Raw genomic sequence first — 260,517 nt, 5'->3', positions numbered from 1 at the left:
CCTCCCCCCAGAAAAAGAGATAAAAGAAAGGACACATGCATCATGGGAACCAGGTGGGATCCGAGACAGGTTGCGGGCTGCTTGATGGTGTATGTAGAGCCTAGCTCTCGTTCCCGGAGACACGTCTGGAGCTGTGAAGATGAGTGTCTCTCTATCGCCGGGGGAGAAGTGGAAGGCCCTCTCGGGTGGGGGACAGGGGTGTTGTTGGTCAATGTCAGTCTCTTTCTGCGAGAGGGGGAAGGGGGGTTGTGTTAGTTGGTGTCTGTGGGGGCAGACAATGTTTGTGTTGCCTAGGGCAGCACAAAACCTAAATACACCACTGATTGTGCCCATACAATGTGGTGGCATGTCAGGTGTATAGGAAAGGCCTGATTGCTCTCAGTGCCACAAGTCATTTGAGTACTGCCAAGTGTTCCATAAATTTTCAGGTTTGCTCTGCTGACCTAGCAAGAATATGTCAACTGGGGTAAGGGACAGGAATGCAGGCAGACATTATCAGTGCCACTTTTCATGGATGAGAGCAAAGCAAACTGCCCTTCAATGTTCCTTTTCATTTTTTGGTCAAAACTTTTTTTTTTTTCGTTTTGGAAGGGTCAGTCCATTTTTTTTCTGTATGTGTTCTATTGAAGAGATTTTCCAAGATTTACCCAGATTCCCCCGGGATTCCAAATCACGTCAGAACACATGACATTTGTTTTGTGCCATTATTCCAAACCACTTGACCTCCAGAAAGTTTTACCCCCTTCATGACCAGGACATTTTTTGCTATTCAGTACTGTGCTACTGTAACTGGCAATTGCGCTGTCATGCAACACTCTACCCAAATTAAATTTATATCACATAAATAGAACTTTCTTTTAGTGGTATTTGATCACTACTGGGTTTTTTATTTTTGTGATATGAACGAAAATGACCAAAAGCTTTAAAAAGAAAAACAATATTTTTTACTTTCTGCTATAAAACATATCCAATAAGAAAAATTGAAAAAAAATCAATCTTCTTCATAAATTTTGCCCAAATTGTATTCTGCTACAAGTCTTTGAGAAAAAAATCCCAATAAATGCATATTGATTAGTTTGCATAAAAGTTATAGTGCCTACAAACAATCGTATATTTCAGGGGTATTGGTCACTAAAATGTTCTTCTGGCTGAGGTCATATCTCATGTTTGTGCTATGACTCATGCTATGAGAGTGTAGTCACTGTATGTCTGTAAAAAAATTAGAAATGTACAATTTCCATAACAAGGAAAGAAGGGGTGGATGGAAGGGAGGGGTGGGTGATAGGAAGGAAGGGATGGATGGAAAGAAGGAAGGGATGGGTGGAAAGAAGGGAGGGGTGAGTGGAAGAAAGGGATGGGGTGGGTGGAAGGAAGGAAGGGGTGGGTGGAAGGAAGGAAGGGAGGGGTGGGTGGAAGGAAGGAAAGGGTGGAAGGAAAGAAGGGGTGGGTGGGTGGATGGAAGGAAGAAAGGGAGGGGTGGGTGGAAGGAAGGAAGGAAAGGGTGGGTGGAAGAAAGGTAGGGGTGGGTGGAAGGAAAAGAGGGGTGGGAGGAAGGAAGGGAGGGGTGACCATGGTATATTTAATTTTTTTTTAATACTACCAATGGCACAATCAGCGATTTATAATGGGACTGTGGGAGTGCGACGGGCAGTCTGACACTAACTGCCACTGATATCAATAGTGACATTAATACAGTGATCAGTGATAATGCTATATACTGTCACTGTACTAATGACACTATAAATACTAGTGGCTGGGAAGGAGTTAACATTTAGGGTGAGCAAGGGCTTAATGTGTGCCTAACTATGTGTAATGTGTGTAAAGTGTGCTGCTTTTACTAATTGGTCTCTAGGTTCCTCATCCCTGCTTTTCATGAACACAGAGCTCTTGGCTGTGATTGTACACCGATCAGCAGCTGTAAATCATTGGTTGGGACTTGCTGACAGACTCCTGCTGTGTACATTCACCGGAAGAGGGGCTTGGGGGACCGCACACCAGAAACCCAGGAGAAGGCAGCGATGTACCTGAGGATAATTATCTCCTATGATTGTCAGCTCTGTCAAGTGGACATAATGCAGTATATTTCCTGAAATACCTCAATTCATAAAAAAATGTATTATGGTCACTAGATGGTGTCCATCATGCAACTGGTTAAAATATCTACACAGCAAAGTCATATTCAGACCCCTTGGTGTGTCCCAGGCAAATAAATATGTATCTGAGAAATGAGTACATTAATGAAGGGGACAATGGCATGGTATAACTTTCTGTTACAGTGTGACAACACACTGTCTCTGTATCCCAATTCTTTTTTTGTGTTGCCTCCTTGTTAAACACTCCCATGGAGACTACCATAGTAGAGACAACTTAAATTACATGGGCATGCTCTGCTGTTGTCACTATCACGAAACCCATCCTGAGAAAGCAGTGAAGCCATCTCTGAAGAACATGTAGTCATAAAAAGAGTGCAAAGAGGCTGCAGGAGATGAGCAGTACTGAGAAACAGATGGAAAAAAGTGAAAACAAGTATTTCATTTTAAAAATAGCAATCGCTTATGACATACAGTGCTTTGGCAGACTAAATGTCATTTAGTTAAGGTTTGCAAGTACTTCCACCTGAAAAACTCTACTGTAGCTGCTGACTTTTAAAATACAGACAGTTACCTCACCGCCGGTGGTTTCATCGACCATCTTCTCTCCCTGGCACCGGCATCTTCAGTGTGGGCACCCAGCTGGGACAGCTTGAGGCTTCACAGCAGGGTCCCCACTGCGCATGCACGCAAAGTGTTGTGCTTTGTGAATGGTCCTGTAGTCTTCTGGGACCTGTCATGTGTCCCAGAAGACTATGGGGAGGGAGGAAGGACAACTTCCGCTTCCGATCGCCTAGTCGATCACAGCGGAAGTGGGAGCGGGTACCTGTCAAATCCGGGTACCCGCTCCCCAAAGGTGCCAAACCTTAATGGGGAGCGGGGGACAAAGGCTTAAAGTGGAACTTCGCCTCTTGGGTGGAACTCCGCTTTAATGTTCCTAGGTCCACCATCTTGTCAGTTATTATGAGGAGGGTGGGTGTTGGGGTCTCACTCTCCACTTGAAGTTACATAGAATGCAGCAATGAGACTAGGCTCCATGGTCACTGAGGACTGAGGAGTAATTATATTTAAATTCTGAAGTCCTGGATGATAAAAGAAGACAAGGACTCAATAGCTAAAATATGAGTTGTGTGCGCCTGACCTAAAGTGGTATTAAACCCAAAAGCAAACATTTATTATATTGCAGCTTGGCAATTCTTAGATGTGGTGGCATCATTTGTTTCTTTTTTAGGTTTTCTGTCCTTCATTTTCACCTGGTGATCTAGCCAGTAAGTGTGTTGTTTTTCAACAGAACAAGCTGTACTGCAGATGTAGCAGTTAGAGGGTTGAAACAAACCATTTGCCACAGACAGGAGTGCTTACAACAATTAGTTTTATTGATTTATCCACTTGCCCTCCAGAGGATTTACCCCCCTTCCTAACCAGGCCTTTTTTTAAGATACGGCGCTGCGCTACTTTAACTAACAACTGCGGGGTCATGCAACGCTGCATCCCAATGAAATGTACGTCCTTTTTTTCTTTCGGTGGTATTTGATCGCCTCTGCATTTTTAGTTTTTGCGCTATAAACAAAAAAAGACCAATAATTTTCAGGAAAAAAACACATTTTTGCCTTTTTGCTATTAAACATGTCCAGTAAAAAAATAATAATAAATAGCACTGACATTGTTCAAATGACAGTGGGCAGGAAGGGGTTAACATCTGGGGCGATCAAAGGGTTAACCATGTGCTGTTTTACTGTGTGCTGTGTGTGTGCTTTACACAGTAAGCGCACTGCTTTGTATTGCTCTGCTATACAAAGCAATACAAAGCAGTGTGCAGGAGCTGACAGGGGAGAGATCTGTATTGTTTATTGTTTTATCAGTGATACTCGGTGATTGGATAGCAGAGCCATACAAAGTAGTGTGCTTATGGTGAAAAGCACAGACACAGCACACTGTGAAACAACACACAGTTAACTCTTTGATTGCCCCACATGTTAACCCCTTCCTGCCCAGAGCCATTAGTACAGTGTCAGAGCTTTTTATTAGCAATGATCTCTGTATTGGTGTCACTGGAGATGTCAGTGGCACTAAGTCAGTTACCCCCAGTGTCAGAATGCCCGCCGCAGTTCCATTATAAGTCGCTGATCACCACCATTACTAGTAAAAGAAAAAAATCCAGTATATATACCGCCATTTTTAAATGCTATATCTTTCATGTGAACCAATTAATTTACACGTATTGGCATTTTGGCCTAAATTTATGACGAAATTTGATTTTTTTTACTGGACATGTTTAATAGCAAAAAGTAAAAAAAAATAGTTTTTGTTTCGAAATTGTCAGTCTTTTTTTGTTTATAGTGCAAAAAATTAAAAAATGCAAAGAGGATCAGATACCACCGAAAGAATTCTCTATTTGTGGGAAAAAAAGGATGTAAATTTCATTTGGATGCAGCTTTGCATGACCGCACAATTGTCAGTTAAAGTACCGCAGCTCCGTATCGCAAAAAATGGCCTGGTCAGGAAGTGGGGTAAATCCTCTGGAGGGCAAGTGGTTAAAAACTGTAATAATTTTCTCATAAAATGAAAATGAATACTAGGCTAATTTCACTTTTAACCTTCCAGAAACCTACCATGAAAACTATGGACATTATTACTTAGAAATCATATGTTATTTTTAACCTTCTTACAACGCTGTATTGTAAAGCTTTATGGCAATACCCCTATTGGTTCCTAATGACAGCAAATCCATTATCCAGTAGCCTGTGATTGTTCAGAACTGAAAATTAAATAAAAGGTAACCATGGGACTAGTAGAAATCACCAGCAAGAGAATAGTGCAGCTATACAGGTTCAACGACTTGAATCACAAAATGTTAATGAAATCCCTGTTCTGTGATTAGTCCAAAACTGCACTATTGCCACTCTGGTCTCATTATAGAAATAATTAAACATTGCTGCTCTAATATATGAAGATTTTTTTTAATAATATATTAGGTGTTTTTTTGCTTAAAGAATGTCAAGCAAACAAATTATAAGACCTGACTTGATCTGAGGACTTAGAAAACAATAGAGTTAGTAATAATGCACATAATGCAGGTATAAGGTGTGCCTTCATGGGAGAAGAATTTGTCCAATTAAATGTGTAAACCTATGATGTAATGTTGGCTCTAAAGCTGCTTGAACATAGTTAAAGGGAACCTGTCAGGACAGAGCGATATAGGAGCTGCTATTTCTGATCAACTTTTCTTAAAGTGTAACCCTTTGTTCTTGCTTCAATACGTAGGGCCTAATTTATAACAGAGAACGTATATCATTATCCACATTTCACTATACACTGTCATTCTGGCCCGCACTGCAGCCTACATTTTACTGTCCATTCATGAAAAACAGGCCATGGTGTGGAGCTTGTGGTGTGTTACAGAGTTCTCTCAGAATAATTGGAGAGACCAGTTACGTGACTTTGACAGGTTCTGTAAGTAGACTCTCATCCAGACTTTCTATTTTTCAAATTTATATATTCTAATAACACTTTGCTGATTTTGGAGTTCCAAAGTCAGTGGAGCGCTAAGCTCCTTTGTATAGTGCATTGCTGTGCTTTATAAATAGGCAGAGATTGATTATTTTTTTAAAGCAGCAATATGGCTGCTCAAAGGCCATACCTCTGCTTTTGCAGCTTCAATAGGTTTTTTATGGAAAAGGTTCTCCTTGTTCATGAAGATGAACATTAAAGATCAGAGGTACAACTCTTTGTATGACATACAAAGAAGAATCCAATCTATAGACAGATAAAGTATAACCATGCATTGAATTCAACAATAAACAGGAACCACCATCTACAAAAGCCCTTGTTCCTACAGACTGACTGATGTGTGTTGTTAAGAAAAGTATAGCATGGATGAACCTCTATGAGCAATCCAAACCAGACTACAGGATATATTGTTGTAACACCCTCCTAGATAGATGCTTGGTGTAGATAGATTAAGTTTGTGTTTTGATAGGTAAATTTAGGTAATAATAGTATAACTTGCATACTGTAATCAGTGCTGCTGTGTTCTGCTAGTTAGGTCTGCTCAGTTTGTTCAGCTGATGTCAGCCTAATAGCTCCCTCTGCATCCAGAAAGCTTGAGTGGTTTCTGGATAATAGGTTTGGAGCGATGCAGATGCCAGCATGAATATTGATACAGCCCCAACCTATCCCAGAGAGATTGGGTCTGACAGCATATTGGGTAACTGTATATATTCAGTGAGCACACTAGGCTCTGGGGCTTTCCTGTAAAGGATTGTTCCAGCCTGGGAGAGGACACGTTGTCCTCCCTGCCAACTGCTGCCATAAGACCTCAAGTGGGCAACCTGAGTGCCTAAATGCTGAGACACAGGTTCTACTAAAGCTGACTAAGGAGCCATCTACTAAAGATCTGGTCTGGTATCAGGGAGGAAGTCATCCAGCTGCTCTCGGGCCTTGTGAGTACAGACATCCCTAAAGGATCTTGGAAACTGCGTGCTACATAACCCCCTTTGGTGCTAGGGAATCAGCTACTTAATGGAGTCAGCTACTTAACCCCCTCTGGTGCTAGGGAGTCAGCTATTTAATGGACTCAGCTACTAAACCCCTTCTGGTGCTAGGGAGTCAGCTATTTAATGGACTCAGCTACTTAACCCCTTCTGGTGCTAGGGAGTCAGCTATTTAATGGACTCAGCTACTTAACCCCTTCTGGTGCTAGGGAGTCAGCTACTTAATGGAGTCGGCTACTTAACCCCCTCTGGTGCTAGGGAGTCAGCTACTTAATGGAGTCAGCTACTTAACCCCCTCTGGTGCTAGGGAGTTAGCTGTGGGTCTAGCTAAAGGGGACACCAGCTGGAGTTTTGAAGAGCTTTGTCCATTTAATATCCTACTTCAAGGGACTCTGCTCAAGCTTGATACTAGTATAACTACTGCTGCCCTGAAGCTGAAGTCTACTGTTGCTTCAAGTATGGACATCATCATAGCCTATCTGAGAGAATACTGAAAGTCCTCAACTATACATACTTCTTGTTGTTGGATTAATTCCCCATCCCTATTCAAGTTCTCCAAAATGAAAAAACAACAAAAACAAAACCCCTAAACTGGTTATTGCAGAAACATGTGAATGAGCCTATGTGCCTAGCTGCAGGGGAAAGTATTTGGGGAAGTTTTGGACAGTTTTCCGGCAGCTCCTAAGGGAGTAGCGCTACACTTTAAATGAGAAGAAAAAGACCAAGTATAAGGAGAAACAACTAAGAAAAGCAGAAAAAGGGGGAGGAGGGGGGGTGGGACATGGTAAGGGTGCGAAAGGGATAGAACAAGACTAATTGGAACACCACAACATCCCAAAGCTGTATCCTCTCTACCTTGGTGGATACTAGATGATCCACAAGAAATTGTCAAAATCACCAGAAAAATAATAACCCAATGGGACTAAACCTTTTTTTTTATTTCTTAATGTTATCATGACAAACAGATGCCAGTTTTTCATTGATTAAGTATCATGCTACTTTGTTGTTTAACGTGGTTGAACATTGGGATATTGGGCCGCAGGTTTTGACCAGGGTTTGTTTGACCACCATAAAATTAAGGATGTAAGTTTAAATTGATTAGCGGTGCACCCCATTGGTTTAAGGCGTATTAAAGGGCCATATGGATTTTTAGTGCTGCTATGGCCCAATACAGAATGATAGACTCTAGTCCAGAAGCAATGAATTCTAGGACAATATCACCAAATATGAACTAGTGTACCCAATCTTCTGCAGCCCCCAAAACAGAGGGTGGTTTAAGGCTTATTAAAGGGCCATATGGTTTTTTAGTGGCGCTATGGCCCAATACAGAATGATATACTCTAGTCCAGAAGCAATTGATTGTAGGACAATCTCACCAAATATGAGCTAGTCTACCCAATCTTCTGCAGCCCCCAAAACAGAGATCCCAGGTGCCCTACTTAACCTAGTCAGTATTTGAGGTACCATGCGGAATAAAATGTTATAATTGTCTTCAGTGAATGTAGAATTAAACGATCTCTAAGCAATCATATCCCAAATTTAGGACCATTCTTGTGACCCTAGGAGCAACCGAGGTCCCTCTCCTACAAGGAAACATAGGATGAGGGTCACTCTTCTAGAGGGACCTAAAGATCGTATCCTTGGACAAATGGTCAAGGAGTCACCTCTGCTTTTTCAATACAGAATTTCCATCTTTCACTAAAAACATGCTTGGCCTGGGTCATTTTCCATGCTAGATTGTCTTAGATTAGCACACATTTGCTTTTGTTTGCTATAAATATTCACCATATTACATGGCAGAACATTTTTTTTGGTGAGTATGCTACAAATATTTTAAAATGCCAACAGATGTAGAAGATATACTGTTTATATCCAGAGGTAAGAAAAATAGTTTTGCTTTTATTTTGCTGTCTGTACCTTCATATCCTAGTAACAGCCATTTCTCCCTTTCTTGTCCTGGTGTCACGGGGACAGAAAGTGTGGAAAACATTTTCAATATGTTCGCAGACTGACTATTATAGCATATTAGAATTGTCCTGCGTTACAAAGTACCAAAATATCCCCTACACTAAAGCACTCCTATAATACATAACTCTCCACTTCCTGAACACTTAACCTACCTTTATTGAAAAGAAAAATGGTGCCCCCAACAACCCCCCCAAACCCCACAACATTATATATCTAAACATGTAGTTCTTAACACCTGACCTAAGCATTTAGTTTGACACTTTATCCCTTCCACCAACATTTAATTCCTAAAACTCTAAACCCCTTTGCCTAACACTAGCCTAACCCCAAAACTATTCCTTAAAGCTGGCCATACACTATACAATCTGATTATACACTCTTATTTAGCTCTACCACTATTGGATACAAACTGAATGGATTGTTTAAGTTTGACCTCGCATTACATTATTTTAGTAAACATACAGAAGATTATACATCCAGATTATAATATGTTTGTTAACCTAAAGATTACTTAACCCCAATCCTATGCAGCATGCATCAGGGTAAACTTCATTATTACGCGGTCCAAACATATCCAAATTTTTGAAATTTTTAATACCAATGTTTTTAGTATTCTAGGTACAAAAATTATCTCTGATGAGCAATAGAAATAGATAAGAGTTGAAAATTATTCTTTTCACTTGGCAGCCTTCAATACAAACCTGTGCATTATGATTCATCAGCAGAAAACAAACTGGTTCCCTAAATCCCCTTGTCTAGTAAAGCTTTCATACATTAGCGAGTTGAAATTAGTAACCTTCTAGGAATGTGCCAATGTAGCGCCAGCTAATGACTCTGTGACAGCCTTGATGTTCTAGCACTAGAGCTTGTAAGAAGCAGGAATTCAGCCATTAATGCATGACCCATTAATGTATGACCCATACATCTGAAAAGATGAAACATGTTGAATGACATCATTTTGAATAGTATTCAGATTACTAACACACAGTAGTTATAGCAGTATTGTATGTTATGTTTAAAAGAAATTCCCAACTGGAGATAGAAAAACAGAATTCTGGGTTTGTTGAGTAAGGTAGAGCAAAGAATAATGAAGATGCACACATAGAAGTGACCCTGAACATACGATTCAATTTTCAATGTAATTCTTCTGAACATTGAGAACAGAGAAATGTTATTGGTTTTTATAGGTTACTGCACTTCAGGCATTTTGTGCTTAGGTCAAGCTGCAGTACAACTAATAGAGAATTCCCCATGGCTACCTCAAAACTGATGTCTGATGTTTTGCCATTGTAGTCCTCTTTTGTCTAGGTTATGACAAATGACCACCCCCAAACAGGATATTGCACTAAACCTGTAGGTAAATGAGAGAAGCAGAACCTTTGCTAAATGGAAGAGTGGGTTTGATAATAAAGTTTGCAGTGCTTCCACCTAGGACAGGGCCTCTGTGAGCAGATGGGATTCCCTTCATGGGAAAATAACAGTAATCTAATCATAGTAATTGGGAGCAGAAGAACTACTGCACCCAGCAAATAACAGTAACCATATGTTTATAGATGCATACCAATATGGAAATAATACAAGCTTTATATAATAACAGATTAATAATAGTACATACATACAATGTACAAACAGGTAATATTGGCAAAGGGAGGAGTCCTGGAATTGTGCACATATACCAAGGTACACTATATTGCCTAAAGTATTGGGACGCCTGCCATTACACACACATGAACTTTAATGGCATCCCAGTCTTAGTCCGTAGGGTTCAATATTGAGTCGGCCCACCCTTTGCAGCTATAACAGCTTCAACTCTTCTGGTAAGGCTGTCCACAAGGTTTAGGAGTGTGTCTATGGGAATGTTTGACCATTCTTCCAGAAGCACATTTGTGAGGCCAGGCACTGATGTAGGACAAGAAGGCCTGGCTTGCAGCCTCTAATTCAGGACTCTGTGCAAGCCAGTCAAGTTCCTCCCATCCCAAACTCGCTCATCCATGTGTCTTTATGGACCTTGCTTTGTGAACTGGTACACAGTAATGTTGGAACAGGAAACGACCATCCCCAAACTGTTCCCACAAAGTTGGGAGCATGAAATTGTCCAAAATGCTGATGCCTTAAGAGTTCCCTTCACTGGAACTGGGGGGCCAAGCCCAACCCCTGAAAAAACCCCACACCATAATCCCTACTCCACCAAACATTTTTCACTTGGCACAATGCAGTCAGGCAAGTACCATTCTCCTGGCAATCGCCAAACCCAGACACGTCCATTGGATTGCCAGACAGAGATTCATCACTATAGAGAACACATCTCCACTGCTCTGGAGTCCAATGGTGGCATGCTTTACACCACTGCATCAGACGCATTGCACTTGGTGATGTAAGGTTTGGATGCAACTGCCTGGCCATGGAAGCCCATTGCATGAAGCTCTCTACACACTGTTGTTGTGCTAATCTAAAGGCCACACAAAGTTTAGAGGTCTTTAGCTATTAACTCTGCAGACAGTTGAAAATTTCTGCGCTGACCCCGCTCTGTCATTTTACGTGGCCTGCCACTTCGTTGCTGAGTTGCTGTTCTTCCCAGTTGCTTCCACTTTGTTATAATACCACTAACAGTTGATGTGGAATATCTAGTAGCAAGGAAATTTCACAGATGGACTTATTGTACAGGTGGCATGTTTGAATTCACGGAGCTCCTGATAGCGGCCCATTCTTTCAAAAATGTTTTTAGAAGCTGTTAGCATGCCTAGGTGCTTGATTTTATAAACCTGTGGGCATGGAGGTGATTGGAACACCTTAATCCAATGATTTGGAGGGGTGTCCCAATTCTTTTGCCAATATAGTATATAAATAGTTATTAATAGAGATATATCCAGATGAATGCTGCAGCAAAGTCCATTTGCAGGGGCCCCTGAGGATGATTGTAAAGCGGCATTTATTTTGTTGTCAGAGACCTGAAGACAAGATCTGCAGTGATAAGGAGAACCTTCATCTGTTGTCCAACCAGTCTAGAACACAGCTCCTCACAAACAGAGACCGGGGTGTGACACTGGAACTCGGAGTCATATCTACTCTGCATTTTAGACCCTAGTAGTTTCTAAACTGACATGCAATCGGATCTCTATTTAACTGTCGGATGCCTAACCTGTTTCTATTCTGGTTTTAGAGCCCTGCGTTAAAATAAGCTATAGAATCCCAGACCAGAAGGGACAGAGTTGACTAAAATAGGAGGAACTGCATATAACCTCTATTGCAATAAACAAGTTCATCTACAAATATACCTGAAGGTCAGCATTACACACATACAGTAGCACAGACCTAGCTATCTGGCACTGCTCATGTAAGATAACAATAGGACAGAGATAAATCTGCCCTAAGGATTTAGATACACACTCCAGAAGCTATGGACATCTGCAGTTAAACTATTAGAACATAGGAATACTTGTCTATTAGTCTCTGCTTTTGGTCTGGGTGAAATTACAGCAGCAGTAGCAGCCCCCGTGTGTATAAGGCCATGTGGCTCGGTTCTCTGTCTCTCTCCCCACTTCCTCCTTCTGGGGTTTTCTGCTCTAGACCACAGAGACAGGAAGTGATGTACACATAATCTCTGTGAACATTATGCAGAGTTACTTACAGACAGTAGAGGGCAGCAGATCCCTATATCATTATTGCACCTTATATAAACTCCAGCCCAGCCATTTTGTAAGTCTTGGATAGAACAAGGAAGTTTTAAAACCTGTGTCATGAGTTTATTGCTGTCATTTTTAAGGAGAATTCCCGTCACTTTCTGTCTAGATTACAGGTCTCAGAGAGAACAGAAAGACAAGAGAAATGCCCTTACAATGTGGATATAGACAACATATCAAATCTAGCACAGGGAATGCATAGCCTTGGCCAGCTATAGGATAGTAGGAACATCAGTTAGTTACAGTACATACTGTATAATATATACTGAAACCCCACACCAAAAGTCTGTATAAGAGGAAATCAGAAATAGAGATGTGGGCATAAGCTCAGCCACAAAAAGTTAAAGCTTTACATATTTTATTCATCAATGACAAAAAGAAAACAAAAGATTGATGGTCCTTTTGAAACTCTTGGTTATATATCATTGATGAATAAAACAAGTCAAGTTTTAACTTTGAAATCTAAGCTATTGTCAAGATCACTATTTTTGATTCTTCCCTATGCAACATTTTTAAAGTTGACAGAAGACCTTCCCAAAGGGGACAGAGACAGCAATAAAAAAACTAATAAAAGCAGAATCTCTAACCTTTTCTCACTGTATCCAAAAGCTTAAAGACTCCATTTCAGTTTTAATATAACTTATCAATGTAATATGTAGGGCTCTTTTGCAATTCACACCATGATGAATTTGAGGCAAATTCTAAGATTTCCACAGCACAGGATCTTTTCAGAACCACTGGGCAGACCTTTCTCTCTTCAGTTCTGCAAAACTGTAGCTGCCCATGGCATACACATTCCACCATGCTTCATATACACCATTTTTTTGTTTTTGCAAATTTTGGCATATTTGTCACACCCAAATGATTTAGATCATCAAACAAACTTTAATATTACACAAAGATAACACGAGTAAAGACAAAATGCAGTTTTTATGTGAAAAAGTAATTGCCACATTTTTTGAAAATCTGAGTTAAATTTCACTTGACACACCCAGGCCTGATTACTGCCAGACCTGCTGAATCAGAAATCACTTAAATAGAGGCTGCCTGACAAAGTGAAGCCTGCTAAAAGATCTCAAACAGCAACACAGCATGCCGCGATCTAAAGAAATTCAAGAACAGATGAGAAATAAAGTAATTGACATGTATAAGTCTGGGAAGGGTTACAAAGCCATTTCTAAGGCTTTGGGACTCCAGCAAACTACGGTTATCCACAAATGGAAAAAGCTTGGAACAGTGGTGAACTTTCTCAGGAGTAGCCAGCCTACCAAAATAACTCCAAGAGCACAACAGCGACGCATACAGAAGGTCTCTGTGCAGACCAGTCAAGTTCCTCCAACCCAAACTTGCTCATCCATGTCTTTAAGGACCTTGCTTTCATGTTGAACAGGAAAGGACTATCCCCAAGATGTTCCCACAAAGTTGGGAGCATGAAATTGTCCAAAATGTCCAAAATGTCTTTGTAAGCTGATGCCTTAAGAGTTCCCTTCACTGGAACTAAGGGGCCAAACCCAACCCCTCAAAAAAAAACCCACACCATAATCCTCCCTCCACCAAATTTTACACTTGGCACAATGCAGTCAGGCAAGTACCGTTCTCCTGGCAACCACCAAACCCAGACACATCCATTGGATTGGCAGACAGAGAAGTGTGATTAATAACTCTAGAGAACACGTCTCCATTGCTCTAGAGTCCAGTGGCAGCGTGCATTATGCCACTGTATCTGACGCTTTACATTGCACTTGCTGATGTAAGTTTTGGATGCAGCTGCTCGGCCATGGAAACCCATACCATGAAGCTCTATACGCACTGTTGTGCTAATTTGAAGGCCACATGAAGTTTGGAGGTCTTTAGCTATTGATTCTGTGGACAGTTGTGCATCAGCATGACTGAGTTGTTGTTGTTCCCAGTTGGTTCCACATTGCTATAATACCACTAACAGCTGACCGTGGAATATTTAGTAGCAAGGAAATTTCATGGATGGACTTATTGCACAGGTGGCAACCTATCACGGCCCATTCTTTCACAAATGTTTGTAGAAGCACTCTGCCATGGAGGTGATTGTAACACCTGAGTCCAATGATTTGAAAGGGCTGGCCAAATACTTTTGGCAATATAGTGTATATATATATATATATATATATATATATGTATATACATACAGTTAGGTCCATATATATATTTGAAGACAGGCACAATTTTAGTTTTTTTTCAGGTATTTACCAAAACATGTTCAAGCTATAGTTATATTTTGGATATGGACTGAAACTACACACTCTCAGGTTTAATTTGAGGGTATGTACATCCAAATCTGTATGAAGGGTTTAGGAGTTACAGCTCTTAAGAGTAGTCATCCCCCCTTTTTCAAGGGACCAAAAGTAATTGGACAAATGAATCAAAAGCTGTTTCATGGCCAGGTGTGGGCTAAGCCTTTGTTATTTCTTTATCAATTAAGCAGGTAAAAGCAGTCTGGAATTGATTCTAAGTGTGGTATTTGCATTTGGAATCTATTGCTGTGAATCTACATCGTGCGTTCAAAGGAGAAATAGCCATTGTAAGGCCTCAAAAGCGATAGCAGCAACATTGGCCAAATCAACACTTTGTTACATTATGAGGAATGAAGAATGCACTGGTGAGCTCAGCAAAATAAAAAGGCATGGACATCCACGGAAGACAACATAGTTACATAGTTAGACTGGCTGAAAAAAGACAAAGTCCGTCCAGTTCAACCAGTAAAACAAAAAAAAAGTTTAATCCTACACCCACAGTTGATCCAGAGGAAGGCAAAAAAAACCCCTGCAAAGCAGGAGTCTATTCCACATTTTCCCAGCTCTCACTGTGCAGAAACCTTTCCGTATTTGGAGAATACATTTATTTTCCTCCAGACGTAAAGAGTGCCCCTTGTCCTCTGTGATGACCTCAGGGTGAATAACTCTACACCGAGTTCACTATTTGAACTATGGATGTGGAATATTCTGCAATGGCCGAGTCAATCACCTGATCTCAACCCAATTGAGCACTTGCTGAAGGCAAAAATAAAGGCATAAAGATCCACAAACAAAGAACAACTGAAGACAGCTGCAGTTAGAGCCTGGCAAAGCATCAGAAAGGAGGAAACCCATTCTTTAGTAATGTCCATGGGTTCCAGACTTCAGGCAGTCATTGCCAGTAAAGGATTCTTAACAAAATATTAAAAATGAACATTTTATTTATGATTATATTAAATTGTCCAATTATTTTGGTCCCTTGAAAAAGAGAGGATGGCTACTCTTAAAACATGTAATTCCTAAACCTTTCCTCCAATTATGATGTACATGCCCTAAAATTAAACCTGAGAGTGTGCAGTTTCAGCCCATATCCATTATATAACTATAGCTTGAATATATTTTGAATATATACCTGAAAAAAACAAAAATTGTGCCTGTGTCCATATATATATATAATTGTATTTATTTTTGTAAATATATATATATATATATATATATATATATATTTTTTTTTTTCACTTCCAAACTTACTTCCTGCACAGTTTTGTCTCAAAAGTACACCATGGACTCCAATGATCTGTAGTTGTCATCCTCATCCTAGCATCATTATCCACTTGACCTCCAGAAGATTTACCCCCATTTTATGCAATACAGGCTGTGTTACTTTAACTGACACTTGCACAGTCATGCAACGCTGTACATTTAGAGCTTTCTTTCTTTAGAACTTTTTTTAGGGCTTTTTTTCTTTCAAATAGAGCTTTCTTTTAGTGGTATTTGATCACCTCTGGGTTTTCTATTTTTTGCGCTATAAATGAAAAAACACCGACATTATACAAAACAATATTTTTTTTCTGCCATAAAACATATCCAATAAAAATAAAATAAATACAAAATGTATTCTGCTACATATTTTTGGCAAAAAATCCCAATAAGCGTATTTTGATTGGTTTGCGCAAAAAGTATAGCTTCTACAAATGGCGGTATATACACTGGAATTTTTTTTTCTAAACTAGCAAAATGGCGGGGATCAGTGACTTATAGCTGGACTACAATATTGTAGTGGACAGTCTGACACTAACTGACACTTTGTGGGAACCAGTGACATTAATACAGTTGTCAGTGCTAAAAATATACACTGTCACCGTATTAATGACAGTGGCTGGTAAGGGATTACACATCTAGGGCGATCAAAGGGTTAATTGTATGCCTAGCCAGTGTTTTTGTGTGTAAAGTTTGCTGTTTTTACTAGGCAATCTGCTAGATTTTATTCCCTGAATAAAATCTAGCAGATCGCTGTTGACATAACACAGTTCTGCCTTGTTTACATAGGCAGAGCTGTGTTCTGTCAATCTCCTCAGCAATCAACAGATGTCAGTGCTCATTCAATGGCCGGCACCTGCTGATCAGTTTTCACTGTGTCCAATCACAGCAAAAGCGGCTCTCTGGCAGCAGGTGCACGCTCCCAGTCACGGAAATGCAAAATCACATTTAGATACGTGATTTTGCACAGAACGTCTGCCCTGTAGCAGAAAATCTGCTGTAGGGTGGATGGCAAGTGGTTATCTACTGGAAAAAGCATGTAGCTGAAGTCTGTGAAGTCTGAAAAACCTAAACACCAATGCTTGTCAGTGATTCACTAGGTATTCATCAAATATTTGGGGTTTATTTCCAAAAGGCAAATAGGCTGTAACTTTGCAGGGGAAGTTTCATTTTGCAAGGAAAGTTGCACTTTGCATGGCAATTTTCCAAAGAGCTTAGTGAATGCGGTGAAATTTCACTTTGCAAAGTATCCCAAATCATGGCATTTCAATGAAAATAATTTTTCCTTGCATATGATTAGATGATGGAAGTCAGCAGAGCTTCACCTCACTCACTAAGCCCTGGGGAAAATCCTCTTCCAAAGCTTTACTTTTTTTGCAAATGAAAAGTCCTTTAGTAAATCAACACCTTTATCTCACAGATGAAGAACTGGTGAGGAAATCAATCAAAAAGGTCTTTCCATTAGCATTGTAGTTGGTAGTGTCACCTTCTTCCCAGGTTTCAACTGAATACGTTTTTTTTCAACTGTGTAAAAAATCCAACCATGGGTAGCAGGTTGCTTAGGTTGAAAGAGGTTGAGCCAACAAAAAACCTCCATGGCCATCCACCTTTTGTATCTTTTTTATACCATAAAGGATTTGAAGCTTTTAAACATTCTGTGGCAGATTTACTAAAACTGGTGCATGCCGAATCTGGTGCAGCTGTATTAGTAACCAATCAGCTTCCAGGTTTTATTGGCAAAGCTTAATTGAACAAGCTGATGTTTGAAGATGATTGGCTACTATACACAACTGCACCAGATTCTGAGTGCTGCAGTTTTAGTAAATCTCCCCCATGAAAGGTAGCCATTTCCTGTGCTAGTCCAGCCTGTGACTGAACAGCAACACAGTGATAAGCTCATTTCTCTGTCACTCTTTCTCCTCTTATCAGCATGCTGCTTGCCAGCACTTGCTAGAACTGATTGGCCCTTCTCCCTCTCTGCGTCTGAGCTTTACTGTATAGGGACTGCAAGAGGCTTATAGCAAGTAAAATATAAGTACTAGGTGTATTTTTAAATGTATTAACAGCTGCAAAACTGTGTTAATATTTTATATTTGCCTAGGGTTCAAATTTAATGTAATTTAAATAGTAATTTTCAATTCTTTGAAATCATCTGCTTTTATTGATAACTGTTTCCCAATTTTAAGCCTCATAGACACAGGCCAAATATCAGCTGAATTTAGCCGCTTAAGTAGAAACCATCCAGCGTTCAGCCTTTGTGTACAGGTCCCTGTCCAACAGAAACCTGAACTCACAACTGGCTTCTGTTAAATGAGCATGCAGGAAAACCAGCAGCCAATCGGCATCTGATCAGTGCTGTCAGCTAATGGCTGCGAGCGCTGATCAGTGTGTTCTGGTGGGGGGTGGGGCAATCCCCCTGTCAGAACACAATAGCTCAGTGGGGAGATCTCAAAATTAACATCACATAGTTAGTACAGTGACCTCCTGGCGAGCTCCTCGTTTTTTTTGTTCAGCCAGTTTGGTGTGTACCAGGCATTAATCTTGCATTGTTGTCTTGTCACATGCTTTCTTTGTTGAGGCTACAAGCGGTCATGCTGACACACATTGCCCAGGTATGGTTCACCATTGTCAGAATAAGGAGCCCAGCCATGAGTGATGTATACATATTGAAGTGAGTTCATGTAGAAAGCTGCTGGAGGAGATCAGCAGCACTGAGATGTAATTCACTTATCCCATATGATTAATAGTATTTTAAATCATGCTTTGCAGTATTAGCATTTTAGTTTTGGGTACATGCCAAGCAGTTGAATAACTTGCTGGCGTCTTATATCTCTTGATGATTCCAGAGGCACCTTCTTTGCACCTGAACTAGAATTTCTACCTGACACAGTCAATGTATTCCCATGCTGCTGGTGTCAGTAATTTTCCATTATGGAGAATGTAGTAATAGCATTCAATCTCCTGCTGTATTGGGATCAATGGAGCTCCGATGAGAAAAGAGGTCAAGTCAGGAAAACACACAAGGTGATCTCCTGTGGGAGTCTCTGTGATATATACAAATTGACGTATCAGTGGGGAGTAGATTGGTCCTTCAATGTTCAAATCCATCAGCCATCTACGCAGGCGTTCATATCTACGTTCTGGTAAAACTAACCCTTGTAAGAAGTTTGGTGTGTTCCTTCTCAGCAACACCACCACATCTTGTCAAGATAAAGACCTGTAAGTGACATCCACCAAAGTCACATACTGCTGTAATCATCAAATAGATGCCCTCTAAGAACTGTCAGGAGCCATTTTTAAGAGCAACTTTTTTTTTAATAGCTGTAAAATATAAGCAAATTCAACAATTTTTTTTTCTGAATTACTTATAGAAAGATGATTACAGGAATATGTGCAGAAATAAATTTCACATTGGTAGGTACATGCTTTTCTTTTTATGTCTTCATAAAATGTACCTTGAATCCAACAGCAAGCAAGCATTCACTTTCATTACAGTAACTGAATTAACATTCTAAACAGAGAATATATGGAATGAGATGGATGGAAATAGGTAAAAAGCAAACAGTGCAAGCAACTTCAAATTCACACCAAGGGGTGTATTTATAAAGGTTTTTAATAGATATTCACTCAGTGAAAGTGCATGTACATTTGTTATGTGAAAATGAAGCAAAAACAAATGTTATTAGGCTATTTCCTGTGCTGGTGGAATGTTTTTCATTGATTTAACCACATGACCTCTGGAAGACCATTTTTTGCGATATGGTGCTGCGTTATTTTAACTGACAATTGCACAGTAATCCAATGCCGTACATAAATGAAATTTTATGTCAATTTTTTACCCCCACAAACAGAGCTTTCTTTAAGTGGTATTTTATCACCTCTGTGATTTTTGTTTTTTTGCGCTACAATGAAAAAAATACCAAAAAAACCTCACTATTTTTTATTTTCATTTATATCCAATAAAAAAATGAAAAAAGCAAATGTCTTCATAAATTTAGGCCTAAATGTATTCTGCTACATATTTTTGGTACAAAAAAATCCCAACAAGCATATATTGATTGGTTTGCACAAAAGTTAGGTGCCGCCCCCCCCCCTTCCAATGGAAGGGACACTAAGTACAGGGGCGAGCAGGGGGCTGCTGTGTCTTACCTGGCTCCGGTCCCAGTCCCACGACGTTCCAGTCCAGGAAGCGCTGCTCCTTCATTCACTGTGGCCGCTCCCTCACTCTATGTTCGCGCTGCCGCTTGGCTCCACCTCCTTACCAGTGATTGGGCGCCAGAACTGTAGCTCAGGAAAGGCACACAGGTGGCCAATCACCTGTGAGAAGGCGGAGCCGAGTGGAACCGCAAACATCGAGTGAGGGAGCACCCGGAGTGAATGAAGCAGGACAGCTGACTGCCCAGTAAGTGTGCCGTGCTGATGGTGCTTCTGCAACCAGGTATGCTGACTGCAGCAGCACCTAGGCTGGAGCAGGGGTCAGCAAGTTAAGTGTCATTGGTGTCAGTGGGAGGAATAGTGCCCCATCATTAGTGTCACTGATACTAATGTTGGGGCATTATTCCTCCCACTGACACCAACGATGGGGCACTATTCCTCCCACTGACACCAACGATGGGGCACTATTCCTCCCCCCACTGACGCCAATGATGGGGCATAATTCCTCCCCCCACTGAGGCCAATGATGGGGCACTATTCCTCCCCCCACTGACGCCAACAATGGGGCACTATTCCTCCACTCACTGACGCCAACGATGGGGCACTATTCCTCCCCTCACTGACGCCAACGATGGGGCACTATTCCTCCCCTCACTGACACCAACGATGGGGCACTATTCCTCCCCCCACTGACACCAACGATGGAACACTATTCCTTCCCCCCCCCGACACCAATGATGGGGTACTATTCCTCCCACTGACACCAATGTTGGGACACTATCCCTCCCACTGACACCAATGACGGGGCACTATTCCTCCCACTGACACCAATGATGGGACACTATCCCTCCCACTGACACCAATGACGGGGCACTATTCCTCCCACTGACACCAATGATGGGGCACTATTCCTCCCACTGACACCAATGATGGGACACTATTCCTCCCACTGACACCAAAGATGGGGCACTATTCCTCCCACTGACACCAAAGATGGGGCACAATTCCTCCCACTGACACCAAACATGGGGCACTATTCCTCCCCCCACTGACGCCAACGATGGGGCACTGTTCCTCCCCTCACTGACACCAACGATGGGGCACTATTCCTCCCCCCACTGACACCAATGATGGAACACTATTCCTCCCCCCCCCGGCACCAATGATAGGGTACTATTCCTCCCACTGACACCAATGTTGGGACACTATCCCTCCCACTGACACCAATGACAGGGCACTATTCCTCCCACTGATACCAATGATGGGGCACTATTCCTCCTACTGACACCAATGATGGGACACTATTCCTCCCACTGACACCAAAGATGGGGCACTATTCCTCCCACTGACACCAATGACGGGGCACAACTCCTCCCACTGACACCAAACATGGGGCACTATTCCTCCCACTGACACCAAAGATAGGGCACTATTCCTCCCACTGACACCAATGATGGGGCACTTCCTCCCACTTACACCAATGATGGGGCACGATTCTTCCCACTGACACCAATGATGGGGCATGATTCTTCCCACTGACACTAATGATGGGGCACGATTCCTCCCATTGACACCAATGATAGGGCACTATTCCTCCTACTGACACTAATGATGGGGCACTATTCCTCCCCCCACTGACACTAATGATGGGGCACTATTCCTCCCACTGACACTAATGATGGGGCACCATCATTGGTGTCAGTGGGAGGAATAGCGCCCCATCATTATTGTCAGTGGGAGGAATAGTGCCCCATCATTAGTGTCAATGGGAAGAATCATGCCCCATCATTGGTGTCAGTGGGAGGAATAGTGTCCCATCATTGGTGTCAGTGGGAGGAATAGTGTCCTATCATTGGTGTCAGTGGGAGGAATAGTGTCCCATCATGGTGTCAGTGGGAGGAATAGTGTCCCATCATTAGTGTCAATGGGAGGAATAGTGCACCGTCATTGGTGTCAGTGGGAGGAATAGTTCCCCATCCTTAATGTCAGTGGGAGGAATAGTGTCCGATCATTAGTGTCAGTGGGAGGAATAGTGCACCGTCATTGGTGTCAGTGGGAGGAATAGTGCACCGTCATTGGTGTCAGTGGGAGGAATAGTGCCCCATCATTGATATCAGTGGGAGGAATAGTGCCCCATCATTGGTGTCAGTGGGGGGAATAGTGCCCCATCATCGGTGTCAGTGTGAGGAATCGTGCCCCATCATTGGTGTCAGTGGGAGGAATAGTGCCCCATCATTGGTGTCAGTGTGAGGAATCGTGCCCCATCATCGGTGTCAGTGTGAGGAATCGTGCCCCATCATTGGTGTCAGTGGGAGGAATAGCAACCCAACGTCAGTGGGTGGAGCTCTAATAGGAAGAGGTGGGGCCTAAAGAGGAAGGGGTGGAGTTTGCAGGTAAAATGGTGGGACAAATTTAGATGCGGAGGGGTTGCTTGATTTTAGCCTTGCCTAGGGCAGCACAAAACCAAAATACACCACTGAGCAGATTGCTGTTGATATAACCCCACTCTGCCTTGTTTATATAAGCAGAGCTATGTTCTGTCAGTCTCCTTGGCGCTCATCCGTTGGCTGGCACCTGTTGATCATCTTCTGCTGTGTCCAATCACAGCAGAAGCGCAGCTCTGGCAGCAGGTGCACGTCCCCCAGTGGCGGAAATTCAAAATCATATTTATATATGTGATTTTGCACAGAACGTCGGCCCTATAGAAGTAAATCTGCTATAGGGCGAACATCAAGAACAGAAAATATCAAAATTTTCCACTAGAGGGTGGTAAGTATCATAGGAAATTCATATATGGACAAATGTGGTCATTTCCATTTTACCCCAATCAAAAACATTCCACCAGCACAGGAAATAGCTAACTCTCATGGGGGATAGTTACTAAAACTGGTGAACTCAGAATCTGGTGCAGCTGTGCATAGTAACCAATCAGCTTCTAACTTCAATTTGTTCAATTAAGCTTTGACAATAAAACCTGGAAGCTGATTGGTTTCTATGCACGACTGCACCACATTCCATGTGCTCCAGTTTTAGTAAATCATCCCCCATTTGTTTTGTAACCCCATTCACACAGAACGAATGTACATGCACTTTTACTGGGCAGATTGTCTCAATAGCAAGTTGTTTGTAAATTCCGTTTTTTCTCCCCTTGCCAAATTTACAGTTCCTTGTAATTGTTGATACAGGATTTCTAATACCTTATTTATTATTTTAGTTATTTTTTTCTGTGTATAAAGTGGAACTATAGGCAAAAATTATAAATTGATATATTGTTCCCATGTGTTAGCCCCAGTTCACACATGTGCGTTTTTGAGATGCGATTTGTGACTCTGAATTCGCAGGGGCAGTGAATTAAATGTATTCCTATTGAGGGTGTTCAGATAAATGAGGCTTGCATTCCGTTTTAGAGATAGGGTCCTGTGTGAGTTTGTGATTGCATGTTTTGAAGTTGCATTTTATAGCAAGAGAGAGAAAACAAACAACAAATGGTGAATGCAGAGTTAGAACATACATGCCGTGTAACAGCATAAAAAATGCATTGGTGTTCAGCGACAATTGCATGTCATTCACAGAGCAGAGTCGCCATACAAAATGGAGTGATTTTAGAACACACATGTGTGAACTTGGGCTTATTCCCCCTAGACATTCTACTTATTAATGCCTGTTGATCCTGCCCAAGCTCTTTATCCATATTTGTTATCTATTTCCTGCTAGGTAAAAAAATTGGGTTTAATTTGTTTCAAGGTTTATTTATTTATTTTTGGTGGGGGTATGTTTTATCTTTCGTTATTTAGGGCATGCAGCATACTTTTATTGCTGACATACGCAAAGCTCCCATTTGTTTGCAGCCTGTCAACAAATGTGTAGTAAAGTAGTATGCACCAAGGGACCATATATTTATTCAGCCTATTGCTCTAGCTGGTATTGAAGGCTTAGTTCACCTCTTTACAAGAAATGTAAGGGCTCAATCACACTTGACTGTTTTACCAACGCTTGCCAAACGCCCCTATAGCGTTTGGCAAGCGTTGGTCTGATGTTTGCGGAGCGTTTTTTAACGCTCCGCAAACGCTCCGCAAACGCCGCATGCGCGGTTTAGTGGCAGTTGGTAGGTGTTTGCCGAGAGTTAAAAACACCCCACAAACGCCTAGAATGAAGTTTGAATGGTGTTACCGCTCCGCAAATGCTCCGCAACCGCGCCGCCGGGCATTTGTGGAGCGGCACCATAGACAGGAATAGGAGGCTTCAACGCCTCCTGACTCGTCCAGAGGCGTCCGTTTTGCCGCGCCGCAACGCGCCGCGACGCTACCGCTCCCGTTAGAACAGTACCATGTGCTGCAATGTGCAAAATTGCCAGAGGCGTTTGGGAAGTAGTAAAAACGCTTCCCAAACGCCTCTCTGCCGCCTGCACACAACGCTAGTGTGAACGTAGCCTAAAGTTGAAGTAACTCACAACAAGCTCCCCGCCCCTCTGGTCCCTGCTGCTTTTACTTTATATTCAAATAGTTTTTATTGAAGAAATTTTCAACAATTTACCACAACATATTACAGATATATAAAACTATCAAAGTTCACAATAAGAAAATGTATAATCAAGAAAAGAGGTAATTATTAGAGAAAACAAACAATTTCCCATTATTTAGCTGGGAATGGTGTAGCAGGGCCTCGGATACTTGAGAGGTATGCTCAGAAGATTGTGAACTAAGTGTGGATGAATATGTGATAAACCGTAGAGGGGAGAAGGGTTAGAAGGGAGATAGAGGGGGGGGAGGGAGGGGGGGGGGAGCACCAGTCCAATGTGTTGATTACAGTATGGTGATATATTATTGTAGTTATCACTTAACAGAGCAATTAGGGTCTTGGAGCCACCGAAACCATTGAGAGCAGAATTTGTGGTATGAGAAATTTTGGATTGCTGTTCTCTTTTCCATCTCACAATGGAGATTAAGCTCTATAATGAGGGTTGAGAACAAAGGGGATGTGGTAGATTTCCATAATTTAGTAATATTGTTTTTTGCTATTGCTAGTATATGAATTATGATAGTACGAGAGTCCACAGGAAAATTATCTATTCCTATATGAAGGAGAGCTATAACTGGGTTTGGAGTCGTTGAAACTGTAGATATGCTGGATATCAGCTGAAATACTTTGTTCCAATACGATGTGAGAGATTTACAAGACCAAAGTATATGGAGGATCGTACCTATTTCTCCACAGTGTCTCCAGCACTTGGGCGAATGTTGTGTGTAATAGAGATTGAGCTTAACAGGCGTTAGATACCACTGATGTAAGATTTTCATGTATGCTTCCCAATGGGAGTTACATTTGGATGCCTTGTATGTGGTATTGAAGGTTTTCGACCAAGTGTAAGGAGAGACTGGTTGACGGAATATTTTTTCCCAGTTAATCAGGGAAGTAGTGTGTATATTAAACTGAGTGTTATTCATAATGGAGTAGAAGGTTGAGATTCCCTTTTTGGGGTAATGTGATCTCTGAAAGAAGAGGTGTGCTCTGGAGGGAATTATTCGTTCTTGAGATATATCCATTGTATGCAAGGCGTGGGCAATTCTCATGTATGTGAATTGTTCATTGTCAGGGAGGTGAAACTGTGTTTGGAGGTTAGCAAAGGATTTTAGCTTATGATCTGTATATAAGTCTCGGACACGGGATATACCTTGATTTTCCCATTGTGTGAGGTTTAGTGAGGGGATGATGAGGTGCAATGTAGAGATTGGAGTTGGAATTTTTGTTGTTTCATTGCCTGGGTAATGAGAGGACAAGAGGTCAAACCAGGCTTGTAAAGAGGCTTTTATACATGGATGTTTAGATAATGAAAGAATTTGGCTATTTAGAGGGAGGAATAATAGATTATCAGGAGTATATGGGAGATGTGACGGAATTTCTGATTGAGTCCACAATTTATCTTTTGTAGGATGCCACCAAAAGAAGAGCTGGTCTAGGAGCACAGCGTTGTAGTAAGATTTTAAATGAGGATGGCCTGCTCCTCCCCTGGAGGAAGGTCTTATTAGTAGATTTGTCGTGCATCTAGGCTTTTTGTTGTTCCACATAAATTTATTTAGTATCGCTTGGAGTTTGTAAAAAAAGGTATTAGGAACTGGAATAGGAAGAGTACGGAAAATATAAAGTATTTTAGGTAATATGCACATTTTTAAAGATGCTATTCTACCCATTGTCGATAGTGTGGGAGTATGGAGCTGTTTGAGCTCTCGTGGAATGGAGTCAAGTAGAGGTTTATAGTTAGCTTCATATAGTTGGTTAGTTGAGGGCGTAAGTTGTATTCCCAGGTATGGAATGCTGTGTGATTCCCATGTGAAGGGGAACTGCTTGCTCAGTATATTTTGGGTCTTAGGAGGGGTGTATAGGTTCAAAATGGAAGATTTGGGCTCATTGAGCTTGTAGTAGGAGACTTCAGAGTAATTGTGAAGATGCATGCGTATCGATTGAAGAGATTTGTAGGGATTAGTAACCATTAGGATGATATCATCAGCAAAAAGGCTAATTTTATGGTACATTTTGGAATGTGTAATACCTGTGAATGTTGGGTCATCTCTAAGTTTAGAGGCCAAGGGTTCAATTAATAGAATGAAGATTATGGGAGAGAGGGGGCAGCCTTGTCTAGTGCCATTAGAGATTTGGAAGGGCTTGGAGAGTGTGCCATTAGTTAAAACTGTAGCAGAGGGTTTGGAGTAGAGGGCAAGTATTGCCGACAACATCCAGTCTGTAAGACCAAATTTTTGGAGTGTGAGTTTCATAAAAAGCCAATGGATTCGGTCGAATGCTTTTTCAGCGTCTAAAGATAGTAATAATGATGGTTGTTTGGTGGTTTCGAGCTTGTGGAGGAGGGATATTATTCTTCTAGTAGCGTCCGGTGCTTGTCTACCAGGAACAAAACCTACCTGGTCAGGGTGGATTAGCGTGGGGAGGTAAGGAAGTAATCTTTGGGCAACTATTTTGGCATATAGCTTTATGTCCGTGTTTAATAAAGAGATCGGTCTATAGTTTTGTACCAGTTGGTTATCTTTGTTTGGTTTGGGAATGGTTGTAATTACTGACTATAACATTTCAGAGGGGAATATCCCTGTAGAGGCAACATGATTAAATAATTCAGATAGATGTGTTGTAAGGTTGGATGCCATTATTTTGAAGTATTCGTTGGTAAAACCATCATTTCCCGGGGATTTGTTTAGGGGTAGTGTTTTTATGCTACGGTCAATTTCTGCAGGGCAGATTGGTATCGATAGTGAGGTAAGTTGGGATGCTGAGAGACGGGGTAAGTTGGTATTATCTAGGAAATTTTGAATGGTAGTGGTGGTGGGTTGGGACGTATTAATATCATCTTTGAGGTTGTATAGTGTGTGGTAATATGTTGCAAACGCGTCGGATATGTCTCGAGGGTTTGTAAGTAATGCTTGGGTAGTGGGGTGTTTAATCGAGGCTATCTTAGTTTTAAGTCGCTTTTGTTTAATCATTTTTGATAGGAGTGCATTTGCTTTATTACCAAGCGTGTAAAATTTGGATTTAGCTCTCTGTAGGTTGAGGTCGTATTCGTGTAACAAAAGTATTCGTAGTTTGTTTCTATCAGAGGCCAGGGACGCGGCTATGGTAGCATTTGGGTTGGTTTTGTTAATTTCTTCGTTACGTTTAATGGAGGAAAGAATCTGATCTATTTGATGGGATCTTTGTTTTTTGATGCGGGAATTTAATTGTATGAGGATACCTCTCATGTAAGCCTTATAGGTGGGCCAGAGCGTGGTTATAGGCATGTTCGGAGTTGCATTAGTCTCAAAAAATAGGTTATGAGCTTCTAAAATATGTTTCTGGTATTCAGGGTTCTTCAGGATTGCAGAGTTTAATCTCCAGATTGGCGGGATTACCGAGCGCTGGTTTTCGTCCACTGAGATATGGATAGGAGCATGGTCTGACCATGTTATCGTGCCAATTGTAGATGATGTTATATGTTGCAGTGTCCATTTGTCCGTGAGGAAAAAATCGATTCTGGAGTATGAAAGATGTGGAGGGGAGTAGTAGGTGAAGTCTTTCTCTATGTTGACATCTCCAGATGTCGTAGAGGTCATGGTTATGTAGGAATTGATTGAAGGTCTGTTTAGACAATCTTTTATTAAAAGATGAGTCTAGGTGCGGATTGCCGATGATATTGAAGTCTCCTCCAATGATAATTCTACCTTGTTTTAGTGAAGAGATGGTGTTGTAAAGTTTGTTAAAGAATTGCAGCTGGTTTTTGTTGGGACCATATACGTTCACTAAAGTGTAAAGGTTGTTGTTCAGTTGGCATATTAGAATGTGGTAGCGGCCTTGAGGGTCAACGGTTTCTGATATGTGTTGGAACTGGATAGAGTCTTTTATGGCTGTAATGACTCCATTTTTTTTTTTTAAGTTCATGGCCATGAAGATGTTTGGGAAACGGTGGAGGTGGAATTTGGGTATCTTGTTTGTAGCGAAGTGGGATTCTTGGATAAAAACTATATCGGTCTGAAATTTCTTAGTTTCTTTATGAAGCATCGATCTTTTAAATGGAGAGTTTAAACCCCGGACATTAAGGGATGTAATGTTGATCATTGTGCAGGTCTTGAAGCGCTAAGCGAAATATTTGAGGTGATAATTGAAGGGATGTGAAATTGTGCTAGTATTTCCATGTGAGGGAGGAGGTAACCAAAAGTGAGAATTTGATTTTGGTTCGGTTGCTGGATTGAGGTGAAATTTCCATGAAAGTTCTTCATTAATCTGTTGGTAATAAGGCGGATTTGAGCGACTGGTGATGGTGCCAAGGAGGGAGGTGGAAGGAAAAAAGGAGGGGTGTAAAAAAGAGACTTGCTGAAAATGCAAGTGGTCTGAGTAGCTTGCATTGCTACTTCAGATGTGGGGGGTTCAAACAGGCTTAGGCCGTAAAAAAGGTCAAGCCAAACAGTTTCTAATAACATAAAACTTCAAAAACTCGGCCGATTGCCAGATATTATTGAGGGGAAACGACATCTTTGAGGTGCTACGTTGATTTTATAGCGGGTGCGAGTAGTGACACGCTTAATCAGCTTCCATACTCTGAGAATGAGAAGGTTCGTTTTGTGGTGTGTCTTCAGGTATTATTTTCCAGGCTTTAAGCAGGTCTAGGCCTGCTTCGAGATTTTTAATGGTGAAGGTTTTACCATGTTGTTTCACGGTTAGTTTCGTGGGGAATCCCCATTGATATGGTATACCATGGTTTCTCAAGGCTTTAGTAATGGTAATCATCTTTTTGCGGTTAAGCAGCGTGGTCTTTGAGAGATCTGCGAATAACTGGATATTTGCATGTGGCGGTGGTAGTGTAGATGTATTTCTGGCTGCCAGCATGATTTTATCCTTTATATGGTAGAAATGAATCCGGGCTAAAACATCTCTAGGAATGGAGGCCGATAGGAATGTTGGTTTAGGTAGGCGGTGGGCTCGGTCTATGGCCAGCTCTAGATCTGAGATGGATGGAATGAGGGCTTTTATATACTGTTGTATATAGGATAGTAATGTCTCATTAGTGACGCTTTCAGGTATGCCCCTAAATTTGATATTGTTACGCCTTGAGCGATCTTCTAAATCGGCTAGTTTCAAATTGATTTGTTCGATGTCCGAGGTATGATCTGAATGTGCGTCAATCAAATCATTATGCGCTATAATGATGTCGCCCATTTTGGTTTCAATATGTTGTATTCTTTGATCTTGGTGTTTAACCACATTAGTGATGTGTACCAAAGATGATGATAAATCTTTATGCAGGGTTTGTTTAAGGGATAATAACATGTTCTTCATGCATATTTCAGTTACTGGCTGATCTGTTGCTGGGAATGCCTCTATGACAGGGAGGTCTGTGTGTAATTGTGAGGGTGGATCACTGAGGGTCTGGCATGTCTGCTGTTGTTCAGGGTCCAGTCTAATTCTGGACTTGGCTGGGCTTCTTGTGGTGGGGGACAGAGGGGGAGACAACTCACCAGGGTCCCCTGGATATAGTGTGTATCTCAGCCTTGGATCTTGTTGCTGGGCAGAGTAGTCCCCTTGCTGCCTGCTGTCCCTCATGTCACTGCCGCCGGCGCCATCTTGGATTCCTGCCGTGATGGCAGGGAAGAAATGTGTTAATTTCCCCGGCTGTCCCGGGGTTTTCCTCCTGCGGGGCATGTCTGGGGAGGATCGGGCACCTCTTGCACTGGTCTCTGTGATGTCAGAATTCCCTGGGGTAAGTGTGAGCCGCGATCGTTCTGGCGGCTGGACGGAGCGGTTCACACTACACGTCCATACAGGAGCCGGCCGCGCATGCGCCCCCTGCTGCTTTTACTTTATATAAACCCCATCTTTCAACATCCTTTCCAGCTGGCATAATGGCCCAACTCTGAAGGCTACAGTCCCAGCTATGGTTACAGTGCTGGAGGATGTAAAGCTGAATATTTCCCTCAATGGCAGTGCCCCTTGGTCAACACTGATCATCTGATCGCACTGACCAGTGAGAATTCTTGCTTTATTCTGGGATGCCGCCTTGGAAGAATGGAGCCTCAGTAGGATACACAATGGTCGGTGGGTAACAAGGTTAGCGCTGATCAATGAGTGCTTACCATTGCTCACATTAGGCTGTTACAATGCCAGAGCATTATACTGGCTGGAGAGGGCATCAGAAGATGGGGATCAAAAAAGGTAAATGCAGCAGGGATTTGAGGGGTGGGGAGGGTGTATTGAGTTAAGCTGGTCATACATGGGTCAGTCTAGCAGGTTGAATGAAAAAAAAAAAAAAAAAAAAAAAAATATATATATATATATATATATATATATGGGAATCCTCCCCGCTGTGTCATTGTATTATGATAAAGAGAGGGCGCACAGGCCTAGTGCATTACCATAAAAAATGTTTAATAAGAAATAAAGTAGGTGTTGTACTCACAAATGACAATAAAGTCAAGGCACGCCATGGCTCTGAGGAAGAGGCAAGTCCACGAAATGCGTCAGCCTATTGGATGTCTACACTCCCTATTGCGGACTGTTACTCAGCGCGGTGTTGACCCAACTGTTCTTTTATGATGTGCCTTGACTTTATTGTCGTTTGTGAGTACAACACCTACTTTATTTCTTATTAAACATTTTTTATGGTAATGCACTAGGCCTGTGCGCCCTCTGTTTGTTCTTTCCTCATTCAGTATATTTGGATTCCCCGGTCCATTTGAGGTCAGCAAGGTGTGCATGTTCCAGGACATTCTTAATGTAGTTGTAGCCTGCATCGAGTCCATCCCCAAGTGCAGGAGCATTTGTGTTTGCTGGTTCATTGTATTCTGATAGTGGGGAGACTCCCCCACCATCAAGGTACACCGATCATCTCTGCAGCCTATTGCCCATGGTGCAGATCAAGTGGAAATATCCTGACAGGAAAGTTAAACAATCAGACTTCTGTTCTACCACAGTCCCAGCTGAACTGGCCAAATTTTGATCCATGTATGGCCAGCTTTAGTTTTTCATTTTTTTTGTGAAAAGGTGAACTAATACTTTAAATGTTGGCAATAACTTTTATTAAAAATGTCAGGTCTGCCTAACAAGGGAGAGGCAGAGGTTCTGCATGTGGAGGTAGTGGGGGCTCCCACTGCTGTCAATCATAGCCAATGAGGAGGGAGCAGGGCTTGGGAGTGAGCATGCATGAGTGCCCCCATAGCAAGCTGCTTGCTTTGGGGGCACTCAGCAAGGGGGAGGAGCCCAAAGCACTGGCAAGGGACTCTAGAAGAGAAGAACCAGGGTGCTCTGTGCAAAACCATTGCACAGAGCAGGTAAGTATAATATGTTTGCTATTAAAAAAAAGCCTTTAGTATCACTTTAAGTATCAGGAAGGTAGCTGATGGAGGGGCATCAGGCAGGGAGTAGCAAGAGGCATTGATATTCCAGCAGCTGGGGCTTACTACTAGGTGGGGTGGATGATGAGGTGATATTGATTGGAGAGTAGAAAGGTTATGAGGGAGAGGTACAACAGCAGTGGGGGAGGATTATGTCCAGGTGAGGGTTATTTATAGAGATGAGCGAATTATTCAAAAATTCAGTTTGGCTGATTCGCCGAATTCGCCGAATAAATTCGCTTCGAGCCGAATATATTCGCTGCGAATTTAACTTATAAAAAGGGTGTTTCTAGGCTTCAGAGAGCCTTTATATTAGTGCAGAACACTGTACCTTTAATTTAAATGCCCTTGGAGTCTGCTGGGGAAGAGAAATAATACTGTCAGTCAGTATGACATGCAGATGAGTGCCGTCGATCTTAGAATCACCGCACACTTCACTCATTTGGGCAGTCACGGGGCCAAAACCAGAGTGTGGAGCCACAGTGTGGCGGTGGAGGCAGCAGCAATGGGAGGCCATACAGCACCCTATGACAAAATGGAACCCACCAGCAGTGTGAGGAGACCTGAAAGTGGCACATGGCAGAGTGTGGCGATGGAGACAGCAGCAATGGGAGGCCGTACAGGGACCCATGACACACTCTGGACCTGGCAGCAGCATGAGGAGGCGGTACAGGGGCCCATGACAGATTACGGGCCTGGCAGCAGCATGAGGAGTTGGTACGGGGGCCCATGGCAGATTACGGGCCTGGCAGCAGCATGAGGAGGCGGTACAGGGGCCCATGGCAGAGTGGCGGAGCGTAAGCAGCTAAAATTGAAGGCCATACAGAGGCCTATTTTAAAAAGTCCCCCCAGCAGCAGCGTGGGGAGACGACTATCAAGAGTCCAATGGCAGAGTGGCGGAGCAGAAGCAGCTTCAATACACAGGCCTAGGTTTAAAAGTCCCTCACAGTTAATTCCAATAACGAACTCTACTCCTCCGTGCAATCTACTTACGAGACCCTGGGCAGGTCTGGGTCCAATTTGTGGTAGAGACTGGTTTTGTTCAGCCATGCTTGAGCGAGTAATAACAGGTCTGTGCTGCCCTTTGGTGTCTGGCTTAATGCGCACAACACTGAACGTCCCAGCGTTTGTCAACGATTTGCCGTTAAGTGATGCAAACCCGCTGAACCACGTTTATGAGGAGCCGGTACAGGGGGCCATGAATCAGTATGGACCTGGCAGCAGCGTGAGCAGACGACAGAGGCACATAGCGCAGGGTGGCGGTGTAGGCAGCATTATTCTGAAGCCATACACAGGCCTAGGTTAAAAAGCGGAAGCCGTCAGCAGCGTGAGCAGACGACAGAGACACATGGCGCAGGGTGGCGGTGGATGCAGCAGTATTCGGAAGCCAAACACAGGCCTCGGTTAAAAAGCGGAAGCTGTCAGCAGCGTGAGCAGACGACAGAGGCACATGGCGCAGGGTGGCGGTGGAGGCAGCAGCAATGGAAGGCCATACAGCACCCTATCACAAAATGGAACCCACCAACAGTGTAAGGAGACCTGAAAGTGGCACATGGCAGAGTCTGGCGATGAAGTCAGCAGCAATGGGAGGCCGTACAGGGACCCATGACACACTCTGGACCTGGCAGCAGCAAGAGGAGGCGGTACAGGGGCCCATGGCAGAGTGGCGAAGCGTAAGCAGCTTAAATTGAAGGCCATACAGAGGCCTATGTTAAAAAGTCCCCCCAGCAGCAGTGTGGGGAGACGACTATCAAGAGTCCAATGGCAGAGTGGCGGAGCAGAAGCAGCTTCAATTGAAGGCCATACACAGGCCTAGGTTAAAAAGTCCCCCCAGCAGCAGCGTGGGGAGACGACTATCAAGAGTCCAATGGCAGAGTGGCGGAGCGGAAGCAGCTTCAATTGAAGGCCATACACAGGCCTAGGTTAAAAAGTCCCCCCAGCAGCAGTGTGGGGAGACGACTATCAAGAGTCCAATGGCTGAGTGGCGATCCGGGAAGTCAGCGTTGTGATTGCAGATGCAATGCAGAAATTCTACGAAGTAATGCCGTGGGTGCGAAGAAGATCATATACCGTCGTACTTCCATCCATAAGACGGAACAACCTGCGAACCGGGAGCTTTATTGCCCTGACCCGCTGAGCAGCTTCTGGGATACCCAAGAGGCCCATGGCAGAGTGGCGGAGCGTAAGCAGCTTCAATTAAAGGCCATACAGAGGCCTATGTTAAAAAGTCCCCCCAGCAGCAGCGTGGGGAGACGACTATCAAGAGTCCAATGGCAGAGTGGCGGAGCGGAAGCAGCTTCAATTGAAGGCCATACACAGGCCTAGGTTAAAAAGTCCCCCCAGCAGCAGTGTGGGGAGACGACTATCAAGAGTCCAATGGCTGAGTGGCGATACGGGAAGTCAGCGTTGTGATTGCAGATGCAATGCAGAGATTCTATGAGGTGATGCCGTGGGTGCGAAGAAGATCAATGGCTGACATCTAAGTTACACAGGGGAGTACCTTTATCCGCTTGTAACATCAGGAAATCGGTGATGGCCTTTCGCTGTTCGTAAAGGCGGTCTAACATATGTAGGGTTGAATTCCACCTTGTTGCAACGTCGCAGATCAGGCGATGCTGTGGAATTCCGTTCTGCCGCTGCAGCTCAAGGAGGGTGTGCTTTGCGGTGTAGGAATGGCTGAAATGCATGCAAAGTTTACGTGACATTTTAAGGATGTCTTGCAGTGGGATGGTGGATTTTAGGAACCGCTTGACAACCAGATTGAACACGTGAGCCATGCATGGCGCATGGCACAACCTTCCTTGACGCAGAGCAGACACCATGTTCTTTCCGTTGTCGGTCAACATGGTTCCGATTTTCAGTTTGCGCGGAGACAGCCATCTGTCGATTTCTCTGTTCATTACACTCAGAAGTTCCTCCCCTATGTGACTACGTTAAAGGCAAGGCATACCAGGTGCAGCACAGCGTGACACCGTTGCGCCCTGCACATGTGATATGCCGGTCGGGTAATGGGACTTGGCACGGGGGTGGCGGCTGAGGACACGGCGGAAGAAGAGGTGGTAGAGGCGGACATCTTTGCTGGACCAAGGACGTGCAAACGTGGAAGCAAAAGCGGCGTGACCTGTCCAAGTTGCTGGTGCGGCTGTGCCGGCACCACGTTCACCCAGTGGGCCGTAAATGACATGTACTGTCCCTGACCGTAGTTACAGCTCCACACGTCGGCGCTGCCGTGCACTTTGGCAGAGACCGACATGCTCAAAGACTCTCACCATCTCTTCTACATGTGAATGCAGGGCTGGCACTGCCTTTTTGGCGAAGAAATGTCGGCTTGGCACTCTCCACCGCGGCTCAGCACAAGCCATCATTTCTCGGAAAGGTGCTGAGTCCACCACTTGGAAAGGGAGGGACTGCAGCACCAGCAACTTGGACAGGAGGACGTTCAGCTTCTGCACCGTCGGGTGCGTGCTCGCAAACTGTTGTCTCTTGGAAACGGATTCCAAGAAAGACTGCTGACGGAATCCGTGAAGAGGAGTAGCAGGAGAAGGAGCATCTGAACGAGCGGAAGATGCCAACGAGCGACAACTCCCCTCAGCAGAGGTGTTGGAGCCTTGACTGGCTGATAGAGGGCGATTGACGTCGGGTGACGGAGCAAGTAACGGAGCGGGTGATGGAGCGGGGGCTGGGGCAGGCAGAACCGCCGTATCTTTATCACGGTTTTCCCAGGCCACCGAATGGCGACGCTGCATATGCTGACGCAACGCTGTAGTCCCAACATTGGCCCCCTGGCCATGCTTGACTTTCTGGCCACATAGTCGACATACGGCTACGTTTACTTCCTCGGGCGGCTTGACGAAAAATTGCCACACCGCCGAGTAGGAAACTTTGCCCCCGCTACTCCTCACTGGCTGACTGCTACTTCCTCCGTGCACACTGGCACCACTACTGGCCGTGGTGGTAGGCTGCAGTGGAGCTGGTGCTCTACTCCGTGGCCGTTTGGCTCCACTGACACTGCTGCGACCCTGCTGCCTCCTGGGCAACCCACCGACTGTTTTGCTCGCTGGCAAGCTTGCACCCTCTTCTCCTGATGATGCGGAAGCAATAGCCTGATGACGACGAGGCTGCCAAGTGCGATCAGCCTCATCATCATCAATTAGGGTCTCCGCGTCACTACTAGCCCCCTCGGCTGCGTGTGGGTCAGGAGACAGACCTGTCTCTAGACCGGCTACCGAGCCACTCTCCTCGCCAGTACTTCTTCGCCTGGCTGCTGAAGAGGCGGATGTCTCCCCCCGTTCCTGACCGCCCTCTGTTAGCTCTTCCTCACTGTACAGTGGGGCTGAGCCCACAGCATGCGATACTTCGCTTGGTGAGGGAACACCAAAGGACAGGGGCAAGTCGAGGACACGTGATTTCAGTGGGCTTGCTCCCGGGCCATGCCAACTAACGGTTGTGTCTGACGTACCCACCGACCGTTGGCTGTAGGTGTCAGAGGTGACCTGGGAAGAGGAAGACGACCGAGTCAACCAATCGATGACGGCAGGGTTGTCGGTGGAGACACGACCGCTGGATGACACCGGGAGCACTGGCCTCTGGCTGCGACTAGTGCTGCCTCGACCCCTTCCGCCTCGACCCCTTCCTCTGCTGCCACGTTTGCTCGCTCCTGAAACATTGCCTCCTCTGCCACTCCTCTGCGTGTTGTCTGACATACTCTTTAATTCAATAAGCACCCCAAAAATAAAACCGGATTTAACTCTTTGAACGTACAATAGTGGTTGTGAAGCAGAAAGTCAGTTTATTTAGCACAATCGGTCAATTGCAGCTTGCCGTTGGCTGGAAACTGTACGTTTATGTCACTGGAATGCACTAATCACCCAAAAAATATTACCGCCACCCGGCGTGTAAATGGATCTAACTCTTTGAACGTACAATAGTGGTTGTGAAGCAGAAAGTCCGTTTATTTAGCACAATCGGTCAATTGCAGCTTGCCGTTGGCTGGAAACTGTACGTTTCTGTCACTGGAATGCACTAATCACCCAAAAAATATTACCGCCAGCCAGCGTGTAAATGGATTTAACTCTTTGAACGTACAATAGTGGTTGTGAAGCAGAAAGTCAGTTTATTTAGCACAATCGGTCAATTGCAGCTTGCCGTTGGCTGGAAACTGTACGTTTATGTCACTGGAATGCACTAATCACCCAAAAAATATTACCGCAACCCGGCGTGTAAATGGATCTAACTCTTTGAACGTACAATAGTGGTTGTGAAGCAGAAAGTCCGTTTATTTAGCACAATCGGTAAATTGCAGCTTGCCGTTGGCTGGAAACTGTACGTTTATGTCACTGGAATGCACTAATCACCCAAAAAATATTACCGCCACCCGGCGTGTAAATGGATCTAACTCTTTGAACGTACAATAGTGGTTGTGAAGCAGAAAGTCAGTTTATTGTACACAATCGGTCAATTGCAGCTTGACGTTGGCTGGAAACTGTACGTTTCTGTCACTGGAATGCACTAATCACCCAAAAAATATTACCGCCAGCCGGCGTGTAAATGGATTTAACTCTTTGAACGTACAATAGTGGTTGTGAAGCAGAAAGTCAGTTTATTTAGCACAATCGGTCAATTGCAGCTTGCCGTTGGCTGGAAACTGTACGTTTATGTCACTGGAATGCACTAATCACCCAAAAAATATTACCGCCACCCGGCGTGTAAATGGATCTAACTCTTTGAACGTACAATAGTGGTTGTGAAGCAGAAAGTCAGTTTATTTAGCACAATCGGTCAATTGCAGCTTGCCGTTGGCTGGAAACTGTACGTTTATGTCACTGGAATGCACTAATCACCCAAAAAATATTACCGCCACCCGGCGTGTATATGGATTTAACTCTTTGAACGTACAATAGTGGTTGTGAAGCAGAAAGTCAGTTTATTTAGCACAATCGGTCAATTGCAGCTTGCCGTTGGCTGGAAACTGTACGTTTATGTCACTGGAATGCACTAATCACCCAAAAAATATTACCGCCACCCGGCGTGTATATGGATTTAACTCTTTGAACGTACAATAGTGGTTGTGAAGCAGAAAGTCAGTTTATTTAGCACAATCGGTCAATTGCAGCTTGCCGTTGGCTGGAAACTGTACGTTTATGACACTGGAATGCACTAATCACCCAAAAAATATTACCGCCACCCGGCGTGTAAATGGATCTAACTCTTTGAACGTACAATAGTGGTTGTGAAGCAGAAAGTCAGTTTATTGTACACAATCGGTCAATTGCAGCTTGCCGTTGGCTGGAAACTGTACGTTTGTGTCACTGGAATGCACTAATCACCCAAAAAATATTACCGCCAGCCGGCGTGTAAATGGATTTAACTCTTTGAACGTACAATAGTGGTTGTGAAGCAGAAAGTCAGTTTATTTAGCACAATCGGTCAATTGCAGCTTGCCGTTGGCTGGAAACTGTACGTTTATGTCACTGGAATGCACTAATCACCCAAAAAATATTACCGCCACCCGGCGTGTAAATGGATCTAACTCTTTGAACGTACAATAGTGGTTGTGAAGCAGAAAGTCAGTTTATTTAGCACAATCGGTCAATTGCAGCTTGCCGTTGGCTGGAAACTGTACGTTTATGTCACTGGAATGCACTAATCACCCAAAAAATATTACCGCCAGCCGGCGTGTAAATGGATTTAACTCTTTGAACGTACAATAGTGGTTGTGAAGCAGAAAGTCAGTTTATTTTGCACAATCGGCAAACTGCAGCACCAACTGTGCACGACAGCCACCAAAAAAAAAAGGGTGTATGTCACTTTAAATTTTCGATTCTTTGATAGCTGTGGCCCTAAGTAACGATTCTGTGTCCCTCAGTAACGATTCTGTGTCCCTGAGTAACGATTCTGTGTCCCTGAGTAACGATTCTGTGTCCCTGAGTAACGATTCTGTGGCCCTAAAGTCTCTGTGGCCCTAACTCTGTCCCTTAATACACACAGGTCTGTCTCTCTTGAATGACCGGAGGCTAATGGAGAATTCTAAGATGGCCGCGATTTATAGCTCCACCATTACACAGTGCTGGCTGGCTGCTGATTGGCTAATGCGATCACATGTCATGAATGCATTATGGGTCAGCGCGCCTTGTCTGCGCGCCTTCCCAGAGATCCCCGCCCCATCTTCTCTGTCCATTTTCTCCGTCGCCACACATGTCGCCGCCATTTTGGGGAAAATTCGATTCGTGCATCCGAAGTTTGCTAATCTTCGGATTCGTGGCGAATAGAATTTTTCCAAATCTTCGGAACGAATTCCACTTTGTCATGTTCGATTCGCTCATCTCTAGTTATTTACTACAACTGGAGAGTGCAAAATCTGGTGCAGATCTGCATAGAAACTAATCAGCTTCCAGGTTTTATTGCCAAATGCGTAATAGCTTGAACAAGCTGAAGTTAGAATCTGATTGGCTAGCATGCACAGCTTCACCAGATTCTGAGTGCACCAGCCTTAGTAAATCTACCCTAGTGTATACTCTGCTAACAGCACCAAGAGGTCAGCAATGGTAAAAGTACCAGTCAATTGGGTTCCACATGACTGCACCACTGAACTTGGTGGGAGCAGCACATTCATTAGGAAGGAGGATAGCATCGAAATGCTCTCATTCCTCCTCCTTGTTCCTTACTTTCCGCATCTCCCCACCCTCCACAAGATTCTGCTACTTCCACTGGTCAATTAGGACCTTTTACCACTGCAAAACAACCTAAAATCCTTTTTCTATGTTGAAATGAATCAGACTGCTGCTGTAGCTAAGCCAAACTAAATGTAAAAGTAGAAAAATCAATTACATATCCAGCCACAGTTGGTAACATCTAACAGCATAAATGTTATTTGCATAATGTCCAAGAGAGGTTGGGATTTGCAATTTATCCATAGCCTGGACCTTGCACTGGGATGAATTGCGGGACGCAGCATAGTCCCCTGCCACCACCAGCTCCATTTCTGTAAAAGACTGTCTGTCTGGGGAAATGGAATGTGCAAAATTATGATTATAATGCAAGTGAAGTTTTTCTTACATAGGCAATTCTAGAAGGCTTTTAACTTCCCCACGGCAGCATAAATGGTTGCTGTTATGATATGCCTATAGTTGTACTTTAATTCTATATGACTATGGCTTATGTGAAACACAATGTAAATAGGATATCGAAATCAAGTCCTACAAAGGTTGGGTGGATACAGAGACATCCATATAAACCACAAAAAATGCCTTTTATTACCTTTACTTAGTTCCAGTGAAAATAACTGCTCTTGGATAATACATCTAAATTAGTGCTGCATCTGACAAAAAGATTTTAAGAAATTCTATTTCCAGAAATAGTAAACTGTTAAGATATATGCTTTCCTGGTATGTACATGCATGCTATATAATGTTGGACTGTAAAAGTTACAGGTATTTATTCCCCAACAATGCCTTCATCTGCTTTTCTTCCTTGTACAGTACTATCGTTGTTCAGGCATTATCCAGGGAGATACTGGATCAGATATAACACAGCCATGTAAATTCTGTTGTTTGTGTGGTTCTTGGCAGAGTTATACATGTTTCACTTATGTCAACCCCCTTCAGTAGCCTGTTACCTGGTGACTAGCTAAAAAGTTAATCCCCCCATAGATGGTTCAAATCTTGGCCAGTCCAGCAGGGACCGACCAAGATTTGAACCATTTGTGGGCAGGCTGAATGTGTCCAAATCAATCCATCATTCGGCTTGGGTAATACCAGCATGTTGGATTTTCGGCATGCGATTATCGGCAGCAGCTATAGCCGCTAGCAATAATCACTATGTTCTCCCAGCAGGGATGGCTCCCTGAGCCTTCCTCTAGGAGAACCCAATAGCTTAGAGGTAGGGATTCCCTCCTCAACACTGGCTGTGTTAATAAGAGAATCAAGTGATTTTCTTTCCTGCAACCCTTGGTTTCAGTGAAAAAATTTGCACCATCTATGGCCTGCTTTAAACTGTTGCAGTCTGATCACTGGGGAAGAAGAGACTGAGGACATGTTTCGTCCAGCAGACTGATGATATCATCTCCACCTAAGCAAAGTCACTTGTCTGGAGCTCAATGACTGCTTTTTAAATGATAAAAGGTCTATTTTTTTCAAATGATACCATTGCTGTATATTTTAACAGGTCAGTAATGTATTCATGCAGATTTGTTATGTTACTGTTATGTTCACTTTAAATCTTTCATATAAGTGCAGTTTGGAGACAAATGCATACAATCCATCAGAAACAGTTATCATATGAATGCTTTATTTCCAGTGTTTGTGGACATATTACCAAACAAAATACTATGGAATGTTTTTGAACACAACATGGCTTTTAGCCTTTTACAGTGATATAAAATCAGCAATAAATGTCTCCTCTGCTGTGGACAGGATTTCATCCATTATCTAACAGTAGTGGAAAAATTTGTTCATATCAGAGCTTTGAAAAAAACAAAAAAATGTGTAGCCTCGGATCATTTGTGCCTATAAGCTGGAACCATCCCTCCTATTCCTCCATGTCCATCACATTTACCTCAAAGGATTTAAATCCTGGTGTAAAACTGCAGGAACTATTATATTAAAATAACTGACATCTGGACTTTGGTGTCTACACACATTTTCAATTTTCTTTCAAAAGTACTTGTAACCCAGGTTGCTCTATCGTCCAGATGCTGATAGGTAGTCATTGCTTTGGCTCATTTCTGTCTCACTTCACCATGTGATGAGCAGTCTCACTAATAGCAAGCAATGTAAAGGGTTAGGTCAAAGCCAGTATTTATTTAATAGGGTAACCTAGTTTCCAAGTTTTTGGCAGCCTGGAAAAAAAAACTGACTATACCTGCGAAAAAGGTCTGTTGATTTTTAGGATTAAGTTTTCTGCAGGTACGCATTCATCAGCACTTATTAACAAATTTAGTTATGGAATAGTTACAGTTACGTTTCCACCAATCTACGTTTTCTGGCTCCTGCATTGCACAATAGAGTTTTCTCTTGTTTATCAGATAATAAATATGAAAAGCTTTTAACTATCAAATGCTAAAGAGTTTTTCATTTACTTCATTTGTGGTACTGACATGTCACTTGCACAATGTCATTTATGTGTTTAACTCTTATTCTTTGCAAGTGTTTGTGTTCTACTGTCAACATTTCATGGTATGAACTAAAATAGTGACTTTCAATTGCTTTGGAACATCAGGTAACTTAAACAAATTAAACCTGCCATTAAACACTGAATATTGCAGGTTTGCAGTGTCCAACTTTGGCCATGCAGTACCACAATGCAGAGATTCTGCATAGACTTTTGAAATCATAATATCAATTAATCAACTTTCCAAGAATAGCCAAAGTAAGTTTTTACAACAGGATTCTCATTTTCGGACAAAATTCTAGGGCTTGTATGCATGGGCATAAAAAAACTACTTGACTTCCTTGCACCTGCTAACTTTTAGTGATACACAATTTCAAATAGTTCTATTGACCCCAATAGCTCAGTAAATATGAGCACTCAGATAAGTGTCTGGTTCACTGTGTTTTACTGAATCTACAAAGAGGCTGTGGCTCATTTCAGCATCTGGTACTGATGTTTTAAATCATCAGACATAGAATCCAGAGCTCATAAAAGTTGTGATTAATTTATTTTTTCTAAAACAGATGCTGGCTCCTGCAAATCTTCCAGGTATCATACAGTAATCACCAGCAGATGTTGATACATACAATTAGTATTGACTATTTTTCACGATGACACAGTCTTCAGTACAGTTTAGCTGTCAGGAATGGACTCACCAATGGTGGTGGGACTCACCTGCCTTGTGGGCTGCAGTACCAAGGCTGGCCAGCGGGTGCTCTCAACAGCCAGAATCTCACTCCTGCAATCAGGCCATCACCTGAGGCTGATTGCAGAAGGTGTATTTAAGCAGGACCAGGCCTGTGATCAGGGTCTTGGTGTATGTTTCCCATGAGCCCCTGTACCTGCATCCTGTCTGCTTCCTGCCTGATCCTGATTCTGCTTTGATCCTGACTCTGAACGAACTCCGCCTGTCCTGACCTCGGCTATTCCTGACCACTCTTCCGCTCGCTCCTGGTACTGTTTGCCCGTTTGCTACCGACCCAGCCTGCCCGACTACATTTGATTTGTATTTATGGTTACTGTTGGAGTTTGGGTTGTTTGCACTATGTTATGTTTACCTTGCACTGCGTTTGTGTTGTTTAGTCTTTTAATAAATTGTCTTGTTTACGCTATACCTGAAGCCTGCGTTTCCCTGTGTCAGTCCACACACCTCTGGTCATACCCGAAGCCCTGACATTAGGCTTTAGAGCAGAGGTACACACCTTCAATCAAGACCAGGGAAGGTCTGGGACCATTTGGCTAGGAAGGCAAGCACAACCAATTAACCTTTTCTTGGAGTGGGCACTAGCCTGTAAGCTAAAGACGGTGCAACACACAAAGTGTGCTGTGGTGCCACAGTGATTGATGGCCATGGCGAAAGTAGTAGTAATGAATTCTTTACAACACACCTTTTCACATACATATGCTAGAAAGTGAGATTGTAAGGAACATGTGCATTGTAAAATAAGAAGCGCCTTATGAGCTGAATAAGATGACTGCTACTCTAGAAAATGATTTGTGCTCACCTAAACACTAAATAATTCCCATCATTTAGTTTTTTTTAATAAATGAGAACAGAACAATTACAAGTTTTACATTCTTTCAGCATTTACTTAATCAACAGCTCTGCAGTCAACAACAGAACATTTCAGAGCTGCAAAGAAAGTTGATGATGGAAGACTTCTCTCTGCCAGGTGCTGTGATTGCAGAGATCAGATAACTGTATAATTCTCAGAAGTTGGAATTGTAGGTCCTGCACTGATTGAGGTCTGAATGACAGTCTTGACTCACGGCCACCATCCACCCACATATATTAATAGTACTGCCCCCCCCATCTGAGGCCTGAATTAGGGGTACAGTATCTACACTTAGGGCCATCAACATGTTTTATTTGTATTGAGGTCTGAATACAGAGTATCTCCACTCAGGGCCTTCAACCACCAACATATATTATTTTTACTTGGCTCCCGTCTGAATAGTGTGATAGAGGGTATCTCCACTTAGCGCTATTAGCCACCAACACATATTATTTGTACTGCTTTCTACTTTGACTGAAACCTGATAAAGGAATGTCTCCACTTAGAGTCACCAACATATAATATTTGTACTAGGTTCTGTTCTGATTGAGGTTTGAATAGGGAGTATCTTCACTCAGGGTCACTAACATTATTTGGAATGGCTCATTGGGGAAATGCTCCCCTGTCCTCCTGCCCAGTCTTCCCCTGCATACAACAGTAAATTAATGTTTCCCTTAGATAATTCCATCTATCCCAAAACCCTGACCTGTTTTTGACCTGCCTAAGCCCAGAACAAATGTATCCCTGCCATAGAGATTCCTTGTTTATAAGGTCTTCTGTTTAAGTGATCACAAAGCAATATTTTGTAACTAATAAAATCTTCTTTTTTTTTTGAGGAAAAGAATTCAGTATCTATCTTTACATATCTTTTAAACACTACTTTAAATTACAGAACTATTATCTACATAAATTGAAATAGGATGCAGTGAGGCTGCTTGATTTATCAGGTGTGCCTAATATGAACAAAGTCTAGCACACAATCATCTCAACACTATCCAATAAATACAATAAATAAATATTAAATACACTCCTTTTACATCCTCACTTATTTACAATGCATAGCAACATTATATTGGTCCAGAAATTCAACACACGTAGACATTAACATTTGAAATAAAGTGAAACATTCCCAAAACAGGAAGAAAATCAACATGACCTGTTTACAATATGTACTGTCTCTGAGCAGGTGAAATGGGTTTAGTAAACCAGCCAGAGTTTTGTAAATTTATTGATGATGAGTTGTTCTCTTCAAGCTTTGTCTCATCAGCATGAGAAGATAAATGCACAATGACCAGTTTGTCTCCACTGTCAAGTCTGAATGCTTGTAATTGCCTTTTTTGTAGTGCAATATTATTCCTTTCGCACTGATGCTATGCATCATTAAAAGTAATTGTAACATTCGCTCATTGCTTATGCTGTTGGGCTAAGTGACCATGAAATCCAGAAGAGTATTCAATTAGAGCTGCCATGTTTTAACTTAGTAATGCATGCATGAAAATATCTTAGTTGCCCGTATGAAGAATATTTGTCATACAAGGTAGAAGTAAGCTACAATAATCTACAATAAAACATCATTTCAATTGTACACATAGCCCTCCAATGCATAATCTACAAAATAATACCAGGAGACATAAATGATAAAACAGGCTGGCAAAGGGAATGTTACTTTTTTTTTAGTAATATTCACAGGGACTATAATTTAGATAATATACCTTCCACCATTGCAGCAGCAATAAATAATCTAGAGATCTGGAAAATGAAAACTATATTATGGATTCAATGAATTCCATCGAGTTTCAGTGTTTTGAAGAATCATGTCTGAAATAAGCTGACATTTAAAAATGCCCCAATCCTCATTTTGCCTTAGGCTTTATGCTTCTAAATGAAGCTTTCATACAAAACTACGGACAACAGAGATATAGACCACAGCGACCAATTTGATTTTAGCTTTTCTTTGTCCAGAGCAGGTTTGAAAATGTAGAGCTAATTTATGCAAGTTTGTTCAGCAAGGGAATGCACTCTACACTGGTCATGTCAGCCAGAATAACCAATCAAAATGAAAGTGACACTAAGGTCAAATTTTTAAATAAAATAAATGCAATATGTCTAAATATAGGTAGAATATCTCACTCTTGCTTTGTTTCATATATCAAGTGCAAGTCTTTTCTTCTATTCTCAGACTTCCTGTTCTAGGTGTCCTATGTTTGTTCTCCATGCCCCCCTTGTGCATGTGGACATAGCAACCCTTTTCTGATTGCCCGTGCAGACACATTCAGCTCTATGTGAACTGTAATAGGCATAGAAAGAAGAATGGCGCTGTGGAATTGACTTGGTCACTTTGAGGGTTGGTAAATTGACTCTATGTTACAGCTTGTGGTGTGCACTACCCCTTCCTTTTGAAAGACACTACTCAAGTAATTAACATATGGAATACTATCGAATGGAAGGAGACCTACATTCTGGCCACGGCCGATGTAGCCTCCCTTTATACTATTATTTCACATGAACATGGCAGGGAGGCTGTGGATTGTTTCCTTCAAAGGGATGCCACGTTAAGAGTACAACAGCGTCAGTTTATTCTTTGTTTATTAGATTTTGCCATGGGGCACAACTATTTTTGTTTTAAATGTTCATACTTTTTACAACAATGGGGGGTTGCTATGGGCCCAAAGTTTTTGCCAAGCATGGCCAACCTGTTTATGGCCAAATGAGAGGAGGACATCATCTATCAGGATCGTAGGCCTGAGTTGGTATTTTGGAAAAGATACATAGATGACGTCCTCCTCCTGTGGCAGAGGAGCTTTGATTCCCTCGACCAGTATATGGGCTACTTGAATTCTAACAATAGGGGCATCAACCTCCAACATGAGGCCAGTAACACCAAGATCCATTTTTTAGATCTCAATATTAGAATTCAGAATGGTGAAATAGTCACCTTGACCTTTTTTTTAAAGAAACAGACCTTAATGGCTATATTGATGTAAAAAGCTGCCACCATGCAGCGTGGCTTAGGTCAGTCCCTAAGAGTCAATTTTCTAGACTGAAAAGAAATTGCACCCACCACGATGATTTTTTGCGAGAGGTTAATTCTTTAAAAACACACTTTTTGGATAAGGGCTATAAATCAGATGCTTTGGAGAAGGCTCTCTTTCAAGTTGATACTATTCCACAGGAGGAGATGCTGAAACCTAAACAGCCAGTGGAGGTTAATTCCTCCTTCAACCATGCATTTTTCACAACATGTTCCACACAACATTATGCAGTGAAAAATATTCTCCGTAAACATTGGGGTGTACTTAGGAATGATAGAGTATTGGGACCACTCTTACCAGATAATCCGGCCATTGTGTTTAGAGGTTTCCCACCCCTAAGGTTGAGTGTAGCCCCTAATGTTTTAGACCCTACCAAAAAAAACCTTTGTTTTTTCAAAATATGAAGGGTTATTACTCATGTAGGAGATGTGGGGCTTGTGATATCAATACTCAGAGGTTTAGGAAGTTTACTACCTTCCAATCTAGTTGTACTTCTATAACATATGACATTGAGCATTTCATTACATGTTCCACCAAAAAGTTTGTCTATCTAATACGGTGTCCATGTGAGTTGCAATATAAGGGTCGGACAGTGCGCATGTTGCGCACCAGGCTAGATGAACACATTAGAAATATTTGTCAGGGTTTTCCCAATCACAGTCTTTCAAAACGTTAGGCATTACACCACAACAATAATCTGGATGGTACTTTTTTTTTAGCTATCGATAGATTTGTTCCTAATTGGAGAGGTAACCACGTTAGATGAGAAATCTCTAAATTAGAGACCTCGTGGATTTACTCCCTTAAGACCTACGTTCCTTTCGGCCTTAACATAGAGTGGGATGTTAATGCTTTCATTAACAACAGTAGAATATATTGTTTTTATTTTTTTATTTATTGTTTTATTGCTTTTAAAAGGATTGCAGTGTAATCTGTTTTTTACCACAAGATGGCCCTGTCCCTTCCATATTAATGTTATTCCTGCATGTTTTTATAGCAAGGTTTGGTCTTTATTGATCGAACCATGGGTGTTTTTCTTTTGTATTATTAATAATATATGTTTTTGTTTGTTTAATTCCTTGTATTGGGTTTGTTTCCCATATAAGGTTTTCCTCCAATCTGTGAAAGTGTGTTATATATCTGCTTCCTGACGCTGGATTGCGTTCCAGTGTGTGGGCGGGCTCCCTTGTGGTCCGTTCCATTTTCATCTCCTGTTTCAGGTATGCCTTCCGTTGTGTGGAATGCATCCCGATTAGGGGGAGTGTCCTTCTGAGCCCTATATATAGATAGCAGTGCATCATGCTGGCCACGTCTTGACGTCTTTCTGATGATGAAATGCATTGGGTGGAGCCTTGGTGTGTTACGTCACCGTGCTCTGGAGGGACGGCGGCCATCTTGTTGGTTTGAAACTTTGTTTTTTTCAATGCTAGTTATATTACACTTTGATGTACGTGGATCCTAAATAAATTTGACAAAGTTTAATTTAACTACTGCACTATGAGTTGCCTTTTCTTTTTACTTATTTCCTGACTGTCGGATGTGAGTTTCTTCTACTTCGGAGATCTTTAAAGGTGGAGAAATGATCTTTTATCTGGTAAAGAATTTCCACTGAGGATTGTTTGCTGTATTGATGTTTTACCACACTGCGCTTGCTGACCGGTTTTGTACGGTCAAAATGTCTGGTAAGAGGCCAATCAGTTTCGGGTGTATGGTGATGGTTTTTGGATCAATATCTTTTTATGCACCTGGTTCCATTCATTTGGGGACTTATATGGGCTTTATTTTGACTTTTATCTGATTTTATAATTAGCACTGCATTTTTTCATTTTACAGAAGAATGGCACTGCTTACCATTTTAACATCACTTTAACCTTTTTTCAGAGATGACTGCACTTAACTTAAATCTGATAGACTGCTATGAATTAACAACAGGCAGAACACAGCATAATATCTTTACACGTTCGTGCCCATTTATGGCCCATAAGAGCAAAACCCTGTTTTCCCTAGTTAAAATAAAAAAAGGCAACATCACATGACACTGCACCCAACAGTGATTTTGTCTCCTGCTAGATGCAAGATTTGGTGAAATCAACATAAAATTGTATGGAAACCACAACATTTTAGCAACCAAAACTGTTTCATCTTAAAGTGTAACTTCAGTTAACGTGGGCTCCCTGAGCTCTTGCCGTACATGCATATTATAGCATACGTACCTCCTAGAGTGTTCTGCTCCAACAACGCACCATCGCAGCATCCAAAATTCCCATCTTTATACTCTCTTTCTGCCTTTGTCATACTTTCCCAGTCCTGGTTTGGGTCTGGAGTGTTCCATATTCTGCACAGACTGGTCAGCAATGATGTAACTCTTGTGCATTCACACAGGAGTTACTCTTTCCCAGTACCCAACTCTTACAGATGTTGAAATTCTACACTGAGCTGTACGTGTACTGCAGTCAGTGCATAATAGGAAAAACTGTTAGCAAACCAGAGAAAAGATTAAGAAGTTTTAAAGCAGAATAGACACACAAAGTCTTCGCTGCCCTAAAACTGTTAACAAATGTTTAAAATTGTATATAATTCAGATTTAAGTTTGCTCTTTGAATCTCACATGCATCAACATTAGAAAAGAACATCTAAAAGGTATACAAAAGTAACACAATAAAACATTGACATAAACATACCGGTGATTCTTAATAAATAATATCAGGTTAAAAGAGGTAATGTTTTGCTGACTCTCCTCATTGTTAACTCACGGTTGTATTTGAATACTGAAAAGTAGTATTTTTCATTTACAATCAAAAAGTAATAATAAAATAAATATATAAATAACCCTTTTAATAAGACAACAAATAAATAACAGTAAACAGCATTAAGAGCAGCCAGAGAATATTATCAGAACAGGGGCACATAATAAACTAAGAAAGAAGCATGTCCTTCTATTTACAGTAAGAACATTAAACTGGCTATTTGGTTGGTTGCTAACGGCAACACCATTAAATTATTTTTTCTGTAGAAGGGATTGTATACTACAGGTAACCCAACTATTTTGCTCTTGCACTCTTGGCTGGTATGTTTTTTCGTGATACATTTGCTATTTCTTTCCTTACCTGACCAAGTGCACAGAGTGGAGATCAATTTAGTATCAACTTTCTCAAATACAAACTTGTGTGTAATGCTTTTATTAGTATTCATATATTATTTGGCATTGAGATGTCTTCCTTTTATCTTAAGGTAGTTCTGACATCAGTAATGCTATAGGTGAAAATTCCCTGATATTTCCCTTTCAATAAATATGAAATAAATACATGAATAAATAAATACATATCCTGAACTTTCAATATTAAAAAAGTATTCTGTCCAGTGGTCATCATATATTGTCCTCTCAGTGGTTCTTTGAGTGCCTTGACTTCATAGCAGGAAATTAACAAAAATCATGGTTTTACAATCAGTATTCGTGGCTTTACTACGATTACCAACACCAACCAAAGATCCACTGTTATTCTATTTCCAGTCACATCTGCTGTTCTCTTACTACACCTTGTTGTTCTGTATGATGTGCTAGCTACAATATTTAATCACATATTTCAAAGTGCAAAGGTGTATCCTAGCCATGACTGTCCATGCTATTGACAAAACGTAGTCAAAAGAAAGACTAGTGCGCAGAGGTTTACTGGGCACCTGCCACCCATCCCTTGCCATCTACACTTACTTAAAACCAGACATTGCTTTGTCTTGAGCTCTTCTGACCACAGGCATACTTATGGCATTACTAGAGTCTCACTGAACAGAGGCTTACATACTACTCCAAGAGTCTTTTTAGTTTCTATCACACTGAAGATGAATTTGAGTTTGAGCTCCTGGTTCTAGTAAGTATAAAAAGCATGGAAATGAATGGGTCTTACGATGTGTTAAGAAAAGTAAAAGCAGCACATGTCCCTTTGGGCCTGGTCATGCAACTATTGTTGCTATGCTACCTGGCTAAATGCAGCCAATGGTCAATGGTTTCCACTGTACGTTGACATGGACATTTTTCCTGGTAGTCACTTTAATTGGTAACTGTATATATAGTCAGGCACCTGGGCCCAATAGCCATTTAAACCATTTTATAAGCTGCATTGTTATTTATTGTTCAACAGTGGGATAGATATTGATAAGAATGCTTTTCAGATGGTGTTTGGAAAACCAATGGTTCCCATAGTAATTATACTGTGACCTCTGTGCCTATATTTGTACGTCCAATCTTCACACTGGGACAAGATTATTAAGGAATACTTCATGGTTCTACTGTGATTAAACAGCAGAAGTTATATGCTATATATTACAGTACAAGTATACAGTGTATATAGCACACCATGTGTCAGTGAACAGGTATGTATGTAAGCAACATAGTTATGCAGGAACAAACATTTAAAACAATTTGCACATAACATTCAAGATTTTAGTGTCTATTTGTGCATTATTATTTGAACTGTATATACTCAAAAAAGACAGTATGCTTTCTAGGCCAAAAAACGTCTACTGGTTTTGTAATATTATATATATATATATATATATATATATATATCTCAAATCTTTGAACACCAGTATCAATTATAATAAATAACAAAAATAAATATATAACAATTCCACAAATTACTAAAGAAATATAAATTAGCAGTTTCAGCACTTGCTATCCAATCTTCTCGTTATTACAGTATATATCAGTTATCTTCTTTTACAAGTATGAGAATGTGAAAATGGAGTAATTCAGGTAGATGTCCAAACATCCTCGACATATATCGTAAATGATGACACAATCACAGGGCTTTGATGCTGCTTTGATGGGTAGTACTCACTATAGCGTTGTATGAGAAAATTACAGCTTGGTTTGGATGTTGAGCTTGCCTGCCTTTCAGTTATCAAAATAAGCCATTTCTTATAAAGGTCAGAGGAACCAGGATGCATTGGAATATCTCTTTTTCTATCCATGATTTTCATGTTTAACAGCTGCTTTATCATCAGGGAGTAAAACATTCTTAACTTTCCAATTGCTTTGCTTAAACAAGTCATTGGAGAGAACCTGGTTTGCATTGTCAGAGATGAATTGTTGAATATGGAGATAGTATTGGGTTTCAGAGGCTCTGATGGCACCCGTGGCTGACCGGTAATGACATCTAGCATCTGAACAGTGATAAAGTCACATGCTTGCCATTCCACATAGTGTCAGAAAGTCATAGAGGCTCCAAGTGAGTGACAGGTGCTTTGAATTCCAGAGCTTGGATGCTTTAACACTCCATTATGTGGGATGATTTCAGTAATGATCTGCACATACGTACTGGACATTTTCAATACCTCTTCTGCTTTCCCTAGTCAGCTCCTTAACTTATAGTATACAGTCGTATAGATGGAAACTTCCATTTATCTGGTTATCGGAAGCTGGAAATGAATGTTTGAATATGTATTTGAACAGCCCTGCTACAGAGCTTTTTTTTTTATGATTTGAAAACTCTTGCAGTCAGACATATGTCTCAGCGCCTTATGCTGTCACATGAGTCAGAGCTCTGGCTCCAGCTTGGACTTCGGCTCCTACTCCTCTTCCATTCCCTGCTGCGGCTCCTCCTACTGCTATGGCTCCTGCTTCGACTGCTCCTGTGGCTAAAGTAGCTGCGACTTCTGGACCTGCTTCGGGGAGTGTACCAAGATGGAACGCTACTCGCACTGCTTGAGGATGATGGACTAGGTCTGTAGTATGGGATGGGGCGTTTACGAGCGCTGTGTGCACAAGAATGAAAGACAGGTTATCACAGCATGTTATGAATTATAGGTGTTCAATTGTTAGATTATCTTAGGTCACAAATGGCATGTAAGGACAACTTTGATTTTCCAAACTCCTATTTTTAGGTTATACATTGCTGAATTTCAAGCTCGGAGATTCAGATGAAATATTGCTGACCTCAAAGTGCTAAGGGGTGATTAATTATTTCAGATAAGGGAAATGCTAAATCTGACAATAATTAATTATTTATATTTATAGATTACAAATACTGACTCAGGGCTTTTAACTATAAACAGAATGTATATGAAAACATTAACAATTTTATAAATATTTATAAAAACTATTTGCCTACCCACCTACTACTATGCATTTAATTTATGCTTTTCATTTCACTCTTCCTACCACTCCATCCCCCACAGCTATTTCCTCCCGTACCACTATCCCCTTCCTCCTAGATTGTAAGCTCCAAGGAGCAGGGCCCTCAAACCCCTCATGTATCGCATTGTATTGTTATTGTACTGTCTCCCATTGTAATGTACAGCTCTGAGCGAACTGTTGGCGCTTTATAAATACTGTATAATAATAATAATAATAATAATTTAAAGCTTAACTCCTGCCAAAATGGTTTATTTTGTTTTATTATAATACGGGATTTATATAGCGGCAACAGTTTACAGATCACTTTTAAACAGGGTGTAGAAGGGATAGAGCCTCTGTCTGTGTCTCAGGGAGATATTCTCTCACTTTCTGACAGGACAGAGATAGAAGAGATCTGTTCAATGCAGACACAGACAAAAATAAATTTTGCAAGAGTGGGAAATGACCACTAGTGTTTGATTGATGGCTGTACCTTCTTGTTCCACGAACAATTGTACCCACCATCACTTTTTCTGGTGTCACAGGAACAGGGCAAGAGAAAAAACTTCCACAGTGGGATCATAGATAAAATGAAAGATGTGATCAAATTTTTAAAGGTACATACACACACAGTGTGGCTCAGCACTCCCCCCAACCCCCCCGGCTACCTCCTCACATGGATGAGGATGAATGCCGCTCAAAACAATCCCCAGGAGTCAGAGAGGAACAGGATGTAGTGGGATGGCCTCAGCAGTCACTCTGCCCATGCCCTCTGATATGTTTTTCCCCGCCCGTAGGGGGCTTGGTCACAGAGCCCCAGAATAAAACGCATCAGTGGGCATGGGCAGAGTGACAGCTGAGGCCATCCCACTACATCCTGTTCCTCTCTGACTCCTGGGGATCAGTTTGATCTGCGTTCATCCTCATCTATACTGTCAGATTTCTGGAGTCACTTGGGATGCTGCAGGCGGGGTGTTTTTTGTCTGCTGTCAGCCTCGAGCAGCGCCAGAAGCACACCTACGGTTCTCACTATCCCTCACATGATTTGGCTGACAGCCAATGGCTCCGGCTACTGCCTGAGTGTCCTAAGAGACCAGGAACAGGGAAGAAAAGAAATGCAGCGGGGCACAGCGCTGGATCGGTGGAGCATTCTGGTAAGTGTTTAGGAAGGGGGTGCACAACAAGTGGTAGAATGTATTTTATCTTAATGCAAGGGATTTTAACTTTAGAAACACTTTAACCCTTCTCCTGATTTAATTCATAAATACACTGTAACAACATTGTTACAGTGTAATTTGTTTAGTGGTTAGGACTGTCCTTTGATCTACTCAATGATAGTAAACCTGCAACTGTAAACTGTAAAGGGTTATTTATATACTCTTGGTAATCCAAATTAATTCTTCACCCCCCCCCTTTCCTTTTTTTATTATAAATAACACTTCATTTGTGCCCATGTTATTCAGTGCTTGTTTATTTTGAACCCGTACACTAAAAAAAAAATAAAAAAATCTGCATTTCATTTGTAAATAAGTTTACCAAAGACATATTTTTTAAAAGAGGCAAATTGCAGTGGAAAAAATATACTTTTGCTATAGGAGATTCGAGAGTTAACTTTCAGTCAACCAAACAATTGGTAATCATAATGATATTAAAATCTGGCTCATTTTTACTATGCTTAATAAAATGTTATCATACTGGTTTAAAGACACCCCATTAACCGATGCCCACATTAGATATCCACAGCCATTATTTGTTGTAAGGCAACCACACACACACTCTGTTTTGTTTTCCATGGACCAAAAGGTGGCTACTCCAAGCAAAATATTGATTAAAAAAAAAAACTTTTTTGAGGTATGTTGTACCCTCCTCTAGAAAAAAAGGTGTCCATCTTTACAGCTGATTCAGTAATGCTTTATACCTTGTAATCCTTCTTGCCTCCAAATGACTTGGGGAGTCTCTCCTGCGTTTTCTCATAGGGGAATAGGAGCTTCGTCTCGTTCTGTGAGGTCCTTTGCGAGGCCCATTTTCTGTAGCATTGTACTTGCTGCCTCTGTCTCTGTAGGAGTAAAACAGTATATAATGATGGTGTTCTTTAAAGAAATACATAAATAAATGTTATCAAGGGGATTTTTAATGTACTAGGGCTGATTTACACAGGAAAGATGGGAAAAGCAATGATGGAGATGATGTGCACAGGAGCTGTAGAGATTCCAGTTGTTATTGCCTTACCTGCACAGGAAAAATGGAAAGTGACTAATTACTATAAAATACCACACACAGGAGTTGATTTACTAAAACTGGAGAGTGCTAAATCTGGTGCATCTCTGCAAAGAAAGCAATCAGCTTCCAGGTATTATTGTCAAAGCTTAATTGAAACTGAAGTCAGCCTCTAAGCTGAAGGTAAAGGCTGATTTGCTGACATGCACAGCTGCACCAGATTTTACCCTCTCCGGTTTTAGTAAATCAACCCCACGGTTTTCTTCTCTCCAGTCATTAGAAAACAGATCCAGTGAATCAGGTTTACTTCAGTAATGGTGATACTTCATTTTCCCTAATAGAAGAATATGAAGCTCTGGCTTGATTTCACCTTTCAGAATCTGGTCTCAAGAGAGCAAACTGACAGCAGTACATTTATTCTAATGATTACACTGAATACTGAGAGTCCATTGTTAGACAAAACTTGTTCTTCTACTGAACTATGCTATCAATTCAATAAACACATCAGCTGTTTGTAGGTTACACTCTGACCTCTAAGGAATAACTCAGATGGTGATTGACAGTAAAGAAATGTTGAGTAGGTGTTAGTGTTTCACATTTACAAAAATAATTTTACTAATAATACAATCTTAGTCTGGAAATTTTGTACATCAGCTGTATAATTAATATCATTGATATCCTGCTAGAATAAGAAAAACATTCATCAAACCATTTTAATCAAAATGAACACAAACCAGTACCTGCTAGGACTGTAGCGAGAATAACTTGGACTCCTTCGGCCATGGGAGCTTCTGCTTCCATTACTTTTCCTGCCAGACTTGGAGGAATAGCTTGGGGATCTTGAGTATGACCTATAAATCAATAAAAGATATTTCCATCAGTGGAAGTTGACTTTTGTTAAAAATAGACTAAATAGTCTGCAAAGTCAATATAAAAGACTACCTCTGGCTAAAGCAGGTTGGTTTATTAATTAGATCAATTCAATCTAAAAACACTGCATAAAAAAACACATATGAGAAAAATTTTAAAATGCTATTACTGACTTCTACCAGTGCTTAGCTATGGGTTGTGTTGCCACCTTCCCACGAGATCCTAGGAATGCTGAGAATTCCTAGTCTCCCAAGAAGACCTTCCAGCACAGTCTTTTTTCTTGCTAAATTCATGGCCATAATGTTCATTTCATGAAGTAAGAACCTCATCTCCAAGATACGCCCGTTCTTAACCTCAGAAACTACTAAGCAACTTATTCACTCCCTTGTTATCTCTCGCCTTGATTATTGCAACTCCCTCCTCATTGGCCTACGTCATCGCACGCTATCCCCTCTTCAGTCTATCATTAATGCTGCTGCCAGACTCATCCACCTTACTAACCATTCTGTATCTGCCACCCCTCTCTGCAATCCCTCCATTGGCTTCCCATTGCACAACGGATAACATTTAAAACATTAACAATAACGTATAAAGCCATTTATAACTTGGCCCCAAATTACATCACCAATCTTGTCTTCAAATATCACCCAAACCGTACTCTCCGCTCCTTGCACAACCTCCTGCTCTCTAGCTTCCTTGTCTCCTCCCATGCACATCTCCAGGACTTCTCTAGAGCTTCCCCATCCTCTCGAACTCTCTACCCCAATTTATCAGACTATCATCTACTCTGCTCACTTTGAGGCGATCTCTGAAAGCCTATCTCTTCAGGGAAACCTATCCTGCCCTCAGCTAATAATGGAATCTTCTACTCCTCCTACCAATCCACCCCCCATAGTTACTACCTTTTGTACCACTAGCCCCTCCCTCTTAAATTGTAAGCTCCAAGGAGCAGGGCCCTCCTAACCCTCTTGTATTGACCTGCATTGTTGCTGTATTGTCTCCCGTTATATTGTAAAGCGCTGAGCAAACTGTTGGCGCTATATAAATCCTGTATAATAATAATAATAATAATGTTAGGTGATATGGACATGAAAACAACAGAGATAAGCATCTCATCTACACTTCAGGCCATTCGTCTCCAAAAAAACTCCTTTCCAATTGCACAGAGAAGATGTAAGACCATTAAAATGGCAGCTGTTAATTTTCATCCTCATAATTTATGTGGAAAGGAGGTCTAATCAGGGCAGGAGGATAATGGTGGGCAACCTCTTAGATGGTGGCAGTATGTATGTTGGCAAATGAAAGGGCACCACATCCTGCTTGTACCTAGTAGAATTTTTTTTTCCTTTGGGGCGGTTTACCTATATCAGCAGGAAACTCATTGTTTTAATAGTTTTCTCCATTTTATATTGTGTAATAATTTTGTAATAAATTTGTGCTTTTTTAAATTGTTATTTTGGTGCCTAGGCACCTTAAAAATCCATTTCTTACTTAGTATATTTGCATATCTCTCAGAAAAGATGAGTGAATTGATTGGCATTTCCTACCATGCTCTTTGAGATTTACCTGTGCCTTTGACACAACAAGTAATGATAAGAATTTCTCCAAAGTGAACAGAAATCCCCTCCTAGACAGGTGTTATTTGAGGTGATGTCCCCATTGAAAGACACCCTCTCACCTCCTGTTCCAGTAACAGCTGTTAAATTTTGTTTTTCCATCACTTTCTGTCTTAGTGACAATAATACCCAAGATAAATAGAGAGGGTCAGCTGGGATACAGGCAGAAATAAAAATTTGACAAGGGTCTATTATATCCAAAACTGCAAAAAAAAATGTGGCTGGAGATAAATTTTAAGGCCAGCTAAAACATTTATTTTGCTTTGGATAGAGTAGGGAAAGAATCTAAGTTTTTAATGCCGTTCCCATTTCAAAGATTTTCTATTGATTTCTGCCCTTGGAACAATAACAGGAAATGGACAGAAATGGGAATATAGCTGTAGAACATTGGGGCAGCACAATAATAATCTGTGTTAACGGGCTTTTGCTTTTTTGTCAGAACTGCTTCTCTCCCCATACAGTACATGTCTAAGGAAATAAAATTGTAGCTTGAAGCTGGTCAGATGCACCTGAATGATTTCAGAAGTGTCTTAACCTAATGTTAAAAGCAAGTTAATCGGCATAGCTCAAAGCCTGTTGACTTAAACCCTTAGTTGCCTATAGCTTTGAAGTACAGGGCTTTCAGACAAGTCTGCAACATGGAACAGAAAATGAAACCACAGATGCCATTAATATACTAGATTATCATTTGAGAAATGTTTGTCATCATTTGTAAATGTAGTAAAGTCAGCCAAAAATGTACCTTGCACCTGAAGAGCTTGACCTGCTTCGTGACCTTCTGTTTGAAGAAGATCTATAATATGATGAATAAGAACTTATGGAATGACTTGAGCTGCGGGAGTAAGACCTCCTGCTCCTGGTGCTCCTATATGATGAGCTTGAACGACGGCTCCGTAAAGAATTTCTGTCAGGTGTTAAGTCTGATACACTCTTGTGTTCCCCCAGGCAGCCCAGACAAGAGGACAGATCTCTGTAGAAGAATTACACACATCTCTTATTATTATTCATATCTTCAATAATCTCACTGTGATTATTCTGTGCAGATAACAAAAATGTGCACTGCTTTGGGAGGAAAACCAAATCAAACTAGCAGTATGTTGCTACATCAAAGTTCGCTTTTTTCTAAAAAAGAAGTTTAATTTGTTTTCTATTTCAGCCTACTGAGGATAACATCTTTGAACATAATTAAAATTAGAACTAAGTAGATACATGTGAAATTTCAAGGATTAAAACACTAGTCGACCTAAATAAAGATAATGCCCCTAGTAACATGTATTTCCAGAAGGTCTAAAAATGAAATACATCTGAGATTGTAGAGCATGTACAGTATCTCTGTAAGCGTAATGCATTGCTACACAACTGACCACACAGATGAGTTCTCCCAGTCCTAATATTTATCAAGGATAGAAGGTAATGAGTGTCATGATTTACCACTCTAGCTAGTATTGCTGTAGATCATGATCAGGTCTGACTTGTGCTAGGAGAATGACAGATAAAAATGTATAAGGGTTAGCGCAGTCAGGTTTTTATGCTATTTGTATCCTCATTAGGATGAATCCTGTCATTTTGTTTGGGTCACTGGTGCAGGAAATTTAGGGAATTTTAGTAGAGTTAGATGGTTTAGGACCTCTATCTCCGCTGCATTTTATTACTGCTTCTATCTACGATAGAGGGATGCCCACTCAAATCCAGCATGTCTTGGATGTCATCGAGAATCAGGGACAAACATAGCAGAACACTCTCTATACTTGTTTCAGGTTTATTATTTATAGGAAGTCAGCAATAGTAGTCTTTTTCTAATTAATCAGCTGCATACATTGTTGTTTTGGCTTTCTGCTTTATCTTCATTTAATCACCTTTTAGCCTTCATGCTAGAGTCTCCCAAAGGGAGTGACGATTCCTTGGTAAACGAAAAGGAACTGGCTGATGAATTTCCTGAATCCGAGATGTTGTCACTGTGGCCATTAGGGGTCTTTACTGAAGATGGGACATGTCCAAAACCCTGATGGGATGGGCTTTCTTTTTCCTGACTGAGCTTCAACACAGAGGAGCTTGACTGCGTTGAGGGAGGAGAGCACATTTCATTGCCCGAGTCATATTCGTTTGTGACTTCCTTCCGATAGCCTCCGTTACTCTCTGCTGTGACCAAAAGGCTGGGGATGGATTGGGAAATCTGAAAACACAAGACAGTGTTGACACATGTGGAACCCAAAGCTTGCAATACACATTTTCACTTAGTGCCACATTTACTTTTCAGAATAACTTCTAACATTCTCCATATACTGTATATTTTATTAACTAAAAGAAAATAGAACAAAAGAAAAGGAGCGGGCAGTGAAAAAATGAAACTGAAAGATCAAATGAAAAATCTCTTTACAATAAGTCCACAGAGGAGCCTGCAGACATAGAGAGCTGCAATAATGCGGACACCATGCATGGTTTGGCATGCACCCATAGAGAAAGAATGACACCGAGAGTGAGAAACAAAATAAAAGGAACTGTTCTATATGTAATGGTTTTTATAGGTATACATTGGCACATCAACTGGGACCCAAACTGTAAAGGAGGATTTCTGTATATTTATTGTAGCTGTTATGAAGAACTGGATGTTGGTTTGATGTGTCTACAGAGACAGGGCAGCATGTGAATTGTCTAGCCTTGATTAAAGGTAGGGGTTACCGTATATGTACACTTCAGGGCTTATGTAAGCATGATAATAAGAATAGCTATTACCCTTAACAATTAATATGCTTCTAACTGTAATTTCAGCAGTACTGAGAAACATACCTACTGCTTGATTGCTATTGCCAACAAACAATTTTCTTCTTAGTATGCACTTTATACATAAGTCACTTTGTGAACATCACAGTTGTGTTCAATAGTATGTCTAAGGCTCCATTCACACTAGCGTGATTTCAGATGCGACTTCAGATGTGACTTCTGTCACACAGAATTGCATGACAATGGAAATTACATTGTTTTCAATGGTGCCAGTTTGCATCAATGCAGGGATTTTGGAGAAGGTTCCTGTGCTACTTTGGTGCTATCCCAGCATGATTTAGGCCCCATACAATATGCAAATCACTGAAAGGTGGATCAATATTGGATCAATATTGGAAGTTTGAACCTAGCCTTAGTCAGTTTTAAAGAAGATGCAACAGAACATGCTCTGTAATTGCTGCATTTAAATATTATTCTGAATGTTGATCATTATCTATATTTTGGATATTTATATTGTTTTAGTTTTTGCATTTTAATGTGTTGCTGAAAGCTAGTTGCTCTAACACCTTTGTTTCCACATGACTCATACTGTACATCTAAAGTACTTCAGTAAGAAACACCCTTCACATCCATTCTGGTTTGCCTTGACAAGTCACCTGCTGTATAGGATCTGATTCGTTCTTTACTTCACAGGAAAATATAGGATATGGATTTTTATTAAATTAAATTCCATCAACTATTAATCTGGATTGCTGAATACAGTAGAGTGCACCAGGTCAAACTCAGTAATGATGCATTTATTATATGTGTAGATTTAACTTATTCACTGATGTCACCATAGCAATCCAAACATATTGTAAAACATAATCCAGACCTAGTAATGTGCTATGGAAAATATCAATTGATCTTAATAATGTGGTGCCGTTTTTCATCTTTAATTAATATCCTACTATTCAGCTAGCAAAATCATGCAGCTTTATTGCTTAGACACCCGTGGTTTAGTAATGTTAACACTCCTCAGCATGCACAACTTATTTTTTAATCAGTAGAAAGAAATCTAAAGTAATCTGAAAGTAATTTTAGGATAAGCATGTAAATGTTACAAGTTTTAAGAGGCACTGTCACTTGTTTAATCAGGGCAAAATTACAGTATTTCTGAGCCTCCATACACTGATACACATCTTTCCCACACTCCCCCACTGCTCCATTTTCTGTTGGACCAGGGGGTCAAGCCTGGCAATTGAGTAGTAGGGGAACATAGAATGAACGTATCAGTGGGTAAAGATTTTTTGTTACCAAAGAACCTGTCGCTGTGTTCTCAATATATACATTTATATGGTGTAAGTGGTTTATCGTGTAATACCAGCAGTAATTATCTAGGGATGTTCATTACATGACCTAATATACAGTACAGCAAGGGTGTAAAACTGGCGGCCTCCAGCTGCTGCCAATCTACAAGTCCCAGAAGGCATTGCAAGGCTGACAGTTACAAGCAGAGTATAGTGAGACTTGTAGTTTTGCAACAGCTAGTGGGCCACTAGTTTGATACCCCTGCAGTACAGAGTCAATTCAACAATCTATAAATTTGTACAAGGGCTATCAGGTGCAGTCTCTTTACAAAGGTCCTCCAATATCATTCTACTTAAAGGACAGCTCTAGGTATGGATATTTTATACATAGTGTGACAGTGCTAGACCCTGCCACAATGGAAATGGATATAGAGATGACATGGAATTCTCATAGTTACAGTTGGTTGTTTTTTGTGAAATTAGAAAGCTGTGTTTTAAACTTTCTCTGGGTTTTGTAATTCGGATCGGGGAAATGGAGCTTGGAGCTCCAATTCTGGGTCCAGGTTTCATTAGAGGCCATGCGAGTTGCAGATGTGCATGCTCGTTAAAAGCCACATCTGTGGATAGCTCAGGGCTTCCATTCAGAGAAAGAGCCCTGTCAGGAGATAGCTGTGTGCTCCAGGGAGGAGGGATGAGTATTCATGCTGGAGAGTACACTCTATGTTGGGGGGAAACCTTTCCCACAGGACTGGGAAAGTCAGCAGCTGCGCAAGTCTGTGGAGACTGAGAAAGTTGAGGTGTTTATTGAGCCATGTGGAAGGAGTCTGTGAATCTCAGGTGAGTGTGAGAACCCAGGGCGCGTAGAGACCCCATATTGAGAGGCAAGGGAGTGAGCCCATGTAGCAGGGGTGCATCCATTCTGGCTGAGTAAAGCAAAAGGAGTAGGGTAAAACGGGTCTAAAAGACCAAAAGTAAAGAAACCAGTGGCACTGCTGGAGACAAGAGAAGCTATGTGTCCTAGTATTTCCAGTTATCTGCTGTTGACTACTTTGTTGTTGTAAACCCCTGCATGGGATTCTTTGTTTGAAGTTTGCTTTTCTTTCCATTTCTTTTCAAATGTATCTACCACATGAGCTAAGCAATCTCCATATCCCATTAGTTACATTGCTCCAGCTTGGACCAACATAACTACACATATACCATGCTTGGCCAAGGCCCCTGGAAGCTGGAAATCAACGAAGAAGATGCTGCTTTACCTATGATCTCCACTTGCTTCTGGTTCCCATGCCAAGAGGCTGTCCTATTGCTTACTGAACACAGGAGGTTTACCATTTGGCACGGGGGCCCTTTAGTGACTGCATTGCATTTTCTCAATGAATGCAATGCATTCTCTGATTAGACGAAGTGAAGAGGTGGGTCGGTGATTTCATGCCCTCCACCTAGCAATATACTTAATAATTAGAACAGGTAGAAGAGGTATAAAAAAATCAGTAATAAGAGAATTCTTACAGATAAACTTGGTTTATCTTTAAATGAACCATAATTGCCATGTTTTTCATAGGGTAAAATTGTCAGAGTAGTGGAGCTATGCATTGAAAGGGGACCAAGGCTGTTATGTCCAATCCAATATATATTTAAGACTATTTCACCGATCCCTTTCCAACATTCTGCAACTGCATCTGACACTGCAAAATATTTGTAACTAAATGTTGCAGCCAATGGGACCCTCAAGTGGTTGTCATTTTATAATTTACATAGTTACATAGTTAGTCTGGCTGAACAAAGACAAACGTCCATCCAGTTCAACCATAGAATTTGAGGCACTTGTATTGGAAGTGAAGAAAATAAATTGTGACAAATTTAGCTTACTATACGATTTAATAAAGTAATTTAATTGCTGTTTTAACAAATCTATATTTGTTTTAAACTATCAGTCAATGTAAACCTGTCATGGGAGAAATGTACATGCTATGCTGCTCAATGCTAACTGCTTAGCTGTTATGCATATCTTCTGACCCATATATTTTTGGAGTCACTAAATGATACTAAATGGTCTGATTTCCTTCTGACTTAATTTGGTAAATGCTTGTTGTGGAACAGCAAACATATTGAGGCCAAAGCATAAACACGAGAGCAAGCATCTTGAACTTTTCGAAGAAGGTAATCAATAGCAGCCCACATATTTTCCCTTAAAGTGTAACTCCGCTTCTATGGAAGAAAAGTATTGCAAATAAAAAAAATAATATAGCCTTTACAATTGCAACACAAGCCATATTGTAATGTAATGTTATTATTATTATACAGTATTTATATAGCGCCAAAGGGTTTGCTGTACAATAGCAAGGGGGACAGAACATGAGACAAGACAGAAACAATACAATACATGAGGGGTTCGAGGGCCCTGCTCTTTCGAGCTTACAATCTAGGAGGGAGGGGAAAGTGGTACAGGAGGAAATGGCTGTGGGGAATGAAGTGGTGGGAGGAATGGAGGAGGTCAGCTGTTAGGTGAGGGTGGGGTAGGCTTCCCTGAAGAGGAGGGTCTTCAGGGTGCGCTTGAAGGTGATGTGGGTAGGTGACAGTCTGATGGATTGGGGTAGGGAATTCCAGAGGATGGGGGAAGTCCTGGAGAAATCCTGCAGTCGGGCGTGGGAGGAGGAGACCAGGGAGCTAGAGAGTAGGAGGTCCTGTGAGGAGCGAAGGGCACGGGTAGGGTAGTATTTGGCTATCAGGTCGGTTATGTAGTTTGGGTCAGCGTTGTGAATGGCTTTGTAAGTCAGGGTCAGCAGTTTGAATTTGATGCGCTGGGCAATTGGGAGCCAGTGAAGGGATTGGCAGAGGGGGGTGGTGGATGTGGAGCGGTTGGTGAGGTGGATGAGTCTCTCCGCTGAGTTCAGGATTGACTGCAGTGGGGATAGCATTCATTTGGGTAGGCCAGTGAGAAGCGAGTTGGAATAGTCCAGGCGGGAGATGATGAGGGAGTGTACGAGTTGTTTAGTAGTGTCTGGGGTGAAGAATGTACGTATCTTGGAGATGTTGCGGAGGTGGAGCCTGCATGATCTTGATAGCAATTGGACGTGGGGTAGGAAGGAGAGGTGTGAGTCCAGGGTGACACCCAGGACTTTGGCATGTGGGGTGGGAGTGATGGTGGCGTTGTTAGTAGTGATGGAGAGGATGGGGGGGGGGGCGCGGGGTGTGGGGAAAAGCAGGAACACTGTTTTGGACAGGTTAAGTTTGAGGAAATGGAGTGACATCCAGTCTGATATGTCGTTTAGGAGGTGGGCGATGCGGGCGGAGAGTGAGGGGGTGAGGTGGGGGGTGAAGAGGTAAATTTGTGTGTCGTCGGCATAGAGGTGGTAATTGAAGCCGTGGGAGTGTATTAGTTTGCCAAAGGAGGAGGTGTAGATGGAGAAGAGGAGGGGTCCGAGGACAGAGCCTTGGGGGACTCCGACAGAGAGGGGGAGGGAGTGGGAGGTGGCAGTGTTATAGGTGACGCTGAAGGAGCGTTGGGAAAGGTAGGAGGAGAACCAGGAGAGAGCAGCGTCCCTGATGCCAATGGAGTGCATTTTAGTAAGGAGGAGAGGGTGGTCGACAGTGTCGAAGGCCGCGGAGAGGTCAAGGAGCAGGAGGACAGAATAGTGGCCATTAGCTTTGGCGGTTAGTAGGTTGTTGGTGATTTTAAGTAGGGCGGTTTCGGTGGAGTGCAGGGGACGGAAGCCAGACTGTAGAGGGTGAAGGAGGTTGTTATAAGTGAGGTGGGCGCTTAGGCGATTGTAGGCCAGGCGCTCAAGGAGCTTGGAAGTGAATGGGTCTAAGGTTGTTAAGTTCAGTGGGGTCAAAGGAGGGTTTTTTGAGTATGGGGGTGATCTGCGTGTGCTTTAGAGGGGAGGGGAAAGTGCCAGTGGAGAGGGAAAGATTGAAGATGTGGGTGAGGGAGCGAATGATGGAGGGGGGGTGACTGGAGGAGCTGTGAGGGGATAGGGTCCAGGGGGCAGGTGGTGAGGCAGGATTCAGTGAAGACCTTAGAGACCTCCTCAGGGGTAGTTGGGCTGAAGGAGCGGAGTGTTGGGGAGGTGATAGTGTGCGGGGGGTTAGGCATAGCGGAGGGTAGTGCGGCTATGTGGTTGGAGGAGGGGAGGATAGAGGGGTTGTAGGAGGGCGGGAGGCTGGGTGGAGAGGTAGATTGTGAGTTGACAATGTCCTTACGGATTGCGTCAATCTTGTTTTGGAAATGATTGGTAATCTCGTGGGCGGTGAGTGAGGTGCTGAGTGGAGGTGGGGGGGAGAGAGCAAGGATTTGAAAGTGGAGAAGAGCCGACGAGGACAGATGGAGAGGGTGTTGATAAGGGTTACAAAATAGGCTTGCTTGGCGGCGTGGAGGGAGGTGGTGTAGGTGAGGAAGGCGGCTTTGTAGAGGGAGAATGCGCGAGGGGATCTGGTTTTGCGCCATAAGCGCTCCAGCGTGCGATTGCGTCGTTTGAGACTTTTTGTGCGGTCATTTTGCCAAGGTTGAAGCGGTCAGGGTCTGGTGTTACGCGTGGTTAGTAGCGGCCAGGTCAGGGCATGACAGAGGGAGGATACTGTCATACAGACGGTCAGCTGCCGGATGGAGATGGTTTGGGTTCAGATTGCGGAAGTTGCAGGTGATGGTTAGACGCTTTGGGGGGGGGGAGTTAAGGGAGGGGGAGATGGAGAATGTGATGAGGTGGTGGTCAGATAGGGGGAAGGGGGTGTTAGTGAAGTCGTGGGGGGTGCAGAGGTGGGAGAAAACGAGGTCCAAGGTGTTTCCATTGGTGTGGGTGGAGGACTGTGTGTGCTGTGTGAGCGCGAAGGAGGAGGTTAGGAGGAGGAGTTGGGAAGTAGCTGGGCTGTTGGTGTTGATGGGGATATTGAAGTCACCTAGGATGATGGTCGGTAGCTCGGAGGAGATGAAGAAGGGAAGCCAGGCGGCAAAGTCGTCAAGGAAGGGGGATGCGGAACCAGGAGGCCGATAGATTACTGCAATCCTCAGGGGGGTGGGAGAGAAGAGCCGGATGCAGTGGGCCTCGAAGGAGGAGGATAGGGAGGGGGGGTAGGGAGGACCTGGAAGGTGCTCAGCAGTGGCAGGAACATACTGACCCCACCGCCTCTTTGGCCGCTCAGGCTGGGTTAGTGGGTCCAGATGAGGACTCCATAGGAGAGGGTTGCATGGGAGGTGGAGTCAGTGGCTTGGATCCAGGTTTCAGTGCCCGCTAGGAGGTTGAGGGAGTGGGAGACAAAGAGGTCGTGGATGGCAGTGAGCTTGTTGCAAACCGAGTGGGCGTTCAGGAGTGCAACCGAGAGAGGAGGGGTGGATGCAGGGAGGAGGGGGACAGATACGAGGTTGAGGGGGTTGCGGTGGCTGGCGGGAGTAGGGGGGTGCCGAGAGGGGGAGTGGGGAGATGGGGGGCCAGGGTTCGGGGAGATGTCTCCGGCAGTTAGGAGAAGGAGGAGGGTGAGGAAGGTGGCATGGGAACAGGATGTGCAGGAGCGTGTGGGTCTGTTGGTGGTGGCGTGTGGGTCGGCGGGGGAGTGGAGTATCAGGAGGAGGTGGTGAGAGCCATAGAGGGGGGAGGGAAGAAGTAAGGGTGCAATGTAGAACTGTTTTGGGGGAGTAGGGGGGTGGAGGGAGGCAAGTTTGGGAATGGAGGAGAGGAGAACGAGGAGGAGGAGTGCAGGTGGCATGCTAGGGTGAGCAGAGTGCTGGTCGGGTTGGAGAGGAGGGAGGTTTCAGTCAGGAGGTGAGGATGGGGAGAGTCCGTTATGCCATGTCGGAGTTCATCGGTGTCCAATCATAGGAGGGGAGTGGGAGTAGTGGGCGGCTGGGGCCGCAGCTCGCTGGTTGCAGTCTGTGGGTGCTGTAGGCCGGCGTCCGTGGGTGTTGTGGCACGGCGTCAGTGGGTACAGTGGTGCGGCGGCTGGACAAGCCGTGGGACGCGGTGATTGGAGGTGTTGTAGGCCCGGCGTCAGGGGGTGCTGGAGGCCCGGCGACGGGAGGCGTTGAGGGCTCGTCTTCGGGAGGTGATGAGGGTCTGCCATCAGGAGTTGTCAAGGGCCCGGCAACGGGAGGTGTTGAGGGCCCGGCGTCAGGAGTAGCTGAAGACCCGGTGTCAGGAGGTGCAGACGGCTCAGCGACAGGAGGTGCTGAAGGCCCGGTGTCGGGGGGTGCTGAGGGCCCAGCGTCAGGAGGTGCTAGAGGCCCAACGGCAGGAGGTAGGGTAGGCCGGTGTCTGGAGGTGGTGTGGGCCGATGTCCGGAGTGGGCTAGGCGTTGGTGCCCCGTCAGATGGAGCGGGGCTCAGGGCTGGGCGGTGGCAGGGGCACAGTTGAGTGGAGCACGACGGGGAGCAGATGTGGCAGCGGTGGTTTACCCAGTCAGGGCCGATGGCGGCTTACCCTCTCAGTGCCAGTGGGGGTGGTTGCTGCTTCCTTCAATCTGTGGGGCCCGGAGCGGGGCATCACGGCGACGATCCTCGGCCCTCCGGGGTTTTCACGGTCCTCTGTGGTCTGCTGCGGCCGGTAGGAGAGGCCGCGGCTTCAGGGGTCGTGGTAACCACGAGTCGCCGGATCTTCGCCGGAGGGACAGCGCGCCGGAGGGGGGGGGGTGGTGGGCTAATGGTCCCTGGTGGGGTGGTGGGCTTGTGATCCTAGGTGGGGTGGTGGGTTAGCGATCCCTGGTGGGATAGTGGGCTTGCGCTCTCTGATAGGAAAGTAGCCTAGGGTCCCTGGAGGTTTGCAGTCCCTGGTGGGTAGTGGGAGCCCGTTTGTGTCCCTGGTGGGATGGTGGGCTTGCAATCCCTGGTGGGATAGTAGCGATCCCTGGTGGGATAGTAGCAATCCCTGGTGGGATGATGGGCTTGCGATCCCTGGTGGGATAGTAGCCTAGGGTCCCTGGTGGTTTACAGTCCCTAGTGGGTAGTGGGTGCCCGTTTGTGTTCCTGGTGGGATGGTGGGCTTGCAATCCCTGGTGGAATAGTAGCGATCCCTGGTGGGATGGTGGGCTTGCGATAGTGTGATAGTAGCTTAAGGTCCCTGGTGGCTTGCAGTCAGTCCCTGATGGTCCCTGGTGGGTAGTGGGTAGTGGGTGCCCCTGTTTGTGTCCCTGGTGGCTTGCGGTGTGTTGGCGGCTGGGCTCCCTGGTGGGTAGTGGGTGCCCCTGATGGAGCACCTGGTGTCCTGGACGTCAGGATGGTAGCGGACCCCTCCTGGGTGTCAGTAGGACTGGTGGGGATGGTGGCAGCTTCCCCTGAGGAGCGGAGGCGTCCCACCGTGGCCGCGATTCCGGCCACGGCCGGCAGGAAACACCACGGCTTCGGGTGCCATGGTAGACCTCAAGCCACTTCGGCCCGCCGGAGGGACGGAGTGTCCAGGGCCCCTTCAGGGTGTTGGTGGGGACCTCGGCAGCAGGCTCAGGGGCCCGGATGGTGGCGAATGGCAGTGGGTGGGGTGCGGGGGCGCCGGAGCTGGCGGTCATGCGGCAGCTCCGGGCGCCATTAAAAATTATATTCCTTTTCAATCTGCAGAGCTGTATTTTAATGTAAAATTCAATGCAATATGGTTACAGTTGGTGTATGGAACGCCCCCAGAAATGTAATTTCCTGCTTGTGTTATTGGTTCACTGATTTTCCAAAAAGTCTGCACTAAGATGCAAATCAGATTGTAGGCATCCTCTGCAACAAAAATTTTATTTTGTTGAGATACTCCCAAAGGGTTAATCACTCCTAGATGAATGCAGACCCTGCAACTTTCCTCATTAGAGCTCTGCAAGTGCATCAGCTGATCAATAATACAAAAGTAATTCCCATTCAGAATCAGTATCCAAAAGACATAGAAGATCAAACATCTATTTCTTCAGAAACAGGTAGGAATCTGCAGCAAAGTTTGTTGAAATCCCTGCAATGTACATAGGTCATCTAGATGCAGATGTTTTTTCTCAACAAAAGTGGCATTACTCTTTAAGGCAAAGATTGCATGTATAAATTGTTTGCTTGGCAAAGGATGAAATCACTTCTATAAGTCAAACTTTTCTGTGTACTTGAAGGACAATTCTGGTATTGAATGTGCCTATGGGGGTTTAGATATAGTTTTGTCCCATAAGTACTGTCCTTATCTAATGCTGATATTCTGTCTTTTGTAGTAATACTAATTTATTCTGTATAATCATAGATAAATTGAATGCTGTAATATCTCACCATTGTCAAATGTAATTTTGTTTTCCCTGCAGTTTAAATGTTTCGTTCTAAGGATACATCATTAGACTGTAGCTAGCCAGAATATTCTTTATAGAGCAACAGGCCCAGAGACTGTTCTGCAAGTAATGAGTGGGGATTAAAGTGGACAGCTCCTTTTACCATACTTTAATTTGTAGAACAAACATCTTTGTTCTGTAATTGTGATGTTTTGCATCCAGCATCAGTGAGCACTGCATTATATCAGTGCCTAGATGCTCTTGAAATCAGTGTTGATATGTAATTGGTCTTGCGAGCCCTGCTGAGAAGGCTGAAGTTACTGTTTGCATTCACCATATTTATGTGTCACATTTAATAGCGGTGTATTTAAATCTGAGGCCTGCCTTGAAATCTGTTCAAGGTCATGGTAATTACAAGCTTCATACACAGCGGCTGAAAGTCACAATTAGTGTGATGTTCGATAAACACAGCCTTCAAATGATTGTAACGACCCTGTGAGGTCACAGTGATTAAATGAAACAAATGATTCCGTAGAGTCAGTCATAGAAAGTTGGTTCTTGATTTGGCTGAAATGTTGTATACTGTTGAGCTGAAGAAAGTCACAGCCATTTTAGACCTGTGGATATCTGTATTTTAAGTGTGATTCCCTTTAGCTCTCTATTTGTATTTTGTTATATAAGTGTCTTTTCACACCTTCATGCTATGCTGCGCTGTGTTACCACACATGTTATACTGCAAGGCATCACAGCCGAGAGGTGTGAATGGTCCTGAAGACTGGCATATAGAGAAAATGTAGTTTAAATAGGACAAATCACTCAATTCAAATGGAGGTAGGCTTAGTGTAGTGTGTACAGCAAAACTTACCCTCATTACCCCCCCCCCCCCCAACCTTTTAATTTACCAGTTTAAAGTAGAACTCAACTAAAGAAAGTAAAGATTTGATATGTTATAGAGAATATCTAGACGTTTTAATTGTGCCCAAGCAGTATTCTGAAAAAATGACCTTTTGTCTTGAGATCTAAAGCACTACTGTCTCTGACTGCCAGTCTCAGGACAGTTGGAGGAGATCTGGGGATATCACTGTTCTCCTTGCTGAAGACTCTGACATGAGGAAGTTAAGCGCTGCCTGCGCTAAGATGGCCATCTCCTTACAGATACATTGTGCAGAAGAAAGCATGGTAAGTAATGGGGAAATATCAGCTGCAAGGAGAGCAATACTCAGGCAATACTACAAAGGATACCTTCTGCCTGCCCTTTTTAGGCACAACTTAGTTCCACTTTAAAGCTTACGTCAAACATATTAGGTATCTGTTGCCCTTGACTCCCTCTGCTTTCCTATACTTTAGTTTAGAGTCAAAAAGCCCAACTTGAACAGGAGGAATAGTGCAGAGACTTTAGTGTACCTGTACACAGGCCATAGCCTTGGGTGACAGGGCTGCTAGAGGTGGCTTACCGCCACCCACACATCATGTTGTTGACGGTCAGTCACATATTCTCTTGTACAATTAAAGGCTTTAGAATGTTGACATGTCTGCCAGTGCAATGGTACCTAATTCTTGCTGTTCCTCCAGAACCTGTGTTTAAGTTGGTGTAATAGTGTGCTTGCTGTCTGGGTCCCTACAGCCAAACCCGCTAGCAGGGTATGAGAATGGTTTGAATGCTAGTCCAATCTTGGGATGTAGGTGTACTAAAGCAGATTGGACAAACTATCTTTCAACTTCTGTATCCCCAGTGTGCTTTATTTGGCTCTGATATATGACCTTATTAGTGTGTTAGGCTCAGAAGTTGACTTGGATAGTAGTCGGGTGGTACAAGTCAGGTGGCTTTGGGGAAAGGAAAATTAAGATTTGACCCTATTCCTACACAAAATTTACCCCATCTCCTTCCATCAGCCTTTACTTTATGAAGGTTTATTTCACATATTTCTATCCTATCATTGTGAAACAGAGATTGGTATGGGATAATATGCAATTAGATACATTTTTGTGCACAAATCTCTTTCTAGCTGGCACACTTATTGCATTAATTTTACAGACTGATCCGTACAATGCACAGTCCAAAGGAAAAAGAAAAATTGGTAGAAGATGTCTGATAGATTATCTGAATAACCACTTGTATGATATTTCAAAAATGATAATATAAATGTAAGTTGGCATTTCCATGAATGTCATGGTGGAACAACAGACTTATTGATAATGTAAGGAGTAGAAAAATTAAGCTATCCTGGATTTTTATCATAGGTATTCAAATTCAGTATGGTTGAAATCATGATTGGGACATGTCTTATTTTTTTAATAAGTTACGATTATGTGTTTTCAACTAATATGATTTTTTGTACAGTATAAAAAAAATTGTAGATCTGTTATGAACTGGTTTACTCAATGTGACCTATATATTTATGTGCTTTTTAGTGTTTTACCTATTTTTATGTACTAATTACAATGAATTGTTGTATAATCATGTTTTATATACATAGTTACATCAGTTAGATGTTAGACAGCTTAGTGATGCTCAGTTAAAGCAAGGAGGATCATTGAACATATATATTTTCAGCACATGAGAATTTTTGGAGACCAAAAATTTTGGACAAGTGCTGGTTGGCATAAAACAGTATCCTGGCATGCCATTTTTTTCAGGTAATAAAGAAAACCCACAGTAAGTCTGAAGTGCTGTCATCAATTTTACATTTGCACCAATTATATTTTAAGCCCTCACAATCATGGATGTCTAAAAAAGTACAAAGGTACACTAGCCCTGGCCTACATTTGCTGCTCAGGGAATGCAGATTAGTGGAAGGTGCAGAAAGAATCTGGTCAGAGCTACTTGCCCAACAGATATCATTCACAAGAATTAAATCAGTTAAATGGACCTAGTCCTGATCTATTGTATTGCTTTCATTTTTATTTAGGCCTATCTAGAGTACAGATAGCAGGGCCGGATCTAGGGGGGTGCTGGGGTGTACTATGCCCCCCAGAGTTTGGCTGCACCCCCTCAGATTTCAGGTGCCATTGTCTGTGTTGTCAAATTCCCATATATCTTCTCACAGTGCCCAGCAGCCCAGTCCCTCTCCCATCCTCCGCACCAATGGAAGAGGAGAGAGGCTGGATCAGCTCTGCCTCCCCCTGGCCCTCTCTTGTGTACCCGGCCACACTCCAGTCTGCGCAGCCTGTGTAGTATCTGTGAAAGGGATGTATAGTTGGGAAATTGTATACAGAGCAGCTGACAGCTATATTGTGTCGCTTCTGACTGTGCCAGTGATCAAGGGACCATCCAAATGAGTGAGCCCTTCCTTCCTTCCTTTCTTCCTTCCTGTCTTTTTCTTCCCCCAAATATCTCTTCCTTCCCTACTACTCTTTCCTATTTTGTTCTCCAGCAATAGCTTTCATGAGTGCAGCCAAAAAAGTTTAATGTTGTCATCAGGATATTGTAGTTGTGGTATTGTAGTTGGTTCCATGTGATATTCAATGGGTTTACACTGGTGTGCTGCAGTTTGGCTGTAGTGTGGGTGTATCGCCAGTTTTCCTGCATGTTACTCCCAGTTTTAGCCATGGTCCCATTGTCTTCTATTAAGCTGCCGGTTTTTGCCATGTTTTCTGAAAGTGTACCAAAGATGCAGCATGCAGGACATGTGGCGAAAACCCGCAACCTAATAGAAGTCAATGGGACCGTGGCTAAAACCAGGGGTAACATGCACAAAATGTGTGTAAAGTGTGCTGTTTTTTACTAATAGATCTCTTAATTTCTCATCCCTGCTTTGCATTCATTCATGAGGCAGTCTGAGGACATGTGAAATAAGGTGGCATATTGATGGGGACATCTGATGTAAGGGGGACTGTGTTAGGGGCATGTGATATAGGGGGGTACAGGTTCTGTTTATTCATCCTAGTCTAATGACAGCCCTATAATTTCTAGTGTTCCCTGTTCATTCCACCTCTGCTCTGCCTATTGAACATTTACCAGGTCATGATTTGTGATACAGAAGCTTGTCAAGGGAACAGGGATTACTGCATCTGTGACAGTCAGTGGCTCACACAGTGTTGACTTTATCTCCCTGACTTTTTTTTACTGCACCTCCAGATCAGATAGGCTAGATCCAGCCCTGACAGGTAGGTAAAATTTTCATAACTAAACAGAACCAATTCCAGGTAGAGTTAAAAGAGTGCAAAATTGTTTATGTGTTGGTCTCTATGCCAGATCAGTGGAAGAAATAATCTGCAACTCATGTTTGTTCAACTCAGACTTAGCAGCTCATCCAGTTATTATCAGACAGTTTGTTGAGGCCTGAACAAGAACCTTCTAATAACCTTTGTCCATTGATCACCATACTCACTTACTGAATGTACTCCAATGTCATCATAAACTACTATGTGTATGTATGTGTATGAGCCCCAACTGGTGGTTTAAAAGAGAAGTAGGGCTTTTTTTTCCCTATTTCTACTTAACCTAGTTGGATGAAGCAGCGGTCCGATGTTGCACCTGTCCCCCGCCGGCTCTAAGTGTGAGGACTCAGCGATCACATGACAGCTGATCGCTGAGTACTAACAGCCGCTCTGAGCAGAGAGTGGACTGTCAGTCACCTCCATCTGCTCAGCACCCCCAGTGCTTACTGGAATGCTGGGCTGTGGAGGGGAGGAGCAGCTGGCTCAGGATATCAGCGTTTCACTGAGAGGCTGAGCCAGGATTCGCTCCAGACTCCAGATCCTGGACTGGCTGAGAGACGTCAGGCGACAGCGGACTTCAGTCTGCTTTCAGCTGAAAATGGGTCTCAGGAGTGCAGAATGAACCGCACTCCTGTGATCCACAGGAGAAGTACAGCCAAATAAGCTTTGAATGCATAATGCAGAAATCATCATTTATATCTGCTTTCCAGTCCTTAGATGTAGGGGCTGCAATAATTTTCTTTTCAGGTTTTTTTATTTTCTTTATTTTGATCTGGTAATCCTGCAAAAGACATATTTCCTCTCTCAGGGTGGCTACGCTCACTCCTCCACTGCAATTATGGAAATGGCAATGTTTGTCAGTAACACTGGACTTCAAACATGTTTGTCTTTGATCATTTTAATTATGTTTAGTAGTTTACAGAAGAAATATAAGGTTAGCTTTGCTCACAAGAAGTGGCAAGGACACTGCATTCTTGATAGGATCAAGAAGTATCATCTGTACTTGCTGAAATGTTCTTATCCTGTGAAATGGCAACTAACTCAGTCACCACATCTAATGACTGGTATTTACAAAATATCAACATTTTTTCTGTATTTAGTTATACTTTAATATACAGAATCTTAGGCATAACATTCAATATATTATTCTGCATAAAGCATAGTTATGTGATTATTTTTAAATTGTCCGTTCTATGCAAACAGCCACAATTTTAACCTTTGTCCTGTAAACTTAGAGGAAATAACTCAGATGCCATTGCTGACATGCTACTGAAAATGCTAGCTACCTGGTCTCTCACTTCAAAACGTTTTGAATCATCTGAATGGAAAAATAATGCAGCAAATGACGTCCAAACTCCTGATCTAGATATCTGTTCTGGGTAAGTGACTCAGAAAGTACTATAGCTAGAAGCTTTTACAACTTACATTTTCTATCAGAAGTGGTCACTAATGGCACTATCCATTTTTAACTCTGGAAATAGGACCAGAAGGTAAAAAAATTAAAGTGGTAGTTTGAAAAAAAAAATGGGCACCTGCAGGGTAAAGTCATAATGTGTTAGTATGCACAGCATACTAGCACATTATGAAACTTACCTTTAAAACAGATCCCTCCTTTGGTGCCCTGTCACCGTCAACAGGGAATCCATCACCAGCCGGTCTTCCTTTGGGGTTCGCTGGCTCCAGCCACTTGAATGGCCAAACTGGGATGATGTCACCCCCACACATGCCTGCAAGAGTTACAACCTCGGCACAGCTTTCTCAATGGACGACATGCTGTTCATTAAGGCCTCAGTGATGTCACCGGCTTCTTCACATGTAAATATCTCCTAAACGTTCACATTTAGGAGATAGTTACAGTACCAACAAGTAAGTCTTATTATAGGCTTACCTGTAGGTACAAAAAAAAAAGGGAGTTTACTCCCAATTTAAGGCTTTACAGACCAACTTAAAGTCTACTTTTTACTATGTGTGTGTTTAACTGTACTAAGCTGCCTTGTGTGATCAGCACGTTGGAGAGCTGGACTACTGCTCTCACATGGAGTGTAGCAGTCTGAGTCTCCAATCCAGCACACCCATCCATAGTACTCCAATCAACAACACTCAACGCTGTAAAATAAATTACTATGAAGACTTCTGGAGACCTGAACTGCTGCACTCTGTGTGAGAGCATTGGTCCAGGCCTCCAGTCTTCGGCCATCACAGGGTAGCTTAGTACAGTTAAGCACATATTAGCTAATTTATGTGTTATGTAACCTGCCTGAACAACAAGAAAAAAAAAGGCTTCAATTGGGCTTTGGGCAAACTGAATCTTAAATATACAGCTATTTTTAATCCTGGTGTGTGAGATAATGTGGAATAATGGTCAGATTGATATACTCATTTATACCTCAACTGTGTTTTTCTAAATCCCTTGTGACAAATCATATATTTTTGCATATAGCAGTAGCTATCTACAAATAAACACTGTGCTTAATAAATGAATATATAACTTAATAAGATTATCTGATTAAAATGAAATATATACACGTGTTTAAAAATACCACATGGATGTTAGTTCAACATGCCACCTGTTTCTCTGAACATTTAAAATATAAAGAATGTATTAAATAGTCATGCCTGCAGTGCTATTCTGCAACAGAAAATATATTTTTGGAAATAGCAGCATGTTTGGAGTTTAAGTGATACATTTTATTGGCAAACATAAGTTATTAAAGATGCAAGTTTTCGACATAGCTTAGATCCCTTCTTAAGGCTGTATAAAGACTGAAGAAGGGATCTAAGTTATACCAAAAGTTTGCTTCTTTAATAACAAGGTAGCCAATAAAGGGTATCACTTAAACTCTGGACTTTCTGCCTTAATTGGTAGGTAGCATACTACAACACTCTACTACCAGAAATTGCAGTATAACCTGGAAAATAAACATTAGACATTTATGAATTGTGTTGCATAGCAAGGCAGTACTAAACAAGAACAGTGAGACAGACTAAGTCATTTAACCCTGGTTCACACTGCTGTGACTTATAATTAGACTTGCAACATGGAGTTGCTTGACAAGTCAAAACACATTAATTGCAGTGGATGCCATCTTAATCAATGCGACTCAAGACGCAGGAACAACAAAAAAAGATTCCTACTTTTCTGTGACTTTGCTGCATCTTGAGTGCCATAGACTTCAATGTTAAATCACAAAAGTTGCAAGCAAGTAGCAATATATAAGTGTTGGTATATCCTCCTGCGCTTATATGGATGTTCCTAAATACAAGTTGCTCTCACCCAACCTACCCAATTGGTGTGTGCAAATCAATATTAATAAATATGGTGAAGTGCTATACTATTATTATTACTACGAGTTTATATAGCGCCAAAGGGTTTGCTCAGCGCTGTACAATAGGGGGGACAATACATGGCACAGTACAACAACAACAAACAACGTACGAGGGGTAAGAGGGCCCTACTCTTACGAGCTTACAATCTAGGAATAAATATACAATAAATGTATGACAAAAAATATATACAATAAATGTATGACAAAAATAAATAATAAACATATTATTAACCACAAATGGTGCTCTGATCCAATCAGGGAATATGCAAGTGCAAACTGGTGAAAATACAGGAATATCCTGTTTAAATACACGCTTAATGAGTGACTCAAAATTAATATATATAACCAACCCCCCTGTCCCAAATATTCAAAACCAAAAATTATAGTGTTAAAGGTGAACCCCCTAGCAGGGGAAAATCAATCAATTGTAGTGATAAGTGCCAATCTTAATTAATGACAAAAAAATACCCACTTATAGGGTATACCTGATGAAGTTACGTGAAAACGTGACGCAACACGTTGGTACGCAGTTTCCGGTGACGTGGTGACGCACTTCCGGGCGTGGGCGCCATTTTGGTACACCCAACAAACCCATGCAGAACACCCATAGCATGAGGTTTAGATGCTTTTTACCTATGGAGCAAATGTGAGTGGGCAATTTGTTTTTTATGTGATCTATTGAGTAATAAATGTTATTGCACCATGGAGGATCTCTTTTCTGTCTTACTAATATGATCCTGAGTGGGGAGTGAGCTGTATTGCGGTACCTGTGCCTGGAGGGAACTGAGAAGAGTAAGTGGTATTGCTGAAGGAAGCTTATGCGGCATCTTTCTCCTGTGAAGAGATAGTATCCATAAGGATCGTGGGGTGATCCTACAAAGCGAGCTGGCCCTTGTGGTCACAGTTTGGAGGTGAGGGGCCATTTCTGCTATTTGAGGATATTTCACAAGTGTGAAGATCAACTATTCACCTCATCACCTGCATGAATTGTTTGAAGATCACGGCTATATGTTTTTTGTTCATTGGGCATTATTTATGATTGATTTACATTTGGGATATTTTTACATGTGGTTGATTTATAAGTGGGTATTTTTTGTCATTAATTAAGATTGACACTTATCACTACAATTGATTGGTTTTCCCCTGATAGGGGGTTCACCTTTAACACTATAATTTTTGGTTTTGAATATTTGGGATGGGGGATGGTTATATATATTAATTTTGAGTTGCTCATTAAGCGTGTATTTAAACAGGATATTCATTTATTTTCACCAGTTTGCACTTGCATATTCACTGATTGGATCCTGATTGGATCAGAGCACCATTTGTGGTTAATAATATGTTTATTGTTTATTTTTGTCATACATTTATTGTATAGCGCTTCACCATATTTAAGCAAGTTGCAATGAAGTTGCAAGCAATTTGCAAGCAAGTCACAGGCAAACTGCAGAAATAGGAAGAGATAGCCTGTCCGCACACCTTGCCTGGCCCGAGTGGCTGGCAGGTAAAGGCATCCTCAGCTCATTTCATCCAGACCACGTCTCTGACATGTTTCACCCCACCCTGGGGCTTAATTGTGGTGATAAGGGTGCGGTGGCCAGGCTATCTCTTTCTATTTCTGCAGCATGTTTTGGGTTTGGACAGACTTTGCTCGGCCAGCACCCTCAATAGCCAGTGGCATCCAATACATTGGACCTTGACAGACTGAGCAGGGACCCTTAAGCATTTATCGTAAGTTGAAAGCAAGTTGCCCCACAGTTTTCGGTCGCATTAGTGTGAACCGAGCCTTACTGTAAGAGCTCAGCTTTATTTATAAATTCCTCCCTCTACTGTTCTAAATAGCACTGCAGCAGAATAAAACCTGCCCCTGACTACTTATCATGTGTGTTTGTTTAGAATTACTCCAAAGTCCAAAGAAGAGCTGCACTCTGCAAAGTACTCAAACTTGTGACGATGGGCGCTCGCAGTGAATGCCAAAGGTTGTGCAATTCCAGAACCAAATGCAAAGATGCAAAGTCAGCAGCACTCCAAATAGATGTGTTTCAAGTGTTTCTCATGAAGACAGCATCACATAAGGCATAAGAAACCAGCACACCAGTTTCTTATGCCTTTCTTCGCAATAAACTTGTGATTTGTATCTATTTGGAATGCTGGTGATTTTACAGTGTTAAATCTGTAACTGAGCTATGCAAATGTTAGTTTGCTGCCCAGGATTCCAGGCGCAGAGATCGTAAATACACAAAAAAGTGTTGTATATACCTTGCTAAATAAGAGGCAGCCTGATTTGCATCTAATTTTGTGACTCACTTTCTTGATAAATTGCTCATAATTCCAACATACTTAAGATTTACAAGTGCTGTGTATTGTAATTTCTTTGACTTTTACAATATTTCCAAATAAATAGAAGCGTCCATGACAGATTAGATCATTTTCCACCTAATTCTCAAATGAATGGAACATGTATGGGTGACCCCAACTGTAACATATGACTCAAATCTGATTTCGGTTGAAACTAGGTGTGTGCATTTTATTGTGTAATAAGTCAAAGAGCAATGTGTAAAATATCCCAAACAGCCAATGAAATATCAACTGGTCTGAACAAAATCAACGCCGGTTGCTGTGGGTCACTGAACTTTGTACTTTGTTGACTGTGTCATTATCTGATTTTACAACATATAATTAATTTATGAAAGGATCCAAGGGAAAATATGCCTTAGTCTCTAGTCCCACAGCCAGCATGGATGACTGATAAACACAATGTGATTGGTTCCCAAAGAAAACTACAGAATATCTAATACAACTCTTCCCTTTAAAGACTTTCATAAATCAGACCATTTTTGTGATATGGGAAATGCTATATCTGTATGTAGCATTGAGTGTTATTTGTATAGTATCTTTTGAATTTAAACTAAAAATAAATGAAGCCATTGTGACATAAGAAAAAATGACAAGCAATATAATAAAGAGGTAAAAATAAAATATAAAGTCCCCTAAGAATGAAAATTGAGAAAAGCAATAGAAACATGAAAATAAAGTATACAGATATTCAGATTGACTTTCCTTAATTGAATGCTTTGAAATTTTTTTCTCCCCTGTAAGTCCCGATTTAGCAGGTGCCTCACTCTAATAAAACCCCTAACATCTGTCAGGAATCAGCGACTTACCAAGCGGGAACTCCTCCTTTAGTAGGTAAGGTGTAAGAAAAAGGTAACATAATTCCATCATTACATATTACAGGTCAACAAAAACAAACATTCACTCTCCCTCACAACTGTCTATACCTGGAAATGTATGCAAGTGGAAAGACAGCTGGCCGGGCTCAGCTTGTGTGTATCCTCAGTTTTATATTGCACTCATTACAATAAATTTAAAAAGAACAAACCATAAATAAATTAGCTCGAAGTTGATTACATATCACTACAACTCAACTTTTTTTTTTTACTATTAATATGCTACAGTATTTTGGATTAACATCAATTTGTGTAATAGCATTCTAATCATATTTATAAAACCACTGAAGCTTAAAATACAGTTGTCAGAAAAGTGGAAGAGAGAAAAAGTTTATTTTATACCACTTGTAAACATACACATGAAGGTACCCATAGAAAAGCAAACCATGCACTATAAAATATACAACTGTTGGCCTACTCAGTACCAATGATACATTAAATTGATACAACTATATGACTGCATAGAGTGCAAGTGTATTTAAAAGCCTAGACTGGATTCAACCTGTATTGTGAACATTTTGGTCAGACACTAATACATTTTACATTCATGCGCAGTTTACAGAGGATTCTTTTGCAATGACATCATCATGAGAGGACATTCATACAATATCATTACTTGATACTTGAGATAAGTCTATTATGGCTTAACTAACGTGACCCTGTCACTTGTCAAAATGATCCTCTTGTCTGTAAAAGAAGGCAGAAAATTCTCTCTGATGACCATGCCACCAAACCCTTTTCTGATAACTAGTGTAAGTCCTGCAAATTTCACTGGCAAACAACACATCCCTGTTGATCTCCTGGGTCCTCCACACCTGTCACTCCTAGAGGTGTCAGTTTCCCAGCCGACTTTGTGTGCTCAGTTTTACTAAGCAGAGAGTTGTTTTGGCCATGCATTTTCCAGGAAATTATGTCCTATTGCAGGTGAGAGGTGCTTAATAAAATATTTTTATGTCAAGGTCACGTACCATATTGACTTCCACTTCCATATCTAACTTCTCTATATAGTATTTATGTAAAGATTTAGATTTGTGTTAAAGATTGAGAATTTTGTTTTAGTAATATGAAGGGGAAAAATAGTTAATTTGCTGTTATTTTACCAGCTGCCTTAAGCACTCTTTGACAACACCATGCAGTCTTAGTTGGTATAAATATATCTCTACGGTCAGATTTCGGGCCAATTCAGGTGTCACTTACAACAACTGGTCAATAGTTAGGCCAATTCCTAATTCAAATGTCGGACTATTACAGCTATGTACAACACATCATCTGTTTCATTCAAACAGAGGGAAAATGAGGTTTAACCATGATGGTCAATTCACATAGTGGATTACACATGTTTTCTTGGGTTCAAGAATGTGCAGGCATCTCACTCTGTGCCATTTTAAATGAGATGTCTCATCACATTAACAGTAAGGGAGCTCAAAGTCTCAAATCTTATAAACACTAACAAAAAATATTTTCCATAAAATACCTTCATTTTAGTTATGTACGCTTCTTACAACTAACAAGTTGCATTTTAGCTTCAGTGTTCCTTGGCAGTAAATATATATATATACTATAGGTCTATTGCTTTAAAGAATTCAAGTGTACTGAAAGGACATTAAAAGCGTTGTTACCTGGCATCAGGCTCAATTCATTAAGCTATAATGTTTTTGTTCTTTTGTATAAAAATCCATATTTGCAGCCGGATGATATCTTTGTGTTGAAAATAACAGCTAATATGGCAAATACTGATCTTCATAGCTTAGTGAATTGGGTATCTAGTATAATAAGCAATGGTGTACAGCACAACGAATGGATTAGACCTGACAGACTGACCTCTGAATCAGAGTTACTCAATTTAAATTTTGCTTATTATTAGTAGTAACTCAAGCTGCCAATCAGTTATCACTAATGTAAGCTTTCTTGCTAATGTAAGATTTCTAGTTGGTTTCTTGATTTAAAGATAAGCATTGACCAAATAGTTACATAAAAGCTTTAACGCTTTAGCACCAAATTACAGTAGGCTACATTCATCAAAGTGCCTGTAATAAAAACAATATGTACTGTCCCACATCAACCAATCAAATGAAAGTATTCAATTTCCAAGTGTCAAATCTAATGCACATTCATCTTATGATCGGTTGTGGTTTTTAATTCATACTGAAGACACTTTAATAAATTAAACCCTGTTGTAGTATTTATTTATTTATGAAAAAACAATGTCATATTTGCTATATAGTAATCCTGCACCTAATCATTTGGAAAGTCTGTGCTGTTGAGACATGACAATTGTTTGTAGTACAAAGAGGTGTCAGTACAAATATAATCGATGAAAGATTAGTATTCATTGTACTGCTTCACCACTCACAATTCAACATGTCCTCCCATAAAATAATGTGCATTGCTTTGTTCAGGTATTCGGACTAAGTGAGGTTCATATGGCTTGAGGGAAATGGCAGATAATGAGTTTTCCAACCGCAGGTAATTAGAAATGAATCAGACTTTAAAGAGCCATCTGTTCAGGCAAGTTTCTCTGTACAAAACAGCCCATGGCAGTAACTGGTGGAATTCCCAAATAAAAAATGCCTTGGCACAATAGCTACCAGAGTCAACTAAAATATCCAACATAATGCAGTTTGAGAAATTCATCTTCATTCCGCTTTTTCAAAAAAGTTTAGCGATATCACTTTAAAGTTATTAATATACAAAGAAGCATGTAGGTCATAGCACCCGGTACAGATTTTAGATATTTTGGCAAGACAGGCAAATCTTAGTCTTGTGTTTATTGTCCTGGCTTGTCTTACTTTGTGTAGTATAGCACTTCTTCTTCAGCTACATATTTTTTTAATATTAGCTCCATTCTTAGGCAAAGAGGCACATCAAGAGCATGTTGGCCATAGGCCAACAACAATGACCTAGACTTTGAATGAGCTGATATTAAAATTACAGCAATGACTTGGCAATAAGGTTTGAATGAAACACAATGGGGTTGATTTACTAAAGGTTCTCACCTAGCCCAGCAAAGCTCTATTCACTTCAATCATCCAATCAAATGCAAAGGTAATTCTTAGCGTTTTAAATGTATTTGCACCTAATTGGGTGCACACACATTGAATGGGTTAGGTGAAAAATATATTCTTAAGTAAATCATCCACAGTATCTTAAGATGTTTAGCCAGAATAAGACCATTGTTCTTGGTTTTCCTTCTTACCCCATTTAAAACTGCCTTGTTGCAATTCTAATGAATGGAGCTGCTAAACTGCAGTTGTTCCATGCTGGATGGGTCTGAAATTCAGTAAATTCCATACAAAAGCATTAATAAAATACATAACTCACCAATGAAACATATTGGTTCAAGTTACATTAAATTCAATTCAGTCTGTCAATTATTAGGCTCAGTTACTTTTTCTAATTTGCACAGATATTACCTATTATCATTTAATACTTTCTTAGTTTTTAGCTTAGCTCTACTTTCTTAGCAATACAGTTTAAATTTAATAATGTTTAATTGTGCTTTACAAGTGTGTCTATGCGTTACAAGAGAACAAAAACTGCCCTCAGGTACAAACTTTTATACCTTACAAGGTCATTTACCTTGTTAATTTAATACGTAATATTGTTGTAAGAACTTATACTACATTTTAGAGGTAGGCAACCTTTGAGAGGTGACAATCTACCTGAACAGAATGAAAGAGATCAAAGATTACCAGGGTTCTACGCCATTTGTTTAAAGAAATTAACTGTCAATGCCTAACTAAATAGTAGTGGACAGCGAACGTCAATAGAGCAGTGGACAGTGTCAGTAGGGCAGTGAATGGTGTATGGACAGTGTCACCAGGGCAGTGGATGATGTCAGTAGTGCAGAGGTTGATAGGACAGGGGACAGTATCAATCAGTAGAGCAGTGGACAGTGTCAGTAGGGCAGAGGACAGTGTCAGTAGGCAGTGGATGGTGTTAGTAGAGCAGAGGATGGTGTCAGTATGGCAGAGGTTGGTATGAGTAGGGCAGTGGATGGTGTCAGTGAGTATAGCTGTGGAAAGTGTCAGTAGGGCAGTGGACGGTGTCATTAGGGTAGAGGGAGTGTCAGTAGAGAAGAGGACAGTGTCAGTAGCAGTGTATGACTTTAGTCAGTAAAGCAGTGGACAGTGTCAATAGGGCAGAGGACGATGTCAGTAGGGTAGAGGTTCATGTCAGTAAAGCAGTGGACAATGTCTGTAGTTTTTGTATTATTTTTTTTTTTTTACAATAATATTTTTTTATAATTTTTTACAATATTATTTTTTATTTTTTGCAATTTTTTTAGGAGCCCTGTTGGAGGGCTTTGGCGAAATATTAGGGATCTAAACAGATTCTTGATGTCTCACACTTGTGGCAGACAGGGACTGAGGGAAAATTCTCCAGTCCCTTACTCTGAAGCTTTAGCTGTACTGCACAGTGAATGACTGGGAAGTGCTCTGTGCTGAGCAGCTTCCTGTTCATTTACATACTGAAGCATAGTAAAACGTTTTCTATGCTTTGGTTGTGAATGAACACCGTCAGTGATTGGTACAGATCACTGTGTTCATTCAGAAAAGTAAGGGGACAGTAAATGACACAATTACTGGCCCCTTCCCTGCTCTACATCCTGAAACATACCCCGCAGCAGCCATTGGGGGAGGGAAGCAGGGGAACGCGGCAATGCTGCGGGGGGGGTTCCAAAGGAGCACAAGGGGGGCCGAGCAAAAAAAGGAAGAGGAACCTGAAGAGAAGGGACGGCGGGGGAAGCACTTAGTAAAACCGATTAGCTGTATTTTCCTCCCTGTAGTAGCTGAATGCCGGTAGGGGGGAGAGGAGGAAGAGAAGCGGGCATTGCCAGCATCCAAGGAAGAGAATACAACCCATCAGTTTGAATAAATGCCTCCCCACCACATTTCCTCTCTGGGTTCCAAGGTCAGCAACCAAGGGACGCTATCTACCTGTCACCTTCCCACGATCGACGTGTAGATCACAATTGACGGGTTGCCGACCCACACTTCATTTGGATCAGAACTGGTAATTTTTAGATCTTAGACTTATAAGTACTAATAAAGGGAAGGCTTGCAGAAAATTAAGGGAAATTAAAGACCTGTTCAGTTTGAGATAAGTGAAATGTAAGGGGTTTTATGTAATAAACTTATCAAAAACTGTTAATGTTCTGAAAACCTTCTTTCATTGTAAAGTATGAAAATACACATGTACATGGGGATAGCCATGTTTGCTCCTGGTCCCTACTCCCTGTTAAGTAGTACTACACAATGACTGCACTTCCCTGGTGCTCTCTCTTTCTCTCTGCTAGTCTTTATGTAAGATCTGATTAACTATTCCCATATAGAAGGGCAGTTCATCTGCAGAACGCACAAAAACTGAAATGTTTAGCATAAGCTAATGCTGCTGAATATGTAAATAGGTAGGGAAATAAAGGGGCGGAAGCGAGCCATATAGGCAGATGTTTCCATTGGCACTTACATCTGTTGGAATAATAGCTATTGGGACAGATGTTGTAAACTATCCAACTGATGTTCGCCAGACTAGAGGGCATCCTCTTCCTCCCACGGACATATGATTGTCACACAATGTATTCAGAAAAATCTTTAATGGGCAACTGCTATTTTATGTCTGTGGACAACTTAGTAATAATATTCATTAAACAGGGTCTCTAATCACATTTGCTGATTCAAAATAATTATAGAAGGAGTACCTAAAATCTATATAAGAAAAAAAGGGAACAATCAGCAACTAAAACCCCTAACAAAAAATAAATTCAGGGAAATGTTATAAAATGAAAATTTAAAGTGCACAATTTCTAAAAACAAGCTAGTTTTCCTTTAAAAGTCATCCTGTAAAGGACATTTGCTAATTCTCAAATAAATACCAGCAATTCAAATGACCATAAATAGGCTGCAGCACTCTGTTTTGCAATATCATACCTCCACACTGTAGGTGAGGGTTATATTGTTTGAAAGGAAAATTAAGCAGGTTATATCAGAAATTGTTGCTATTGTTAGCAACTTGTGAGTTTCATTGTTAGCAATCAATATACAAATAATACTCTATACAAGCCAGTGATACAGAGGATGATTTACAAAATTAGTACCACTTAAAGTGAATGCTAACGTATCTTTCTTTTTTTTAAATTCTATTAATTTTAATGTAATAATTTTTTTTTTAGTAGCGGGGTATCTTTAAATACCCAATAGTGTTCAAGGGAATTAAAAAAAACCTGGGAACTTTTTTGTACAGCTTCACTTTGCTAACTGAACATTCTATACTTCTTTAGTAGATCAACCGCATGAAACTGAATTAACAGAAGACAATAATTCTCCAGTTATATTCTGTTGATACAGTCAGTAGACTGGATCTGCATGTTAAACATCTCTTTATGTACCTAATCAATTCCGAACATGAGTAGTTTGATTTAAATCAGGAAACAGCCCACTTCTAACATATAACATATAAATGTATATATTGATGTTTGTGATACCTACTGCATCTGACATGACTGGGGAATATATCTCTCAAGTCCTAGGGGTTTCAGTAAATTACTTTATCACATAGGCTAAATATGTACAGATAGTACTTCAGTTTTGCACTTCAGGTAGCTTGTATAAATAAGCCTCGGGGAAAGTAATATAATGAGATATATTAAAATTAAATCTAAATACAGGATTATTCTATGCATAAAATTGGGAAGTAATTAACACTAAGTTCTATCTCTGCCAGATCAGCAAACCTGTGTTTGATTCCAGCATGCTGTTGACACAAGATTATTTTTTCCTTAACACAAATAGGTGTTTTTTTTATGACCATAAATATGTTTATCTGTTAAAATGATTTTCCATAGCTTCCCCTTGGTACTATATTATCATTGTATTGCATTAAGCTGTTTACTTATTTCTAAAGATAGTGTGAGAACAAGATGCCCATTTAGATTAAAACACTGTAGCTGATTGCAGCAATATGTATAGGTGAAGTCAATTTCTAAAATGTATATTACTGATTCTAATATAGTGGTTTTATATAACCTTACCGACCACTTTATTAGGTACACCTGTTCAACTGCTTGGTAACACGAATTGCTAATCAGCCAATCACGTGGAAGCAACTCCATGCATTTAGGCATCTAGAAGTGGTGAAGACAAATTGCTGAAGTTCAAACTGAGCATCAGAATGTGGAAGAAAGGGGATTTAAGTGATCTTGAACGTGGCATGGTTGTTGGAACCAGGCAGGCTGGTCTGAGTATTTCTAAAACTGCTGATCTTTTTAGATTTTCACACACAACCATCTCTAGGGTTTACAGAGAATGGTCCGAAAAAGAGAAAATATCCAGTGAGCGGCAGTTGTGTGGATGAAAATGCCTTGTTGATGTCAGAAGTCAGAGGAGAATGGGTAGACTGGTTCGGGATAATAGAAAGGCAACAGTAATTCAAATAACCACTCGTTACAACCAAGGCATGCAGAATAACATCTCTGAATGCATGTAGAACCTTGAAACAGATAGGCTAGGGCAGCAGACGGCCACACCGGGTGCCACTCCTGTCAGCTAAGAACAGGAAACGGAGGTTACAAATCACACAGGCTCACCAAAATTGGATAAAAGAAGATAAGGAAAAAACGTTGCCTGGTCTGATAAGTCTTGATTTCAGCTGCGACATTCAGATGGTCAGAATTTGGCGTAAACAATATGAAAGCATGGATCCATCCTGCCTTGTATCAATGGTTCAGGCTGGTGGTGGTGTAATGGTGTGGGGGATATTTTCTTGGCACTAGCAAGGCATACCTAATAAAGTGGCTGGTGAGTGTACAATTTAGACTGTTGCAAGGCTGCATAAATAGAGAAATTATAACAGGCAAATTGAATTAATAGTCATTGCTAGGTATTTTAATTATTTCTTTTTGACTCCCAATTATTTTGTGAGTAGACTAATATGTTATATAGTAACCTAATATGTTAGGACTGTAAAAACTCTTCATAGCACCTCCACTCCATGGCATTTGCGGGGGGTGTTCTGTAGTTCATAAAAAAGTTGGAAATGCTAACCAATAAGAGCGCAGCAACAACAGACAGCACATAAAGTTATATGTACACCAGATTTTTAGTAGGATGAAAAGGTATTTTATGCACTGATCAAATAAATTCAAGTCTATTAACCATATATTTAACAGACCAAAATGGAGCACATGAGATAAGTTCATTGTTAGGGTTTACATACTTTTTAAAGTTAGATATATTAGATATCGTACACTGTTTCCAGTCTAAAATGGTAGAACAGCTTGATTATTAAAAGTGTTACTAAACCCACAACAGTAAAATCAGTCTGTATATGCAGTATGCTTGTTATACTCACTGTGGAACCTAAGGGGTTAATCCTCTGCATTGTGTAAAAAGGTTGTTTGATCCTGTTTTCTCTGCCCCTCCTCTTATTCAAATGTCCACCTGAAAAGACAGACTGAACCCATAGCCACATGCACATGCTCAGTTGAGTGTGTATTGCTAGAGAGGGTTTTTTTTCTTGGGAGAATGGATGTGATCAGCACAAGGCCAATCAGCACTGTCCAGACAGAGGGTCAGGGGTTTTACATACTCCTAGAGCAGTAAGAAAACTCCTTCTACAAGCTATAACCAGTGCTTTGCTGAACACTGATAGAAGTCTCAAGACTGCTCTAACTGCTGATGAGAAAAGGTATTTAGCAGTTTATATTTACTAAAATAATTGCATTTCCATTCTCTGTGTACTGTGAGAGACCAGATATAGTGAATGCAGGGTCCTGGGTTTAGTAACACTTCAATTACAAAGGGAACTTTTAAATACAAATACACAATTCAATTCTGGACCTGTTACATTGTCCATATTTTCTGTTCAGTATTTCTAAACCTTCTAAACCCAACCCAAAAAAAACCTATATACAGTGTATATATATATATATACACAGTGAGGAACAGAAGTATTTGAACACCCTGGGATTTTGCAAGTTCTCCCACTTAGAAATCATGGAGGGGTCTGAAATTCACATTGTAGGTACATTCCCACTCTGAGAGACAGAATTAAAAAAAAAATTCAGGAAATCACATTGTATGATTTTTAAAGAATTTATTTGTCTTGCACTGCTGAACATAAGTATTTGAACACCTAAGAAACAGCAAGAATTCTGGCTCTCAAAGACCTGTTATTGTGCCTTTAAAAAGTCCACCTCTACTCCACTCAATAATATAACTTAGTAGCACCTGTCTGAGCTCTTTAAAGACACCTGTCCACCCCACAGTCAGTCAGATGCTAACTACTACCATGGGCAAGACTACAGAGCTGTCAAAAGACACCAGAGACAAAATTGTGGACCTCCACAAGGCTGGAAAGGGCTACGGGGCAATTGCCAAGCAGCTTGGTAAAAATAGATCAACTGTTGGAGCAATTGTTAGAAAATGGAAGAGGCTAAAGACGACGGTCAGTCTCCCTCGGACTGGGGCTCCATGCAAGATCTCACCTCGTGGGGTATCACTGATGATAAGAAAGGTGAGGAATCAGCCCAGAACTACAAGGAAGGAGCTGGTCAATGACATGAAGGGAGCTGGAACCACAGTTTCAAAGGTCACTGTCGGTAGAACACTACGCCGTTATGGTTTCAAATCATGCATTGCACAGGCAAGTCTGAAGTTTGCCAATGACCATCTGGATGATCCAGAGGAGGCATGGGAGAAAGTCATGTGGTCAGATGAGACCAAAGTAGAACTTTTTGGTCTAAACTTCACTTGTCGTGTTTGGAGGAAAAAGAAGGATGAGTTGCATCCCAAGAACACCATCCCTACTGTGAAGCATTGGGGTGGTAACATCATGCTTTGGGGGTGCTTTTCTGCGAAGGGGACAGGACGACTGCACTGTATTAAGGAGAGGATGAATGGGGCCATTTATTGTGAGATTTTGAGCAACAACCTCCTTCCCTCAGTCAGAGCATTGAAGATGGGTTGTGGCTGGGTCTTGCAACATGACAACGACCCGAAGCACACAGCCAGGATAACCAAGGAGTGGCTTCGTAAGAAGCATATCAAGGTTCTGGAGTGGCCTAACCAGTCTCCAGACCTAAATCCAATAGAACAACTTTGGAGGGAGCTGAAACTCCGTGTTGCTCAGCAACAGCCCCGAAACCTGACAGATTTGGAGGAGATTTGTGTGTAGGAGTGGGCCAAAATCCCTGTTGCAGTGTGTGCAAACCTGGTCAAGAACTACAGGAAACGTTTGACCTCTGTAATTGCAAACAAAGGCTTCTGTACCAGATATTAACACTGATTTTCTCAGGTGTTCAAATACTTATGTTCAGCAGTGCAAGACAAATAAATACTTTAAAAATCATACAATGTGATTTCCTAATTTTTTTTTTTAATTCTGTCTCTCAGAGTGGGAATGTACCTACAATGTGAATTTCAGACCCCTCCATGATTTCTAAGTGGAAGAACTTGCAAAATCGCAGGGTGTTCAAATACTTCTGTACTTCACTGTGTATATATATATATATATATATATATATATATACACACACACAGTATATATATATATACACAGTATGGATGCATATACACACGGTAATATATATATATATATATATATATATATATATATATATATATATACTGTATGTATGTATATTATTATACAGGATTTATATAGCGCCAACAGTTTGCTCAGCGCTTTGCAATATATATATATATATAAACTGTATATATTTACAAGTGAACATTTAATGAGTAAACATATGGGGCTACAGATTAAAGTACAGCTTTATTACCAGGAAAGTCTACATGCTTCTGGAATTTTAGGGCACATTGACATTGAATGGGCAAGACTGGTAATGGTGCCATGATAAAATCTAGCTCCGCATGTTGTAAACCCCAGCAGGGAGCTTATACATTTCAGAAAGTACATAAAGGCTGCCTACCTCTAAACATTCAACAGTAAAGAGCCTTAATGTGCACTGTGTAAGACATTGATGGTTACATAGTGTTTAATGAAATAAACCTAATGAAAGCCACTTGGTATTTCATCCAGCTAAATTTACCCTCCAGGGAATTCTTTTATAGACACAGTCTTCAATTCATTTAATCAGGGAGAGGGAAATTGATAACCCACGCTGGCATTTAAAGTGTCATTTATTTTTATCTCTCAAATCACCCCTAACTGCTTGAGAATCCTGCTTAGCATTGTAGGGAGTAGGCAGACACTTTGCCGTCTGTTGATTATACATGTATCACATCAAATAAACCAGGATGGCTGCTAGTAGTTACAATACATTGTATATAACAATGGCAAGTAATTATGTGCAAAAGCATGTTGCAGCAATCTACAAAATTTGCATAGCAATTAAGGCTAAATGATATGTGTGATTTCTAGTGATGCTACCATTTCTATCACCATTATTTTCAGACTGCTTAATCTGGTAGTGATCATGATGAAAGATATCTGACCAGGCTGGCTGAGAGTTATCTTTGGTTGGCATATGATTCCAACCTTTCCTTGGCTAACCTAAAGCTTTTCCAGAGTCTCCTTAGGTGATTACCTAGAAGTTTCACATGAGGAATCTGTATAACCTTACCTTACCTAGCATCTCCAAGCAGTACATTAGACTTAATGTAATCTGGAAAGGACAATGTCACTTTCTAGGCACTTAGGCACACGCAAACATAAAACAAATCCATATTTAAACTGAAACTTTAATACAAATGGAAATGTATTATTTCTTAAACTACTTCAGAGTGAGATGCTATGGTCATTTAAATAAGTATGTGACAGCTGTTATAACAGCAGCTGTTGCCATTGCCTTCATATTTAATAAGATTTTGTCATAAACTCAAAAGCTAGTTTTGCAATATTTATGAGTTTAGTAAAACAGAAGGAGTATATTGTCCTACAAATACATTTGTACCACAAAGAGAAAAGGAGGGTATTTTTTCCATAATGATGGGACAATACCGGCAGATGGCCAGTGTCCCTTGGGAGTACTAGGAAGAGCAGAATTCTTGTCTGTTGCATTTTTGTGAATATAATGTAATAGTCATACATCAGATGTTCTAAAATGGCCTTAGGGGTGAAGTTGGGTACAGTCACCCCTGATTTATCAAGAAATAAGTAGTCACTCATCAGTCATTCGCCAAATATCTCTTTATGAACACAGCATCACTAGTGAACCTAAAGTTCATTTACTTTGCTTATTGTAGCCAAACCTCCAAAATTACCGTGTCTACAATATATTTTTCATTGATTTGCTCTCATTAATTCAGAGACTCCCTGTGCAGTACTCTGAGTACAGTGAGCTCAGGGCTGTAGGCCCACATTACTCTAAGCCACCTTAAATACTGTGCAAAATTTCATTGTGATTGTTCTTTCTTATTTTGTTACAGAAATGCTCAGATGCACTTGAAAAGGTTTCCGCTGCTACATAACAGAAATGAATGTAAGTGTTCATAACACATTAGGCCACCGTGCTGCAGTGGTCAGCATTGCTGCATTTAAATCCTTGGTTCAAATCCAAGTAATACCATAACTACATGAAGTCTACATGTGTTCCCCATGTGTTTCTGACTTTTTCCAGACTGCTCTGAAAATCTAGAAAATATGCTATTATGTATACTGGTGAATTATTCTTCCTAATCTGGTCTATGTGTTTGTGCTTGTATGACTTTGCTAGCAAAAGGGTCAGGGTTGTGGTAGTAATCTGGTTAAAGCGACCATACATAGATGGATCTATTCTCAATAATTTTGTATGTGCCCCTGCTGAACAGGCCAGGATTTGACCCATGTATGGGCAGGCTGGTTGTACTGAAGTCGACCCATCAATTGATTTCATTATAGCCAGCCTGTCAAATGTTTTGCATGCGATTACTGATACTAGCAGTAATCACTGTGTTCTGCTGGCAGGGAAAGCTCCCTGTTGGCAGAACACAATAGCGCAGCAGGAGGGATTACTTACTGTGTTGATGGGGGAATCAATCGATTTTCTTACCTGCAAACCCTGGTTGCAGAAAAGAAAATGGAATCATTTATGAATTGCCTTAGGGCCAGGGCAGTGCATTACACATAGAGAAAATAAAAATTATGTGTTGGGGTTTCATATACTGTTACCCTGGAAGTAAGTCTGTTATCTGCTCTATATTACCAGAAATCACCTGCTATTTATACTTCTTAAAAACTGGCCGATGAGCACAAATGTTTCTTTCTAATCTGAGATTTTTTTCAATGCTGATACATATTTTTTATAAAATAGTGGTTGAGATCCTGAGAAGACATCGTAAAACAGCGGACTACTTCTTATAAAACTGACAAATGATGGTTTCTGGTTCTATATCTTTAAAATATCATAGAGAGATACTGTGCTACTGAACCATACAGTACATATGATAAATGAAATAATGCCATTAAATTGCAATTTGTTTTTAGACCCATCCAGCACTAAATTGAACAACTTCAGTAAGCTGTATCTGTTCCTTTATGTAACACACAAGTAGAAAGGGACTTTGCTATTCTGAATTGAAAAGTTGTACTTACTGTCATCTTGGTGGTGTACGTGCTGTTTTGTGCAGACAGAGGAGGGGCTTCTTTCTGCTTCTTATTTACAGACCTAGAATGATGGTATTTGTGTTTTTTTCTTTTTGATTGATGTTTTTTTTCTCTAGACTGCTCACGAGGCCTGAAATAATGGGGTAAAAATATCAGTCCTATAGCAAAGACTAATCAACCTACAGCTTCTCAAAGAACATAGGTATGTCAAATGGAAAAGCATTAGATCTAGCTTGCTTGTATGCCAAGTAGTGACTACTTGCTTCACTCGCCATAATAATAAACGCTGAACAGCTCCTGAACGTCAGTTTAGGAGCTGCAGTGTACATGAGCCCTAAGACTTTAGTTCCATTTTAAGACATACATACAGTAGTCAGTGTTTATGAAATTCAAAAGACTCAATATACTCTAACTCCTAATGGAAACCATATAAAAAACAGCCCTGTCCAGAATAGGTATATTTTGGTATTGTCAACAGTAATGCCCAGAAAGTGAAGGCTAATCGCCTGTATCTAAATGTGACTACGACAAGGATGCTGGTTGAGGATTTGAGAAGGTGGAAGACACTGGTGACTCCTGTCTCCATCTGAGGAGTGGATGTGGATGTAGTAGAGAATTACAAGTATCTGGGGGTGTACATAAATAATAAGTTGGACTGGAGCAAGAACACTGAGGTGCTCTATAGGAAGGGCCATAGGCGTATCTATTTTTGAGGAGGCTAAGATCTTTTAACACCTGCCGGACGATGCTGAAGATGTTTTATGAGTCTGTGGTGGTCAGTGCTCTCCTGTATGCTGTGGCATGCTGGGGAAGCAGACTTAGGGTGCCTGACACCAGCAAAATCAACAAACTGATTTGCAAAACCAGTGATGTTGTTGGATTGGAGTTGGAGTCTTTAACTGGTTCCCAACCGCACTATTATTATTATTATACAGGATTTATATAGCGCCAACAGTTTGCTCAGCGCTTCACAATATAACGGAAGACAATAAAGCAACTATACAGTTCAATACAAGATGGTTAGGAGGGCCCTGCTCCTTGAAGCTTACAATCTACAAGCTAGTGGGGGATGGACTGGTAAGAGGAATAGAAGATTCCATTATTAGCTGAGGGCAGGATAGGTTTCCCTGAGGAGAGAGGTTTTCAGAGATTGCCTAAAAGTGAGCAGAGTCAGCAATAGTCTGATAAATTGGGGTAGAGAATTGCAGAGGATGGGGGAGGCTCTGGGGAAGTCCTGGAGATGAGCATGAGAGAAGGGGATAAGAGAGCTAGAGAGCAGGAGGTTGTGGGAGGAGTGGAGAGTACGGTTTGGGTGATATTTGGAGACAAGATGGGTGATGTAATTTGGGGCAGAGTTATAAATGGCTTTATATGTTATTGTTAATGTTTTGAACTTTATTCGTTGGGCAATGGGAAGCCAGTGGAGGGATTGGCAGAGAGGGATGGCAGATACAGAACAGTTAGTAAGGTGAATGAGTCTGACAGCAGCATTCAAATCAGACTGAAGAGGGGATAGCCTGCGGTTAGGTAGGCCAAAGAGGAGGCAGTAATATGGAGCAGCTCAGAGGTAAACCTTGGGATGAAGCACCTAGGTGTGCCATGGCTGAGAGGAGCTGCTTGCTAACAGAATACTCATTAACATTTGAGAAGACTAAACATAGAAATTGCTGGCTAAAGGTTTCATCACTCCTTTCAAATAATACTAGTATGGATTATGAACATTTTTATAAAGGTTAAAGTGGAACTTCACTCAACAAATTAACAATGACTATTTTTAATCCTTTTGCTGCTGCCATTAGTAAACAAATAGGAAAGTGTATTCTATTTACTTGTTTTAAACCTTTTTTTCACATTTTTTCAGTGGCTTCCTGCTTTCCAGGCCTAGGCAAATTATGTCATATATCATAGGAATCTTTAGTAGGGTAGGAGGGGTTTTCTCAGCTAAGCACACCCTCCTGCTTGCATGCCTGAGCTAAGGGTTGGATTCCAGGAAGTAAATGCTACATTAATCATCTGCCCTTACTCAAAATGGCCACAGGCAGACAAGCTAGGGGATGTTTTTCATAGTGAGTTCTCAGCATAATAAAGCATGGGACATAGATGGATAGGATAGTTTGCTTTGAGTATTAAAAATGAATTAAATAGAGTTTTTGGTTTGTGGTGCTCAGGTGCAGTATAGTTCCACATTAAGAAAGAAGCTTTAAAAAACATAATTCAGCTGGAAAGTACATCGACTTAGCTGGATAATTTTACTCTAGGCAGTATACCAATCAAATTTCAGTTGCCGTTTCTCTAGGTAAAAACTTTCATTCTGTTTCTGTTGACTAAAGAAGATGCATCAGCTTTTCATTTTCTTTAGTTTTTGTATATCACCTCCTTGGATTATGTACTGAGGCATAATAATATTACAAAACATGGTTGGCTTTTTTATACAAAATAACAATTACTATAGATAGTAACTAGAAAAGCAACAATTTCTGGGGAAATTGTGTGAAGTGTTCTTGCCTCCACCAGTAGTCTACAACTGGAGTGGGCGGAGTAACTGGGTGGAGTGGCTTGTCACTCTGCTGCCTGCTCACACACCTGGGTTCCTATGGCAACTCACTCTACAGCAAGGGCAGAGAAGAGCGGTTAAAATCAAACTGCTCCAACTTGCTCACTTCACTGGCGGTTGCCATCTTCAAATGCCTACACCAAAGAGCTTTATATTGTGAGAATCACAAGACCCAGACCTACATTTTGATGCATAGTATGTCTCTGAAATATTAAAAATGAAGGCACAGTCGCAGTTTAGAAATTGCCCTTCAAATCTGAGGTGGCTAAAGTGGAGTTTCAATGAATGTCAATGGGCGGCGTGAGTTGCAAACAAATGGTCATATTGTGAAAACTATCAGGACTATGGCTTAGCCGTGGATATTTTTAGTGGCAGCAGGGATAGCTGAACATTTTGATAGAAAAATGTAGGTGTAGGTGGGCTTGAAAATGAAGGAGTGATGGCAGCTTAGAAATCATGTCCTGATTTTTCAGCTCACACTCTAGCTTTTGTCAGCTCCCACTCTAGTTTTGAACATTCCGCCATTCATTCCTATGGGACCAATTTCACCACAAAAACGCCGATATTTCGTGAACCATTTGGCGAAACGTTCCACAAAGTAATAGCACACCAATTGGGAACAATCTGCACGTTTCGGTATATTACTGTCTATGTAGTGTAAAAACTGTGGGAGGAGTTAGGGTGGTACATTTGGCTATAACAATAAGAATATATATGTGAGATAACAGTAAGTGGTCTTGCCATGCAAGAACACTTAATTATAAAAGATGAACTTCTGAGAAGCAACTCTATACCTACCGTACGTAAAAAAAGTTTTTTTTTCATCGAACAGATAACTGGATTAAATAGTGTTTTTATATAAGCCTGTTCAGAGTGCAATTCTAACCCTTTTGCTGCCAGGTCCATACATTGTATGGGAGTTATACACACAATCTGGTGGCTGCAACCTCTGGCCTGCCAGGTAGAGGCATTCAGGCGGCTGCGCTGCTGCCCAATTGCTTCCGCGCACCCCCGGTAATGGTGCCACCCTTCCCCCTTATGTGTGCCCCTGCCATGTATTCCAGGCTCCACTTGCCCATCTATGGGCTCAAGAAAGACATGGTGGGTGCTGACGGGTGGAGGGGAGGGAGGAGAGCAGACATATGTTCCTCCCTTTCTTGTTGTGACTCGGAAAGCAATGTGTATGGCATCATTTCCGGGTCACCCAGTAACTTTCCCATCGCTGGGAAGGAATGTATTGCATTTCGATGTGCATTTCAATACATTCAGTGGAGCACAGAGTAGATGTCTGATTAAAGAGAACCTGTGACCAAAGAATCATTACATAGGTGACTTTATGTCCCCTGTGTAATGAATAAAAAAGTTAAGCAAAAAAAAAGTTACGCCCAAGCACATAAAATCCCCCCAGAAATTTTGAGGTCCCCACATATATGCATGTACAAACACGTCACGGATGTATACGTTTGCCGATTGTGATACACATGTGACATACTGCTGCTCATGCTGGAATGGGAGCAATTATTCTAGCACAAGACCTTCTACATTACACTAAACTGATGACCTATAGGGGACATTTGAAGCCAATAGAAAATATAGGATACTGAAGTTTGTCGCCATTGCACAGGCGCACACAAATTTAAGGTTTGACATGATGGGTATCTATTTACTTGGTGCAACCCTGTCTTTTATATTTCACCAAATATTTGGGTAATTTATTGTATTTTTTTGCCCTAACATTCACTTTAGAGTGTTTTTTTTTATTTTGGGTTTCCTAGGCCTTTGTGGTAATATTGTGTGACATAATAAATTGGAACTACCACTGTTTTATTCTGTTTAGGATGTCTGATTTCAGAAAATATAGAATGTTTTGGGGGTTTTGTGTAATCTTCAGGCCTAAATTGATTTTTTTATCAAAAACAGCGCTGGCAGCAAAAGGGTTAAAACAGCAATATTTGTTGAAGATTCTGAGGTACAATAGATATAAAAAGTCTACACACCCCTGTTAAAATGTCAGGTTTCTGAGATGTAAAAAAATGAGAATGAGACAAAGATAAATAATTTCAGAACTTTTTCCACCTTTAATTTGACCTATAAACTATAAAACTTAATTGAAAAACAAACTGAAATCTTTTAGGGGGGGGGTAAACATAAAAAAACTAAAATAATGCGGTTGCATAAGTGTGCACACCCTCTTATAAATGGGGATGTAGCTGTGTTCAGAATTAAGCAACCACATTCAAAATCATGTTAAATAGGAGTCAGTACACACTTGCCATCATTTAAAGTGCCTCTGATTAACCCCAAATAAAGTTTGGTTGTTCTAGTAGGTCTTTCCTGACATTTTCTTAGTCACATCCTACAGCAATGGTCCGCAGAGAGCTTCCAAAGCATCAGAGGGATCTCATTGTTAAAAGGTATCAGTCAGGAGAAGGGTACAAAAGAATTTCCTAGGCATTAGATATACCATGGAAGACAGTCATCATCAAGTGGAGAAAATATGGCACAACAGTGACATTATCAAGAACTGGACGTCCCTCCAAAATTGATGAAAAGACAAGAAAAAAACTAGTCTGGGAGGCTGCAAAGAGGCCTACAGCAACATTAACCACTTGCACTCCTGAGGATTTACCCCGCTTCCTGACTAAGCCATTTTTTGCGTTACATCGCTGCATTACTTTAACTGACAATTGCGCAGTCATGCAACGCTGCACCCAAATTAAATTTGTGTCCTTTTTTCCCATGAATTTAGCTTTCTTTTGCTGGTATTTGATCACCTGTTTGTTTTTATTTTTTGCACTATAAAAAAATTTTAAACATCCAGTTTCGTCATAAATTTAGGCCAAAATGTATTCTGTTACATGTCTTTCCTAAAAAAAAAAGTCCCAATACATGTAAATTAATTGGTTTGCGTGATAGCATTTACAAATGGCGGCATATATACTGGAATTTTTTTTGTTTTACTAATAATGGCAGCGATCAGCGACTTATAGCGGAACTGCGGCGGACATTCTGACACTGGGGGGAAATGGCTTGGTGTCACTGACATCCCCAGTGACACCACTGCAGTGATCAGTGCTAAAAAAAAGGACTGACACTGTACTAATGGCACTGGGCAGGAAGGGCGATCAAAGGGTTAACTGTATGCTGGGCGTGTTTTACTATGGGGCGGTGTCTGTGTGCTTCATTGTAAGCACACTGCTTTGGATGGCTGTGCTGTGCAAAGAGTGAGCAAATATTGCCAAGTCAAGATGTGCCATGCTGATAGACTCATACCCAAAAAGACTGAGAGCTGGAATCAAATCAAAAGGTGTTTCAACAAAGTATTAGTTTAAGGGTGTGCAAACTTATGCAACCATATTATTTTAGTTTTTTATTTTTACTTCCCTCCACCTATAAGATTTCAGTTTGTTGTTCAATTGAGTTGTACAGTTTATAGGTTACATTAAAGGTGGAAAAAGTTCTGAAATGATTTATCTTTGTCTCATTTTTTACATCATAGAAACTGGACTTTTTAACAGGGGTGTGTAGACTTTTTATATCCACTGTATAAGAATACATTTCAGCAACAATTGTGGGGGGGTTGTTTTAAACTGCTCTAGCAGTTTCCAAGAAATGACTATCATTATCTTATGGATTGTTGACAATGTCAGAAGAAGGAGGTGATTCTGATTTAGCAGTCTTGTTGAAGACTGACTCTGTGTTCACAGCTGTATATTCTTCTACGTGACAGTTGCCAGACTTCTATATAAAACGGGGCTATGGGATCCTGTATGTAGGTCTGCAAAAACAATTGGACACACGCAGAGAGAATCACCTGCCATCTCTACAGAACAGCCCAACAGCTGTCATAAAACAGAATGTAGACAGAGGAAAGCAAAATCACCAGTGCCACTTAGAGGCTCCTGTTCAGTCTGTGACATTTCCTCTGACAGTCAGAGCATTTTATGAAGGCAGTAAAGATTGTACATGTAACTTGCTGTCCAAAAATGAAAATGATAAAAGCTTAACTTGATAAACAATATCATAATACATAAAAAAATGACCAAAATATTTCTGTAGGATTTATAATAATACAGTACATAGGCTATACTAGGTTCTTATAATACTTAAAAACATAGTTATTGTCCACTACCTCACAATTCTTTTTATTGCAAGAAATTTGCTAAAGAAGTTTATATGACCATGATTGCATGATTAAAGTTATAAAAATAAGTTATATGAAAAGTATTTTAAGAAATATGTCACATGGCATTGTACTGTGCTGAACATAAGCACTACAGCATGGGTACCCATTGCTGCTGCTGCCTTCCCTATGTGTACAGTCACCCTTAAATACTGAACTACAATGGAACTGTAAAACCAAATAAAATGAGTATGATACTAACGTTTCTCATATATGTAAACACTTACAAAATCAGTGAGCACATGCTTTCATTAAAACCACTGCTATATTATAACATACAGTCGCTTTATGAACGTTTCAACATTAATATAGTCAGATGAAAGCAAAAAATAAAAAAACAATTAAGTTGGCTTACAAATGAACTCATGTAAAAAGATATTATTATTAATATCAAATTTAATTTGCAATCAAATCCTGTTTGGTCTTAAACATCAATCTATCCAATTATAAGTGGATTTGGTTGTTCATTTAGAGATGAGAGCTTTCTGATCTAGTTTCTTTCAGCCAAATAGTTAGGTCCCTATCCTGATGAGTCTGTGGTTAGGCCACGTCATTCACATAATAACTGTGATCAATGGCTGTGAACCACAAAGCTATGGCATGGTAAGATATATTTGCCATATGTTCAAAAACATTAAGCAGAAATGTTTAAGAAATTGTCGTATATTGAGTATTACTGCTTTATTACCTGTTTTCAAAGCTTGAAGATCTGGACTCAGGACTTGCTGAGCGAGAATGTCGGTGATGATGGTGGTGGGATTTTCGTGACCTCCCGCGAGAGCTTTGTAAAATGCAGAGAAAAACTGGATTAACGTTCCAATCACAAATGAAGGTATGTGATTTAGAGGCATCTAATATTTAAGGCATGTATTATATATACATTATAAAATTAATTAATGCATTATTGCATTTTGAAGTGAAAGGATCTGGAAAAAATGTAGGTTACTTGGACAAAACACAGTCTGTTATTGTTCAAATGATAAAGATTTTTTTCCCTGTTTATTTTCATATACCGCTTTATGTTATGGTTTTAAATTGTGTTTCATTTGCAATGCTTTATAAATATCTTTCTGTCTTTCTGTGGAAAGATGCTCTTCTACTCCAGTACTCTGTGTTGGCATAGATGAGTCAAGACCTCACCACTTGTTTTCACAAGCATCCTCACACAAAACTGTAGAGATGTGAAAGAGAGGGAGCGTTTTTGACCAGGTCTGTTAAATCACAGAGTGCATTGAGCAGCATGATCAAACGCTGGTGCCTATTGACTAACTAACTAAAGGTAGAGAAGAGAGACAGCAGCGCCACTCTAAATGTAGATGGTTAAAATCAGGCAGACTTAATGGTAAACTTGCACTCACATAGGCAGGGGCGGACTGACAACTCATGGGGCCCCCTGGGCAATAGGGGATCATGGGGCCCCTGTGTCCTTGCCTACACTCAAAAAAAGCCTATAAAAAGGTACCAGGGGCATTTCATGGGGCCCCCTACTGACCCCGGGCCCTCGGGCAGTGCCCAAGTTCTTGAATGGTCAGTCCGCCCCTGCACATAGGGTAAGTAACAGGTAGGCATGTCAAGTAATGGAGGTCCAATGTGAGCATCAGGTCCTTTGGCCGTGCTCTGGGTGCTTTCCCGCAGGAGGTGGTGCGCCCCTCTGCTACTCCCTGAGCCCTGGACACCACCAGAGCGACGGCAAAACACCCAGAGTGTGGCCAATAGACCTGATGCTCCCATTGGACCTCCATTACTTGACATACCTACCTGTTACCTACCTATGTGAGTGCAATTTTACCATTAAATCTGCCTGATTTTAACCGTCTACACTTAGAGTGGCGCTGCTCTCTTCTCTACCTGCATTAGGAGTATCTACAAGCTCTTACAGCCGGCTGTCTCCTCAGGCAAGTCTATACTACTATAAGTCCCCCACTACAGATGGACTTGGACACCACCTCCACATGGACCTTCTACTAACCCCCATTGCTGATGCCCATCCCCAAGCGCACACAGGGTAGATGCGTCTTAGCGCTCCCTCCCCCCATTCACTAACTAACTAAAGCCAGCCATAAATGGATCAAATCTAGGCCTGATCAGCAAAGACCAGATGAAATTCAATGTATCTACAGGAAGGCTGGTTGTCAATCCAATCGAGCAGCTTGGGTACAACCAGCTTGTTGGATTTTTTACATGTGATTACTGCCAGTAGCTACAGCCACTAGCAGTAATCCTTGTGTTCTGCCAGCCAGGCAAGTTCCCTGCTGGCAGACCATAATAGCAGTAAGGGAGGGATTCCCCCTTAACACTGACTGTGTTGATGTGGAAATTGAGCGATTTCGGTGTTGGAAGCAAAGAATGTTGAATCACTTATGGCTTGCTTTACTGCAAGTCCTATTTATAAACCCTAAACAACTGCTTTCACAGTGACAAGTGCACTTAGGAAAGGTATTGTTTAGTCTCCTAATCTAATCATTTGACCAGCATTTCTTTATCTTATTGTATTATGTGCTGCTTTACATTAGTAAATGCTTACTAGGCATATAGATGATTGTCGCAGAACCCAAAAGTGTGTGTCAGTTTATCTCACAGAAACACTAGAACATGCATTTATTGCTGGCAGTACTCCATATTTTCAAAGCAACCACTTATATTTTAAAGAATTAAAAATGTATTCTCAGTTTTTTTGTAATTTATTTCAAAAGTAATGTTTAATTTAACAAAGAGTGTCTACTGAATCTGTATGAAATTACAAAGTCGTAAATGTATCAAAGCAGGAAACATTCCTTTAGAACCACTGTTTCGGCAAAGAAAAGCCAGACACCTTTACAAGCAAAAGCATCACAGATTGTACTTAAAGATTTTTTAAAGTAAAGCTGCCACAAATCTCAAACATTTAAAGTGTGCATATAATAAAGCAACACATAAAAGTCACCTTACTGACAACTGCATGGCAAAATGATCTTTAAACCCAGACATATAGGTAAGCGATCAATACAAACTTCAACTTCCTCTTCCCACTTCATTGCCTAAGCTTTTCTACTGGTCAGCACAATGACCCATCATATTAAAGTGGTTCTAAAGGCTCAAGGTTTTCAACATTCATGAATTTTATGCATGAAGGTAAAAAACCTTCTGTGTGCAGCAGCCCCCCAGCCAATGAGCCAATGAAGAGAGAGAGGGCAGCCAAGCTCTGTGTGTGAATGGATATGTAGCAGCAGCTCATGAGTGAGCCTGCTTAGGTGCCCCCATAGCAAACTGCTTTCTCTGAGGGCACTCTGGCAGGGGGGAGGGGCCAGAAGTGCCAGTGGGGGACCCGAGAAAAGAAGGATTCGGGCTGCTCTGTGCAAAACCATTACACAGAGCAGGTAAGTATACCATGTTTGTTATTTTGTGTTTCATTTCCTTTAATACCACTTTAAAGATCTCATGAGGGATAAGAACTACTTTTACGCTGGTCCTGGGTTCGAGTACTACTCCAAAAAATATATCCACAGGTCCAAATATTTGCTGAAGATGCCAGGCCAAAACAGGGAGCCTCCTACAAAACTTCTAGCAGTGTCCTCTACTACACACCTTCTGTCCGGAAGTATAAACCTAACCCCCTAATTGACATACTGTAAGTAGATTTAGGGACAGGCCCCTTCACTTGCCTTTTACATGCAAACAAGATCCCAATGAGATGCTATAAGACATTACTGACCATACACTTGTTAAAAGAAGATCATGTCTGTATACCAGATACTGTATGTGTAAACAAACTACATCTCATATATATGTATGTGGTTTGCTAAAAATCAATGGAAGATCTGATAACTACCTTACCTTACTTAGCTACAAGAACAGCACCATAACACATGGTTTCCATGGACAAACTTTACCTGCTCTAGTTATAACATGTTCTCCTACACTGTCCAAAATAAAGAAAAAACAAAAAACTGTTTTCACATAACTTCAGCTATGCCTCTGGATCGACTGATCGTTTTGACATGAGTTTATTGCTGAAGGTTCCAACGCACTATTCCCAACTCACAAGTTCCTGAAGAAACGGCTGTGTATGTAAATGGCAACCACCGGATGGAACCGAAGACAATCAGAGCAAGAGAATGTCACCAGCACACCATGGATCTCCCAAATGGGTCCAAAGCTTTATTAAGCAATCATATTATTATAGCAGAAGCAACGTTTTGGAGCTTAGCAGGACCTCTTTATCAGGAATGTGATGCTGAAGGTTATCTCTGCTTATGTATTATAATAATTAAACTCTTAGTTTGAATTGCCCTTATTTGTAACTAATTTACTTTCAAGAATTTTCCAGGATCAATTACTCTTTGTTAATACAATATGTTTTATATTGTAAAGCACTGAGCAAACTGGCGCTATATAAATCCTGTATAATAATAATATTTTATTTCACACCTACTCTAGTAACCTACTGCTCCCATCTCACTCCTTAAATTTGCTTAGCAAACTAAAGTCCAGCAGTGATATATTAGGCCAGTGGTCGGCAAGCCGCGGCTCGCGAGCCACATGCGGCTCTTTACACACTTTAATGCGGCTCTTCTGTGTGTCGGGCGCCCGCTCCCCTCCCTCCTCTCGGGCGGCCTCCCCAAAAGTCAAGACTCTGCAGCTAGCCCAGCAATGGGCAAACTACGGCCCAGCGGACCTTTTAATCCGGCCCGCGGAGAGTGATCCAAAAAAAAAACAGCCAGGGCAGCGCGCTCAAATGCAATGATTGGCCAGTCTCGCTGCCACTCACATCCTGATAGCCAGTGATTGGCTGTCAGGATGTGTGTAGGCGGGGCAGCGTGACGAACGTGAGAGGAGCTAGGCTCCTCTCACAGTCCGCCCTGAAGACCGGAACGGCGCGGGAACATGGCGAGAAGAACGCGCGGAGCAAAGGTAAGTGAATTGACACAGGGGGGACTTGACTTACTACTTGCTACTTACTTACTACTACTATATGAGGGATGAATTAATATGGGGGATGAATTACTATATGGGGGATGAATTACTATGGGGGGGATGAATTACTATGGGGGATGAATTACTATGGGGGATGAATTACTATATGGGGGATGAATTACTATAGGGGGGATTAATTACTATAGGGGGGATGAATTACTATATGGGGGATTAATTACTATAGGGGGGATGAATTACTATGGGGGATGAATTACTATATGGGGGATGAATTACTATGGGGGATGAATTACTATATGGGGGATTAATTACTATAGGGGGGATGAATTACTATGAGGGATGAATTACTATATGGGGGATGAATTACTATGGGGGATGAATTACTATGGGGGATGAATTACTCTGGGGGATGAATTACTATATGGGGGATTAATTACTATATGGGGGATGAATTACTATATGGGGGATGAATTACTATGGGGGATGAATTACTATGGGGGATGAATTACTATAAAAACTTATTGAAACTAAAAACAGTGTATCATCCTATGTATTTTCAGTTTTAAAAATGTGGCTCTCAAAATAAATTTCAATCGTGGTTTTGGCGAGATTTGGCTCAGTTGAAAAAAAAGGTTGCCCACCACTGTATTAGGGTACCAAAGGAGTAGTCAGCTGTGATACCAGGTTTCACCTGCAGGTTACACTATACCACACCAAAGTAGCAATTGTGCACCAGTAAAAAAGGAGGATTTGTCATGTTATTAAAAAATGGGGTTAAATGTCCCACTGTCCTTGAAAAACCTCTAAACAATATATACATTTAATTACAAAACTTAGTTGGTATAAAAAAAAATAATACAATGTTAAAATTCACAATAAATAATAAAAACTGCCATACACTTGGCAGCAGCTTTTGCCTACAGTCTGGATTTAGTTCAGCCAGGCAGAATAATTGTGGAGAAGGTGGGAGCCATTTTTAAACACAATGTAATATTTACTTAGACATTATGTTCCAAAGAATGGAAAGATCCCTTACACAAACCACTAGTTTACAAAATATATTTAGAAAATATAATTGCTGCATGGTGTGAATTATAATGGGTGCATCCAAGTAACACTTCAGCTGTAAGAATATTGTGGATATTGTGCACCTCCCTTCTTCTGCAGGTCTTTTGCAGGAAAATATCCTGTCTTTGCTTAGAGGAAATGCCAAGTAAATGAGGTGTGAGGAATGACAGCTCCTGTAATGGAGATACTTATTTGCATATCTATCACTCAAAACAGAACATAAGAAGCTGCTGGATGTTTGCTATATATTTCAGTTGTGGCACAGCCATTAAATAAATGTCATTCTTTTACAGATAGATTCTTCTATTTTTACACAGTATTTACAGTGCTTCTGCCCAGCAGCATTAGTGCCATATTTATTATTACTCTACCTACTATCCAAATAACAATCATCGTGTCATGTAATTGTCATCAGCAGACACGTAAATTATGTCCTTGAAGCAGTCTTATATTTAGTTACTGCTATTTCATAAAAAAAAAAGTCTAAAAGTCACCTTAAAAAAAAAGACTCAATGATTCTTGGAGAGAACTGCATATGCAGTTCCTAGTCCACAGCTGCATCCATGACCAAACTTTGTCTGATTGAGCACACTATTGCAGTAACAAGTGACATATGCATGTGGAAGTGCACCGTTCAAGTCTTACTACATTTTCAGAAGCTTTTTATTTCACTTAAATGTGATTCAAGTCTAATAGGGGGCGTGACTGAACATGGAGAAGTGAGGATGCACATTTTTGTTCCTACCTACTTCCTTACAGTTTTTGTGCCTTCAACCTTACCGAGTGCTTATGCTTAAGTAACGGAAACCACAGAAATCCCCGCAGGGCATCCATACTTTCCTGGTACCTCCACGTGTTGACAAAGCACAAATCTCTGCATCTCGCATGGTGCCACCAAAACAACCACCAAGCTGAAACATTTACCTTAAGGAACCTCTGCTGGGACCATCACGGGATCTAAAGTAGACATCAGAAGTGTAAGAAGTGCATAACTCTCATATTCTCTCATCAGATCTATCAGCTCCTGGCTCACCGAAACGCTCCGACTACTTAGAAGCTGCTCAGCATTCTGCAGCCTCAGCTTTATTGATGGACAGAGACCCATGTGCCCTGTTTGCAGCTCCACAGACTAGAGCAGACTTTAACTCCTGGCCTTTTGGGATAGAGGGAGCCCTAAAAAAGATGTGAATAAACTCCACCAACAAATTACCCACTATGGAACCAAAATCTTATCCTTTGTTGACTTCTTGATGCCCACAATGTCTACTCAAGGGGCCTAGCTGACCAATCACCAAAACATTTATTGCCTCAGATTTCCTTTGAGGACTAGAAGAACCACAACCAACACAACAACATGTGTCCAACCATTGTTTCCAGTGCAGGATCTTTACCTGGAAAATGTGGGTAATCCCAACACACAGTCCTCGGCACACATCACATTGATGTACCATCTACCCAGCTATGTTTGAATATCTGACATACCAACCAACAACAGATAATATGAATCTGACTGAGACTCTAGATCCCCACTTCACAGCACATAGATCAAATGTGGAAAATGGAAGAGCACTATTCCCCTACCTACCTAGCATTGTTCCGTCAACTCATGCCCAAAACTGCCTGACCTAATAACACCTTTGTACAGTCATTCTAGGTTCAGAAATGCTCCCTGAATACCAGTTACTTCCTCACAAGAGCCCAGGGTCAATGCAGACTTTCCATTTTACCTTTCTGACTGTCAGTCCTGTCACAGGGAGAGTTAAAAAATTGTGTACCCTAAGTACACATGTCATGCGTATTTTACATTTGATACATACATTAATGTTATGTATTAAGTGGGTGTTGCAGTAAATAATGGAGTCAGTCTCACTGGTATTCCAAATTGTCATGTACTTTATTTTCTTCTTCATTGGGTAGTTAAGGCAGCATACCCTTTCTTATCATTGTTCCTGATAGTTGTCTAGCAGCATAACGAAAGGCCATAAATCACCCTCTAAGTAACACTCTCCTTACTATTGTTGCTTAACTTTGTGCACTTTCTGGCACTTTAACATGCAAAATTGCATGCACACAGCCCAGTTTACATAGGTTGTTCGGCTGCAAACAATATTGGCAGAGAAACATGCACAACTTATTGACAAGCACACTGTAACGGAACCGAACCCGTCTGCACTAGGGTATTTCCGTTATACTCCCGCTTCCCTGTCTGAACACAGATCCACAGACACCACCGCTGACCATACAAGACGAGACAGCACCAGACTTGTATGAAAGACAGGAAATAGACTGCTTTATTTTAACATAGATACAAGATATATACACAGGGCGGGGAAATACACACCCAGACAGGAAACACATCAGTAGGCTGTCCCATCAGGTGGAAGGGCTGCCGGCAACATTACATCCAATAATAGTTTGCTCCCAAGCAAGACACACAATAGAGCAATGGGATGCACCACATGGCAGAGAACAATGAACAACCCCCACACCAATATTAGAACATTTCACCCTGTACCCTTAACAGGCACAGGGTGACTTACACATAATAGGAACATGGAGAGCTGAGACAGGGGTCTCCCCACCTCTCCAAAGGGGGCTGTGTTCCATGGGCCCCCCACTCAAAGTCACTCCCGTCACACACACAGATTTATTTCTTTTTCCAGGTGTAAATGCGCATGCAATGCTGAGCCATTTTGTTTCTTTTATGTGCAGGCAATTTTTTTAAAGGAATAAGGATAAGCATTTTTGTCTTGGCAGCACTGCTAATTAAAAAAACCCAGTGACTACAGGACTACAGGTCTACAAATATTCAGAAACACCTAAATAATACCATAACAGTGAGATAGCAGGTGTCAGCCAGTAGGCAAGGTCAGGCACATCTACCTCCGTCTTATAAGAATGACAGTTTTCTCAGATTAGCTTGGCATGGCAATGCCAGATTGTTCTCTCTGTTGTAGATAGCTGTGGAGCCATAAAATTATCTACCACATTATACACCAATCTGGTACTTGGTCCATAACTGGCCAATAATTGGCTCCTTCTAGTCCTGTAACTTCCTCTTGGCCAGCAATACCACCCAGCACAATTTGCAGTCAGAAAAAAAAGGGGGGAGGGTGAGAGGAGGTGGGACCATTCACAAAATGGAAGCTGTGACATCAATAATTGCCTAATTAAGAGCTAGGCGTTTGGATATTCCTAGTTACCCTAAAGATAAACTGCTTAAAAAGGTACCAGTTTTACAGATCCAGGGCCACTTTACATAGTAAAGCAAGCCCAAATGTTGACTCTAAAGGTGAACCCCAGACCAAGCATGAAATCTCTAAGCAACATTGGCTTTCTGGAAATACAATATGATCACTAATAAAACCACAGTATGAAATCAAATCCAGAAGAGGACTGACCTACATTCTCTTTCAGATTGTAAGCACTAACAAGCAGGGCCCACTGATTCCTCTTGTACTGTCTGCCTTCCTAACTGTACTGTCTGCCTTCATTTTGTAAAAGGCTGCAAAAACTGTTGGTGCTATAGAAAATAAATCCTGAATAATAATAATATGGTGACGACCAATGAATTTTTGCACATCTGCTGGCATCTGAAATTTTAGCATCAGTATGGGTACTTGTAGATCAAAAATTAAATAACACTATGCATATATTTATTTATTTGCATATATTATTTTTCCATGCTTTTTTAGGATTATTGTTCCCAAGCTTGAGCCATTTTCATAATTCTTAAAAGTACCCCAATGTTATCACATTTTTTGCCCAGGTAAATAAAGCTTGCTTCTATCCAAAATTGAGTTATTTCTTCAGCAATAATCCACAAAATAATGAAATATTTATAATTACCATCTCTTTATAAATTTGATATCCCTATAGCGTGAAAATAAAGTTCAACATGTTAAGCTGTACTGCAAAGTACATCAAACTCTTTTGTTCACAGAGAATCCGTGTTGTTTCATGTCTGTTTCCCATCTCATGGCAGAACCTAAGTACTGCAATTTTTAGAAATGGGAGCACCTACTGCTATGTCACTGACTTCTAATGTTATTACTGACAGCAATAATAATCATGGCCGCTCTTGAAAAGATAGGAAGGAAGTCCCCTGTAGTTCTTGTCATCCCAATATACTTTGCAATCAGAAAGAAGCAGAAAAAATCAGCATGTATCCTTTTTTTCAGAGTTGTGATCTACATTAGGAAACAGAAACCAGGGCAGCAATAGACAATGAGAATATTATTACTTGCTGCTCCAATTGTCATGATAATGCTAGTTTTCTTTATTTCAAACCATTACCCTGAATACAAAAAGAGTAAATTGGGCTTTGACACTTATCATATATTTCATCACATTTCAAACACCAGACTCGCTAAAGTGATTCATGAAATATGCACATTATCAATTTTCTGAATAATGTCTTTTTCATGGTATTGTATAGTCTTTTACAATTTTTTTTAAAGATCTAAATGAGATCAGTTTAATGTAAACAATCTTATCAATACTACTATTATTATAGTTTTACTGTTATTGTTTTAAAAACCTTTTTTTATGTATCATTTGTAATTATATTTGTACATACGGAAACTTATATTTCATCCTTACATACAGTCAGGTCCATAAATATTGGGACATCGACACAATTCTAACATTTTTGGCTCTATACACCACCACAATGGATTTGAAATGAAACGAACAAGATGTGCTTTAACTGCAGACTGTCAGCTTTAATTTGAGGGTATTTACATCCAAATCAGGTGTAGGAATTACAACAGTTTGCATATGTGCCTCCCACTTGTTAAGGGACCAAAAGTAACTGAAGACAGTTGCAGTAGAGGACTGGCAGAGCATCACCAGGGATGAAACCCAGCATCTGGTGATGTCTATGCATTCCAGACTTCAGGCTGTAATTGACTGCAAAGGATTTGCAACCAAGTAATTCAAACAGTTGTTTTGGCCACGCCTAATGTTTTTGCTATCTCTCTGATGGGTTTGTTTTGTTTTTTCAGCCTAATGATGGCTTCCTTCACTGATAGTGACAGCTCTTTGGATCTCATCTTGAGAGTTGACAGCAACAGATTCCAAATGCAAATAGCACACTTGAAATGAACTCTGGACCTTTTATCTGCTTATTGTAATTGGAATAATGAGGGAAAAACACACACCTGGCCATGGACCAGCTGAGAAGCCAATTGTCCCATTACTTTTGGTCCCTTAACAAGTGGGAGGCACATAGGCAAACTGTTGTAATTCCTACACTGTTCACCTGATTTGGATGTAAATACCCTCACATTAAAGCTGACAGTCTGCAGTTAAAGCACATCTTGTTCGTTTCATTTCAAATCCATTGTGGTGGTGTATAGAGCCAAAAATGTTAGAATTGTGTCGATGTCCCAATATTTATGGACCTGACTGTATATAGCCATTGCTTCTTGCTTTGCAGTGTACACAATAGTTATGCTTTACAGCTGCTTCTAACAATGCAAATCCCTTAGCTGTCCGATTCAGTAAAAATATAGTCCACCTGCCCCCTGCCTCCATTCTCTCCAAGGCAAGATTGATGTAAAGTTCCCTCCTGTAGCCTTCTAGGATACTGACATCACATATCTCAGGAGGCTTCCTCACTGTGTTGGAAAATAATTCATTAGGGGCCCGAATGCAAGAACCCAGAAGAGATGTCTGGCTCCCAATTAAATGGAAAGGAAAGATGGTGGCACCGGACAGTGTATGCAGTGGAAGAGGTGTTGGGGGAGGGGATAGGTTTTCCTGGGCTTGTGGGCTGGGCTTGCCTGGATAAAAGGTATGTGCAATGTTGGAAATAAATGAATTGGTAATGCGTGGGCATAGGTGAACGTCCTTACTTTAAACAGATTTGAAAGCATAATGCAATTTGCTCCTTCAGGAGAAAAATTCCTTCCTGATCCCCCGAGAGGCAATCAGATATTCCCTGGATCAACTTTACCTATAAATGTTAGTATCCAGTTATATTCTGTGTATCTAGGAAAGAATCCAGGTCTTTTTTAAAGCGATCCACTGAGCTGGCCAGAACCAACTCTTGTGGGAGTCTATTCCAAATTTTCACAGCTCTTACTGTGAAGAAACCTTTCCGTGTTTGGAGATTAAATTTCTTTTCCACAGAAGTAAAGAATGCCCCTTTGTCCTCTGTGATGACCTCAGGGTGAATAACTCCATAACGTGTTCACTATATGAACCACGGATGTATTTATACATGTTGATTATACACCCCCCCTCCCTTAATCTCATCTTCTCAAGACATAATAAATTCAGTCCCTCTAATCTTTCCTCATAGCTGAGCTCCTCCATGCCTCTTATCAGTTTGGGTGCCCTTCTCTGTACTTTCTCCAGTTCCCCAATGTTCTTTTTGTGAATTGGTGGCCAAAATTGAACTGCATATTCCAGATGAGGTATTACTAATGATTTGTACAGGGGTAATATGATATTTCTCTCTCTCTGGAGTCTATACCTCTTTCAATACAAGAGAGGATTTTGCTCGCTTTAGAAACTGCAGTTTGGCATTGCATGCCATTATTAAGCTTATGTAAAATTTGATCACTTCAAGGCAAAGGCCGGAGAAAGAGACTAAAAGTAGAACAGTGTTTAAAAAAGGATTAAAAATGACAATACATTTCGTAGCACTGTATAACTGTTGCAGAGGACATAGGTTGGCAAGATTTTACTGGCCTGCCATTCACTATACTGCACCTCAATACACAATGAAAGGTTTTACCATATAATTTCTCTAAATGAGGATCAATGGAAATTTCACTATATGTGTGTGTAGGCTCATATCTACGGATATCCCCCAGAGATTAACCACTTTGCAAAGTAAGCATGCTCACCAAAGGAAATGGGCACCACAGAGTTTTTCCCCTAGTTATCATTTATTTATTAAGAGTACTTACTGTATATAGTGCTGTCAATTTAAGCAGAGCTATATATATATATATATATATATATATATATATACAGTATGTGTATATATATATATATATATATATATATTGCATTCATGTCAGTCCCTAACACTCAAGTAGCATACACTCTAAGGTTGCTAACTCACATTCATACATACACATACTATGGCCAATTTAGACAGAAGCCAATTAACCTACCAGCATGACTTTTGGAGTGTGGGAGGAAACCGGAGTACCCGGAGGAAACCCATGCAGGTACAGGGAGGACATGCAAACTCCAGGCAGGTGGTGCCGTGGTTGGGTTTCGAACCAATGACCCTTGTGATGCCAGGCAGAAGTGCTAACCATATAGACACTGTGCTGCCCTTGAAATGATAAATGCACTTATCTATTTTGCTCTTTTGCCCTGAGATAACCGATCCCACCCTCCCCCTCCACAGATTTATACTTACAAAGATCCAACTGCTGTGACCTAAGTGGTTTATTAACATCCCATGCCGCAAGTCATTTCTCCCCTGGCTGTGTAGTCACATACAGTCCAATAGGCTTTTATGAGGCTTGTCTACCATTATCTTTCCAAAAAAATTTTAATTATTATATATCAAATAAGTGATTTCACTTATTATTTGTAAATAAAAGACCTCAGTCAGATGCGTGATTTTGATCCATGCCCAATCTGTTAAATAAATAAAATGAAAAATTTTTATTTAAAAAGCTGTGGAGTTTGGCCTGGGACTGTTCAAATATTTGTTACTTTTAGTAATTAGTGAGTCCTAATGTTTCATCATTAAAGCAATGAAGCAGCTGAGGGGGGGTACCATAGTTGAGCTGTAGCTGATACTGAGCTCTGTTGGTACAGAGCCAAATTAATAGTGACCAGTAAAGCATTAATAATTAGCAAGGATGAAGGCAATGTTTTCCAGAGTAAAAAAGATTGTATTATCCGCTTGAAAGGAACCATTGTTCATAGTCATATGTCCAATGTAAACGAAGGAAAAAAGTGGGTGGTATAGCCCAAATGTGTAAATGTGGTCAATAAAATTGGCTTACTGCTAAGGAAACTGGTACATCCGGACCAGGGTGCAGGAGGCGGTGGAGAGGAATCCTGTGAGCTGCTCTGCTGGAAGATAGGTTGCCAACTCATAGCAACCAGGTCCTGTTATGGACCGGCCCAGGAACTCTGGCTTCTCTGTCTATCCATCAGCTTCCATCTGCTGGTTTCTGTGCTTCACTGACGTCACTTCCGGCATGCGCAGATTTAATTTCCGGTGTGCAAGTTCCAGGAACATCCAATGCAGCATCCTGTTCATCACAGTTGGTGACCTATCTTCCAGCAGAGCAGCCCACAGGATTCCTCTCCACCATCTCCTGCACCCTGGTCTGGATGCACCTGTTTCCTCAGCAGCAAGTCAATTTTACTATTAATTTGGCTCCATTTCAGCCAACAGCACTCAGTATCAGCTACTGTTCTATTCACATATGTCTATTCACATATGGTATTGAGCAGCTGTGGTTATAGCCTTCACAAGCTACAAGACCTCATTTTTGGTTACCAGCGCCTAAGAAGTTTGTCAGTTTCTTTCATTGTTGAGCTGTGCTTAGGGCATCAGTTGCCCGTAATCCAAACCTGATATCCCCCAAGGGTGTCATGAAAACAAAGTAAAAACATAGTTATACTATGCATGCATTTATGTTATCTCATGTCAGGCAAAGACAATTGAAGCAACACTTTGATACAGGTATGCCCTATGTTTTTATGGGCTATATTATTTTGGGTCAAAGAAAAATTCAAGGTTCTCACTATGTGGCTATATTAATTTGGAACCTATATGTTCACAGCTCACAAAGAGTAGGTGGATTCTGGTTCCTATGCCATCACGGACTCGGTGTTAGATACTGCAGTCAAGATTAAACTGTCTGATCCCAGCCTTATACCAGCAGACACTTTCATCTAGTCATCTTATCTCTGAGTCTGCAAGCCACTCACTCCCACAGCCTCACTTTTCAGTCATGGATTGCTGGACTTTACATTCGCTATTATGTCATTCCTGAGTATTTGAAACTGTTATTGCCTACTTTCGCTTTATCTGCAGATCATTGGACCCTCCCTTTATCAACTTCTACTGCATATATACTTGTACCATCTCAGGTCACATGGACTGATTGTGTATTTACATTTACTTCCCGATTTCTGCCAGGAGTTGGTGGCTTTGTATATGGCTGGCAATCACGTGAAGATTTTGTCCACCTGATGGTTCCCAAGATTGAATAGGTGGGGGCTTTCCCTGGGACTCTGGTTGGTCTGTTCCTCGGTGCTGACTGAACCATTTACAGTCTGGGGTGCTCAGGGAATTGGTACTCATGATTATTCCATCTTGGCACATTATTAAATAATTGCTGAATGGAGAGCTTAGGAGTTATTATACTCCACCCATAGTAGTAACATAGCCATAATCTGGCACTCTTCATTTTTAGTCAGTCCTCAATACCACATCTCTGTCATATGTGCTAGGGCAACTCCTGTGTGGAAAGTTAGGTGTGGGGGGTTGGAGGGTGGGACTGTGGGGGGGGAGTTGGGGTTTAGGGGAGGGGGGTATGGGCATGCTTGTTGGTCAATGATTATAGGGTGGCATAGGGGGACTGGTGTGGGTTGTTGGCACCGAATACAATTTTTTGGGTACGATATTTGCCTTCATTTTTATACTTAATAAATTATTTCTATTGGATGGTAAAAAAATGTTTTTATGGATTCTGGGTCATCTCTATGACCCAACTCACCATCTAACCAACCAGTAAATTAACCTTTCACCAACCATTTGGAATAGATGAGATACTTGTACTGTGATGAAAGGGTAAATAAAGCATGAAAATGCACTTTGATTCTATGCTGTTAGGATAAAATGGAAATACTTACTGCTTTCTGTGCTTCCTGACTTGTTTCCTTTTACTTTTTGGACTGGATGAGCTAGGAAAAGGAGCATTCTGTTAACTGCCAAATCTGAGACAAGAATGACTGCAACAATCATGATACAGTTTATACAAGAGTTTCTCATGTACATCACTGGATGGATTCCAAATACAAACACCATAATTTACAATATAAACTAATTTAAACCTACAACAACCAGCTTAGCATATTTTAACACATAAAAAGCAATGCACACAACAGGTCTGAAAAGCTAAGACATGTAGAAAATAGATTTATTCCTAAAGCAGAACTAAACCCAATGATTTAACTGTTTCCCACAACAGTTACATTCAAGGCATGTTGTGAATACTAACTGTCACAGTTACTTGTGCTCTCAACAAAAATGTCAAGCCATCAAATGGGTGATGTCATAACTGATAACATGCAGCACCAGGGCAACTGCAAAACAAGGCTAAGATGGCAACTTTGTTGGCTGTAATAGAATGGTTCAGCTCCTCTTTAAGGTAAATTTTGACATCAACTAATCTGCTAAGAAAACATAGATTACACGGAGAAGCCATGACAATTTTATCACTAGGGAAATGAGCATTTTCTGAGGCTGACTGTATCTCATTTAAATATCTACACATGCTTAGAAACACTCCAGTATGTACAAACAGAAATACAGGGAATTCCATTGCTGTGAAAATGCTAGATAGCCAACTGCTCCTCCCTCTCCCTATATAAGTACTGTTGCATGAGGGATGACAAAGTCAGATTCAGGTATGCTGGCTGTATGTTTTTTTTACATCTGCCACTAGGAATTGTAAATATGATTGCAAGCAATAGTCAGAAACTAAGCAACTTGTTGAATAGCTACAATCTGGTCAATTGTAAAACTGGTTAGTAAACTGACAACTTCAATACAGTTTATTAAAATCAGAATGGGAAAAAATCTATGATTATTACACTGTGTACAGTTGGGACAACTTGAGTCCCATCTCCTTGCAGGCCATCAAACCACCATTTTATAAAAATTATGATCCAACTCACCAGAGATTAAACAAAATGAAATAGTTAATTTTTCGGTTGATATTGTGTTGTCAGATTGCATTTAGATATGTTTACTGCGCTCATGAGCTGGACTAGACCTACTATAAAGAGTCTGCATTCAAGTACATGTTCTGTGTTTAGCACCTCCATGTATGTAAATAAAACATTTGTTAACTCGAAATAATATGTGCTACCTTTGCTGATCTACTTCTAAAAAATTTTAGTTGATTGACTTTTACGCTGGCTTATTAATCTTAATACTGATTCGCAGACTTGGAGAAGGTATGTAGCTTGTTCTGAGCTACTGAAAAGCTGCTAAAAGTGTAGAAATGACCATAGATGGATCAAAATTCAGCCAGTTCAGTAGGAACTGGACGAATTGTGATCCACCTATAGGCAGGCTGGTTGTACTGAAGTCAATCTATTGATCAACTGCCACTGGCTATAGCCACCAGAAGTGATCATTGTATTCTGACAGTGGGGAAACCTCCTGCTGTCAGAATACAATAGACAGTAGGAAGGATTACCCCCACCAACACTGACTGTGTTGATGGGGGAATTGAGTGATTTTCTTTCCTTCAACCCATGGTTGAATTAAAGGAAAATGCATAATCTATAGTCTTCCTAAGAAGGTCAGAAGGACATGCAGTCAGTTAGCAGTTTCAGAAGGATAGGTAACCATTGGTTGCTTTAAAACCTCCATCTTGTCAATTTCCTTTAGAGCCGTATGTATGTAGTAGCTTTGACACAAGTGAACAGGCTTAAAAAGAGATGCAGCAAATACTAGAACAAAAAACGAAATAACCTTCTCCTCTAATATGCCCCTATTTTAAATAGAAGCTTTATTTCACCATCATTGCAGATGATGTCATGGACTTTAATTTGCAAATTCTACATCCCTGTTTTCAGTTCTCTGTTCTATTGGTCTGCTAGTCATTTACTCAATCATCAAGCCTTAATTTAATAAAATGCTGAATGTGTAACATATTTAAAATAACTGAGCAGTCCTTCAGTGGCCTATAGAAGACCACAGAAACAAATAAGGTTATACAATACAAGTGATCATTTAACAGTTGAACTACAGGCACACAAAATACTGTGGAGGCTGGAACCCATGATGCAGGACATTTTCATAAATCAGAAAGATGGCACTGTATAGTGCTGCCTCCTAAACAATAATAAGGAAATTGCTTGACATCCACTGAATCCTGGATGTGCACATACCATAAAAAACGATTTTTTTGAGAATCTGATTATTTCAGAAGGTTAGACTCATTTGTGTATGATTGACTTATGTTTTATGCTGTCTAAAGATCACTGCTGTATGTGAAGCTGGGCATACGCATAATCCTACTATCACCTACAGTATATTTATTATGTATTTCTTGTTGAGCTAGGATCTCACTGGAATGTGATAATATAATGAGTATATCATAATATGTTGTGCATGTAATAAAACCACCAGGGAATGCTAGAATTGGAGAAGTTTGGATCAACTGTCTGATGCTGTGGATAGTCATGCAATCATCATATCCTTTTGAGCACACTTTATCTATACTCATAAGACGTTTTTTCATGTCTATGAAAGTGATAGCTGAACAGAGGTGAGAGGTGTGATGAATTATAGGTACTTTCCTCGCACTCTTGCAGCCACCAGAATGCTTTAAAATGCAAGTAAGTTAAAACATGAAAATGGCTTAGAAAACTCCCCTGCGTAATTGTTAGGCAGGGGAGTATCTCTATTTCCTCACATCCAAAGTTCTAGTGTTTCCAGCTGTAGATTAAGTCAATGAGGAAAACTGGGAGGGCCTGACTATAATGCCTCTTAGAAAACAAACCTGTCGACTTGGATAAGATTGCCAAAGTTCGGGTTAACTTTTAATTTACTCCTGTAAACCTTTTCAATAAATAACATTACCAATTGCACATTAAAAAAAATAATAATTGAATGAATGTTTTTTTAAATTTTTTTTAATGAACAAATTGTTTTTCATGGTGGATCTTTGTTTATTTTTTTAGTCTGCATCCCCTTATTCCAGTTTATGTTTTTTTTAAGGAGGTTGATGCTTTGGTGCCAAGATGGGAAACTAACTACATCTTTTTCCCCTTTATGGGTATTAATTCCCATATAGACCTGCTCAAACCTCAGGTAAAGTTCCTCAATGGAGTTAGTGAGTGCCATTGAGATCATTTATTTATCTCATGGGGGCTATAAGTAACATCACCAATATATATAAGGGTGGTTTGAGTGCCTGTTTTGTGTTATTTATGTAATCAGTATATTTCCTGCCAAGTTCTAGCATTCCATTAAGTCTATGTGGGACCTACTAAATCCACCCTATATAATCTCGTTATACACTACAGTGAGTATACTATATGAATGTTGCTTACATAAGTGGTTTAATCGTAATTATGAATTCTTTCATTGCCCTTTAGGACCCTATGATGTCCACCTTTATTAAATTCCCAGTTGAGTCTCAGGAGCTAAGTCTATTTCAGTCCACCATTAATGGATAAATGCTTTAAAATGTACGTGTATTCATGTATTTGGATACTTATTGGCCAGATTATGATTTATATATATTTTTGGTAATTATTAGCATCCATGATTTTGTTTTCACTAGCTTCCACTTGCCAAGGGATCACTAGTGTTTCCTTATGCTCCATGGACGCTGGAGGAGTTCCGTGAAAAGATTGTTTTTTAAGCTGACAATTGGTTATGTAAATCAATTTGGATATATGAGAAGGATTGTTTATTATGTAAATATTAGTTTGTCTATACTGTTTATATCAATCTATCTTATTCTATAGAAGCTTCTGCTGTATCCTTCTTGTATTCTTATTCTTGTTGTTTTTCCCTGAAAAAGATTCTAATTGTGAATTGAAACACCTAGGGAGATTTTTGGAGATAATTCTCCTGGGTACAGATAAAGTAGTGTCCATTGTTATTGACATCACTGTACATACCATGTTGTCACTTTATGTATGGCATTTGTTTTAACTATTTTAATGAGATAAGAATAAATAAAATTATATTTTAACAGTTGCTGCTTCAACTATATATAGTGCCGTTAAAAGTCCTCTTTCCAAGGAAGTATGCTTGTATTCATCATAGGGATGTGGCACCACATGTATCTGGGTTTGAAGATTAGTAGTTAGAGAATAAATAAAATAATATATTTTTTAACAGTACCTGCAAATGCCACTCATAATTGTTGATATACAAGAGGCAAGGGAAGTTGTACTTTGCATAGGAATTTCCCCTAATAGTGAATAAGGTGAAGCTCTGCCGACTTCTATTATCCAGTCATGTGCAAGCAAAAATGATGTTTTTTTTATTTCCCTTGCATTTCTTTGCAAAGCAAAGTCTCACCACATTTCTAAGCTCTCCCATGAAACTTTCCTTTTTCAAAGGGCAACCTCCCTTGCAAAGTGAACAGGCCATATGACTTTTGTACTGAAATAGAAATGTACACTTATGTCTGGTTTCTAAAAATTTCATTTTTGGCCAATTTAGCTGTTCTGGATTATTTTTATACAGGTCATAGGTTATTTTTGTAATGTGTGTTCTAATTGCAACTTGCCTCTACACCAACCCTAGTGTGTCTTTCTAAAAAAATGTTTTTCCTTAGGGGTTATTTAATTCACTAATGCAAATACTTATACTGATACGACTAACAGTGATTGCGTATATCAATATTAAAATGTATTTCCACCATAAACATGTATAGTGGATCTTACTTCTCTTGCTTGCTGGTATTAAAATATGTTAATATATTTTAATGTTTTGTATTGCCAATGTGTAATAAGGCTACAATGTTTTTTGCTATTGGTGACTTATTATTTCATTGTCTATAGCTGGTAGTTTCTTCAACTATATATTGTAAATGTGATTGGTACAGGATGCTGTTTAACCACTTCCCGCCCGCCATATAGTAATATGATGGGCGCAAGGTGGTTCTCTCGTTCTGGGAGGACATCATATGATGTCCTCCCATTCTCACTGCGCATGCCCGGCTCAGGGAGCGCACAGCACGGCAATCGGCAGTGTGCTGTGTCCCTCGGACACAGCGGATCACCGATCACGGAAAGAGCCGAAGATGTCGGCTCGGTCATGTGATCAGCTGTGTCCAATCACAGCTGATCACATGTAAACAGGGAAATGCCAGTTATTGGCATTTCTCTCCTCTCGAGCTGTCATGCTGACAGCTCGAGAGGAGAGGAGAGCCGGTAATCGGCTTTCTGCGGAGGGGACATGTACACTGATCATCAGGGATCTAATGATCAGTGTGCCCTAATGATCACTGTAGCCCCAGCAGTGCCACCTGTCAGTGTCCATCAGTGCCTTATGTCAGTGTCTCGTGCCAGTGCCACATATCAGTGCCTACCAGTGCACATCAATGCCACATATCAGTGCCCGTCTGAGCTGCCTTTCAGTGTCACCCATCAGTGCCAGTCAGTGCCACCTATCAGTGCCGCCAATCAGGGCCACCTATCAGTGCCAGTCAGTGCCGCCTATTAGTACCAGTCAGTGCTGCCTATCAGTGCTGCCTATCACTGCCTGTCAGTGCTGCCTAACAGTGCCAGTCAGTGCTGCCTATCAGTGCCAGTCAGTGCTGCCTATTAGTGCCAGTCCGTGCTGCCTATCAGTGATGCCTATCAGTGCCATATATCAGTGCCATGTATCAGTACTGCCTTTCAGTGCCCATCAGTGATGCCTGTCAATGCCCATCAGTGCCACCTACCAGTACCTCCTCATCAGTGCCCATCAGTGCCACCTATCAGTGTCCATCAGTGCAGCCTATCAGTGCCCATCAATGCAGCCTCATTAGCGCACATCAGTGAAGGAGAAAAATCACTTATTTACAAAATGTTATAACAAAAACTAAGAAAAAACATTTTTTTTTTACATTTTCAGTGGTTTTTGGTTTGTTTAAGAAAAAAAAAACCCAGAGGTGATTAAATACCACCAAAATAAAGCTCTATCTGTCACAAAAAAAATGATGAAAATTTAATATGGGTACAGTGTTGTTTGACCGTGCAATTGTCATTCAAAGTGCGACAGCGCTGAAAGCTGGAAATTGGCCTGGGCAGGAAGGGGGTATAAGTGCCCTTTAGACTAGCTGTTAAAGTGTGTAAATGTGAGAAGCAACTTGCATCATCTATATCCAAGGTAATATTAGTTCATCATACATGACCTAAACAACTGAAGGCTGCCCTATATTCACATGAACAAGAAGAGACTTGGGAACATGTCATAACATGTAGCCAGAAATGGTGTCAGGTTGTCAATGTTTCAAACAGATTAATGCAAGGAAGGATTATTGGCTTGGCTTGGTACTATATGTGAACATTTCAGGCAATATAATAAATACTAATTAAATGATGAGTCAGGTCAAAATATACCCATACATCTTTAGTGACTTTTTTTTTAATGAAACCAAGCATGGTAAATTGTAGGTACACCACAAGCCAATGTGTTGATCTAGCATAGTAATATGTTACAAAACCATACCAGTACAGGAAATCCCATTCCTGAGTTCTATCTAACAGAACTGGTAATACATTTGTAATTTCTACTTTCATAGTAATCAGATCTTTGAACCAAATGTATGTACTAATGTGCTAATTGAAATGTACTCTTAGCTAGATCCATACTTATGCTGGCTTGTTCAAAGAAATCATAACCGTACAGTTCCTATACAGTATAACAAGTAATCTGTACTGTTTAGGCTTAGATGACAGTCGTACTTTTAGTATTGTTATCATTTGACTGCCCTTCCCCTGCAGAACCCCTCTCCAAAGTCTTAAGCCAGACATACATGGATTGAAATTCAGCCAGTTCAGGAGGCACTCCCTGCTCAGCTATTTCCCCATTGAATGTGTGGATGGGAATATCAGTTTATTTGTCTTATTTATGTCTTTTCTGTTGTTTAACCATTGGTTAAACAGAACAATAAAGATCTTGGCTATAAGGCCTGCTGAGAGCCCCAAAAAGCACAGTATCCCTGCTTTACAGCTTCTTCTGCACATATGTAGAAAAACAGCTTTTCCTCATTTGGAGAGGCTAATTATTATACATCCCAACAGCGGATAACCTCTCTTAATTCAGAAATTTACTAAAATAATTAGGCAATGTAACATTTAAAAGCTAACTCAGGGAAAAGTCGATTTTGTACATATCTGATCCTCCACTGGCTCAGCAAAAGGGATTCTCCTATGCTCCAACAGTGGACTGTCCCTTAACATGCTCACATCCAATAAGGGGCTATGGTCCCTACATTGGTGTTGATGATGTCTAAAGGCATTCAACTGCCAGAGAGCTGAGGATAGGAGTTTGCAGAAGCTGTTTTTGCAGCATGGAGGACCCTACAGGAGTGGAAGATTGGGTAAGTAAAACTGCTTTCCCCAGTCCCCTAGACATAAACAAGTAGCCAACCTTCACAGTGCATGCACAGCTCTACTGCAAGGGTGGACTTTAACTTTTCCTGGATTTCAGCATTAAATTGCACATCTAGGACAACTAAGGGCTGCCTTATGTTTACAAAGGATGGGTACATGGAGCAAACAGAGTGTCACTTGCTTAGTCACATTGCTTTGAAATGTATATGGGTGATGCACTGGTAGAGCGGTAGTCACGAAGTACTAAAAAAAACTACCAGCAACCAGAAAGAAGGACTTGTCTATTCTTTTCTTGCTACCTTGCTGATTAACATAGGTCTACAGGACACAAAGGCATCTTTATGCCATTAAATCTGCACATATATTTGCAAATGGTTGTAAAGATAAAAATAATGCTGTATGTAAAACATAGCATACATCACAAAACATAAATCATTCTGCAAAGAAAAGACTAAACAAACAAAATATCACATGCATGTACAGAAGACAAGAGTGTGGCTTACCTATGTCTTCGTTTCTTGGAGGAAGACCTAGAAAGATTGGGAACAATCAGGATTCATGAACTTGTTTTCAAGTATGGCAGAGATTAATTTCACATATACTTTCTGTCAGATTTAAATTTACACATGCCAAAGATATGTATTGCATTGAATGGAAACAACTACGTGAAGTTAATTGGATTTCCCACTTTCTGCTTCAGGGTCTTTTTTGCACCCCCCCCCCCTTCCACACACAGAATCTTGACTGCACTGTTTTTATTGCTATAGCTGACAGAATTAATCAGTTTAGATAAACAAGTGCTATATCTGGCCCTTAAAAATCAGTGGGTGCAGATAACAGAACCCTTCATTTTAGTATATGTTGGGAGCTCAGTCTCTTCCATAAATAGGTTTTGCTTTCATAGAGTTACACATCCAAACACCTGAATTTCTCCATGGAAACTGCTGTCGAGAGCTGCTTGAGTATACAAGTAGTCCCTAAAGTCTAGACACAGGAAAATTTAATCTGGGGAGAGAAAACATATAGTTAGTGATATTTGCTATGTGTCCAGACTTTAGGGATACCCTGTACATTTTTCTCATAGTAAATTGAAGGATGTCTTACAGAAGTGAGGTCTTACGAACCTCAGTTTCTCAGGTCTCTGCAGTCAGATAACAAAATATTCCATATTAGTCCATAATTTTCTTTTGGTATTATTTGAAATAGTAAAATATATTTTACAGCCAGCATATTAATATTTATGATGACTGTATGCATGTGTTTATGCTGCCATAGGAGCTCAAAGTCTACCTAGCTAAAAACATTTCTATATCCTACACTGCACCCCATACACATTCATTTGCCCAGTGTTGCTCTGAAGTGCACATGTATGCTGATCATTGCAAGAACTTAAATCTCTGAATCCGTTGAAAATATCCCTGTTTTCCTGAATACACATTGGTAAACTGGTGTGAATATACTTTTGGAATGCCTCATTCAGTTGAAACTGGCTGCCAGTGGATGGGGCTTTGGTCTTATGTAAATGGATGAATGCAGCATGCTTTTAGGCACATTCAGCTTGTATTTAACATCAGTTTGAAATGTTTCTGAGATCATTAAGAGGTGCAGCAGTTGCTTTGGCTGCTTTTGCATTCCCATAGACCTGTGTGGGGAAGGAAGCAGTTTTGACATGGACAAAAGCCCATCAACACTGGCTCATGACGATAACCATGATGAAATGGTTAAAGTGTGAGTTCACCTTTTCTCAAAAAAATAAAAGGTGAACACCCTACACTCTCCCCACCCCTACTGCACTTACCTCTATGGGTGATCAGCTGTCCCTGCCCATGCAGCAATTCTGATTGGTCATGCACTGGCATGCGACCACCTTGACCAATCAGATTCCCTCTGATGCACAGTGACAGCTAATCACCTATGGAAGTAAATGCAGTAAATGGACTGGGGGGTTGGAAGGGTGTAGAGTGTTCAACTTTTCAGGAAATAGTTATATAATTGGAAAAAAAATGTTACTGGGTTTTCCCTGATGAAGTCTTTGCAAACAAAACACGTTGGGTATTATTCAGTGACTAACCAAATGATTGGTCGTTTTTAAGTCATGGAGTGCCTTTGGTCCACACTAATGTTACTAACTCAGACTTGGAACTGTAGATGTTTAAATGTGTATTTGATTCTTCTTCTGCTTAAAGGGTAAGGTTATTATTAGAGAAGACAATCCATGCCCAGTACACTGCACTAGCAGCTCTGGAGCCTGAAAGTATCATAATGCTTGCAACGGCCATGGTCACCTGCCTGGACTGACCACTGACTGCTCACCCATTGCGAGCATTATGATGCTTACAGGCTCCAGGGATGCTACTGCATGTTACAGTGTGCAGAGTGGTTTCTGTAAAAGTAAACTTTCCTTTTTACGTGGTCAGGGCCTCTCTCTCTTTTTTCTGTAATCTTTATCTCTTGCTGCTAAACACAATCCTGTTGTGTTAAGTTATTCTACTCACACATGAGACCTGTCACCTAAGCAAGAGATGTATAAACTGCTAAAGACTATACCACTATTATACATATTTACTCTTTGGTTTCAACATACTGTGGGAAGAAAGAGTATTTCTTTCTTTAGTGAAACATTTATTAAACAAGCTGATTTCATTTTCTAGGTCTTAGATGCAACACTGTTGCATCTAGTTTTAACCTTTCTCCAAAGAAAAGCCAATTCTGACTGTGAAACTGCAGGTCAGTAGTCAATTAATAGGTATATGTTTGGATTTGCTTCAGGAAAGGAGAACATATAAATCCCATGTATAAAGAGCCACCTCTTAAAAATCTTACTTGATTTTTGTATAAAAGTGGTGTTCTCAAGTTTAATGAACACTCCTAATATACTGATAACCTTAAAACGTTTAATACATATTTAGCTGCCCAGCATGGAAGACAATGAGTGCAGGAATTACATTGCTAAAGCTACTGGCATTACATCTCACCAGCAACAGTGTATTATATATTTTATCTATTGGACAGCTGCCAGGTATAAAAAGAGAGAGTTACTCTACCATTCTGATAACAGCAACAAAAACCTAAACCTAAAAGTGTTTGTAACTCTATGCAAAACTAGAACAAGGTTTTGGCCACGGTTCCAATTTTAAAGGATCCCATGACATAGTAAATTAGTGTTATACCTGTTTCTCTTCCGCTTCTTGGAACTCTTCTTTTTCTTCTTTTTCACTGGGGAAGGACTATAGGACTGAGACCTAAAGATCAAGGTATATTGAAAAATATTTATTATTTATGCACCAAAAATACAATTTATCAGAAACTCTATTTAGAAATTGTGTCTACTGCTCATTTAAGAAAAAAAAACATTTTTTGCAATGTTATAAGTAAAGGTGATTGGGACTAGGATCATTTACAACCAGCAATGATTTGTGAGTAAAACCAAATTAAGCACTCCCGTTCCTTCTTTTCATATGGAAAAACAAACTTCAGTATGTTTCTTACATTTTAGATGCAATATGAATGCTAAGAAATCTGGGAAATGGATCCTACTGACAGCAAAATTGAGGATGAAACAGTACAAAGTTAGCCTTCCACTGGCTGAGCTAAGAAATTTAAATACAGCTGGCCAGCCCCAATGCAAATATTTAGGGTGCAGGAGAAAGAAAACTTTCCATCCATTTAAGGAAAATGTTCATTAGTAAAGTTTTAAATGGAACCATAAACCGTCTTTTATTGCCCCAGTAGGCAGAGAGGAAAATGATCATGGCATGGGGTAGAGGAGAGACTACTCACCATGGAACAATGATGGCGGCAGAGGACGCAGAGTAAGAGTTGACTTTCAATGAAACAGAAAGTCCTATAAAATCTCATTAATGGGGACACATAAAAGGTTCTAACCTATCCCTAATGATACAAAGCTGAAATAAATATTGGATGGATACAATGCTGCTAGCCATATATCTTCAAGAGGTGTAGCCTTTTTCATCCAGACCCCCCAGGAAAGCCCCCTTGTCCCTCCCCATTTCCATACCTGCCCGATTATCCTCCTACCCTTTTTCTTCCTTATCCCTTTTATTGATTATCATGAGACAAGCAATTTAATACAATTTTCTACACTGTTGTATTTGTCATTTGGAAGGGAAAAGTACTATTGTGCTAGGCTTGTCTATGTTTTTGTAACACCAATCTCAAGTACGTATATGACTGTTACCTTTCAAGGTATGGGTCGTCGGCAAGTTGTTTTCTGGTATATTGTGAATTTGTACAAGAATAAATATTTTTGTAAAACTGACAAACTAACCTTTTTCTCTTTTTGCGTTCTGATTTTTTCTTCTTCTTTTTGGCTTTAGGAGGTGGTGATGGGCTAACTTTTCCAGCTTCTGGGAGGCAATCACTAAACAACAAAATTGATGTCATAAGCACTTGTCATTGAGCGTTGTAGAAAGCCATCTCATCAATAAGTCATCTGAGCACATGAATAAAGCTGAACTACAGTCAGATCCACTCCTGGTAAATGGGCAGGCCCTTGACATCCTCACATACAATGCATTAGTGCTGATTCTGTATTGTACATGATAACATGGAAGGAGGCAAGCTAGCACAACTGATGAAGAGGAGTGGCTTTCTGAGACTGGTTGTAAAAAGAGAAGGAAGTCTGAGGAAGTGAAGGATAAAGTAAGTATTTCACCGTCCTTTCCCCCTTAAACTAAACAAGTTTTTAACCTATTGTATGTCAGTGTAATACACCACATATTTATTTTGCAGACTGAAGTTAAGCTTTTAAAGTATATACTTTTTATTCAAGCTCACAATTACAGTATTTATCCTAGTATCATATATATATATATATATATATATATATCTCAATCATACACAGTTTTCCTATCCTGATAACACCCCCCCCCTCCCCCGTGCTTTACAGTTGCAAAGAAAAAGAATGTGAACCCCTTGGGATTACGTGCATGAATTGGGCATAAAATGTGCTCTGAACAACATCTAAGTCACAACAATAGAAGAACACAGTCTGCTGAACATAATACTACACAAACATTAGATGTTGCCATGGTTTAATTGCACATAACATGGAAACATTCACAGTGCAGGGAGGAAAAAGTATGTGAGGCCCTAGCTTAATGACTTCTCCCAGAGCTAATTGGAGCCAGGAGTGAGCCAATCTTGGCTCCAATCAGTGTGATAATATTGGATGTGTTGCTGACAGCTGTCCTGACCTGTTTTGGGTTTACTGGTTTCAAGAAGCACTGTCTGATGTGAACCATGCCTCGAAGAAAAGAGCTCTCAGAAGACCTATGATCAAGAATTGTTGACTTGCATGAAGCTGGAAAGGGTTACAAAAGTATCTCCAAAAGCCTTGATGTTCATGTGTCCATGGTAAGACAGACTGTCTACAAATGGAGAAAGTTTAGCACTATTGCTACTCTCCCTAGGTGAGGTCGTCCTGTAAAAATGACTGCAAGAGCACAGCGCAGAATGCTGCATGAGGTAAAGAAGAATCCCAGAGTGTCAGCTAAAGACCTACAGAAATCTCTGGCACATGCTAACATTTTTGTTGACACATCTACAATAAGGAAAACATTAAACAAGAATGGAGTACATGGGTGGACACCACGGAGGAAGCCATTGCTGTCCAAAAAGAATATTGCAGCACGTTTGAAGTTTGCAAAAGAGCACCTGGATGTTCCACAGCACTACTGGCAAAATATACTGTGGACAGATGAAACCAAGATTGAGTTGTTTGGGAAGAACACACAACACTATGTGTGGAGAAAAAAAGGCACAGCACACCAACATCAAAACCTCATCCCCACTGTAAAACATGCGGAGGGAGCATCATGGTTTGGGGCTGCTTTGCTGCCTCAGGGCCTGGATGGATTGTTGTCATTGATGGGAAAATGAATTCCAGAGTTTATCAAGACATTTTGCAGGAAAACGTACGACCATCTGTCCGCCAACTGAAGCTCCTCAGAGGATGGGTGATGCAACAGGACAATGACCCAAAGCATACAAGTAATTCAACAAAACAATGGCTGCAACAGCACAGAATACGCCTTCTGGAGTGGCCCAGTCAGGGTCCTGACCTCAACCCGATTGAAATGCTGTGGCATGACCTTAAGAGAGTGATTCACACCAGACATCCCAAGAATATTGCTACACTGAAACAGTTTTGTGAAGAGGAGTGGTCCAAAATGACTCCAGATTGTTGTGCAGGTCTGATCTGCAACTACAGGAAACGTTTGGTTGAGGTTATTGCTGCCAAAGGAGGGTCAACCAGTTATTAAGTCCAAAGGTTCACATACTTCTTCCTCCCTGCACTGTGAATGTTTACATGTTATGTGCAATTAAACCATGGCAACAACTAATGTTTGTGTAGTATTATGTTCAGCAGACTGTGTTCTTCTATTGTTGTGACTTAGATGACGTTCAGAGCACATTTTATGCCCAATTCATGCAAAACTCCACGTAATCCCAAAGGGTTCACATACTTTTTCTTGCAACTGTATGTATCTACTGTACATTGACCTGAATGGGTATTGTTGGGCAACCACTAATGAACGTATTCATGCAGTGTTAAGTCACAATGAATGTTGCCTGCAGTTACAGTGAAGCCCTATTTTCTATCAATAATTGTCCCAGAAAATTCCCACTTGGCACCTCCCATACCCATTCAGTGGATCGTTCCTTTACGTACTCTTTGTAGCCAAACCTATGTGTGAGTTGTAGTCTATTTTTCTGTGGAGAATTTCAGTCAAATGGAGGCACAGATAGATGTTTCAACAAAATCACACAATACCATTTTCAAACATCCTTAGGGAAATTTATGCCTACAAATCTTTGCTAAAATCACAGTTGTCATGTTTCAAAAGTTAATGCCATTCTTTCCGAAAGTCCCATTCACAGCCACTCTCAAAAGTGTCTTGAACATTATAACAACAGGAAAAGCAGTTTATGTTGTGTTTCTCAGTCTGGTAAGCCTGCAGCAGAGTGCTCACATAGCAGTCTTGATCATGTACACTGAATTCCCCTACCACACTCGACTCGGAGGTCAAAAAATAGCTGACTTTAGAGGCTTATCAAGGAAATTGTTTTATCCGACGCTTTCTCAAAAGGTTTTTTGACATTCAGCAATGTCATAAAGATTGATGGGCTTAGAACTCATGTGTTTTCAATACCACTTAAGCTGTAACACTATTTCATGTTTCACTGTCAGGTCATCAAATTGACTTTTTATATAATTAAGCACATTCAATACAAGACATGTCATAGCTGAGACAGCTTTTAATTGCTGAATTTGGAAGGGTCAGTGAGTGATTTAAAATGTTATTTCCCTAGAGATCTTACAATGCTTACCTATGGTGCTGGCGTGGGCTAAGTGTTCTCCCATGCCGATCTTTTGCACGCCCATTCTCCATGTCTCCACTCTGCTTCTTGTGTTTGGTATCCTCTTGGTCAGCAGATGGTGAACTCTTCACTTCTTCACTGTAATTTAAAATAAATAGATTATTAGAATTTTTTTATAACATTATTAAAACTATCATAATAAATCTTTCCATTTGATCTCAAGCCTGACTAGCCTGGATAAGGATTTTGCCCCCACCAGTCACTGCCAGCACATTTCCAGAGTTTAGTGTGACTGTTTTGTGAGATGTTAGTCTGTGTACTGAAAATGCAGAGAAAAGCAGGCAACTCCTGAATCCATATAAACTGCTTTATTTCTACATTGTAGTTAGTAAAAAAGCTTTTAAATTAAAGCAGTTTATATGGATTCAGGAGTTGCCTGCTTTTCTCTGCATTTCCATTGTGTATAGCAGTTGAAGGACCTTTTTGAGCCAGAGCACCAGCTGATGGACTCCAGGTTTGACACAGAATGGCTTTCCTGTTATGAGTGCTGCACTTGTTTTTGTCTCTCCTTAATATGTGTACTGTCTGACCCTTTCAGTTTTTGTCTGTCCTGTATTTGTCCTTTACCCTTTTTGTATTTAATGCAGCACATCTATATAACAAATTATCCAATATGCTCCAATAAGAGAAAAAAAGCTTTTTCCTAAGCCCTAAATGTATTTAGATAACACTTTGGATCAATGTTGTACATTGTAGCATCTATAAATATAGAAACACAGAAAAGTAATGGAAGAAAAAAAAACAAGTGGTCCATCGTGTCTGCCCTTTTATTTTTATTTTTTTGTTTGTTTTTATACATATAGCTAGAGTATAGATCTATATTTGTTCCAAGCATGTTTGAAACCACTTACTGTTGACTGACTCATTACCTCTGCTGGAAGTCTATTCCAAGTATCAATTACCCTCTCAGTAAAATAATACTTTCCAAGATGAGTTTTGAACTTTCCTCCGGTTAGCTTGAGGTCATGTCCCCGTCTTCTTGATCTTGGTTTCATATTGAAAATACTGCCCTCCTGAACCTTATTCACCCCCTTGATGTATTTAAAGGTTTCAGTCATGTCTCCTTTTTCCCTTCTTTCCTCCAGACCATATATATTAAGTTCCTGAAGTCTCTACTGATATGTCTTATCCCCCAGATCCTTCACCATTTTTTTTACCCCTCTCTGGACTTATCTTATCAGTATATTTTTGTAAGTGAGGTCTTATCAGTATCAGTATCTTTTTGTAAGTGAGGTCTCCAGAACTGGACACAGTATTCTATGAAAAACCACTTTGCTATCCAACTTCTTAAAATTAAAATTTGCATTATCACTAAACAAATTTGTACTTTTCATAGTTTGAGAAGTGTTAAATGTTTTTTTTTTTGTTACATTCAGATAGAATATAAAATGCTTCTTGTGGGGTTTATGCTAATTTTCACCTCCAACTTCCATTGTTTTAATGGAACACTTGACTGTATTTGCATTGTGCTAAAAAAAAGCCATTTATGTCTTGAGTTCTCTACTGTCCTGAAAGCTGCCATTAATGTCTGCAATGCAATTGGTAATGAACATAATGTATAAGTGGCAGAAAACCTCTGAAGAAAGAGTTCCTGGTGCTGCTTGTGTTGATTCTTGAAGAGTTTGTAAATAACATCTTCAAAACTGCCTTCCTCCAGAGGTCTGGCATGGTTCAGGGACACAGACAGCTGAGACTTTGCTGTCCTGTCCATAACACAGTGCCAGACAGTGATATTGGCTGCTCCAATGTTCACTGAAGAAGAGTGGTTACCCTGAATTTTGGGGGAAAACTTTCATACGGTCAGCTTCCATGGATGCTTCACAGAATTATTAGAACTGGCATACTCATTGTTAACATTAATTGCACTTCCCATTGACTAATTTCAGAATTGTCTGGAACAAGCAATTACAATGTACTTTATGTGAAAGTTACACAAAAAGCCTTGTTATTCTTTTTTTTATAGAGAAAGACTTAGCTACAAACCATTTAAAGACAACATATCAGTAATGTTCGATAATACAGAAACCAATACTAGCAGGGTGCCAGAGCAATATCACTACGTGCCTAGAATTTCAGCAGCCATCCCTGAACACATCTTTTCAGCACTCTATTAACAGACAACTTTCTGTTTGACGCTCTCTGATGTTGTTTTCCTAACTGTCAAAACATTGACTAACAGCGTCTGTCACAATTTCATACGGCAGCTAAAAGCCCAGAGAAAAGACAATCATTTTGTATGCTACTTTCCTCTCCAACACTGTAAATATCGACACTTTTAATGTTACTGGGAATATTTTATTCTCAAAACGTACTAAATTGTTTATAGCTTGTATATTGTTGGTGATATACTTAGGATAAAAAAGATAAATGTCCATTATGTGCAGTCTTACTAAGAAAATAGTTTGACTTTTATACTTAAAAGCCCAGTAATGAAAACAACCTTTTTAACAGCATGATCATTTTGTCCAAATTGAGAAGCATCCTACTTAGATGTCCAAATGGTTCATTTGAAACACTATTTCATGAAATTATGGTTTGTATAGCAAATAATCCTAAAAACCTGCTTTCTTCTAAACTACAAGTACCACACTACCAGGGGCAGACTGACAACTCATGGGGCCCCCGGGCAATAGGGGATCATGGGGCCAATGTGTCCTTGCCCAAACTCAAAAAAGCCTATGAAAAAGGTACCAGGGGCATCTCATGGGGCCCCCTACTGACCCCGGGCAGTGCCCGAGTTTCCAAATGGTCAGTCTGCCCCTGCACACTACTGTCTTTCACTGTGCATTTAAAGCTTATCTAAACCCCAAAACAAAACAAAAAACAATATATTGCAGCCATCAGATGATGTATGCACAGGGGCGGACTGAGCATTTGGAAACTCGGGCACTGCCCGAGGGCCCGGGGTCAGTAGGGGGCCCCATGAGATTCCCCTGGTGCCTTTTTCATAGGCTTTTTTGAGTTTGGGCAAGGACACAGGGGCTCCATGATCCCCTATTGCCTGGGGGCCCCATGAGTTGTCAGTCTGCCCCTGTGTATGCATTGATTTTTTTTGGAGGGGGGGGTTGCTTTCATTGGTATATTTAACTAGTTGCCGACCGCAGATAGCCGAATGACGGCTTCACTGCGGCCGGCCAGTTCTGGGTGGACGTCATATGACGTCCCCCCAGAACGCGCTCTCCTGCGCGCCCCAGGGGGCGCGCACCCAGCGATCTCCGTGATCGCTGTGTCCTACGGACACAGCTGATCACGTGATGTGGTAAAAGGCCGATCCCAGCGGCCTTTTACCACGTGATCAGCGGTGTCCAATGACACGCTGATCACAGGGAAATGCAAGTGCCGGTTCTCGGCTGCACTTTCCTCATGCTGTCAGATCATGAGGAAAGTACTGCCGAGAACCAGCAGTTGTCAGAGCGGGAATCGGCACCGATCATCAGGACACTGATGATCAGTGCCCTGATGATCGGTGCCCAGCAGTGCCACCCGCAAGTTCCGCCCACCTGTGCCCAGCAGTGCGCCCACTAGCTCCGCCCACCTGTGCCCAGCAGATCACCCACCTGTGCCCAGCAGTGCACCCACCTGTGCCCAGCAGTGCACCCACCTGTGCCACTCTGCAGTGTCACACACCTGTGCCCAGAAGTGCCACCTACCTGTGCCCAGAAGTGCCACTCACCTGTGCCCACCCACCGGTGCCCACCAGTGCCACTCACCTGTGCCCACCCACCTGTGCCCACCCACCAGTGGTGCCCACCAGTGCCACCCACCAGTGCAGCCCAGCAGTGCTGCCAGTCAGTGCCACCAGTCAGTGCCCAGGGGTTGTGCCAGTCAGTGCCGCCAGTCAGTGCCGCCTATCAGTACCCATCATCAGTGTCACCTATCAGTGCCGCCTATCAGTGCTGCATATTAGTGCCGCCTATCCGTGACACCTCATTAGTGCTGTCTATCAGTGCCGCCTATCCGTGCCACCTCATTAGTACTGCCTATCAGTGCCCTTTAGTGCTGCCTATCAGTGCCCATCAGTGCCGCCTATTAGTGCCCATCAGTGCTGCCTCATCAACGCACATCAGTGAAGGAGAAAAAATACCTGTTTGAAAAATTTTATAATAGAAACAAAGAAAAAATTTTTTTTTTCGAATTCTTTGCACTTTTTTATTTATAGCGCAAAAAGTAAAGCGCCCAGTGGCAATTAAATACCACCAAAAGAAAGCTCTATTTGTGAGGGAAAAAATGATCAAAATTTCATATGGGTACAATGTTGCATGACCGCGCAATTGTCAATCAAAATGCGGCAGCGCTGAAAGCTGAAAATTGGCCTGGTAAGGAAGGGGGTATAAGTGCCTGGTAGGCAAGTGGTTAAGAGACCAAATTGAGCAAATATCACATTTTTGTTATTGGCTTTAGATATGCTTTAATAGATTTAAATATTTTGGGATTGTCTTTTTTTTCTATTTCTGCATACAATTTAGGCCTCCCTTTAAAAAAAAAAAGTTGACTTGATTCCCATACCTTGTATTATTTAGTCAACTTTCTCTCCATCTCCTAAAGTTTTTATGCATCCTTTTTGATTTGGTATTCAGAAGGTTAGTCTTTAAACATCACTATTAACTAATAGATTTGTCATATGGATTTGTGAATTGATTAGCCTAAGTCTTCAAAAACCGGCATTAGCTAATGGGGTTGTCATATGGATTTAAGTCCCATAACATCTGTTACTCTACATTACTATAAGCAGAAATACAGTTAAAGCGTCTTGTGTTCAGCTTCAGATCTGGATTTGTGGCCGCTATTATAATACAATTTATTCCTAAGCAAGCAGGCATAAAACAAAAGCATATACTGCATACTTTCTATTAATAATTATACAGTACCTATTTCTGTAAATTGTTGGATAAAAATAATTGTTTCTGCTTTCTATAACATGAACCTTTCACATGTGTAAAAAGGAAGTAGCTTTTCTGGGCATCTGCTGATGGGTGGATATAGAGTGCTAAATTTATAGCTTGCTAATAATGCTCATGCTGCTAATGAATTCATTTTGAGACACAATATTATTTCTAACGATAAAATAAATTGGCCAAGAAAGGATATTTGGTCTTATTCACACTAGATGTGTTTTCCTTTCCTTTTTTATGCTGGTAACATGTTTATATGAAAGAATCAAACTTCCTTAATGGTCACAGGAAAACAAGATGTTAAAAATAGAGCACATGGTACTGTATTTGTGTTCTTTTCTCAGTCATTTTCCAGTTCAAATGGGTTCTTTACAATGCACCAAAATTAGATTCTTAATATGAAAACATGTCAAAACTATATGTACTTTATCATATACAATTCCTATATGTATACTGGCAAAAATATTCAGATGTATTAGTGGCTGGATAGCCAGCTTTATTCTGCATATTAAATCAAAATATTTTTCAATGTTTTTAAATCAGAGAAATCTTCTATTTAATTGGTCCTCATATATTAAGTTACTTACTAGAAAAAGTTTATTCAGTACATTTAAGCCATGTTATGAAAGTATATGCTATACTCTAACCAATCCTAAAGCCTACTCATATTGTACTACAGTTAGGTCCATATATATTTGGACACAGGCGCAATTTTAGTTTTTTTTTCAGGAATTTACCAAAACATAATCAAGCTATCGTTATATAATGGATATGGGCTAAAAGTGCACACTCTCAGGTTTTATTTGAGGGTATGTACATCCAAATTGAAGGAAGGGTTAGGAATTACAGCTTTTAAGAGTGGCCATCCCCGCTTTTTCAAGGGACCAAAAGTAATTAGACAATTGAATTAAAAGCTGTTTCAAGGCCAGGTATGTGCTACTCCTTCATTATTTCTTCATCAATGAAGCAGGTAAAAGGACTGAAGTTGAATCTAAGTGTGGTATTCATATTTCAAATCTATTGCTGTGAGCCTACATCATGCGTTCAAAGGAGCTGCCCATGCAAGTGAAACAGGCCATTGTAAGGTTTCAAAAACTAAACCAAACTTGGCCAAATCAACAGTTTGGTACATTCTGCGGAAAGAAGAATGCAGTGGAGAGCTCAGCAACATAAAAAAGGCATGGATGTCCACGGAAGACAACAGTGGTGGATAATCGCAGGATCCTCTCTATGGTAAAGAAAAACCCATTCACAACATCCAGACAAGTGAAGGACCCTCTCCAGGAGGTGGGTGTATCATTGTCAAAGTCTACAATCAACAGAAGTCTTCACAAGAGCAAATACAGGGGGTTCACCACAAGGTGAAAACGATTTGCCTGAAGAATAGAAAAGCCAGATTAGACTTTGCCAAAAAACATCTAAAAAAGCCAGACCAGCTCTGAAAAAGCATTCTTTGGAAAGATGAAATTAAGATTAATCTGTGCCAGATGTGATGGCATGGACATGCATGGCTTCCAGTGGCACTGGGTCATTGGTGTTTATTGATGATGTGATAGAAGACAGAAGCAGCCGGATGAATTCTGCAGTGTTTAGTGATATACTGTCAGCCCATATTCAGCCAAATGCAGCAAAGTTGATTGGACGGCGCTTCACAGCACAGATGGACAATGATCCAAAACACACTGTAAAAGCAACCCAGGGGCTTTTGAAGTAAAAGAAGTAGATTATTCTGCAATGGCCAAGACAATCACCTAATCTACACCCAATTGAGCATGCATTTTACTTGCTGAAGGCTAAACCTAAGGCAGAAAGACCCACAAACAAAGAACTGAAGATAGCTAAAGTTAGAGCCTGGCAAAGCATCAGAAAGGAGGAAACCCAGTCTTTGGTAATGTCCTTGGGTTCCAGACTTCAGGCAGTCATTGCCAGTAAAGGATTCTCAACAAAATATTAAAAATGAACATTTTATTTATGATTATATTCAATTGTGCAATTTCTTTTGGTCCCTTGAAAAAGGGGGGTGGCTACTCTTAAGAGCTGTAATTCGTAAACCCTTCCTCCAATTTTGATGCACATACCTTCAAATTAAACCTGAGAGTGTGCACTTTCATCCCATATCCATTATATAACTATAGCTTGAATATGTTTTGCTGAATAAAAAAAACTACAATTGTGCCTGTGTCCAAATATATATGGACCTAACTGTAGGTAGACCTTGTAGGCTAAAATAAATACACGACTTCAGATCAACAGCAGCAGGGTAAGTCTTGGCTTATCAACTGCAGTATTACCAATGACCTCCCCTCCAATTCCCAGTGGCAATTGATGCCTCAGTACTAACTGGGTAACCAGGGCCCTGTATAGCCTATCTGACAGGGCCCCCTTGAACATCCAGAGGACAATAATGAAGCAGCAAGTCAAGCATGCCATGGTAAATTGCTAGTATGGCTACATTGTACCAACAGTGGGAGTGGCTTAAAAATTGAGCCTACATGTAGGTGTCACGAGTACACAGAACACGGGTTCAGGAGTATGCAACATAAGGAATGCAGGGGCAAGGAGTGACTGTCTAGAGCCAAGTTACTTAATATTTCTTCACCTGCTACCCTCTTTGGTCCAGGACTTACTGCTGAACTAGTGAGGTCAAGGGACCTTTACTATAAATGCTGGGAGCCACAGCAGGCAGAAATACTCTGCCAATATCCCATGGAAAATAAAAGTTCCCCTCTCTGTCTATGGGCCCCTGTACTGGACTAACAGGGTTAAGGCCTAGTGCAGGAGGGCCAGCTTTACCCCCTATCAGTGGGTAACATTGGGACTACTCCAGGACAATATATTAACATAGGACAGTAGGGTAAGGGGAAAAATTCTGGACAGTCCCAGAGTCAATAGCAGGCAGCTATCTTCTGGTGACTATAAATACCAGCAACTGTTATCAACTGAAGAATTTTGCTAACCTTTCAGTGCACATTCCAATAGTTTCCTCTTCTAAAGAGTTCGGTGGACAACTAGAGAGGTTGCTTATGCAAATTCAATGGTATTCTCCAGTATGGTAGCTGGAGACATCCCAGTCCACAGTATAGGCTCGACAAACTTTCCTTTAGCAGATCTTTCCTCTAGTTTGACTAGATCAATGGAAAATAAAAACTACATTTAAGCTGGTGTTTGCCCTAAAGATAGCCACTAAAGCCTGTGGTTGTGCCTTTTTATTCAACTTTAATAGTAGTCCTAGATTCTCTAATGAACAGGCTAGGCCTTTATAAAATGAACAGATGTCAAAGCTGCAGCACGTAAAGCCATATTCACTTTGAGGTCCCTAGTAATATAGTAGATATTTGTCACTAACTGACTAGGAACTTCAAAGTGGGAATGGCAACTGTAGAAATAAGACTGGTCAGACTGGTCATAGTTACACGCTGCAATGTCCTATTTAAGAATCATCTAACTTGCAATTTTGATGCAACTTTTTAGACCGCTGTGCTGAACGGTGATATTTAGACACTTACCAAAGGTTCCATCTGTATTCCTCAGTACAGTTTTAAAAAGTGTAGGTGTCCATAGTCACAGATCAGTTTTTAGTTTCATTTAGTAACATACACGATCTCTGACTAGTGTCCATGGATTACTTCACTTTGCACATTCCTATTGCTTTTTTAGCTGTCTTGGCTGGAAAGAGACTGAAGGAGTTAAACACTTCAGTGATGCTTCCACCCAACACCTTCTTTCCAGAGCTAAATTTAGCTTTTAAAGTCTGGGGGCGGAAAGCACGATGTTTTGATTGCATTTACTTAGAATAAATCCCACCGACAAGGCAGTTTTGAAAGTGCAGATTAAAGGGGGAGAGGGAAAAAGGAAACCCCTCCACGGAGTTGTGATTATTAATCATGTGGATTCCTGTAGTTTGTTATGGAAAATTATAATAGCAAATCAGGCAGAGGCTTTCTCTGTGATTACACTGATTCACAAGTGGCTCTGATTATGTCAGAAGCTTTTGTGCTGCGTTATTGGGATGTTTTAACACCAGCTGCAACATTTTGGCAAGCGCAGTTAAAAGGTGCAGTTTCATTCACCCACTCTAATTTGTTTGTGCTAATTTAATTCTGTCATCATTCTGGATACATATATTATGAGCCATTTCCACAGTGCTGCAGACTTCAGCTAAATCATTTCAACAGCCGGATAGATTACAAAAAATATAGTTTATAAATCTTCAGGTCCCCCAAAACTATCATAGGACTTCTAGGCAGTGCTGTCATTGAGCCAAAGTGCACAAAAATGCGTTGGCTCTTTTTGTTTTTACAAGCAGGTGGTTACAGTTCACTTTCAGATAAGACCTTAGTAAATATACAAGACTTGGAAGTTGATTTTCTAAAGGCAAACAGGTTGTTCACTGTGCAAGGGAAGTTGCACTTTTCAAGGGAATTTTATACAATGCTTAGCGAATGTGGTAAGTTTTCACTTTGCAAAGAATATCCAAACATGTGCACGTGTGTGCTTAACTTCAATCAATAAGCTTCTGGGAATAATTCCCTTGCAAGTGCAACTTTCACTGCAAAATGAACAGCTTATTTGCCTTTAAAATCAACCCCTTGTACTCAACACTGAATGCTGGACCAATTGTTGCAATTAAGTCTTGAGCATGTGTATAGCGTGATGGTTCTGCTCCAAGCTGCAGCTCGATAATCACCTCACCGGTATGAAGGGGAAGCGGTGTCCACAAATGTTTCCAGTCTTGCAAGCGCGATGTGAGGAAGGACGCCACTCTAACCGCTTGTGGAATTCTGTTGTAAAGATGGCCTTGTTTCGACTCACCAACTGGGGCTTGGTAAGTCTTCAACATGGTTGGTTTCAATGTGAAACTCAGTGCTCACGTTCGTTTACCTTATCTAACTCTATGGCAAATCATACCTAGCATACAGAATACACACAAGGTGGGCAAAGATCTCCGGGCTAAGTAATGCACTGGCTGAACTACTCACATATAATTTCTTGCATGTATGAAATGGGTATTTATGTAATGGTTTTTGACTGGGAGTGTTGTGTAGGAAGGGTATATACACTACAACTCTACAAACTAGGAAATTTGCTATCGGTTTAATAATAATTAGACTATGAGTTAGAATAGACATATGTGGCTTAACATTTTCAAGGAATATGACAGGTTTAGGCTGCTTAAGATAATCAGGCCTTACATGGATTACAGTAGCAGTTCTGAACAGTAGGAATTTGCACAGCATCCTACAGGTGTCAAGATTTCTGCCAAAGATAGACAATCTTTTCATTATATCTATATAAAAAAATCCCATAAATGCTCTTGTGCCACACACAACCAGGTTGGTGAGAAATTTCATTGAGCCCAATGTTAGATAAAAATCTCTTAAACCCTGTCATCAGGATTTAACTAGGTATAAAAAAAAAACAATAACAGTCCTTTCTATAGTCTTCAGCACCTTTGCCTTCAATTTTGGAAGACATTTGGAGAAAACATACTGCACTTTTTCTTTATTACTTTTTACGCAAAGATAGAGCTATAAAAAAAATCTTACATTTTCTTCCTAACAGAAAGATAGGCCAAAAAATGTTCAAAAGTGGTTACACAAGGCAAAAAGAATATAAAGAAAACTTGAACTGGGCAGAAAAACCTACTAGGTGCTAGGTAAAATATATGAGCATGGAAACAAATAATTGTCAAGAATAATATGGACAAAATACAATAAAGGAGGGTATGCCCAATGACAACCAAAATCTGAGGAAGCTCCTTTTACTAGCATATGTAAGGTTCCATGCACACTGGGTGTTTTGATAACGCTGGTAATGTTAGCTGTGGAAAGTCAAGTTAAAAACGTGAGTTTTTCAGCTTTTTTTAGCGTTTTTGCATTAGCCTATAGCGGCGTATTCCTGTGTTTGCGGTTTTTAGCATTGTTTTGTAAAAAAAAGTACAAAAACGCCGGTTTGTGGCATTTTACTGCGTTTTAACGCGTTTTTCAGTGGTACAGCATTTTTACAGCTAAAAACTCCTCTAGAAACCCACTAGTCCTGGGTTTCTTTTCCAGCCAAAAAACGATGATTACAGTCTATGTGTGCATGGACACATAGGATAGCATGCTGAGGGGTTTAGAGGAATCTGTTTCAATGACCCAAAAGATCTTGCTGATCATATTAGGCTTACATGAGTGGTGATGGGATTGGAGAGTGCCACATGAGTGTTGATGGGACTGGTCTTTATCTGTAGGATAACATGTATGATCCTGACTGCTTGGTTTAATATACTGGTCATGCTGTGTTTCCAAACAACTAATCTGTCGAAAAATATTTTTTTTCTTTTCGTTTTCCTTTTGCATTTATTTTTGCTGTTTTATCATGAGTGTTGATATGTGTTTAACAGCAATAAACTGTATTTAGTGATCGCAGACGTGTAAATGATTGTAATGTACTGATTTTTGAAGACCTTGACTGCTTAGATGATACTTTTTCTCCATTTAGTGGCTTGTAAAACAGTGTATCCAAAATATTGTGTGTAGTTTATACAATGCAATAATTGTTTGTTATGTTACTGTATTAGTTGCTCACCGCATTCTAAAATGTAGGGGGTTCCCATTTTTTTTAGCTACTCTCTGCTTTGTATAGGTACCCCATCCCCCTTTTCTTAAAAGAATTTGTTTATTCACATAAATTACTTAAAAATTCACAACCCGGGCCGTGCTGTAGTTATGAGATCAGCGATCACAGGATCTTGTAAGTGAGTCATGCATAGTAATACACGGCTTACTTAGCTAAATGAGGAGCATGCATACTGTTGTGGCAACACTGCAGAGGCTCTATGAGCCTGCAGATCATTGCCACTAGGAAGGAAGAAGACCTAAGAATGCCAGGATCACCAAGTACTTCCTAATACAGGAAATATTTATAACAAAATCTAACAGCACCAATAGTTAATAGATGAATCTAGGAAGGTTTGCACACTATGCAATCCCAATTCCAAAAAAGCTGGGTTGCTGTGTAACAAATGGAATACAATGATTTTCAAATCTCATTAACCCATAGTTTATTCACTATAGTAAATAAGAAACCTATGAAATGTTTAAAATGAGAAAATTTACCTTTTTAAGAACAAAAATATGGTAATTTCGAAATTGATGGCAGCAACATGTCTCAAAAAAGTTTTTATGTAGATTTTACAGTGTCCAAACTACTTTGGAATGAGGGTTGTATAGAAACCTTCCTTTATTCATCTATTAATCATGTGGGGTTGCATTTTTTTTGGGGGGGGGGAATCGCATTAATGCATGCTGTGATTTAAAAAAAAAACATGCAGTATAATTTCTATTGTGGTTCCATAAACGTGCTAGAGTTAAATTTGTTGCTCTGTAGCTCGCACTACCTGCAGCTTTCCAGCTTTCATAAAATCCCAGCATGGTCAGACCTCCCGGTGTGCACAGCTGGATGACAACCATCCCTCATTATTTCAAGACTGTTTCCAAGGATTATTTTATTTAATCATTTGAATAAACCATTACATTATTTTATATGGTAATACAATAATAGAAAACATTTTATCGCACTGTGTTCTCAAGTGATCAGTATATTTTTATATTTACGCAGGGGCCAATGTTATATTATATTAGGCACTCCATTATCTTTTTGCAGCCTATCGTCTGGTGCAAACTAGTCTGCTGGTATACTAATGAACAAAACAGGACTTATTTATTGCTACAAAGAGCAATAGGTAGTGTGGAATCAACACTACTAATCAGAAATAATCTAGATACAGGAAGCTACACTCGGATAGATATACCATTGTGCATTGAACTGCATTGCTGAAGTACAAAACCTGCAATTAAGCAACTGTTGCCAAGAAAAAATATATAAATAATAATAAAACTACTTATGAAACCAACTGCCTGTGAACGGAAACGTCACTCTTTCTGAGTGCTATGCCCTTCAGTAAAATTGTCAGCATCCAACACTTTCAGGTATGTTGGATGGTGCATCTCCCCTCCGCTGTTTCATTATGTCACTAGTGTGTCCCTGGGGTCTGAAAACACATGTTAGTGATGCAGCTGGTATGTATTATTACTGTGTTTTTCTTTTTGAAGCAGAGTTGATTTAGAAGAGAATTATAGGGTTACCAAAAGCACAAACATACATACTTACCTCTATGCTGCAGCATCCATGTGACGATGCAGCTGTCCCATGTTAAGAGCTCAGTGATGACTGATCAGTTACCGTATTTTCTGGGGTATAAGACGACTGGGCGTATAAGACGACCCCCTACTTTTCCTGCTAAAATGTAGTGTTTGGGCTATACTCGCTGTATAAGACTACCCCTCTTCTAATGCACACCAGTGGGAAGAATCGTGCCCCATCATTGGTGTCAGTGGGAGGAATAGTGTCCCATCATTGGTGTCAGTGGGAGGAATAGTGTCCCATCATTGGTATCAGTGGGAGCAATAGTGCCTCATCATTGGTATCAATAGGAGGAATAGTGCCCCATCATTGGTATCAGTGGGAGGAATAGTGCCCCATCATTGGTATCAATAGGAAGAATAGTGCCCCATCATTGGTATCAATAGGAGGAATAGTGCCCCATCATTGGTATTAGTGGGAGGAATAGTGCCCCATCATTGGTGTCAGAGCAACGAATCGTGCCCCATCATTGGTGTCAGTGGGAGGAATAGCACCCCATCATTGGTGTCAGTGGGAGGAATAGCGCCCCATCATTGGTGTCAGTGGGAGGAATCGTGCCCCATCATTGGTGTCAGTGGGAGGAATAATGCCCCATCATTGGTGTCAGTGGGGGGAATAGTGCCCCATCATTGGTATCAGTGGCAGGAATAGTGCCCCATCATTAGTATCAGTGGGGGGAATAGTGCCCCATCTTTGGTGTCAGTGGGAGGAATCGTGCCCCATCATTGGTGTCAGTGGGAGGAATAGCGTCCCAACATTGGTGTCAGTGGGAGGAATAGTGTCCCAACATTGATGTCAGTGGGAGTAATAGTATCCCATCATTGGTGTCAGTGGGGGGTGGAATAGTGCCCCATCATTGGTGTCAGTGGGGGGGGAGGAATAGTGCCCCATCGTTGGTGTCAGGGGGGGGAGGAAAAGTGCCCCATCGTTGGTGTCAGTGGGAGGAATAGTGCCCCATCGTTGGTGTCAGTGGGAGGAATAATGCCCCAACATTGCTATCAGTGACACCAATGATGGGGCACTATTCCTCCCACTGACACCAATGACACTTGCTGACCCCTGTTCCAGTATGGTGCTGCTGCAGCCAGCATATGTGATTGCAGCAGCACCTCTGTACAGCACACTTACAGGCCGCTCCTTCACTCGATTTTCGCGGGGCCGCTCGGCTCTGCCTCCTCGCTGGTGATTGGCCGCCTGTGTGCCTTTACTGAGCTACAGTTCTAGCGGCCAATCACCGGTGAGGAGGCGGAGCCGAGCAGCCGTGCGAACATCCAGTGGCTGAACTGAATGAAGGAGCAGCCGCGCTTCCTGGACCGGATCGTCGTGGGACCGGAGCCAGGTAAGAAACAGCAGCCCCTGCCCACCCCTGTACTTAGTATCCCTTCCGTTGGAAGGGGGGGGAGCGGTGGTGGCACCGCGCCGCCCCCCTAAAAAGTGTCAGCATGCCGTATACCGGCGTATAAGACGACCCCCGACTTTTGAGAAGATTTTCAAGGGGTAAAAAGTCATCTTATATGCCAGAAAATACGGTAACTTTTGGCCTGCTCACAGCAGACAGCAGTAACTACCAGTCACTGCCTCTCTACTCTGCTCCTCTAGGTCTCACTTGAACGTCAGGTTGGGGAGACATCAGGTAAAGTTGGCTCTGTCTCTCAGCTGCATGCTGAAAGGTGGATCCACCTTCTTCCCGAACCTGGCGCGGCTCTGCCCTGTCACCTGTTAGCGGGCAATAGTTAACTATCAGCCTACTCTAGGTCACATTTAAATGTACTATTGTAACCCAAAAGAGAAGTTTGGTAAAAAAAGGTTTGCCCATACTTCTCTTTTAACAAATGCATCAAATCAACCACAGCACTGCACTGGAATTACTGTACTACTATCATGATAGAATCTTTCATATGGACACCTGTGAAGCTAAACCTTGACAGTGCTGCTATGGCAGACTTTGTCAAGTCCTGTTGGGGCCATGTGATGCTAATACTCAAATCTGGGAGAGCAGATGGAGAAGGGATTTGGACTGTGCTAAGTGATAAATTTGGTATGTGCCTAACTTTCACATATGGCGCTGACATGGGATGTTTAGTATGTTTCACACCATCCAATGGGACACATGTTAGATATTTAAGGCTCATAGGGCTTTCTGCTTTAGCTATCTTACCTTAAAGTGATTGTAATTTAAAAAAAAAAGTTATACTTACCTGCTTTGTGCAATGGTTTTGCACAGAGTAGCCCAGATCCTCCTCTCCTGGGGTCCCCCGCTGGCAATACTGGATCTGATTCCCTTGCTGAGTGCCCCCATTGCAAGCTACTTTGTGTGGGGACACTCCTGCGGGCTTGCTCCTGAGAAAGCTCTTTGTGTCCATTAAGACACACAGAGTGAGGCTCAGCTCCACCCCCTGCTTCCTCCTCACTGGCTAAGCCAATGGCTCCCACGGCTGTGTCTTGGCCAGTGAGGAGGGCGAGAGACTCTTGTGCACATCACTGGATCAAGATTGGGGTCATAAATGTAAAGGGGGGGGCTGAGTGCAGAAAGTTTTTTTTACCTTATTGCAGAGAATTCAGTAAGTTAAAAAGCATTCTATTTTTTTTAAATATGTATACTTCTCTATGTGTGGTAGCTTTGTGAAATGGCCAAACTCTGAAGTAGGATCCAAGTCTGAATATACTGCGGCCTTTTTTTTCATCCTTTGCAGTATCCCAGTGCTGTCGTTCTCCTGCAGCCTCTTTGCAGCCTTCCACCCAGTCCAGCATCAGCCACACGCCATTGCTCTGGACTGGTTTTCTTATAGCAGCAATGGTCAACCATTACCTGAGTAATGGTTAAAATGTTGTTAAAATCACCACTTGTAGTCTCCACTGGAAGACTGTGTAACAGGGTGACAACACAGTGGCACACTTGAGAGACAAAGATAGAGCATTGTCATCCTATACCCGAAAGTACCTTTCCCTCTGACCTTCATGGCAAGATCTGCAGACATTATTTTTATAGTATAATCATCTAAAAATACGTTTTCATTTAATTTAGTGTGTAAAAGCTTATATGAGATTATAGTGATTGGGTTTTCATATACTTTTAATTCATTTTCAGATATTGAACAGTATAATATAGAGCTTACATGAGAATATTTATGCTCAGTTATGGCTTGCTCACACTTGCTTTGATCTTTGAAGAGCGATCAGCAATCCTGGCATGTGTACACACTAAAGGGGGAGCAGTTGGTGGGGCAGTGAAAACGCTGCTCAACAGAGGGGTTTTTCCACCTCTCAACCATCAGAGTGTGAGCCCTTACTAATACAAAAAAAACTGAATGTAGAGCTTAAAATTTAGATGTACAGGGCACTGTGCAACACCAAGACCCTAACTACATTTTGTAATTCTACCTCCAACTCTGTGAAACTGTGTTTTTTTATGAGAAATTTGATTAACATTTTGTTTCTACACTATATTCAACTTTCCTAACTTCTTTTAGAAGAGTCTTTGCAGAATGTGTCATATAGGCACATAAGGGCAATGTTTTTCCTGCACATCATCATGGTTTGTGAACAGTAAATGCTGAGTGCAGCTCGGCAACTACTGTTCTGAGGATGACTATAATTTATGTTCTGTCATAGCTGCTGATGGATGGATGATTACCTGTTAAACATTCCTCCGCCATAAAAAAGAACTGTTGTTGCCTGATGTCTTTGGATACATGACCCTGTCACTTGCATTAAGGTCTGAGCTGCAACGCTATGTTCAAGCCTTTGGCTTAAAGCCTACTTGTGCGTACCTTATTGTCATACCTCAACGTTCCAACAAGCTCAGAATGTTGAGCTGCTGACACTAATTAAATGAATTATTGCTGGTATAAGTGAAACAAAGCCTTGTCACTTAAGAACAAATAGACCAGGAGACACGGCTACATTTGAACTTGTGTGAAATTTATCTGCTTTTTACAGCCTAAATCAGAGGATTTTATTACGTGGCTCTTCAGCTAGAGTGGAATTAGAACATGTGCTTGGAATTATTCACATATTTTTGGACTCCCTATGCAAGCACCCTGACTGTGGGTTATACAATTCATGCCTGGTGGGTCTATGACCTGATTTTTATATGTGAGTCGGTCTTTGGCATTTGTGTATAGTATAATAAACTTTACTCTATTACACTATGGTGGCTTTTTCTCTGATTCCCTGTTTATGAGCCATTGGGAGAGTGGAGGAGTTTTGTAAAGGTGCCTTACCATTGTAATGGTTGATTAACCATGGGCTGTGTGGAGGCTGATCCTGTGTCCATCCAGAGAGTGAGATTCATCTCACCTGTGACTAACTGGTGATTTGTTATGCCTTATGACTCCTTGAGGATCAAAGAGTGGAGGTAAGCGCGCACGCTAGACGGCGACAGATGGTTTGATGCATTTGAGCACGTATTAATTTTCAAGGTCGAAGATTGATTCATCATAGTTATACGTTTGGGACTTTGTGCTATATCATTTATGAATATTGTTCATTTATGATCACATGTATTTATATTTGATTAATATTTGTTTCACTTAAATCACTTATCACTTATTTTTAGTCACATTCTTGATGGCATGTTTTGGGGATACACATTTGGTGCACCACTGTACACCTATATTCATTCATATAATTTATGTATTCACTCATTTAATATCGAGTCCTTTAAAAAAAAAGTTTATGTCAATTATCACGTTATTAGCGCTACACCACCTTATCTACTTATGTTTCATCCATTCTAGTCTAGTTAGGTGTCTTAATCGCTCCTGGCTTTGATGTCTTTTGGATATCCAAACCCAAAAAAAGTCATGCCTTTACATGCAGTTTAAGTTACACAACTATCTATAGACATGACATGAAGATCTAGGAAATGATCCAACCATTTGGACAGGCATTTATATTCTCATTTCTTCATAAAAGCTTGTTTCATACAAGTACTTACAGTTGCAAGAAAAAGTATGTGAACCCCTTTGGATTACGTGGAGTTTTGCATGAATTGGGCATAAAATGTGCTCTGAACGTCATCTAAGTCACAACAATAGAAGAACACAGTCTGCTGAACATAATACTACACAAACATTAGATGTTGCCATGGTTTAATTGCACATAACATGTAAACATTCACAGTGCTGGGAGGAAAAAGTATGTGAACCTTTGGACTTAATAACTGGTTGACCCTCCTTCGGCAGCAATAACCTCAACCAAATGTTTCCTGTAGTTGCAGATCAGACCTGCACAACGATCTGGAGTAATTTTGGACCACTCCTCTTCACAAAACTGTTTCAGTGTAGCAATATTCTTGGGATGTTTGATGTGAATCGCTCTCTTTAGGTCATGCCACAGCATTTCAATCGGGTTGAGGTCAGGACTCTGACTGGGCCACTCCAGAAGGCGTATTCTGTGCTGTTGCAGCCATTGTTTTGTTGAATTACTTGTATGCTTTGGGTCATTGTCCTGTTGCATCACCCATCCTCTGCAGAGCTTCAGTTGGTGGACAGATGGTCGTACGTTTTCCTGCAAAATGTCTTGATACACTCTGGAATTCATTTTCCCATCAATGACAACAATCCATCCAGGCCCTGAGGCAGCAAAGCAGCCCCAAACCATGATGCTCCCTCCGCATGTTTTACAGTGGGGATGAGGTTTTGATGTTGGTGTGCTGTGCCTTTTTTTCTCCACACATAGTGTTGTGTGTTCTTCCCAAACAACTCAATCTTGGTTTCATCTGTCCACAGTATATTTTGCCAGTAGTGCTGTGGAACATCCAGGTGCTCTTTTGCAAACTTCAAACGTGCTGCAATATTCTTTTTGGACAGCAATGGCTTCCTCCGTGGTGTCCTCCCATGTACTCCATTCTTGTTTAATGTTTTCCTTATTGTAGATGTGTCAACAAAAATGTTAGCATGTGCCAGAGATTTCTGTAGGTCTTTAGCTGACACTCTGGGATTCTTCTTTACCTCATGCAGCATTCTGCGCTGTGCTCTTGCAGTCATTTTTACAGGACGACCATGCCTAGGGAGAGTAGCAACAGTGCTAAACTTTCTCCATTTGTAGACAGTCTGTCTTACCATGGACACATGAACATCAAGGCTTTTGGAGATACTTTTGTAACCCTTTCCAGCTTCATGCAAGTCAACAATTCTTGATCGTAGGTCTTCTGATAGCTCTTTTCTGCGAGGCATGGTCCACATCAGACAGTGCTTCTTGAAACCAGTAAACCCAAAACAGGTGTGTGTTTTTTAAGGGCAGGACAGCTGTCAGCAACACATCCAATATCATCACACTGATTGGAGTCAAGGTTGGCTCACTCCTGGCTCCAATTAGCTCTGGGAGAAGTCATTAAGCTAGGGCTTCACATACTTTTTCCTCCCTGCACTGTGAATGTTTACATGTTATGTGCAATTAAACCATGGCAACATCTAATGTTTGTGTAGTATTATGTTCAGCAGACTGTGTTCTTCTATTGTTGTGACTTAGATGACATTCAGAGCACATTTTATGCCCAATTCATGCTAAACTCCATGTAATCCCAAGGGGTTCACATACTTTTTCTTGCAACTGTATGTGCTCTTGCAATAAAACATCACTTTTATCCACAGAGGAAAAGAGAGGAAGCTTGCTTGATTGAAAGTTCCCACTACAGGGTTTCTGTAAAATATCTCTGGGGTTGATTTACTAAAATTGAAGAGTGCAAAACCTGGTGCTGCTCTGCATAGAAACCAATCAGCTTCCAGTTTTTTTTTGTCAAAGCTTAACTGAAGAAACTGAAGTTAGAAGACTACCATTGGCTAGAAGAAGCCTACCTTCGATTGGTTAGCATTAGAGATGAGCGAATTATTCAAAAATTCGGTTCGGCTGATTCGCCGAATTCGCCGAATAAATTCGCTTCGAGCCGAATATATTCGCTGCGAATTTAACTTATAAAAAGGGTGTTTCTAGGCTTCAGAGAGCCTTTATATTAGTGCAGAACACTGTACCTTTAATTTAAATGCCCTTGGAGTCTGCTGGGGAAGAAAAATAATACTGTCAGTCAGTATGACATGCAGATGAGTGCCGTCGATCTTAGAATCACCGCACACTTCACTCATTTGGGCAGTCACGGGGCCAAAACCAGAGTGTGGAGCCACAGTGTGGCGGTGGAGGCAGCAGCAATGGGAGGCCATACAGCACCCTATGACAAAATGGAACCCACCAGCAGTGTGAGGAGACCTGAAAGTGGCACATGGCAGAGTGTGGCGATGGAGACAGCAGCAATGGGAGGCCATACAGGGACCCATGACACACTCTGGACCTGGCAGCAGCATGAGGAGGCGGTACAGGGGCCCATGACAGATTACGGGCCTGGCAGCAGCATGAGGAGTCGGTACGGGGGCCCATGGCAGATTACGGGCCTGGCAGCAGCATGAGGAGGCGGTACAGGGGCCCATGGCAGAGTGGCAGAGCGTAAGCAGCTAAAATTGAAGGCCATACAGAGGCCTATGTTAAAAAGTCCCCCCAGCAGAAGCGTGGGGAGACGACTATCAAGAGTCCAATGGCAGAGTGGCGGAGCAGAAGCAGCTTCAATTGAAGGCCATACACAGGCCTAGGTTTAAAAGTCCCTCACAGTTAATTCCAATAACGAACTCTACTCCTCCGTGCAATCTACTTACGAGACCCTGGGCAGGTCTGGGTCCAATTTGTGGTAGAGACTGGTTTTGTTCAGCCATGCTTGAGCGAGTAATAACAGGTCTGTGCTGCCCTTTGGTGTCTGGCTTAATGCGCACAACACTGAACGTCCCAGCGTTTGTCAACGATTTGCCGTTAAGTGATGTAAACCCGCTGAACCACGTTCATGAGGAGCCGGTACAGGGGGCCATGAATCAGTATGGACCTGGCAGCAGCGTGAGCAGACGACAGAGGCACATGGCGCAGGGTGGCGGTGTAGGCAGCATTATTCTGAAGCCATACACAGGCCTAGGTTAAAAAGCGGAAGCCGTCAGAAGCGTGAGCAGACGACAGAGACACATGGCGCAGGGTGGCGGTGGATGCAGCAGTATTCGGAAGCCAAACACAGGCCTCGGTTAAAAAGCGGAAGCCGTCAGCAGCGTGAGCAGACAACAGAGGCACATGGCGCAGGGTGGCGGTGGAGGCAGCAGCAATGGAAGGCCATACAGCACCCTATCACAAAATGGAACCCACCAACAGTGTAAGGAGACCTGAAAGTGGCACATGGCAGAGTCTGGCGATGAAGTCAGCAGCAATGGGAGGCCGTACAGGGACCCATGACACACTCTGGACCTGGCAGCAGCAAGAGGAGGCGGTACAGGGGCCCATGGCAGAGTGGCGAAGCGTAAGCAGCTTAAATTGAAGGCCATACAGAGGCCTATGTTAAAAAGTCCCCCCAGCAGCAGTGTGGGGAGACGACTATCAAGAGTCCAATGGCAGAGTGGCGGAGCGGAAGCAGCTTCAATTGAAGGCCATACACAGGCCTAGGTTAAAAAGTCCCCCCAGCAGCAGCGTGGGGAGACGACTATCAAGAGTCCAATGGCAGAGTGGCGGAGCGGAAGCAGCTTCAATTGAAGGCCATACACAGGCCTAGGTTAAAAAGTCCCCCCAGCAGCAGTGTGGGGAGATGACTATCAAGAGTCCAATGGCTGAGTGGCGATCCGGGAAGTCAGCGTTGTGATTGCAGATGCAATGCAGAAATTCTACGAAGTAATGCCGTGGGTGCGAAGAAGATCATATACCGTCGTACTTCCATCCATAAGACGGAACAACCTGCGAACCGGGAGCTTTATTGCCCTGACCCGCTGAGCAGCTTCTGGGATACCCAAGAGGCCCATGGCAGAGTGGCGGAGCGTAAGCAGCTTCAATTAAAGGCCATACAGAGGCCTATGTTAAAAAGTCCCCCCAGCAGCAGCGTGGGGAGACGACTATCAAGAGTCCAATGGCAGAGTGGCGGAGCGGAAGCAGCTTCAATTGAAGGCCATACACAGGCCTAGGTTAAAAAGTCCCCCCAGCAGCAGTGTGGGGAGACGACTATCAAGAGTCTAATGGCTGAGTGGCGATCCGCGTCACTACTAGCCCCCTCGGCTGCGTGTGGGTCAGGAGACAGACCTGTCTCTAGACCGGCTACCGAGCCACTCTCCTCGCCAGTACTTCTTCGCCTGGCTGCTGAAGAGGCGGATGTCTCCCCCGTTCCTGACTGCCCTCTGTTAGCTCTTCCTCACTGTACAGTGGGGCTGAGCCCACAGCATGCGATACTTCGCTTGGTGAGGGAACACCAAAGGACAGGGGCAGGTCGAGGACACGTGATTTCAGTGGGCTTGCTCCCGGGCCATGCCAACTAACGGTTGTGTCTGACGTACCCACCGACCGTTGGCTGTAGGTGTCAGAGGTGACCTGGGAAGAGGAAGACGACCGAGTCAACCAATCGATGACGGCAGGGTTGTCGGTGGAGACACGACCGCTGGATGACACCGGGAGCACTGGCCTCTGGCTGCGACTAGTGCTGCCTCGACCCCTTCCTCTGCTGCCACGTCTGCTCGCTCCTGAAACATTGCCTCCTCTGCCACTCCTCTGCGTGTTGTCTGACATACTCTTTAATTCAATAAGCACCCCAAAAATAAAACCGGATTTAACTCTTTGAACGTACAATAGTGGTTGTGAAGCAGAAAGACAGTTCATTTAGCACAATCGGTCAATTGCAGCTTGCCGTTGGCTGTAAACTGTACGTTTATGTCACTGGAATGCACTAATCACCCAAAAAATATTACCGCCACCCGGCGTGTAAATGGATTTAACTCTTTGAACGTACAATAGTGGTTGTGAAGCAGAAAGTCAGTTTATTGTACACAATCGGTCAATTGCAGCTTGCCGTTGGCTGGAAACTGTACGTTTCTGTCACTGGAATGCACTAATCACCCAAAAAATATTACCGCCAGCCGGCGTGTAAATGGATTTAACTCTTTGAACGTACAATAGTGGTTGTGAAGCAGAAAGTCAGTTTATTTAGCACAATCGGTCAATTGCAGCTTGCCGTTGGCTGGAAACTGTACGTTTATGTCACTGGAATGCACTAATCACCCAAAAAATATTACCGCCAGCCGACGTGTAAATGGATTTAACTCTTTGAACGTACAATAGTGGTTGTGAAGCAGAAAGTCAGTTTATTTAGCACAATCGGTCAATTGCAGCTTACCGTTGGCTGGAAACTGTACGTTTATGTCACTGGAATGCACTAATCACCCAAAAAATATTACCGCCACCCGGCGTGTAAATGGATCTAACTCTTTGAACGTACAATAGTGGTTGTGAAGCAGAAAGTCAGTTTATTTAGCACAATCGGTCAATTGCAGCTTGCCGTTGGCTGGAAACTGTACGTTTATGTCACTGGAATGCACTAATCACCCAAAAAATATTACCGCCACCCGGCGTGTATATGGATTTAACTCTTTGAACGTACAATAGTGGTTGTGAAGCAGAAAGTCAGTTTATTGTACACAATCGGTCAATTGCAGCTTGCCGTTTGCTGGAAACTGTACGTTTAGGTCACTGGAATGCACTAATCACCCAAAAAATATTACCGCCAGCCGGCGTGTAAATGGATTTAACTCTTTGAACGTACAATAGTGGTTGTGAAGCAGAAAGTCAGTTTATTGTACACAATCGGTCAATTGCAGCTTGCCGTTGGCTGTAAACTGTACGTTTATGTCACTGGAATGCACTAATCACCCAAAAAATATTACCGCCAGCCGGCGTGTAAATGGTTTTAACTCTTTGAACGTACAATAGTGGTTGTGAAGCAGAAAGTCAGTTTATTGTACACAATCGGTCAATTGCAGCTTGCCGTTGGCTGGAAACTGTACGCTTCTGTCACTGGAATGCACTAATCACCCAAAAAATATTACCGCCACCCGGCGTGTAAATGGATCTAACTCTTTGAACGTACAATAGTGGTTGTGAAGCAGAAAGTCAGTTTATTGTACACAATCGGTCAATTGCAGCTTGCCGTTGGCTGGAAACTGTACGCTTATGTCACTGGAATGCACTAATCACCCAAAAAATATTACCGCCAGCCGGCGTGTAAATGGATTTAACTCTTTGAACGTACAATAGTGGTTGTAAAGCAGAAAGTCAGTTTATTTAGCACAATCGGTCAATTGCAGCTTGCCGTTGGCTGGAAACTGTACGTTTATGTCACTGGAATGCACTAATCACCCAAAAAATATTACCGCCACCCGGCGTGTAAATGGATCTAACTCTTTGAACGTACAATAGTGGTTGTGAAGCAGAAAGTCAGTTTATTTAGCACAATCGGTCAATTGCAGCTTGCCGTTGGCTGGAAACTGTAAGTTTATGTCACTGGAATGCACTAATCACCCAAAAAATATTACCGCCACCCGGCGTGTAAATGGATCTAACTCTTTGAACGTACAATAGTGGTTGTGAAGCAGAAAGTCAGTTTATTGTACACAATCGGTCAATTGCAGCTTGCCGTTGGCTGGAAACTGTACGTTTCTGTCACTGGAATGCACTAATCACCCAAAAAATATTACCGCCAGCCGGCGTGTAAATGGATTTAACTCTTTGAACGTACAATAGTGGTTGTGAAGCAGAAAGTCAGTTTATTTAGCCCAATCGGTCAATTGCAGCTTGCCGTTGGCTGGAAACTGTACGTTTATGTCACTGGAATGCACTAATCACCCAAAAAATATTACCGCCACCCGGCGTGTAAATGGATCTAACTCTTTGAACGTACAATAGTGGTTGTGAAGCAGAAAGTCAGTTTATTGTACACAATCGGTCAATTGCAGCTTGCCGTTGGCTGGAAACTGTACGTTTGTGTCACTGGAATGCACTAATCACCCAAAAAATATTACCGCCAGACGGCGTGTAAATGGATTTAACTCTTTGAACGTACAATAGTGGTTTTGAAGCAGAAAGTCAGTTTATTTTGCACAATCGGCAAACTGCAGCACCAACTGTGCACGACAGCCACCAAAAAAAAAAGGGGTGTATGTCACTTTAAATTTTCGATTCTTTGATAGCTGTGGCCCTAAGTAACGATTCTGTGTCCCTGAGTAACGATTCTGTGTCCCTGAGTAACGATTCTGTGGCCCTAAAGTCTCTGTGGCCCTAACTCTGTCCCTTAATACACACAGGTCTGTCTCTCTTGAATGACCGGAGGCTAATGGAGAATTCTAAGATGGCCGCGATTTATAGCTCCACCATTACACAGTGCTGGCTGGCTGCTGATTGGCTAATGCGATCACATGTCATGAATGCATTATGGGTCAGCGCTCCTTGTCTGCGCGCCTTCCCAGAGATCCCCGCCCCATCTTCTCTGTCCATTTTCTCCATCGCCACACATGTCGCCGCCATTTTTGGGAAAATTCGATTCGTGCATCCGAAGTTTGCTAATCTTCGGATTCGTCGCGAATAGAATTTTTCCAAATCTTCGGAACGAATTCCACTTCGTCATGTTCGATTCGCTCATCTCTAGTTAGCATGTACACCTGAACTAGATTTTGCACTCTCTAGTTTTAGTAAATCAACCCAACTGACCCATAACATGATGCTAACACTTAACCCTCACATTATGCCTTAAAGAGACAGTCAAATTCGTATTAGGTGGAGCATGGTAGACTCAGCCAGCCCTTCGCAATGTAAAGTGCTCCATGAATGGATGATGAGAAAATGAATGAAATGTTTGCCTCCTCTATTCATAAAGCTCTTTTCACTGGGAGGAGGAAGGTATCTGGGAGTGCAAAGGAAAGTAGATTTCAAGGAACTTAGTAGTCACCAGTACAAGGGACACTTTTTATTTAATGTAAGCTCCTCCCATTGTGCTGATTTAAAAAAAGCTGCATTTAAGTTATAAACAATTTATATCTAATAAGTACTGGCGATTAGAAACTTAACCTCTTTTGGACTGCCCAATATATATAAACAGCCAGTCAGATCCCCTATTGCTTTGGGAGGACATACCGGCAAATACTCCAGGAACTGAACTCCTGTGATCGCACTGTGATCGGGTCAAAGGCAAATGGTACAGAGCCAGTATGAGTGACTCTGTACCATGTTATCACTGCAAAGATTCAAAGCATCACAGACATAGGCTACAGCTAGCAATCATGTATCACTTAATGGCCGGTGATAAGTCTGTAAGAGGAAATAAAACCTTCCCGACCACCAGCCAGCACCAGTGCAATACAATACAGTGCTAACAGTATAAAATACACCTCATTTACCCCTCTACAGTATATAACAGCCCCATCCTGTCTCTGTGCTGACCTGTAAATTAGCCCTTCACCTACTTTATCTTGCACACCCCTTTGTATGTGACCTGTACATGAACTCCTTCACCTCTTGATCTCTTTATGTATGACCTGCACATTTATTGTACCTAGTTCACCATTACCAAGCTCCCTGTTTTTAGACCGGCATTATCGGCATGTTTCTTCATTTCGAAATAATTGTTGCAAAAAGTCAGATCACCTTGGGGTGTCTATTTTCCGAAAAGAGATAATTTTGGGGGAGGGGTTACTGTCCTGGCATTTCTATGTGCAATGTTTTAAAACAAAAAGCAGGAAAAACAGTTAATTTGGTCTTTATTCTTTTTATAAAAAATTAAAAAAAAACAAAAACAAAGAAAAGCTGTAAACAATGATATGGAAATCATATGGGTACAGTGTTGCATGAAAGAGTAGCTCAAAGTATCATAGTTACATATAGTTAGTCTGGCTGACAAAAGACAAAAGTCCATCCAGTTCAACCTTTAAAAAAAAAAAAAAAAAAAGTTATAATCCTACACCCACAGTTGATCCAGAGGAAGGCAAAAAAAAGTGCCCAGCAAAGCATGATCCAATTTTCTCCTGCAGGGAAAAAAATTCCTTCCTGATCCCCCAAAAGGCAATTGTATATTCCCCGGATCAACTTTACCTATAAATGTTAATATCCAGTTATATTCTGTGTATCTAAGAAAGAATCCAGGCCTTTTTAAAGCAATCCACTGAGTTGACCAGAACCAACTCTTGAGGGAGTCTATTCCAAATTTTCACAGCTCTCACTGCAAAGGAACCGTTCCGTGTTTGGAGATTACATTTCTTTTCCTCCAGACGTAAAATAGTTACATAGTTAGTCTGGCTGAATAAAGACAAAAGTATCACAGCACTGAAAAACGGCTTTGTAATAAAAGGGGTGAGAAATGGTGGTACTGAGGAGGTTAATCTTGCCCTAATTACAAATATAAGTCAGTATGGCAAACACTATTATACTGAAAGCTGACACACTGTTAAAAAAGGTTTCACAACATAAAGAAGCTATACTGCTTCTATTGCTTGCTTACTAACAAAAGTGCTGAGATATTCACAGCAGCTTATTTAAACCTGCTAGATGCCAGCAACGATTTTACATGCCAAAAGGGAAGATTCAAAAGAAAATACAAGCATCAATTCTTTTACTGCTTCAAATTTCACAAAATCAGCATTTAATTGAAGGGAATGCAAGCCTGGAAACTTTCTAAAAAGGTTTAATTACCACACTGCAGGTGTTATATCACAGCACTCGAAAAGTGGTTGTGGCTGCCAAAGTTCATATTAACACCTTGTAGGTAAGGTTACGATGAAATCATATCAGACACGACAACTCTAATTTCAAGACTACATGTCAGAAATAATCATTTTAACTTATTTTCAGAAACAACTAGGTAAGGAAATTAAAATAGAATAACTTAAAATAATTTTTTGGTCCATTTTTGTGTCATTAGGGCTTTACAAAAGACCCAAGCAGTACTGCATCCCATAAATGGCCAATCAAAGAAGAGCTTTCAAAAGCCTGGTGTTATTAGATATTTTCAGGTTGTGCTGTTGTTGGTTCACTGAGGTTACTGCACTTATTCTGAACCTCAGTATTAAAGTCATGTTTGTTTATGTAATATAATGTTTAAAATTATTATTATTCAGTATTTGTATAGCAGCAGCAGTCCGAATGAGTAAATTCTCACACATCTAAGCAAACTTTTTAAAATTTTACTTAAGCGTTCCCTTCCAGTCGGTGGACAAAGGCAATTCATTACTAAATATTAAAGTGTCAGACTATGAACTGGTAGTTAGTCTTTCTGCTACACTAGTAATAATGGCTGTAAAATTAATACTTACTGCCCTCTAGTGGAGAATTGTGTAAATGATTTTTTTTGTATCAATGTATACAGAATGAACTACTCGGAGAGCACTTGCTATGTGTCTCCGGTGTGGTGCAGGGAAGACATGCATATACAATGTGTTGGCAGATCTGCACAAGAATGTGAAGTATGTATTTGTATCATGTGTTTTTTCTGGATTTTTGCGTGATATTCTGTCTCTATCATTTAAAATACATATATGATAAAATTATAGACCCGTCATTTCTTTGTAAGTGGGCAAACTTCCAAAATCTGCAGGGGATCAAATAATTATTTCCCCCGCTGTGTGTATATATATATATATATATATATATATATATATATATATACACTATATTGCCATAAGTATTGGGACACCCCTCCAAATCATTGGAGTCTGGTGTTCCAATCACCTCCATGGCCACAGGTGTATAAAATCAAGTACCTAGGCATGCAGACTGCTTCTACAAAAATTTGTGAAAGAATGGGTCGCTCTCAGGAGCTCAGTGAATTCAAGCGTGGTACCGTGATAGGTTGCCACCTGTGCAATAAGTCCATCCGTGAAATAGCTACTAAATCAGGGTTTAAAATTTAGAGTCCAGACCTACTAGCCGGTCATAAAACTTACTCTCCACCAGTTGCCCCACCCAACCTTGCCAAGATACGCACCCAACCCCACCCCACCCCAAACCCCACCCCCGGCCTTCCCCCAACCACGTCCCCTTAAAGCTTATGCAATTAAATTTTTCTTTAGAATAAAGAGTCGAAAATATAAAACTGTACACCATAATGTATATCCCAGCTCCCCTGTACTCCATTATAGTGATATGACATGTATACAGTAATCATTACTGTATACCTGTCATATCACTATAATGGAGTACTGGGGAGCTGGGATGTACATTACTGTATACATGTCATATCACTATAATGGAGTACTGGGGAGCTGGGATATACATTACTGTATACATGTCATATCACTATAATGGAGTACAGGGGAGTTGGGATATACATTACTGTGTACATGTCATATCACTATAATGGAGTACAGGGGAGCTGGGATATACATTACTGTATACACATCATATCACTATAATGGAGTACAGGGGAGCTGGGATATACATTACTGTATACATGTCATATCACTATAATGGAGTACAGGGGAGCTGGGATATACATCACTATAATGGAGTACAGGGGAGGGGGGATATACATTACTGTATACATGTCATATCACTATAATGGAGTACAGGGGAGGGGGGATATACATTACTGTATACATGTCATATCACTATAATGGAGTACAGGGGAGGGGGGATATACATTACTGTATACATGTCATATCACTATAATGGAGTACAGGGGAGCTGGGATATACATTAATGTATACATGTCATATCACTATAATGGAGTACAGGGGAGCTGGGATATACATTACTGTATACATGTCATATCACTATAATGGAGTACAGGGGAGGGGGGATATACATTACTGTATACATGTCATATCACTATAATGGAGTACAGGGGAGCTGGGATATACATTACTGTATACATGTCATATCACTATAATGGAGTACAGGGGAGCTGGGATATACATTACTGTATACATGTCAGATCACTATAATGGAGTACAGGGGAGCTGGGATATACATTACTGAGCAGGGGCATTGCCCGGGGGCCCCATGAGTTGTTAGTCCATCCCTGTTACTGTGTAATGTATATCTCAGCTCCCCTGTACTCCATTATAGTGATATGACATGTATACAGTAATGTATATCCCAGCTCCCCTGTACTCCATTATAGTGATATGACATGTATACAGTAATGTATATCCCAGCTCCCCTGTACTCCATTATAGTGATATGACATGTTGTATACAGTACTTACTCCTAGTCCCTCCAAGTTCCCCGCGGCGGTGGAGAGGGTGTCTCCTCTCTCCTGCACCTGTCCCCTCTGCGGCGGTGCTGCAGAAGCCGGAAACCGGAAGTTGCAAACCGGAACTCGGCTTCACAATGAGGCTTGGAGTGCAGGTGCAGTCGCTCCATGCTTCATCTGTGCTCACTGCTCGCCACAGAGGAATTTCTCCTTGCATTTGGCGAGCGGGTGAGAGGCTTTTTCAAACCCTGTACTAAATATTCCACGGTCAACTGTTAGTGGTATTATAACAAAGTGGAAGCAACTGGGAACAATAGGAACATGAAGTGGTAGGCCACATAAAATGACAGAGTGGGGTCAGCGCATGCTGAAGTGCACAGTGCACAAAAGTTGCCAACTGTCTGCAGAGTCAATAGCTAAAGACCTCCAAACCTCGTGTGGCCTTCAGATTAGTACAACAACAAAGAGATTCATGGAATGGGTTTCCATGGCCGAGCAGCTGCATCCAATCCTTACATCACCAAGTGCAATGCAAAGTGTTGGATGCAGTGGTGTAATCCCACATGGAAGAAAAATATATTTGAAATATATTTAAAAAATATTCTTCCCAAATATACTGACATACATTTGAAATGCTACAATTTTGGCATATTCAATATATTAAAATATATATATATATATATATATATATATATATATATATATACACTGTATGTTGAAATGCGTTTTTATTACAAAATATATTAAAAATATTTTTTAAAATACATTTCAAATATACTGTATGTCTTTAAAAATACAAATCTACATTTTTGGAATGCATTTACAAATATATGTAAAAATATATGTTAAAATTAATTTTTAATATGTTATAAAAAATCTGAAGAATATATTTTAAAAAAAACACGCCGCCACTGAACTCTAGAGCAGTGGAGACGTGTCCTTTGGAGTGATGAATCACGCTTCTCTGTCTGGCAATCCAATGGATATGTCTGGGTTTGGCAGTTGCCAGGAGAACAGTACTTGCCTGACTGCATTGTGCCAAGTGTAAAGTTTGGTGGAGGGAGGGTTATAGTGTGTGTGGTGGGGGAGGGGGTTCAGGGGTTGGGCTTGGCCCCTTATTTCCAGTGAAGGGAACTCTTAAGGCGTCAGCATACCAAGACATTTTGGACAATTTCATGCTCCCAACTTTGTGGGGATGGCCCTTTCCTGTTCCAACATGCAGTGCACAAAGCAAAGAGTCCTGACCTCAACCTGATAGAACACGTTTGGGATGAATTAGAGTGGAGACAGGCCTTCTTGTCCGATATCAGTACCTGACCTCACAAATGCGCTTCTGGAAGAATGTTCAAACATTTCAATAGACACACTCCTAAACTTTGTAGACAGCCTTCCCAGAAGAGTTGAAGGTGTTATAGCTGCAAAGGGTGGGCCAACTCAATATAGAACCCTACGGACTAAGACTGGGATGCCATTAAAGTTCATGGGCGTGTAAAGGCAGGCGGCCCAATACTTCTGGCAATATAGTGTATATATATATATATATATATATATATATATATATAAACTGATTTTTTAAATTTAAATTTAAACCTTTTTAAAAGTAGTAGTCCTCATGCATGTTAAGGAAAATCCCATTTACAAATTCCTATGTACTGTATAGAAAAAATGCTACCTTTGCAATAATAAAAAAGTGAAGGTAAATTAAAAGAAATAATCCTACCTACCCAGCCTATCTGCTCAGTACTGTAGGTTTCCTTCCAGTATTTCTAAATTGCTCCAGTCCACCTCATTACTTTTTGTCAAGCGTCTGGGAATCTGAGAACACCTGTTTGTTATACAAGAGAGCTATTCTCAAATACACCCACTGCAAGCACCTTACTGTTGTTCACAAAAAAAGAGTCTACTACATGAAGCCAGATTACAGTGGAGCCATAGTAGTTCACAAATCGGTTCCACTGGTTGCCAGGAATGCCTCTTTAAATCTAAGCAGTACCATTTTTATAGTGATGTGTTGCCTTCATCAAATGTTACTGCAAAGATTGGTGTACCAAAAATTAAGGTTTGTTTTTTTCTTTTACATGAGCAGGAGCTCCCTGAAAAAGCAATAAGGAGCTAAACATTAAATAGTGGCTATTTTGCTAGAGATCAAGTTTTCTTGTTTTCGACACTGAGGTTATTCTTTGTATTCACCGCTGCTATTGTGAAAACTGATTTGACATTCAGGGTCCAGCATACACAGTGCCAGTCAGGTGAAACAGACAATGCATGAAATATCAAAGCACACGCGTATAATGAAAAATGGACCATGCAGACATTCTTCTATTGCCTTTGGTGTAGAAAGGTCCTGTTCCAAAATGTGTCACCGGTTTAAAGCAGAAAGGAAATGTATGATGTGAAGGTATTGGTGTGCTCAAAACTATAACAGCATGCCACTTTCAATTAATATACAAGTACACAACACCCAACTGTACTGAAGCAATTAAAAAAAAATTAAACTTACAAATGTACTGAGACATACAGAATGCAGACCCAATAACTAACATGTCATATACATTTTATATTTAAATTTAATGTCAAACTTAATTTTTTTATTTTTAAATCTGCAGCTTGTCGGAACTGTTCTGGGCTCAAAGAATGAAACAGGACAGCCTGAACTTATCGTCTCTACATGGGCATGCTGGAAGCCATTTTGTTCTGTATATTCTATTAGTATACAAGATTTCTGAACACAGGTTATAAGAGCATTCCAAGGTGGTTACAGCTTCTGTTACCAGGTTATAAATCTGGGGGGGGAGGGGGAATTGTGGTATCAGACAGCTACAAGATAAAGACTACACATGATACCAAGTTGTAAGATTTATGGATGAGTTCATGTCTGGATTGAACAAAGGACAAAAGAACTGTTCAAAATGATTTTTTTTCCATAAATCTCTGGAAAAAGAGTGCATATTAAAATTGTTGTGTTATTATTATTTGACAGAAATATTTTTAACCAAAAATATCAATTGTATTACTATTATTGCATGAACTTACTAATTGCTTACTTAAGTAATTTTGGTTTTATATTACTATATTCTAGCTCCATATACATATGTATTTAGCTATATTAATTGGTTTTAGCAATTACTACATATTGGTATATTGTGGATATTATCTTTTTAATATTATAAATAATTAAGTTTCAGATAGATTCTAAGCTGATTGGATTGACCTGTATATGTTATTCTAAACCAGTTCATGTCAAGGTTTGAATATCTGGTTGTAAAGAGAGATCATGTGGTTGATTTTCATATTTTGTCATATGTTGCTGAGTTACTGAAAGTTTCCTATGCTAAATTTTTAGACAGTTCGCCCTAATTCATTAATATTTGAAAATAACTGTTGGTTCGAATTTCTAACCATTATTTGTGATTAGATCATTGTACTGTTATTTTGATTTGTTTGTTATTTATCATCACCCATGTTTTATTACCATTTTGCACTGAAATTTGTTATTAATATATATATATTTTTGCACATTGTTGCTTTTTATTTTTTCTTCAAATTTGCGCAAATAAAGAACTCAGATTATCAGTTGATTTATGAAAATTATCAGGGAATCTCCTTAATTCCATATCCCCACCTGTTTTCATAAATTATATACTGATTATTTTCTCATAGCTAAAGTTCTGACAAGCTTTCATTGTCACATGTATTAGGCATCAGTGGAAACGTTTATACACTAAATGTTTGTAGACACCTAACCATCACACCTACTATTTTGAGAGCATGAGCATGTTAACACCGTTCCAACTGTGGTCAGATATTTCAAGAAAAGGGTACTTTTGGAGTTTTTATGGAGTTATGTAACATCATGTCAACTATATATTTGTATGAATAAGATCATGAGAGATGTAACCATATGTATAGGACTTGTTCCCTTGCATGATTTTAATTTTTGTATATTTTAATCATAGAATAAAACTGAAATATATTTTACACATTCGTGTGTTCCTTAGTACCAGTAAAGCCTGTTTTTCTCTTTTGTTTTCTTTTTGATATGTTAGTAGGATGTGATAATTAATATGGTGCCAATAGCCTATAAAATAAGGAAACGGGTACTGTTAATGATTATGCATTCAAAGTCATATTAGGCAATTATGTTCCTCCAATCTTGTGACAATTGCTTGGGGAAGCCTATTATCTGTTCTAGCACAACTGTACTCCTCTGCACAAAGCCAGCTTCTTAAAGACATGGTTTATCGAGTTTGATGTGGAGGAACTTGAGTGGCCTGCACTGAGGCCTAATCTCAACCCTACAGAACAACTCTGGGAATACTGATTGTGGGCAAAGTCTTCTAATCCAACATTTGCACCTGTCTTCACAAATGCTCTTTGAGTGATATTTTGGAGTATCTGCCCCACAGATACATTCCAAAATCTTGTTGAAAGCCTTCTCAGAAGAGTCTGGCTAAAGGCAAAAATGGGAGGCCAACCCTATAGTAGTATACACGGATTAGGATATGTATGTCCAACAAGCTCATATAGGTGTGATGGAAAGGAGTCCACAAACTTTTGGTTATAAAGTATATATGGGGGTTGATTTACTAAACCTGGATACTGCAAAATCTGGTGCAAGATTTCCAGTTTCCAGATTTTTTTGTCAAAGTTTAATTGAACAAGCTGAAGTTAGAAGCTAGTTGGCTACCATGCACAGCTGCACCAGATTGTGTACTCTCCAGTTTTAGTAAATCAACCTCATAGAGTCTTTTTTGCCATAACTGATACTTCGATGTTGCAAAAAAATACACTGTAACAGAAATACATGATATCTACTTCTGATCAGATATTTTTGATACTTGTATCATTCTATAACCAAATGATGTGTAGTATAAATTCATCACAGTCTTTTGGGTAGCTGTCTCTTTGTGTGTTACAATACAGATATAACCGTTTTAAAGCAGATCTCCACCCAAAAGGGGAAGTTCCGCTTTAAGACTTCATCCCCCGCCCCCACCTCGTTAAGGATTTGTACCTTTTGGGGAGCGGGGGGGACCCAAATTTCACAGGTACCCACTCCCACTTCCTTTGCGATTGCCTAGGTGATCGGAAGTTGAAGTTGTCCTCCCTATAGTCTTCAGAAGCCTACAGGACCATTCAAGAAGCACAGCACTATTCGCACATGCACAGTGGGCACCTGGCTCTGAAGCCACAAACTGCCACAGACAGGAGCCCATACTGAAGATGCTATCACCGGGGACACAGTATGGCAGGTGAACCAGCCAATATGAGGACACCGCAGAATCGAGGGACAGGTGAGTGTCTGTTTTTTAAAAGTCAGCAGCTACAGTTTTTGTAGTTGCTGACTTTTATTTTGTTAAATTTTGACTGGTCCTCCGTTTTAAGATCGCACTCAATGATCAGGTAATGTGGTAATGTGTAGATGCAGTGCCTGCGTTTGTTCAGAATACAATGGAACTATATTATGAACATGTTCATTATTGCTGTAATACGTTTAAATTGTAGAGCAGACTTTTATTACCATAATTTCTGTGGTCAGCCTTTGTTGGATAGATTTAGTATTTCAGCTCGCTACAGAACAGGAAAATAAAGCTATTTATTTCTATTTCAGTTCAAAGTTTAATAGAACTACATGATCAACCTATACAGTTGTCATGGTCATTTCATATTGTATCCTTGGAAATATGACAAAGAGCAGCTAAAAAAAAAAAAAAAGAACGCGTAGATGAAGTTATCATTCCTGTGCTCACAGTAACGAATATGCAGATTGTACATGTATTATGCTGTAGACAGACACTGTCATGTCACCTCATTAGACTGTTCTGCTCACATGCTATAGCGGTACATCTGTAAGCAGTGGGAAGCTGAAGCAGAAACATCCTCAATCAGTTATCACCTTTAAATCTCACTGATGCTAATCCCTGGCAATTAGTCAATTAGTGCATTATAAACTATAGACTTGTCTCCCCACTCCACTGAAGCCCAATAAGCAATGCCTAGCAACAGGGATCAATAGAATGTATTAACTCTGGGGAAAACCAGCCCAATGGGAGAGATAACTTACACTGACACCAATGATAGATAGTCCTGCAGGGATAACCAATATTGTTTTTCTTCAGGTCACGGATGGTAAAGCAAATGTATTTTCCTTCGTTCCTGTTTTTATGAGTCAAATGAGTTTAAAAGCATTTTGTAGAGTATCGTGTCCTAATAAAGTCATAAATAACATAACCTTTCATTGCTCTACTTTGCTTATTATCTTGGTTTGTCAGCTGCATCCAGTCATAAAGGACAGTATGGGAAAAGTTACTATGACCTTTCCAATTTTCTCAGTGCCACTGTGCCAGCAGTAAATCAGCCCCACATCCTAAGCATGCTGTTTAAACACAGCTATCTCTTACTAAGACATCCTCCTCTGTGCGCCATTGTTCGCTGGTCATGCTGGTATCACTGATTCCTGCCGACTTATTGCACAGGTGACAGATGGATTCATTGTTACTTTTATACTGCTCTGATCTTTAACCCTCTAGCTCCCAGGCTTATTCTTTAATTTTTTATGTTCACAGTAAAACACATATTACGAGGACGATTGGAAACTGTTTACACAACCCTCAAATCAAATATTATCTGAAGGCAGACAACCTAGTGACTTACATGATTAAATTCATTATTCTGAACATCCCTAGGATATTTGCACAAATGGTTATGGAAGCTAAATTTTCATTAAAAAACACAAAAATTTTGAACCTAGTGACTGAGTGGTTTTCTATAATGAAGAAAAATCAATAAAAGTTAAACTAACGACATCTGTGAAGCACATATTTTGCATTAAAGGGTTAATCTGCTACAATGTAACAGTACTGCAATATATTTATGCAGTATATTATGCTATGCATACTCTTAGGCTGATGTCTGATGGGCAATTTAGTACCAGAGATTAATCGCTAGCGATTGTACCTAGTGACTTGTCACTAAGTTTACCTACAGGGTAAACATATGCTACAGGATTAGGTTGGGGTGCTTTGTTAAAAATCACTCTTTCAGAGATTTATAGCTAAAAGGAGTGATCTGTAGATAATCCCATGCCATAGAAGTACTTGTTGCTGACAAGAAAAACAGCCTAAACCCAATTTCTGAGCAACTGAGTTACAACTCACTATACAAGGGGCGGACTGACCATTTGGGCACTCGGGCACTGCCCGAGGGCCCGGGGTCAGTAGGGGGCCCCATGAGATGCCCCTAGTACCTTTCATAGGCTTTTATGGATGTGGTTTGAGTGTGGGTAAGGACACAGGGGCCCCATGATCCCCTATTGCCCAGGGGCCCCTTGAGTTGTCAGTCTGCCCCTGCACTATACGTTTAGCTGGTTAGCAATTCCAGAGAAAATAACTATACATTTCTTAGTGATCAATCTAAACAAAAAGGGGAAGGGCATGTGAAAAAAGTCGCCTGTTTGACATCAGCCTTAAAGCAGAACTTCACTTTCTCAAACAACATTGACTATTTTTAATCCTTATGCTGCTAGGATTAGTAGATAGATAGGAAAGTATATCATATTTACTTGTTATAAACTTTTTTTTACACTTCTTGAGTTACTGCCTGGTTTCCAGGCCTAGGCAAATGATGTCATACATCCCAGGAACCTACAGGAGGGGAGGAGGGTTTTTTTTAAACACAACCTCCTACCTGCATGCCTGAGTTAAGGGTAGGTGGATTCCAAGAAGTAAATGCTAGATGAATCATCTGCCCTTACTCAAGATGGCCACAGCTAGAAATGCTAGGTGGGTGTTTTTTAAAGGGATTTAACAGCAAAATAAATCATGGAGGCATGGATAGGTGAGTTTGCTATGAATATTAAAAATGAATTGAATAGCATTTTTGGTTTGTGGTGCTCAGATAAAGTGTAGTTCTATGTTAAGTTAGTCCTGCTTTATAGGTAAACAAGGCCAAATTCTTTAACCTCTTCAGGCCAGCCATACGCATATATGCGGGTTGTTGGTCAGCTGGTGGGCCTTAACACCGACTGGCCACATATATGCAGCCCTGTATAAACAACTGACCATGCTGCAAGCACACTTGTGATTGGGAGCTTTCCAATCATGTGACCACTGTGACAGCCAATCACAGTGATCACATGACTCAAATGTCCACCTCCCAGCTTTTAGAACTCTTAAAGGGCAAGGAGTCAGTCGGCAGGAATGATGACCACTGCTGCTGGCTACAAGTCATGTTAAGAGACCATTCAAAAAAAGAGTTTCTTTGGATTCAGTGTTAACCCTCAAATCCTAAATTTTAATTTAGAAAACACATCTCCCTTGAAGACCTGTGTTTGCTACTGTATGTGCTAATATCAGCCACTGTGGTCGGTTTATTTTGTTATTTCACTCAGTAGACTTACATGGTAGGAAAACCCTTCCATGTTGCTGTATATACAGAATGTGTTGAGTGCTAATGATCTACTAAGACCACTTTAATATTTTGAGGCCTATTCAGCATGATTCAAATGTAGTTACAACGTGCACTGCACTATTTTTAAGGCATTAGTTGAAATCTTTTCTCATTCGATTCCCTCTCTACTTCTGCTGACATAATCTTCTGGTGTGACTGGGGTTAACAGAGTGCAGGGACCTGTCATGTACACTCACCCATCTCCATTCATAGAAGCTGTACTATAGTTTCTATGAATGAAAAATGATCTATGAATTAAGAAGGCGGACCTTCCATTCTTCGGCCCATCCTCAATTCATAAATGTTTCTTCATTCGTAGAAGCTCTAGTGCAGCATCTATGAATTAAGAAAGGGGGCAGAAAGGGCAAGCATAGTTGTCATTCTCGATGTTTGTGCACACAACAGCTTCTTTGGCTCTAATAACCTTCACCGCACTGGAAAATTTAGGCGGCGGGGGTGACTGAAGAAAGAAGATGTCAACTAAACCAGGAGCCAGCAGCACAGTGGACACATAGGACAACAATTAAGCAATGCTCCTTGTTCCTAGAATCCAAAAGAGTCAGTTTATTATTATTATTATACAGTATTTAAATAGCGCCAACAATTCGCTCAGCGCTGTACATTACAATGGGAGACAATACATGAGACAGTACAATAACAATACAATGTGATACATGAGGGGTTTGAGGGCCCTGCTCCTTGGAGCTTACAATCTAGGAGGGAAAGGATAGTGGTACGGGAGGGATAGCTGTGGGGGATGGAGTGGTAGGAAGAGTGGAGGAGTTTAATAATGAATTTCCAGGTGACTCATGTATTCTGTGTCTCAACAATTTGTGGCAAGTACACAACCATTTTTTCATGGGTGCTTTTTTTAATACTGCTTCCTCAGCAACAATATCCACATTGGTGCTGTTCTGTTTGTCCACAGGAAATGTTGAGTTCAGTGAATAGAGATCCAAACGTGCAGTGTTACACATACAACCATATAGTTAATGAGACAGACTTTTCAGAATCTTAGTTTAAACTGCTCCCTATTTTATTTTGACATTTAGTGGTGAGAAATGATGTAAGTTTGAAAGTCTGTTCAAATGTTCCACCTGTCTGCACGGCTGATAAGGTGAGAGCGAACTAAGTAGATAATTAGATCCAATCAACAGAAATGCTTAGTAAGAATTAAAACTCATTAACCTCATGTTCTATTTCCATAAAAAGTCAATGATCATAAGACATTCAATGAGGAAATGTAAGGTCCGAGTACAGATGCCTGGTAAACAAAACTGTGTTTTCACATCAATAAACGACATTCTGCTGAAACACACCAGTTACGCAAAATACGAACTTTACTGTATGAACTATTAAGTGTCATTTAATTTACTGTTCTTGGCCTCCCTTCTGCACTGTCCCAAAACAATGAAAACAAGAAACATCTCATATAAAATAAACCTGCAATTAGTTAATGGAAGTAGGACAACTTGTAGCACTCTCAAGACTCTTAACCAGGTTTATAGAGGAACATGATCTGGATAAAGAGAGAAAGCAAACCACTAATCAGTCCAAGACATATTTCATTTATAGATAGTGTCTGGTTAGTTCGGTCAACTGCCCAGTTCTACCTAAATCTTAGATCATGGTTCCTTCATAGGTTGTTAGGGGTTGCTTGAGCAGATTCATTAACAGCCTGCAATGACCACCAAGGCAAGGAAGCAATTTTATACTGCCATTCAATGTAAGGAATCTCTCCTTAGCTAATGTATAAACTGAAATGCTCCCATTACATGGTTCATGGTAATACCTTCTACCAATATTTTTTTTTTTTAATTGTAAATTTCTATTGAGTTTCCAACAAAACAAACATAAACAATCATACAAAACTTCCAACAGACAAGAAAAGTGTTCCATGCAGGGCCTGCAGTCAAGTCTAAATGGACATAATTATGACACACAGATAAATAGATGCACATACCACTCAAGGAGCATGCTAGTATACCAGCATAATCAGTTCAAAAGTACCAATAAACCTAAGTATTCCAATTTTTAATCAAAGAAGGAGCAAGAGGCTGCTCTAGGAGATAAGAGTTTTTCATGTTGATAATTAAGATTTACTTGTGCAATAACTTCAGATGGATTTGAAGATAGATTACCTTTCCAGTGTCTAACAATAATCATTTTGACTGCTATTAGTATATGAATTATTACTATCCTATAATGAGGGGGATAATTGTCAATACCTATATGTAAGATTGCTAGTGCTGGGTCTGGGGTTAATAAAATACCAGTAATATCCAAAATTATCCTGAATATTTTCCTTTAATAACTGGTGAGATTCTTGCATGTCCAGATGTGGAAGACTACCCACAGTTTCTACAACAAAGTGAGGAGTTCGAGTGGAAAATTTTTGCCAGTTGATGCAGAGTCCTGTATCATCATGTTACTACCTTTTGAGTCAACTCCCAATGATTAATGCAATGTGAAGCAGTATAGTTTTAATGGAGGGAGATAGCCCATTGTTGCAGGGGGATGGATCTATTGCGATCCACCTCCCACTTAAACGTCTACCAATATTAATAAATGTTCTCACTATTTTAGAGCTGCATTTCATTTTCTCCTTTAAAAGGAGAGAAACATAATCTAACTTCCCAATTAAATTTTTACCCATCTGACCTGAAGAAACACTCACAAGTGTTTTTAGTGATAATCTAACAATATGCAATAAACACTGCACATTTGCTAAAATGAAAAACTCTATGTTGTATCTTCATCTGAGTTCTATAATATCCTTTTTGCCAGATTTCAGTGTGTCTGTTGGGCACTCAACATTACCTCTATGTAAGTTAAAGGAGTGAAGCATACAAAGAGGTATAGTTGAGACTGTTTTTTGGAGAGTACGTTTTTTTGTTTACATTGGGCTTTCTTTATGTGATAGACAGCAAGCAGCATGTACTGAGTGTTTGGGAATAGCTTTCCTGCATCCTAGATCAGCTATTTGTAACCAGGATGCCCAGGTACCCTCGGGTGTCTTGATGTTTTTTCAGGGGTGCCTTGGCAAAATGCCTAAAAATTGCCCAAAAATTGTATACAAGCAAGTGGGTGGATCAAGCTTGCCTTTTAGTTACACAAAGCCACAGGTTTCATTGTGCACCACTACAACAGCATCCTTGTTTTCCCCTCCCCTGCTTTGGTGGATGTGCTTTGGAAGAATATATTATTTCTAATGTTGGGTTTCCTACATGTGTGGATGTAACTGCATTAAATAAAACTATTTGTATAGAATTTTAGAATGGGGTGCCTCAAGATGGTGCATAATTTTAAAGGGTGTCTTGACTGGAAAAAGGTTGAGAAACACTGTCCTAGATCACCAGATCCTGCCTTAGATGTACTATGGGAATTCCTGGAAAACTGGAGACTGTGCTTCGTGCATTTCAAGGTTAATGATCAATTTTGCTAAAAGTGTACTATGAAAGTCCCACTTCAGCATTCGATGTTTTGTTAAATTAATTGCATTGGCATTTAGCCATAAATACTATTACAATATTCACCTTCCCCCATGGATAGATCCAGCGCTGATACTCTTTGGAGCTTATATGACACCCAACACCATTTAACTCACTTGCTTTGTGCTCAGAGTGTCAAGGACACGCACCCCTGGGGGGTACATTAAAAAGTTGCCCATGGCTTACAGGAAAATGCAGAATGGACTGAAGAAGACAGAAGAAAATGTATGTAAACAAAAAAATTGAGGGTTTACTGGAAATTGGGTTTTAACAAAAAAAAAAACTACAAAATAACCTTTTCTGTGATGGCTGTGACCAGTATCAGTCCATTTATCTAAGAGATAACTTAAATAAGTTAAATTTCCTGCTTGAAGACTTCAACACCATAGCTGGGTGTATCAATGGGAAATTCAGACGCTACTCTTTTAGATTTGTACCACATCCTTGAAGAAAGCTAAGCATTATATATTAAATGTGGTGGGTGTAGCTGCTTTTTTTTATAGGCCAAGCACAGAAATTGCACAGATATTTGACATCCAAACATCCCTATACTTAAAAGAGATGTCAGGAGGATGATTCACTAGAGGAGGCTGACCAAAGACAAAGGACACAGTGTCACTGCCACAATAATTTAAGTATATTAGATCTGCATCAGAGGTTAAATCTATATATACTCCTCTATGAAGGGTGCACTGCTATATCCTACAGCTGGAATAAGAATCACATGTGCAAATGTAATCTATTGTTAACCCTTAAAGAACCCACTTGGTCTAGTATATTAATATCATTAATTGTACTGTAAAATGTGTACATTAATTGCCTAATGTGCATTGACTGTACTTGTTCACACCCTTCTGATGTCATGCTACATCAGGCCTTGAAATTTCTACTCGCCTGCTCGCCAATGGTGAGTGGAAATTATGGTGGGGGCGAGTGTGTCCCCCAGGGCCGTCTTGCTGAGCAGGCTCAGAGCTCAGGCCGGACCTGTCATTGTCACTGGGAGCCGTCAGACTGTTCAATTGCTGAGCGCAGTGAAAGTAAAGGAAGGAGTGTGTACTGTGCTGTCTGCCTCCCCCTAGAGTGCAGTACCTGGCTCTGCGAGTGAACAACGAAGTACTGCAACTTTTTATAGGGCTGTGTGTGTGTGTGTGCCTTCCTAATTTCAGCTCACTCTGGTCACATGATCCTCTATGTCAGCCAGTGGTGGCTTCAGGGGAGAGGAGAGAGCACTTAACAGCGTGCGTGCGTGTGTATATGTGTGTGTTTGTGTGTATCTGTGTATGCATGTACATGTGTCTGTGTGTATGTACATGTGTGTATCTGTACATGTGTCTGCGTGTATGTACATGTATATGTGTGTACACGTGTCTGTGTGTGTGCATGTACATGTGGGTGTGTGTATGTACATACATGTGTCTGTGTGTACATGTGTCTGTGTATGTATGTACATGTGTCTGTGTGTATGTACATGTGTCTGTGCATGTGTATTTCTGTGTATGCACATGTATCTGTCTGTAAGCATGTATGTACGCCCTGTGCCCTGTGCTACATACATAGTTACACACTGTACATAGTCAAGTTGAAAAATGACGATCTAGTTCAACCAATAAAAAAATAAATAAATACAATTCTCCATATACTGTACATAATCCTATACCCACACCTGATCCAGAGGAAGACAAAAAAACCCAATAAAACATGATCCAATATGCTCCAGCGGGGGCAAAAAAATTCCTTCCTGATCCCCTAGGAGGATATTGTATATTCTCTGGTTCAACATCTCTGGTGATATTATCTATAAATGTCAATATCCAGTAATATTTTGTGTATTTAGCCCTGGTTCACACCAGTGTGACTTGTCATGCATCTCAAGAATTCAAAGTCGCATGACAAGTCGCTCTCCATTAGCAGCAATGGAACCTTTCAAATTGGTACAACTCAAGGTTCCTGCACTATTTTAGTGTGGCTTCATTGCGTCTGGCATTGACACCTGTTAAATGAAGTCACACAGAAGTCATACTGAATAGTCAGCTTTAAAGTTGCATGAAGTAGCGCAACTTTAAAACTGCACTGGTGTGAACCAGACTGAGGAATAAAGCTGGTTATTTAAAACAATCTACTGAGCTGACCAGAACTAGTTCTTGAGGGAGTCTATTCCACACTTTCACAGCTCTTACGGTGATGAAGTCTTTCTGGATGGGGAAGTTAAATCTTTTTAAAAGAATGCCCCCCTGTCCTCTGTAACAACCTGAAGGTGAATAACTCTACACCAAGTTCACTATATGGAAACTCCTCTTCTCAAAGGAGAATAAATTCAGTTCAGCTAATCTTTTCTCATAGCTGATCAGTTTGATTATCCTTCTCTGCACTTTCTCCAGTTCTCCATATCTGTTTTGTGACAAACTGGCTTAAATTATTTGTGCACCATTTTTACGGCAGAGCTATGTTTTAAAGAGATCCTGTCACTGCATTCACTGGCAATGATGTAGAGGTTAGAAGGAGTAACCAGTGAGAGCTGCAGAGAACCAAGGAGATTGACACATAGCGGGTGTTTTGAAAGGTTTTTAGTCTCTTTTTTACAGGTATGTGATTAATTGAGAGGATTTGATTATTTTATCACTCTAACAATGTGGACTGCTTGAAATCAGCCTTTTTTCTGACCTGAGACCAACAAAACGAATTCCCCTTTAAGTGATTTCCTACAGCTCAACTGTAAGAGGAATTATTACAAACCTGCAAACTAAATTTGGTTATTGTTCCTAAGTTATTTTTTGCACAGTTTTCTCATTGGACCCATTCACAGCATTGCTGTGTGCTGCTGTGCTGCCGAAAATGCTGCATTCATGATTGGTCCACTTCATTGCATTAGTCAGTCTATTCAAATGAATGAAGCATGCACAAATGGAAGGAGCAACTTAATTGCTCACATAAATACTGCTGGTCAGTAACTCTCCTGATCCAGCAATTAGCTTCCCTGCACATATTTTGAGTCCATTTAAGGTTCATATTTTAACTGAAGTCCTGATGAATGGGGAGTTTCTGAGCCCCCTGAAACATGTTGACTGTTTTAAGTACAAACTAATAAATTAATCTGGACTCTTTTATCCTTTAGGTTTTTATTTGTTTTATCCTGGTAACCTGCTGGAGGATAGCCTTTTCTGTTGTATGCAGCCTAACCTGAGACAGTTAGCCCTCCAAATGTTTTGTCCTTTGCTACTTTATATAAAGTCACATCAAAGTCCCTGTGCCTTTTGGATGTTTTTTTTATCCTTGTTTTAAATGAATCCCACCATCAACCCGTCCCCACATGCTAGGGTGCTAGGTGTAAGCCTGGAGTCTGAACTATCCTTTCGGCCCCACATCCAATCTCTGCTTAAAGTCTGTTCCCTTAACCTCCGCAACATCTCCAAGATACGCCCCTCCCTAACCAATGACACCACAAAGCTTCTAACTCACTTCCTGGTCATCTCCCGCCTTGACTACTGCAACTCCCTCCTCACTGGCTTGCCTTTGCATAGGCTATCCCCCCTCCAGTCCATCATGAATGCTGCTTGCAGACTCATCCACCTTACCAGCCATTCAGTGTCTGCCACCCCTCTTTGCCAATACCTCTACTGGCTCCCGCTCACCCAACAAATAAAATTCAAGATACTTTCAACAAGCCATCCATAACTTAGCCCCTAGTTACATCACTGACCTGGTCACAAAATACCAACCATATGCTTCTCTTCGTTCCTCCAAAGACCTCCTGCTCTCTAGCTCCCTTGTCATCTTCTCCCATGCTCTCCTCTAGGATTTGCCAGAGCTGCACCCATCTTCAGGAACTCCCTTCCCCAATGTGTCTGGCTATTAACATCTCTGTCCACTTTTAGACGAACCCTGAAAAATCATCTCTTCAGAGAGGCCTATCCTGCCCCCACCTAACAACTGTACATGTATTTTGTACATGTCCATCAGCCCATCCCCCACAGTTATTATCTTTTGTATCTCTCGACCTTCCCTCTTAGTTTGTAAGCTCTAACGAGTAGGGCCCTCTGAATCCTTCTGTATTAATCTGTATTGTAATTTTACTGTCTGCCCTTATGTTGTTAAATGCTGCGTAAACTGTTGGTGCTATATAATTCCTGTATAATAATAATAAGCTGCCCTAACGCAACGCATGTGAATGGGCCATGAAATGACAAATATAATGTGTTTCAGTTAACACATATTTTGGAGTATGCAGTAGTTTTTACTTTAAGGTCCAACTCCAAATAATTGTCATTTTATATAGACTGGGGGTCTTTCATATTTTTCAGTAAGGGTCATATCATTTGTTTACAAATATTTGTGAGCTAAAAAAAATCCCTATCAGAATCCCCTTTACATTAGAGACTCTTTTTAGACCAGGAGTTGGGACCATAGGCATCCTCTGAACACATTAAAGTGATACTAAATGTTATACTTACCTGCTCTGTGCAGTGGTTTTACATAGACCAGCACGGATCCTCCTCTTCTCGGGTCGCCCGCCAGTGCTCCTAGTCCTCCCCTCTTGTCGGGTGTGCCCCCAGAGCAAGCAGCTTGCTATGGGGGCACCTAAACAGCTGCACTCCTGAGCTGCGGCTCTGCGTGCTCATTCACACATGGAGCCGTGGCTCAGCCCCGTCTTCTCCCTCTCCTGATTGGCTCACTGGCTGTGATTGACAGCAATGGGAGCCAATGGCTCTCGCTGTGGCCTCAGCCAATCAGGAATGAGCGTCCCAGGAGAACTAAGGCTCTCGTGGACATCGCTGGATTGGGATGAGGTTCAGGTAACTATTAGGGGGGCTGGGGCTGCTATACACAGAAGGTTTTTACAACAGCTTTAATCTTCAACCTGTGCACATTGAGGATACGCCACTAACCCTAGCTGCAGGCTAAAATTTAAATTTTGTAGTGGGCCGGATGTGGCCCATTGGTTGGAGATTCCTGGGACTTGATAAACTCCCATGGCTTTAAGTACCATCTCTTTCATGAATGCTGCTGCCAGACTCATCCACCTTACTAACCGTTCCGTATCAGCCACCCCTCTCTACAATTCCACCACTGGCTTCCAATTGCCCAACGGATAAAATTCAAAACATTAACAATAACATATAAAGCCATTTATAACTCTGCCCCAAATTACTTCACCACTCTTGTCTCCAAATATCACCAAAACTGTACTCTCCACTCCTCGCACGAATTCCTGCTCTCTAACTCCCTTGTCTCCTCCTCCCATGCTTGTCTCCAGGACTCCTCTAGAGCTTCCCCCGTCCTCTGGAACTCTCTACCCCAATTTATCAGACTATCGCCTACTCTGCTCACTTTTAGGCAATCTCTGAAACCCTATCTCTGCAGGGAAGCCTATCCTGCCCTCAGCTAATAATGGAATCTTCTAGTCCTCCTACCATTCCATCCCCCACAGTTACTACCTTTTGTAAGACTAGCCCCTCCCTCTTAGAGCTGCAAAGAGCAGGGCCCTCCTAACCCTCTTGTATGGAACTGTATTGTTGCTGCATTGTCTCCCGTTATATTGTAAAGCACCGAGCAAACAGTTGGCGCTATATAAATCCTGTATAATAATAATAGGTGGAGAAGGGTTAGAGCCTATGTTAGGTTTTATTGTAATTTCTGCTCCCATAGAGGTCATTTCCTGATCATTTCCTGTCCAGATAGAATATCATTTGAAATCCTTCAACAGTGAAACAGAAAAGGATAAAACAAAATTTTGTCTGCTAAAAAATATTGAGGTATCATGCTCATAAAGAGTGCTTTGATATCAATGTGTCAGTCAATGCATAGATCTGTATTATTAAAAGGTACAGAAAAGCAAACTGTTGTGTAACACTTAATGAAAATAAGCCTGCATATGTAATAAGCAAATAAACAGCTGCCCCTGTGTATAAAATTACAAATTATACAAAGGAACAAGCATTTTAAAACATTAACATACTGAAAACGCTGCCAAAAAGAAAAATTAAAAAGTGGTTCTCTTTTACAGTGCTTATTTTTCCCTTTAATTCTGAGGCACAGGATCACTTACAAATGAACAGAAGTGGGCCTGAAAGCATTCATCCACAGCACATGTATACTGCCATGTTAAATAAACAAGCAAGCGTGAACTGACATATAGATACACTGTTCAAGGACAGAGAGATTTTGTTCCAGGATGCTGCTACTATTTCTTCAAAGTGTTTTCACATATTGTGTTTGTAGAAATAATACAATGCTTGACATATAGTAACTAAAGACATAGGTATAATCAACAGCTTAACCCGCAGCACACCCGAAAGTAAAGAAACAATAATAAAATAATTGACATAACCATAAGGAAGCAAAGCATGTTAATTAAATTAAAATGCAGTGTTGCATTATACATACAGCAAAGGCTATTAAAAAAAAATGTTTCCCTTAAAAGAAAAATAAAACAACACAATGCATTTTGCCTCAAGGCTGGCACAGCACGGTGTAAAATAAAAGCTATAGAAGGGGTTAGGTTATTGAATTCTTTGCTGCTGAATGGTATATGGATGAAGAGCCCAGTCAGCTCATACTTTAATGTAAGCAGCCATATAAGTTCTGATTTAGCATGGATTTATGTGACACTTAGGGGTCCCTCGCTTTATGCTAAATTGGATAATAAAATGTGCTTCACAAAATTTTGACTGCCTATTAACCACATGTATAGCACCTGCTTGTCTAATTTTTTTTTATGGTTTGCATTATTTGTGCATTAAAAAGCTGCTTTATTTTAAGGGTGAATATTTTTTAAGGTTATTTTTTTAAGTTAATTGCTCCCAACACCTTTAACCCATATATGCCATCCTGAGTCCCAGAGCTTTTTCAGGTTTTGGATATGTGATAAATTGTCTAACAATTGCTGGTTTGTTTTGCAGTCAACCAAACCAATCTATAAATTGTTTTTTTGGGGACAAAAAAGTATTTTCTTTACTTTACTTTAAATTATTTTTGTTTATTTTTTGACAAATGAGAGAAAAAAATAGTGAAAATTATGAAAAAAAAGCAATTTACTGTTGACTTCGACCACATAAAAAATGAAAAAGATGAGATATGTTTTCTTTCTGAAGTAGATTTTTTTAGTTTGCATGGAAGCAAACAGCCAGTCACAACCGGCAGTTCCAGCAATTACTACAACTTGAACCCGCAGCAGCCACCAATCTCCACAACCATAACTAGTCGCTATTCCAGTGCCATTTAAAAATGGCGCTGAAACTCAAATGGTTAATTTGTTTTTGCCTTGTTTTACACCTAGTTTTTTCAGAATATTACCATGTTTGTTTTAAATAAAGATGTAATACAGGTACTTCTTTGACCAAGGATTCTCATAACACAATGGGTTAGCTAAAGAGAGAGAGAACAGAAAAAGTTTCCTGCCTTAAAGTGTATCTAAAGTCAAAACGTTTGTTTTTCTTTTATAAAGTGGTGAGGGATCTCTGTGTGTGCCATTAAGGAGACACCATCTCTATTTGTCCTAGTGGCAATGAAAGTGGTGTGGAGATCCAAAATTTTCAGTTGTCACTGCAACAGCACTAGAGAGAAAATCTGCTAATGTTGAAGAGATTTCTCTACCTTTTTTAGAGTCCTCGTTAATAGGGATATATCTCTCAATCTGGACTCAGGGAACAGGCAATCTAACATAACTTTTAAAACCTGTTTTCATTACTGTCAATATCATGTTAGGGGCTCTTCCTTCCCTTGTTCTGGGGTCCATCAAATAGAGAAGTAGGAAAGGAAAATCTCCTTAATATAGCCCTTCCCCACTCTATACAAAAACTAAAATTGAAATTTTTGCTGTCATTGACATTTAACTTGCCTTAAACTGTGGACAAATAATATCCTCTAACAAACTGTACATTACATGTATATTTATATTAATATGGTTGTAACTATGGCAGCATCACTGAAATTAGTTTCTGACTAGATAAGGATTGTGGACCGAAAGTTCATAAATAGCTCATGGTGTTGACCCCCTCAAAATACTGAACATTTTCATTCATTTAACATTTTCTGTGTATGTGCTGCAGATTGGTGTTTGACAGACATTTGATTAAGATGTTATTGTTGGGGTAAGGGACAGGCTGGGTTAAGGGCCATGTCTATGCCCTGACAATGACTTAAAAGGATTTGCCAGAAACCCTTGTTGAAATCCATATATCAGGTCCTTGTGACATTCAATAAGTCACTTTTTCCCTTTGTGTCACTAATATCTACAGTTTAAGCTTGGCTGGACAGGGAAACCTGTCTAAACTATCTTGAGATCACTGTTCTAAAAATGATATTTTTTGTACTAAATAATACTCTAATATAGCAACCTATGCCAGAGTTTTCATTTTTGCATTTCTTTGAAGCTGGTATTTCATATTTTGTATAATAAAATGGCAAATTAGTTCCCCAGAGATTAGAGACAAAATTATTCAGTGAATGTAATTTCACATGGTTTTGGATGGAGAACTGGATGTAAACCTGCATTTGAACAACATCCCTTCAGCAGGAGTTGCTGTGGGGAACAAGCCATGACCCAAACAGTAGATTGGAGATTATGACCACTGACACATGTACAAAGGTGACAATTAGCAAAGTCAGAGGATGGAAATTCCCAATAAGTCCTTATTTACAGCCAATAAGGTCTATGCCGATGCAAAACGCAATGAAAGACTACGTAGCAACCAACATTCATACCATAAATGAACTGATTGCAGTTATTTGATTGGTTACTGTGGATTACTGTGCTTCCCACAGCTCCACTGCTTTTTGAATCAACATTTCAATGAACAGGAAAGAAAAGCTGAAATCTTCCCCAACGGCGACAAAGAGAGCAAAAAAAGTAAAAAAAACTCTACCTTTTCTCAAACTAAGGTCCTGACAGGATATCCACTGGGGATTTAGAAGAGTGTTCAAAAACGAGGACTGACATTTTTTATTCTGACTGCTTTAAAATAGGGATTTGCAAACTTTCAAAACAGGGCCAGTTTACTACCATTCAGACTATACAGACAAATACAGTGAAAGGAATAGTGCCCCATCATTGGTGTCAGTGGGACGAATAGTGCTTCATAACTGGTAACAGTGAGAGGAACAATGCAACATTTTTTGTGTCCATGGGAAGAATAGTGCCCCATAATTGGTGTTAGTGGGAGCAACAGTGCCCCAAGGGCCAAATACAGGCAACCAAAGGGCCACAGTTTAGCGACCCCTGCTTTAAAATGCTGTAATGTGATTGACTTCTAAAACATCTGAACATCCTCTTTTTAACAAAAACACCTATGAGTGAAGGTGGATTTCAGTATCATACCCTCACCATCACATCAGCCTAGTGCAGCAGGGGTGGTCCACTTTCCAGCACTGCACTGTTTACTATGACAGAAAGGAAAAAAAAATAGATTGGTGAGATTGAATGAATGACATTTGTCTCAGGTATGCTCTAGCGCAGCCCTTCTCAAACCCTAGGAATCCTTCTAAGGTTGCTAGAGGTTCCTTGAGCAATGGTGAAATGATCTCCTATCTACACTGACACAGGGGGTAATTTCTACACTGATTAGTAAAAGAGAAGTATGGGTTTCCCCCCCCCAAAAAATGTATACTCAACCAAGGTGGATGCAAGATTGACTCGATCTGTCCCTTGCAGCCTATACACTGAGAACTGAGCAATCAAACAACGATGATTACTCAATTCTCCTCTCTGCTCTGAGCAGAGAGACATGACTGTGAATCACAGGGTCTCTGCTCTGCCCCTCCAGTGACCACTGGAGGGCTGGGCTGGAGAGGGGGTGGGATCTGCTGGCTAGGGCTCTTGGCGGATTGCTGAGAGGCTGAGTCAGCTGCTGGTCTAGGCTGCTGAGTGGATCCTGACTGTAAAGCCAGGATCGATCCAGTGCCTGAACGGGCTGAGTGACGGCTGAAAACAGGTCACAGGCGTGCAGAACGAACTGCACTCCTGTGATCCGTAAGAGAAGTAGGGTCAAAAAAACCTTTCTCCATACTTCTCCTTTAACGCCTTGACGCCAACGTAACACAAATATGCGGCCTCACAGAACTGGGCTTATATCCATGGGGCAACATATTTGCGTACCTGTCTTTGTGCTGGGAGAGCACCACACAGCGTGCTCCCAGCACAAAGACCGTGGTGTCACTGAGAGCCCCGGATCCCGTTCTAACAATCGGGACCCGGGACTCCCGATTCCAGGTCACATGATCGCTGTGATAGCCTCTGATTGGCTATCACAGTGATCAGTCACTGTACAGCCTGGCCCCCCTTGTTTTTTTTTTCTCTCTATGAATGTAGGAGAGAGATACATTGTATCTCTCTAACTCCTGGCATAGAGGGAAAAAAATGTTTGTTAAAAAAAAAAAAGAAAAGATAAATAAATAAATATTAAAAAATAAAGAAAAAATACCTAGATCTAGGTTTGATCTAGTTCAGTGCCATGGTAAGTGTTTGGGTCAAGGTCAGGGTCAAAGGTCAAGGTCAAAAGGTCAGGATTTAAAAAACATTTGGTATCAGTGTCAGCTAGTGTCAGCTAGTGTCAGTGTGTTTTAGGTAAAAAAAAAAAAAAGGACAAAAACAAAATACGCACTATTGTTTCTGGGCTGTACTACGGGTACCAAGAACAAATAACATACACATATATGGTATTGCTGCGATCGTTAAGAGCTGGAGAATTTATTTTGGATTGTTTTTTGGTGGTAGGTTATGGTAGTAACAAGAAACACACAGCTAAATAAAAAGTTATTTATTTTTTTACTATTTTGGACTAGTTTTCCTTTGATAATAAAAAATAATCAGGAGATATCCATTACCACTTAGCACCAAATGAAAGCCCAATTTCTCCTGAAAAAAATGTGCTATAATCCACCTGGATGTACAAATTAGTTGTGATGATATGTATGGTTTTACTTACACATGCCAACGTCGCAAAATTGTGCTTAGGCATCTAGATTTGTTTTACCCTTAGGCGTGAAGGGGTTAATGTTAGGGAACACCACCATTTTTACCATCTGTGTTTGTTTTCTGGTATTATTATTCATGCAATTTTACAATTTTTACTAAGGAGGCTGTAGAGAGGAGAAGGGTGTAAAGAATGATCAAAGGGTGTCAAATGTGCTAAGTATGCCATACTATTTATTCTTTTACTTTATTTAAAGCATTCTACAATTTAGTGATCGTATTATTGTATGGCAAACTGTAAGTAAAATGATTTTTAGTAGGGTTTCCCTACAACCAGAAAAATATTTCAAGGGTTCCTCAGCAAAGTTGAGAAAATTGTAAATGAATACTGTAAATTCTACCAAATGGATTGGATTATTAATATCTGCAGTATAATCTTCTAGTATTGTAAGGACAGCTTACTTGTACAGTAGACATAGACCCAAGTTTATAGACTGTAAGAGTCTACAGGTAGGATTGAATACAATACTATTGTCTATCAGTAGATATTATACCCCCATGAGAAAAACAGAATAGTGTTTTCTATTTTGCTCAAGGAAAACAGTCACTTCTGGCAATGCTTGAATGAGTTAATAGAGATTTGCTGCAGAACAGATTATGAGACTTATTTTCAGTTTCTAAGTACAGATGAACACAAAGCAGGACATAGAGAATCGTTCAGCATTCACCAAGTACCTGCTCTAAGGAATACTCCAGTCTATTCATTATTGTGTGCGCATTATGCTCTGCAGCAGGTGTACAGCCATATCATTGATTTTGATGCAGACAACTGAAGGACAAGTGAATGTTACAGTAATTTTTATGCAGAGAGCACGCAGGGGTCACCTGAAGGTTAGCGAGCAGCCGCAAAGCTAACGCCCTTGGCAGGACCATACATTATGTGGTTTCAAGCAAAGGCGAGATATGCAGGACATGGATCAACATTTTTTTTACCACTTTACAATGAATCCTGCAATGCAGAGACCTGATATATATATATATATAGTAAATGTAAAACATAAATTGCAACAGATTTTGCTCTATAAACCTAAATGATGTCATTGAGATAAGTATTGATGCTATGGGTTAAAGGGTAAATCCAGTCAGTTGTATTATTATGATTTTGAGATTTCCTAGTAGGCTTGATCATGTCTACTTTTCTATTCTATTCTAAATTGAAAATACAATTGGATGACTGTGACTCACAAATGCAGCCAAATGTGAAGCCAACACGTTTACAGCTGCATGGGGCACAGTCAAGAATCAGTAGACTGGTGAGGTCATTTCTCTGACCTCGACTTTCTGACATGTTCCTTGTAAGTTAATGTGGATGCAGTATATCTGAAAGATCCCAATTGCTGCCCAACCCTTTCTCAGTCTGAGTGTAGCTTTACAAGAGATTAATAGATGCTGAAATCAAGGAAATTTAGGTATTTATGTCAAATGCATGTAAAGCTAAACTCCAGGCATCTAAAAGATGGTCACCTCTACACATCGACATAGTGCAGACCAAGTCATGGTAAGTCAGTGATGGTGGAAACATCAGCTGCAGGGAAACCATAGGCAATAAAGAGGACTAGTCCTTTACCCAAACCTGACTGCCAGAAAACATTTGTATTTGGTAATGACATGTATTGTAAACCATCTTGTCTTTGGCATTTTTATATATTCCATCACCTGGCAGAATGGTAGAGAAGCTTAGTTCTCTGTCCTTTCCTTAGAGACACAGACCAGCAAACACAGTTCCTAAGTTTGGCTCATCATGCTTCACTTATCATTTAAACTTTCAAGGAAATGTGCCAACAAAATCCCACTGTCCATCTGCTTGTGCAACAATAAGCTTGTATTGTATAACATTTAAGACCTTATGTTCACTGGAAGGGAACTTGGTTTATTCCAGCTGGCTATTGCACAGTAGGTGAACTTTTTCTGTACATGTCCACTGAAGTGTTGTCAATTGTCAAACTTAGCGATGTCCTTATATGCCCTGACCTAAAACAAGGCATATCAAATTCAAAGTTGATTATCATATTCATCCCAACAAGTACATTTTCATTTACTGAAAGCTCAGTGTAGGACTTCAGTACTATAAGTGTCAGAACAATTTTCAAAGAACTAAGATACTTCCATTTTAAAATCCCACAGCTGTCAACAAACTGGAAATCTCATAATGACTGTTCAAAAAAGCCTATCTGCAAAGTATCGCTTTCATTTTCTTTGCAATTTTTTTTTTCTAAGAAATGAAATCAATATTTATCATATGTTAAGACACAGACAGATGTAGCTATCCTCCATAAAGGGATGAGGAGCATGGACATGGGAAATGAACATTTGCCAGTGGAGCCACCTGGAGATCTTAATTAGGGGCTTCGCCAGCCAAGCTACCTGGCAAGTCAAATTACCCCCTTTGCCAGGCCACCTGGATGCGAGGGGCTGAATTTTTCTCTGGCTCATAATGGCTAACATAATGGAATGGAGCATTCTAGTTCTGGAAAATGTAAGAGAAAGATACTGTACACAATATTTCCTTCTACTGATCCATATTGATAAAACTATCTCTCGCTGGGATAGATAAGTACATCTACTACACCACAAATTGTTTGTTGTTTCATTTTCTTGATTGCTTCTTTGTGCTTTTACAGACTATATATGTTCTAAACAACTCAAAATATGAAGAGCATAAAGTCCTTTGATAAAGAAGGGTCCCTAGCACCAAGAAATCTTGAAGCTTTGAAAGCTTATGCAGAGTACTGCAAACACACAGTAGAACAATTTATTTTGAAGTCACACAGCTTTCAAGGGTTTTCCAAACTACATTCTGAACGCTGATTATTTATATTTATATGTTCCTACACCACTAATTTTAAAGCAATGGTTGGGCCCTTGTCACACTTTTTTATATCCTGGTACAGATCCCCACTAATCCAGTAAGACAAGCTATTAGGATGTGCAAACAAAAATATACCATGGCAATATATTAGGAACCAATTTATAAATAAGCTGAGCATGATAGTGTAGAATCTGACTAGTTGCCACAAGTTACTGCACTTTGAACTATCATACAGAATATACTTGACATCAATTTTTCCGTCTCTTTTTGTTCACATGTAACAATCAGGGCTTTTTTTCTAGCAAATTACTTAGAACCCCCAAACATTATATCATTTTTTAAAGGAGAGAACAAATTGATATGTTCTGCAACTTTTTTATTTCACAGTGATTTTTCAAATGCTATTTTTTGGGAATAAATACACTTTTTTACATTTTAATGCAAAAACACAATACATTACCCAATATTATTGTAAAACATGATGTTATGCAGAGTAAATAGATATCAAAACATGTTGTACTTTAAAATTGCACGCTCCCATGCAATGGCGACAAGTGTAAATTTTACTATCTATAGACGACACATTAAAAGCCTTTACAGGTTACCACTTTAGATTTACAGAGGAGGTCTGGTGCTAGAAGTACTGCCTAGGATCTGACATTCGTGGTGATACCTCACGCATGTATTCGCCTTTGTGCAGCACTTTAATTTTTTTTTTTACACTGTCCCTTTAAAAAAAATGGTTTTTATCACTTATTTTGCTGTCACAAAGAATGTAAGCATCCCTTGTGAGAGCAATAGGCCTGTGACAGGTACTCTTTATGAAGGGATCTGGGGTCAATAAGACCCCAAATCCATCCTCTGCCCTTAAAGGCATTCAGTCACACCAATATCGGTGTGATTGAATGCTTTTATTATTTTTAAATAGTGCCAATTATCTCCGAGTAAACTGGAAGTGATGTCAGGTCATCGCTTCCAGTTTACTGTTTAACAGATCTGAACAAATCCAATTCGGTCTTTGTTCATCTCCATGACTAGTACGGCTAGTTAGCCGCTCTCATTGCTATTACAAGAAAGTCGACCGCCGGCTGCAAACAACAGTACCCCCCTTCACACAGCTCACAGGAACAGAGGTGAGGCTGTCAATCAGCTGGAGATCCCTCCCCTGTCACCATTTTTCTCTTCGTGTCAGGAAAACTTGTCAGAAGTGGCACAAGCAGAAGTACAATGAAGGAGCAGACAGAAATGACACTTAGTGCTCTTAATTGAGAAAAGTACACACTATAGATGCACAGGTGACAAATTTTGGCCCTCCAGCTGTCAAGGAGCTACAATTCCCATCATGCCTCTGCCTTTGGGAGTTATGCTTGTAATTGTCAGCCTTGCAATGCCCCGTGGGATTTGTAGTTCTGCAACAGCTGGAGGGTTGCAGTTGATACCCCTAATATAGAGGGATATGTTTTGTTCAAATTTCACGTCTGAGGTTTACAACCCAAGCCCATCCCATAAAATGCTATCCATTCATTGCCGGAGTGCACGCATGGTGACATGAAGTGGCTGCAAAGAGGCTACAATAGATCAACAGCACTGAGATGCATCAAAGGATTAAAACAAGTGAAACACATGAATTCTGATAGCAAACTATATAGTGTTGTTATAGTTCTAGAAACCTAAATGTCATACAGTCAGGATTTACATCTACTTTACAGCTGAAATGTAGTTTTAAAAATTCTCTATAGCTTTAGAGACCTAACTTACCTGTAATGAAGTATGGATGCCCCATCCTGTTCTGGCTGCTGACCTTTCATGCTCCAATGGTTAATAGCTCTGAGCCTTTTGTGAAGCTGCAGTGAAGACGTTCCTGACAGGGACCCACCCCATCTCCACTGAGAAAAGTTGCTTAATAGTGTACATTGCATGTAACACGATCGGGGAAAGGGGCAGGGAATCCTGTGACTTACCTGACTTTCCCTCTTTGAGAGATCATGTTACATGCAATCATCTTTTCCCAATAGAGAAGGGAGGAGGGAGTTGGTTCCCAACATGAGATTTTTCACTACAGACTCACAGAAGAGCTATTAACCAATGTAGTGTTGGAAGGTCAGAGACAGGAAGAGGACAGGGTATCTCTTCAGTGAAAATGTCTACAGGATCCAACTACCTACACAACTTGGCACATATTTCATTACACATAAGATAGGTCACTAAAGTTATACAGAAATGTATTTTTTTTTTATTTGGCTAAACTTTAGCATTAGGCAAACTAGAAATGTTTTTATACTCTGAATTATGCTCAATTGCCCCTTCAAAGCAACACAGCAAGAAAGGAGTTAACTGCAGGACAGAATTATTTCAGCAGACTCTACCATCTGTCACATTGTGTGCCCAAGTGAAAGGCCATGAAAGGGACACTAATAAAAAATGACTGCTAGTGGTAATGAGACTGCGTGGGAGGTGACTGCATTCTTGGCTTTGTCCTACAGCTAATAATTAGTTAGTTAATTTAGACTTGGGGAATAAACTATCAACAGATCCTATATTCATATAAGCACTAAGTGGATTATAGGAGTAGTTTTAGGGCAGCTGTGTTCTTTTGATTCATTTTCTGTTTATATCTTCAAGTACATGTCATGGGCAAAATACAAGGGCTACCATTGCTGACCTCCTGAAATGCTAGTTGACCTGCTGATCTTGTCCTCAGTATTTTATGGGTCCCTGAACTGGCACACATATTCATCAAATGAAGACAGAACTCCTGATCTGCTTGCTTGATCTATGACTCAGAGGGGTTGATTTATTGAAGTCAAATAGACTGTTCACTTTGCAAAGGAAGTTACCCCAGAGCTTAGTGAATGTGGTGAAGTTCTGCTATGTTTTTATTTTTACTTGCAGGTGATTGAGTATTCCTTGCAAAGTGAAATTTCACCACAAGGGAAAATGTATTTGCAAATTGAAACTTGACTTGCAAAATGAATATCCTATTTGCCTTTAGTAAATCAACCCCCTAGTATGATGCTGGAGGATCAGTATGACAGCCAAGGCAAGATTTGTAAGAAGCTGGTCAGCGTCATTAACCAGGAACATTTAGCAAGTGCAGCCAGAAGCCCTGGTGATCCTACTTTTTCTTTTTCTAGGACTTAGCAAGTATGGCTTCCAGACAATCAGCATGACAGCCAGAACTTTTAGAAATAGACATAAAAATTGCTGAGCTGCCTCTCCCCAAAACTACATTAATTAATTAAATAAATTAATGAACTCCCTACTACACAAAAGGTCCCCACAAATGTGAATGTGCTATAATGCCCCATGGGCTGGCAATTATATCCCTCCTCCCCAGTGACTAAATCCCAAATAAACCAATAGGTAAATACAAGGTGCTTAAACAACCATATTGCTAAAAATAGCACATATACAATGCCATGAAACTGTGTATACAGTGAAATTGTATAAACAATATATATACATATATATATATATATATATATTAAAGTCCCAATAATTGTGCAAACATATAAAAGTTCCAAAAAAATTAAAAGTTCCAAAAAAAACCCAAAGAAACCCCCATCCACATCTGGTGTGAACATTAAGTGATACAGTAGTAAATCTTCTTATCCATAGCAATTCTCTGCGCGTAGTGATCCAATTAGTGTTCCCCCTCCAGAGCCCCACTCACCACAGATAATTGACCACCTGAAATGGTAGATCAAATATCGCATAAGATGTTGCAGCGCTTTCCTGCAGGAAAGTTGGCCGCCTTGTGGTCTTGACACCTCTATATGCTAATGACAGACTCCATAGTGGAAACACCTCTAGAGCAATTGTTTGCGACAAAACTCCTCCAGAACCTCCACAGTACTCCTTCACCACCATAAAAACATCAAAGGGAAACTTCAACACCATAACACCATATCTATTAGGTAAAAAACATTTAAAATTGCACTTATATAAAAACTATGTGTATGGCACTTTAAATCCCAGCAAAAAAGCAATTCCTTCTCAGTGGACAAGTGTAGCGCTATCAAGCCCCGCTCTATATGTTTCGTCGTATGACATCATCAGGAGCGTGGCAGTACTTCCCCTGAAAAGGGCTCCACCTTTGAAGGTTCAGTTTAGCTGTTCTATGTGTTCAGTGACCTTCATACTAAAGCATTTGTGATACTGGTGCAGCAACATCAATATTTCATACTAGTCGAAGATTTACAACAATTTGTCAAAACTGAATAGGACAATTTTTCAAGGGATGTTTAACCATTAGATGATGAATTTTTACATACACGTGTTCATTATTTAAAATCATGTTAATTACTCCCATTAAATATAAAATAAGATCATATGGCATATGTCTATGTATCCCCAAAGCAATTGTCTTCACCATTCTCACTGTATGTATTGCATTAGTTCCATTAGGCTCCATGGTGTAAAGCTGTATTGAAGAATGTATTACTTGACAAATAAAGAGGCTGATGCACTGTGATTGGTTGACATGAATCCTGAAAATAATGGTATAGGATATGAGGGATGCTACAATTTTTAATTTTGTAAACTATTACAAATTAGCTATTTTGCATTCGAGAACTATTACACTGATGGGGTACACTACAAAAGATACTGATCCCCTTTCAGATTATAAAGACAATATAATGGCCTTCTTCTACAGGAATGAAATACTGGGAAAGGAATGTATTGTTTTTGCAGAATAAAACATAGTACTTAGAGAATGGACATGGAAATGTACAGACCACACAACCTGGTGAAGTTTATATTACCTAAAAATATTTGCTCCAAGTCCTTAAGGCCTCATTCACACCATGTGCAGAGACGTGAGTTTTTCTGCATGTGTTCTGCAGGGGCACAAAGTAAACAATTGTTCTCTATGTGCCCTATTCACACCACAACATTAGGATCCCATGTGGATTATTTCTGTGCAGAAATCTGCAACATGCATAAAACTCACTGATACGCATATGAAAACTGATTTGTGTCTCTGCAAGTGAAATCTGCGTGTTTTTTCCATCAGTTTTTCTGCAGGTATGGTATGAACAAAGCCTTAATAAGAGAGCAATTTACTTTCTTATAGATCAAATACAGAGGTGCTATTATTTTATATGCTAATATTACAATATTATTTAATTGCAATAGATTAGTTCAATTATCATCACTTGCTTACTGAGTCGATATTAGGGAAGCAAAATTACCACGTTAAAAAGGTGCAAAATGAACAAAATGTAACCATATCTTATGATGTGCCAACGTTCATTAAAAAATGCACTTTAAAAGGCATGGTCATATATATGTCATTTTGCACCTTTTTTGTAAGCGCAGCTCCTGTTATTCATATCTATGGTACATGGAATGTGTTATTCACACGCAGCTACCCCAAATATTGCGCAGGTATTTGTTTTTTGGGGGGATCCTTGCATGGGTGATGATTTTATGTTTTACATTTTTGATAATAGAGAAGCACAGGAACTATTCTGAATATATTAATTTTCTTGTGCAAAAATAATAAGAACCGTTCTTATTTCAGACTAGGGAAGTGTTAGAACCTCTATCATATTTTAATTGCTGCCTATGATCCAGGGTGGTTGCTCACGACAGAAAAATGAGAGGAAATATAAAATCTTTCACCACTGCAAGATATAAGGGAAATAGGACCTATTCCAGTGTTACCTCTCAAATATGGAATTTCTGCTTAGTTTAGGGAGACTTCCTCTCCATTCACATGATGTTTCCTGACCACAAGTCTCTATCTATATAAAAATGTTAACTGTAGTCTGTTGTTATAGCACTATACACACAAATTTAGTTAGGTGTTTCTTTTTTCCAAAGCAAAATCTATCGGTTGAAAGAATTCCATATACCGTAATCTTCCTAATGCTGACAGTGACAGATGCTCCATAGGCTTCTCTGCAGAATATTGATTGCTAACCTTGCAACAAACTGTCTTCCCATAGCCCATATGTTTATGTTTATATGACACCTTCTATATCGATTTCAAAGAATAGATTACATTGAGAACATAGCACTGTCAAATATTCAGTGCTGTGTGTCTAATCTTTTTTTTCCGTGTAAAGAATGTAGCCATATCGATGGACAATGCAATGCCTGCTTTTAGTGAATGTCTACTGCAATAAGGTTGATTTTGTTGGGGTCAGTTATCAATGCTGCAGCTAAAGGCTTCCATAGACAGCTAGAATTGCAGCCAATTTTTGCTTCATTCCTGCTTGATTCCCTGTAAGCAACATTCGGCTCAAACCAAAATTGATCTACAAATAGGCTGAGTCGAGTGGAAAATGATTGGCCAAAAATGAGCTGCCTTCTATCAGATCCTGTGGCTGCCTAAATACAAGAGCTGGAGGTGGAGAATCCTCCTCCATGCTGTTAGATACTAAATGAGAGAAAATCAAGTTGTTGATGGCAGTCTTAAGCCCCTCCTCTGAACCCCTAATAAGTAAGTGTTCAACCCCTAAGTAATATGTGTTCAATGTCTATAAGATCTCCTCATGCAACACATAAAAGTTGTTAGCATGTCAATGGCACCCAATATATACCTTGTGATGCTGCATACATTCTGAAGTCAGAGTGGCCCCCTCCCACACACAACACCCTCCAAGGAAGGGTCTGCAGTCACTGCTACTCCTATTGCTACGTCATAGTAGTACATAAACAAATGTGGGTTTTATTGGTTCAGAAACCCAATTTCACAATGTAATGTTCTCACGAGTACAAAAAGCAATATATGTACCTTATAAAGGTTTCCTACTTTTAAACAGCATGACTGTTGAGAAGCCTTGGAGCGACTAACTTAACAAAAAACCTTGCCCACCCCAAAAAGACAGAGGCTGATTAAGTAGGAACTAGGGCAAGGCAACAGCTTTATTGAACCTTCCAAAATGTAACAACATTCAAAGAAACCATATAACAGTGCGGTTATACCGTGAGCATCCATAACAAAAAACACAGATAGTTTAAGAGGCCTGTCTTCACCATCAGTACTAGACAGGCATTAATCTGACCCCAGAATTAAAGTTGAGGGCATAGCCCATAAAGCAATATCAACTACTGGCAAGGTAAAACCGCCAGTAAAGCTGTGATGAAATTCACAACGGGTGGGTAGGCGGGTGGGCAACTCTTGTGACGTCTGAATCTCTTCAGATTAGTGGGATGTGCCCCTGCATAGCCTTTTTCTAAAGTTCAGGATCTACCCAGTCACCTCATGTCTTGGTGGCCAATCCTATTGGAGCCACTTAACATCCCTGTTTAGGTTTACTCCCACGTAGCTGCCAAGCTTCTAGCAGTCAAGGCTCCCTTTACCTCGGAGGAGGGAGGGGGGGGTCAAGGGTCCTTTATTCCCTGATTCTAACCTTTCCCCTCACCCCCGCCACCCTCTGTGTCTGATCTTCCAGCATGGCCAGAGCGTCAGGGGGCTGCTAGTTGATGTAACTTGTGATAAGCCTATTGCCTTGCAAATCGGCTCATTAGCAAAATAGCTTGATCCAAAATGTTATATTCTTTTGAACTCTATGCATGTATTTGTGTACAGTCTGCAGAAAATCCTACAAGTCACGAATTATAGCTGCCTAACGTTGGCCTTACGCTAGTAGAACACAATTTGCCTGATGGTACTTAAGGGAGAAGTACAGCCAAAGCTTGTTTGGCTGTACTTCTCCTGTGGATCACAGGCGTGCACTTCGTTCTGAACTCCTGTAACCCATTTTCAGCCGACATTCCGCTAAAGTCTGCTGTCAGCTGATGTCACTCAGCCAGTCTAGGCTGGGGAAAGATCCCAAACATATGGTTGGGATCCACCCAGGAGCTTGCAGCGGCACCTGGCTCTGCCTCTCAACGAGCTGCTGAGAGCCTGAGCCAGTTGCTCCTGCCCCCTCCACAGCTCAGCGCTCCAGTGTGTGCTGAGGGGGCAGAACACACAGCGGTGACTGACAGTCACAGCTCTCTGCTCAGAGTGGCAGGCAGAACTGAGCAATCAGCAGTGTGTGATCACTCAGTTCTCACCTTTAGAGCTGGTGGGGAACACTTAGGTTATTATGATTTTTTTAAAAAAAGTTTTGTTTGCTTTTAACATTTGATTTTGAAATTAATGGACTTTCCCAAGTGAAAAGCACATACACTTCTTTCGAGAAATGATTTCTGTCTCCTTTGAATTTTCTTGTCACTATGGGGGTTATTTACTAATACTGGAGTGTGCAAAATCTGGTGCAGTTCTGCATAGAAACCAATCAGCTTCCAGGTTTTGGTCAATACATGTTAAGGGATGGCCGCTGCTCAACTGACCCCAGGAGTCCAGTGTTAAGGATTGTTAAGGAATGGCCTCAGTTGCCGTTCTGGCTACGCCCTTTGATGCGTTTCACCCCGCCCACTGGGGCTTGGTCACAGAGGTAGTCAAGCTTCCAGGTTTTATTGTCAAAGCTTAATTGAACAAGCTGAAGTTAGAAACTGATTGGCTACCATGCATAGCAACATAAAACATCAATTTGACCCTCAAATAATTAGCAATTGAATGTTCTTAAAACAAAACATTTCAAACAAAATTCTAATAGTATAGAGGCAGCTTTGTTTATTTTTATTTATGCCCTGGTTCACACTGGTGCAACTTCAGGTGCCACAAGTGATTTACAAATCATACTAAAAGTTGTATCTGATGTATTTCTATGGCACCATCTTAATTAATGCGGTTTGAAGTAGCGCGATTTCAAAAATAGTCAATGCACTACTTTTTTCTGATTTCACTGCAACTTGCATTGACTTCTGTTAAATGAAGTTGCAAGACACAGCAAAATTGGAGGTACAAATCGTACTGATCTGCAGCTTTGATTTCAAAGTTGCATTCAGTGTGAACCAGGCTAAATCAGCGAGGTTTCTTGCAAATCCTCAAGAAATCAATGATTTCATCAACAGCAGGTGACACTAGAGGAGAAATCTTAAGATCTTACAGGCTGACATTGTGTACAGACATAATATGTTTGTGAGTGGGAACCTGCTATTTGACTCACAGAAGACACATGGGGGTTTATTTACTAAAGCTGGAGAGTCCAAAATCAGACTCCCTTCTACATAGAAACCAATCAGCTTCTAACCTCAGCTTGTTCAATGAAGCTTTGGCAATGAAACCTGGAAGCTGATTGGTTTCTATGCAGAAGGGAGTCTGATTTTGGACTCTCCAGCTTTAGTAAATAAACCCCATGGTTAGAAGTCCTCTTTAAGTATTTGAAACACTTCACTACACATGTAGAAAATAAGAACATTTAAAATCAAATCAAAGTTCCCTATTAAAGTGGCTGTTTAGGTGACTCTGTATGAAAACTATGCTAAAAGAAACTGTTAAGGGTAACAAGAAATTGTTCTTTTTTGTATACTTTTCATACATAAAGCAAAAAGCGTATTTATGGTCAAAATATAAACTCATGTATTCATTTTCATATTGTTTCTAGCCTACATATAACTATTGTTTGTATTGATACTACAATGCTAATATTGTAAAGTGAAAGTGTATATTGTGACCACAGAACTCCTCTAGAAAATCTTTTGCTCAATTCATGAGAGACAAGAGATATTCACTGCAGGTGGATCCGTCACTGCAATTTGTCCACTTCCCTCTGGCCATACACATGTATGCAGCCCGTCGGCCAGTGGGCTTTAACGCTGAGCGGCCACATGTATGCATCCCAATGTAGGCACTTTACTGTGCTGACAGCGCACTCCCACAGGGGCCCCATGATCTGTCAGTCCACCCCTGCTCTCAACACAGTAACCAGGGCCGTGGATAAGGGGATACCACCAGTCCTCCTGTATGGGGCCCAGGACAGCAGAGGGGCCCAGGCAGGTGGGTAAATTGGATGTGGGCAAGGAGGGTGATCGGCATGGTGTGGTGGGGGGAAATTACTGAAAACGATCCCCTGTATGGCTCTCTCTGCAGAAGCTGAAAGCTGGCTTCTTCTCCTCTCCCTCCTACTGGCTTTCAGCTGCTTCCTCAGGAAGTCACGTGTCCAAATCGTGACGTAACGCGTACAGCACGGTGACGCACTTCCGGTAGACGCCATCTTGCTACACTCATTGCCTTGCAATACACCCATAGCATATGGGAACAATGCTGTTTTGAATAGACTTTACTGTGAGTATTCATTTGACGTTTTTATTTGCTACTGTCCTATTAAAATGGAGTTACACTATGGAGGTCTCTTCTGCTTATCTTTTATGGCCCTGATATTATAATATGATATATTCCTATGAGTTACACTGTTACCATAATAGAGATAGAGGGGAGCCATTGGAGCCATTTTCAGGAGGTGAGGAAGCAATCTGGCCATTTATGGATATTGATCCACCTGAGTGATGCACAAGCACGAATATATTTTGGAATGAAAATTGAAGCACAATATTGCGATTTTTGCACAATATTTTTTGCACATGCTGTTTTGCACTTTTTGGACTGCATTTTTGAATATTTTGTCTTTTTTGTGTTATTTATTCACTTTGTGTATGCAACCAGCACAAGTCACTATTTGATTTATTTTATTTTAGTTGATTGTGAATCATCACTTTATCCCCATCTGGGATTGTGGAATATTGTTTGCACTTTATGTGGGTCCAGCCATTGGGACCTATTGTATTGGCACAATTAACACTTGATGTTTATTTATATTGATAGTCACAGCACTTAGTCACTTTCAGTTAGTTTGTATTTGGGAATAAGTGTGTTTTTTTGCACTTTATATGGGTCCTGGTTGTGACCATTTCCTTGCACAATACTACTTTGTAGTGTCACGTATTAGCACTTTACAATGTTTATTTATTTATAACATTTATTTATACTCAGCGCTTCACCATCAATATATATTTATCTTTAAAAAACACTAACACTCATAAACGCGGTATGCAAATGAAGCTAAACAGACGTTTTTTAACCTACGTTTTCCAGCGTTCAGAAGTGTTTTCCAAACGCCCCGTGTACATGGAGCCTAAGTGTCACATTTTCTATACTATTATCTTTACATCTGTCAGTTTCCTTTATACTCTGTCATGTACATCTTCGCCCTATACTTCTAACCCTTTTTTTTTGCAATAGGCCTCAATTTTCATAAACTCTTCATACAAAATGTCTGCATTCTATGTGCATCAGCAACAGGTCCATTAAAACTTTCTTTTTGCCATGTGTTCACCTTAGAAGCCCTGCAATCTGAGGTAATTTCAGGTAAATTATAAAGCAAAATGCACTTGTCTTTTTCAATAACAAAACATGTCAGCCTGTTCTCTACCAACATAAAGTGAAATAAGATCCAGTTTAATTAGTACCCAGAGTGTAATGACTGCTTTTGCTACAGGATTCATTCATTTCCTTTATTCATCTGTCTTGCTTTGTGTACAGGCCACATGTCTCCTTTTCCTACTCCCTGCTATTGTCTTCCTATTGTATGGATTCTCTATCCTTTGGTTAAAGGTTCATTGTAAAAGCATTTGGAGGGGGTTGTAAGTTTCAAACTTTGCAAATGGTCTGACATTAGCTCAGTAAATTCATAGCATCTAACTGTGCATCATTTGCAGAAAATGCCCCTCTTCTGGAAACAAATCACTTTGTTCCTCTTCCCTTCTTAGTTTTTCCTCTTTTTGGTCTGATGTATATACTGCTATGAATAATGCTGTATTTAACTACTAAAAGAGTTATACAGCATTGAACCTATCATCCAGCTTTGCAATTGTTGCATTTGTTAGTTTGAAAAGCCAGGATAAAGGAAGAATATTGGTGAAAAAAGCACCAAAGCTCTCCTTTTTATATCAGAAACTATAAAACTGAAATATATATATATATATATATATATATACACATACTGTATATATACACATGATCATAAAAAACTCAATAGCAAACAAATATGTGATGCAATGGCTACAATCTCAAAGTATGTAAAGTTTACAGAGTAGAGTAGTTTCATTCAAAAATTGAGGTACTGCTAATTCGTACCCCCCCCCCAGGTTTTTTTTTTTGGGGGGGGGCGCAAGTACCAATTTTTGTCTGTACAAGTTTCTATTTCAGCAATAGTCAGCTAGGTGAGGATGATGCCCCTTGCCCTGCACCCTCCCACATCCGTCTGAGACACATCACATGTCCTCGGTGGCTGGTGTACCATTCATAAAGCACTGCACGAGCTCACACATGTGCAGTGGACATGTGGCTGTGGTTCCTCAGGATGTCACAACCAGCTCCCATATCCAATACTGTGCCACTGGGAACTCACAGCAGTAAGAAAGACCAGCTGCAGAAAGATAGGGCTAGATTCCAGGCACTGGTAAGTACCTGATTTTTAAAACTCAGCAGCTACAGTATTTGCATACAAATTAAATGTCCCTTTAACCTCCTCCCGCCTGCCATATAAGGTACTGATGGGAAGGTGGCGGTTCTCTTGTTCTGGGAGGACGTCATATGAGTACCCTCGGGGGCCCTGGGACACTGCACATCACCGATCACTGTAAAGAGCTGAAGACATCGGCTCTGTCATGTGATCAGCTGTGTCTAATCACAGCTGATCACATGTAAACAGGAAATGCCATTCCCCTGATGATCAGTGTAGCCCCATAAGTGCTACCCGTGAGTGCCCATCAATGCCACATACCAGTGCACATCAGTGCACATCAATGCCACATACTAGTGCACATCAGTGCACATCATGGCCACATACCAGTGCACATCAGTGCACATCAATGCCACATATCAGCACCTACCAGTTCACATAAATGCCACATATCAGTGCCCATCAGAGCTGCCTTTCAGTGCTTCCTATCAGTGCCAGTCAGTGCCGCCTATCAGTGCCAGTCAGTGTCACCTATCAGTGCTGCTAATCAGTGCCACCTATCAGTGCCAGGCAGCGCCGTCTATCATTGCAAGTCAGTGCCACCTATCAGTGCCCATCAGTGCTGCCTCTCAATACAAGTCAGCACTGCCTAACAGTTCCAATCAATGCCGCCTAACAGTTCCAATCAATGCCAGTCAGTGCTACCTATCAGTGCCCATTAGTGCCGCCTATCAGTGCCATATATGAGTGCTGCCCAGGGGCGGACTGACAATTTGGAAACTCGGGCACTGCCCGAGGGCCTGGGGTCAGTAGGGGGCCCCATGAGATGCCCCTGGTACCTTTTTCATAGGCTTTTTTGAGTTTGGGCAAGGACACAGGGGCCCTATGATCCCCTATTGCTCGGGGGCACCATGAGTTGTCAGTCTGCCCCTGGTGCTGCCTTTCAGTGCCCACAAGTGATGCCTGTCAATGTCCATCAGTGCCACCTATCAGGTGCCTTCTCATGAGTGCCACCTATCAGTGCCGCCTATCAGTGCCCATCAGTGCAGCCTCATTAGCGCACATCAGTGAAGGAGAAACATTACTTATTTACAAAATTTAATAACAGAAACTGAGAAAAAACTTTTTTTCAAAAATTTCAGCCTTTTTTTAGTTTGTTTAGCAAAAAATAAAAACCCCAGTGGTGATTAAATACCACCAAAAGAAAGCTCTATCTGTCTAAAAAAAATGATAAAACATATGTTGCATGACTGCGTAATTGTCATTCAAAGTGCGAAAGCACTGAAAGCTGAAATTTGGCCTGGGCAGAAAGGGGGTAAAAGTGCAAGGTGGTTAAAGTAATTAAAGATGGTTAATAAAGTATTACTGGTGCTGTATTACCAGTAAATAATATTTAACTGGCACTATGCTAGTGCAACCAGCCTTTGTGTTCCAAAAATTCATTTATGCAGCTCTACATATTTTATGAGCTGCCATTTTGAAATATTATTGACTTATAAGTGATGCAGTATATAACATTCCTCAGGAAATAAAATATAAAACACATATGGCTTGTTTAACAATGATCTGGCCATACACTGATTGAAATTTGGTTGGTTTAGAATGGACTGGACGAATTTTGATCAGTGATCCCTGCTTGATCAATTTCTGTCAAAGGGGTATGTTGGAAAACTTTTGTTGATCAGCAGCTGCAGCCAGTCTGGTTGGGGGGAGGGGGGATTCCTCCATCCACCTTGTTTATGTGACTGGAGTTATATGTAAACCAAATTCTGACCTAATTAATGTACAGAAGTGTGCAACTAATGCAATAGACAGGCTCATGTGGGCAAATCAGGCATTTGCCTGAATGACTGTTGGACCCAAGTGCATTAGTGGGCCCATATAAACTCATGAAAGCTCTTTAAACTGCATCAGTCTTGATTACAGACATCTTTCAATTGGGTCTTGTAATGTGTTGGCTGCCAGGTCAAACCATCAATAAGGGACTGATATACTTCACATACCGAAGTAAAAGGTTAACTATCATGGTGGCACATACTTCTGTTCCCCACCTTCCTGTTGCTCTAAAGGAATAAAAAAAACCTGGACCTTCTGGGTATGGGGAACATGTGACTTCAATCAAGTGCAGAGCAAAATCCACATTTTTATGCTCCCCCTATACATAACCAGGTGTTCAAAGTGAATGCAGCTTTATTCATGAACTCCTTACTGCCACTACTGGATGATCCTTTAGGAGGGTCGTAACACCAGGAGACTGAGGTGGGCATCCCAATCATGTGACCCTTGTGAATGATTGTCACATGGGTCATATGATCAGGAGCTCCTGCTTGTGACAATGACTCAAAGATGTCCATGACAGCTCAGTCAATGTCCTGGGAACATGCAGTAAGAGCACTCTTGGCACAGAAAAATGGTTTCCCATGGACACAAATGTGCAATTGCCCTTAAGTGAGTAGAAATGTCTAAAGTAAAAAGGGCCTGCCCCTCTTATACAGTTGTCTGCAGAACAGGTGCCCCTACTGGAAGACGGACCCTCTATTTTAGCTCTAGTAAAATTTTGCATCTCCCACAACCTTCTATTCCAGAGACAGTGATCACCAGAACAAATAAAGAGGACACATCTAACCAGTGGGGACAGCAATAAAAACCTTTCAATGCATCTAACTCCTCTCCATAGAAAAACTCCCATTCACTACGTAATCATGTTCTACTCCTTAGTAAATTAACCCCACTGAATATTTCCTGCGTTAATAATTCATTGACAGAATTCATTTTCACATGTGCTGAATTCCAGGAACTAGAGAACAAGCATATACTTACGTATTTTGATGTTTGTATATTCGTAAGCTCAGAGGAGTATATCAAACCTGTTTTTCTAATAATAGGTAATGCCCATAGGTTCTTGGTAGTTTGTCCTCTACTACATTTGGGGAATAAGTAATACAATAAATCAGCATTGTCTACTAAAGTTCATTCTAAACCTGGAATTAAAACCTTTCTGTTCTTTACTCTCCTATCTCCATTTCTTTCACTTACTTGTTCCTTTCTCTTAGTCACCACAGGGGTTTCCATTAAAGTGAGACACTGTATAGAGCAAGACATTATTCCCACGAGTCGGACTTTCTGTGTTGAAAACTCATGTACCGTGAACCCTATGACTCTGTCTGTCACTATGGATCTACCTTGTCCGCATGAGCTTTTGTATTAATTAATTGCTTTTTTTCTTTCTATTTCATGTAGATTTTCATTTCTCATTCTACAGCACCTGGCCCTTATACCTATGGTGTCACTCCTGTCCCAGTGACATTCAGAGCTCTACCAGCCCCCTCCCTGCAGTAGAAATCTCTGTGCAGCTGGAGTAGCTGTGGGAGAGAGGGGGTGGATATACAGTATTCCTTTGTTACTAGGGCGGACGGTGGTTAGTTACATAGAAGACGTTCCCTCTTATGGGAGCAGGAAGAGGACACAGATAGAGCAGATGGCGAGCAAGGGACCTACTCAATGAAGAGAGGGTGGGAACAAGGGGATTAACAATTCCACTTCTGACAGATGTTAAAGTGACTTTACTCCGAGTAATGGGATGCCTGTTAATAAAAAGAGGCATGCTGGAAAAAAGTAGCGAAACAAAAGATGAAACAAAAGAAAACCAACAAAAGCAAGTTTTTGGACTTAAATTTCAAGTGAAAATATAACATAATAAATAAGATAAAATGTGTTCATGTTTTCAGGACATTATTAAAGTGTATGTATAAGCAAAACTTTTTTTGAGTTTTGGATAGAGTGGTAAAGGGTTAAAATCAGTAATTTTATTTCTGCTGTTTATGTACAATTGGGAACATTTAATTTTGCTTCTTATTTTACAGTTGCAAGGAAGTTAGAGGAAATCTTCCAAGAGGAGAATAATGTCCCTGAAATAGATGTCCCCACTGGAAGACTTCCCTTCACTTCTTGTTCTGGGTGCAATTCTAAAATGTTGGATTTCCAATTACTTTTTTTTCTCTGTGACAATGGTCATGAGTACAAGAGGAGGGGTGAACCTCCCCAATGGAGACACAGACAGCAATAAAAAGGACAGTGGGTCTAACCCTTCCTGACGCTAACCAAAAAAAAGGGCTTGTAATGATTGCAGCCAGTTGTATGCAAATAAACCAGATAGGCTCCATTCACATCTAAGTGGTTCACTAGTGGTAAAATGCAGTTAACTAATGTTGGCTTCACTGGGACATGAAGTCCATGCAAGAAAGAATGGACTAGGCTGTGTGGTACTCACACAATGGTGGCAACTGTCTGTATTTTGTAGATAGCTGAAAGGATAAATGTGGCTTCATTGGATATATATATATATATATATATATATACACATATATATAAAATATATACACACTATATTGCCAAATCAAGCACTTAGGCATGCAGACTGCTTCTACAAACATTTGTAAAAGAATGGGTCGCTCTCAGGAGCTCAGTGAGTTCAAGTGTGTTACAGTGAGAGGTTGGCACTTGTGCAATAAGTCCATCCGTGAATTTCCTTGCTAATAAATATTCCACGGTCAACTGTTAGCGGTATTATAAGAAAGTGGAAGCAACTGGGAACAACAGCAACTCAGCCACAAAGTGGTAGGCCACGTAAAGTGACAGAGTGGGGTCAGCTCATGCTAAAGCACACAGTGCACAGACGTCGCCAACTGTCTGCAGAGTCAATAGCTAAAGACCTCCAAACTTCATGTGACATTCAGATTAGCACAACAGTGCGTAGAAATATGTTTCCATGGCCGAGCAGCTGAATCCAAGCCAAATCACCAAGTGCAGTGGTGTAAAGCACGCTGCCACTGGACTCTAGAGAAGTGGAGACATGTTCTTTCGAGCGACCAATCACGCTTCTCTGGCAACCTAATGGACTTGTCTGGGTTTGGCGGTTGCCAGGAGAACGGTACTTACCTGACTGCATTGTGCCAAGTGTAAAGTTTGGTGGAGGGGGGGATTATGGTGTGGGGTTGTTTTCCAGGGGTTGAATTTGGCCCCTTAGTTCCAGTGAAGGGAACTCTTAAAGCATCAGCAAAACCAAGACACTTTGGACATTTTCATGCTCCCAACTTTGTGAGAACAGTTTGGAGATGGTCCCTTCCTGTTCCAACATGAATACGTACCAGTGCACAAAGCAAGGTGCATAAAGACAAGGATGAGCGCGTTTGGGGTGAAGGAACTTGACTGGCCTGCACAGAATCCTGACCTCAACCCAATAGAACAGCTTTGGGATGAATTATAGCAGAGACTAAGAGCCAGGCCTTCTCGTAAGATATCAGTGCCTGACCTCACAAATGCGCTTCTTATAGAATGGTTAAACATTCCCATAGACACACTCCTAAACCTTGTGGACAGCCTTCCCAGAAGAGATGACACTGTTATAGCTGCAAAGCGTGGGCTGACTCAGTATTGAACCCTATGGACTAAGACTAAGTTCATGTACGTGTAAAGGCAGGCGTCCCAATACTTTTATCGATATAGTGTATATACAGTATATTGTGCATATATGTATCCTTTAGATTGTAAATTCTCACAACCTGCTAACCCTTTTGTCTAGGATTGGATTGTAGCTGTACTGTCTTCCCTTACTTTGTAAAGCACTGCACAAACTGTTGGCGCTATATAAATAATGGATAATTATAATAATAAATATACTGTTTATGAATATATATTTTTTTTTTCGTTATACCTTTGCCATTGCAAGTTTTCAAAACAAATTTTAAAGATTATAACAGAAAAACAGGTAACACTTCTCAATAATCAAATACAGCAAAGCACAGAGAAATATATTATTAGTAATTATTTAGCTGTTCTTTAGGCCACCATGTTGTTTTATTAAGTTTTGCGTTCTTTGTCGTTTTTTAGTTCTTCCCAATCACTTCATGTGCTATTCCAATAGAAAGGCTGAATATGCATGCCATGACCTCCTGGTTCTGCCCTTATTGAAAGTAGAGATTAGAAGGCTATAGGCTCAATGTTACTTTATTTTCTAGAATTAAATTTACCTCTAGATATACAATTCAAGAATAAACTACAATATATCATCTAATTAAACAACTGTTTGTTTCAGAAAAAAAAAAATTAGAAATAGTGAATGTGGAAATGTGCTTTTTCAGTGATTGTTTTCATACAACATAAATTACTCAAACATGACCATATCCAAGGTTTTAGATATGATAAACTTTAGACTTCAAGAAGATTTATGGGGTTGATTTACTAAAACTGGAGAGTACAAAATCCGCTGCAGCTCTGCCTGGAAACCAATCAGCTTCCAGGTTTTTTTTTTGTCAAAGCTTAATTTAACAAGCTGAAGTTAGCAGCTGATTGGCTACCACGCACAGGTGATCCAGATTTTGCACTCTCCAATTTTAGTAAATGAACCAGTGTTTCAGAGATGATGTTGTGACAGTGTAGATGTCTGTATAGAGTGTCCTGTACATGCACTACACTGATTTAAAGTAGAACTAAAGGGAAAACTTTTTTTTTCTCATTTTTTGCCATCTTTGTCTCATTGGGATATCTCCCTTTACTTCATGTCCCATAGCCAAAACAGGAAGTGAGAAGAAATCCCTCTAAAGTGAGAAAATCCCAGGGTTTCACCAGAACCAGTGTCCCTATTGAAAAACAAACAACCCAAAATTTGGGATTTTCTTTCCCTTTTGGTGATAATGGTAAATAGGAAAAATAGAGAGGGCGAATCCCTTTAATAGGGCCACAGATGGCAATAAAAATCTGACAGTTGTTCTTATGCCTCTCCATTCAAAACTAAAAAAAAGGTTTTGCCTTTACTTATACTTTATCACTAGTTTGGTTTCATTAGCAGATGCAGTATTATCATCTCTGTCGGGGTCTTTAGCCTTGTTTTTAATATACAACTTTCTAGTTCTTAGCCTTTGAACATAAATCCCCCGCTATGGTGGTGTATCAGTATTATACAACAGTAGAGATTACTTCTACAAACTACATACAATATATAATTTCTGTACCCCGCATCCCAGTAATGTCATTCAAAGTCTAAGCAAAACTCTGAAAAATGTAATTTTCTTTTGGCCTGTTCTGTTGAATATTAAATCCAGAGCTGAGTTAGCACAAGTGTGGGGGATTAAGGGTTAATACTAATCCCGCTCATATTATTGTTTGCTGACCCATTTAGACCTCCATCTGCTGTGGATTGGAGTGCTCCGGGAGGTGAGATACATAACTGTTACTGTGATGAGTACTCCACACAGGCATGTCAAAACTCACACCATGTTATGATTTGAATGTAATTAAAACACATCGTAAAGGACCACCATCGCAAACAATATTGTATTCAGATAACTGTATGTGATTAGTAAATGTAATGGCTACAGTCAGTAGATGAATTACATTACATGCAGCAGCTGCCCCCCAGTTTCCAGAATATAGATTAGTTTTGATAAGCATGTTGGGCTTCACTTAAAATTGGATGCTTGTATATGATATTGCACCTTTTAAAGCAAAATGTCAAAGTTGTTTTCACCTGTGTTAGTTTTTAATTGAAATCACTCTTGCCTCTACACATGAACAAGGGGGAGAACATCCTTCTGTAGAAAGCAATGCATGTAACAATTAACAAAGCAAAAATGAGACCATCAAAAACAGCCCCCTGTTATTTCCTGAAGGCTTAGAAGTTGCAGCAGTAATCCATCCACCATCTACAGTATACTACTTGCAGTATGATACGAGACAGGTTTAAATGCAAATGGAAACATTTGTTGGGTTCAGTCCTTGTGACTTGCAATTTATCCCACACAATCTTGGTGCAAGTATCTGCAGATGACTGCATACATGGCCTGATCCCATCCGTGATTGAACACAGATTCTGCGGACTGATGAACAGTTTTTATTAAAACTGTTTTAGTATGTATTGCCAGGATTAATCTTATAACATGACTTTAGAAAAAAAACTCAAAATCTCATAAAAATGGCACCAAATGTGGGAAATTTTGATCAAAATAATCTCTGTTATTCAGGCCAAGCTAAACATAATATTCAGAGTTCAGAATCCTAGTCTTGTCCTAAAGTTAGAACCACAGGTATAATTCCCATTAGTTAGACTGCTTTCACTCTGATTCATTATTCTTTTGCCTTTGCGTTAGAAAAAGCGGAAGAAATGTGTGACCATGTATTCCTATGGAACTCTTCACACTGATCCATTGCTGGTCTGGTGTGTTTTTTTTTAATCCTGCTTGCTGCATTTTTGGTGCAGGTTTAAAAAAACGGCAAAAAAATGCACCTCTCCTTTAAAGTGTGGTAACCCTGGTTAGACATCTCAGATTCCTTCTGGGGTGATACCACATTATCTCAATCACTATCACATGTCTCCGCGAATTAAGGTGTCCATTTATGACACAGAGAATAGCTGCGATTCAACGGATCTCAGCTATTCTCTGGTCATTCACAGTTTATGACACCCAGGAGAATATGTTCAGCCCTTCTCTGGAGATCTGTGTTCTCCCTCCAGATTCTCCAGCCAAGAGCTGGAGAATCAGAGGGACCGCAAACTAAGCAGAGATAATTTACCTCTGCTTAGCAAACTGATCTTTTACTGTAATCTCGCGAGATTATAGTAAAATCAGCCGTTTTCCAGCGTTTGTAGACCGTTCTCCAGCGTTTGGAGACCGTTCTCCCTTCGTTCGGAGAACTGCTTCATAAACTGCACTCACAGGAGAACTGTGTTCTCTGAGAATACCGGAGAACTGAGCAGCGATCTATTACCGCTGGTTCATAAACGGACACCTAAACTGGTTCCTACATCAATGCTGTGGTGGCTATGGGCTCTCTATCTCTCCTGATGATTATGTGGGAGAAGGTGGCATACGGATGCTTGGTTTTATATGAATGTGTATATGTGTGTATTTGTTCTCTTAACCCATCTTGTTCATTTCATGCACATACACGTAACATTGTCTAAATTTGGGCTCTGCATAGCACCTACGCACTTGTTAATTTTGGTTCTTGCTGGGTACAATTTATTCTACCGCTCCTTTTTTAGGGCTCCTGATTGCATATGTGTCTATTGTTTAATAAAGGACCACGTAGATAAGTTCTTGCTGGAAAACAATATTTTAAGCAACAGACAGCAATGGATTCATGAAAGACAGAAGTTGTCAAACAAATCTGATTTCTTTTTATGAGGAGGTGAGCAAAACCTTGGACAGAGGGGTGGCTCTGGACGTAGTAAACTTGGATTTGGTAAAATCATTTGACACAGTTCCCCGCACACGGCTAATGTGTAAGGTAAAGTCTACGGGCTTGGAAAAAGCTGTATGTAAATGGATAGAAAACTGGCTAAAAATTTGTATTCAGAGAGTAGAGGTTAATGATTCATACTCTGAATGGTCTAGGGTTGTCAGTGGTGTACCCCAAGGTTCAGTGTTGGGACCCTTACCTTTTAATATATTTATAAACAATATAGGGTCTGGGATTAAAAATATCATTTTAGTCTTTGCAGATGACACCAAGCTGTGCAATGGAATAACGTCCTTACAGGATGTCTCCAATTTACAAACCGACCTCAATGCACTGTTTAATTGGGCAACTATGTGGCAAATGAGGTTTAATGTTGATAAATGTAAGGTTCTGCACTTGGGGGCCAAGAATATGCAAGCGTCATACATACTAGGGGGGGTACAACTGGGGGAATCAATGGTGGAGAAGGATCTGGGAGTTCTGGTAGACCACAAGCTTAATAATGGCATGCAATGCCAAGCTGTGGTTTCTAAGGAAAGCAAAATCCTCTTTTGTATTAATAGAGGTATAGACTCCAGAGAGAGAGATCTCATATTACCCCTGTACAAATCATTAGTAAGACCTCATCTGGAATATGCAGTTCAGTTTTGGGCACCAATTCACAAAAAGAACATTGGGGAACTGGAGAAAGTACAGAGAGGGGCAACCAAACTGATACAAGGCATGGAGGAGATCAGCTATGAGGAAAGATTAGAGGAACTGAATGTATTCTCTCTTGAGAAGAGGAGATTAAGGGGGGATAGGATCAACATGTATAAATACATATAGTGAACTCGGTGTAGAATTATTCACCCTGAGGTCATCACAGAGGACAAAGGGGCACTTTTTACGTTTGGAGGAAAAGAGATTTAAGCTCCAAATATGGAAAGGTTTCTTCACAGTAAGAGCTGTGAAAATGTGGAATAGACTCCCTCAAGAGTTGGTTCTGGCCAGCGCAGTGGATTGCTTTAAAGAGGCCTGGATTCTTTCTTAGATACACTGAATATAACTGGATACTAACATTTATAGGTAAAGTTGATCCATGGAATATCCGACTGCCTCTCGGGGGATCAGGAAGGAATTTTTTCCCCTGCAGGAGCAAATTGGATCATGCTTTGCTTTTTTTTTGCCTTCCTCTGGATTTACTGTGGGTATAGGATTATAATCTGTGGGTTTTTTTTGGTTGAACTGGATGGACTTTTGTCTTTTTGTTAAAAACTAAATAAACACCTCAAAAAAAAACCTCAGTTCTAAGGCTTAGAGCTGATGTGGGACAACTGCAGCATCACACCACTGCTGTAAAAAATCTTTTACCAGGTAAAACAGTTCCCATATATGCATTTTAAGGCTCCATGCACACTAGGGTTTTTTTAAGCTCCTAGAAGCTGTTATCAGTATGTTTTGTGCTCCTCAAAGCTAAATAGTGTTATCTTATGTGTCCATGCACCAAAGGCATAGCTAGGATATTTTGCGCCCGGGGACGAACTATAAAATTGGCGCCCCAGCCCCCCTCCCCGTTTAATCACACGTATACTGCAAACCCTGCACCGTTTTATTCTATATGGTCTGTGGTGCTTGATTGTGAATTAAATGCATCTTGAGAAGCAGGGTCACCTACCTTTCATCATGTTATACCACAAACATTTAATTCTAAGGGTCTGGGTGAGCATCGGTGTGGATTAGATGAAGCAATGTCCCCCCCTCTTTTAGAACCCCCTGACCCCATCCAGGTAGATCAGTAGGTGCTGCAATGATCGCTTCACCCTCCCTCCCTCCTTGGTGCTCAATGTCCTCCTTATCAGCAGCCATCAAATGACAAAGGTGACAGCAACAACTTGTGAATGTGCAGTTAGTGATGTTTATCTGGGGTGTGAAGTGTCCCCTCTGCGGGGGGGGGGGGGTTCATCTGGTGTCACTGGTAATCCCTGACACCTCTAATTAGACATTAAAGGTGTGCCATTGTCCTGACCATTGTGTTCAGAGGCAGTTCTCCCTGCTCGCCCCCGTGAGCACTCCATAACCCGGGCACTGGCGGGCTCCGTCTCCTCTGTCCTGCCTGTCGCTGCAGGGATGCTTTCTCCTGGACACCAACACCAGGCGCCGCCTGTGATTGGAGCCCGCCCATCCACCGGTGCCCAGCTCCTATTTGTTGGTGGGGTGAAGTCAGGTCCATGTGTTGTACAGTTTGGCCCACAGTCCCGGCTCAGCTCCCACTCCTCTCACTCTCCTCCTCCAGTCCTGCAATCATGCACAGCAAACAGAAGGCGTTTGACAGGCTGTGTAATAATGTAACGTTGTAAGCCTCATTTTGGTGCCCCTGTACCTTGGCGCCGGGTATATATGTACCCCCTTGCCCACCCCTAGTTACACCTCTGCCATGCACACTATTTTAGGCTAGTAGTGTTTTTCAAGCTTCAGCATTAGGAGCAGAAAAAAGTTTTTGTAGCGTTTTCGGGAGTGTTTTTCCAGCAGAAAAAAAAGCTAAATACTACTAAACACTCTTTAATACTAAAATGCTCCTAACAGCTTTTTTTCTAGCATTTTTTTTCATATATGTACAGTAAAAACGCTAATAAAATATTAATGCTCCTAAATGCTTCTAAAAGCTACCAAAAAACCCCACTATTATCAGCATTTTGTAACCAGCATTTTGTGAGCTTAAAAAATGCTAGTGTGTATGGAGCCTAAGTGTGTATTTAAATGTCAGCCTGCCATTCAACTTTAATGGTTTCCAGACATTAAAAGGAAAACATACTCCTATCAACTTACATGAACTATTCTGGTACCAACCCCTGGTAATATAATGACCAGTGTGAATCAGTGTACACATATTGACAAAACAAAAATGACATATTTAGTTCCTCCTGCTGTGCCTTTTAGTACCAAGTTTCATATTCTTGAATTATTTCTTTGAGCATTCCAGGTGCCTCTTCATAGCTGTTTTTAATGGCAGCTCATTATTGCACCTCTACTTCCCTCTGCTGTAAAACCCTTTTATCTGGTGAATTGAAAAAAAACTCAACCTTTGCTAAATAGCGATGTGTATATTTATGTAACATTAATGGAATCGCTGTTCTTCTCTGTCTATTCAATTACATTTCAATTGAACTGGCAAGAGATGTGATGCATGCTGATTTAGCAGATTGTGTAGCAGGATAAATCAAAGCATCATGGTACAATGTCATCGCTCAGCCATCTTCATCTTGGAGCACCATGTAGACTTAATGGGTAACTCCACTTTTGTTATTCTGGAGAAATAGCTCGTTGTCTCTGTCCATGTGCAAAGTGAATGTGAATGCAAACATCTTTATAATTATCAATAAGTTGCTGCACTTTCAGGGTTTTAATTAGGAAAGTTGCAGGGTCTGCATCCCTTTAGATGTGATTTCCCTTTTCAAGGAAAAGGGATGATCGCTATTCAGGGTTTTTCATGCTGTATTTGTGGAGATTTGCAGGCACTTGGAAACAACATGCAGGTGCTCCAACATGGCATTTTTCATGAAGACTTTCCAAATGATGACAACCATCATCAATCATCACCATGCCTGAGCACATAGAACTGACATTACTGCAATTCATACAGTTCTAATAATTCTAGATTTTTTTCTCTGCTTTAGGTGGGGTTGTATAATCAAAGACAGATTTATTTAAAAATAAGTGACTACACTGTTCCTGCTGTATACCATTGCATGGACACTACACATTATCCTTATGACAATATGGCTTAATGTATTGACTTATATCCTGGTAAATTGACTTGTATCCTATTAAAGAGCCTTGATACACCTTTTCCATGGTGGATATTAGACTCCCACATGCTAGTATTGGCACTTATTACAGTCAAGAACAATAATGAGATTGTGAAAGGCTAAAACAACCAATCATATAAACTTTAGTACTCTGTCAATGACTAGACATTGGAGTATAGCCTTTAATGGCATGTTAGACCAACATTTCATTTTCCTGATATGTGCCTGGTGGACCATGTACTTGTGCTAAAACTATTCTGTTCTCTATCTATCTCTATAGATCTTTCTCTCTCTAAATATGTATATTTTTATATATATATATATACACATACACACACACCTATAATTAATAAATAAATACAGTGGCATCACTATGGGGGTGTACAGCGCACCCGGGTGACACCTGCCAGAGCGTTGACACTGTCCTTCCAGGTTCTCTAGTACTGGTAGACCCCAAAGAGATTGGCTATTTCTGAAAATGCTAGTTGCTTGGTTGGGACCAGAGCTTCAGTACATCTGAGTCACAGATCATAGAAAACATACAACGTATGAAAGACCGTAAAGGGGCAACAGCTTTTTAATCCATATTTGTTTCAGTGACTCAGAGATATTGAGGACAAGCATCACCCTGACAGCTAGACAAAAGGCATTTTCAGAAAAGATCTGAAACTTGCACTGAGACAAAGATGCTTCCTATAGATCCCTGCAAGTAATGCTTAGTGCGATGCAGCTTTCGTCAGATCAGGTAATCATCAAACTGCAAAAACAGACACAGAAGGGTGCGGACGCTTAGTGCATTACCACCATCAGCATTTATTGGATTTATAAAAATTCCATACTCACAAACACATAATAATAATAGGTGTATCAGATTACAACTCCTGCCGTAGGCAACATCACCTAACCAAAGACCAAGCAGTTGGAAAACCGATGCATTTCGGAGGTAACCCCCTTCCTAAGCGCTCAGAAGTGTCAATGACATCCTCATGGCATTTTCAAAGATTTGTCTCTGTACATCCATGCATTGTTGATAATTCTGGAAATCTTGTGTCTAAATTCAGATTATGTTGTTTGTAAAATGCCAACAATGCCAAAACACATATACGACCATTACAGTTTGGACATGCTGCCCATCACTGTAATTCAAAGTAGATTTTCATTGGACAGAATAGCTTTTTTCCCCATGTAAATACAGATAATCAACATGTTAGGTCTTAAACGGTCTAACTTGACTGTTAATAAGGCCTTGCCTTCAGGTTCAGGTTTCAGGTTCAACACAACTAAAACATCTACATTGAATAACACTAACAACATCATTACTGCCTTAAAAGACAATACCATTTTTTTACAAGACTAAAATATATACTATATATATATATAAAGTCCAAAGAGAAGATTATAATATGTAAAGTACAGTAATCAATATCTAGTCACTAATCAGATTTTTCTCTGGAATATCCAAATTGATGAAAGAATAATTCTGATTGGTTGCTATAGGTTATTGCCAGTCATTTCTGTTAGCCTTACTAAGCCCATACATGCTATGGGCACAGGTGCGTGCTGATAATTACTAGATGTATAAAGTGCAGAACTGTCTGTTTAGGTTTGCAGACTTCGGCATTAAAAAATGCTGAAAACAACATATAGAATACGTCATTTTCATTCGCTAGAATTTCTGGCAGATGGCAGATATTCATTGTTGAGTTACCATATGGACTAAGGTGAGCAGGCTGCAAGGGGCCATATGCTACTTGTGTAATTCTATTCCTGTGCTACATTATGGGTTAGGGTTTCAGGCTGCCGGGCTTGGTCTCTTTTCTGGATGTTGCTGTGTTAGGACAGGTGGGGTTAACTCTGCAAGCTGGACTGGGAGCTCTGCTTATGCCTTGCACTTTTACCGGAGTAAATTGGCTCACACCTTATGTATGATTTATTCACTGCTGACACCTTGCTTCCCTTTTACAGATGTGATCTTTTATTTTAACGCTGCTAAAATATGGTGGAAAAATCAAAGTCACTGAAGCACGGCTACCCAGCGCGTTTATGACAACATTCCTGCTGTTTTTCCAGGAATTCATTAGCTCACCTGATGTATGTAGAAAAGAAAGAGTAATAAATAGATAAGAATAAAGATTCTTTCACATACTTCTTATCTGTAAATCTGTATCTTAAGGCTTCAGATTTGCAAGTGGTGTCTGCCATTGCACACCCAGCTCTAAGAAGGAAAAGCAAGATAGCACTTTGAAGTGGACCTTAAACTGTATCTGAGTACCACAAAATGAAAATGCTATTTAATTCATTATTAATATTCAAAGCAAACTAACCCATCCATCCACATCTATCCCAGCATAGGCAACTTTCTTCTCTGCATTCTCCTTGGGAGCACAGACTTCTGCTGACAAGCCCCCTGCACAGCCCTTCACTGGAAAGATCAGTGTACTGCTGTTTCTTTGCCTCCTGCTGGCATGTCCCTCTGTAGTCACCACCCCATCTCAAGCATGTAGCTGAGAACAGAAGTCATGTGATAACACTAAGGTATTTAGCTTCTTCTTTTTTTTTGTAATATACATATACAAAGATTTGTCTATTTTAAACTGAATGGGTTGTTTTACAAGGTAAGGGTTCACATATGCTTTAAATCATGTCATGAGAAAAATTCAGGAGGGCTGACCTTACTGGCTATTTCTGAAAATGCTAGTTGCTTGGTTGGGACCAGAGCTTCAGTACATCTGAGTCACAGACCATAGAAAACATACAACGTATGAAAGACCGTAAAGCAAACTAACCCATCCATCCATGTCTCCATACTTTATTTTGTTGAGAAATCACTTTGAAAAACTTCCTCCTAGCATTTCTAGACGCGGCCACCTTGAGTACTGGCAGATGACTCATGCAGCATTTACATCCTGGAATCCTGCTGCCCTAAGCTCAGGCATGCAGGCAGGAGGGTGTGCTTAGCTGAGAAAGTCCATCCTCCCCTAATGAAGATTCCTGGGATGTACGACTTCATTTTGGCGAAGGTCAGAAACCAAGTGAATATAATATACCTTCCCGTCTATCTATAATGCTAGCAGCATAAGCATTAAAAATAGTTAATGTTGATTGAGAGAATTTATATCCACTTTAATAGTTCTATATGTTGGCAACTTTCTATTCTCGTTAATGAAGCCAGGGATAAAGTGTTACTAAACCCTCAACAGTAAAATCGGTCTGTATATGCAGTAAAGCATGCTTGTTATACTCACTGTGGAACCTAAGGGGTTAATCTCTGCACTGTAGAAAAAGGCTGTTTGATGCTGTCTTCTCTGATCCTTCCCTTCTTTTACTGTCCCCGATCTATCTGCTGATAGTACAGAGCCCTAGGAGGCACTCTGGACATTCTTAGTTTGGTGTGCATTGCTGCAGAGTTTTTTTTTTTTGGGGGGGGGTGTGCATGTTATCAGCACAGGGAAAATCAGCACTATCCAGACAGAGGGCCAGGGGTCATGGAGCCTCATAAGACAGGCAGAGGAGAATGAAAACTCCTCATATAACCTTTAACCAGTGCTCTGCTGGACACTGATAGAAGTCACAAGACTGCTATATGCTGCTGATGAGAAAAGGTATTTAGAAGTTTATATTTACGGCAATAATTGCACTTCCATGTTCTGTGTACTGTGGGAGACCAGAATGCAGGGTCCTGGGTTTAGTAACACCTTAAGTTGCTAACCTGGACCATCTATGCAAGATGTTTAATAACACCAATGTCAGAGGTACATTAACACTATCATGACTAAAACTAATAATATTAATTTATATACAGTATAAAATAGTACTAATACTACCATAGCTGCTCAGATCCATAGCCATGACCCATAATTGGGTCTCAAACCAAAAGGACCAATAGGATTAGAAAAACAATTATGCTGGGAAAGACAAGGGCAAAGTTGTATCAGGGTTAATAACACCACACAATATTGCATTACAACAGCGAAAACAACATTAAAATTCAAACAAAAACCCAAGCTAAGACCTATAACATTAAAAAAAAAATCCATGAACTGTGAGCAATGAACTATAATAACTTTACTCACAGACTTGTCCTAAACATTTGTTCTCGACAAGCATATCATTGACCAAAGGCCCAGAAAGCACAAAAAGTCATTAACACACTGGCAAGGCAAATAATGCCAATAATACTCTAATAGTAGGTGGGAATTTGTCAGGAGAATGCGGAGAGTTCAAGCTCGGTAGATGCCACCCCATCAAGACTAAAAACGAAACTTCAGCCAAGCATTAAAGTGCCTCTCATTGTTTCCCCCTCCCAGCCTATACCTGAATGTAACCTTCTTTTTTTTCACAGGTACTCACTCCCACTTCCTTAACCTAGCTCCTCACCTAGCTTAGAATTGTGTCAACTTGGGAAGCCCCCCTACCTCTTGACTCCTGGGAAATGCAATCTCATGAGAAGCCAGATGTGAGACACCAAGAAGTCACAGCTGGCTCCCTAATTCAAGATGGAAGCACTGGGGAATGCAATACCCTGCGAAGAATCAGCTTTGGGGAAGACAGCACTGGACTCCATAGACTAGGAAAGAGGCATTAAAGTGGAACTTCCCCTTTTGGATAGAACTCCGCTTTAACACTGGCAGTGGTGATTAAAATGATCAGTTTATTTATTTATGCAAAACCTTTACCCCAAAAGGAAAAAAAACCTGTTTGCTGTAACAGATTATGCAGTGGGTTGATTTACTAAAACTGGAGAGTGCAAAATCTGGTGCAGCTCTGCATAGAAACCAATCGGCTTCCTTGTTATTTTGCCAACGCTTAAAGTGTTACTTAACCCAGGACTCTGCATTCACTATATCTGGTCTCCCACAGTACACAGAACATGGAAATGCAATTATTTTAGTAAATATAACCTGCTAAATACCTTTTCTCATCAACAGTTAGAGACATCTTGTGACTTCAGTTAGTGTCCAGCTGAGCACTGGTTAAAGCTTGTAGCTGAATTTTCTTTCTGCTCTAGAAGGATGCAAAACCCCTGACAGATCTGGACATTGCTGATTGGCCCCATGCTGATCACATGCACTCTCCCAAGAAAAAAAAAACCAAAACCTCTCTAGCAATACAAACCAAACTGAGCATGTGCTACGGTTCAGTCTGTCTTATCAGGAAATAAGACGTGGATCTTTGAACAAGAGGAGATGAGAAAACAGGATCAAACAGCCTTTTTACACAATGCAGAGGATTAACCCCTTAGGTTCCACAGTGAGTATAGCAAGCATGCTTTACTGCATATACAGACTGATTTTACTGTTGTGGGTTTAGTAACACTTTAACTGAACAAGATGAAGTTAGAAGCTGATTTACTACCATACGCAGCTGCATCAGATTTTGCACTCTCCAGTTTTAGTAAGTCAACCTCAGTCTGAGCTGTAGTTTGTCTTTAAATATGCTAATACATTAAAAAACCCTTCCCCCAAACTGACAACACTGCTGTGCCACGTTTGCTCATTTCTCCAGAGTGGTGTCTCACTAATACAAGGGTTGTGCTACTGGCCAGTTCAACAGGTGAAAATAGAGGGGAAAAAGATTAAAAAAGAAAATGAATGCAACCACTACATCTAATGACAGGTTGCATTTTGGGTTTAAATATACCATTGAAAGAGTTTCATTATTCCACTTTGATAACTGCAAAAAATACCTGTTAATCTTGCCAGAACTCTTGATGGGTGTCAGTCTGGAAGAGTTGGAATTCCTGAGCATGCAAGACTGCCCTAGGTAACGTCCATGCTAAATGATGCTGGATGTCGTCCAGCTTGCAGTGTGCAGGGAAATCAGAGTAAGCAATTTCAGTACAGGAGAGGAGTCTGTACAACTGTGCAAGACTGGAGGTAAGGCTGGGGTTCATCTTTATAAGTTTCTTCTTATTATTATTATTATTATACAGGATTTATATAGCACTAACAGTCTGCGCAGCGCTTTACAAAATGAAGGCAGACATTACAGTTACAATACAATTTGTTACAAGAGGAAACAGAGGGCCCTGCTTGTTAGGGCTTACAATCTAGGAGGAAGGGTTGAGTAATACAAAAGGTAATAGCTATGGGGGGATGAGCTGATGGAGGAAATAAAAGGAAGTTTAGTAGTTAGAAGCAGGATAGGATTCTTTAAAGAGAAAGGTTTTCAGGGATCATCAAAGGGTGGATAGATTAGGACAGTGTTTCTCAATCTTTTTTCAGTCAAGGCACCCTTTAAAATTATAGACAGTCCCAAGGCACCCTTTAAAATTATGGACAGCCCCAAGGCACCCTTTAAAATTATGGACAGCCCCAATGCACCCTTTAAAATTATAGACAGTACCAAGACACCCTTTAAAATTATGGAAAGTCCCAAGGCACCCTTTAAAATTATGGACAGCCCCAAGGCACCCTTTAAAATTATGGACAGTCCCAAGGCACCCTTTAAAATTATGGACAGTCCCAAGGCACCCTTTAAAATTATGGACAGTCTCAAGGTACCCTTTAAAATTATGGACAGCCCCAAGGCACCCTTTAAAATTATGGACAGTCCCAAGGCACCCTTTAAAATTATGGACAGCCCCAAGACACCCTTTAAAATTATGGACAGCCCCAAGGCACCCTTTAAAATTATGGACAGTCTTGAGGCACCCCTTTCTAATATGTGAAAACTGTTCTAATAGCAGCAACATCCACACATGTAGGACACCCAACATTAGAGGTGATTTATTCTTCCAAAGCAAATACACTTTTGCACACCGGTACTGACTAGTATTCCAGGATTTCTCTTCTCCCTCAGTTTTTCTCCATTCTGAGCTAATGTGACCCCAGTGCTGACATAGAGCATCAGGGGAGGTTCAAACAAGATGCTGTGCAGACAGCTGACATTCTCCTTATCAACTGATGATGTCATTGGTTGTCAGGACAGCAGTGGCTAGAAGATCATAATGGTGCACAATGAAAACCTGTGACTTTGTGTAACTAAAAGGCAGGCATGATCCACCTGCTGGCTTGTATACAAGTTTTTGGCAATTTTTAGACATTTTGCCAAGGCACCCCTAAAGAAACCTCAAGGCACCCTGGTTGAGAAAGACTGGATTAGGAGATAGGCAGACAGATTGGGGTAGGGAGTTACATAGGATGGGAGAAGCTCGGGAGAAGTCCTGGAGGCGAGCATGGGAGGAGGTGACAAGGAAGCTAGAGAGCAGAAGGTCTTGGGAGGATTGAAGAGAGCGGTTTGGTTGATATTTTGAGACCAGGTTGGTGATGTAGCTGGGGGCAGAGTTGTGGATGGTTTGGTAAGTAGTTATTAGTATTTTGAATTTTATTCGTTGGGCAAGTGGAAGCCAGTGGAGGGATCGGCAGAGAGGGGTAGCAGACACTGAACGGTTGGTAAGGTGGATGAGCCTGGCACACGTTAATAACATTCATAGTTTATTATGTAAAAGTTTCTAAACTTCAAAAGATTTGAAGTATCTCACATTGTAGTAGTCCAACATGCCAATACGAATTCCAACATAATGGGCAACAAAGCCGCAACGGGGATGTAAATGAGAGTTCAATGTACTATCTAATAACTGTCATTTAACTGTCATTTAATGAGCAGTGCACAAGGAGGAGGCTCAGTGCATTCACTGTGGAATATGGATTGACTAACACCTTTGGGTTGTTGGTGACTTTCCAGAAGTATAATGAAGTCTACTACTCTGTTTACGGAATATGTCACTAATCAGCTTGGGAAAAGGAAGAAGTAAATGAAAGCAATACGTTGCATGTTCTGTAATATGATTTGTTTTTTGGGGATTTTGTAGAAACCATAGCAAATCTATTAAATATATTTTAAATTATGCAACAACAACTAAAGCAGGGGAGCTGAGCATGCATGACTGATCACATTACTGCAGCTCTACTTCATGCTGCTAAGTCAAACTGTAGCTTTAACAAGGAGCACAAACACTAAGAGGATTTCAGCAGAGAAGCAAACGGCAATTGTCCTAATGCTCTGCTGAAATTGGATAGCAGAAACAATAAGAGCCCACAGCTTGTAGCAAAATGACTGCAGCCCAGATGGCCCTGCCTAGGGGAATACACAAACTGCAACCCACTTGTCTCTCTCTGTCTCCTAGACTGTGTTATGTTTTTCAGTCTGTGCATGTTTTCTACAGTCTTACACTTGTGAGCTCCTTGCCCACAAACAGATGAATGTTGGCATACAGAAAGATTAACTGTAGGCTGATATAAAAAGTGCAGTTGCTTTTTCATTAAAAACAAACAAAAAAAAAACATCAGATATGTTATTAAGTATCAGTCAGGGGCGGACTGACAACTCATGGGGCCCCCGGGCAATAGGGGATCATGAGGCCCCTGTGTCCTTGCCCAAACTCAAAAAAGCCTATGAAAAATGTACCAGGGGCATCTCATGGGGCCCCCTACTGACCCCGGGCCCTCGGGCAGTGCCCGAGTTTCCAAATAGTCAGTCTGCCCCTGGTATCAGTCCTTGTGCACACTTGACATTTTTACAGCTGCTGTTTTTGGCTTTTGATGTTTTTTTTTCTACAGCTAGTACACCCCCCAGCATGTTATCCTATGTGTCCATGCACACATAGGCTCAGTTCACATTAGCTTTGTCAGCAGGCGTCAGATAAGCTTTTGGGAAGCATTTTTAATGCTTCTCAAATGCCTATGAAAATTCTACATATGGCAGCACACAGTGCTGTTCACACTGAAGCGTTAGCATCGCGTCACGATGCCACCTCATCCCTTTAAAACCAAACACATATTAATTACACAGGTTCTGTGGCAGGTTAAGGTGCTAATTAAACTCACTTAGTGCCTTATCTGCATTATATTAGCCTCAGAAGCTGTGGGATTAATATTTGTTCGTGTTTTAAGGGATGAGGTGTCATCCCTAGGTCCCCGCTGTACTTTCCTCCATGTGTGAAGAGCTGTCAGTGCACATGCAGCCAGTGTAGTGGTCCAGAGATTTGAATTTCCCGCTCATCTCTCTCTTCTTTCTGAAGGGCTTTTGGGACGTATCAGAGCGATTCTCTGTGTTGGCTCTGACCAATCAGATTCTCTCAGATTCCTCCCAGAATCACTGCAGAAAGAAAAGGGAGAAGAGCAGGGATTTCAAATTCCCAAACCACTACACTGACTTCGTAGGCCGCTCATCACCTACAGAGGTAAGTACAGTGGGACCAAGGGGAGAGGCGGGGTGTAGGGTGGTAGTCCCTTTTCAATTTTTTTAAGAAGGTGAACTTACACTTTAAGTCAGACACAGCCAGGCAGCAAGCATTTTTGTCAGGAGGCCAGCAATGGCTTCCCCTATTTTTCCTCACGATGCATTGTCACTGTTTTCTCTCCATATCTCGTTTTACAGTATGACTGGGTCTCTGTACTTCTTTATGCAATGCAGGTATATCATGGCTGGTGGAAGGGGCCAACAGGGTTCTGTACATCATTTTCTTTTTTTTTAGGAGGTTTTTTTTCATTTTTAACAAACGTTACAAATAGACACATATGCAATCAGGAGCCCCAAAAAAGCAGCGTCAGAATACATTGTACACTGCAAGAACCATAAATACCAAGTGTGCAGGTGCTACGCAGAGCCCAAATTTTAACAATATTACAGCTATGCGCATGAAATTAACAAGATGGGTTCAGAGAACAAACACACATTCATAGAAAAGCAAGCATCCATACAACACCTTCTCCTCCATATTCATCAGAAGATATAGAGAGCCTATAGCCACCACAGCAGTGATGTAGGAACCAGTTTACTGGTAATTTGTGGAGACATGTGATAGTGATTGAGATAATAGAGTATCACCCCAGAAGGAATCTGAGATGTTTAACCAGGTTGCCACACTTTTGCAAACTTTTTAGAGCAAGCCCAATATTTAAATATCAATGTATATTTAGGCAGATCAAAGTTAACCAAAGGAAAGAATTGTTGTATGGAAGGTGGATTAGCATTTTTCCAATTCAGATTATTTTTCTAGTATAAAACAAGAACATACGTAATAAAATTCTGAGATGAGTCTGTGGTATGAAATCATTCAAACTTCCAAAAAGACCCACTTCTGGAGTAAGAGGAACTGGAAAATGTAGGGTAGTGTCAAAAAAGACATAAAGATCCTGCCAATACAATGTAAGAGCCGGGCAGATCCAGAACATGTGCAGAAGATCTACACCCTCAAGGCCACAATGGGGACAAGAGGCTGCAGATCCGGAACCCATATGAACCATATTAGCTGGGGCATAGTGAAGATGATGAACAAACTGGGATTGAGTAAATGTATTGGCAGTACTAATGAGGTCTTGAAAACAGACCTCTGTAGCTTCCTCTCAACCCTCTTCAAGCAGCTTAGGAAGCAACGCCACCCACGTATGCTTAGCAATGTGGAAGAGGCTGGCCCTGGCTGATTGAAGACTGGAAAAGATAGTGGTAACCAACTTAGTAATATCTGGATCTAATAGTAGTAATTCTAAGGATGATTCCGGTAGCTCAAGAGTCACAGGCCCAAATTGTGCCTGCATAGCTTGACATAGCAGCAAAAATTGTTTTAAAAAATGTATTGGCCAACTTATAACAGATCTTTAGGTCATCCAAAGATATAAAAACAACATTCAAAAATACATGTACATACCAAGATGGCACCACCAACTTGAATTAGGGTGACCCAATAGCTCAGGAATGTTAGGGATGTGTCATAGAGGAGTTTGTGGGGATACCCCAGTAGTCGGGGATAGTACTCTACCCCTTCTCACCAGGCCAAGCAACTAGTATCTATCGGAGATCAACGGGAGGTAACATACCTATGAAGGGTGTCTTGCAGGGAGGATGCTTAGCCATAAGAGCAGACAGGAGAATGGTAGAGGAGGTAGGAGAGGAGCTACAGAACCAGTCGTGTACAGTACATACACATCATTTTCTTAAAAGATCACAGCACCCTGCTTCAGTATTCCTCTCAAGAGTAAGATACAAGCAATAGGTTGGTTTTTGGTTACGTTATGCACATATACAAATGCCTTGAGAGGGCAAAGTCAGTTTGAGGGTCTGGGCTTTCCTAGGCAGGCAGTACGTCCATGTAGACTGCCTTAGATAATGCCCACATGTGATGCTTAGCCTCCATGATTGAAAAATGTTAAATCTGGTAAATGAAAAATGGGGGTCAGGGACAGTAAGGCTGAGGAGAAAAGCACTAGATACTGGACATCCTCCTGGTTCTGGCCTACTCAGTGGATTGTTTTAAAAAAGAACTGGATGAGGGGGGTTGCCTATGACTTGCTGCAGTTTATAATGCACGTTGTGATGCAGTCATTGCAGCAAAATCAAAGTACGCAATTTTAGTACAGGAGAGGGGTTTGTACATCTGAGCAAGGCTGAAAGTAATGCTGGTTGTTCAGCTTTAAGAATTATGCAGATCAGGAAACCATGACAGTAAGAGAACTAGCATTTTATAGGGAGGCCAGCAATGACAGCCCCATATTTCTCCCATGACAGGTTAGTTATAACATTTAGATCTTGACCTTCATGATCAAATACGCCATAAAATAAAGCCACAAAGAGCGCAGACCATTCTTTTTGATTATAATTGTCATTTAAAAGGACTATATGTTTAGCACAAATCAGATTTTCTTTAAAAATGTAGGAAAGCCACAACCTTATTACATAAAGCAAGTCGTTTTCCATTTCCTCCACCATTCAAATGTATCATGTGTCCTCTCTTGCTGAAATAACTAAGTGATTTGTAAGGTATGCATTAAAACATGTTGGTGCTTTACGATTATGTATTTGTACCTTGTCATACAATACAATAATTACATTAACAGTACTCACAACACTGGCTATATGTTACCCCAACATTTCATATTCCTGATATGGGTCTGTTATACCATATACATGTGTTAAAAAGTATTCTGCTCTCTTTGTATTGCTTCCTTTATGTGAATTACCTGGTCTTCCTGCCAGTCATCTTGCTCCCCTATTTCAAACTGACCACACTAGTCATTAAGAGCACATCCATCCTAGTGTGGTCAGTTTTTTGGCTTGGAGCCACGGCCTGCCTACCCTCCAATGATCAAACTTGTGCTGACATGTCCCTTGCACAGCCATTCACTAGGAAGATCAGTGTACTGCACCTTTTCCACCTTCACCTCTCCAAGCCCCTTATGCAGCTGGGAACAGACATTATGTGATCACTTAGTCCTCATGCACACTAGACATTTTTTGAGTTGCTGTTTTTGGCTTCTGACATTTTTTTCTACAGCCAGTAAACTCACCAGCATGTTATCCTATGTGTCCATGCACATATAGACTAATCAACATTTTTTTGGCAGGGGCGTTTTTTAGCTGGAAAAACAACCCAGAACTAGTGGGTTTCTAGGAGTTTTGTAGATGTAAAAATGCTCTAACACTGAAAAACGTGGCAAAACGTGGTAAATCATGGCAAACCAGCAGTTTTTTACTTTATTTGATGAAAAGAACTCCTTTTTTCGTCAAAACAAATTCTAAAAAACGCAAATGCCAAAAAACACGGCTAAACGCTAATACAAAAAAACACTAAAAACCACTTAAAAACTCAAGTTTTTAACGTGTCTTAACACAGCTAACTTTACCAGCGTTATTAAAACACCTGGTGTGCATGGAGCCTCATTAAAAAAAAAAAGAGAGAGAGAAAAAGTATGCATAATGTTTATACTTTCTTTTATATAGATAAACAAATTTTTTGTCTTTCATTTCTATTTTGTCCTAGGTTTACAACTGTGCGGGTTTGCAGCCCGTGTTTGCACAGGCACAGCAGCCCATTCATTTGAATGAGCTGATGTACCTGTGTTTCCCAAAAAAAAAAAGTGCTTGAACCTTTTTCCAAATGCAGCCCCAGAGAAATCGAATGGTGCTTTTGCACTATGCGATTTCTCAGCGGTTCCCACACCCGCAAACATGCTGTGGGTTTCATAACACTGAACTATGATTGTTGATTGTTGTTACTGCAATTTACACACTGCTCATTTGATTTCTTTTCAGATGGGCAATACAATCACTACTAAATGGCAGTCCTTTTTTCTCATGTTGCGGAGAATTCTGAACTGACCCTGGTGCTGAAAATAAGTGGCTGGCAAGAGAAAAGTACTGTATGTATATCAGTGCCAGCAAAACTGCAGCCTGTAGTTTTCTTATCTGGCTATACAATGCTTAATACTGCTGTAAGCTCACAAGGTCAAAGACTGCTACGCTTCAATACAGTTATCTGATTGTACACTTATACACTGGTATTTCTGATCCCTGTACCAAACCATATTCAGGTCTATGATGAAAGCAAGACAAAGCTGTAAGCTATATTTGTTGTATTCTCCTACTGCCTGCTGTTCAGGTTTGAAATGGCAATTTTCCAACATTGGCATCTGCCAGAACACTTGCCGTGTCTGTGACTCTTCACAGATTGGTTTGAACTTTCCTTTATTAGGAAAATACCAATATTCATCCTAGTTAATGCACATTCCACTGTTTTCTCCAATGCAACAGTAAGGAAATTTTCTAAAAAGGTGTCTGAGACAAACTTTGTCTCAGCTGGAACGCGGCCAATCAACTTATACATTTCCATTTTCTAAGCTGTGTGAAAATCACGAGATAGATTGGATAGAACTGATTGTTTGCTATGATCAATGGCACCAGTTGAGCTAGAACGTGCCTCAGACACTTTTTATTAACCCCCCCATATGTTAGGTTAGCACTTGAGCTTGAGCGTTTTCAAGCATTTTTGGTGTTGTTTAATGTACTTTTGTACAGATGTACTTCAATCATTTTCAGACAAGCCATTTTGTTTTAGCCAATGGAAAGCTAGTTCCTAGGAAAAGGAAAGGCAAGAAATTGCTCAACAAATGGGTGTTATGTTACTTTTCATGAGTTTTTGAGGCTCTTATTGATGTCTATAGGGACCAAAAATGCATAACTGATCAAAGAAGCTCATGTACTTTCTGAGCAACAGTCTTCAAGCAACATGACACACAGGGGCACCATGGCATAGATTAGGAATTCTCATGTCAAGCATTGAGGCATTTCTGGAGAAGCAGTAATGGTGCAAATAAATAGCTGTTTCATTGGGCTTAGCATGGTTTGGGTATATGCACTAGTGTCTGTTCAAACCTCCAAGCATACTGCACCACTCCAGACCTGTGCCTCATGCAATCTCCATGGGCATCTAGGGTGCTGGCTCACAAAGCCCATCTCCATATGCAATCTGAAAATATAGATGAATAAGAGCCACTCATCAAATGTCTTTTCCTTCTAAAGATCTTATATTGAGTCATCAGGAGTATATTCACTTCCATAGTGTCCCTTGCCCAAGGATCACAGTTCCATGATGTATTTCACCTGTTAAATGTGTCAAGGAAAGATGATCCTTGGTCAAGGGACACTATGGAAGCATCTATATCACTGATGACCCAATAAAAGATCTTTATAAGGAAGAGGCATTGGTGTTTGCTGTTGAAGGATGGCTTTCTAGTCTAAGTAAAGCACTGCAGTGATTAGGACAGTGGCTTCCTTTAACAATTTTATGATGGGATATATTGTTAGATATGCTACCACTGTGCTTGCAAAATTCTTTTTAAAAACCATACTCATGGAACAACATAAGGAAATGTTTAAATATGTTTTTTGACTTAGCCGATGCAACAGTCTAAAATAAACACATTAAACTCATAAAGTGCAATGTCTGTGTTAACAGTAGACAGTTGAAAGTGTTAAATGAACAGTAAGGGATGTTGTCAGATAGAAACACAAAAAGGCAGGCAGCTTCTACAAACAATTAGGATCTGAGCAATTGGAGTGTCTAACCAAAACTGTGACTTTATTACACACTGTACTTCATAAATGACTTGTCCAAACATTTTACTTGGCATAGATGGTGAGTAGTGATTCATCAGGCTCTTTAAGTGGACTGCTTCTGGGCATTTTCTTTCTTCTACAAGGTCATAGCTCCAATGGATTATAATTAAAGACTTCTGCTTCATTCTTGCAAATACAAGCTTTTTTTGTTTTTAGATGTTCGTATCAAGTTTATTGTGACCCGTCCTTAAATGTGGCCTTAAACATAATGAGAGTAGTAGTTGTAATACAAATTTTCAAAAATTTACCAAAAGTAGGTAGTATGTTTTATAGCACCATTACATGTACTGTATACACATGTTTTAGTTAGCTCTAATGTGTGCACACCAATGCAGGCTCACTGATTTGGTAGCACTATTGTATTCGGAACTTCAGTGAGCATACTTCTTCCATTGTACCAGAGTTTTAGATAGCACCTATGTGAACACATGTTTTGGTATCCCCAGTCACACAACAAAATGGGTGGGGATCAGAGGGGTTACATCATTGCCTAAATATGGCCACATGTCACTACTATCCCCGGCCCTTCCCTCATACATAGCTATTGACAGCTCAGGGAGCTATTATTCAGCTAGTGTTCCATTGGGATCAGTCATGTGCACCAGGTCATTGTTTTTTGTCTTTTTTAGGGAGTATCGTGATTGACAATGGATTTACAATGAGGGATATTTAATTTTTTTGGGTCTTTTTAATCATTTTAATAAAAGAATTGTCAAATGTTTAAGTGTCTTTATTTCCAGGTGATGTCTATTTTTTTTTTTTGGTGGGGGGAAGCTGTGCTGGTGCAGAATTTTGTAAATCTCAAAACCGAATAGACAATAATGCAGGTAACACAGCTCCCATATATGTCTTTTGTGTTTGTATTTTGCTTGTAGATCAGTTTTACTGTACTATGTTTATCACAATTGGCTTACTTATTCTGAAAAATCTAGGTAACCGTAGATGTTTTTTTTTTTGTCTTTTGACTCAGCATTTTGACACTGCAGCTGCAATACAACAACTGTATGCCTTTGATAACACTTCACATGTGGCAAGCATTTACTGAGAAGTGAAAGGTGGAAGGTTAAACTATTTGCTGTTTGCTGTTTTTGATTTTAGACCTTTCTTTCTTTGGCTGATTCACAACAAACATAGACTTTCTGCAAAAACAGTAGCTGAGACTGATAAAAGAGAAATATTTTCTAAGCAGCAAATAGATATATTGTTTTTATCTATATTTCCTGTTTCAGCTATTGGTCTTTGGTTTCCTTCATTGACACAACAAAATTGTTAAATTGTCATTGAACTGTGCAATTTGTATGTGTGTGTTTGTATGCGTTCAGAGATTTCACATGACTTTGGAATCTAGACTTCAGATTAAAAAGGACCTTGACTTCCCTACAAGTTGAGCGTATGCTCTGTTGCATTCTAGTGTCACCCTGGTTTTAAACTGTCAAATGCCAAAGCCATTGTTAACCACAGAGGTTCTGATTTTTGACACATGTAGCCCAAAACAATAAAAATAGCACAGCTCAAATGCCCCCTTAAACCTGTGTCAGTCAGATCAGCATGTGAATCGACTGGTGCATGACAGACAGGATTGGCTTGTCAGGCTCCAGTAGACTTCAACAAAATGGCAGCTGTCTGTACGCAGGCACTGGGGTTGATTTACTAAAACTGGAGAGTGCAAAATCAGATTTGCATACAGACCAATTAGCTTCCAGGTTTTATTGTCAAAGCATAATTGAACAAACTGAAGTTAGAAGCTGATTGGCTACCATGCACAGCTGCACCAGATTCTGAGTGCACCATATTTAGTAAATCTCCCCCACTGACTCCATGTTGCATGACTGTGAAAAGAATGGGTAAAATATGGCTTCAGCTCCTGTTCTCCACCTGTGCAAAATTCCTCAGACACATTTCATCCTTTTTGAGGCTTAATCATAGAGGCCTCTATGATTAAGCCACAAAAAGGATGAAATGCATCTCAGAAGCTCTCTACAGGTGGAGAACAGGAGCTGAAGCCATCTTTTACCCATTCTATTCACAGTCATGCAACAGGGAGTTGGTGTCTGTGTGCAGAAGGTCACCATTTGTTGAAGTCCGATATTTAGTACTTGAATGGTGGTGGCATGACTCAACATTGATAAGGGGGTAGAGCTTTATCTCAACTTGAAGAGATATCAAATCTTTAAGTAGAACTAGTTACAAAATAAAACAAATTGTGAATAGGCAGGGTATTTTCTGTAGAAGTGCTGGTTAACATATATGTGGATTGGATGCAGTTTGAATCCACATGACATGTGAAATAACATTGCTTCCTATGGTGCCTGTTCACATATGTCTGGTGCACTGGCAGTGCAGATTCAGTGCAGATTGAAAAAGAGTCCTGTATGATTTCTGATTAGTGCAGTCTGGTTCAGGTGTGGATTACGGGCTATTGACTTCTATGGGAACTGTTTTTAAGCCGCACGTGTGAACAGGATGAAATCCTGTCCCGAACCTGATGTAAACCTGACCTGAACCGCTGAACAACTACTGTGTCAATTAGCTGTGAAACCTGAGCTTCAATCCGCACCACACTTGTGTGAATCAGCTTGAAGAGACTGCCTGTTCACAGTCACCTTGTGAATGTACTCAGAGCTGCGCATATGCACATTGCCTATGTGCTGCACATGCATGGGAGTGACGTCATCCTGTGCCGACCAATCAAGATGGCACACGGAAGAAGCAAGAAGAACATGCTAGCACCGAGAAGAGACTTTGTGGGCATTGGACCATTGGAACAGAGGTAAGTATTTTTACCTTTAGTCCTGCTTTAAGCTTCGGTTTAGGATTCACAGTCATTTCCATGTACAATGGAACTAAATTGAAGACAAGCTCGAGCACCCTCAGTACATGACCAGTGATGTTAGTTCATACATTGTGGTGGACAAGCAGGTTCATAAAATGCCATTTTACAAAGGATATAGATAATATATTGTACCTATCATTGCACATACTACAGAACGCACAGAAAACGTATTCTAGATTGCATTTTGATTGTGAATTTCTTTCTTTTTTTTTTAGTGTTTAAAGATTAACCACAGGCAAACAGCTAAATACACAGTTAATACACATACCTGTATGTAAACTGATTTGTGTGCCAAAGGATTTATAATTCTGTTCAGCCACTTGTGTAATTATTACGCCTCTGCTAAGCAGCACAACTAGGGGAGTGACACCACTTTCATTGTTAGAGTTAATGATTATAGTGGTGCCACCTACCTTCCTTCAGCCTGCAAACCCGATAATGAAGGAACATCAATACACTAATAAATCACTTGTAGGGTCTGCTCCCTCCTCCTGTCAGCATGTTTCCTGTCAGCACATGTGCATGCAGAATATACTGCTTAGCTCCTAGTGGTGCAACCCCCCAGTCTGAGTGCTTCTGTACAGAGGATGATAGGAGGCTGATACCAAGACAGATCTGGGTACTTATTCTGTAGAAAAATACATTTTATTTTTTAAAGAAATAAAGAACTACATTAAATGGTGTTTTTTATATGTTTAATTACACTGTGTAGTTTTTATCTCATGACATTTCCCCATGCCTGAGACCTATCTTCCTCTCACCCTCCCACAGCTGCCTTTCATGTATAATGTTTCCATCTATTTGTTTGTTTATGTGACCTGTCTATCTTCTTCCTAATTTCAGTCATTCAGTGACAAACACATCCGGCATTATATTGTCTCCCAATTTCTCATCTTTTTACTGTAGAGTGTCTCTCCCACACGCTCATTGTACCTGTCATCTTCTTTCTCAATGTGTCTGCCTGCTTTATATATTTTGTCTGTTTGTTGCCAAAAGAAAAACAGTCATGCATGTATTATTTATATATGGGTCTTTTAGAGATTGCTCCTCTTTTTTTACAGTTTGCAACAGGTAGTCAGACACAAGAATCACAGATGGGAAATTGGAAAGTTATACATAGCTATTGTTGAACCAGTGTACACAATAATTACACATATATTAACCTTCCTAGCGGTATGATTATTTTCAATTTTTGGTGCTGAAATCGGTACCATTTTTTTGCATGGAAATATGTAGTTTTTTATTGTAGGCTGCAATTTTTAGGAATAACTCACTGAAATCTGTCCGAACAAGAGTCTAGTAAACATTCCGGATATGATAAAACTTGAAACACGAAATCATAAATTATAATTTAATTAATAATCATAAAAAATAATAATATAATAATAAATGTAATTCAATAATATAATCAAACCAAAAACACTGAAATTTGAAATACAGAGGCAAATTCGCACATCGCTGAGCAAAGTCGCAAAATCGTTTGCAGTGTCTGATGACGAATTTCCCCACGAATCATTACTATCGCTGTTCTCTAGCTGGTGTAAAACCGCTGTTGACCTAAAGGGATGCTTTTTGGACGCCATGGACTTTTCTAAGTTTCCAGGCAGAAAGAACAGTCAAAATGTAGGCAGGGCACAGGACAAAGCAGTAGGGACAAAATATATGTGAAATGCATTGAAACAGCAATGTTTTACTATATAATAATAATTTTTAAAAAAATTAAAATTTTTTTTAAATTTCAAATTTGCCACTGGTTCCGGCGCCTGTACATCCCGGAACACGGAAGCCGGAACACGGAAGCCGGATGCCGGCATCGGCTGGAGGAGATGGCCGGGGACGCTGCAGGGGACACATCGTGGGAGTGAAGGACAAGGTAAGCGCTGCATTGACTCCCTGAGCAACGCCGCATGGTAAGCCCGAGTGTAGCTCGGGGTTACCGCTCTTGGTACTGAAATTTTACCCCGAGCTACACTCAGGAATACCGCCAGGGAGGTTAATAAAATAAAAAATATATTTTCATACAATCTGAGAAATAAAAGCAAAGATGTCTAAAATGCTGAATGGTAGATATCAATGGCAATTGTTAGTAAAAGCACACATGAAATGTATCAGAGTCCTTTGGTCAAAACTGTTTAATGACAACACAAGTTCATAAAATAAGCTCCAGAAGGTTTTACCCCCTTCATGACCAGTCCACTTGTTGCTATACGTCACATTATGGTGGTGATCAGTGACTTATAACAGGATTGCAATAGTGTGATGGGCAATCTGGCACTAACTGACGCTGGGGGGAACTAACTAACTGCCATTAACATCACCAGTGACACTAATACAGTGATCAGTAATAATAATATACACTGTCACTGTACTAATGACACTGGCTGGGAAAGGGTTAAAATCTAGGGTGATCAGAGGGTTAAATGTGTGCCTACCAATGTTTAATGTGTGTATTATGTGTTGCTTTTACTAAGAGATCTCTTTGGTTTTCATCACTGCTTTTCAGGGATGAGAAACAGAGAGATTGTTCCCTCTGTATGCACCCCTGTATTGAGTGTCAACACAGGGCTCTGGACTGTGATTGTAAAAAGCCAATCAGCAGGTCCTGGCCAAGAATCATTGGCTGGGACTTGCTGACAGACTCCGTCTGTGTGCAAGTGTCGGTGCAAGTGTCTTTGGGGGGGGCGTGCATGCACGCGCGCTAAACCTGGAAGCAGGCAGCGACGTACCAATACATCACTTTGCCTGCATGGGCCACCCATCCGCAGTACATTGCGGGTGGGCAGTCTGCAAGTGGTTAAATCAGCATTTCTCAACCTTTTCAACATAGAGGAACCCTTAATTAACTTTCCAGGCTCAGGGAAGCCCATCTAAAAATCACTATATCTACAACTCCTAACACATTAGTGTGATGGTCTGTGGGAAGAATGCTCCTTACACTTGTGGTCATTGGAAAGAATTACCCCCTTACAGATAGCTAAAAAGTTCAGTGGTGTCAGTAGGAACTTATCTGAGGAGCAGAAATTACTCATTGCTCAAGGAACCCATAGCAACATTTGGAGGAACTCTAGGGTTCCAAGAAACCTTGGCTGTGAAACCCTGTTTTAAATAGTAGTGCTGGTAGTAGAAATATAGTAAATTTATTTGTAGTTGTAGCAAAAAGTGGTTGTATAGTAGTTGTAGCTGTAGCAGTAGAGAATAAGTAATAGTAGTAATCTCGAGAGCTGGACTCTAAACTGTAGACATGTTGGTCCCCTGAGATTGCCCATCGTCACAGATTCCATCATACTAGATAACTTCTCATACTCTACTAGGCTTATTCAATAAGGTGGCACAAAGTAAAAATGTGATATTGATCTAAAGTGTACTAACTAGTAGCAATCAATCAGATTTATGTATACTACGGCGTGGGTTACTATACATTACCCATGAATACTCATTTTTACAATGCTTTATTGAACAGGCTTGGCTATGATAATTCAATATATTTTACATATTTATTAAGAATGCTTGCCTGCATTCCTAATAGCATCTTTGATAAGGAAATTAATTTGTCACTGTCCAGTTAGGAATATAAAAGCCTTCTTTATGCAGTCTAACAATGTTAAAGGGGTCATTATTCCATGGCCGATGCATAAAATTTCAGGATAAAAAATACCCCCTTAATTTATAGAGAGGAAAAAAATTACCACTGTTACGAGTGCTTGGGGATTGTTTTGAACTAGGGCTATTACTGGCACCATTCCAGTGAAAGAGTTTGTCATCCTCATTTAACATAATCTATTTTTCAGATCTGTGAACTACTATTCCCTTTAAAAGTCTGGCCAGGAATAGGTGGTGGTAGTAACATTTCCTTTTGCCTTATAGACTATAAAGGAACACAGGTTCACAGGTCTAGCTTTAAGCTTGTACATTCAAAACCCCCAACTAGAGTATTATACCCTGTAGGATGTTTATGTAATAACTACTTCAGACACAAACCATATAAGTTATTTTGCCTTGTTTTCCAGTTGCATGAATGGTAGAACAAGAAATTACCTCTCATTTATTCCTGAAATCCACCACTCCAACATGTTTCCTATGGTCACAATATTGCAATAATATCTGGTCAATCACAATGCACAACTGTCCATGGTTGTCTTCTACACAAGACTCCCATGACAGCAAATCGCAGCAAATGTGCTCTCATAATGGAAGCTGTTGAAAAGCTATCTGTTTTTGTTTTAGCTGATGGAGTAGATGGAATACAAAGGGACAAGGAAGACATTTGCATGTACCATTGTATCTACAAACATTGATATACAGCCAGTGAACCCACTGGCTGTGCTTTGCGCAATGACGATGTGCAAAATGCAGATAGTATCAAATCAGATTCCATTTGACTATGGTCAGATCAATGAAAGGTCTGATGGTGTTATGGGGTTTGATTTACTAAAACAGGTGAGTGCAAACTCTGGTGCAGCTCTGCAAAGAAACCAATCAGCTTCCAGGTTTTATAGTCAAAGCTTAATTGAACAAGCTACATTTAGATGCTGATTGGCTACCATGTACAGCTGCACCCGATTTTGCACTCTCCAGTTTTAATAAATCAATCCCCATGTGCCCTGCCATTTACAAATTGCCTATTTTCTGATTAAACAGGTCTAGGCTCTTGCCCTTTCAAATACAGAGCTATAATGCCCTCTGTATTCACACTTGTCCTTTCGTGGTCCCAGAATGTGGATATTAATTTACCTTATCCTTTTCAATAATCGTGTTAGTGCTCACTGTGTACCCTCTAGTTGTCTGTTTTCACTGTGTCCTCTAAGACCATTGCCATACACTGTAGCTGATTACTGGAGCGTGGAAGCGTCTTTTTGCCTTTCTCAGGTCATCTTACACTAAGATTACAAAATCTGAAAGCTAATGGGAAAAGTTTCAAAGACCTCTACCTGACATTCATTTTTTTCTCAGTGACCCCTTTTACCTCTAAAGAAACAGCTATCGAAATATCTCTGCAGGTTCAGTTAGTAGAACCTACATCGTTGCAAAATTCAATTACTTCACTTACACAAATGAGCCACACAGCTATTTTTTCATTTGAGCTTTTCCAAAGCCTACAACAGAGATGGAGGATAAGTATAACAGGAGTAGATAAGACGCATCCTTTTTTTTCTAGCATGTATCCATCTATAAAAGGTTCATTTAAACAGTCACATGTTCCTATCCAGCAGTGTTTCTAAAACATTATTGTTGTTTTAATACTCAGACCAATTATTCCATACTGTGCTAATGACAGTTATTGCTGGTGTAGAATATAATGCAAATGCCTAGGCAATTACTGCAAAGCACAGGATAATAATTAATGGTCAGCTTCAGCGCGTCAATGGTAGGTAAGAGATTAAAGTCTAAATATTGGAATTTATGTGTGTTTTCCCACTGAAAGGGATACTTGGCTTGCCCTTTTTATACACGCAGGGTATATATTTAGTATGCTTCATGGATTAAGCTGTATTTCTTTGGCACGGTGTTTTATCTTAGAAACGTTTTTTCAGCACATGGCAGCTTTTAGCTTAAGTCGTTCTGGGACAAACATCTTGTCAGTTGGGTGTCAGCCAACTGCAAGGTCTATAGAGCTACCTAATCAGTAGTGTAATCACATAAGAGAATGCACAAGACTTACTGGAAGCAAAGTATATAATTACACTTTCTAGTGTTAAGGGAAAAGAAAGAGGTCATCAAAGATCGATCTGCAGTCATTGCTCTTGGTGCCCAAACTACTGTGTAGAACAGTGTTCTGTAATTCTCTATCTAAACTAGTAAAATTGAGAATGTTTGTCCTTTTCACCTCAGCTAGCACATGCACTGAATACCGTCCATTTACTGCTGCAGATCTGACTTTGTCAGGATCAAATGTTCACATTACTGGCCGTTAATTACTACATATTTTATTATGTCCTACTGACATAACCTGATGACTTTAGGTACTCGTGGTTTAGTGATTTTGACATTAGGTAATGATCCCTTCTAAACTAGCCTTAACTTGGTATATAACATTTATTGAGCATCTGGAGTTACACCAGTGAGCTTATTAATTAACGCATAGAGTGGTGCACAAAATGGCATAGCCCATGGCAACCAATCAGAAATCGGCTTACATTGTTCTAACTACAGAAAACTGATGATCTCTGGTTATCATGGGTTACTGCACTGTGCACGTGTCATGGTCATCATCGTTTGATAAGTAATACCAGGATTGCAAATTGCTAAGCCAGGTAACCCTTTTATAAGAGATCAAGCACAAAGACAGGAACACATGGATCACAGAAAACACAAAGACAAGATGTCTATGGGTAAAGGTGCAATTCTTGATTACTGCCAGCAGAGTGTTAAATCTGTTTTGCAATTTTACTGACATGCATTACTTATGAATTTATAATGTCTATACATTACATTTATGTTCAGATTAATTTGAATTTAAAATGCATGCCAATCAAGTTAGCTAATTGCAAAGTCTTAAAGCTGCTCATGCCTTCTTTGCTAATTTTTTTATAGCTGCCAAGGTAAAGAAGCATTTCACCAGGCACCTGTAAAAATGTCCCTATAGTTTATGAAAGGTTTCGTGTTCCATTGCACAGTTCATATACTTCATTCAATACATGAACAATGGGCCCTGGGGCAAGCACAAAATAAAATCGCCTGCTTTGCTGCAAACACAAAAGAAAGTAATGAGTGCTGAGCATAGGAACAGTCTCACATTTGCTTTAAATAATTCATTTCCCTCCAATATGCTAAGTCAGTGACAGAGCTCTAGCTGCACCATTGCGCATCTAGAGGACTACCAGTTCCACGGAGTCAAATTCTGACACGGTCTCGCTCACTAAAAACCAATAAAGATCCACACTGGACAAAACATAAATCTGTTGGATTTTCCACACAGTAAAAAATGCAATAATACATGCTAGTTTGCTTAGCAGTGATCATTATTACCCGATCATGATGAATGAGTGCAATTCTCAAGTTCAGCACAAAATATTTCACTCCAGAACACCTTGAAAGGATTTAATGATCTGATGCTATGTACTACCCTGCAACACAAAATGCTGTCAAATGGTCACAGCACATCACCTCTAACAAAACTATCCATCCGGTTTACCTTACAACCCTTTATTTTTACATTACTCCCTGACTTAAATATAGTAAACCAAATTGATACGACTCGTGGCCATCTTACAACTTTCATGTTGACTCAAAACTCAGACAGTGATCAAAGTTATTCTATAGATCAGCCTTTATCAACCTTCTTAGAATGGAGGAACCCTTTAAATAACTTTCCGGCCTCAGGGAACCCCTACTAATAATTACTATATCTACAGGTCACTGAACATTAGCATGATGGTCAGTAGGAAGAAAGCTCCTTATCTGTGGTCAGTAGGAATAATGTTCCTTATATATATGTGGTCAGTGGGAAGAATATTCTTTATATATGTGGTCAGTAGAAATAATGTTCCTTATATATGTGTGGTTAGTGGGAAGAATATTCTTTATATATGTGGTCAGTAGGAAGAATGCTCTTTGTATACGTGTGGTCAGTGGGAAGAAAGCTCCTTATATATGTAGTCAATGGGAAGAAATCTCCTTATATGTGTAGTCAATGGGAAGAAAGCTCCTTATATGTGTGATCAATGGGAAAAATGCTCCTTATACATGTGGTCAGTGGGAAGAATGTTCTTTATATATGTGGTAAATGGGAAGAATACTCCTTAAATGTGTGGTCAGTGGGAAAAATGCTCCTTACATATGCTGTCAATGGGAAGAATGCTCCTTTTATATGTGGTCAGTCGGAAGAATTTTCTTTATATATGTGGTCAGTAGGAAGAATTTTCTTTATATATGTGGTCAGTAGGAAGAATTTTCTTTATATATGTGGTCAGTGAGAAGAATGTCCCATATATAAGTGGTGCAGCGGGAAGAATGTTCTTTATATATGTGGTCAGTAGGAAGAATGCTCCTTATATATGTGGTCAATAGGAAGAATATTCCTTACTTATGTGGTCAGTAGGAAAAATGTTGCTTATATATGTGGTCAATAGGAAGAATGTTCCTTATATATGTTGTCAGTAGGAAGAATGCTCCTTTATATGTGGTCAGTAGGAAGAATGCTCCTTATGTGTGGTCAGTAGGAAGAATGCTCCTTATGTGTGGTCAGTAGGAAGAATGCTCCTTATGTGTGGTCAGTAGGAAGAATGCTCTTTATGTGTGGTCAGTAGGAAGAATGTTCCTTATATATGTGGTCAGTGGGAAGAATGTGCCTTATGTGTGGTCAGTAGGAAGAATGTTCCTTATATATGTGGTCAGTGGGAAGAATGCTCCATATGTGTGGTCAGTAGAAAGATGTTCCTTATATATGTGGTCATTGGGAAGAATGCTCCTTATGTGTGGTCAGTTAGAAGAATGCTCCTTATGTGTGAATAGTAGGAAGAATGTTCCTTATATATGTGGTCAGTAGGAAGAATGATCCTATAAATGTGGTCATTGGGAAGAATGCTCCTTATATGTGGTCAGTTGGAAGAATGCTCCTTATGTGTAAACAGTAGGAAGAATGTTCCTTATATATGTGGTCAGTATGAATAATGATCCTTTATATGTGGTCAGTGGGAAGAATTCTCTTTATATATGTGGACAGTAAGAAGAAGGTTCCTTATATATGTGGCCAATGGGTAGAATGCTCCTTATGTTTGGTCAGCAGCAAAAATGCTCCCAATATATGTGGTCAATAGGAAGACCACTCCTCATATGTGTGGTCGGTAGGAATAATCTCCCTTTACAGATATATAAAAAGATCATCCTTGTCAGTGGTTACTTATCAGGGAGACGGACATTTCTCAATCCTCTGAAGGAACCCTAGGGTTAGCTGCAACCCTGGTTAAGAGAGACATGCCATATACAGCAATACGGGTGATTGTACATAGTAGCACTTATTTAGGCGCAGTGACATCATGTAATGCCATGCTGTTAGAAGGACATCCCGGAAAGCTGTGACACTTGAGCAGACAGCTGTGTGTACATGTGATCCTGGCTGGCCATGCATTGTCTGTGAATGGGGAGTGCATGCTGCTTCTCATTAATAAGAGTGAGAGCTCCAGGACAAAGAGCCTGTCACACAAAGCTTGGAGATGCCTATTGATGCCCATTGACGAACTCTTCCCCATCTACAAAAAGTAGCAATCCCTCCTTGCCATAGGCTCCCATTGTAGGAAGACTTGCCTTCCCACCGATTGTCTTTATTCAATGACCACAAATGAGAGTTTGGAAGAAATAGAAGATGGCAGGAGATGAGACCTCAAACTAGGCAGCCTGCTGGGATCTGTAACAACGAGCTCTGGGGATTTGTAGGGATCACACTGAGCATCCCTCCCAGATGGTCCTACCTGGCTATGGGCTTCCGAGAGGTGATGCTGGCTACGATGATGCTTTCCCTCCGCGGGGTGGCCACGGCTTTAAAAGTCCCCATCCAGAACTTCTCGAAGAGCTGCTTCTCCCCTTGCTGGACGCCGGCCATAGTCAGTGGAGGGGAGAGGAGGAGAGCGGCCGCCGCACCGATCACACTTCGGGAGCTGTCCAAATGCTGGCGGTCCTGAATCCACTCCGCTGGGCACACACTGGGGGCGTGGCGGGGACTCGGAGACTCCTCCCCTCCCGGGCTGATCGCTGGACCAGGCTGTGTGCACTAACCAGCGCCTGCTCAGCGTGTGGTCCTGAGAGCATCGCCCTACAGAGCCGCTGCAGGGACAAGGGGACACCTTAGACTGGGACTGGAGAGGAAAGCCAAGTCTAGCCTCTTGTTTTGTCTCCTATGACGTCTAAACAGGGGCTGGCAGAGCTTCAGCCTTTCCCTCCCTTTAATTCCTTTATTCCACCTACTGCCCCCCTCCCTTTGTATTAGGAAAAAAAAAATGAAGAAGAAGACAAGTGCTTGCTTCCCAGGCCTGCACCATCTGCATAACAAAAGCCCGCAGGCCAAGCGTGTGCCTGGCATAATGGTGCAAGGTTCACTCCAGCAATGACCCAGAAGAAGGGAGGAGGGGGGGTGGAAAACACAATACACTGCTCAGTCCGCTCTCATCACACAAGGCTGCACTCTGAGCATGCACTTTATTAACCCTTTGCACTTGCAGCGCATTTCTCCAGATTTAAAAGACTTTTGAGGCGGATTCCACATCCCAGCTGATCAGGTAAATTATAGATTGTCCTTTAACACCCAGCTCTGGGAAAAGTAAAAGTCCTCCATTGAACTGGCGCAAGGGGTAATTGATTTTTTTCTTTCTAGGGGACAGTAAAAGCACTTTTTTTTACTACCTAAGAGTGTTTCTCAACCTTTTTTCCAGTCAAGGCACCCTGTCAAATTATGGATAGTCCCGAGGCACCCTTTCAAATTATGGACAGTCTGGAGGCACCCCATTCTAAAATGGGGTGCCTCTAGACTGTCCAAAATTTTAAAAGGGCACCCTATTCCAAATTATGAATAACTATTCTAATAGTTTTATATAACACAGCAACATCCACACATGTAGGACACCCAACATTAGCAGTGATTTATTCTTCTAAAGCAAATACACTTTTCCACACTGGTACTGACTAGTTTCCAGTATTTCTCTTCTCCTTCAGTTTTTCTCCATCACTGAGCTAATGTGACCCCAGCACTGATGGAGAGGGGTGGGGGAGGGTCATACAGGGATACTGTGCAGGCAGCTGACATCCTCCTTATCAACTGATGTCATTGGTTGTCAGGACACCGGCAGCTAGAAGGTCGTAATGGTGCACAATGAAAACCTGTTGCTTTGTGTAACTAAAAGGCAGGCTTGTTCCACCCGCTGGCTTGCATACACGTTTTGGGCGATTTGTAGACACTTTGCCAAGGCACTTCTGAAGAAACCTCAAGACACCCCAGGTTGCCTGGGCACCCTGGTTCAGAAAGGCTAGCCTAAGGCTATGGACTGTCCCTCAGGGTCCTCAGCTCCAATGCAGGGCTATGGGCACGGTGTTAATAAACCCAGGACCCTGCAATCACTATATCTGGTCTCCCACAGTATATAAAACATGGAAATGCAATTATTTTAGTAAATATAAACTGCTAAATACCTTTTCTCATCAGCAGTTAGAGCATTCTTGTGACTTCTATCAGTGTCCAGCTGAGCACTGGTTACAGCTTATAGGAGGAGTTTTCATTCTCCTCTCCCTATCCTATTAGATTGCAGAACCCTTGACCCTCTGTCTGAACATAATTGGCCCTGTACTGATCACAAGCACCCTCCCAAGAAAAAGAAAACACTCTAGCAATACACACCAAACTGAGCATGTGCAGAGTGTCTCTGAGGCTGTGTTCTATCAGGAGAAGAAATGGGGAACATGGAAGAAGAGGAGGATCAAAGAAGACAGGATCAAACATCCTTTTTACACACTGCAGAAGATTAACCCCTTAAGTTCCACAGTGAGTATAACAAGCATGCTCTGCTGCCGTGGCCACTAAATGGCAGACCACGGTCCAAGAACAGCCCGAGCAGCACTCCCTTCTGGACCGCCAGCCTGCCAGACTGGAAGACAGATCCGCCGCTCAGCAGGGCGGATATCACATCTGCCTTTATGGTAGAGTGTAGTCTTACAGGGGCACTCTGATGGGCACATTTGATGTTAAAGGGTAATACAGATGGACACATTTAATGTTAAGGTGCACTCTGATGGGCACAACATAAAATGAGTGCCTCTTAATATAAATGTGCCCATCAGCATGCCCCTTATTTTATGTTAAGGAGCACTCTGATGGGCACATTTTATTTTAAGGGGCACTCTGGCGGGCCTATTTTATGTTAAGGAAACTCTGATTGGCACATTTTATGTTAAGGGGCACTCTGATGGACATCTTTTATATCAAGGGTCACTCTGATGAGCACATTTATATTAAGGGGCACTCTGATGGGCATATTTTATATTAAGGGGGCACTCTGATGGGCACATTTTATGTTAAGGGGGCACAAATGGGTGCATACTGTGGAAAGGGCCACTCTGATGGGCACATGTGATGGAAAGGGGTACTCTGATGGGGAATATGATGTAAAGGGGTACTCTGATGGGAAATATGATGTAAAGGGGCACTCTGATGGGGAAATATGATGGAAAGGGGTACTTTGAGTGTAAGCAGACACTCTGATGGGAATACCTGATGTAAGGTGGCACTGTGATGGGGAAAACTGATGTAAAGGGGCACTCTGATAGGCACACCTGATGTGATGGGAATACATGATGTAAAGTTGCACTCTGATGGCGACACCTAATGTAAGGGGGCACACTGAAGGGACATAGGCTATGCGGACCTCGGCCAGAAGAAAATGTAAAATGTTAGTGACCGGACTTCCTTGAATTTGAATTCAATACCCTTGCTCTACTGCATATACAGACTGATTTTACTGTTGTGGGTTTAGTAACACTTTAAAGTGGTTGTAAATCTTAGAGATGACATATGAACAAAGCATAGCTCTCTATAGTGTATACTCGTCTCAATTAAGAGCACTAAGTGTCTTTTTTTTTTTTTTTGCTGCTTTGGTCCTCTGCTCAGCATGAATGACTTCTGCCATGTTTTCAAGACACCAAGAGAAAAAAGTGATGGGAGGAATCTCCAGCACACATCCTGTGATTGACAGCCTCAGCTCTGTTCCTGTGTGCTGTTTGAAGAGGGGCATGTCCCTTCCCTCCATTCATTTATCAGAGCTACCCTCACTGGGCTCTCCAGTGTGTAATTTCAGCTCTCCCCCTACTTTCTATTTGTAATCTTTATTTTATTGATTTTCAAATTGTAAATAACACCCACAACAAAAACAAAAGAAGAAAGAAAAACCAAAACAACTTATTACCGCAATATAGTGATATGGGTTATACAGTTAGTTACAGCATAACAGTTCTCAGCTTTTACAGGCAAGATCAAAAAGTCTCATTAAAAAAAAAAAAAATACATATATATATATATATATATATATATATATATATTCATCAAAACCTTTGTGGGGTATAAAGACTGAAACGATCCTCATCAAGGCCATTAGGCTAACCAAGCAGCTTGCCATACCCCTTAAATCAGGGGTAGGCATCCTTAAAGAGGTGGAGATCTACCTGAACAACATGGGAAAAGTCAAAGATGTCCGGGCACAGTGTCACCTCCTCACAGCTGATTGAAACCTCTAATCGTCATACTACCGTGTCACAATCGCGTGCATTGCACGGCAATCATGGGTTTAAATCAGGTGGTGAGGAAGCAACATATTGAGTTGAATCGCGGTTTAACCGCCCCCAATCCCTTCCCCCTTTAGCTGCTGACGCAGTAGCCAAAGGTGTACACATGCTGCAGCAGGAATTACACCCCCTGTTGCTTTTGGTGGGTGCAACCACCTGTCAATCGAGACCCATTCAAGTAAATAGGGCCACTCTGCAAGTGCCCTGTAACTGCATTCTTCTGCAGGGATCAAGGGGTTAAAGCAGGCGGTGAGAATGCAACACACAGCTCCCTACTTTAACCCCTTGTTTGCTGTACTGCACAAGGTTGCGCTTGGCATGTGCTACACCCATTAACCATGGCAGGACATAGCAGCCAGCACTACAGAGGACACATCAACTTATGCAGTTCTTGCTCCCTACTACAGCTCCAACTTTACAAGTAGTCCCTCTGCATTGCAGTCTGCTTGATGCTCTGGGATGGCAGGTCAGCAAGCCCTGACCATGATCTACTGGCCGAGATCTATTTTTGCTGATCCCCACCTTAAATCTATCACTGTCAAATGTAAATCAAGTTGCCAAGCAATAAGGCCATAGGCCCTTACAGATACCAATAACTACACTTAAATCCCATTAATCAGTTGTCAGAGCTCTCCTCGCTGTGGAATTTCAGCTCTCTACCTCCTACTTTCTAAAAGCACAGACAAGCTTTATAAATTCTGGACTTTGAACAAATGTAGAGAAGAGAATACTGCAGATAAACAGGTACAGCCTATATAGGAGTATTTGTTTCATCTCTGTGTATCACCTGAGGCTAGTCAATTCACTGGGTATATGTAAGGGTTTACAACCACTCTAAGAAATGTGGCCTTCTTGGGCACATCTGCAACGCTGGATTAAGTACCTCCAGCAGATTGACAGACTCAGCTCTGTTTCTGTGAGCTATGTGGAGGGGGTGTGTCCCTTCCCTCCAATCAGCTCTCAGAACTCTTCTCACTGAGCTCTGCTGAGTGTAACTTCAGCTCTCTGCCCACTTTTTTTTAACTCTCAGACAAGCTGTATAAATTCTGGACTTTGAACGAATGTAGATAAGAGAAGACTGCAGATAAACAGGTACAACCTGAAGGAGGATTTGTTTCATCTCTGTATCACCTGAGGCCGGTCACTTCACTGGGTATATAAGGGTTTACAACCACTTTAAAGTCCAGGCTAAAACTAAATAATCTCAAACTGCTCCCACCGCCTTCTAACTCCTATTCTAACTACCCTGTAGAGGGAAGCTGCTTACACTTACCTGTTCTCAGGGGGCTCCAGTCCATTCACGTGATTGGCTTCCAGCGGCAGCTTAAAGCGGTTTGAAAAAAATTAAACAATAGCAGCTACAAATACTGTAGCAGCTGACTTTTATTAAAAGGACACTCAGCTGTCTAGGGGTCCAGTGCTGTCCTCACCCAAACCGGTTCTTTGCCAGTCTTCGAGTCCCCAGCACTGGCATGTTGACTGTGGGCAGCTGGTTGTGATTCCTTGTGGCTGCCTACTGTGCATGCGTGGACAACACTACCCTTTTTTAATGGTCCCACAGCGTTCTGGACCCTGTGAAGTGTCCCAGAAGGTGGGGGGGATGAACCAGGTACCCACTACCCCCCCAAAAAAAAGTGCCAAAAAGAGGAGGGAGAAGGGCTACAAGCGGAACTTCCCCTTGAGGGTGCAGTTCCGCTTTAAGGGGAGAGGGAGAAAAGGTGACAACAGATCCCATAATAGGCCTATGGGTGACGTCAACACCCAGGCTTCCGATTACGTGACCAGACTATAGCGTCCCAACAGTAGGGAAGTATAAGCATCTACCTTCTACAGAGTAGTCAGAATAGGAGTTATAAGGGGGGATGAGAGCAGATTTAGGCTTAGTTAGTTCTAGCCTTGAAATCCACTTCCATCTATGCAGGTTGCATTTGAGCCATGTCTGCATTGCGTTTTGTATTGAGTTTTTGCACCTGCGTTTTGACATGTTTTTGATGCATTTTGCTTTTTTTTCCCCATTTTAGTTTATTTTTCTTGTTGCTAGGCAGATTTAAAATTTAAAAAGATCAAAAACGTGGCAAAAATGCACTACATGCTTTTCTTTCCATTGAAGTCTATAGAACCAAAAACGCATTGAAAAAGTCCCTGACCCTTTCCAAAAAAACGCATCGGGTGAAAACGGGAAGATGTGAACATGTCCCATAGGAAATCATGTTAAATGGACTGCACTGCAAATTGCTGCAGAAAATGCTTCGGTGTGAACCTAGGGTAAGGGTGAATTCACTTGGGAACAGAGAGCTGCCAGGGCGATCTACCACTCTGGCAGCTGTTTGTTCCTGGCTGCAGGATTCAGTGCATCACACGGCTCCTTTATATTTCTTTTGTTTTGTATAAACTTTATATGACTTGTATAAAATGTACACTTCATTCATGGTAATGTACAGCAGTGCGATGCACTGAGGTGCAATACAGTGGCTTCCTAACCGGTACACTGTGCTGTGAAAAAATGCAGAAAAATGCTGGTCACCGCACACAGTGTGAATTCCGCCTTAATATGATGCCAGAGTGCAGGGGAGAAGAGTTTGCTAAGACCATTCAATGCAGAGGAGCCTGCAGGAGCGGATGATCAAGTAAATAAATACTTTACCTGGTTCCCCTAGATATAAATGAGCAGTTAAACCTTGCAGCATGGATACAGCCCCACTGCAAGGGAGGACATTTACTTTTTCCAGAGTTCAGTTTTAAATCAAATCTTACTCTTAAAATCCTAGTTTGCCTTTGAGACATGGCTGAGGAAAAACAATATGAGTCATTTCTCCGACAGAGCTCTGAATTCTGACTTGATTAACCCTTTGCACTTACATTGCACTTGTCCATATTTAAAAAAAAGACTTTCAGGTACACTTTGCGATGGATTCCATATCACAGCAAATCAAGTAAAATAAGATTGATTTCTTTTCCATGGGATCTCTCCTGATAGGAATAATTAATCTACAATTGACAACCCAACTGATCAATATTTCACACATGGGGAAGCGGTTTTTGATCGATGGTTGCAAGGATTGATCGTCCATTATCAATTGCATCTCTGTTTTCACCATACAATCCCGCAATCTGATTGACTGAAATACAATCAGATTTATGACCAAAGCTACTCATTGCTGCCAAATAATACAAAATATTTGATCATTCTCTGCCTTTCTGATTGACTCAGTTTGATTGCATCCAATCTAAATCGAGTCTAATCGATTGGAATGGAAGTTATGCCTAATAAATGGTTGTTGATTTGATCATTTTGATTGAATCACGCATCGGTCAGATTATTAAATCGAAGTATGTATGGCCACTATGACATACGCAGGTACAGATTTTTATATGCAGCACGGTGATATTTTCATGCCCTTTACCCTTGGTTCACACTGAATGTGACTTTGAAATCGTAACTTCATGCACAGATGTCTATGCAAGTCATTCCTGAAATCGCCATAAAATAGTGCAGGAGCTACTTTCAAAATCGGTCCAACTCCGTCAGAGTCGCATCTGTTTGAACAGTTCCATTGCTGGCAATAGGGTGCAACTTGTCATGCGATTTGGAATGGTCAAACCACATTATTATATATTTATTTCAGGTACTTGTATAGCGCCATCAATTTACTCAGCGCTTTACATACACATATATTGTACATTCACATCAGTCTCTAACCCTCAAGGTGTGTACATTCTAAGGTCCCTAACTTACATTCATACATACACATATTAGGGCCAATTTAAACAGGATCCAAATAACCTACCAGCATGTTTTTGGAATGTGGGAGGAAACTGGAGTACCCGGAGAAAACCCACACAGGCACAGGGAGAACATAGTTGGTGTCATTGGGAGAGATAGTGCCTTATCGTTGGTGTCGTTGGGAGGAATAGTGCCCTATCATTGGTGGTACTCAGCAGAAGAAATAGTGCCCCATTGTTGGTGTCAGTGGCTGGAATAATGCCTCAAGGGCCAGATAAAGGCAAGCAAAGGGCTGCATCCAGCCCCCGGGCCACAGTTTGGAGACCACTGGCCTATGGCATAATACTCTACTGGAAGATGTACAGTACTTTGCACCAGAGATACAGAAAGCAGGATTTTTGACGCACAACTCTTTAGAGCTCTCCACTCTGACTTTGCAGTTTATTAACCCTTTGCACCCTTGTATCCCACTTGTTTCAGGCTGATTCCATGTCGCTGCTAATCAGGCAAAATATTGACTGTCCTTTAAATCAAGTCTTATTCCTAAAATCCTAGTTTGCCTTTGAGGTGCTGTGGAAGAAAAACATAGGACATTACAGTAGATCTACAGGCAAAACTTTTTTTTTCATTTTGGATAGAGTACGGGCCAGTTCACACTACATGCCCTTCAGTGTGCTTTATTTTCTGCATACAAAATGCACAGAAAGTAGGTTATATGGTTGTCAATGTCATAGTTCACATTAGTGCTTGTATTTTTTCTGCACAGAACTGTACTGGAATAAAGTAAAATGCATCAAAAACACACTGCAATGCACCAACATGCACCAAAAACACACTGGAACGCACATGTCCCTATTTAAATTAAAGAAAAAGAGAAGGGAGAAAAATTAACCAGAAAACATCAAAAATGCACCAGAGGGTGTCAAATGCATATTGAAAACGTGCCAAAATTGTGCATGCAGACACCCATCTGAAACACATCTGGACTGAGTTTCTATAGTGTGAATCGGAGGATTATAACCCCTGTCAGTTTGTGGGCTTTTTTGCAATCTGTGTCTTTTGTCTTTAGTTATTTTAAATCTAATGATGGTCATACATGCTTCAATAAATGATCAATTTATTTATTGATTGATCTCTTCTAGTAGGAATAACTTGATCTATAGTTAACAACCCAATCGATCATAATGCCATACATGGGGAAGTGGATTTGGATTTTGATAGCTGGAAGATATGTTTGTAAATAATCGATTGCATCTCTGTTTTCTCCATGTAGTCTTATATTCTGATCAAATTCATAAGCAAAACTCAGTGCTGTTGATCAATGTAGTCCTTTCCTCACTGGCCCATCGACTCAGTTTGATTGAATCTAATCTAAACAGAGTCTAAATTCATTGGCAGGAAAGTTGCCTATCGATTGTTGGTTGACTTGATTGTATGACCACCATAACACCATTGATTGTATGACCACCGTAATACCATGGACTGCATGAACACCATAACACCATTGATTGCATGACCACCATAACACCATTGATTGCATGACCACCATAACACCACTGATTGCATGACCACCATAACACCATTGATTGTATGACCACCGTAACACCATTGATTGTATGACCACCATACATATGTCTAAGCTTAATGTTTGCAGCACAGAGTGTTTTATATGCACCTTAGACACATTTTATGTGTGGTACCATAATACCCTATGGAAGATGTGCTTTGCATCAAAGATACAGTAACAAAACGATTCAATACACGAGGGGTTCGAGGGCCATATGCCTTTTTTCTTCTAATAAAAGTATTTTTGGAAAAAAAAAATAAATCAAGTCTGCCTTTGAGATGCTGAGGAGCAAAAACGTAAGACATTGAATCTAATAATGATCATGCATGCTTTGGTAAATAATCAATTTATTTATCAATCAATCTCTGACTCTAGGAATAATCAATCTTTAGTTGAAAAAAAAATCCAATTGATCGATATGCCACACAAGAGAAAGTGGAGTTCATTTGATAGCTGGAAGATATGAATGTAAGTTATCAATCATATGTCTGTTCTCCCCATGCAATCTCATAATCTGATCGATCAAAATACAATTGAATTCATGACAACAGTACTTCAGAGTTGCTAATTGATGCAAATCAACCAATCATTTTCTGCCCTGGACGATCAACTTGGGGATTCACATTTTATTGAATCTGGTCTAAATCTATCAGAAGGGATGCAAGCCTGTTCAATTGTTTTCTGAAACGTGCCACCATAACATACAAAAATCTACAGTCACATGTCTAAATATATGCAGCACAGGGCATTTCAGCTGCATTTTAGGAGCCTTACCATAATCCCCTATGGAAGATGTGCTTGCACTAAGGTTACAGCAGGCACACCACTAGACACATACAGTTTGTAAATGTAGGCTAAAAGCTAGCTTGCTGTAAGAGATGTGTCTAATTATAAATATGGGGAGATATTCAGGGGCAGCAGATTACATGAACATTTTTGAAAACCTGTCAGTGTCTCTGTATAAATAAAAAGTGATGGCCCCAGCATGGGGTGTCCTCGGAGTACAGATAAAGCAGATGCATGTATGCTCCAGCATCCCACGTCCGCCCTGGATACTATCCTGCCCCTTACTAAGCACTGCCTCAGGCATCTGCTTTGTTCCAATCCTAAAGTCAGTTATTGTTTGAATCCCTGCTGACCTTCAGTGTATATTGCAAGAAAATCAACCTTTTATTCAGAGCCCAGCCATATGTGTCAACCTTGTAAATGACTTCTGCATAATGGCTGAGCCAATATTGCTGTAACCTCATCTTTAGAAATATGCAGCTCTAGACACTAAAATTTGAATTTAAATTAAATACTTCCATTCCTGCCAGTTTTGGGTCTGCGCTGATGCATTCTTCACATACAGGAATAATACTTACAGGTCCGTTTATTACATACATACATTCATGGCCATGCTCTCTGATATAAGGTTTTAACCTCTAAGCAGTCATATACTTACACTGCTGTACAATAGGGGACATGCACTCACGCCCATGCTTTATAAAGGGGGCTTCCTCTAGGATCAAGGATGGCTGGTCTTGTTCATCTGTCATTATCATTCATGTTTCCTTTATTAATAAAACCAATGAAATGGTAGTTTAATGAGGGGGGATGTTGGAAAGTTAAATGTAATTAATCATCTCAGTAAGTGGATGTGTCATCAAGCTATTCTCTTTTATTAGAGTGTCATATACTGTATACCACTTTGTGGGCTTCTCTGTGCCTATCCCTAATGTAACAATTTCACATCTACATTATATGTATTTAAATAAGATACAGTGCTGTTGCACTTAGGAATAGATATTCATGCAACTTTGATAAGTATACACTGCAGTCCTAATTTGTGAACCAAAAGCACAAAAACAAACAAAATACCATGTGGACCGTGCATAAATTAAGTGCATTAAATTTGACAATAAATGAGTAATATTGTTTCACATATACAAAGTGAATAATTGTAACATTCAGTCCCAATTCGGAAAAATAAAGTGCCCAGGTGTTGAATACTAATTGGTAAACTTCGTGCAAAAATGACAGGTGCTCCTCTGTGCTCAATCGGTGCCCCACATGGATGTTCACTCACCATTAGCCGTGGACCACCTATCTCTAGGTTGGCCTTAAGCACCTGGTTTGGGACTAGCCCAATGCGTGATGGCAAGAATGGCACCAATATTCATTCCTGGGAATTATGCGATCTGGCTGATAGTAAACAATAGGATGATGACCAGCGTGGAAGTAAATGACAGTGTAGTTTCAATAGAGCCTTTTTAAACTTTCTCCTCTCCTCCCAGGCAGTAAACCAAGTTTCAGCATGTGAACAGAAACAAAAGCAAACATCCCATAGTGTGAAGCCATAAAAAACTTTATTGATGGGGAGAAATTATAAGAATAAAACTCACAAATAAGTGCCCATAACCTGGCACTCGGAGTATTCAGCCTTTCTGCCTGTGAATAGGAACCAAGATGGCTGCCGTGTTCCAGCGTGCGTTCCAAAGGGCAGAAATGACGTCAGCAGAAGTTGCGTCATCAAACCACTTATGCTTTATAAAGGGGGCTTCCTCTAGGATCAAGGATGGCTGGTCTTGTTCATCTGACATTATCATTCATATTTTTTTTTTTTTATTAATAAAACCAGTAAAATGGTAGTTTAATGAGGGGGGATGTTGGAAAGTTAAATGTAATTAATCATCTTAGTAAGTGGATGTGTCGTCAAGCTATTCTCTTTTATTAGAGTGTCATATATACCCCTTTGTGGGCTTCTCTGTGCCTATCCCTAACAGGGGCGGACTGACCATTTGGAAACTCGGGCACTGCCCGAGGGCCTGGGGTCAGTAGGGGGCCCCATGAGATTCCCCTGATACCTTTTGCATAGGCTTTTTTGAGTTTGGGCAAGGACACAGGGGCCCCATGATCCCCTATTGCCTGGGGGCCCATGAGTTGTCAGTCCGCCCCTGATCCCTAATGTAACAATTTCACACCTACATTATATGTATTTAACCACTTGCCCTCCATAGGATTTACCCCTTTTCCTGACCAGGCCATTTTTTGTGGTACTGCGCTATGTTACTTTAACTGACAATTGCGCGGTAATACAACGCTGCGTCCTTTTTTTCCCACAAATAGAGCTTTCTTTTGGTGGTATTTGATCACCTGCGCTCTTTTCATTTTTTGCCCTATAAACAAAAAAAGACAGACAATTTTGAAAAAAAAAAACTATATTTTTGAATTTTTTCTATAAAATGTATCCAGTAAAAAAATTAAAAAATCAAATTTCATCATAAATTTAGGCCAAAATGTATTCTGCTACACGTCTTTGCTAAGAAAAATCCCAGTATGTGTAAATTAATTGCTTTACGTGAAAGTTATAGCGCTTTCAAATGGGGTATATATACTGGAATTGTTTTACTTTTATTTTTTTACTAGTAATGGAGGCAATCAGCGACTTATAGCAGGACTGTGGGACTGTGGCGGGCATTCTAACACTGGGGGGGAACTGACTTGGTGTCACTGACATCCCCAGTGACACCAATACAGTGATCAGTGCTAATAAAAAGGAAACAACTGTTTTCTGTGTGTCCTTGCGGTGATAGGCTTTTTACAATGCAGTAAAACGCCTATCATCACACTATGTGTGGAATAGCCCTAGTGTCATTTCTGCCTGTTGCTTCATTCCTCTGCTATCAGCATAAGTCACTTCTGACAGGTTTTCCTGACATCAAGAGAAAAAAAGGTGACAGGGGAGGGATCTCCAGCACACAACCTGTGAGTGACAGTCTCAGCTCTGTTCCTGTGTGAAGGGGGGGGGAGGTGTCCCTTCCCTCCCGTCCGTTCTTGGAGCTCTCCTTCAGAGTGTAACTTCAGCTCCCTCCCCCTGCTTTCTGAAAGCTCATACATGCTGTATACATCCTGCAAATTCTGCAACAGGTACAACCTTTGTAGGAGGATTTGTTTCATCTCTGTGTATCACCTGAAGCCAGTCACTTCACCGGGTTTACAAGCACTTTAAAGAGAATCTGTGTGGCTAGCAATATTAAAGTGGATTTGAAGATGTAAGCCCCAGGGCTTCCCATGGTTCTCCTCCTTGTGAATCATTGGCTGCATGCTTGTTTTGGGTCAGTAACTCTCTGAGTAAAGCTGGCTAAACAAATGTTGAATTTTGCTTGATTCATGCTGAAATGGCTTAAATTAATACAATAGGTTGACAAAAATTGATATTTCAGTTGACTTTTGTCAAATTTGCTGGGTCAAAAATTGGCAGCTGATCAGTGCATGTATCCAATCAGATACAGGCACTACTTGGGTATTCTGACAGCCGGCAGGAGATTTGCTAACAGCGTGGATGGAGGAATCTGTTTGATTTCTTTCGTTTAGCCCACAGGCTGAATGGAAGAAATTGATGTGTATGGCCAGCTTAAGGGCCTGCGTTGATGGCTTCTGGGCTCATGTCAGTGGCATCAGTTTGACACCTGACCTGCTTCAAGCGGGTCTTGCATTGCTATAGACTTGTATGGGAATGTGAAACCCTTATAAAGCAAACATAAGCCAGACATAGGCTCTAAAGATGGTAGCTCTGGAGCTTATATGTCACAACCAAGTCAGCAATGGCATCATTTATATTTCTATCCTGACATTTAAAAAAAAAGCATTTTGAGACAATGGCTGCCTCCTCCTCTCTCTCACTCACATCTGGCATGCTTTTAGGGACATAAGGAAGATGGGATTTGTGACCTGCATTTCAAGTGTGAGAGTGTGATGAGAACAGAGCTGCTGTACAGTAAATAAAGGCTGAGGATGTGAAAGGCTGTCTTTTCTGAAATGGCATTTCTGGAAACCCTAACAAAGAACTTCTTTTATTTCATCCATTTGGCAGTGCAGAAATACCTGTTGATCCTTCCAGAAATCCTGATAACTGTGCTCTTTGCCTGTGATGCACTGTTAGCAGATAAATTGTTCCCAGCTCGCTCTGTGAACTACAGAACATTTCCCCCATTTGTTATGGAGAAGAGGAGAAGGGGAGGTGTTATTGTAGTCCTGTAGGACAACAGCGCTTCTCTTTCATAGATACAGTAGAGAGAGCATTATCATCCTAGGATAGGAAATGTGTTACTGGCAGGATCACCAAGTGAGAATAAAGTTAAAATGCATAGAAAAGGAAAGGATACAGTCACCACAACTAAGGTCTGATAAGCTGCAATACATTACATTGTGTTCTTGGGTTTACTCGTAAATATTTAGTCTACATGTGAGATTGCCTGCTTCAGAGGGGCACAGCCAACTTTTCTCAAGGCAAATCACAAGTGACAAAAAAAGTGCTACAAATAGACACAGATGGGGGTCCCAGTCCAACCCACTAATGACTTGACCTACACCTGTTCAACTCTCCCAAAGTGATAACACAAATGAACAAAGTCCCATCATCGGACATCAATTAAACATGTTATGGGTTCGTTAACACCAGAATGTGGTAGGGGAAACCCGCGTTCCGTGCACATTTTCTGCACCGCATTCAAAATGCACAGGGCGTGGCGGGTGTAAGTATAATCCTAATGACACCACAAACACAAAATGCTGTGCGTTCACCTGCACCACATCACATGGTACCGCATGTGCATTTTTTTTTAACAATAGTTTTTATTAGGATTTTTACATATTACAAGAAAAAAGGTCTAACATTAGACCAGAGAACTACATGGTCCAATCAACAGTACAGAGTATAATGTGTACAGAGTATATATATATATACAGTTGTGTTCAAAATAATAGCAGTGTGTTGAAAAAAGTGAATAAAGCTCAAAATCCTTCTAATAGCTACTATTTCCATACACACAAATGCATTGGGAACACTACACATTCTATTCCAAATCAAAACATGAAGAAAAATATATCAAATTTGTGTTGTTCCTCTAAAAAAATTGAAGAAAAGTGAATATTGGACTGTTCAAAAAAATAGCAGTGTTTGTATTCTTCTATACAAACTCAAACATTCACTATATAAACTGAAAATGTTTTGAAGATTTTGCTTTCCTTTGAATCACTTAATGAATATTTAGTTGTATAAGCACTGTTTCTGAGAACTGCTGTACATCTGTGTTGCATGGAGTCAACCAACTTCTGGCACCTGTGAACAGGTATTCCAGCCCAGGATGATTGGACTACATTCCACAGTTCTTCTCTATTTCTTGGTTTTGCCTCAGAAACTGCATTTTTGATGTCACCCCACAAGTTTTCTATTGGATTAAGATCCGGGGATTGGGCTGGCCACTCCATAACATCAATCTTGTTGGTCTGGAACCAAGATGTTGCACGTTTACTGGTGTGTTTGGGGTCGTTGTCTTGTTGGAACACCTATTTCAAGGGCATTTCCTCTTCAGCATAAGGCAGTATGACCTCTTCAAGTATTCTGATGTATTCAAACTGATCCATGATCCCTGGTATGCGATAAATAGGCCCAACACCGTAGTATGAGAAACATCCCCATATCATGATGCTTGCACAACCATGCTTCACTGTCTTCACAGTGTACTGTGGCTTGAATTCAGTGTTTGGGGGTCGTCTGACAAACTGTCTCCGGCCACTAGACCCAAAAAGAACAATCTTACTTTCATCAGTCCACAAAATGTTGCGCCATTTCTCTTTAGGCCAGTCAATGTGCTCTTTGGCAAATTGTAACCTCTTCAGCACATGTCTTTTTTTCAACAGTGGGGTTTTGCGGGGGCTTCTTGCAGATAGCTTGGCTTCACATCTAATTGTAACAGTACTCACAGGTAACTTTAGACCTTCTTTGATCTTCATGGAGCTGATTGTTGGCTGAGTCCTTGCCATTTTGGCTATTCTTCTATCCATTCGAATGGTAGTTTTCTGCTTTCTTCCACGTCTTTCAGGTTTTGGTTGCCATTTAGATCATTTTAGCTGAGCAGCCTATCATTTTCTGCACTTCTTTATATGTTTTCCCCTCTCCAATCAACTTTTTAATCAAGGTACGCTGTTCTTCTGAACAATGTCTGGAACAACCCATTTTCCTCAGAATTTCAGAGAGAAATGCACTGTAACCAGCATGTACAACATTTGCTGCCTTCCTTCCTTAAATAAGGGCAATAATTGCCACCTGTTTTTCAAAGAATGAATGACCTCACTAATAGAACGCCACACTGCTATTATTTTGAACATGCCCCTTTCAATTAGTGATTCAATTACACAGAATCAGCAGCAAGCATGTCATGACTGTTGGGTCTGTTGGATTTCTATTACTCTACTACACCTGCTAGTAAATTATTTGCCATGTAGAAATATTATTTCTACCAAAAACAGTGATTGATCAGGTTAGTGATGTCTGACTGCTATTATTTTGAACACAACTGTGTATATATATATATATATATATATTCAGATCTTTTTAGGCACCCCATTCTGAACAGCAAAAAGTGAAGAAAATATAGAGGAAAATATACCAACAATCATTGTACATTACCATTGTAGCACAGATCGTCATCCAATAGGGCAGGGAAAAAAGAAAGGTAAAATAGAAGTAATTTCAATACTGCATGAATACAGAAGTATAGGTTATAGTCACCGCAGTGCATTTTTGAAAAGTATTGCATGCACCACTTTTCATGCAATCTAGTTCTGCAATCCATTCTACTGAATGGGATGAAAAACCGCACCGCACTGAATCACACAGGAAATCACATTGGAACGTGGACCACATTCCTGTGAACTGGCCCTAAGTGTTATTGCTATAACTAGACTGTATCATAAAGAAATAAAACACATGCCAGGATGTTGTATCTGACAGCCAAAGTGGGTAAAGTCATCACTTCCTGTTAAAATCGGACTGCACCCTGAATTAAAGTGTTACTAAGCCCCGGACCCTGAATTTACTCTATCTGGTCTCCCACAGTACACAGGGTATGGCAATTCAATTATTTTAGTAAATATAAACTGCTAATTACCTTTTCTCATCAGCAGTTAGAGCAGTCTTGTGACTTCTATAAGTGTCCAGTTGAGCACATGTTAAAGCTTGTAAGAGGAGTTTTCATTCTCCTCTCACTGCCCTATGAGATTGCATAACCCCTGACCCTCTGTGCACCCTCCCCCAAAAAAATAAAAACTCTCTAGCAGTACACACCACACTGAGCATGTGCGGAGTGTCCCTGAGGCTGTGTTCTATCAGGAGATGAAATGGGGAACGTGGAAGAAGGGGAGGATTAGGTGGAGTAGACCGGATCAAACAGCCTTTTTACACAATGCAGTGGATTAACCCCTAAGTTCCACAGTGAGTATAACAAGCATGCTTTACTGCATATACAGACTGATTTTACTGTTGTGGGTTTAGTAACACTTTAAAAGAGGCCACTTTTGTTCAGTATATGCATATTTATTTATTTATTACAGGTGCTTATAGCGCCATCAACGCAGCAGTTTACATATGTATATTGTACCTTCACATCAGTCCCTAACCTTCATGGGGTGTACAATCTAAGGTCCCTGACGTACATTCATAAATACACATACTAGGGACAATTTAGACAGGATCCAATGAACCTTCCAGCATGTCTTTGGAGTGTAGGAGGAAACCAGAGTACCTGGAGGATATGGTTGGGATTAGAACTGATCACCCTAATACTGGAAGGCGGAAATACTAACCATTTAGCCACTTATACTGTATATTGCTCTGTGATCATTTAATTAGGATTGTGCATCATTAGAAGTGAAGCGTTGCCTACATATTGACTTCTCTTTGAATTTTATGCTCAAACATTGTTAGATTTGTTTGTTTGTATGCCTGTTTACAGAACAATGTTTATATCCCCTAAGCAGTTTACCGTTTACCTGCTGCTGACTTTACTTTCTATGCAACCTTTACTGTCAACTTGACCAGCAGTGGCTTTGGTCCTTGTACCATCATCAGAGTGTTGGATTGAGCTGGTCTGGTAGTTCATACGCTGATTACTTGTATGGAAATGAAAGAAAATGCAGTATAAGACAACTTTAATTAGCAACCAATGTAGAACAACTCACATTTTGTATTATAAAAGCAAGCTCAACTGGGTGGGAGGACGGCTGTGTCCTTGCTGTGTCAGCCGCTTACGCACTATGAAGACCGTGGATGTGTCAAGATAGCCAGACGGCATGTACTGTCTCCTAAAGATGACATCTGGAACGCACCTTGAGGCGCGACGGAGTCAGTGTAATGACGTATGTGGACCAGCATGCATAGCGACACATTTTGGAGCATGCGCTAGACCTCTAAGGGTGGAAGCGCGCTCCCTTGTCAAGCTACTGATCACTTGTATGCCTACAATACTCTGTGTGAGCCATTGAGCTCAAGTGAAGGGGAATAATGGCTTTACTCACTCTGTAATAAAGCTGACCATAAACTATGTTGATGGTACAGTCTCTGTTAGATCTACCATCATCTAGTGCAAAGACCTGCCAGATATGAAACTAAATGGATTGTTTAAATTTGTCCTTTTATTACATGGTTTTGGTCAATCTAAAGAAAAGGGTACAGTCTGATTGTATAGTGTAAGCCCATCTGAATGTTTCATAGTTAATCTAGTTAAAAAAAAAGATAATCCAATTCAACCAAAAAAAATAACCACACAACACACAAATAGAAAACCTCCATATACACTATCCACTATTCACAGTTGATCCATAGGAAGAAAAAAAAAAGAGAACAAAAAACCCCAGTAAAGTATGATCCAATTTTCTCCAGCAGGGGAAAAAAATCCTTCCTGATCCCCTAAGAGGCATTCGGATATTCCCTCAATCATCTTTATCTATACATATTAGTATCAGAATCCAGGCCTTTTTTAAAAAAAGAAAAACAATTTTCTGAGTTGGCCAGAACCAGCTCGAGGGAGTCTATTCCACATTTTCAGAGCTCTTACTGTGACACAGAGGACAAGGGGGACACTCTTTATGGCTGAAGGAAAAGAAATTTAACCTCCAAATGCAGAAAGGCTTTTTCTGCATTTGGAGGTTAGATTTCTTTTCCTTCAGCCATAAAAAGTGTCCCCCTTGTCCTCTGTGATAACCTTAAAGTGAATAACTCTACACCGAGTTCATTATATGGACCAATAAATAAATATATAGTGTAGCACAACAATAAATCAATACCACATCAACATAAAATAAAAGTCCCAATAGAGTCTCTTAACATAAAACACCACTGTGCAGTTTGTGACAAAAATCTTCTATCTATAAACGTGCCTCCACCAATAGGTGAAAAACCTGCTCACCTCACTTTTAGACCTCATATACAGGTCAAAATGCTCTCATCACTGTGCATATACCTGTGAACCCCCAGTCTGGTCTTCCTCCAATCTTCACCTTAGCACTGTTATACATCTCTGTTCCCCCAACTGGCATTCTCATGCACCATATATTATGGAAAAAAGAAAAGGTAGAACCATAGCGCTCTTTATTTTAAAACTATTAGCGTCCAAATAAAAATACACTCATAGGATATAAGATAATTCTAGCATATAACAAATGTCACAATCCGTAGCTCGCTACCCCGCTCTCCTGGATGGCCACCAAAATGACATCATGGGCTAGGCTTCTACTTAGGGAGCCCAATCATATGGCGTAACATGAATAGGTGGGAGGAGACAAGCCCATGACCTCATTTTGGCAGCCAGCCAGGAGAATGGGGTGGTAATAACTGTGAAGGATGAGCTGATGAAAGAATTAAAAGTTTAGTTGTTGGAGTATAGGCTTCCTTGAAGAGATGAGTTTTCGGAAATTTCCTAAAGGTGATAGGGTAGGAGATAGCCAGAAAGATTGAGGTAGAGGGTTCCAGAGGATGGGAGACGTTCTGGAGATGTCCTGGAGATGAGCATGGGAGCAGGAGACAAGACAGCTAAAGAGCAGGAGGTCTTGGAAGTAACGGATAATATTTTGAGATAAGACTGGTGATGTAGCTAGGTGCAATGTGGTGAATAGCTTTGTTCATGGTTTGTTAGTTATGTAGTACCTCTCTGAAGTATCAGAGCATTAAAAGTTATGCTAAAGTGTATGCTACACCCACAAATTCTTGTGAGTGCCTTACATCTGCTTTGATACCTACAGTACACACATGAGCTGCACCGGAGTTCCTTGAAAGAGGAAGCTGGGGTCATCACTTGAACATGGAGAGGGTAAATACAGTTTGAGCACTTTTTTGTGATAATACTTCTTCTTTAAAAGTTTAGATATGCTTTAAATCAAAGACAGCTGTAGCTCGAAAGGGAAGCAGGAAATTATATAATACCAAGCATGACTGAAGTCTGAATAGTGAATTATCTACACTCCAGCTACAAGCCCAATACATCTTATACGTTCTGGCCCTGAGGGCAAATGCTCTCCAGCCCTGTCCTCTCCTTATGGTACCTCAGGCATACAACAATCAGTAAAAAGAGATATCAAGGGCATGTTCTGTCACTACAAAGTACCTGTATTTTGTCAGTATTGTTAGCATAGGTGTACTTTACAGGTCCACTTTCTCAGCCACATCTGAATGCACACATTAGTTAAAAGGTCACAGAAGGATAATATCTTGGATATAATTTATAAGAAATGTCTAGAGAAAAGTCAGTGAAACGTAAACATTTTTACAGGGTGACATAATCAAAATGTCATTTTAGATATGTTGAATACAATTAAGTTTAATAGAACATCCCAGTATGTTTGATTAGAATATAATTCTTAATTTTCATTACTCTGTATTTATTTGCTCTCGTTATGTTTTTGTATTTTAGCATTAAGCACTAAATGGGTATTATAGTAAAGTAATATGGAAGAAAAAAGGCAGACAGAGTAAACGTGAGCAGATCAAGAAAATTCATAATAAAAAAGGATAACAATGTTTGGTTATGTATACCAATGTGGTTCATTACCATACCAAGGCCACAT

General features: G+C 40.7%; 1 protein-coding gene across 1 annotated transcript; it reads right to left on the bottom strand.

Moving 5' to 3' along the window:
* Nucleotides 1-41,040: 41,040 nt before the first annotated feature.
* SRRM4 (serine/arginine repetitive matrix 4) lies at nt 41,041-239,873 on the bottom strand. The gene is made up of 13 exons (XM_089677334.1): nt 239,491-239,873; nt 131,165-131,293; nt 128,100-128,192; nt 126,982-127,053; nt 124,315-124,341; nt 116,363-116,413; nt 101,226-101,318; nt 93,789-93,930; nt 59,183-59,499; nt 58,069-58,296; nt 55,581-55,691; nt 54,542-54,679; nt 41,041-52,262 (listed from the first exon to the last, which is right to left on the bottom strand). Exons 1-13 carry the CDS (start codon nt 239,619-239,621, stop codon nt 52,019-52,021), a joined length of 1,776 nt encoding a protein of 591 aa, XP_089533460.1. The 5' UTR covers nt 239,622-239,873; the 3' UTR covers nt 41,041-52,018.
* Between the last annotated feature and the right edge of the window lie 20,644 nt (nt 239,874-260,517).

This window comes from Staurois parvus, unplaced genomic scaffold (genome assembly GCF_062004578.1).
Source record: "Staurois parvus isolate SC_StPar_1 unplaced genomic scaffold, SC_StPar_1.0 ptg000014l, whole genome shotgun sequence".
NCBI classification, from domain to species: domain Eukaryota; kingdom Metazoa; phylum Chordata; class Amphibia; order Anura; family Ranidae; genus Staurois; species Staurois parvus.
Note: the sequence above shows the minus strand (reverse complement) of the source record. Positions and strands in the feature narration are given on the sequence as shown.

Bases quoted from the DNA above. Each gene is read 5' to 3' on its own strand.
- SRRM4 (XM_089677334.1), bottom strand. From the start codon at position 239,621: ATGGCCGGCGTCCAGCAAGGGGAGAAGCAGCTCTTCGAGAAGTTCTGG. The intron at 124,342-126,981 runs GTATAACACTAA...CAATCTTTCTAG, and splicing joins AAGAAGCGGAAGAGAAACAG to GTCTTCCTCCAAGAAACGAA. The intron at 59,500-93,788 runs GTAAGTACAACT...TTGTGTTTTCAG, and splicing joins CGTACACCACCAAGATGACA to ATTTCCCAATCCATCCCCAG.